General features: G+C 41.7%; 1 protein-coding gene and 1 pseudogene across 1 annotated transcript; one reads left to right on the top strand and one right to left on the bottom strand.

Moving 5' to 3' along the window:
- Window positions 1–21,021: 21,021 nt before the first annotated feature.
- Window positions 21,022–22,004, bottom strand: LOC134569222 (craniofacial development protein 2-like; annotated as a pseudogene).
- Window positions 22,005–185,714: 163,710 nt separating this feature from the next.
- On the top strand, window positions 185,715–187,769 carry LOC134569224 (protein adenylyltransferase SelO, mitochondrial-like). The gene has a single exon (XM_063428140.1). The coding sequence runs from the start codon at window positions 185,715–185,717 to the stop codon at window positions 187,767–187,769; it is 2,055 nt and encodes a 684-aa protein (XP_063284210.1).
- The last annotated feature ends 100,589 nt before the right edge of the window (window positions 187,770–288,358 follow it).

A 288,358-nucleotide genomic window follows, 5' to 3' on the forward strand; every position in this document is an offset into this window, starting at 1 on the left:
CACACGGCATCAACTACACATACCCTGCACCCACTACACACACACTATGTATTCACTATACACACTGCATCCACTACACAAACACACACTATATCCACTACATTGTGAGGATATTTATGGGGTGAAAAATATTATTAAAAAAATAATATTTGATGATAATTATCAAAAATGTATTTAATAATTTTTATTATATCAAAATGTATATATTGGCACTGTTCCCCTTAATTGATTTAAAGCAAAGAGTTACCCACTATTTGAACTCGTATAGACCCTGGAGTACGTTTTATTAGAGAATTTGTATTTCACACATTAATCACAAACTGATTATAAAAATATAATTTTTTGTGACAAATAATTAATAATAATAATAATATGTAACATGCGTGAAAATAATCAGTGGATATTTTGGTATAACATAAGTAAACAATATGACAACAGTGTTGACACAATTACAAATAGCCTAATAGCAACAGTTATATCCACATTAATGCAATTTTCAACAAGATTTACTTCAGAGAACTTTAGCTTTATCACAGCTTGCAGCCATACCATTTTGCTGTCAGTTTGAATCACACTGAGTTAACACTCACTGCTGGCTACAGTTCTCACAGAAAAAAAAAACACCTTTGATATTGCAATTAAAAATATACAATAAACCAGTTAATTATCAATAGAGATGTTCCGAACAGTTCGCCGGGAACTGTTCGCCGGCGAACATAGCTTGTTCTCGGTTGCCGCGGCGGGCGAACATATGCGATGTTCGGTCCGCCCCCTATTCGCCATCATTGAGTAAACTTTGACCCTGTACCTCATAGTCAGCAGACACATTCCAGCCAATCAGCAGCAGACCCTCCCTCCCAGACCCTCCCACCTCCATGACGAATAGGGGACAGACCAAACATCGCATATGTTCGCCCGCCGTGGCAACCGCGAACAAGCTATGTTCGCCGGCGAACAGTTCCCAGCTAACTGTTCGGAACATCTCTAATTATCAATTTACTTATCCATTCAGTAACTCAAAAGAATAATGCAACCAAATTTTACATTGAGGATGATTACTTTTCTGATTAAAGATGCACTATTCCTAAATTCAGATAGGTCAATATCTTTGGATAATAGCTTGGTATGTTAAACTTTACAAATTACCAATAAATATATTGTTCATTCATTCCACCTACAGGAATGGAATGTGGAACCATATATTTCCTCAGCTAATTTAAGATTTAAAAAATTTGAAATCTAAACAGGTATCTTTCTGCTTTTAGTAAAATTTAATTAATTTAAGTTAAATTTAATAAAATAAAACTAGCATATATACCAACATTCTTGGTAGAAATTTGTTAGGCTTGGAGATATATTCCATGAATGGTGGGTGCAGGTATGAGTGTGTTTAATTAGAGATTGTGAAAATAAGAAGTTATCAGAGTTCTAATTGTTAAAGGATTCCAGATTCAGTTAGAAAAGGCAGAGTGTTTTTTTCAAAGTTCCAGAATTTAGTTGGAAAAGTTACAAAGAGTTAGATGTGTCCAGCTTTTGATTAATGACCAAAGATTAATGTCTCCAGCCCTCCTCAATTTTTAAGGAAGAGTTTCCCTTAACTTTCTTTACATCACAATTTGAAGTACCCAATGGAACCAAGTGGGTGTACTTTCTCTACAGGTTCTCATCAAGACTTTGGTCAATAGATGGTGTTGTAACATTACAAGAAAGTCTCATCAAGAATTCCAACTACCGTATATACTCGAGTATAAGCCGACCCGAATATAAGCCGAGGCCCCTAATTTTATCCCAAAAAACTGGGAAAACTTATTGACTCGAGTATAAGACTAGGGTGGGAAATGCAGCAGCTACTGGTAAATTTCTAAATAAAATTAGATCCTAAAAAAAATATATTAATTGAATATTTATTTACAGTGTGTGTATAATGAATGCAGTGTGTGCGTATGTGTGTGTGTATGAGTGCAGCGTGTGTGTATGAGTGCAGTGTGTGTGTGTATGAATGCAGTGTGTGAATGCAGTGTGTGCAGGGCCGGTGCAAGGATATTTGCCGCCGTAGGCAAAAAAAATGTTGCCGCCCCCTCCCCCCCCATATGTCCTGACTTCCCCTCCTCCTCCCTCAGTGGTCCTTACCTCCCCACCCCCGTGTTCCTTCACCCCCCCCCCCCAGTGGTCCTGACTCACCCCTCCCCTAGTGGTCCTTACCCTCCCCTAGTGGTCCTTACTTCCCCCTCCCCTCCCATAGTGGTCCTTATCCCACCCCCTCCCTCTCATAGTGGTCCTTATCCCCCTTCTCCCTCCCATAGTGTTCCTTATCCCCCCCATCCCTCCCATAGTGGTCCATATACCCCCCCTCCCTCCCATAGTGGTCCTTATACCCCCCCCCTCCCATAGTGGTCCTTATCCCACCCCCTCCCTCCCATAGTGGTCCTTATACCCCCCCTCCCTCCCATAGTGGTCCTTATACCCCCCTCCCTCCCATAGTGGTCCTTATACCCCCCTCCCTCCCATAGTGGTCCTTATACCCCCCTCCCTCCCATAGTGGTCCTTATACCCCCCTCCTTCCCATAGTGGTCCTTATACCCCCTCCCTCCCATAGTGGTCCTTATCCCCCCCCTCCCTCCCATAGTGGTCCTTATCCCCCCCTCCCTCCCATAGTGGTCCTTATCCCCCCCTCCCTCCCATAGTGGTCCGTATACCCCCCTCCCTCCCATACTGGTCCTTATCCCCCCTCCCTCCCATAGTGGTCCTTATCCCCCCCCTCCCATAGTGGTCCTTATCCCCCCCCTCCCTCCCATAGTGGTCCTTATCCCCCCCCATCCCTCCCATAGTGGTCCTTATCCCCCCCTCCCTCCCATAGTGGTCCTTATCCCCCCCTCCCATAGTGGTCCTTATCCCCCCCATCCCTCCCATAGTGGTCCTTATCCCCCCCATCCCTCCCATAGTGGTCCTTATCCCCCCCTCCCTCCCATAGTGGTCCTTAACCCACCCCCACCCTCCCATAGTGGTCCTTATACCCCCCCCTCCCATAGTGGTCCTTATACCCCTTTTTTTGTTATTATTAATTTTTTTTTATTATTATTATTTTTTTATTATTTCTTCTTATTTTATTTATATATTTTTTTTTTCGTCCCCCCTCCCTGCTTGATACATGGCAGGGAGGGGGGCTCTCCTTCCCTGGTGGTCCAGTGGCAGTTCAGTAGGGGGGAGAGGGGGGCTGGCAGAGCTGTAACTTACCTGTCCTGCAGCTCCTGTCAGCTCTCTCCTCCTCTGCGCCGTCCGTTCTGCTCTTCTGTCAGCTTACACTGTAAGTCTCGCGAGAGCCGCGGCTCTCGCGAGATTTACACTGGGAGCTGACCGAGGTGCTGACCGGACGGCGCGGAGGAGGAGAGAGCTGACAGGAGCTGCAGGAAAGGTAAGTACAGCTCTGCCAGCCCCCCTCTCCCCCCAGTCTGTATTATGGCAATGCAAATTGCCATAATACAGACCTTGACTCGAGTATAAGCCGAGTTGGGGTTTTTCAGCCCAAAAAATGGGCTGAAAAACTCGGCTTATACTCGAGTATATACGGTACCACTTTATATAAGGGTTTAATTGCATTTTGTGATGTGTTTGATGTCACAAGTTTTATCTTTAATGGGTACCATTCATCAGAGATCTGTCAGTCTTCAGAGAGGTTTTGGTACTTTTCAGCAGACTGGCAATAAAGTATGATATTGACGTATCTGGCCTCTCTTTCACCTTCTCTACTACAATGGAACCTTGTAGCCTCCATTAGCCTCTATTACATTTAAAAAGTAAAATTATTTACTTTTCTATTAACTCTGTCTGTTAATCCCGTGTTTGTTTTTTAGTTATACTGTCTCATTGTGTGAAACAATTTACTGAAGAATGTAATGTGACAGCATATGATATATATACATGTATTTTACACACATTCAGCTAATATTAGTTTAATAATAATGAAATGTGTATATGGGCTGGGCTCTTTCCACCCCCCTTGTTGCAGACATAAGTACTTGTAGAAGAGCCTTACCGCTGGCCACTGTTTACGTTAGCCCCATTCCAGAGTTTGAATGAATAGAGTTACAGAGAAATAAAAATGTATTTCTTTGCATTTTGTTACAAAATTGAGTCACATCTGCTAAGTATACAGTATACATTTTTAATTTCTATCTTACCACAAAATGTCTGCCAGTGAAAATCTACTGGTAACACACACTCTGCATCCACTACACATATACACACTGCATCCAGTATATACACATACAATGCATCAATTACACACAGTGGATTCACTGCACACACTGCATCCACTACACACAAACTATAAAGATCCTGCTGGAAAATTGAATGATTTACTTGTCTAGGGCTGTATAAATCTACCATTGCTAAATAAAAAGGCATAGCATTTCTATGTGCTAGATTGTTATGACTATGAAGAATATAATTTGTACTTAAAGGGACACTATAGTCACCAGAACAACTACAGCTTATTGAATTTGTTCAGGTGTGTAGAATCATTACTGTGGCGAAACCGGCCTCGCCACGTGTCCTTGGAGGGGGCTGCTTGCCCGCCTCTTGCCTTTGGACTATGGACCAGACTTTATGTGAATGTGTTAACCCAGATAGCTATGCCATGGAGCCCATTTGTGTAGTTAAAGACTTCGGCTCCATGGCAAGTGAACTGTGTGAATAGGATCTGCGCACTATTCGGTAGTTTTGTGCGCTCAGATCCCAGCTATCTGGGGATATGTGAAATGTCTGTGTATTATGTGTAAAAGGTGAATTTATGTATTTTAAAGTGTTTTACTGTCTTTGTGTCCCCATGTGCTCAATGGAGTCTATCTCTGTGCTGGGAGGTAATTGGATTACTTCTCCAGGAGAGAAGGCTCTGTAAAACCGGTCTGAGCTGGAAAGCTATGGGTTTTAAAAGATACTTTACTAACTTTTGAACCCCTGGTCTGATCCATGCCATTTTTTAATATGTTGTTCCCCTGAATGGATTGATTGTGGATATGTATTTTTATATGAATGTGATGTATAGTTTTGTAGTTATAAATATTGTGTAAAAATATATATTTTAAACTGTATGAATAATGGGATTATGTGTCACACTAAGGGGAGGGGATGTGTGAGTTGCACCCGTGATGCTATTGGATATTTTACACCTCCCCTGTGGGCGGTCTTATATGTGTGAGATGGAAATAAAAGCCAGGCTGGATGTGCCAGTCCAGAGTTCCTGCTTAACCCTCAAAGTGAAGTGTCGTCTCATTTTTGGGGGAGGATTTATTGTATGCTGTTCCAGTTTGACTGCTAGGAGTGTAAACCTATTCGTATGGTTTCCTATTCAACTGTCTACAGCATTCATATGCTTGAGAGGATTTATACGCTTCGCTGATTCGGTGGTTGTGGTGTCTGCTGCAGTGCTCGGAGTCCTCAGGAAATGCTAGGAGCATCCTTTAACGGAGGTACTCAGTCGGGGTGCCAGGCGATCCGTTACAATTACCTTCAGGCTTTTTGCTGTAAACACTGTCTTTTCAGAAAAAAATGCAGTGTTTACATTACAGCCTAGTGATCACCTCACTGGCCACTCCTCAGATGGCTGTTAGCGATCCTTCCTGGGTCATGGCTGCCTAAAATGCATCAAAACATTCAGTCTCTCCTCCCTCTGCATGCAGACACTGAACTTTCCTCATAGAGATTCATTAATTCAATTCATCTCTATGAGGAGATGTTGATTGGCCAGGGCTGTGTTTGAATCATGCTGGCTCTGCCCCTGATCTGCCTCTTTGTCAGTCTCAGCCAATCCTTTGGGGAAGCACTGTGATTGGATCAGGCTACCACTTCTGATGGTGTCAGCAGACTGCTTGTTTTTTTTTAGGCAAACAGCATGCAGATTTATAGCTTCAGGCTTGAATACAGTAAGATGTTGCTATATTTATGGAGGCATGAGGGGCCCAGGGGGGCTAGATGGTGGTTTTAACACTATAGGGTCAGGAATACATGTTTGTGTTCCTGGCCCTATAGTGATCCTTTAATAAACGACATCTTGCAATCTTCCCTGCACAGTTTTATTGGCACATATACCTGATGTAAAAAAACATGGTACCATCATTATTCTTTAACATCCCTCACAATGGGTCAAAAATTTTGAAATATGTTTACTTGTAGCAATAGTTTATTGAGAATCCCAAGACATACTTGGACAGAAAAATAAATCTCAATATATTTTTTCCTGGTAAAACACGTTTTAAACATATAGCTATATATCCATCCAATAGGCTACTTAATCATCTTTGCCTATTTCTGTCTATATTATCCTGCAACATAAATATGGGCCTTCTATATATCCAGCTGTTTCAATCACATTGTCTAATCATTTAAGAGGCTTAGAAAACTGTTCCCAGAATAGGAAACAGCTAAATATGAAATATTGGTTTAAGCACTTTCATTACGAAAACTGATATCTTAATACATCTAATTCTCCATTCTGTATATAAGGATTACTCCTATAATATTGTTTGTTTGCATGCATACCCTATATTTGTTCAGACAGTAGTTTGGATTCTAACTCCTAATAATTTAAAAATAGCTACTAGATTACTATTATTATTATTATTATTATTATTAATAATATTTGTATTTATATAGCGCCAACTAATTCAGCAGCGTTTTACAATATTATGAAAAGGGCGGTAGGGGGGGGGGGGGGGGGACCCTGCTCAAACAAGCTTGCAGTCTAGACTGTGGTTAATGAGAGTTGTGCTACTACATGATCTACTGGGCTGCAGGTGAATATTCTCCTGCTTTTAAATTGTCTTATTTTTAGTTTTTATTTTTACCACAAAATCACTTCCAAAGGCCTGGGAAAGAAACCAATTTTTTAAAAAACATTCTTCCTAAAAAAATAAACACACAGGGGTTTATTTACTAAAAAAAAAACAAATTATGGTCAAATAAAAAATATATTTGCCAACGTTAGGCAAAAATAGCCATGTGGTAAAAAAATATGAATTTTAAAAATCTTCCAATATAATTGTGTTGCCCAAACTTAGCACATCGATTTTCACTTTTTATTTTTCACTCTCTTCTAAATAAAGATCTAATGTCACCTCTTCCAAATGGTTCATATTTTTTTTTTTCTATTTTGTATTAAATCATGAGAGAATGTAAATTACTGCAGACAGATCTCAAGTTTTCAATTTTTTTTGTGTGTGAATATTTCAGTAGGATTCACAAACGTTGTTGCATGAAATGACAGAATTTAGCAGCATGATATATCCAGAGTCCAAGAATTAATGCTTGTTGAATGCAGACAACTGCAACGCACAGTTAAGACTTACATAAATTACGAAATAGGCTTTTGGCTTTTTTTCCAGATATTCCTCCGTTCACTGTTGGAACATTATTTTTCAATACTTTTTTTCTTGATAACAAATTCGGATTTGCTAGAAAAAAAAAATGTTGTTTTGTTTCATATGGTGGCAGGTGCCTTTATTACTTTTATCGCCATTGAGCAGGCTGCTGGCTCGTCCAATATTGTATGAAGTGGGAGGCCCACTCTGATTGTGAAGAAGGTTACAGCTGATACAAACTAACTGGGCCTCTTGCCCGTGATGCATATAGGGCTGAATTGTGTAGGACGGCAGCAGGAAGATGCTGATTATGCTTTGCAGCTGTGCTCATCATCACTTTTTTCTGCTCTTTCAGAAATTAACATTTGAGCAAGTTTATTTATTTTTTCTTATTATTCGTACATTGCAATAGTAGCTGGAATCTCAAACATCTTTCCTACTCCATATTTTTAGAGTTCATACTGTCTGATTGCAATGGTTTAAAACAGCACATAATATGTGTGGTTTATTGTAATACTGAAAACACTGTCCGAGAAAATAATTTATATGTAAAAAAAATAGTCAAACATATGATAGCATCAACTCCTAGGGTCGCTGTACTTTTTAGAAGCTCAGGTCTGAGTTCGCATACCCAATGATATGTTCTCACATAGGTACACAAAGGATCGATGCATTAAATGCTTGGGCCTGAATGCAGGTCATCTGCATGAGACATTGACAACATAATTTGATTTTATGACCTTAATCCACAGCTAGTGGCTACAAAAATCCTCTAGTCTCCACTGAAGACTCCAAATTTTCCTAGTTATGGGTATAGCAGAGCGCAGGGGTGGGACTGGTGACAAGTGAAAGTCTGGCAATTATATTCAAGGATCTATATATGTAAAAAAAAGCAAACAATGCAGCATATATTCACTAACAGGACTGCAACAATTAATCAAGTGTTGAATATTTTATTTATCTCTATTTATCTTTCTCTCTATTATATATCTTCTTATCTCGGACAATCACACACACACTAAACAATGCTGAACTTCCAGAAAAGAGAGAGGGACACTATTGGGTCCCGAAGATGAATCATCCTTAATTGCATGGTCAATTAATGTTAATTAATTGATGCAGCCCTATTCACAAAATATGGATTATTGTTATTGACTTAGACCTTTGAAAAATTAGGTCAAAATAGTGGTGCTGAAAAAGATCTTGCCTCTTTTGGCAAAAATATTACTAGTTGATCAACATGGCAAAGCTAACTGTTTAGTGAAGATACAAAAAGCCCCTTGGGTTTCCAATAAGCAGACTTGCCCATACAGGTCGAATATTTGTAGCAGTGGTGAACTAGGCAAAACAAGGTGGGATGTTCCATGTCATTGAAACAATTCAAGAGAGATTATAATGAAAAACAACCGATAGAGAGAACAGGGAGTTTCCAAATTACATATATGAGAATTAAAATGGAGAGAGGTCACTTATGCTCCCCCACCCCCTTTTTTTTATTTAGTTCTTTGGTTGTACACACACATACACACAAATATGAGAACCCATATCAGAGTGCATTTCATGAATATGTGCTATTTGATGCCACACCCTTTGAAATGTTGATTATTATGTCACTGTATTTGCACATCTTTATCATGCTGCCAAATAAACAAAATCCATTATCTCTAGCGGAAAAAACAAAATCTGCTATATTAAATAAAATAGCTCACAAGGGAATGTGAGAGAGGAGATTGACTGTGGAAGTGATTAATTACCTCCATTTATGTTATTTCATTTTTTTTTTTTATAATTCTTTGAGTCTTTGGAAATGTACTGACCTTTTAATCGGTTATTTTCTTTTATAGAGTAACCCTTTATCTGACAAGACACAAATCATGTTTATTTAACTTTCCACTCGCAATTTTCATTTTAATATCTATCTATCTATCCATCTGTCCGTCTGTCCGTCTGTCCGTCTGTCCGTCTGTCCGTCTGTCCGTCTGTCTGTCTACCAATTGATCGATCAGTTATTTAGTCTCCCTGTCTGTCTCCACATCCACACCATATAATCTATAATATATAGAAACACTTATCAGATTAAAATGTATGACATATAGCAAGCTAGCTCTGCCTTTTGGTAAATTAATAAATACTTTAGAGAGATATATTATATATTGCACACATATCCCTGCATATGATGTATAATAACGCTTTTGCAGATTAATCTTTGTTTTAAAATTTTAGTCTGCACTATCTTATCAAACACAATTTAGCACTTACTGATAGAATTATCATTGAAAATGCTATTACCTATCTAATATAGTCATTATCCAAATCTCAGCAGAAGGATGTCGGAAAAAACAATTCGTCTGTATATTTGGGGGATTGTTATTATTCTATAAGGATTTGAAAATGTTGAAATTACCCAGGCTTGAACTGTACACATAACAAAATAGCTCTACTGCATAGATGTACAAAAAAGGGAATTGGAGGAAGCAGCATAAAACAAATGGGAATGTAATAATAAATGGTGCAATAACTGATATTAAAACTTAACAATTAATAGGTCTAATAAAAAAGTCCAACACATAGGGACTAAGAAGAACAAGAACTGGCAACAAAAATGAAATAGAAACAAAAAATAATACTACAATAAAAATACACAAATAATAGATATACACATAGAATAAAAAATGTATAATGTGATGGCTATAATAGCCACTAGTGAAAGTAATAAACTACCGCACTAATGGAGTTCTCAGAAGAACACTAAATATTGGAAATATGTGTAATGGCGTCAGACAACTATCACAGTTTAGGTGCAAACATATGTATAGAGAAACACTTACTACACACTAGCACGGTAATATCATATGGACTACTGTGTTCAAGGACCCTTATAGCCTGCGCTCAAAAATAGAGTATAGGAGTACATTATGCTAATCTTAATATTGAGTAGTATCAATAATGCAACGATTGTTGTGACAGTATGTATCTATACTCGATCTCAGCACTAGATTGAATTGCAAAAGTATTATAAGTTAAGTACCATACAATGTTGCAGTAGTTGTTGCACACACTATAATTAAATAGTTGCAAAGTTCTATGGTCGATCTTTCCACTGCATGTGGAACTGCAGTGGCAGGATATCTGTAGTATTGTTGTTGTTGTTTAGGCGTTCTGTCGTGTCATACTCTCCGTGACCATATGGACTATAGCACGCCAGGTACATCTGTCATTCACTGCCCCTCTGAGCTACAACAACTTCATGTTTGTGGCTTCAGTGACCTCCTCTATCCATCTCCGTCTCTGTCGTCCCCTTCTTTGTGTGCCTTCAATCCTTCCAAGCATCAGAGTCTTCTCTAGAGAATCCTGCCCTCTCATTATATGGCCACATTGTTTGAGCTTCAGCCTCATGACCATAGCTTCCAGTGAACAGTGTGTCTTGTTTTCATGTAGTATGGATTTATTGGATCTTCTTGCATGCCAAGGGATTCTAAGCAGTTTTCGTCAACACAGTTCAAAGGCATCAATTCTACGATGCTCAGTGTGACGGTAGTAGTTTATATCACCGTCCTGTAATTCCTTTTTCCCCATAAAAGAATATTCCCAATAATCCACAGGAATGAATACCTCGGTAACATGAAATAATCCACACATGAGCCAAAGCTTAATGCTGGAAAAATACTTTACTGGAAGTAACAACAACAGGTATTCAAGCTACAGTTTATTTTATGCCCTGCTCCCATGCAGGGGAGGGACACACACGTTATCTACGGTATCCAAAAAAAAAGAGGTTACATCCCACACAAAATCCTCCCCTCTACCTGTGATTCAATTATCTTATACAATAGAAGATGCAATTATCACAGGCAGGAAAAATACAGTTTTTACAGCATATTTATAACTTCTAAAATATACATCACATTCACATAAAAATGATATATTCACAATCAATCCATTCAGGGGAACAACATATCAAAAAAAGGCATGAATCAGACCAGGGGTTCAGAAGTTAGTAAAGTATCTTTTGGGGCCTGGCTGGCAGCATGGCTATCTGGCCCAAAATGGTTTTACAGAGCCCTCTATCATGGAGACAATGGGGAAAATAATCCAATTATATCCAGGGATAGAGGCAGACTCCATTGAGCACATGTTACCAGTAAAACACAAAAGGATAAAAAAATACATAACTCCTATCATACTGAATTAAACAGGCCAAATCTCCCAGGGTCCATAGTCACAGGGCAAGAGGCGGGGAAGCAGTCCTCTCCAGGCACAAGTGGCGAAGGGTACTTCGTCACAGTAATAAATCCATGAATAAAGTAGCAGGGAGGGAAAGTACCGAATGAATGGAGGGTGATTCTTCAGACTCAGCATTCTTTATAGTTCAGCTCTCAAATCTGTATGTTACTACTGGGAATACCATATGTAACAGAACCTTACCTTTGCCTGGGAACATTTATTACTAAACCGGCCCTTTAACCACTAACCAGGTACCTGCACATTAACAGAGACTATAACCACAATGGAATGTGCTTACCTGGTTCATGTGGATTACTTTTAACACAGTTCGGGACATTTAACCATTGTAACAAACCCCTACCATGTTGCCTGGGAACCCCTACCTTTTGTTTGCTTTTACCATTATCCACATTGCCTAAAGAAAGACTGTCGGGCCCTTTAACTATTTTTGGACAAAGGATTGGTACATTTGATATGGCACTTCGGATACAGCCGAAGTGCCGAAGTAGTCGAAGTGGCCGCCATTAAACAGTCGAACACGTGGCAGCGGCCATTTTAATTTATTTAAACGCAGTCAGCGGTGTGTGCCGTCAAATCCATGGAACGGAAATCGGCCACACAATTGCACAAACACCGCTGACCTGTACCTTCCCCTACCCTTCGACACTGCGGCTGGAGACTAAGTCCCGTTCGAAGATTCGAACACCCGTTCGAATGGGACTTTGTCATTTTGGCGTAAAATAGACCTACATTAGACTATTGATCACTGCTAAAACGCGACCCGGTTCCACTTCGACACTTCGACAAAAGTCGAAGTGAGTTCGACGATTCGAACGCCGCCTTCGGATGGGACTTTTTCATTCATTGTCATTTTCAAGGCAGAAATAGACCGACCGCACAGCCTGAATCTGTGGAACTGTTTTTGGGCATGCAAAGAGGCGTGCGGTCGGTCCAAAGAGACTTTTTTAAATTTTCTGGAACTACTGGACGGATTCTCACGAATTTTGAATATGTTGTTCCACAATTTATGTTGTTCATAAAAATGTTTTTTTTTTTTTTTTTTTTTTTATTCATGTACTATGTAAAATGGTAAAGTTATAAAAATGCATAAAAAATATAAGTTTTAGCTTGGAGATAATTGAGTAGATACAGTAAGAAACTCAATTATCTCCCAAGCAGAGGGGAGGGAATCTGTGGGTTGTAACCATTGTTTGATTGGTTAACGTCTAATTGGTTGTGGGTGTCTCCCTTGCATGGGAGCACTGCATAAAAGGAGAATCCCTGTCATTAAACCTCAGTTCTTCTTGACCCTTCAAAATGTAGCCTCGTCTCGTTCTTGGAAGGGGATTTTTACTGCATTATTACTTTACTTTTTAACAGCGGAACCTGACTCCCCTCTTGGATCTTGTGGATGGGAATAGCCAACTTCATTACTATACAGCAACTTGCCGGGAAAAAAGGACGTCTCCAACGGCTGATACCCTCTCACAACCTGGGTAGCTGTTATATTGGTGGCAGCGGCGGGATGGTCCTTTCATCCACAGAGCAAGTGCTGAATGGAGTCTCAGTACGCCAGACTAAAGAGACCCACACTGAAGGATCTATTGGAGAGTCGTGAAAGGAGTGCCAGTAACAGACCACGGAGAGAGCTGATAACTAACCTGCTGGAGCTGGACGAAATGGATAGGTCCATGGAAGTAACCGAGCCTCTTGCGCCTGTCAGCGAGGAGGATGAAGTTACCAGAATTGTACAGCAGAGATTAACCATGTACGCAGCAACATCAGTGGAACTGATTGAACGTCTGTTCCTTGAAGTGAGAGCAGAAATTCGGGAGAAGAGGGGACACGAAATTGAACTGGTAAGAGCAAAACAGCACATTACACAGACAGTTCATACTCCCCCTTCCAAGAAAGTACCCTTTACTGCATTTAAAGCATTTGTGGAGAACAAAGAAGAAATTGATGGATATTTGGCAGATTTTGAGAGACAGTGCTCACTACATCAAGTACCCCCAGAGCAATGAGTCACTATTTTGTCCGGGAAATTGTCTGGCAAAGCAAACGAGGCTTTTCGGGCTCTCACCCCGGAGGATATTTTACAATATCAGCGGGTCAAAGAGGCGCTGCTAACCAGATATGCAGTAACTCCAGAAACCTACCGCCGCCGCTTCCGGGAGTCCAAGAAAAAGGCTGTGGATTCCCACATGGAATGGGCTAACAGGATACAAAGAGTGGCATCCCACTAGGTGAGAGGGTGCAACGCAAACACCGGGGAAGAAGTGCTGCAGTTATTTCTACTAGAACATTTTTTCCAAGATTTGTCTGCCAACTTACATGACTGGGTAAGAGACCGGCGCCCCAACAACCTCAACGAGGCGGCTCGGCTGGCAGATGAATACGCCAAAACTAGGAAAGTGAGCCAGGGTACCACACGACCAGCTAACAAAGTGGAACCTCGTACCCCAGTCATAACCCCTCGCCCGGAGTTCCGCGCTCCCTTACCGCCAGGGCCACCTCGCCCTCAGGGGTCCAACAACTACCCCTGGGACTTGTCTAGAACGACTTGCCATCGGTGCAGCAACACTGGACATATTGCCCGTTACTGCCCTTTGGGATCAGCAGCTAACAATTGGAGGCGCACTTCCTCTAACTCCGAGAACCACACACCTCGTACCTCTGCTGCCCACTGCCTGGAGACTGAGATGGGTCCAGAGGAATGCCTGGGAATCTTATATGAGGCGGACCCGATACAAGCTGCATCCCCAGATAACCGTCAGCATCATCGTCAAGAGGTACGCGTAAATGGACAGGTAGCTCAAGGCTTGAGAGACACTGGGGCTTCCATCACACTGATGCAAAGGCATTTGGTGAAACCAGAACATCTGTCGAATCGCACAGTTGCTGTACGTGTAGCAGGGGGGGCTGTGTTTCGTTTACCCACAGCCCGGGTACACCTGGACTGGGGGGTCGGGTCAGGGAAAACTACTGTGGGCATCATGGACAACCTGCCTGCTGAAGTGGTGTTGGGCAACGATATTGGCCCCCTGGCTTCAGCATACTTACCCACAACTGCTGCTGCTTGCCCAGTGACCACCCATTCACAGACCCGTATCACAGATGATCCTACAACAGGACGGGAGACCCAGGTAAGCAAAGAACCGCCCCTTAGACCCACTACAGTAGAAAGACCTCTAGCTTGGGATACCCCAGAGGAGATTGGGAGGGAAAACAGAGAGGACCCAACCCTCCAATAGTACAGTTAACTAGCTGACAGTGGGGGGAATGAGCATGAACATTTTGTATGGGATAATGACAGGTTGTATAGATTGACCGAAGGTAGGAAGAGAGGCTGTGTCCCTTCGCAGAAGCGCCAATTAGTGGTACCCAGAAGGTACCGATTGGAACTTCTCCGAATTGGCCATGATATTCCCTTAGCAGGGCATTTAGGGGGTAACCGCACCACCTACAGGATCACCCAGACCTTTTTTTGGCCGGGGATCTCGAAGGATGTGCGGCGCTACTGCAGTACGTGTGACGTCTGCCAACGAGTAGGGAAGAGAGGGGATCATCCTAAGGCTCGACTGTTACCTATGCCCGTAATCGAGGAACCATTTAGCAGGTTGGCAGTCGACTTGGTAGGACCCTTACCTAACTCCAGTCCCTCCGGTAAGAAATATATTCTTACCATGGTGGACTACGCTACCCGCTACCCGGAAGCCGTTGCTCTGACGAATATCCAGGCGGACACTGTCGCCAGTGCTCTAGTCGGGATATTCACCAGAGTGGGGTTCCCTCAAGAAATACTGTCTGACAGAGGGACCCAGTTTACCGCTGACCTAACCCAACAGTTATGGAAGGTCTGCGGTATTAAGACCCTCCTCAGCTCACCATATCACCCCCAGACTAACGGTCTCTGTGAACGCTTTAATGGTACCCTGAAGCAGTTACTGCAGACCTTTACAGCGGAATACAGAGACTGGGAGCGATTCTTGCCGCACCTCTTGTTTGCATACCGAGAGGTGCCGCAGCAATCCACTGGGTTCTCTCCATTCGAACTGCTCTATGGAAGGAGAATTTGAGGCCCTCTCGACCTCATCCGGGAGCACTGGGAGGGAGAGATGGAACACGAGGGGGTCCCCATTGTGCCATATGTTCTGGAGATGCGGGACCGCATGGAGCATTTAGCTCGGATGGCACGGGACCATCTCCATGCGGCCCAGGGTCGACAGAAACGTTGGTACGATCGGGGCGCCCGGCAAAGAACATTCCAGGTGGGACAGAAGGTTCTGGTACTTAGACCCGTTAAAGGGAATAAACTCCAGACCTTCTGGCAGGGCCCTTACAAAGTAGTAGCGCAAGTCTGTGACACTACTTATGTGATTGCCAGCAGCAAGGATGAAAGGATTCAGAAATCCTTCCATGTTAATCTGTTGAACGAATACCAAGAGAGGCCAGAGGATATTGCAGCCATATGTATTCCTGCTAACGAGGACCCAGATAGCCTACCTATCCCAGATCTGTTAGCACGCGCAGAACCCAATAGCTTGCTTAGTACGGTGCAACTAGGGGAGCACTTAAACCCAGCAGAAAAGGGTCAGCTCAGACAGCTATTAACTGAAAAGGGTGTAACGTTTTCCCAAGAACCAGGATACACCCCGCTAGCGACCCACTACGTAGAAACCCTAGGACAAACCCCTCTTAGACAGACCCCCTACATAATCCCTGAGGCAGTGAAGGAGGAAATGAAAAAGGAAATCCAGGAAATGTTGAGACTAGGAGTTATAGAGCCATCCGACAGCCCCTGGACCTCGCCCGTGGTACTAGTGCCCAAAAAGGACGGAACTACCAGGTTCTGTGTGGACTATAGATGCCTCAACGACCGTACAGTGATGGATGCCTACCCAATGCCCAGAGTAGACGAGCTATTAGATCGCATTGCCAGGGGGCGATATCTGACCACCATTCATCTGTGCAAGGGATACTGTCAGATTCCCCTGGCCAAGGAAGCTATCCCCAAGTCGGCGTTCTTCACCCCGTTTGGTCTGTACCAATTTAAGGTCATGCCATTCGGGATGAAGAACGCCCCAGCTACATTTCAGCGCTTGGTGGATAGACTCCTTGATGGCTTCCAGGACTTCGCTTGCGCGTACCTGGATGACATTGCGATCTATAGCGAAACTTGGGGAGAACACTTGAGACATGTAGAGGCCGTACTGATTCGGGCCGCAGGCCTAACGCTGAAGCCAGAAAAGTGTCACTTCGGTATGGCCGAAGTACAGTACTTGGGACACAGGGTAGGGTGTGGGAAACAGCGACCAGAACCAGCTAAAGTTGAGGCTGTGGCCAACTGGCCCACACCCCACACCAAGACTCAAGTATTGGCATTCTTAGGGACAGCCGGGTACTACAGGAAATTTGTCCCTGACTACAGCGCCATCGCTAAACCCCTGACAGACCCGACTAAAAAGAACCTGCCTAGAATAGTCCTGTGGTCTCCTGCCTGTGAAACAGCCTTTCAAGCCTTAAAGAAAGCTCTGATCAACGCACCTGTTTTATCTGCACCCGTCCCTAACAAAAGATTTGTCGTCAATACAGATGCGTCCATGTACGGACTGGGGGCAGTTCTAAGCCAGATCGGGAAGATGGAGGTGAACACCCTGTCGTGTATCTGAGTAGAAAATTGTTACCCAGGGAAGTGAGCTACGCGGCAGTGGAGAAGGAGTGTTTGGCCCTTGTCTGGGCTTTAAAGAAACTTACACCATATCTGTATGGCCAGGAATTTACCCTTATTACAGATCATAATCCCCTGGTATGGTTAAACAGGGTGGCTGGAGATAATGGACGCTTGCTGAGGTGGAGCTTAGCGCTACAACCATACAATTTTTCCATACAATACCGCCCTGGCAAGTTTAATGGGAACGCGGATGACAGCTGGCCGGACAGCCCCAAGTTGACCCGAAAAGGATCAATCCGGGTCTGCCGGAGTGTTCCACAAAAGGGGAGCAGTGTAACAGAACCTTACCTTTGCCTGGGAACATTTATTACTAAACCATCCCTTTAACCACTAACCAAGTACCTGCACATTAACAGAGACTATAACCACAATGGAAATGTGCTTACTTGGTTCATGTGGATTACTTTTAACACAGTTCGGGACATTTAACCATTGTAGCAAACACCTACCATGTTGCCTGGGAACCCCTACCTTTTGTTTGCTTTAACCATTATCCACATTGCCTAAAGAAAGACTGTCTGGCCCTTTAACTATTTTTGGACAAAGGATTGGTACATTTGATATGGCAATTCGGTTACAGCCGAAGTGCCGAAGTAGTCGAAATGGCCGCCATTAAACAGTCGAACACGTGGCGGCGGCCATTTTAATCCAGTCGAATGCGGTCAGCGGTGTGTGCCGTCAAATCCATAGAACGGAAATCGGCCACACAATTGCACGAACACTGCTGACCTGTACCGTCCCCTACCCTTCAACACTGCGGCTGGAGACTAAGTCCCGTTCGAAGATTCGAACACCCGTTCGAACGGGACTTTGTCATTTTGGCGTAAAATAGACCTACATTAGACTATTGAACACTGCTAAAACGCGCCCCGGTTCCACTTCGACACTTCGACAAAAGTCAAAGTGAGTTTGACGATTCGAACGCTGCCTTCGGATGGGACTTTGTCATTTTCAAGGCAGAAATAGACCAACCGCACAGCCTGAATCTGTGGAACTGTTTTTGGGCATGCAAAGAGGTGTGCGGTCGGTCCAAAGAGACTTTTTAATATTTCTGGAACCACTGGACGGATTCTCACGAATTTTGAATATGTTGTTCCACAACTTATGTTGTTCATAAAAATGTAAGTTTTATTCATGTACTATGTAAAATGGTAAAGTTATAAAAATGCATAAAAAATATAAGTTTTGGCTTGGAGATAATTGAGTAGATACAGTAAGAAACTCAATTATCTCCCAAGCAGAGGGGAGGGAATCTGTGGGTTGTAACCATTGTTTGATTGGTTAACGTCTAATTGGTTGTGGGCGTCTCCCGTGCATGGGAGAACTGCATAAAAGGAGAATCCCTGTCATTAAACCTCAGTTCTTCTTGACCCGTCAAAACGTAGCCTCGTCTCGTTCTTGGAAGGGGATTTTTACTGCATTATTACTTTACTTTTTAACAGCTGAACCTGACTCTTGTGGATGGGAATAGCCAACTTCATTACTATACAGCAACTTGCCGGGAAAAAAGGACGTCTCCAACGGCTGATACCCTCTCACTACCTGGGTAGCCGTTACACCATAGTTCTGACTATGCGGACCTTTGTTGATAGTGTAATATTTTTCGTTTTTACCAGCTTGTCCAAGCTTGCCATATCTTTCTTCCCCAGAAGCAAATGTATTTTAATTTTATGACTACATTCACCATATGAAAAGATCTTGGATCCCAGGAAAATAAAATCTGTCTATTCGACAGGAACTAAAATTGCTGTTTGCCATGATCTTAGTCTTTTTAACGTTAAGCAGCAAGCCAGCTTTTGCACTCTCTACTTTTACCCTCATAAACAGGTCCTTTAGTTCTTCCTTACTTTTAGCCATCCGAGTAGTATCATCTGGGTATCTTAGGTTTCTTCTAGCAATATTGATTCCAGCTTTGGATTCATCCAGCCCAGCATTACGTATTATGCATTCTGCATATAAGTTGAATAAATAAGGTGACAATATACAACCTTGTCACACTCCTCTCCCAATATTTAATCATTCTGTTGTCCCTTGTTCGGTTCTGACTGTGGCTTCTTGGTCCACATACAGATTCCTCAGGAGGCGGATGAGATGATCTGGTACTCCCATCTCTTTAAGAACTTGCCACATGTTGTTGTGATCCACACAGTCAAAGTATTTAGAATAGTATATGAAGCAGAAGTAGATGGTTTTCTGGAACTCTCTGGCTTTCTTTATTATCCACCGTGCAATTTGATCTCTTGTGCCTCGTCCTCTGCGGAACCGAGCTTGTACATCTGGTAATTTCCAGTCCATATAGTGTTTAAGTCAAGTTTGTAGGATCTTAAGCACTTGCTGGCATGTAAAATTAGTGCAATTGTTCGATAATTGGAGCACTTTTTGGCATTGCCTTTTTTGGGGATTGGGATGTAGACTGACGTTTTCCAGTCTTTTGGCCACTGTTGAGTTTTCCACATTTGGTGACATAAGGCAAGCAACATTTTCACAGCATAATCTTGCAGAATTTTGAATAGTTCAATCGGGATTTCATCAACTTCTGCAGCCTTTTTAACTGCAAGGTATCCAAGGGCCCATCTCACTTCGCTCTCCAAGATTTCTGGTTCCATCTCATTGGACCAACTATTGAGGTCATCACTGTTGTTAAGATCCTTCCTGTATAGATCTTCAGTGTATTACTGCCATATCTTCTTTTTCTGATCTTCTTCTATTAAGTTCCTGCCATTTTTGTCTTTTATCTTTTGCATGAAAGGTAACTTTTAGATCCCCAATTTTCTTGAATAGATCTCTTGACTTTCCCATTCTGTTATCTTCTTCTATCTCTTTACATTGTTCGTTGTAGAATGACTCCTTGTCTCTTCTTGCTGTCTGTCAGGATTACAACTTGATCCAGCACACAGTACTGTGTCACATTTAGGACTAAGGATAACGTATCCTAATGTAGAATGGCCAGACTTAACGTCTCCAAGAAAAGTCAAAATACTTGTCGAGGTCAGGAGCACAGAATCATACACAAAGATGAGGGAAAACCAAAAGTCAAGGATACCAGATATCAGGGAAGTCAAAACAAAGCCAAAGTCAAATACCAGAAAATCAGGATCAGGAACACACTCTCGGATAACCATAGGCATGAAACCACAACAGGGCAATGAGCAAGAGGAGAATTGGGTTTAAATACCCCTCCTGTGGATCTATTTGGCTGTAACCGGCCAATTACCAGGTTTTCATGTGCATGATTGCTGCTCAGCACAAACCCTCCTGTGGATTTGATTGGCCACAACCGGCCTTTGACCCCAAAAGTAATTACCAGGTTTCCATGTGCATGATTGCTGCTCGGCACAACTGTTCCTGTCAGGACAGTAATGTTACTCGGCACAACTTTTCCTGTTAGGACAGTAATGTTGCTCAGCACAACTTTTCCTGTCAGGAAAGTAAATGCCATTAACCACATTTTTATGTGCGGATGTATACGTGATACTATCCTTTGGAATTCTGCATTCAGTTGGACAAGTTTTTTCCGATCTCCACTACCTTTCGCTTTCCTTCCTTCCTAGGCTATTTTTAAAGCCTCTTCAGATAGCCAGTTTGCCTTTTTAGATTGCTTTGTTCTGGGGATATTTTTTCTTGCGGTTTCCTGGATAATATTGCAAACTTCGGTTCAAAGTTCTTCAAGCATTCTAGCGTCCATGTCTAGTCCCTCAAATCTATTCTTTACTTCCACTGCATATTCACAAATAATATTTTTAATGTTGTATCTGATTGGTCTGATGTTTTTCCCTCTTTTCTTCGTTTAATTCTGAATTTTGCAATGAGAAGATCATGGTCCGAGCCACAGTCAGCTCCAGGTCTTGTTTTTGCTGACTGTATAGAGTTCCTCCATCTTTGGCTGCAAAGGATATAGTCAATCTGATATTTATATTGTCCATCTAGTGATGTCCATGTGTAGAGTCGTCTCAGAGGCTGTTGGAAGAAGGTGTTTCCTATGACCAGAGAATTATCTTGACAGAATTCTAATCTCTGACCTGCTTCATTTTGAACTCCAAGGCCAAACTTGCCAGTTACTCCAGGTGTCTTTTGATTCCCTACTTTAGCATTCCAGTCTCCTATGAGGATAGTAACATATTTTCTTGGTGTTATATCTATCATGTGTTGAATATCTTCATAGAACTGGACAATTTCAGCCTCTTCAGCATCCATGGTTGGAGCATAAACGTGGGTCACTGTGATGTTAAATGGCTTGCCTTGAATTAGAATTGAAATCATTCTATCATTTATTGGGTTGTAGCCGAGCACTGCTTTGCCCACCCGATTATTTACTATGATGGCTACTCCATTTATTCTGTGGGATTCTTAACCACAGTAGACGATGTGATGGTTGTCTGATGTGAAATGCCCCATTCCAGTCCATTTGAGTTCACTAATTCCCAGGATATCGATGTTTAACCTTGTCATCTCATGTTTGATCAGATCCAATTTACCTTGGTTCATAGTTCTAACATTCCAGGTTCCTTTATTAAATGTTATTTACAGCACTTGACTTTCCTTTCCCCTCCAAATACATCCGCAGTTGGGTGTCCTTTCGGCTTTGGCCCAACAACTTCATTAGATCTGGTGTTACTCTTTCTCGCCCTCTGCTCTTCCTCAGTAATGTGGTAGGCACCTTCTGACCCGAGGGGCTCATCTTCCAGTGCCATATTGTTATGTCTCTGGTTGTGCTTGTCCATATAGTTATCTTAGCAAAGTTACTGGAGTGAGTTGCTAGTTCCTTCTCCAGTGGACCACGATTTGTCTGACTTCTCTGCAATGACCTGTCCCTACATGGTATGACTCATAGCTTCATTGAAGTGCACAAGCCCCTTCACCATGGCAAGGTAGCGATCCAGAAGAGGATCTGTAGTATAACTGGCCACAATTAATAGAAATGGTAAAAGTGGGGGAGTACATATTTACAGGAAGAGAGGAAATAGGAAAATAGGCTAATTAGCCCTATTGTGCTTTCAAGAGCACCGCTTACCCTGACAAAACACTTGCCCTGTACTATCCTGTATTATAGGTATAACCACCACCTCAAAGAATAGTAGAATAATAAATAAACCTAGTATTGTTATAATAGTAGATATAATCACACTGAGACACTGCGATAGCATGCAGCTATTAAATGCTCAAAGGACTGTTGGTTGTAAAGATAAATAACTAGTAGTCTGAATAAACAAAGTTCCTAATGAGCCTCATAGCAGTTTGTTAGTAAGATAAGTTCATCTGATGAGCTGTATAAGTGAAACGTACGTCAGGAGCACCTCTGCTATCACTAGCATCTTACCAACGAACTGCTACCCGGCTCATTAGGAACTTTGTTCATTCAGACTACTAGTTACTTACCCCCTTCTTAGCCTGCACTTTAGCCAGGCTCCCTTCCCACACCTCTCACAGGTCAAACAGGAGTTGCTTGATATCTCCCTTGGTGGAGGGTGAGGTGTCGGAGTAAGAATCTGCGTACTGTAGTCAGTGTACTGCTGTTGAAGTCTATGGTGCCTTTGGCTGTTCTTCATCTTGCAAGATCTCCATGTCACTAGAATTTTGTGGCCTCCCCGGCACCATCTTAGTCTGGTTTTGGTGTTGCAGCCTGTTTAAGGACTAGCAAATGTCCTGTATATATATAGTTTTTGTAGATTTTAGCATTTGTCATGGCGATTCGGTCAATTTATTGTTGTGAAAGTCGGAGCTCCTCACCAACACATCTTGTTAGGATCACAGCTAGCCGACAGCTCCCTTTTAAAGTACAGATATACTAGAAAGTATATGAGGTAATTGAAAAAGGAAAATATGGAGCACTGGGAGGTTGAGTATAAGCATGTATAAGCCCCTATGTTATACAGAACAAGTTGGAAGAATCAGCTTCTGCTTATTAAATATAAACGATTTTCCCAATGGACCAGATGGTAAGGTATAGCTAAATGTATAACGCTGAATTACATGCCAAGTATTCTATTGAAATCCATAATGTTGTTTCCTTGAAAACACTGTAGATACATTTAATTATAAATAACTAACTGATTCCAACATATCAGAGGGTTAAATAAACATATTGCCATGTTTGTACAAATATACACAAAATTAATATGGGCCTACGGCTGGATACAAAGCTATTTTGTCTGTTAAATGACATGGGAATAGCATTAGCCGACAGCTTCTAAAGAATAAAAGAGATATGAAATATAGCTCAAATTGATTTTTCTATAATGAGGTATTTAGATCCCCATGCTTGTGAAGTGTGAGGATGTGTTTCAGACTAGTGTACATTGTACATTCCAATGTTTACTCTCTTTCATCTGATACTCAGGTGTAGGTTCTTTTTTTTTTTAAATAGGACCATGATCAGAGTTTTATAACTTTTTCCTCTATGTATCACTCATGCCACTTATTATCAGTGTAGACTAAACATTGTAAAGGATATATTAAGTATTTATCAAAAACTAGTTATTGTAACAATTAGAATATAAGGTAATAACGATTTTTTATTTTCAATATGATCTTGACACAGGCTTATAATTTTCTTAATTTTAAATCAGTATCTACTATTAGGGAAGATAATTATTAGGGATTGCTATTAGGGAAGACTTTTAATGAGAAGTATAAGAAAAGTATAAGAAAAGGGCCAGCGCTAATAAAATTGAAGCAAGGTAGGCAGCAGCCCAACAGAAGGTAACCCTCAAACCCTCTGAGTAGAGAGCATGTAACACAAAGAAATAGAGGAAAGGTGCTGTGCCAATAGTTAAAAGGTACAATAATTTGTTTTAATAGGTAGGGCAATATAACATAGTTGGTCTCATTGATATGGTGGGACTAAAGTTCTGATGGAGTAACTGAAGGTAAAGTCCGACAATATTGAGGTCTCACTCAGAAGTAGGTATCTTTATAAGGTTCCTCTTTTTGGGTGCAGAGTCCTCAATGTCCCTAGTGGTCCAACCGTTCTGAGTGAGATCTCAATATTGTCGGACTTTACCTTCAGTTACTCCATCAGAACTGTAGTCTCACCATATCAGTGAGACCAACGACGTCATATTGCCCTACCTATTCAGACAAACTATTGTACCTTTTAACTATTGGTGCAGCCCTTTTCATGTATTTCTTTGTTTTAATCAGATGTACCTGATATTCTCTGTTACAGCTAGAATTAGCCCTGCTGATACCAAGAACAATACTGTAAAAACTTGTTTCTGTAAGATTATATGGTCCTATAAAAGCTTAGATTAAATTAGTGATAAAGGCGCAAGCTCACAGTTTCTAGTAGAAATTCAGGGATCCTTCTCCCTGTCCTTTTTCACTATCATGCGGAAGGAAGCAGATTAGTTATAGTATCCTGGGTCTTTTGTTATCTAGTCCAACATCTGGAAACACCCAAATACACATTTATACTCATTACAATAGCTATAGCTTGTTCAAAGTATGGATGATTAGAATCTGCTCTTCCTTAATTTTACTGTAGCTCTATCCTTGCTGAAATTTATCATTTGCATCAGGTCCGGACTGGGAAAAAAATTAGGCCCGGGCATTTTTAAATCACAGCATTCCAGTGAGAAAGGGTGGAGATAAAGAGGGGGGTTATCACCACCAATGACAAGCAAGCACCCCTAAAGTGAGCATGTTGGTTCAAGGCTCTTCCAGGGCAGCCCATGTGAAAGCACCCATGGTCTTGCAAAGGAAAAAGGCCTTGTGTTTGTTCTGTGCTGCGTAGTTGTCTCTGGTGTCTCCAAAAAAAGTCAGTCGCGGCCATCGCGGCCATCGCGGCCATCGCAGCCATCGCGGCCATCGCGGCCATCGCAGCCATCGCGGCCATCGCGGCCCACCAGGCATTTGCCCAGTTTGAATATACAAGTATTTTAACATACACATTGTAAGATCAATGTTTTTATTGGGAACACATTGTATTAAGGGGACTCTCCAGTGCCAGGAAAACAAACCATTTTCCTGGCACTGCAGGTCCTCTCCCCTCCACCCCCCATCCCATGTTGCTGTAGGGGTTAAAACCCCTTCAGTGACTTACCTGTATCCAGGGCCGATGTCGTCGGAGCTGGATCAGGCTCCGCCTATGCTCCTCACCTGCCGACATCATCAGGCGGGGGAGACCTCCCCATAGGAAAGCATTGAGTAATGCTTTCAATGCTTTCCTATGGGGATTTCCAGCGATGCTGGAGGTCCAGCGTCATTATAGCACACTTTTCGTGTTCTATGTGGACAGCCCCTAAAGGAGGACTTAACCCTTCAAGGTAAATATTGCAGTTTATGAAAACTGCAATAATTACTCTTGCAGGGTTAAGGGTAGTGGGAGTTGGCACCCAGACCACTCCAATGGGCAGAAGTGGTCTGGGTGCCTGAAGTGTCCCTTTAAATCAAATAGTATCTAAAAGTTTGGTAATATCAATACATAGTTAGTGCAAAAGACACACACATTCTTATAGTTATTTCTTATATAAACACAGAAATATATTACCTATGTTTGATGTGTTCACTAGGACTAGATGTTTTGTTATTTTTTGCTGCCCGCAATTAGAACAAGTAGAGAATTCTGTTTATCTGTTTTTACATGTGATGAATATATTCCCCCACTCTGGATACATACAAGGAAGGGGGGACTTTTCTAACGTTCATTTAAATATAATTTTAAATTGCTGCTGGATATAGTTTGACAGTAATCACTCGAAACAGTTAATGTGCTGGCAGCTTCTTACATGGGGGTACTCCCATGCTCTAGATATAGTAGAAGCATAGCTGTAGAATTACAGCAAAGTGCTGTTGATGACAATCAATGCTGGCTGGTTTCCATTCTCAATATGTATGAAAAAGCAACAAACCCAATGTATAAGTAATATAATGTGCACAGTTAATGAACCATTATGATTTTCATTACATAAGCATGTAGGCTATTTTACTAAATCAATGTTAAGTAAAATAGGTTTTCATGTTCACAAAAGTAGTGTTTTAGTAACAATGGTCGATCAGCCATCAACATTCATTTTTCTAAGTAATTCCCAAGCACTAAACCTTTTTTGGTAAAAGAACTAGGATCTAAATGAGTGAGTGTAATGCCCTTAGTATTAAGCAATGTACAGGGTTATTCACTAAATATTGGATTTTATCTGGATTGACAAAATCCAGTGAAAATGCCAGAATTCCGACCAGATTGCCATTTCTTATATTAACCAAAGCCAAATCCGGTCAAGATTTAGTCGTTTAAAAGTGAATCTGCAACGATTGCCAGGATGCATTCAGTGTTCAAATTATAATCAGTGCTTTTTGCATTTTAATGCTATACAATGTCAGTTCTTTGACTCTGGTTCCTGTTATTGTGTATCTTCATCCAGTGTTCTCCATGGCTTCTGACCTTGGCTTATAGATCAAGATACACAATAACAGGAACCAGAGTCATGTATACAAATGCTCACAGTTTAGGGAATAAGATCCATGAACTTGTGGCCATAATGTCAACTGATAATATAGATTTAGTTGATATTACTGAGACATGGTATAATGAGAAAAATGACTGGGACATAGCAATACCAGGGCACTCTTTATACAGAAAGACAGAGAAGGCAAGAAAGGGGGAGCAGTGGCCCCGTATGTAAAGGATAGCATACAATCTAGCCTATTAAAAGTTAGTGAGGCAAACATAGAGTGCGTTTGGGTTACGTTAGAATTTGTTAATCACACAGCAACTCGTGTAGGCAATGAATGGGGAAGTTATCATCATGAGTGACTTTAATCTTCCTGATGTGAATTGGAAAACCAAAATAGCTGTATGTGCCAGGAACACACATATTCTAAACTCCCTACTGGGTCTGTCTCTAAAACAAGTCATTGAGGAGCCAACTCATAAAGAGGCCATACTAGATTTAGTGTTAACAAATTGAGATTTGGTATCAGATATTACTGTAGGTGAAATTTCAGGATCCAGTGATCATCAGTCAGTGTGGTTTATTATTAGAACAGTGACTGAGTCACACCGCACAGAAACAAAAGTTTTAGACTTTAGAAAAACAGTCTTTTCTAAAATTAGAATATGTGTAAAGGAGTCATTATCAGACTAGAGCAATTTAAATGAAGTCCAGGAGAAATGGGATTATTTAAAAGTTGCATTGCTGAAGGCAACAGAAAATTACATTAGGCTTGTCTGTAAAAGCAAAAAATTCAAGAAACCCCCTGTGGTACTCCGCAGATGTGGCCAAAGTAGTGAAAATAAAATTTTAAAAAATTGCATTTAATAATTATAAAAAACCCAGAGTGAGGAAGATAGACAGATCTATAACATCTGGCAGAAATAGACTAAGCAAGGTATAAGTGCTTCCAAATCAAACACAGAAGAGAAAATTGCCCAGTCAGTAAAAAAGGGGGACAAAACATTTTTTAGATACTTAAATGAGAAAAGGAAAGTAAAACAAGCATTAGTTAGATTAAAAACAAAGAAGGAAGGTATGTAGAAGGGGATAAAGGTCTAGCTGACTGCCTCAGTTAATATTTTTGTTCAGTATTTACAGATGAAAATTAAGAAAAGGGGCCTCAGTTAGGAAAAAGGACAAATAAGTAATTTGTTACATCTGAGTTTACAGAGGAAGAGGTACTATTTCAACTGTCAAAAGTAAAGACAATTAAGTCAATGGGACCTGATGGAATACACCCAAAGTTATTAAAAGAGCTTAATGGTGTACTAGCAAAACCATTAACAGATTTATTTAACCAATCATTGTTAACAGGAGTAGTCCCAGAAGATTGGAAGTTAGCAAATGTTGTGCACATTCACAAGAAAGGTAGGGAGGAGTCGGGAAACTATAGGCCAGTAAGCCTTACTTCAGATCAGAGACAACATGGGTTTACTTCAGTGAGATCATGCCAAACTAATCTTATTAATTTTTTTGATTGGATAACTAAAATAATAGATCAGGGTGGTGCCGTAGACATTGCTAACCTAGATACCAGTAAGGCTTTTGACACTGTTGCACATAGAAGGCTTATCAATAAACTGCAATATTTAAGTTTGGATTCCAATATTGTTGAATGGGTAAAGCAGTGACTGAGTGACAGGCAACAGAGGGTTGTAGTCAATGGAGTATATTCAAAGCATGGGCTTGTCACCAGTGGGGTACCTCAGGGATCTGTACTTGGACCTGTTCTCTTTAATATTTTTATTAGTGATATTGCAGAAGGTCTTGATGGTAAGTTATGTCTTTTTGATGATGATACTAAGATATGTATCAGGGCTGATGTTCCTGGAGGGATAAGCCAAATTGCAAATGATTTAGGTAAACTAGAAAAATTGTCAAAGTTGTGGCAACTGACATTTAATGTGGATAAGTGCAAGATAATGTATCTTGGACGTAAAAACCCAGGGCAGAGTACAGAATATTTGATAGAGTCCTAGCCTCAACATCTGAGGAAAGGGATTTAGGGGTAATTATTTCTGATTACTTAAAGGTTGCAGCAGGAAATTCTAGCAGAATGCTTGGTTGTACAGGGAAGGGTATTAGCGGTAGAAAGAGGGAAGTGCCCATGCCATTGTACAGAACACCGATGAGACTTCACTTGGAGTATTGTAAGCAGGGCCCCTTTAGACTATTTCTTTAAGCACCATTTTTTCCTTCATTTATAGTATTTTACAGTGTTCCACATGTTAAGGCTCACAGCGAGCATCACTATTTCTTTAATTTGCTTATTTCAATTGTATATTTGATGTGTCACCACTTTTCTGTTATGTTTTCTGAGAGATGTTCTATGAAGCAGCCTCTTATAGTACACAAGCCATACGCTGACTGTTGTGCCACTGTCTAACAGAGGTACATACCCCGAACATATAATCAGTCTTAGCACCTATCAGCCTTTCCAGGGGCCATAACAGGACAACATACAAGCTTTATACAGAAGCTCATACTACCATACTCATCTTGGGGAGCAGGTGCCCGCCTTATGTACAGTGTTATCATTCAAAGGGAGGTGGACCCAGTGGTATTACATTCTAATAAGCCTTGCTTGAGACACAACATGTATAGTATGCCCGACTCACATCTAAAGCCTAACCTACACTACTCCAATGGGCATTTCTCTTACACTTACTCTTAAGCATTTAGTCTTGCTAGTTACCCCACTATTGTTAAGCATAACTTGCTCATCATACATGGTTTACCTTTATACTTTTTCTTTGAACTATATGCATGTCTATCTATTCTTGATACTAATCTCCTAGGTACAAAGACATGCCATTTGAATGAGCAATTATTCTTGCCAATGCCTCGTCTGTATATATCTGTGTACGCTCTTGTGGTGTTTTACAATGATCTGTACCTACCTGCACAACAAATATTAAAAATGTAAATATAAATAAACAGTGGACTTTTTTCTGGGAAAATAAAAATAAAAATGGGGTGGACAAGCAATGAATGCCCAATAAAGCATTTTAGAATAAAATAAACATAGCAAAAAAAAAAAAAGGTTTGGAGTAAGCATTTATGTATATATGTTTCTGAATGAGGAAGTCGTGTAGTGTTTTCATACAGATTCACTTGGGATGTTAATCCATTTCTACATGGCAGATATGTTCCATATTCCATCAGGTTCCCTCTGCTAGCAGTCATTCTAAATGAAATCTGTAAGATAAATACAAAGCACTAAGTCCAGCATTTTGTGTGCTTTTAATCACAAAGAACAATTCATTTGGTTATTGGTATATTTTTCCTTTAGCTTAGATAACCATATTAATCTAACTTTTATCTTGAGAGATGGGAAATATTGGAATTCCAGTGGATTGATGGGTTGTGATGAATAGCTGTTCTGTCAACATGTTATGGGCTGATATATAGTATAGATTTCTTGTGTGATTTATCCTCATCTTGGCCGATCAAGGGACATATTTAGATAGCTGTAATAGGCTAGAATTCAGAATTCTTAAGAAATGTGAGAGATAATGAAAATATATTATGTTCTGAAAATCTGTTCTTATTAACTTACTATGCATGGGAAAAATCTAGGTGGACTTGCTTTTATGTTTAGACCACCATAAATGAGGTAAGAGGAAACAAGATACATATGAGTCATTTGTGGTTGAAGAATGCAGAATTCTTCAGGTATTGGAACATTTTGGGTTTTCAAGCACTGTGATTCATAAGCTCTCAAAAAACTTGTTTATTTTTACTTATTGTTTTTGTGTCCTACAAGACATAGGATTTACACCAAATAGGTTATTCAGGGGAGCACGTTTGGCACCATAACCCCTACAATGTGCTGTAGTATTTATGGTTTGAGTCATCAAACTGTTTGCTAATGGTTTGACAACTTACTTGGAGTTGCCAGGTGACAGTCGCCTCCTCTGGGAGAGCTGGATGCACTCTGCAATGAACTAAACCTGGTGGTGCAGGGCTTAGGTATTGGCAGTAGGAACGGTGGCACAGGTGGCTGCAGTAGGGCACACTGACCTGGTAGTGCAAAATCTTGGTGACAGGTAGGAGGGGAAGGCACAGGTCTCCTCATTCCGCCACCTACTCTCTTTTGGACAAGGATAAAACATATTTTTCTCTACTCGGACTGACAGAGAGCTGCTTGCTGTGACTGAAGTGGAGAGTGTATGAAAAATAACTTCCTGTCAGGCTAGTTTGAGGAAAATATTTGCAGTCATCCAGACAATGCTGTAGACATGAGCAACAGACCACGGGGGGAGGGTGTGGTTAGAAACACAAGAAGGGTAACAGGCTCAGGAGGGGCAAAAGGAGGGTGAAATACATTAAAAGTGGTAATGGCAAGAGACCACAAAAAGGGTTGAAGTCACAATAAGCAAAAGGGTAGAAAGAGGATCCAGGTATTCCAAGTATCTTCAATTTTATTTAATTGTAAAAGTGAGACACAGCCGCGTTTCGACCCCTGAAAGGGTCTTTTTTTTCTCTTTTTGGAAATAAGCAAAAGGGGTGACACAAAAGGGGTATGATAACCAAATGGGGCAAAAGGATAGATAAGAGGGGACAATTAGGTTTACGGAAGTCAAATATGCACTCTAGTGGGTTGCAAAATGAGTTTTCACCTTTGAATCCAAAAATTATTGCACAGACCCTGTAAATAATCAGCTGATGCTTGGAGCAAATGAGTGGTTTTAGCTCTGTCAGATATTTTCACTGGCAGACATTTTGTGATAAGATTGAAATAAAAAAATTATATTGTCACTATTTAGCAGATGTGACTCAATTTTCTAACAAGATGCAAAGATGGACACATTGTTAGTTTCTACATAACTCTATTCATTGAATAAATCCAGGAATGTGGCTAGTGTGAACACTGACCAGAGATAAGGCTTCTTCTTTCAGTTTCGGGAACAAGGGGGGTTGAAAGAGCCCAGTCCACATGTGTATATATCTCACACACACATACACACACACACACACACACACATATATATATATATATACAAAAAGAGAAATCCTGCGCTCATGCCCATCACTACTGGGCCGGCAGCAAGGACTACAGTACACATCAGTCCCAATATATAGTAAAAACCAAAGAAAAGAAAAAGTTACCTGCGCTCTCTCCTTAATCCCTATGTATATTTAGACAAATGGAGGTCATTTAGTTGCTCCAATGGCCATTGGAGGGAATGCCCGCCTGCCAACGTCAAGGCAGACCGCCCTCTGTGTCTTGTGTAAAGGGACCGGCCGCTAATAAGACTATCTACCCGAGTTTCCCATCCAGCAGCAGCAGGGTCCTCTGTTCTCGTGATCCGCGAGAGCGTTGCCGTGGATTGCCATAGCAACACTCTTGCGGATCGCGAGAATGTTGCCATAGCAACGCTCTCGCAGATAGCGAGAACGTTGCCATAGCAACGCTCTCGCGGATCGCTAGAACAGAGGACCCTGCTGCTGCTGGATGAGAAACTCGGGTAGATAGTCTTATTAACGAGCATGGAGAATACTGGGCCCCTCTAAACTGCCCAGTGATGCTGTGCCACCGGACCTCCAGTCGAGGAGGACGGGAGGGACATGTAAGTGGCAGCACTTATTCCACACAACATACACACTGTGTAGAGAGTGTGTAGAGTGTATGCAGATGCACACGGCATACACTTCATACACTCTACACACACTGCATACACTTCACACACTGCATACACACTACACACACTATACACACACTGCATACACTCTACACACACTGCATACACTCTACACACACACTATACACACTCTACACACACTATACACACACTGCATACACTGCATACACTGCACACACACTGCAAACACTGCACACACACTGCATACACACTTCACACACTATACACACACTGCATACACTCTACACACACTATACACACTCTACAGACACTGCATACACTCTACACACACTGCAAACACTGCACACACACTATGCACACACTGCACACACTCTACACACACTATACACACACTGTACACACTATGCACACACTGCATACACACTGAACACACTATACAAACACTATACACACACTGCACACACTACATGCACTACACACACTGCATACACACTATACACACACACTATACACACACTGCATACACTATACACACTGTATACACACAATGTACACACTATACACACACTGTACACACTATGCACACACTGCATACACTATGCACACACTATACACACACTACACACACTGCATAAAAACTGCACACAATATACACACACTGCATACACACTGCACACACTATACACACTACACACACTATACACACACTGCACACACTACATGCACTACACACACTGCATACACACTATACACACACACTATACACACACTGCATACACTATGCACACACTATACACATACTGCATACATTATGCACACACTGCACACTCTATACACACACTGCACACACTATACACACACTGCATACACTGCATACACTTCATACACTATACACACACTGCATACACATACATTTAAAAAAAATTGCAGCTGTTTTTTACATTTCAAAGTTGGGGAGGTGGTGCCAAATAAAGGATCCGCCCCGGGTGCCAAATGCTCCAGGTACGCCCCTGTATAGAGGGGAGCCATGTTACTCTGTATATAGAGAGGAGCCATGTTTACACTGTATATAGAGGTGAGCCATGTTACTCTGTATATAGAGGGAGCCATGTTATTCTGTATATAGAGGGAGCCATGTTACTCTGTATATAGAGGGAGCCATGTTACTCTGTATATAGAGAGGAGCCATGTTAACACTGTATATAGAGGAAGCCATGTTACACTGTATATAGAGGGGAGCCATGTTACTCTGTATATAGAGGGAGCCATGTTATTCTGTATATAGAGGGAGCCATGTTTACACGGTATATAGAGGGAAGCCATGCTACTCTGTATATAGAGGGAGCCATGTTATTCTGTATATAGAGGGAAGCCATGCTACTCTGTATATAGAGGGAGCCATGTTACTCTGTATTTAGAGGGAGCCATGTTTACACGGTATATAGAGGGAAGCCATGTTACTCTGTATATAGAGAGGAGCCATGTTTACACTGTATATAGAGGGAGCCATGTTTACACGGTATATAGAGGGAAGCCATGTTACTCTGTATATGGAGGGAGCCATGTTACTCTGTATATAGAGGGAGCCATGTTATTCTGTATATAGAGAGGAGCCATGTTTACACTGTATATAGAGGGAGCCATGTTACTCTGTATATAGAGAGGAGCCATGTTTACACTGTATATAGAGGGGAGCCATGTTACTCTGTGTATAGAGGGGAGCCATGTTACACTGTATATAGAGGGAGCCATGTTACTCTGTATATAGAGGGAGCCATGTTTACACAGTATATAGAGGGAAGCCATGGTACTCTGTATATAGAGAGGAGCCATGTTTACACTGTATATAGAGGGAGCTATGTTACTCTGTATTTAGAGAGGAGCCATGTTTACACTGTATATAGAGGGGAGCCATGTTACTCTGTATATAGAGGGGAGCCATGTTACACTGTATATAGAGGGAGCCATGTTACTCTGTATATAGAGGGAGCCATGTTTACTCTGTATATAGAGGGAGCTATGTTACTATCTGAGGTGGTTAATTATGATTGGCCCTGGCATGTTTGTTAGTCTGGCCTGCATGGTTGTCTGGCATGAATAAAAGTAGCATGTTTCAACTATATTAGTAGTTAGACTAGTTTGCACTAAAACATGTGCAAATGGGGAGTTTGTGGTTGTGCAAATGGACTGTTTGCGGTTGTTTGCGGTGCGTTAAACGGGGAGTTTGGTCTGTCACTGTGAAGCGGGCGTAACCCTTACACTACCTGATCGATACAACATCATACCTGATGTTTTAAAGCACGTTATTCCAAACAATTTAGGAATGTTAGGTGATTTATGCCCTTTACGGATTAAAACCAGACTCTGCATCAACTATGTAATTTTCCATGTGAGTTTTGCCATGGATCCCCCTCCGGCATGCCACAGTACAGGTGTTAGTCCCCTTGAAACAACTTTTCCATCACTTTTGTGACCAGAAAGAGTCCCTGTGGGTTTTAAAATCCGCCTGCCCATTGAAGTCAATGGCGGTTCGCCCGTTCGCGAACGTTTGCAGAAGTTCCCGTTCGCGAACCAAAAATTTCGTGTTGGCGACATCACTACTCACATTCACCATTCACAGAATATATCTCCAAGCCTAAAGAATTTCTACCAATAAATGTGGTAAATATGCTGGTTTAATTTAATTTAATTTAAATTAATTAAGTTTTACTACAAGCATAAATATAACTGGATGATGCTGATCAGATTTCAAACCTTGGAAATCATAATGTGATACTCACCCATCAAACTATACCCCATACAAGGCTAGGAGATGTGAATGTCACAGGATTAAGGCAGGTTAATTGACAGGGTGAGTGTGGTAGAGGGAGGGGGTTAGTATGACAGGATAAGAGGTGTTCATGTGACAGGGTGAGTGGGGCAGGGCTGGGGGAGTGTTACAGGATTGGGGGTGAGTGTGGCATGGTTGATGGAGAGAGTGTGATATTATGAGGTGAGGTGGGCATAACAGGATTAGGGGGGGTTATTTGACTGAGTGAGTGCGGCATGGTTGGAGGGGGTGAGTGTTATTGGATTGGATTGTATTGGAGTGGAGTGTGGAGGAGGTGACAGAGTGTGAGGGGGTGACGCAGTGTGAGTGGGTTGACAGAGTATGTGGAGGGGTGACAGCAGGTGAGATTGGGACAGTGTGTGTGGAGGAGGTGACAATGTGTGTGGGGGTGACAGAGTGTGGATGGGGTAATAGAGTGTAGAGGGGATGACAGAGTGTGCAGAGTGTGATAGAGTGTGGATGGGGTAATAGATGGGGAGAGGGTGACAGTGTGTGTGGAGGGGATGACAGAGTGTGTGGAGGGGGTGACAGAGTGTGAGAGGGGGTGACAAATATCTCATGCATTCATTAAGTGTCTATTTTTATATGGATTAGTCTAAATATTCATCAGTATGCCTGAAGTCTGTCTGTGATTCAGTCAGTCTTACAATCTATTTACTGTTGTTCCATTCCTAAATAATGTGTTTGTCTGTCCTCTACGTGTCCACAAATCTTATCATTTTTTTAAAGTCATACTGACTGATAACGTGGAAATTGTACTTCTTTCAATTTTGAATCAAACCTTTGAGGAAATGACACACTGAGAGTGTGCAGAAAACCAGAGGACAGTTCCCATATACCGATAGCACTATAATCATTAGAAATATTTTTTTAGTAGGCATATTGCTTAAAGTTTCTTTTAAATTGCTTAGAATTCCAAACGTGCATAAATGATGTTTATTCCAACATATTTGTTTGTATACTTTTCATTTTTTATAAGAAAAAACCAAGCTAAATCTAGTACATTTTCCAAAAATATAAGCAGAAAATAAAAAAGTATTACTTCTCAAAATATAATGATTATTTTTACTCATTTCATGTAACCTTTAAAGTCTTACATTATGTGTTATACTTTATTCCCAAGCCTTCTACCCTATCTGTAAAGCACTGGGTAGGTTTTCATATTGAAAGATAGCCGTTTCAGCTTTTACAAACTCATCTTCAGTTCAAATGTTCAGTTCAACATCTGTGAGTCACTGTGCACAGTTAGTTATTTCAGCAATAACCGTATCTATTGATTCTTTGATACCCACTAGTTTGTCATTGGTGATAGAATTATGGATATTTCTAGTGTATTTTCCACTTGCTTGGATTTCTGTCCAAGAAGAAGTATTTTCATCATTTTATGCACAGTTCATTTGTGAAATGGAGAGACTGTTTAAATCTTTTTTTTTTCTTGCTGAATCTCCAAATTTTACACAATGCAAGACATTTAGACCTGTAATATTTTCACAGTGGCATTGTGGGACACAGAAACAAAAAACAGACTAACTTTGGTTTTCTCCCTCCACCAGAGCTCAGCAACTACATTCTACATTTGTGGTGTTTTAGAACAACATACAACAATCCTCTCTAGCTTGCCAATCAAATTGGAACAAGGGTTCTTGTATGGCCAAATCACAGTGGCCATGCAGAATCTGCCCCGACATAGTATACTATATATTAGACTTGTGTATTTAAACAAATTGCTTTTTTTCTGAATGTTGCCTGTTTGTGCATTCATCCAAATCATGGAAACCAATCACTATGTGCCCAAATTACATAAAAAAAACTAATTGCATGGTGCATGCAATTCATACTTCAGTGTCTATTCTAAAACCTTTAACCAATAAGTGACAGGGGAAAAATAACCCAAGTGGGTTAGCAGCTTTGGCCAATTACCTCTCTGTAGCCCAGAGCAAGTAGTACATTTTGCCATGGGCAGAGGGTAAGAATTCAAATTGTGGAATTAAAAATAGTACTGTTCTAGATATATTTGGGTTGGGTGAAGTTTTAAATTAAATGTGCATACCTCAGATCAAACTTGGAGATTAGTTATGTTAACCGTAGGAATTCCCAAACTCTGAACCAGGAACCCCCACTCTCCTCCCCCCCCAAATGGATGATTAATGAAAAAAAGGTTAGCAATGACTAGGAGGTAGCCATGTGTAGGCATTTGTGTGTATATATATATATATATATATATATATATATTATTATTTATTTATTTTTTCTTACATACACTTGACTATCTCCTAGTCATTGATAACCTTTTTTTCCCATTAATCATCCATTGGGGGGGGGGGGGGGGAGGGAGTTCCTGGTTAGTTGATCATTTGGTTAGTGATTTTGGTTCAAAGTGGTTATTCTTACGGTTAACAGAGCTAATCTCCAAGTTTGATCTGAGGTATGCACAACTAATTTAAAACTTCACCCAACCCAAATATATTTAGAACAGTGCCATTTGTATTCTACAATTAGAATTTTGTGGAAATGTACCATTTTAGTTTTCTTTTTATATCTTAGATAACAAAAATTAACATAATAAAATGGAGGATTGGAATAGGTTTACCCATATAAGGTCCATCCTAGCTCCATTGATCCCTCCTCCATTGAGCAAGAAAATGCTCCTATCAGAGAAGTGCAAAATAAATATTAATTAATTTTAAAGTTCACTGATTATCCCATTTTGCTCCCTTTTGATTTGTCTGATTCTTAAGGAATCTTTTCTCGTTAACAAAATTTGGATGAGCCTAACTGCCATTTGACCAAATGTTTGCCATCCTAAATTTTTTTTCTTTTTTTATTGTAGTATGTGGTAGATTTGTATTTATCACTGTGCACAAGTCTACCTCAGATATTTGTGCATTCCATGACAAAGAAATTGCTAAAATATTAGTAAAACTATTTTACGGACGACTGTGAAACAATAGCAAGACAAAGGTTTACAATAATGCCGGACAGTCTATTAAGAACAAAGGAGAATATATTGTTATAAAGGTCACCTGTAAATCAAAGGTTTACATCATCCTGTAAGTAATTTATAGATTAATTTTAGTTTGCCGTGATGATAACAGAGGTTTTCTTTTACGTGAAAGTTAAAAATGGACTTGCCTTTATTGTAAGTGAATCTTTTGGCACATCAATTAAAAATAACATTTTATTTCCCCCAAAAATTGTATTTTTCAAATTCCAGTTGACTGGCAACATAGACAATTATAAGCTTGATATCATCATAAAGATAATGTCTGGTAATATTAAAATCAAAAATAATTGCTTAGCTGACCAAGATTATTAGACTAGATATATAGAATTATTTTTCTTTCAGGAATAATATATTACAAACACTCAGAACTAGATTGTTGAATAGAAAATAATATTGTAGCCAACGGCTGAGCAAGACTTGTGTCTGTGACACACAGGATAAAAATGTATAAATGTTATTAGAGAACCAGATATTGCTGGGGGCTTCAAGAAATTAGGGCAATTACTGTTAAACAGTCCTGGTGTAACACCAAATATAATAAATACATATAAAGAAAATTACTTGTAATCGGAACTCAATGTAATATTGTACAGTCTGCTAGGTTCCCAACAACATAGTCTGATTAAATAAAATTAATTGTTTAATATTATTATCAATTAAAATGTTGCAATTATAAGCCTTTTTTTTTCTTTACTAACTTTTGGCTATGGAGCTTCTCGCGGCCCGAGTGAGAAAGGTGTATTCTCTTCCTTAATGGCTACCCATAGGACAAGGTGCTGGGAGAGAGGTATAACTGGGGTAACCGGTATGTCCACGCTTAACCATGTCTTGTCTAATTGTGTGCCTCTGTGTTGTGTTTAAACACTGGAGTGGGGTGGCAAGGTCGTCTATAGTTGGGTTTCGGAGGTAGTGTTATTTTCTTTTTCCTTTTCCCCCTCTATGTATTCATTGATAGACAATGTATCCTATCTACTCCTCTCCTGGCAATGTTCCTTCTCTATGTACGTTGTCCATATCGCTTTTGCTGCGGTGCTCCCTTTACCCATTTTTGTTTGGTTCCACATTATCACTTCCTATTCCAGAGTGGTGGAGACCATCATGGCAACCTCCACCGTTGATATACTAACCTTTTACTATGAATGAATACATGTAATTTGGTCCCCATGTAGAGTACTCTTATATCATCTTGCCTGTAGTACTTTTCTTGAACCTTAGTTAAAATGTTGTCTTTTTGCTACATTGTTTTTCACTATTACTTGAGAAACAGACAGATGTGTAGCTAGATCTCTCTAAACTATATACTACCATTCTCTTCTTGATAACTCATTTTTATGTTCTGTGTCAGTGGTTTTCAACAGTGGTGTACTTCAACCCACCTCAAAGTGTGCCATAAATACATTGTAATAAGGGCTGTAATAGGTTGAATGTTGACCTCTGTGTGTGTTTTTTTTAAATAAATGTTGACATTTAAGTTGAGATTCCTATCTGGCAATTAAAATTAATCAGTCTGTTAAAAATGCATCTCTCTCTAATAAGCATGTAAGCAAAAGTGATATTTATAAGCTGCTAATGAAGGTTAGAAAAAAATAGGTGTCCTTAATAAACTTTTATCTCAATGAAGCTTGCCTTGGTCCAAAAAAGGTTGGAATACGCTGTTTTATGTACTGTAATTATATTCTCTTTACTGTTTTCGATCCTTTTTATAGTGACCCCCATAACCTATATTCTATATTTCTCTTTCCATCTTCTCTGTAGTAGTCTTATATCTCTCCATTAACATTATCTTTATCTTTGCATCAACTTTAAAATAGACTTTAGCTATGCCCATAGTTTGTAACCCTTGAGTTGGCATCTAAAATTTGATCCCTACTATTTCATTGGATTACTATTGGTAGAACCAGACATATTATGTTGCTCATACCCTAGATCAGGGGTAGGCAATATTTGGTACTCCAGATGTTGTGGACTACATCTCTCTTAATGCTTTGCCAGCGTAATGGATGTAAGAAAATTATGGGAAATGTTGTTCACAATATCTGGAGGGCCAAAGACTGAATTCCCGTGCCCTAGGCAACAGATTATAGTAGCTATTACAACATAATTGCTTTATTTTTTCTTGGTACTTGGTCTTTGATCTTGGCAAGTTGTACTTATTTCAAATTGAAGATTTGTAGAAATCAGACATTGGACACCAATATATATATAAACAGCAAAAGGATAGCACTCCCAGGACTTACAAAATATTTTTTTTTTTTTTTAATTCTTTATTTTTGACGTGCTTGAGGGTTACATGCGTTCTTACTTTGCCACAACAGCAGAAACAAGATACGTTTTAACATGAAGCTGAATAGTGATGGCATATAGTCAATACTGGTGCACATTTTTGTTAGGAATCAAGATAGGTACACATTTAAACTTAGATGTAGTACGATTATAGAAAACAACAAATCAGTTAGCTAACAGGCTTAATTGTGATTAGGTTAGCAGAGTGTGCCGCACATTTTCTATAGGTACATATACATATGAGAACTTTGCTTGTGTGTCACGGATTTTCCCTTATAGATGCTTAGTAAAGGAGAACATAGTGACATATATAGAGCAAGCAGTTTGTAGAGACATTCCATGAGAGCATACCTGACAATAATATTAGGTTTAAACTAGAACATAAAATGTCAGGATTACATCACTTTTTTATAATTAAGGTAGACAGGTTTGCGGAGACATTCTATGAAGCATTACTGGTAATGGTAAAATGTAGCTGGAACATAACTTGTCAGGATTACTGCCCTTTTTATAGTTACTGCCAAGATGCAGCCGCTGTACCATGCTGTTATACTTAACTGAATCAGCGGTACTAAGGTTTTAACATAGAGCTGTAGTTATTTAATTACAAGAGGCAACACCACTGGGTAATACAGTAAGTGTTAAAAAACTGGACAGCCCAAACATGTATGGCTTTGTTAGCTAAGTAGGTTTAAAACCACAAGAGCTGAGCAGACCTCTGTGCTGAAACATAGTTGTGAGAGGGACTGAGCAGAGAGAGATAGTTAGTGAGCAGAGTGGCTAAAGTGCGAGTCTGTGACCAGTAGATCTTAAGGGGGGCTTGTGAACCCGAGAGCTACTGTCTTTTGCTGAGCCCCTGGTTATGGTGGGCTGTGATTCTCTGTGTTGCGTAGTGTCATCTAGAGTTCACTGTCCATGGTAAAGCGGCACAGTGGCTTGCCAGAGCATGAGTTACTCATCTGGGTGGTAGTGCAGCTCCCTGTTCCAGGCTTGATTTTCGGCCGGGTTCATTTCTTTGCAGGTAAGTCCGTTTGGTAAAGCCGTATTGCGGCATGGTTTCACAGCTTCCCTCCAGCTCCTGGCCTCAGCATGGGTCGTCTGTTGCGAACAGAGGGTCCCGTGACTTGCACAGCTCCACACACTACTTCCCTGTCGTGGGCAAGCAGCAGAGTGGGCGCTGGAATCGCCGTGAGGTCTGCTGCTTAGGCAGGTGATATGGCTTCCTCTCACAAAGGCTCAGTGGTGCGCGAGCCGTTGGTGGAGCATCACGGTCCGTCGCCATCTTGCGAGGCAGGTTCAGTCCTCTCCCAGCCCAAGCGCACTTCAGTGGGGACCGGGATGACCCCCCCGGCCCAGAGGGGGGGATGCGGGACCGGTAGGCCTGTCGATATGCCGGCGTGTGGGGGCTCGAACTGGAGGCAGGGCGGCGGCCGTCCACCCCGCTCCCCTTCTGAGTAGGCCGCAGTCCCCGAAGCCTCGTGCCTCCTTCAGAGGACCCGAAACTCCCGATCTCGGGTTCTGCCACCTCCTCCACCGCCGTGTGGATGTCTCGAAGCCTCATCTCGAGTGCCAGAGCAGCGAGTTTTAGCCTAAGAGGCCAGATTTCTCCGGAGCCTCTCCTGCATGCGACCGGACAGCATGGCGGTCCGGCCCCGCCCCTCTACAAAATAAATTTAAAGTTAATATATATATATATATAAAACGTGGGCTCCCACAAAAAAATGGTTAAGAACCACTGGCCTATTCACTAACTCTTCATCAATTCTAAACTTTTCTATACGACATAAGGTATTCATCTTCTCATATTCTGAATGCACCTTCGCTCTTCTCCCATCTATTGCGCTGAGTTCTTCTAATACACTTTCCCACAATATTTTAAAGGTGCCAGCGGTAATAATCTTCATGATAACAAAATGTTTTTAAAAATAATCTCCATGTCTATAATGTTTGGGCAAGGGAATAGCAGAAAGCTTTCAGGGGAAAACAATACAGCAATGGGAAAGCACTCCTAAGAAATATAAAATACCTGCTTTTCTAATCTAGTTTACAAGTACAAAAATAGAAAAAATATGTATAGTGGGCAGGGCAATTATGTTGTCACATGAAAAGATATAATAAAATACTTACAAAAATGTGAGGGGTGTACTCACTTTTGTGAGATACTGTATGTTTTCATTTGGGTTATAACTACTAATTTATTTTTTTTTAAATTTGGATATTGAATAATTTAATTTCTTAACTGTAACGGAACCGCTGGCACCCCGACCGGGTACCCTCCGCTGACGGATGCTCCTAGTGCTTTCCGAGGTCTCCAAGCACTCCACCAGACACCATAACCACTGTAGACTCCCATGAACCGCCGCAGCTTGGTTGGGGTCTCGCCACGCTACCCACTCTGGACACAAGACCAGGGTCTATCTTCCAGTAGATGGACCTCTCCGAATTCCAGAGAGCAGGCACAGGAACAGCTCTTAGCAGAGCTCAGCGATAATACCCTGGGGAGTATAGTGATTATAGCAATCCCCAGAGTGTAGTTCTCCAATCCCCCAAACATGAGCCGAAACTTCATGAAGGTACAAGATGATCTGAGGTGCTAGCACACCCAGTCTGCTTTTATTTCCATCTTACACATATAAGACCGCCCACAGTCATAAACCCACACACAGTTACAGGCACACACACACCAGCAGGTACTGGCACACAGAGTTACAGGCACACACAGTAACAGATACACACACAGTTACAGGCAAACACACACACACCTGCACACACACACACACACACAAACAGTTACCGGCACACACCGTAACAGTCACAGTCACGCACACTGTCACCAAATATGCGTCCTGAGTCCTACCGTAATGTGCATAGGTGGCAGGGGAGAAGTGGAGGCCACAGCACTCTCTGCATTCCCTGGTGTCTATTGGTTGGGGAAGCAGTGACTGCCTTCTGCAGTCTCCATAGTTACTGCTTCAGTGGGAGGGACATACTCTCCCCAGGCCCCCCTAGTTTTTGCCCCAGGGAGCAGCATAAAATAAGCTATAGAGAGTACAGCAGCTACCCAGATTATTCAGTCAAACTGTTTAAGAAACTCTTAGCCAGTGAGCAGGCCCTGCATAGCAGGGCTTATACCAGTGGAGTGAATGGACATTCCTTCCAGGATTTTCTTCAGCAGCAGAGACAGTGACGGGTAGCTGGTGTGACTCATGTTGTTAAACCATTCAAGATGATTGACTGCATACACTGAGAGTGTTCCAGAGTACGCTTTAATAGTTATACTGCCTGGAGTGTGCCTTTTAATATCCCAGTCCTCAGTCCCACTTTGTCTTATCTCCTCATTTACTACTTACAGGTCCAATTTATTAATGTTTAATTGAGTATACAGTCAACATTATCTTTACAATTCAGCCTTCAGCCATATTTATTCCCTTATCACCTGCCTAGGAGCCATATATTTTCATTTACCATTTTAACACCCCTGGTGTGAACTTAGAGAAGTTACATGTCTACAGAAAAATATGTTTTACACCAGTTTTTGTCACACAAAAGAACTCATGTTTCCAAAATTACGTTTCTGCTCAAGGTGGATATTTTACATAAATGTATTTGAATAGTAAAATTAAATTGCATTGCCATGAGTCAGTGACCCTTTTATATATTATATCTCTCAGAGTATGATTGACATTGATTGCACTTTGTTGCTATGCTGCACTCTGTTGCTAAGTGTGTTGTGTACAGTTATTCCCAATTCCTTCTAATTTAATGATTTCCCTAATGTTAGGCAATTCCATTTGGCAATTAATTTTATCTGCTGCTTTTCTGCCTTGTCGTCCAATATATCCAAATCCCTCCAAAGAAAAGTAACAGACTCTTACTTGACATTTATTTCTGTACATAGTTTACTTATTTCATATACAAATATTTACAATATTTATGTGTATTTTAGTTGATTGCTTGTTTAGTTTTGACAATGGTTCATATGTCCTTATACATATGCCAATGTTGTATGATATTTTACATTATATTATTTTAAAACATTAATAAAACATATTTGACAAGAAGTAACAGACTCTTCATACTACATGGCTTTTCTAATATTTTTGCCACCTGAAAGCACAGAATTACAAAATACATCCTACAAGATTATTAACCCCGTCCCTCCCAACAATATATAAAATTACCAAGCAATGCAAAGTCATAAAGCCCCTCTTACCGTCCTCTGTGTTCTGGCAGAGGGATGCAGAGGAATGGAATCCTTTGCCAGGGCTTTATCTAACTCATCTACTACTCTGCACAGAGACTGTAAATAGTGCTTCTCCCCACATCCTCCTCAGATTGTACCAGTATTTGTAGTTTAAATTTTAACTGTGCATTGTATCAAACAGGGAAAGAGAAGTAGTAAGGGAAGGCGTATACTACAGGAAATATTTTTTTTTTTTTTTTTTAGGTAAATGTTCTATATATTTTCTTTTTTTTTTTTTTAATTCTTTATTTTTCACGTGCAAAAAAAATGACAAACAAGCTTGAGACGCCACGATAGCTGAATCAAGCACATTATAAACAATCAGCGTAGGACAGATACATGGCTATATATAGACAGCACATTTTATATTTAAGTATGAATAACAACGTAGGTATTCACTAGCTTAGGTCGTGAAGTAAAAGTTTGATTAGCGTGAGACTAGCGTGTAAACCATTCTTGCAACCGTTTCGCTTCAGATCTAGGTGTCTCTGCGGGACCTGACATCCCCTATGCGTGATGTGTGTGGTCTAACTGTGGCTTGCATTTGTGGAGTGCATGCGTGGTGCCGTTATCCTGTGGCTAGTGGCACGAAGGGAGATTAAGTATCCCCGCTTACCCTGGGGAGGGGGGGGAGAGTGAGAGTCAAGCTCTCTTGGTGGCCTTGCGTATATCGGGTAATTGTGTAGCCGTGGGTATAACTGCTGCGGCAGGACTGCTGGTGGCGCCTTGTCTTCAGGCTTTGAAAATTATGTATGTCCTGTGCTAATAGAAAGATGTCAGAAATAAGATAGCAAAACAGTTGTAGCCAAAATACAAGAAAATAAACTAATAATTCAGTCATCAACATTAATAACAAGGACATCAGTACAGAGCTCTGACAAGTCGGGTTAATAATGGGGGAGGGGGCAATAAGGCTAGAATTGTAACTTGTATCAGGAGGTTAGGGTCATTGGGTGAGCAAAGAGGTGAGTATTAAATATCTTTATAGGTGGTTCATCTAGGTATAGCAACAGTACATGTAAAAGAACTGTAGGTCCCCAATGTGGGTATTATGGAGACAGAACGGAGGGCACAGTGTGCTTCTTGCTCCGTGGGGTCTGCAGTGCAGCAGGTAAAGTCCATGGGTCGCTCAGCCAATGCCCATAGAAGGATAGTCCCGTTTCTCGCTGACCGCTCTGATGGGGGTTGTCTCACGAACTCTGGCCTCCCGGTTAGTAGGCCCAGGCGTCTCCAGGCTCACCTCCCAGCTCTCTGTACATGCTTTGAGTCGCGTCTCCTCAGATGTGTACCGCGGACGGTATGTAGCTCCAGCACTAGGCAGAGTGGATCTCTGTGTCGTGGCATAGGTTTCGGCTGCGACTGTAGAAGGCAGAAATAGGCTATGTTGGTCCCACGTTCTTGGGCTAGTCGAGGTGCTTGCTCGAGGGATTCCCTTAGCTTTCCAGCTCCTGTGCTTGCGGGGGCGAGTGCCAGCATCCGAGCAGTCCGGCTTCCCCGCCCGCCTAGATGAGCGTTGGTATCTGTGTTGCCGGGTAGCAGCTCTTGGGGCTCGAGGTAGGGGCCCAAAGTGGCGGCGCCGGGTTACGGGTCGGATCCAGGATGCCACCGTTCTCTCCGCTTGGTAATATGTCAGTCCCTGGTTGTGAAGTAGCATCCTAAAGCTCCCACAGAGCCGGTCAAAGGCCTCCAGCCCGGCGCTTGCGTCTTTGGACTTGGGCCTTTGCTGGGCCGCCATCTTGGTCGAGTCCGTCACCTGCCTAGATCTGCCACTCCCGCGGGGACCGGGATATCCCCCACCGGTCCAAAGAGGGTGGGATGGGTGCTGGTGTCGCCCTTCGGGAGCCCCAGGGCCGGGGGGAGCGTCTGACTCACCCCGGTTCCAGCTCCGCTAGGTTGCACATGGCTTCCTGCGCCCCTGGTCTCGACGGACTTCGGAGTTACATGATTCGGTTCCGTGGTGCCTCCCCAGCATGGGTAGTGCACCCTCGTGAGCCTCGTGGCTTCGTAGCTGCCGCTTTTACCCCAAGTTTTGTCCGCCATGCAGGAGCTCATATCGCCCACGTCTGCTTCCCTACAGGAAATATTTTTATGTTGTAATTGCAGCTATGTCTACTACAGATGGCATAATTGTACCTGAAGTATGTTATTATTATGGATATGAAAATGAATCTGGTTTCTTACAGATACTTATTTTCCAATTTGACTTATTTTATGAATCTATCGTTGACACACTATCAAGCATACCATATGATATATAAATATTTTTATTGTCCAATATTTCATATTTCATATCAATAAATCAATATAAAAATTTAAATTGTGTGTACTGTGTGTGTGTGTGTGTTGTGTGTCTGTCTGGTTTGTCTTTATTTATATTTGTTTATTTTTAGTGTCACTGAAAAGCATTCTGCATAATTGCTATTTTATCTTGCATTTACTAATTTACTATACATTATACTAATATTTTTTACAATGAAGAGTTTGGTAGTGGAGTTGATTAATAGGGAAGAGTGTAATATGAGAAGTAAATCTACGTCCAAGTTCTACAATCATAGTTGATTTCCAATAATGGACAAAATAATCATTAGTTAAATCCATTAGGATTTAACTTCCACTTCCTATTATTTTTAGTCATGTTGATGTTGGCTGAAGAATATGAATTGTAAACCAACAACAGCTAATATATTTGTAAACATAGATTTATTTTTTACTGCTTCTTCTTTTGCCCTCCATTGCTCTCTTCTCACTCTGTGAATAGCATCAACATTTAGTGAATTTGCCTTAAAGGGATACTCCAGGCACCCAGACCACTTCTGCCCATTGGAGTGGTCTGGGTGCCAACTCCCACTACTCCTAACCCTACAACTGTAATTATTGCAGTTTTTTTTATAAACTGCAATAATTACCTTGCAGGGTCAACTCCACCTCTAGTGGCTGTCTACTAGACAGCCACTAGAGGTCACTTCCTCCTTCATAGCACAGGAAACCTGTGCTAGAGCGTCGCTGGACGTCCTCACGCTGTGTGAGGACCTCCAGCGTCGCTCATTTCCCCATAGGAAAGCATTGAAATTATTTTTCACTGCTTTCCTATGGGGAGCGCTAATGCGCATGCGCGGCATTGCCGCACATGCACATTAGGTCTCCTCGGCCGGTGGGCGGGATTTGTCACCCCTTCAGTAACTGGCGATTGGGGGTTGGGAGGGAGAGGGACCCTCCAGTGCCAGGAAAACGAATCGTTTTCCTGGCACTGGAGTTTCCCTTTAACCATCAATCATAATTTTTTTCCCATAAATCTTTTTTTGGGGGGCTCGATGAGTGTATTTCAGAACCATAAAATTAAATGAACATGCTCAACCATTGGTTGGTTTGTTCATGATTCAGGTGGTACTTTTCTGTTTGGAGTTCGGGAACTCACTGATCACCCGATTGGAATAAATTCTGACAAATTGCAGTTCAGACCGAAACAAATCAAACTAATATTTTAGAACTATAAAAATAAATCTGCAAAGTAGATTTAATAATTTAATTTAAAGGGACACTATAGGCACCCAGACTACTTCATCATATTTAAGTGGTCTGTATACAGTGTCCCTGTCCGTTAGCCCTGCAGCTGAAAACAGAGAAATTGCAATGTTTTAATTGCAGAGTTAAGACTGCCTCTGTGCTGTTTCACAGAGGTGAAGCGCTGTGAAACGACGCTGGACACGATGCTGGACACCCCCACGCTGTGCATGAGAGCATCCAGCGTCTTCTCAAACCCCATAGAAAAGCATTGATTCACGATGACTTCGGCATTGGCAAAGACAGAGCCTACGCAGAGTATCTGAGTGCTGGAATAGGATAATTGAAAAGTGGTTATTCAACCCTTTCAGGGCTGTGGGGGGCAGGCACAGAGGGACACTGTAGTGTTTGTAATACAGCTTTGTATTCATAACACTATAGTGTTCCTTTAAAGGTTTGGTGAACAGTTATTACAATAATCAAAGAACATCAATGTTGGCTTTTGAAATGGATTAATGACACAATTGATTAAGTAATGTCAGGATGCTCTATTGTTACATAGTTACATAGTTACATAGTTAGATAGCTGAAAAGAGACTTGCGTCCATCAAGTTCAGCCTTCCTCACATTTGTTTTTTGCTGTTGATCCAAAAGAAGGCAAAAAAAAAAAAATAGTTTGAAGCACAATTTTGCAACAAGCTAGGACAAAAAAATCCTTATTGACCCCAGAATGGCAGTCAGATTTATCCTTGGATCAAGCAGTTATTACCCTACATTGAAAGATTATATCCTTGAATATTATGTCTTTGCAAGTATGCATCTAGTAGCTGTTTGAACATCTGTATGGACTCTGATAAAACCACTTCTTCAGGCAGTGAATTCCACATCCTGATTGTTCTTACAGTAAAAAAACCTTTCCTTTGCCTTAGACGAAATCTTCTTTCTTCTAGTCTAAACGCATGGCCTCGTGTCCTATGTAAAGTCCGGTTTGTGAATAGATTTCCACACATCTATTATTGTAACAGCTGGCCTTTGATCCCGATTTTATCTTCCTCTTGTTTCCCCCCCTGCACTGGATATCCTGTTAACACCTTGCCTTTATGACTATTGGGAAGTGTTTGTGTAATCAAGTAACACCTTTTGACCAGCTAATGCCAAATGTGCTTTAAGTTCTTTGAAGATGCAATTAACAGGAGATGACTGTATTATGTAAAGACAACCCCTTTTGGATGTGTGCAGAATTCTGTTATAAGATCTGTGTTTTTCCCCATTAAAAGTAGGAACAGTATTTTGTCATACTTATGATATGTACTGTCCTCCAAGCTTGTATTTCTGCTGTGTCCATTCCTTGTCTTCATACCTGAGAGAAAACATTGCTGTCTGCTGAATTTAAACCACAACAATATGGTGCCAGAAGTTTTATTTTTTGTGTTCTTTACCCTGTTTGGATTCTCTGAACAATTTTTTTGTGGTTGCAGAAAAGTAATGTTTTTTTGTTTTTGTTGTACTCTCAGAAGTTAAAAGGGTTTGAGTCCCCAAGTAGCTGTGCATTATAATATTTTACATAATATTATATTTTTACAGCATACTTTATGTTATGGGTTAGAGTCCCATAATAAGTTGTTATAAAGTATGGGTTAGAGTCCCATGTTAAGTTGTATAAAAGAAAAAAATTGATATTTTATGGGTTAGAGTCCCATCTTACCGGTAAGTTGTATATAGTGGGTATAGCAGTCCCACTGAGTGACCAGAGTTAGTCACAATATTGGATGCACGGTTTGGACACAGTAGAATAAATTTTATTTTGTTTATTGCAGCGCTGCATGTATAGTTGTATTGTTTAAAAAGTGTGCATTGTTCATATATAAAGTGTTATATATTGTAAAGTGCTATCTGTGTGAAGTTGGAAATGGGCTCCAGTAATAGTAAAAATTCACAACAAAATTCTGTAAAATTTAAATCATCTAAAGATGTCCCTAATAATGCTGCGTCACATACTCCTCAAGTCAAGTCTCAGGGTCCTCGATTAGGCCAAACTCCATGCCAGTTTGTTCAAGAAACTATTGGAGATTACTATGCTGAGCCATTTTGTACAAATTTAGTTGTATGGTCAGAGAATTGTGATAAAATGATTTGTAATCCATGGCCAAGAGAAGGTTCTTTTAGTGATTTTCATTTGCAAATGCTGTAAGGTATGTGTATTAAAGGTTTTAAAAAAGTGGGGTCCAGGTGGAGATCCAAAATGGGATAAGAAGTATATGCATAATGCAGCTACAGGATGGTTAAAGTGTGCTCAGTTATGGGTTGTTCCTGATCAGGCTACAAAGTATGTTCAGGCTTCTGCAGCATCACCTGCTTATGTGCCTTCTGTTGTACCATTATATCACAGTTTAGATTAAAAAAAAAAAAAAAAGATATTTTGGAATATTGATACAGATGAAATTTTAATGGCAATTGGTAGAAGGAACAGGCATGTTGGACAGATGGTTGTGAGTCATTCTGCAATGGTGAGATGCACTGCAGAAAGTGTTGATGTTGGTATGAAAGATGAGAAAGTGACTAAAAAGTCTGTGGATGTTGTTGCAGGGAATAAGCATGTTGTTAGTGTTTTAGTGGTGGATGAGGATTATAAGAGTCATGGTGTACTAGTTCCCAGGCGGAGTTGATTGCTCTTACACAAGCTTGTATTGCTTTTAAAGATCAAGATGTGACTATTTATACTGATTCGAGATATGCCTTTGGAGTGGTTCATGATTTTGGTGTCATTTGGCAGGCTAGAGGTTTTGCTGCACTTGATGGTCGAACTGTTTCTCATTTTGCATTAATTGATGTATTATTGGGGGCCATACTGTTACCTAGATCTTTAGCTATTGTGAAGTGCAAGGGCCATGATACAGATCACTCTATGGTCAGGGATGGTAATGATTTTGCAGATTTGGTGGCGAAAAGGGCGGCTGCCTCTTTTCCCCTATGGCCAGATTACAGTACTATTTCTCGTGACCAGGTCTTAACTGCAGTGCAAATAGCCCCTCATACTGATGACATTGATGTTCTTTCTATGCAGGCTGCATCATCTTCGGATGACTTAGCTTACTGGAATATACATTCTGTTACACCTGATGCATCTTCTGGTATCCTCAAGGATCCTAAAGGTCGCATAGCAATCCCTCAAGCTTCTTCTGTGTTACTCGTCCGACAGTTCCATGGCTATGGACATGTCGGAAGAAGAGGGGTATTGGCTATGCTAAAAGAAAGATTTGTAATTAACAGGTAAGATCATACAGTTAACAATATTTTATCCAGGTGCTTAACATGTGCAAGAGTTAATACTACCAAACCACAGTTTGGTAAACACGAGTACCCCCCTAAGCGGGTCCTAACACTGACCCTTCAGCCTGCTTCCTTGAGCTTCTGGCAAAGATATCTCTAATGAGACAGAAAGGGGTATTTTTTTATATACACCCCTATACTTATTAACCCTTAATAGGGAACACATGGGATGGGCGGCAGCATTGTAACCAGGCTGTGTGATGCAAAGTAAATACAAATACAAAAAGAGAAGTCCTGCGCTTTCTCCCATTACTAATGGGCCAGCAGCAATGACTACAACACACATCAGCCCCAATATGTAGTAAAAAACAAAGAAAATAAAATGTTACCTGCGCACTCTTCTTAATCCCTATGTATATTTAGACAAATGGAGGTCATTTAGTTGCTCCAATGGCCATTGGAGGGAATGCCCGCCTACAGCAGGCTGAAGGGTCAGTGTTAGGACCCGCTTAGGGGGGTCTGCCTTGACGTTGGCAGGCGGGCATTCCCTCCACTCGAATGTTTTAGGAATACAAAACCGCATTCCTAAAACTAAAGTGTGCCTCTGCACTTCCCTTTCTCACTCACTAGTTAAAACCCATTTTTACCCTCACCTGATTCTATCCCTCAGTGCTGGGTTGGGCTCCTCCTTCGCCAGCGTCTGCCAATGGGGGGAAACCTAATGCACATGCGAGCGGCAAGTGCGCATTAGTCCTTCCCCTTAAGAAAAGAGTTGACTCAATGTTTTCCTACATGGATTTTAAAGGCACGTGAGGATGTCCAGCATCGTTTCATGGAGTCAAACTCTGTGAAACAGCAGGAAGCACCTTTAGTGACTGTCTGCAGCCACTAGAAACTATATTAGCAAAGTTATGCTGCAAACTACATTGCAGCGCTAAGGGTAACAGGGGCACTGCACCCAAACCACTTCAATGAGATGAAGTAATATGGGGGCCTATAGTGTCTCTTTAAGCTAAAGGATCTTCCTCCAACATAATTGCCCTGCCCACTATACATACTTTTTTCTACTATTGTACTTGTAAACTACAGGTAGATTAGAAAAGCAGGTATTTCATATTTCTTAGGAGTGCTTTCCCATTGCTGTATTGTTTTCCCCTGAAATCTTTCTGCCATTCCCTTGCCCAAACATTATAGACATGGAGATTATTTTTAAAAGCGTTTTGTTATCATGAAGATTATTACCGCTGACACCTTGAAAATATTGTGGGAAAGTGTTTTAGGAGAACTCAGCACAATAGATGGGAAAAGAGAAAAGGTGCATTCAGAATATGAGAAGATGAATACAATTTTTTTGTGGGAGCCCACATATTATATATATATATATATATATATATATATATATATATATGTGTGTGTGTGTGTGTGTGTTTAGACCATACGCCGCACACTGCGTCAAATTGATCTGCATGGCTGTCATCCCAGAAGGAAGCCTCTTCTAAAGATGATGCACAAGAAAGCCCACAAATAGTTTGCTAAAGACAAGAAGACTAAGGACATGGATTACTGGAACCATATCCTGTGGTCTGATGAGACCAAGATAAACTTATTTGGTTCAGTTGGGGTCAAGCATGTGGAGCAGCAGCCAGGTGAGGAGTACAAAGACAAGTGTGTCTCCCCTACAGTCAAGTATGGTGGTGGGAGTGTCATGGTCTGGGCCTGCATGAGTGCTGCTGGCACTGGGGAGCTACAGTTCATTGAGGAAACCATACATGCCAACATGTACTGTGACATACTGAAGCAGAGCATGATCCCCTCCCTTCAGAGACTGGGCCGCAGGGCAGTATTCCAACATGGTACCGACCCCAAACACACCTCCAAGACTTGCTAAAGAAGCTGAAGGTAAAGTTGATGGACAAGTATGTCTCCAGACCTAAACCCTATTGAGCATCTGTGGGGCATCCTCAAACAGAAGGTGGCGCAAGGTCTCTAACATCCACCAGCTCTGTGATGTCGTCATGGAGGAGTGGAAGAGGACTCCAGTGGCAACCTGTGAAGCTCTGGTGAACTTCATGCGCATGAGGGTTAAGGCAGTGCTGGAAAATAATGGTGGCCACACAAAATATTGACACTTTGGGCCCCATTTGGACATTTCCACTTAGGGGTGTACTCACTTTTGTTACCAACAGTTTAGACATAAATTGCTGTGTCTTGAGTTATTTTGAGGGAACAGCACATTAACACTGTTATTAACACTTACTACTTTACATTGTAGCAGAGTGATATTTCTTCAGTGTAGTCACGTCAAAATATATAATAAAATATTTACAAAGATGTGAGGGGTGTACTCACTTTTGTGAGATACTCTACATGCATTTAATTATATGCATTTTTTCATAGGGGTACATGTAAACAAAACTTTCAAAGGCTGCAAATCATTTGCGTGCAGCCTTTGCAAGTCCTCCCCTTCTAATCCAGATGAGGCTTTCTGTGGCTGTCCAATCACAGACTTCCTAATGCAATTCAATAAGAAGTCTTTGCTAGGCAGGTGTGCTAGGCAATAGTCAGCCTCTTGAAGTTAGCTACACTGAGCTAACCAAACCAGGAAGTAACAGAACCAGTTGTCTCATTGACTGGCAGGGGGTGTAACAAGGTTAATTTATAAAAGTGCCAATTTCTATTAAAATCTTCACTTTCTTGTATCTGAAAAAAGGTGATTATTATTATACTAATTATTATTTATAAAGCAAAACATTTTTCACAGTGCTTTTCAATGTGTGGACTAACAGACAAATATTTTTAATTAGACAAGTTGGATGTACAGGAACAGAGGAGGTTGAATGAGGGGCTGGGGTGGTGAGGTAATGAGACACATGGAGGGGCTGGGGAGGAATGAGACACATGTAGGGTTTGGGGAGAATGAGGCATATGGAGGGGCTGGGGAGGAATGAGACACATGTAGGGTTTGGGGAGAATGAGGCATATGGAGGGGCTGGGGAAAAGAAGGAGACACATGGAGGGGCCTGTTAGAGAATAAATGTGACAAGTTGAGGGGTTTGGGGAGAAATGATACACATGGAGGGGCTGGGGGTAATGAGACACATGGGAGTGGGGAATGAAACACATGGTTGGGGGGGGGCTGGGCCAACTATTGCATCAGGGCCCTGTGGTTTCTAGTTACGCCTCTGGTGACACAAAACGTAAGGGTAGATAGAGAAGTAGATTGATGTAATAGTATTTACTGAGGGCTTAGTGGTTGTTGTTTTTTGACAGCTGCAGAAGAGGAATCAAGGTGCGTGGAGGGATAGCTATTAACAATTTAATTGATAAGCTTTCCTGAAGAAGTGAGATTTAAATGAATACTGGAATGAATGGAGACTGGGTGAAAGTCTAACAGAACAGGAAAGGTAGTTCCACAGTAATGGTGCAGTCCTAAAGAAGTCATGAAGGTAAGCATCAGAGGTAAGAGTACAAACAGAGGATAGACGCATGTCTTTGGCAGAGAGTAGAGGCCTATATGAGACTTACTTGTGTATTAGGGATAACACACTCATCACACATAAAGGATTATCCCTATATGTTAGACTAGGGCTATCTTGTATAATAAAATACAATAGTAATAATTTTTCTATTTTATGATGTTGCCTCTAACTGCTATTTTCATAGTGTTAAATAATAGCTGTTTCTTCTTTATCTGTCTGCCCAAGGCATGTAATACCAAGCCTCAAATTAAGACTTTCTCAAATTGAGTTCTTACTACGTCTACATAGAACACTGCGAAATAAGGTGTTGTTATTGTTTTTTTTTGTTTGTTTGTTTTTTTATATCTATTTATGTATAGTTGTGCACAAAACTTTGCATACACTGGCAGAAATTGTGAAAATGAGCTGCATGGTCAAATTACCAGAAGGAAGCCTTTACTGCACCAATACCACAAAAAAAAGCCTGGTTGCAATATGCCCGTCAACACCTTGACACGCCTCAAAGCTTCTGGCACACTGGAATTTGGAATGGCGAAACCAAAATAGAGCTTTGTGGTCACAATCATAAGCATGGGCGTCCACAGGAATTTTTCCAGGGGGGGGGGGGGGGCATAATTGTAATGACATCTATGCTTGGCCCCTTTTTGACAGTGTCATGAATAGCGTTTTCACAACTATGGTGTCAGGAATACATGTTTGTATTCCTGACACTATAGTGTTCCTTTAAGCAAATTAAAGGAACATTCTGTTCACCATAACAACTTCATCTAAATGAAAATGCTATGATGCCAGGAAGCCCCTGGGTGCTCTTTCCTTTAACGGGTTAAACCGCTCTTAAATGGTTTAACCCCAAAGGCTTCCTCCAGCTCCAGGTCCCTCAGTGGTATTCGGCATCCGAAACAGAGTGTCAGGAAGTGCAGATTGACGTCAGGCATGGGTAACGCTGATTGGCTAGAGTTGACAGTTGACGCTCTAAGCCAATCGCTAGTTCCCAGTTCATAATTTTTTTAATACTTTTTTATGAATGGGGAGCTACTGATTGGCTTAGAGTGCCAGTTGACCGCTCTAGCCAATCAGCAACACCCCTACCCACCGGCACTCTGTGATTCCTGACACTCAGTAAATAAAAGTGAACACATTAACACTGGGGAGATGAGAAGGTCCAGAGTTTCCCTGCCTTATGATGTGATGTCCAGAATAAAGTTGAGGGTTCACTTAATTTGTCCTTCCTGCTCCAATCTCCTTTTCTTTTCCTTCATTTGACAGTCTTCTTTTTTCTTCTGACACTGTCTTCTATATTTGGCTCCTTCTGCTCCTTTCTGCTTATTTTGCGCCCTTCTGCTCCTTTCTCATTCTGATTCCTTTCTGCTCCTTGCAGATCCTTTCTGCTCCATTTCCTACTTTAGCGTTGTGCTCCTTGCTGTCCCTTTCTGTTCCTTCTTCTACTTTACCTTTGTGCTCCTTCTGATTCTTTCTGCTCCTTTACCTTTGTGCTCCTTCTGTCCCTTTCTGCTCCTTGCAGACCCTTCCTGCCCCTGCTCCTTGCATACCCTTCAGGCTCCTTGCTGCCCCTGATCCTTGCAGACCCTTCCTGCTCCTTGCTGACCCTTCCTCCTCCTTGCTGCCCCTGCTCCTTGCTGACTCTTCATTTAGCCCCCCCTCCCCCCATGCCTCACTTGCCTAATCTATGGGCTGCCCCCCCATGCCTCACTTGCCTAATCTTTAGGCTGCCCCCCACCCCCATGCCTCACTCGCCTAATCTATAGGCTGCCCCCCATGCCTCATTCCCCTAATCTAAAGGCTGCCCCCCCATGCCTCACTCCCCTAATCTATAGGCTGCCCCCCATGCCTCACTCCCCTTAGCTATAGGCTGCCCCCCATGCCTCACTCCCCTTATCTATAGGTTGCCCCCCCATGCCTTACTCCCCTAATATATAGGCTGCCCCCCATGTGTTACTCCCCTAATCTATAGGCTGACCCCCCATGCCTTACTCCCCTAATATATAGGCTTCCCCTCCATGCCTTACCCCTCTAATATATAGGCTACCCCCATGCCTTACTCCCCTAATATATAGGCTGCCCCCCATGCCTTACTCTCCTAATATATAGGCTGCCCCCCATGTCTTACTCCCCTAATATATAGGCTGCCCCCCATGCCTTACTCCCCTAATATATAGGCTGCCCCCCATGCCTTACTCCAGTAATATATATGCTGCCCCCATGCCTTACTCCCTCAATATATAGGCTGCCCCCATGCCTTACTCCCCTAATATATAGGCTGCCCCCCATGCCTTACTCCCCTAATATATAGGCTGCCCCCCATGCCTTACTCCCTAATATATAGGCTGCCCCCCATGCCTTACTCCACTAATATATAGGCTGCCCCCATGCCTTACTCCCCTAATATATAGGCTGCCCCCCATCCCTCACTCCCCTAATATATAGGCTGCCCCCCATCCCTCACTCCCCTAATATATAGGCTGCCCCCCATCCCTCACTCCCCTAATATATAGGCTGCCCCCCATCCCTCACTCCCCTAATATATAGGCTGCCCCCTCCACCCCTCACTCCCCTAATATATAGGCTGCCCTCCCATCCCTCACTCCCCTAATATATAGGCTGACCCCATCCCTCACTCCCCTAATATATAGGCTGCCCCCCATGCCTTACTCCCCTAATATATAGGCTGCCCCCCCATGCCTTACTCCCCTAATATATAGGCTGCCCCCCATGCCTTACTCCCCTAATATATAGGCTGCCCCCCATCCCTCACGCCCCTAATATATAGGTTGCCCCCCCATCCCTCACTCCCCTAATATATAGGCTGCCCCCCCATCAATCACTCCCCTAATATATAGGCTGCCCCCCATCCCTCACTCCCCTAATATATAGGCTGCCCCCCCATCCCTCACTCCCCTAATATATAGGCTGCCCCCCATGCCTTACTCCCCTAATATATAGGCTGACCCCCCCCCCATCCCTCACTCCCCTAATCTATAGGCTATTTTAACCCCCACCCCACCCCTCTGAATCTGTAGGCTGTCTCTGGCTGCATGTGTTGCTCCCCTGCGGTTTCAATCAGCAGAGAGAAGCAGGGATAGATGCAGCTTCCTATCCCTGTCTCTCTCCATACACACCTACTGGCCGGCGCCGGTATTGCAGTTCATTTTAAATCTCACACGAAAAATAGCAGAACAAGCTGAAAAATCCAGGGGGGGGGGGCAAGTGCCCCCCCTTGCCCCCCCCTGCGGACGCCCATGACCATAAGTGCTATGTTTAGAGAAGGGTCAACATGGCCTATAGTGAAAAGAATACTACCCCCACTGTGAAGCATGGTGGTGGCTCACTGATTTTTTTTTTTTGGGGGGGGGGGGGGGGCTGGAGGGGGGTTAGTTCTGAAGGCACAGGGAATCTTATGAAAATTGATGGAAAGATGAATGCAGCATGTTATCAAAAAATACTTGCAGACAATTTGCATTCTTCTGCACAAAGGCTGCGCATGGTATGCTCTCTTGGACTTTCCAGCATGACAATGACCCTAAGCACAAGGCCAAGTTGACCCTCCAGTGTTTACAGCAGAAAAATATGAAGGTTTTGGAGTGGCTGTCTCCTGATCTTAATATCATCGAGCCACTCTGGGAGATCTCAAACATGTGGTTCTTGCAAGATGACCAAAGACTTTGCATGATCTGGTGGCATTTTGCCAAGATGAATGGGCAGCTATACCACCTATAAGAATTAGGGGATATGCAAACTTTTGAGCACAACTGCATATTGCCATATGGTAAATAATATTGGTATTACATTTGTGCCTGGGGTGCTTTTAATGACATCCCATCCAAAGAGGTACCTTGCACTTCATTCCCAACAATAAAAACATGATCCAGGTGGAAGGGCAGGAATGAGTAAACTAGCAAAAAAAAATGTCTAAATTTATTTTTCTGTTACATAGTTATACATAGTTACATAGGTTGAAAAGAGACACGTGTCCTTCAAGTTCAGCTATGGTGCTATCATTACCCCCTTGTGTGTGTAGTGAAACAGTCATTCCTTGTTGCATGCCTATGCACATGCTTTTGAAAGCACAGCATCTCTCCAGCCGCCTCTTAATACAAATTTACATCCACTTTCAGTAAATTTTCAAAGATCAAGATAAAACATGATTCAATAATTGCTGCTGTTAGTTTTACTCCATTTTGTTCAGGATAATTGACATTGTTATATGTTGCCAATTAAGAGTGACATTTCCTTTTTTCCCATTATGTGTATGTTTAGTTGGTAATGTTAACTGCATTTTTAATTGCCTTGTTAATTATTTATACCTTTCCATTCTATTTTTTTTTTTTTATTCCTTTTAATTCTCATTAATAAATGATCTTTCTTTATAAATTTTATTCTAAACCCTTTTCATTTTTTGGTGTGCATAATAAATCCATCAATTTTCAGTTATTATCCTGCACTGTACTGAAATTGTCACAAAGATGGCTGCTTGTGCTGAGTGTAGGGACACAAAATGAATTATTCACATTAAGATCAGAATGTGTTGTTAAATTGCTCTTAAGAGAAAATCCAGAATTTGACCTAAATGTGCCATTCTGCTATTTACTAATGGCAATACAACATATTAGCCCTAAATGAATAATTAAAATCTGGAGCAATGCATCACACCAGAGCCCTGTGCTAATAGTGTTTTGTTGCCTTCAAAACTTGGATGAAAGTCTTCTTCTGCATTAGCCAAGCTGCAGAAGAGAAGCTTGGTTTTGGAAGCAGAAAAATAACACTATAGTGTTAGGAATACAAACATCCCCTTGCCCCATGAAAAGGGTAGTTCACTCATCTTTTTCCTATGCTGGTCTTGTTGCAGTTGGCCACACTCTGCCTCTATGGCTGAGATAATCAATTTGGATGATCTCAGCCAATACAATGCTTTCCCATAGGAAAGCACTTGGAGTCTATAGCACATGCATGGTAAAAAGCAGCGCTGTGCTAATCAACATCTCTGCATAGAAATGCATTGAATCACATTGCACAGCACTCACCCAGTAAGCATCTCAAGTGACTGCCACTAGAGGTGTTCTCTGATAATGCAGTGTTTATATTAAAATGCCTGCAGGGACATACTTTACACACCATAACAACTGCATTAGGCTGTAGTTATTCTTGTGACTATTATCAGCAATCCTATACTAACATTGGTGGTCCGCCAGTCAGCTGTTGCTCTGATCCAGCGGACCACCGCTCCCACACAGTCTGCCGCTCCAGTTGGCTTCCTGGGTGCTGGCCACTTTAAGCTTGCCACTTTTTAAAATGCGGGGCACACGAGCCAGCATCATGTCGTCATGGGAGCTCTAAGTAATAGAGCTCATAGCATTCTCATGTTTTGGGGGCATGGTTATGCTAACCACGCTCAAAAACATTTAAAAATCACATTCAGTCCAAGGCACAGTTGTGGTTTCTAGTGTCCCAGCAGTGCGTACCTTGCTTTGTATATTGTTTTTTGGTATTGACCCGGCTTTGTCTTGTTTCTCTCTTGACTGCTCTGTTTCTCTGGTTCCCTTGACTCGGCTATGTTTCTCGTTGTTGTGATTTTCTGGTGTCCATTGTTCTGACATTCCTATTTTTACTTTTATTCATTCTTTCTTTCTTTCTATTCTTTCTAAGGACCGGTTTAGGGACCTGGTCTCTATCTCTCTGGAGGGTTTACATTCTGTGTGTTGGGTGTAAATGCTACAACTATAGTGTCCTTTTATTTTGTCTATCAGTTTTAAAATGCCTTGATACAAACTAGGGTTTTGGCACTCAAGAATTATTCGCACCATAACCATTGAGGCCCTATCCAACCTAACCCAATCCATATACACACACTAGATGTACTATAGAGACATAGTAGGTCCACTGTATACACAAATTCACTCTCTACAGTCCTTACCCACTGACTACATCCCCAATACACACAAATACTACAGCTCCTATACACACTGTCACTGCATCACATTTACACACTATAACACCTATACACACTTGCACTCTATAAAGCCCCTAGATATGCATGCTACAGTCCCTAGCCACACAGCACATACACATCACAACTGAAACAAACCTATTCATGGAAAACACCAAACCTCAAAAAGCTCACTCTACAAACATACAGTACAACAAGCAGGCACAAAACACATGCACAATACTCTAGCCCTTTTGTCCTCTGGTATCCCACATATGGAGACACGAGAGACAAATCACAAGCTAACACAACTCTGCACATTACACAGAGTGTTTATCCCATGCAAGAGTTCTTTAGCTGAACTCTGCTCATGGGCTGTTTTGGGAGACCATTAAACTTACTTTGCAGGACGTGCTTATCATTGGTGATCAAACAAAATGCTCCCTCTCTGGCTCCATCCCCTACCACTAGGCCTCTCTGATTAGAAAATGCCTGGGCTAATTTTTTTTCAATTAGTGCCAGGCTCTGACATCATAGCATCGTCTAATAATCAGGGGAGTAGGAATAGGTGCAATGGTGGAACTAACTTAGAGATTTTCTTTGTGCCCTATCACTGTCACGATTCGGGGAACCCAACACGCTAACACACACACAGACACACACACAGAAAGTGTGCAGTACCGGTCCTTAGAGTGGCCGGGCTAAGCACACACAGAATAGTCAGGAGACAAGCCGAGTAAGGGGAACCAGAAAACAGAATAACGAGAAACAAGCCGAGGTCAAAGGGTAGGAGAAAGTCACAAAGTTAGTATAACAAGCCAGAGAGTACGTAACCAGAAATCACACGTTCAGAATCAATACTATAAAGCAAAGACCACAACAGGGCAGGGAGGAACAGGAAAGGTAAGTATTTAAACCAGAAGGTTAATTCTGATTGGCTAATTTCCAATCAGAATTAACAATCACACGTGGGAGATATCTAAACCTCCCACTGTGATTGAGGCACTGTGCCTTTAATGCTGGGTCAGGTGACCCCCGGCGTGTAACAAATTGGCCGGTCTCCCAGCGTGCAGCGTCATGCATGCTGCCGCCGGGGGACCCGGAAGAAGACGCGGGCGGCACCCGTGGCTGGGAGGATGCCGCCCGCCGAACACATGGCAGGAAGGGGACCGCGGACGGCTGGAGGGTGAGTGCCGCGAGTGGAATGCAGCCTCCCCTCCAGCCGCCCGCGGGATCCTGACAATCACAAGGGTGACCAAAAGGAAGATTCAATTTTCCAGCAGTGGATCTATCATTTGCCCATCCATGCAGGGATGTATATAGCACTGACCAGTGTTTATGTGTTTGAATGTAAGCATGTTTTTTGTATGTAGTATATGTATGTGAATGTAAGGGTGTGTATGTTTGTAGTGTTGCTGTTTCAATGCAGAGGTGTATTTCTGTGTAGTGTTGGTGTTTGAATACTGAGATGTATGCACATATATACATACATTGAAATATACACATATACACACACTGAAACACATTGTTGCGGTCACCGGCCCGCCGAGCCTCACGGTCGTGCCCGACCGGCACGACCGCTCCGACTACACGAGCTTACCTGCTCGTCGGCGAGCCGGGAACCGCGCACGTAATTCTTCCGGGCATCACGCCCGAATCCAATATGGCGCCGACCACGTGGTCGCGTCTATGGATAGCCCCGCCCCCGAGAATTATACTAACGTGTGCGTGACGTCACGACGTCAACGCACACGCACGTTCTGGGGTCAGAGGTCGCCCTCTGACCAATCATAGCTTAGAGAGGGGTATTTAAACCCCTAATTCACCCTAGTACTTTGCCATGTCGTGGTTTCAGTTTCCTGGTTCCCTGAAAGTGCTATTCTCGTGTTTCTAATTTCCTGGTATCCTGATCCTTGGCGTTTCCCTGGTTATTCTGATCTCTGGTTTCCCTGACTTGGCTTGTCTTATCGGTATTGAGTATTTTCTGGCTTCCTTGACCGCGGCTTTCCCTTTGACCATTCTCTGTCTCTAGCGTATTAGTCCGGCCATTCTAAGGTCCGGTTTACGCTCTATCCTGTTATTTTCCTTTTCTTTCTTATGTATATATTTACATAGTTTCTGCGTGCTGGACCACATTACTAGTCGTGACATTACGACATGGCCATGGATCCTGCAGAACTATGCAAACATATGATCGCCTGTGAAAATAGGGTGGAGGATATGGACCACAGGTTAGACCAATTTGCCCAGGCATTTCAGACCTTGCTCCAGAGGACTGCCTATTTAGAGGTCCCTCCTGTACCACCTGTGGTTCCGCCACCTGTAGTGGTTCCCGTACCACATAAACCACCGTCCATAACCTTGTCACCGCCCCCTCGTTATGGAGGTGATTCTAAGGAATTCAGAGGTTTTTTTAAACCAAATAGAATACCACTTTGAGGCCTCCCCAGGTTCATTCCCAACAGATAGATCTAAAATAGGCTATCTGATGAACCAATTAACTGGAAAAGCCTTGACTTGGGCTAACCCCTTATGGGAAAGTGGTGACGCAGTAGCCCGTGATTACAGTACCTTTCTTACGGCCTTTAAGGCTACATTTGAACCTAAAGGCAGGGAGAAGAACGCTGCCAAAGCCCTTATGAGAATCAAGCAAGGCAGTCGTTCTGTAGCCGATTATGCAATAGAGTTCAGGACATTAGCGTCTGAGGTTGATTGGACCAATAGCGGTCTGGTGGCTGCTTTCTCTGAAGGTTTAGCTGAGAATATACAAGATGAGACTGCAGCTAGAGACCTTCCGGTTAATCTTAATGAGTTTATTGCCTACATGATAGACATTGATAACCGGCTCAGAGAGAGAGAGAAAAACAAACAACGTAACAGACGTTCTAATTTGTCCATAGCTCCTCGTTTCTCTAACCCAGTGGTGAGTAGCCAAACGCCTCTTCCAGAACCTGAACCCATGCAATTGGGTAGTGCTAAACTCACTGAGGCAGAGAGACAACACAGACGTAACGAGGGGTTATGTATGTATTGTGGCAAGAAGGGACATCTAAGATCGTCATGCCCGGTTCGGCCGGAAAACTTGCACACCTAAGGCACGTACGGGGACCGACCTTAGGTGTGATGTATATGTCCCCTAAATTGACTAAGAACCGTTTCCTTATCAAAGTAACCTTATCTTTCGAGAACACTGCTGTTCAGTGTGAGGCTATGATTGACTCTGGGGCAGCGGAGAATTTCCTAGACAAAGAATTCTCTGCAAAACATCTCCTGCCCTTAAGACTTAAAGAGAAACCTATAGCAGTCGAGGCCATTGATGGAAGGCCTCTTAACCAGCCTTTCATCACACACGAAACTCTGCCAATCACTGTTTCAGTGGGTATTCTCCACTCTGAAGAAATGACCTTTCAAATCATATCTTCACCTACAGTTCCGATAATACTCGGTTTCCCTTGGCTCCTGAAACACAATCCACGTTTGGATTGGATTGAAGGAGAGATTGTGAGTTGGGGTGAGAGATGCAAAGGTGTTTGCTTTAAGCAAATCCCACAACCTATTGGCACCATTAATGTTCCTGTTACACCTCCCTTGACCACACAAATTCCACAGCAGTATATGGATTTGAAAGAGGTATTTAACAAGGTCCAGTCAGAAGGGTTACCTCCTCATAGACCTTATGACTGTACTATAAACTTATTACCAGGGACTATGCCTCCCAAGGGAGGAGTCTATGCCTTGTCCCCCCAGGAAAATCTTTGTTTGGAGGAATATATTAAGGATGCTCTCAGAAAGGGTCATATCCGTAGGTCCTCCTCACCAGCCGGGGCTGGATTCTTCTTTGTCTCTAAAAAAGAAGGAGACCTACGCCCTTGTATTGATTATAGGGGTTTAAATAGGATTACCATAAAAAATGCCTACCCTATTCCCCTTATATCAGAGCTATTTGACAGATTGAAGGGAGCTCGAGTCTTTACCAAGCTCGATCTCCGAAGTGCATACAATCTAGTCAGGATTAAGGACGGTCACGAATGGAAGACCGCATTTAACACCAGAATGGGACATTACGAATACCTGGTTATGCCGTTTGGATTATGTAACGCTCCAGCGGTATTCCAGGATTTTATTAACGATGTCCTAAGAGAGTACCTTCACATGTTCGTTCTAGTGTATTTGGACGACATTCTCATCTATTCCCCAGACCTAGAGACACATCACGAACATGTGAGAATTGTACTGAAAACCCTGTTACAGAACGGCCTTTACTGTAAACTGGAGAAATGCCAGTTTGACCAAATGGAGATACAATTCCTTGGATACGTTATATCTCCGTCTGGTTTCCAGATGGATCCTCGCAAACTGGAGGCAGTCTTACAGTGGCCATTACCCAAGGGCCTTAAAGCTACTCAACGCTTTATAGGTTTTGCGAATTACTACCGCAAATTCATAAGGGGATTTTCCTCCGTGATTTCCCCTATAACCAATTTAACAAAAAAAGGAGCAAATTGTATATCTTGGCCCAAAGAAGCAAGAGAGGCATTTGAACGATTAAAATCTTTATTTTCCTCAGCACCTGTCCTGACCCATCCTGATCCATCCAAACCATTTATCCTAGAGGTGGATGCATCAGAGACAGGAGTTGGAGCCATTCTGTCTCAAAGAGAAAGTCCTGATACGCCTTTACATCCCTGTGGATTTTACTCTCGCAAACTCACACCTGCAGAGAGGAATTACGACATAGGGAATAGGGAACTTTTGGCCATTGTACTTGCCCTTAAGGAATGGAGGCATCTCTTGGAAGGTTCCAAAGAGCCACTTTTGATCTTTACTGATCATAAGAATTTGGCTTATATTGGGGACGCTAAGAGACTGTCCTCTCGTCAGGCTAGGTGGTCATTGTTCCTCTCCCGATTCAATTTCGTAATTACATACAGACCTGGTACTAAAAAAACCAAGGCAGATGCACTTTCTCGGCAGTTTGAGACAGATGAAGTTCCGGAACAGGTGATATATCCTATTGTACCTCCTGAATGCCTCATTGCCACTACAGTTTCCGAAGTGTCTTCTCCACTCTTCTGTGCCATAATAGCAGATCAAACTCAGGCACCTGTGGGAAAACCTCCGGACAAACTGTATGTGTCACCTCAGTTTCGAAAGAAGGTACTAGATTTGTTCCATGACAACCTCACAGCGGGCCATCCTGGAGTCCATAAAACTCTCTCTGCCGTCTCCAGGAGATTTTGGTGGCCTGCTCTTAGAAACGATATCAAAGATTATGTTGGGGCATGTCAAATATGTGCCGTTTCTAAAGTTCCTCCTAGGTCACCTCCTGGACTGTTACAACCACTGCCCATACCTAGTGCTCCATGGACCCACTTGGCCATGGATTTCATTGTGGATCTACCCAGTTCAAACGGGTTTAATACATTGAGTATTTTCTGGCTTCCTTGACCTCGGCTTTCCCTTTGACCATTCTCTGTCTCTAGCGTATTAGTCCGGCCATTCTAAGGTCCGGTTTACGCTCTATCCTGTTATTTTCCTTTTCTTTCTTATGTATATATTTACATAGTTTCTGCGTGCTGGACCACATTACTAGTCGTGACACACATACAGATACACAGACACATAGGTACAAACACTTACACACATGCAGGTACACAGACAGACAGAATCACACAATGACACACATACAGATACACAGACACACTGATCCAAACACTGATTGTGGCAAAACCGACCTCGCCACGTGTCCTTGGAGGGGGCTGCTTGCCCACCTCTTGCCTTTGGACTATGGACCAGACTTTATGTGAATGTGTTAACCCAGATAGCTATGCCATGGAGCCCATTCGTGTAGTTAAAGACTTCGGCTCCATGGCAATTGAACTGTGTGAATAGGATCTGAGCGCTATTCGGTAGTTTTGTGCGTTCAGATCCCAGCTATCTGGGGATATGTGAAATGTCTGTGTGTTATGTGTAAAAGGGGACTTTATGTATTTTAAAGTGTTTTATGTCTTTTTGCAACCATGTGCTCAATGGAGTCTGCCTCTAGCCCTGGATAATTGGATTACTTTCCCCTTTGTCTCCAGGATAGAGGCCTCTGTAAAACCTGCTTGAGCCAGATTGATATGCTGCCAGCCAGGGGAACAAAAGATACTTTTACTAACTTTTGAACCCCTGGTCTGATTCATGCCAATTTTGAATATGTTGTTCCCCTGAATAGATTGTTAAATAAAAATGTAAGTTTTATTCATATACTATGAAAAATCATAAAGTTATAAAAATGTATAAAAATGTGTAAGTTTTAGCTTGGAGATAATTGAGTAGATATAGTAGGAAACTCAATTATCTCCCAAGCAGAGGGGAGGGAAACTGTGGGCTGTACTATTATGTTATTGGTTCTTTTATACCTCCCCTTGGGTGTGTTCTGTTTGTACCTGACTGTAATAAAAACCAGGCTGGGAGTGCCAGCCTCAGTTCCTGCTTAACCCTCAAAGTGAAGTGTCGTCTCATTATTGGGGGAGGATTTATTGTATGCTGTTCCAGTTTGACTGCTAGGAGTGTAAACCTATTCGTATGGTTTTTCCTATTCAACTGTCTACAGCATTCATATGCTTGAGAGTACTCATATGCTTCTCTGATTCGGTGGTTGTGGTGTCTTCTGCAGTGCTTGGAATCCTCAGGAAATGCTAGGAGCATCCTTTAACGGAGGTACCCAGTCGGGGTGCCAGGCGATCCGTTACACTGATACACATACCGATACACAGACACACAGAAACTCAGAGTGACACATACAGTTGTGCTCCAAAGTTTGCATACCCTGGCAGAAATTGTGGATTTTGATTTTGAAAATATGAATGATCATGCAAAAAAAAAAATTAAAAAATGTATTGAACGATAGTGATCATATGAAGCCATTTATTACCCCATAGTTTTTTGGACCCTTTTTAAATCAGAATGATAACAGAAATCCCCAAAATGTCACTGCTCAAAATTTACATACCCTTGTATGTTTGGAGTTGTTACAGGCACACAAGGTAACACACAGGTTAAAATGGCAATTAAAGGTTAAATTCCCACACCTTTTTAAATTGCAATTAGCGTCTGTGTATAAATAGTCAATGAGTTTATTAGCTCTAACGTGGATGCACTGAGCATGCTAGATACTGAGCCAGAGGGAGCAGGAAAGAACTGTGTAAGACCTGTGAAACAAGGTAATGAAACTCAGTGTTTGTTATCTGGGAGGAAGTGACAGTCTCTCACTTCCTTACAGCCCTAGCTGTCGGTATGGGTGAAGCATAAAATAACTTGTTACAAACACTCTTTTCCACTAACGTTTGCCACAAACTCCTGTAAGAGTGTGGAAGCTGGCCTCCAGCCCACTGACTATGGTCCAGGTCCTAAGATCCCATTCAGGAGTTAACCTGCCCGGCTGCCTTCAGCGGCGGTCCCTTGGTGCCCCTTGGTTTGGCACTTTCTCTTTTAATTGAACCGAACACTCAATCCCTGGCGGCCGTTCATACGAAGAAACCCATGAATGGTCCACAGCGGTACTACCACGACCGCTATAGAACTATTTTTGTCATGAGGACATTGTGGTTCCCGGAGAGTGCTTTTTGGAGGGAAGGTGACTGAGACTAAGAGGAACCTGAATCCTAGGTGCTCCCAAAATTTGACCAGCCAAAGCACACATTGCTCTGGAACTATTTTGGGCATATGACCATGTGTGCGGCCAGTCAGAACCTTGCCCTGGTGGCAATTCCCCTACACTGCATGGATATGAGTGCTATTGTGACAATTCCGGCACTCAGATAAAGGCTGTGGGGTTACTGTAAGTTTTTATCATGTTTTGGAGTATGTGGCGAAACCAGCCTCGCCACTGTCCACTGGAGGAGCCTGGTCGCCCGCCTCCTGCCGCTGGACTATGGCCCCTGTTCTTTTTCCCTGCAGAAAGGCTGGTTTGTGCCTTTCTGCAGACTGCTAAAGCCATGCTACCCCAGATAGCTATGCCATGGAGCCCAGCCGTATACTGAAAGACTGTATGAAAGACTTTGGCTCCATGGCGATTGAACTGTATGTATGTGATCTGAGCGCCATCCGGTAATAATGTGCGCTCTGATCTAAGCTATCTGGGGATAGGTAGAATGTGTATATTCTATGTGATAAATGTAACAGTATGTAATTGTATATCTTTTATTGTCCTTTGTCTGCCATGTGGCTAATGGAGTTTTGCCTCTGTCCTTGGAGATAATTGGATTACTTCCCAATTACCTCCAGGACAGAGAGGAGGGATTGTGATGCATTGTGGGAGTGTTTAAAGGTGTAGGTCTGTGATTTGTCAATGTCCAATATGTTCCCAGTTTCCCATCTGGTCCCCTAGGGTAGTGTCAACCAGGTGGGAGACCTGCATAAAAGCCGGGCAGGTAGCCCCAGTAAATCTGTTCCTGCTTGACCCTCAAAATGGAGCCTTGTCTCATTCTTGGGGGGATTTATTGTATGCTGTTCCAGTTTGACTGCTAGGAGTGTAAACCTATTCGTATGGTTTTTCCTATTCGTCTGTTTGCAGCATTCATATGTTTAAGAGCATTCATATGCTTCTCCGGTTCGGTGGATTGGTGTCTACAGTAGCTGTGCCTGTATATCTGGAAGGGAATATCTCCTAAACAGCTGTTAACCCCTTTTATGCCTGGGGTGCCGTTACAGAGTACTTTTATGTTTTTTGTTTGTCTCTCTGTATCTGCGAGATAATTAACTTACCTGTGTTTAACTAAATTTTCTCACCACACAGAGACTCCTGAGAGGGGCTTGCATTGTGTTGTATAGAGACCCCTTACATTACAGCATGAGCATGTCTAATGATAAACTCATACTATGCTTGCTCTCTGGTGTCCCATATCTGGGATGGCAGGACAGTACCCACAAATTGGGGTTCTCCCACCTGGATGTTTAGGATGCCTGCTAACCTGCAACTCTGAACAGGTATTGGTATAGTCAGTTGGAAAGGTCTTGAAAAAAGAAGGTATATCAAAACAATATTCTATATAAAGAGTGCTTGGCACCATGATAGCAGAAAACATAATCAATATATTCACAAACATATTGATGACTTTATCATTGCATCTTTATTTTCACTATATTTTTCATAGTCCTATAACCACACTAGTCAGCTAATCTAGGTCTTAGTCTTCTTTTCTTTTAAGAACTGTATTCACAAGCTCAAATGCATACAAACATCTAGGTAGAGTTAAAAGGAATCACTACAGGCTTTGAAAGTGTATTAACCGAAGAATAAGGAGCTTTCACGATCCAAGGGCTTGTGTTCATACAGGAAGCCGCAAGGCGCTCCTAGGATGGGACTACGTCAGGTGTATGGCCTGTCTAAGGTTAGCAGATCAGAGAGAATGGGGATCCATCATTTCTAAGGGAAGGATGCCTGCTATTGATTCCTTAGCTGACGGATGGTCAGCTCATTTCACTTCTCTTTGTTTTTTGGTTATTGATTTGTTTTCCTTTAGCTTCCCCGTGGATTACAAAGTCACATTCTTGTCATGGATTTTAACCCTGTAACAAATGACAGGCAATGATGTGCCTACAACCAGATAACGCTCAATAATGGTTATTAGCAGCTGCGTGCCCCCTAAAAGTACTGTCTCAGGAAGATTTCCTCCTCACTATATACATTTTCCAATACTGAGCTTCAGATGAAGCAATATGATAAATCTGTATACAACAGCTGCAATAATTGCCTGTATTTCCCATGCCCATAATTCAATATCAGTTTTACAACAGCATGTACTTCAACCCTTACCATTCTGTTTATATGGAATACACATTTTAACCCTTACAGTTGTGTTTGCATAAAACATGCATTTTTAAAGTTAAACTGCCTCTATATGCCTCAATATGACAGCCTCTAGAGGCCCTCCCATAAAATAGCAAAGTGAAACTCTAATGAAAGTTTAGTCAGATGATATTTTGCCGCAAAGTTTGAAAAACCATCTACAGGGAGGTGTGGCAGGGGCTGAAAGGGTAAGTAAATCACCCTTCTAAACCATGGCAGTGGCTAGGACACTATATCATTAGGAATACATATTTGTAGTATTCCTTTTATTTATTTTTACTTTTGTAACATGCATTTTAACGTTTCCTTGAAAAATGCAAACCCCATTCTTCATATTCTACTTAAGGTGAATTTCCTCCATTGCCTTTTACCTACCAGGATTGAGATAAGAAAATCAGACTGAATTAAAAAATGGTGTCCAAAGTAGATGACCTTTCCCAGTTCAGCAATTTTGGCCTTAAATTTAAAATGTACTTTAAGTTCACTTGTAAATATCACTTTAGTAAGTAACCCTATAAGTTGCACTCACAGATACAAAAAAAAGAGAATAATATGTACATTGATTATTTGTTAGCAGAAATAAGTTTTGCATCACCATCATACTCATAGTTTGAATACCAGGGCCTAAACATCTTTCAAGATGATTTACAAAAATTTGAATTATTGGGAATTCAAAGTAATTTGGAATTGCTTGAAAATGCTCTATGAACCCATAGATGAGCCTAAAACTATATAAAAGATATAGAAAGCATCTATCGACTGCATTGCTTTTTTAAGGCTAGTATATCTGATAGTGTTAAGCTTCACCAACTCTCTACCTGCACCATAAGGCAGATAGAAATTCAAATCAATCCATGAGAGAATAAGCAGGTATGATTTATGGAGTGACTCGAATTGGATCTGTATATTGCGAGAGCCAGCATGCTAGCATTTGTATAGATCAGTGTTGCTGCCTGTGGGAATGATGATCAATAGATACTTTTATCTAAAATTTTCTCTGAGTGGGATTTTGAATGCATGCTACCCACTCACTGACATAGTGAATATTTATAACTCCACGCTAACGTCAGAAAACTTAAATATAATTGTTTTTATATATATATGTTAGACTGTATTAGCATGCAGTTAACTATAAAAATGTTTTCCCTTTTTAACAGCGTATAGTAAACTATAGTTGGAGGTGACTGTCTTTAATTAACTCAAACTCACCTTGATTTAGAGCACAGAAGCACAATTATATTTTACATTTTTTTTTTTTTTAAATGTATATTTATTTCAAGTATATTTATATTATCATTCATATATCATCATATATTTTCTCATTTATTTTTCTGTCTGTAAGTGATACACATATATATGCACATATATATCACTGTTGCTAATTTATTTATTATGCTATATACAATACTCTAGACTAGAGTATATGAAATATTATATTAGGCACTGGGATTACGAAGTTTTTGGATTTCACTTAATTTTATTTATTTTTTAGAAATATTCTGGCCACCATTATTACAATTTTTCCATCTGTCATAGCAAATAGTTTTTATCTATGTATACTTATTGTTTGTTTGTTTTTCTGAATATATTCAACTATATTTGTATTTTATGGTTCTAATAAAGATATTTTCTTTTTTACTGTATATTGTTGGATTTGCTGATCTTTTAATACTATTTATATAAAACATAATTTTATTGCAGTTAATCCCAATATAAAATAGAATCTACTAGACTTGTGCACAGTATCTCCATTTTTGACGCCACAGGCAGAATTCAGGCAGAACCAAAACCCACATGGTCAGTTATTGTGTATATTGATTGTTACATGATATGTTAAATTCAGGGAATTTGACCGATCACCTGATACTGATGAATTCAGACAAACTGCACTTTGGCCAAAATGAATCCCCAAGTCTATAAATGATTGAATCTGTATTCTCATCCCAATTTCAGCCATGCTAATATAATAATAATAATAATAATAATAATAATAATAATAATAATAATAATAATAATAATAATAACAACAAAGTATTTAACCATATGTTTCATAGACCTCACAGGTTTGATTTCCAGTAGAGTTGTCTCATCCTTTCAAGGTAAAGGGACTATACAGACACCCAGAAAACTTCAGATCATTGAAGTGGTCTGGGTACAGTGCCCCAGGTCCCTTAACCCTGCAGTGGTAATATTGCAGTTTTTAATAAACTGCAATAATTGCCTGCCAGGGATAACTTCAACTTTAGTGACTGTCTACCAGACAGCTACTTGATGGACTTCCAATTCGATAGGTGACACTATGCATGAGTACATCCCCCGTCACCCAAAAACCACATAGGAAAGCATTATACAATGTTTTCCTATTGGGAAGTCCTAATTAGAGTGCAGACATACTAGGAGAATCTGAATGCGTACTTCTGTTAACAAAACAATAAATACAAACTGAAATTTTATTATCACTAACAGTCAGCTCAATTTAGGTGTGTGACCACTTTTCATATAATTGGTTGGGTTTTTTTTAATGGGCTTTTAGAAAGTTTGTATGTCTTTATCACAGACAATGCTCTGTATTTAAGATCACATGAAAAGTATGAAATAAAAGAAATACAAAGTAGATTAAATTAAATTAAAATAAATACATGTGTGGTATGTCCATGCCTTAACTGTGAGAAATCCATGGATTTGTGTGCTTTAAATACTTCTGAGGAATCGTGTGTGTGAGAGACACTGCAAAATTGTAGCACAACAAAATGATTCACCAGTGTGAAAACTAATGTGGGGACTGACACCATCTAATATATGATCCATGATGTTGCCGATGGTTTTTACCTAACAGATGTGCTCTGATGGAAAACATCATGAGAATTGTCATGAATTTATAAGTAATTAAACATGTACTTTACATTTATGACCAAAATTGCAGAACTGGAAACATTCTCCACCGGTTATGCTTCCTTATTGTCAATTTGGGACTTAAATTTAAAATTCACTTTGAATAATAATTTCACTGTAGTGAATAAACCTACATTCAAGACACTCCTCAAATTTTACAACAGCCTAGAGTAGAAGGATAGTGCATCTTAGATGTACACTGCAATTTAGTGTACATTTCTCTTATTTCTTGAGCAGAAAATGAGGTCTCCCCATGCAAAAAGTTACTTTTTGCATGGGGAGACCTCATTTTCTGCTCAAGAAATAAGAGAAATGTACACTAAACAAATTGCTGTAGTATTTATCATGAATATTGGGTTTTTGGAAAATCCATCTAAACTTAGGTTGTTGTTTTTTTAACACAAAATACAATTAGTTTTGTGTAAAATAAGAAATATGAAACATGTTGTAAATAGAGAATTTCTTTACCTTCCTTATTATTACGATTTATATACATGTTGTTATTCAAATTATTATTCAATTAGTTGGAGCAGTTATGGTAACAACTTTATTTGCAGCTATTTTTATTAATGACAAGTAGACAAAGCCATCACCTTTACAGTCTTGCAGGTGTAAAAATATTGGGAGGACTTAAAAAAAAAATGAATACTAATAATAGTATTTTTTCTGGTTTTTAATCAAGTAAAACATATTTCCAGATTGTTGTCTCTTATTTCTGGTAATTGCTATTCATTGACAAAATTTCCTGTTTTCACAATAGTGTTAAATACTTAAGCATTCATCCATATTCTATTCAGAGATAGAATTTATTCCAATCTAAGGGATCAGTTCATGTTTAACAACTGGAAAAATATATTTCTCTGTCGCTGGCAAAACTAAAGTGAACCTCCCATTATCATGTCCCTCCAGTTCATTGGCTGCTTCCCAGTGTCTGGAGCGGAACTGGCTTTTTACACTAATCTCTCATGTCGAATTTCATTATTCTTGCGTACATCGGTGCAGTAGAATGTATCTACTGGCAAAGTGCTCAGAAAATTTGAATTGCTAGAATTGATTTAGGCTGCTGAAACTCAAATATTTCTAAAGTGAATATATTAATCTACATGTTTGCAGTTTCATATAAACAAATGCATTTTATTTGGACAAATACATTTAGTTTAGGATGGGCATGATCCATCCATGCATGAAGTCATCCAATCTTTCTTTATCGACAGAGAAAGACAAAGAAGGCTGAAAGAGGAGAAAGACAGAGACCCATTAGCTAAATAAATGTCTAGCCTCCTTTTGTATTCTATACAATCCATCCATGGATACTCCCCATTCAGGATATTGTGGACTCCTGTGATGCTTTGCTCTTTACAGGACTCTTAAGATGCAATGTGCTATAGCTTGATAATAAATAAATTACATGTATCACAGACAACAATCCAGCACGGTTTGAACTGTAAAACGAAAATAGTGGTCATTAGGCATTAAAGGGGCACTATCGGCACACAGACCACTTTAGCTCATTGAAGTGGTCTGGGTGCAATGTCCCTGCCAGTTTAACCCTGCAATTGCAATTTTTGAAATTTTCGAGAAACTTGGTTCAAGACTTTCCTATGGATTTGTCCTTATGCGATTGCGGCATTAGCCGCATATGCGTATTAGGTCCCTGACCTGACCGGTTGACGTCAAGGGAGGCGGAGCGGAGGCTTCACCTGACCTAGCTCTGATTCAGGTAAGTGAATTAAGGGTTTTGAAAATCTGAGAAACAATAGTGTATATAAATAGAATTTATTGGCGAGTTTACATTTAGTTGTAGCGCTCTCTGTGTGTTTAGGTCCATTATCCTGACGAAAGGCGAATCTCTGCTCTAGTCTCAGATATCTCCCCCATACATTTGAAAATTCTAAATATATCTGATATGGTTTTTAAGCAATGGCTTTCTTCTAGACACACATCAATGAAGTCCAGCTTTATGGAGTACCCAGGTCATAGTTGTCCCACGGACTGTGTCTCTCAACTCAGATGCAGACTTATCTTGCTCCTTTACAGTAAATATTAGCCACATGTTTGTTTCTGTTATTAATACTCTTTTTACACAAACTAGAGACGACTTCTCAACTTACAGTTTATTTATTAAGTAATATATTTCAAAGTTGTTGTTTTTTTTAGAACCCCTGTGCTTCTCAAGATTTTTTTTCCCAGACCTGCTTGCATAGGATCTTGATCTTCATAATGCTTTTGATTATATATGTTTTCTTGCAAACTCTGATGCCTCTCAGAGACAGATTTATTTTGAGACTCTTTAATTGCATGCAGGTGAACACCATTGAACAAATTATGTGACTTCAGAAGGTAATTGGTTGCACCAGAGCTTATTTAGAGGTTTCATAGCAACGGGTGTAAATACTCATGCAATCAACAAATGTCTATTTATTTTTTTAATTAACATGTATGTCACAGTAAGAAATACTTTGTATCTTCAAAATGTTTAGTATGTTGTATGAACCAAATGGTAACAATCCAAAATAAATCAATTTTAATTTCTTGATCTTAAACTAATCCAAATGCAGAACTCACCAAGGAGTTTGAATACCTATTTGAAAACCTTAACATCTAGTTGTCTAGATTGAAATAAGACTCAGATCCATCAAGCAAGACACTGAAGCACATTATTTCTTGCTGTTGATCCAAAAGAAGGGGGGGGGGGAGAAACATTTGAAGTTTTTTCCAATATTTCCACAAAAAGGGAACATATTCCTTCTTTACTCTATAATGGTATTCATATTTTTCCTTGGAACAACAACCTGTTCACATACATCACATCCCTGAATCTTCTATTTATGCAAAGAAGCATCCAGGCCTTTTAAAAAAAAATATTTATAGAATGAGATAACACAACCTCTCCAGACAGACAATCCCACATCTTTATGGTTCTAACTGCATTTATTTCAGTCTTATTGGGTGACTTATTGTCTGTTGTATATTCCTGCTAATGAACAGGTTAGCACATAGAGGTTTGTACTGACCCTGTTTATATTTGAATAGTACTGGAATACAATTGCAGTTTTTCTTGCCTTTTCTCATAATTAATAATTAATAATTAGTTTCCAGCCCCCTCACTAATTTTGTAGCTTGCCTCTACACTTTTTATGGCTCTGCAATATATATTTGTATATATATATATTATTTTTTTTTGAGCAGTATATATATATATATATATATATATATATCTACTGCTCAAAAAAAATAAAGGGAACACTTAAACAACACAATGTAACTCCAAGTCAATCACACTTCTGTGAAATCAAACTTTCCACTTAGGAAGCCACACTGAGTGACAATCAATTTCACATGCTGTTGTGCAAATGGGATAGACAACAGGTGGAAATTATAGGCAATTAGCAAGACACCCCCAATAAAGGAGTGGTTCTGCAGGTGGTAATCACAGACCACTTCGCAGTTCCTATGCTTCCTGGCTGAGGTTTTGATCACTTTTGAATGCTGGCAGAATCCCGGCTCTGAGGTTGATAAACAATGTGCTACTTTAGAGGGGGAATAGCACTCTCCCCAATGGAGTTCCTGATGGCTAGAAAGGACTTTGGACTAAAGTATAAAATAGTAAATATACATTTATTAACAATGCATTAAAAACAAAATAAATGGGTACTTAGAAAGTAAAAAGATCCAATAAAAGTCCAATAAAACGTCGCGTTTCACTCTATGAGCTTCCTCAGTTGATTTCATGTGCCTTAGAAAAATCCAAATAGATCAAATCTACTGGACCATGATGATCTCTATTTCTTATAACTTCTTCATAGAATGATATTAAGTTACTTTGGCATTACCTGTCTTTCATAAAACTATGTTGATTCCTGCTAATGATATATTTGTTTAAAATTAATTCTTGAATATTATCCTTTAACAGCCCTTCAAACACAAACGTTAAGCTCGTGGGTCTGTAGTTTCCGGGTTAAGCTTCTTATTGATACACAGGGAGTGGTGTGTGTATTTGGCACTTGTTGTTCTCAAGTACCCTTTTTTTACTAAGCTTTTGAACCCTTTTTAAATACAGGCACCGCATCTGCTTTTCTCTAATTCACTGGTACAAAAGAATCCTGGCAAATTTAAAAACAGTAGTATGGACATTTTTACACTAAGTTCCCTAAGAAAACATGGGTGAATATCATCTGGCCCTAGGGCTTTGTTTACGTTAACATTATTTAATTTCTGAAGCTCTTTCACCTGTGTTAACCAATCACCTATTTTCTGTAAGGCTTTTGTAACAGAGATTTGCAAATCTACAGCAATAGATTATTCCTTCCTATATACAGAAAAAATATAATTATTCATAATTTCTGCCTTGTTCTAATTCTCCTTGAGTAACTCACCCATCGCACTTTCTAATTGACCAACACTTTCACTCTTAACCTTTTTGGCATTAATGTACTTAAAACATTTTTGGGGTTGGTCTTGCTCTTTTTGGCTATGATCTTTTAATTGTTAAATTTAGCCTATCTAAGTGATCTTTTGCAAGCCCTATTGGAATGCTTATATTTGTTGTAGGATGTAATCGACCCTTCTGATTTAAATATTTTGAGTGTGCTTTTCTTATCTTTTATTATTTGACTGACCCTTGAACTAAGCCACATTTGTTTAATTTGCTTCATTGAGATTTATTTCATATGGTATGGTATGCTATGTATTGAGAGGTGTACTTTTGTAGAATTTGTTTAAAGATCTTCCATTTATTTCCTGTGTTTTTGCCAGTTAATATTTCCTGACAGTCAATTAGTTGTAAAGATGCCCTTATCATATTGAGCTTAGCCTTTTTAAAATCAAGTGTTTTTGTACAAACCATATAAATAATTTTTTGAGTTAATCTCAAGTGATACCATTATTTCCCAAGTGTTCCCTAACTTAAATGTTTGAAAATAAGTCAACATTATTCCATCTCTTCTAGTCTGCACTTCTACTAATTTAGACATGAAATGATCATTTATCAGGTTCAAAAAACTGTTTCCCTTTACTGTACTAGTCCCTCTGGCCCAATCAATGTCTGGATAATTAAAATCTCCCATGATTAACAAATTACTCAGTTTTGCAGCCTTATTAATTTGCAATAGCAGTTGCTCTTCCCAGTCGTATTAATGTGTGGGGCTGGAAACATATTCCTATTATTAATGGATATCCCTATTTCCTCCTATGCATATTTCTACCCATAAGGCTTCCACATCCTCACATGTATGATCACATACAATTTCTTTAACGCTTCAAATCAAGTTTAATATAAAGACATTCCCTGTCTATTTTTCTACTTTTTCTATCCTTTCTAAATAATGTGTATCCATATAAATTAATAGACCAATCAAGTATTTCATCCATACAAGTCTAAGTAGTCCCGATTATGTCTTCCTGTTCCTTGTAAGCCAGTATCTCATGCTCCCCTATTTTCCTGCACAAGCTTCTTGCATCAGAAAGCAGACATTTAAAGCTACCATTTGTTTCTTGAACTTTATTTGAAAAACATGTAATTAATACCTTCTTGCTCTGTCTGCTAATCTTACCACTCCACCATCGTCACCTTGACTTTTTTATGCTATCTATGACAGGCATAGGTAACCTTCGGCACTCCAGATGTTTTGGACTACACCTCCCTTGATGCCTTGCCAGCATTATGGTTGTAAGAGCATTATGGGGGATGTAGTCCACAACATCTGGAGTGCCGAAGGTTGCCTTTCTTTGATCTATGATATTTACCTTTCTTTGACCCTCCCCCACTTATCCTAGTTTAAAGCCTCCTCTAACCTTCTAGCCATCCTCTTTCCTAGCAGAAAAAAAACCCCTCTTCTATTCAGGTGCAATCCATCATGGCTATACCAATTGTACCCAAGGGTAAAATCAGCCCAGTGCTCTAAAAACCCAAATCCCTAAACCAAGACTTCAGCCAAACATCTCTAATCTCCCACTACCTTTTCACTGCATAGGTAATATCTCAGAAAAAAAACACATTGGAGGTTCTCTTCTTAACTTGCTACCCAATTTCCTTATATCCTTCTTTAAGGTCCCCCATTTTAATATAACTGTTTTCATTGTTACCAATATAGACCTTGACAGCTGGGTTATCCCCAACACCTCCCAATAATCAAAAACTTCTCTTGAGATGCATTGGAAAATCTGTGATTGGACAGCCACAGAAAGTCTGGACAGGGTTAGAAGGGTTTTTTATAACAATATTGTTTACTGCTTTAACTTTTTGGGGCATTTTGTTACTTCATTATTGTATAGTAAACATTAACAGTCATAATTAATGAAATAGCTCTAAAACTAGGCTTGAGCACTTTGAGAATGAAACAAATTATCAGGATGGCAGAATTTAATCCATGTGATAGAATTTATTCCTCTGAAAAAGTTATGAGAAAATAAATCAGACAACCAAAAGGATGTGGGTCAATCAGTGTACTGCAGAACATATACATAATATAAATATTTTTCCTACCGCATTTGCCCGCCATTGGGTTCACAGATCAAGTGAGAAATAATAACCAATCAAGGAAAAAAGAAGAGGATCAGTAAAACAATCTTTATTTATATATATTTAATAAAATAAATAATAAATATAGATAGGTTTTTTTTACTGCCCCTTTTTCTTTTTCTTCTATTGGCCACTTTTCACTCGATCTGTGAATAAAATCAGCATTTACTGGGTTATTTACTAAAGTGAGAACTGTCAGAAATTCAAAGTGAATTTCAAATGTAAGTACAAAATAGCTGAGGTTGTAAAATGCTCAAAGTCAGGTGTGCTTTCATTTTGTCTATGTTGTTCTCAAATGTGTCATTCATTTCCCCCCTCCCCCCCCCCAGAAATCATCTTTATTGTTGATGCTATAGGTGGGACTCCAAATAGCAAATCAAACAAACATACCTATGAATTGCACAAGTCATTTGTTTCATGATTGGTCAATAGGGCAGTTTGGAAATCGGGAATTCGGACAATCACCTGATTAACCCAAGTTTGGATGAAAATTAGTTCAGAACGAAAAAAAAGTCTATCTATAACTCCAAACTAAGGTTAGCCACTCTGGTATCATGTTTCCCTTCTTACCTTGGCAGACTTATTAATATATGGCTTATTAATTCTTTAGCTACATCACAAACATCTCAATAGGAGTACCTAAGCAAAGAAATTCAAACCCTCTAAATAAATATTCCTTGATTTCGACACCATGGACTGAATATATGGTCAAATACTGCTCCATAGATACTTTATGTATGAGAACAATTTCCCTTATTTCCTGTTTAGCAGACCAAACATGTAACCTTGTGTTGTCTACATATAGATGGCTTTATTCAGTTTTCATAACCAACCATATCCAATCTACACGCCTTTCTCCCTTTTGCCCATTGTTTTTTGTTCTTACTTTTTTCTTTACTTCTTTCTTTTCATATGTTTCATTAAAGTGAGTGTGTTTTGCTTGTAGAACATTAGAGCTCTGTTCCACACCATTGCTTTACCGTGTTTTATGCCTATATTTGTGCGTCCACTGTTTTTGTTGTAAGATATAGTCTTGCTGCATCTTATACAAGTGACATTTTAAGTAATACTTATATTTTTAGTTTTACATTTAACTTTTTCCCCACATTAGCTACATGTTTACAACAAATAAGTTTGTTCCTGTGAATGGCTACAAAACTGTTTCCATTGAACCATATCATATTCATATACTGATCGACATATTGGCATTTTCCTTACAGTCACCAATCAACTTGACAGTTTCATTTCTAAAATTTCTTAAATTTGCATATTCCATCATTGTTCTTGGTAATGTATTTGAATATATTTTGAAGTACTGGTCTTCTCCTTTTCCATCACAGTTTCATTAAAGATTTAACTAACCTAATTGCCTTTTTGCATGCATTGTTGCTTCTCTTGCAAAACTCAAATGAGATCACTGTCCCTTCTGACTTACATTATCTAAATGCCCACTTCTTCCTTTTTTTTTCTTTTCCAATTACACTGTAATTTCAACACATTGATTTAAATATATATCTCTTTAATTTGTATCCCCTAAGGTGTATAATGTAATGCATATTTATCCAATCACATTTCAAATGCTACCCCCTTTTTTTTTTTAACTATTTTGTATGACTGTCCCAGTATGCAAATTGTGTAGTGCATAAAATATATTGAGAGAATCTTGTATAGCGTATTTATTTATGTTCTAGGTACTATTCTACCTTACGTTGACTTATAGATCTAGAACTACAGGGAGTGCAGAATTATTAGGCAAGTTGTATTTTTGAGGATTAATTTTATTATTGAACAACAACCATGTTCTCAATGAACCCAAAAAACTCATTAATATCAAAGCTGAATATTTTTGGAAGTAGTTTTTAGTTTGATTTTAGTTTTAGCTATTTTAGGGGGATATCTGTGTGTGCAGGTTACTATTACTGTGCATAATTATTAGGCAACTTAACAAAAAACAAATATATACCCATTTAAATTATTTATTTTTACCAGTGAAACCAATATAACATCTCAACATTCACAAATATACATTTCTGACATTCAAAAACAAAACAAAAACAAATCAGTGACCAATATAGCCACCTTTCTTTGCAAGGACACTCAAAAGCCTGCCATCCATGGATTCTGTCAGTGTTTTGATCTGTTCACCATCAACATTGCGTGCAGAAGCAACCACAGCCTCCCAGACACTGTTCAGAGAGGTGTACTGTTTTCCCTCCTTGTAAATCTCACATTTGATGATGGACCACAGGTTCTCAATGTGGTTCAGATCAGGTGAACAAGGAGGCCATGTCCTTAGATTTTCTTCTTTTATACCCTTTCTTGCCAGCCACGCTGTGGAGTACTTGGACGCGTGTGATGGAGCATTGTCCTGCATGAAAATCATGTTTTTCTTGAAGGATGCAGACTTCTTCCTGTACCACTGCTTGAAGAAGGTGTCTTCCAGAAACTGGCAGTAGGACTGGGAGTTGAGCTTGACTCCATCCTCAACCCGAAAAGGCCCCACAAGCTCATCTTTGATGATACCAGCCCAAACCAGTACTCCACCTCCACCTTGCTGGCGTCTGAGTCGGACTGGAGCTCTCTGCCCTTTACCAATCCAGCCACGGGCCCATCCATCTGGCCCATCAAGACTCACTCTCATTTCATCAGTCCATAAAACCTTAGAAAAATCAGTCTTGAGATATTTATTGGCCCAGTCTTGACGTTTCAGCTTGTGTGTCTTGTTCAGTGGTGGTCGTCTTTCAGCCTTTCTTACCTTGGCCATGTCTCTGAGTATTGCACACCTTGTGCTTTTGGGCACTCCAGTGATGTTGCAGCTCTGAAATATGGCCAAACTGGTGACAAGTGGCATCTTGGCAGCTGCACACTTGACTTTTCTCAGTTCATGGGCAGTTATTTTGCGCCTTGGTTTTTCCACACGCTTCTTGCGACTCTGTTGACTATTTTTTTTGTCAATCTTTATTTTATTGTGCAAATCATGAACATAGCAGGCTTGTTGCGCCACGACAGTGGTACAAGCCCAATTTAAACTTACATGAGGTAACAGTGCCGTGGTATACAGATTCCTTGCACATTTTTGTGGGTATAAGTGAATACATGGTCATCGAGTATGTCTACTGAAAATAAGCAGAAACCAGCTAACTATCAAGTGAGAGTGTTTTCTCTAGGTTATCTCTCGCAAAACTGAAAACATTAAAACGATGAATAAGCTAAACATAACTTTGGCATTAATTAAGTTGTCCATCGTTGGACATATGACATTGAAACAATGTGAGAATAATATTCGCAGGGCGCTTTGCTGCGGCATATGAGGGGTGAAGCTGATGTGGCTGTGGGGGGCAGTAGTTGTCCGCATATCGTAGGTGACCTAAAGCTCGGTCCTGGAACATAATGATGCGCCACGCATGGGCGTGCATGTTATTTGTTCTATGCTGAAGGGAGCTGTACTGCGTAGTGTGGGCCCTGCTGTATAACCCTGAGATGAGCTGGTGGCCCTTGCGTTCTGTCTACCCTGTTCCCGTCTATAGCGAGTAGTTTAGCGTCCCCTTGTGCCGGTCAGGTAGCGCCTGTAACCCCGAGGGGAAGCTCAGGTGGGGCCATAGATAAATGGCGTGAAAGTGCCTTTGGATGCCTGTAATAGTGTGGGTGCTCCTGAAATATGTCCAAGATTCAATATGTTTTAACTTGTTTAGGAGTACAGTGAGTAGCGGGTCTAGTGTATATGTGGTATTGCATAAGAAGCCTTTAAGCTGTAAGAGATTGTGTGCACAACGTATGTCAACATATGCGTGAGCAGGAAGTTATTAGGCACATTCTAGTGAGGTTAGTGAAGAAGAAGAAAAATAAAAATAAAAATAAACTATTTCCGTGGTTGCAAAATTAACACTTAAAATGTTCTCAACTGTAACATGTGTAGAGTCTTATGCAAATGGTCGACGGTGGGGGGCATGCCCTAAAGTGAGTCCCACAGTACCGGGCTCCAGTTCATGTAGTGGCTGCCGCATATGGGTTTGCAGGTGGTCGTCGAGGGACAAATTCCGGTGCGGCGGCTGCGTTCCTCCCTAGTGTGCGCGTGGGTCCAGCTGTGTCTGTCGCTGTAGTGAGCGCAGTCGTGGGGAGGTTCAATAGTCCCAGTGCCTCCGTGGCCTCCTGCATGTTATGGACCATGTGAGAGCTGCCTCCTCGGTCAACCAGAAGGGTGCGCCCTGGTCCCCAGCGGTACCGGATTTGGTGTTGTCGTAGGAGGGATGTGAATGGGCCCAGGGATCTCCTCCACGCCAATGTCCCCCCTGAGAGATCAGAGAAAAAGGAAAGTACCATCCCCTCGAAGGTAAGTGTCGGTTGGCCTCTAACTGCTGCCATGATTGCTTGCTTGTCACTGATGGATTGAAACCGGACTATGAGGTCCCCTGTGGCGGTTTGTGGGGCTCTCGCGGACTTTGGTAGGCGGAATATGCCATCGAGGGTGATCGCCTTGGCTGTTCTCGGGGTCACTAGTGTGGTGAGAAGCCTTCTGGCCAGATGTGGTAGTTCCGCCTCTGGGACGGAGTCCAGGACTCCCCTAAGTTTTATGTTGTTCCGGCGAAGTTTATCCTCTTGGGAGGCAAGTAGCTGCTCGTGGAGCAGGGTCTGCTGCTTTAGGCCATGTACTGCCGCTTGTAGTTCTGCAATCTGCGTTGTGTGATTATTGGCGGTGCCTTCCACAGCTCCCAGCCTGACTGTGACAAGTTTAAAATCTTCCCTGAGTAGGGCCACATCTGCAGCTATCTTTCTATGGTGGTCTGCCATGAGTTCCCCCAAAGCCTCCATAGTAACTGGGGTGGGTGCTTTCATGGGTGGCTGTGCCTGTACCAGCGTTTGTACCTGTATGGTCTCGGGCTGTGAGGGGTCCCCATCCTCTCCTTCAGAGGTCCCATCCGAAAATGCATAGCCGCCATGTGCGCTCCGGTTGCGGCCTGTGCCTGCCGCCACAGAGCCCCGATATCCATGCTCTGTCTGGGTTTTTCGGCTTTTGCCTTTTTCGTTTTTCGACCCATTGAGGATGTGTGGGTCTTGATGGCTGTCTGGAGAGGTGATTTGATCCTTTTGCTCGTTTGTATAGGGGGTTTGTCGGCTCAATTATCGGGAGCCCCGCTACCATGCGACCGTCCGCTTTGCTCGCTAAGCTCCGCCCCCCCTCTGTTGACTATTTTGAATGAAACGCTTGATTGTTCGATGATCACGCTTCAGAAGCTTTGCAGTTTTAAGAGTGCTGCATCCCTCTGCAAGATATCTCACTATTTTTGACTTTTCTGAGCCTGTCAAGTCCTTCTTTTGACCCATTTTGCCAAAGGAAAGGAAGATACCTAATAATTATGCACACCTGATATAGGGTGTTGATGTCATTAGACCACTCCCCTTCTCATTACAGAGATGCACATCACCTAATATGCTTAATTGGTAGTAGGCTTTCGAGCCTATACAGCTTGGAGTAAGACAACATGCATAAAGAGGATGATGTGGTCAAAATACTCATTTGCCTAATAATTCTGCACTCCCTATATATCTGACACTTATTATTCTGCTTAAGCTATCCTACTTAAACGTTTGTTTTTTATTTTCAAAATATCTTGGGCATCATAGGAATTATATAAAATTTAACAAGAAAGTCTAAATTAGGTAGACAGTAATACACTATACAATGGTTGATTATAGGATATTGATGAATGGAGACATTAATATACTCTTCATCAGGTACTAACTATTTTGTAGTCAATATACACAGACATCCTTTGTTATGGAAAAAAAAAAAAACATTTCTACCCAATTACTAACAAAATGTCCTTGTTTTGGCCAGTTAAATAATAAGGGAAAATGGTCTAGACAGAGACCAGCTAAGAAGTCAAACCATTCTAAAATGGTTTGACAACTTAAAACAGAGACAGCAACATATTAATGAATACCCCTGAAACTATAAAAAGTATCAAGAGTTTTTTTTAACCATGAATGAAGGAAAATTATATACAATAAATTGGCTTGTTGTAGGTGGAGATGTTTGGTTGCCATCTGCAGCTCCCAAGATGTATAAGATGCCAAGTTATCTGATTGGCTATTGATAACCTTCAACTTGTAATGTAATTGCAAAGTCCAAGAAATTACAATTTTATGTGTCCTTATCATCTTGATTTTGACATATTGATCTTGAAATTGTGTAATTAATGATAACGACAAAAGTTATGTCCAGTTTTAAGGTGTTAATGAATTTATATTAATTTTATCCTTGAATTTTTATTTGCAAGTTCACATCTGAAACTGCAATAAATTTAATCTTGGAAGAAAAGCGGAATTCACCAAAAGTGTTTTTCCTTGCCTTTTCAGCAAGTTTTCTACAATTCATAGAGCTCGTCTACATATCTTATTTGGGTCATTAGCTGTAATTAGCTTAATAACTGTATAGAAACAATTGCTTTTTTTCTTTCATTTAGGTTACTTGAAATATTGATTTGGTTTTAATCAGTTCATGTGCATAGACAAATGAGATCTTACTGTCTAAAATAATTTGTCATTTACCCTTAATTGCAAAAGCTAATTCTCCATCTCGTGTTTGCCCGTGTGCTGCAATGTCATGAATCTCCTAAATGATCTGGGGATTTTCCCATATTCTCGAGAGAGTGAAAGAGAGAGAGAGAGAGAGACAGAGAGCGATAGTGGAAGACTTGATAAAATACAATGAAGAAGTGTAATATATATGTAAATACTGTGAAATAAAACATCTATTTTTTTCTTGTGTGAGGTCAGTATTATACTTTATTATAAAATGTGAAAATATTTGATTTATATTGTAATTTTATGATTTGCATGTAGCATAATCATGAATCATTAAATGCAAAATAACTAGTAGCAAATCGCATGTTAACATGTACTTGTCGTTAATAAACATGACTTGGCATCAATTTAAAGAACATTACAATTCACTTGTGTATTTTGCTTGCCAATTTGCTAGCGAATACAAATTCTATAAAAAAATAAAATAAAAAAATAAATTCACTTTCTCCACAATAAAACCCACATTAATATGCAGTGTGCTAGACTGCATCACAGAGATTAGAAGCTATAAATCTCACCATAATGTCTGAATATATCAGAGAGTCCCAAAACTATACAACTAATAATAATGTTTAATGTACATTATTGTAGAGTAGTGATGTCGCGAACCGCCATAGACTTCAATGGGCAGGCGAATTTTAAAACCCACAGGGACTCTTTCTGTCCACAATAGTGATAGAAAAGTTGTTTCAAGGGGACTAACACCTGGACTGTGGCATGCCGGAGGGGGATACATGGCAAAACTCTCATGGAAAATTACATAGTTGATGCAGAGTCTGGTTTTAATCCATAAAGGGCATAAATCACCTAACATTCCTAAATTGTTTGGAATAACCTGCTTTAAAACATCAGGTATGATGTTGTATCGAAATAGGTAGTGTAAGGGTTACGCCCGCTTCACAGTGACAGACCAAACTCCCCGTTTAACGCACCGCAAACAACCGCAAACAGTCCATTTGCACAACCGCAAACTCCCCATTTACACAAGGTTGGATACCAAGCTAGCCATATCCCGTTCCTTGTCCTCACTGATGTCATTGAAGGTCTCTTCCTCCACCCAGCCACGTACAACACCAAGGGTCCCCGAAAGGTGACAACAAGCTGTGTTTGGTCTTCCACCTCCTCAAAGCCACCTTCCTCCTCTAAATCCTCTTCTTCAGACTCCTCTCTCTGCATTGCCTCTCTCTGCATTATTATAAGGTGTGTTAAGTAGTACTATTCCTATCAGTCTAATCCCTGTTACGTCCCCTATTAGGGGACGTGTATATAAGGCATCGATTTTAGGAAGCGGGAGATGGCAAAACATGCTGGGTCGGTCCTCCTACTTCAAATTTGGGGCACTGCGCGTGCAATCTAATGTGCCACCAGATAGGAGTGGTGTGTTAAGTAGTACTATTCTTATCAGTTTAATCCCTGTTACGTCCCCTATCAGGGGACGTGTATATAAGGCATCGATTTTAGGAAGCGGGAGATGGAAAAACATGCTTGGTCGGTCCTCCTACTTCGAATTTGGGGCACTGCGCGTGCAATATAATGTGCCACCAGATAGGAGTGGTGTGTTAAGTAGTACTATTCCTATCAGTTTAATCCCTGTTGCACACCCAGTAGTCAAGGGGTTCATTGCTCCTCAGAGTGTCGATATCTGCAGTTAAGGCGAGGTAGTCTGCTACCTGTCGGTCGAGTCGTTCTCTGAGGGTGGACCCCGAAGGGCTGTGGCGATGCATAGGACTTAAAAAGCTCTGCATGTCCTCCATCAACAACACGTCTGTAAAGCGTCCTCTCCTTGCCAGCGTGGTCGTGGGAGGAGGAGGATTACTTTCACCTCTTCCCCTGTTAGATTCTCGTTGTGCTGTGACATCACCCTTATATGCTGTGTAAAGCATACTTTTTAATTGATTTTGGAACTGCTGCATCCTTTCCGACTTGCCGTAATTCGGTAACATTTCAGGCACTTTCTGCTTATACCGGGGGTCTAGTAGCGTGGACACCCAGTACAGGTCGTTCTCCTTCAGCCTTTTTATACGAGGGTCCCTCAACAGGCACGACAGCATGAAAGACCCCATTTGCACAAGGTTGGATGCCGAGCTACTTATGTCCTGTTCCTCATCCTCAGTGATCTCTCTGAAGGTATGTTCTTCCCCCCAGCCACGTACAACACCACGGGTACCAGATAGGTGACAACGAGCACCCTGGGATGCCTGTTGTGGTTGGTCTTCCTCCTCCTCCTCAAAGCTACATTCCTCCTCTGACTCCTCTTCCTCGCAATCCTCTTCCAGCGTTGCCGCAGGTCACGCAAGCGATGCTGATAAGGCTGTTTCTGGTGGTGATGGTGACCACAACTCTTCCTCTTCACGCTCATCTACGGCCTGATCCAGCACTCTTCGCAGGGCACGCTCCAGGAAGAAAACAAATGGTATGATGTCGCTGATGTTGCCTTTGGTGCGACTGACTAGGTTTGTCACCTCCTCAAAAGGACGCATGAGTCTACAGGCATTGCGCATGAGCATCCAGTAACGTGACAAAAAAATTCCCAGCTCCGCAGAGGCTGTCCTAGCACCCCGGTCATACAAATACTCGTTAACGGCTTTGTCTTGTTGGACCAGGCGGTCGAACATTAGGAGTGTTGAATTCCAATGTGTCGGGCTGTCGCAAATCAAGCGCCTCACTGGCATGTTGTTTCGCCGCTGATTATCGGAAAAGTGCGCCATGGCCATGTAGGAACGCCTGAAATGGCCACCCACCTTCCTGGCCTGCTTAAGGACGTCCTATAAGCCTGGGTACTTATGCACAAGCGTTGTACGATCAGATTGCACACATGTGCCATGCACGGCTCATGTGTCAACTTGCCCAAATGGAATGCCGCCAACAAATTTCTTCCGTTGTCACAAACCACTTTGCCGATCTCCAGTTGGTGTGGAGTCAGCCACTGATCCACCTGTGCATTCAGGGCGGACCAGAGTGCTGGTCCTGTGTGACTCTCTGCTTTTAGGCAAGTCAACCCCAAGACGGCGTGACACTGCCGTATCCGGGATGTGGAACAGTACCTGGGGAGCTGGAGGGGTGCCGTTGATGTGGAGAAAGATGCAGCAGTAGAAGAGGATTCAGCCAAGGAGGTTATGGAAGAGTATGGAGTAGGAGGAGTAGAGGAGGTGGCAGCAGGCCTGCCTGCAAGTCGTGGTGGTGTCACCAACTCCTCTGCAGAGCCACGCATTCCATGCTTGGCAGCCGTCAGCAGGTTTACCCAATGCGCAGTGTAGGTGATATACCTGCCCTGACCATGCTTTGCAGACCAGGTATCAGTGGTCAGATGGACCCTTGCCCCAACACTGTGTGCCAGACATGCCATTACTTCCTTTTGCACAATCGAGTACAGGTTGGGGATTGTCTTTTGTGCAAAGAAATTTCGGCCGGGTACCTTACACTGCGGTGTCCCAATAGCTACAATTTTTTTGAACGCCTCACACTCCACCAGCTTGTATGGTAAAAGCTGGCGGGCTATGAGTTCAGTCAAGCCAGCTGTCAGACGCCGGGCAAGGGGTGACTTTGTGACATTGGCTTCTTACACTCAAACATGTCCTTGACAGACACCTGACTGTGGGCAGATGAGCAGGAACTGCTCAAGGCTAGAGACGGAGGGGCGGATGGTTGAGGGGGGCAAGGAGAACAGCAGTGGTTAACGTGGCTGAAGATGCTGGACCAGGAGGAGGATGGCGGCTTTGAGTTTGTGTGCTGCTTGTATTCATGTGTTGATCCCATAGGCGTTTGTGATGTGCGATCATGTGCCTTCGCAAAGCAGTTGTACCTAGGTGGGTGTTGGACTTCCCACAACTCAGTTTCTTTTGGCACAGGTTGCAAATGGCATCGCTGTTGTCAGAGGCAGACACACAAAAAAAATGCCACACTGCTGAGCTCTGCAATGACGGCATTCTGCTGGTGGCAACCGCATGCGTTGATTGGCGTGCTGTCTGGCTGACCCTGGGTGCCGATGCATGCTGTCCGACTGTGCCACTAGCTCCTTGCGATGACCTCCCCCTGCTTCCAACTCGTCTCCTCCTCTCTGTCTCCAAATCTGAACTTTCCCCCTGTTCTTCTTCTCTTCTAGCGGGCACCCACGTGACATCCACGGACGCATCGTCATCATCAACCGCTTCACTTGTATCTGACAACTCAGCAAAGGAAGCAGCAGCGGGTATAACATCATCATCATCATCATCATCATCATCACACAGTACGTGTGTAATGCTGCCTGACTGAGACATATCCCTGTTATCTACATCCTCTGGCAATAATGGTTGCGCATCACTCATTTCTTCCAACTGATGTGTAAATAACTCCTCTGACAGATCAAGTGAAGTGGCTGTGGTGCTAGTGTTGGTGGTGGCGGCAGGCGGGCGAGTGGTAACTTGAGAGGTGGCCGAAGCTTAGCTGGAGGAGAATGGTGCGTCGAGGTTCCGAGCAGAAGCTGTAGAAGATTGGTTGTCCTGTGTTAGCCAGTCAACTATGTCCTCAGAACTTTTCAAGTTCAGGGTACATGGCCTCTGACCACTGGGCATTATTCTAGAGCCAAAGGGAATCACAGAACCACGACCACGATGGCCCTTGCGGGGAGGCCTTCCTCTGCCTGTTATTTTTTTTTTCGATTAGTGGTACTATGCGTCAAAGCTACTGTGACAACAGATATGAGTGGCACTGGTGTGACACTGTGCCCTGGAAACTGACTGCTATTATATTACAGTCCAAAAAGTTTATTTTTTATTAAATGCAAGCTATTGGGACACCAGATATGAGTGAGTGGTGGCACTGGGCAGGCCCTGAAATGCACACTAGTGAAGGAAACTGACTGCTATTATATTACAGTCAAAAAAGTTTTGTTTTTGTTAAATGCAAGCTATTGGGACACCAGTGAGTGAGTGGTGGCACTGGGCAAGTGGGCACAGTATACGCTGTGAGCCTGACACACACGCTGGCAGACAACTAACTGCTATTCAATCTATTACAGTCAAAATTGTATTTTTTTTTTTTAAATGTACACTACTGTTACACCAGATATAAGTTGCACTAGTGTGACACTGTGCCCTGGCAGGCCCTGAAAGGCACACTAGTGAAGGAAACTGACTGCTATTATATTACAGTCCAAAAAGTTTTTTTTTGTTAAATGCAAGCTATTGTGACACCAGATATGAGTGGTGGCACTGGGCAAGTGGGCACAGTATATGCTGCGAGCCTGACACACACGCTGGCAGACAACTAACTGCTATTCAATCTATTACAGTCAAATTTTTATTTATTTTTTTAAATGTACACTACTGTTACACCAGATATGAGTTGCACTGGTGTGACACTGTGCCCTGGCAGACCCTGAAATGCACACTAGTGAAGGAAATTGACTGCTATTATATTACAGTCAAAAAAGTTTTTTTTTTTTAAATGCAAGCTATTGGGACACCAGTGAGTGAGTGGTGGCACTGGGCAGGCCCTGAAATGCACACTAGTGAAGGAAACTGACTGCTATTATATTACAGTCAAAAAAGTTTTGTTTTTGTTAAATGCAAGCTATTGGGACACCAGTGAGTGAGTGGTGGCACTGGGCAAGTGGGCACAGTATACGCTGTGAGCCTGACACACGCTGGCAGACAACTAACTGCTATTCAATCTATCACAGTCAAAATTGTATTTTTTTTTTTAAATTACACTACTGTTACACCAGATATGAGTTGCACTGGTGTGACACTGGGTGTGACACTGTGCTCTGGCAGGCCCTGAAACGCACACTAGTGAAGGAAACTGACTGCTATTATATTACAGTCCAAAAAGTTTTATTTTTGTTAAATGTAAGCTATTGTGACACCAGTGAGTGAGTGGTGGCACTGGGCAGGCTCTGACACGCACACTAGTGAAGGAAACTGATATTATACTACATTAAAAAAGTTTTTTTTTGTTTAAATGCAAGCTATTGTGACACCAGTGAGTGAGTGGTTGCACTGGGCAAGTGGCCACAATATATGTTGTAAGCCTGCACACAGGCTGGCTGGCAGGCAGGCAACTGCAATTACATTACACAGAAAAAAAAGCAGACTGATGTTCTAGCCCTAAAAAGGGCTTTTTGGGGGTGCTGTCCTTACAGCAGAGATCAGATGAGTCATTCAGGACTGTAGTGGACACTGAATACACTAGCCTAGCTATCAATTTCCCTATCAAATCAGCAGCAGCTACACTGTCCCTACTCTCACTAAGAATGCAGCTTCACAATGAATGTAAAATTGATGCTGTCCAGGAGGTGGGAGGGTCTGCGATGGAGGGTCTGCTGCTGAATGGCTGGAATGTGTCTGCTGACTGTGAGGTACAGGCCAGGGTCAAAGTTTACTCAATGATGACGAATAGGGGGCGGACCGAACAGCGCATGTGTTCGCCATCCGTGGCGAACGCGAACAAGCGATGTTCGCCAGGAACTATTCGCGAGCGAACAGTTCGGGACATCACTATTGTAGAGTTCCACAGCAATAAAACTCACAGTAATGTGCAACATACTTAGTGTATCACAGAGTACCACAACAATAGAACTAACAGTAATTTACATTGTGTATAGGTGTATCACAGAGCTCCCCAGCAATAAAACTCACAGTAATATGCAGAGTGTGCCACAGTAATGAAAATAAATTATGTGTGCCTAAACTGCAGTGAATTTGTTTAGAAAATCTTGATAATTGAATACAACATTGCAGGGCATTGCATTCCACGATGTTGACACTTCTAATTTGTAAACTCATCTGATCATATTCAGAAATGAGCTAGCCTTTCAAACTTTAAGCCAAACATACTCGGTATGATTTTCGTATACCCAACTGCGGAGCTGGTTATCAAAACTTGACCTAAAAGAATGCCCAGAGGGGAGACAACATATTCAACTGCTTTCTTGGTTTGAACTGATCTGTTGTAAAGCAGTAACACCGAAAAAATGTATCTCCACAATTTATAAACTCCTACATAATCCATTCCCACTATTCCGCTTCTCTTGCCTCAGAGCATGGGAGGCTGAAATAGGCCACCAGATAACATAAGACCAATAGTCTAAAGCATTTACGATACCCAAGTGCAACACCCTGAATGTGATCCATAGCAAAACCTTGAAGAAAATCTATATTGGTTGTACAAGATGCCGGTGAAACTTGCAAAAGTTTGCCCACATTTTCAGATAAATGCTGATCTGACCGCGGCACCATGCTCCACTTCTGGTGGCAGTGCCCCATTCTAGCCCAGTACTGGGAGCAGATGCTCTCACTGATTGAAAAATGCACCAGCATGCGATTGGCAAATTCCCCAGAGTGCTCCCTTCTTTTAATCCGCCCAGATGTAGAAAATCGCCCCACCAAATACCTAATATTCCATATTTTGGTGGTATGTATGAATACTATATACTGTTATCTATACTGTATATATATATATATATATATATATATATATATATATACAGTAGTAATGAAATTATTCAACCCCCAATAAAAGGTTTATTGTCAGGATTTGAGAATTTGCTGACTTTAGCTGTTTGCAATGAACAAATCAAACAAAATCAATTGAAACAGCTCAAAACATCGAATGCTTCAAGCAGTTTCCCCAGATTCAACTGAAAATGCAACTTATAATGACTTTTCTAGTCTCAAAGGTATTCACCCCTTCTTGGCAAGCATCATTAGTACTTAGTAGAGCAGCCTTTTGCTGTTATGGTTTTCTGCAAATGAGAAGCATAGCAGACACCAGTTTCTGGCAGTGTTCCAGTGAAATCTTAGCCCATTGCTCATGAGCAATGGCCTCCAGTTCAGTAATATTTTTGAGTTTAGATGATGCAACCAACTTAAAACCTCACCAGAGATTTTCTATGGGGTTCCAGTTTAAGGTGACTGTGATGGTAACTGTAGAGTTTCCCAGGACTTCTTATGCAACCAAGCCTTGGTTGAATTTGAGGTATGCTTGGGATTATTGTCTCGTTGCAAGGTCTTACTCAGACACAGAGAATCACCGAGACACCATCATGCTTAACTGTAGGCAGAGTGTTCGTTTCAGCATGTACCTCATTCTTCTTACTCCAGACAGACCACTGATCCATTGGGCCAAAGAGTTCCAGTTTTGTTTCATTGCTCAGAGAACAGAATCTCCAAATGTCTGTGACTTATTGATATGATTTTGAGAATATTAGAGCTGCCTTTTCTTGTGCTTTTAGGTCAGTAGTGGTGTACTTCTGGAGTTCTAGCATGGAAGCCTTCTGTGTTTAATAGATGCCTTACTGTGTTCACTGAAACCTCGATGCCTGTTGCCACCAAGTCTTGCTGCAGGTATTTTGCAGTCATTCAAGGTTTTTTTTTTTACAACCTGCCTTCTCAGAATTCTGGTGCAGCAATTGGTAGCCTCCTTTTTCTGCCTCATCCAGGTCGTGTAACCACTGTTCCTTGAACTTTGAACGTGTGAACTATGCTTCCAACGGTGTCTCTAGGAACATTCAGTGTATTTGCTATATTTTTGTACCCTGTTCCTTGTTTGTTAAGGGAAATGATCTCTTCTCTCAACTTTGTGGACCATTGTTTTGACTTAGCCATAATTCTAACATGCAGTCAAATATGACACTCAACAAACCCCTAGCCAGCTCAGGTATTTCAAGTGTTCCAGCTCAAGTACAACTGGTGTAACTAATGAAGCCCTAGATCGGTTGTATCAGGTGTGCTGGAAGAAAACACCTGTTTTGCTTATCTGTTCTGTTGTAAGGGATTCTATTCAAGGAGTTGAATAATTTTGAGCCAAAAGAAGTTATTATACATTGCATTTTCAGTTGAATTTGGTGAAACCACTTGAAGCATTTGTTGTTTTGAACTATTTCAATTGCTTTTGTCTGATATGTTCTTTGATTTTTAATGGGGTTTGAATCATTTTTATTATAACTGTATATATACATACAGACAATCACTCATTCACACAGACATACAGACAAACAGACACATGCTTATTCAAGTTCAATGAGCCCAGGCATCATAAAAGTTGTTCTAAACAAGGATATCTTCCTTTGGGGCACCCATAAGCAACATATATAATTATTATTGACATTCAGGCTGGATATTCTCTCTGCAATCTCTATTTAACCATGTATGTAGTTACTGTGGAATGCACTAAACATTATTTCCCCTACTCCGGTGAAATCAAGTAATTTGAATTAAAACAATTTCACTCCTGTCAAAGGCATAGAAATATTTTTATGTATATTTGAGAACTTTATAAATAGCTTTTTTTATACAGCAAAAATGGATTGGAGCTTTAGTTTTCCATTAATTTGCTTTTTACAAGATGTAATAATTAATTGAAGTCTTGCACAAATAACCACTGTAAGAAAAGCAAATTAATAAAAAAAATTTCCTGCAGCTTTTTGTCGTTTAATGTTTCTGTTTCTTAAGGAAATTAATCATAACTTGAGGTATATATGTTATCATAAATGCCTACACTTTGCTTTATGTATGTTGAAATAAGTAAAGATTGTTCTACATATGTCTACAATGCATATTTTTCACCAAGAAGTAGTTTTACCTGAATTGCTGTCAAGACTTAGCCCAGTTTTATCAAGACTGTGGGGACAAGGAAAGTCAGGGTCCACAACTGCTGCCCAATACAAAACTCTTTTGTTAAAGAGACACTCCATGCTGGGATTATTCTCCATGTTAATGTATTATTCAAATAATACATTTAAATGCAAACATAAATTTATACATTTTAATGCATAGGTTGGTTTTTTTGTTGATGGGAAAGTATATGGAAGAAGCTTATAAACAGTTAATGATAATTCTGTATATGACAAGCTCTCTCATGATCATGCCAAAATATCAAAAAAGTTCTATTATGCCTGATTGAAAAGGGAAAAGAAAATATTTGAAACAATTGTAGATTATGCTAACGTAGTGTACCTATAATCTTAATTTTAATAATGACAGGAGGCGAGTATTTTGCATAACTTCCTTTACTTTATGCCTCCAGCAGCACAAGTCAATCAGAAAACTTTAAACCAATCAGTAACAGGCATCACATCCATATATAAAGCCCTGACAGTCACATGATTTCCTCTTTCTTTGATGCGAAAACAGTCCATTATAGCGTCATGGAATTCGAATAACAGTCTTGAGTAACGTGTAGAACATAATTTGGAACATGACTTGAAAAACCTTCCAGCTTTATCTTGATTTTTATCTTTATGATGGTTACTCTGAAAAGAACAGAAATACGTGAAAGGTGATGGAACCCAACTGATGTCCACATAAAAACCAGTACTATATGCATCTATATTTATATTACGTTAACAAATTGCAACATTAAACAACCATAGTATACTTAAATAATCGCCACGGCTGTAACACCCGTCAACCAAATAAGCATCCCATAAATATACTGAAATATCCAAAATCTTATAATTAGACTGAGAATGATAACCAGAAAACCAGAATTTCCCAGAGTATAGGGAGGGAAACAGGGAGGGAAAATACTCGCCTCCTGTCATTATTAAAATTAAGATTATAGGTACACTACGTTAGCATAATCTACAATTTTATCACATGACAGGAGGCTTCATATTTTGCATTTTTAAAGCTGTGGTATGATCGAAAGGATGCGTGTGTGGTTGACGAAAATAAATATACGGAAGATGTCTCGCCGTGTCCAATTCGCCGCCTGTAAAATATATAGAGGCCCCTCGTGAAGGCCTGAGAAGCAGCCGTGCCTCGTACTGAATGAGTACCTAAAGCACGTCTCCTCCCCCGTTAACGATAACAACCCGTGAACCCATCTAGACGGAGTGTTCATGGGAACTGGCTTGTATGGTTGTTATAACCCCGCCGATGTCTTAATGTGTCAATCTAAGTGTTGTCGGGATCTCCATCTAACCAAACACCGCTATAACTGTACAAAGACTGGGAAAAACCGCCGGGAACAGGGTAAAACACGGACGCGGAAAGGATTTAGTTCTACGAGACACCGTAGAGGTCCGTCCTACTGGTGATACCGAAAAATCGTATACGTCGAACTCCAGAATATCTGATAACCTACAAAAAAATCTAACGTGATATGACTGACGGAGGGATAGGATCGTGTTATCTGACTAGTTCCGAAAAAAACCCAATCAAAGTCTCACAACCGTGATACTTTAACTCATGATTCTGGACCGTACGTTACCCCGCGGAAAAACGGCCTATCAAAGGTTCTTGATCGACCGGAGTGTCGTGAATCGTACTATGCGCTGTAGAAATAACGGAACGTATCCCGTTAATGGAGCGGTCGGATCGTTCCGATCGGCTCGTCGTGAAAAATTATGAGCAAGATTCAACATCGAGGTAGATAGGGGTAATAAAAAATCGTAGTCCCTTTCCATACCCCAGTGACTTCCAAGTGTGGATAAATTATTTCGGGGAATGCCTGTTGTCCATGAGTCCCATGACTCTAGTTGGTTGCGATAGTCCCTTGACATACCAGTCTCCCTTGGAAGACACCAATCCACCAACTCTAGCCGCTCCTGCGTTAACAATCGATGATGTTCTCCCTTTGATCTGCCCGAAGGCAAGTTAAAACTGAAGAAGCAGAGGATGATCCCAATTAAAACAATCATTCCAGAAGTCACGCTTAGCTCCTTTACCTCTGTAACGAGTATTATCGAAGTCCTTGCCATTCTGATCCCAATTTCGTAGGTGTGCTCGGATCTCAGGCAGTGAGCTTTCAGCCGATGTCTGGCCCGTCAGTGGAGTGGTCCTGGGAAGTTGTCAAGGTACTATGGAGCCTTTCCGTCATATCCGTCGAATTTCCTTACGAAAGTCGCTATCGTTGATGTGGGGAAGGTGCAATCCGTCCAATGTGGAATCTATTCCGAAGTAGAGGTACGTAGTTACTCAGGACTGGAATCAAACCGACTCCGCTCTGTTCACTATGAATCCCAACAATTCCAGGAACTGTGACAATAAATCTCGTTTGTCTACGCAGTTAGGAATTGGGCTTGCAAAGGGTCAGTAAGTTACAGCGGATACCCTTTGCTCTTCAATGTGTCCTGACCAGCTTCCAAAACTTCTTGAGGTACTATGTGTGCCAATAGGTAAGCGTCCTTTCAAATCTAACCTTGTAAAAACCTTTTCGAGGAGTAGGTCTCCTAATAGATGTATACCTTCCTTCTTGAGATGTCGGTACGTCCCAAAACCATTGGGTTGGTCTATGTTGATAACGGTGAGAGTCTCCTGTCTTCTTCTTTACTACTTTACGTTGACCTCGGTCTGATCGGGGCATAGATATCACTGTAGTGACACCGAGCTCCCTGTTGAGGACTATCTTGTTCGTTCCTAGATGACGTGGGCATTCCATCCTGAGCTTGTTTCGTACTTCTTTTCCCCGAAGCCGGAGGTTTGCAAGGTGTGCCCGGTGCTTCGGCAAACCCCTTTCGGATGATCCTGGGTGTCTGGTGGTACGCAAGTTTTCCAGTGGGTTCTGTCACTTTTCCTCTTCCGATGGAGACTCTCCATTCTCTTATGATCTCCAGAGAAAGGAGAGAATGGAGTCCTCGTCCCCTGATGAAGGGTCTGAGATGTTCAATGAGCAGGACGTTCTGAGAGACGGTTCCGCTAAGTCGAGTGTTCTCTTTCCCCTTTGGGGAAGTCGCGTTGGGTCCTTACCATGGTGCTTAGGTGGTAAGGTGCCCGACTTGTTAGCCAGCCTCTTGGAGAGGGCTTCTTCCCCCGGAGCTGCCCTGGCAGCTTAATCCTCACCTGGAAATTGGTCGGTGAATTGAGGGAAATCCGACCTGTTGGTTCACACCCTTTCGGTCTGTGGAGTCAGTATCGTACAACAGTACGCTTATTGCCACTCAGTGTGTCTCTGTGTATATTCGGGGTCACCCAGCATTTCGATGAATCGGTACCACTTCCGTAGGATCTGGGTAGTGGTCTGAGAATGGGGACACCCTCCGTAGGACTGGGACGTACCCTGGTATGGGAGACGTGAAAGTCTCCCTATGTATAATCTAATGGTTCATCCTTATATGTCCTAGAGTTGTAGAGTTTGGCGGTATAGTGAGTTCTCCTTCTCGGTTAAGGGAAGGGTGTACGGGTCCTCCAATTGACACATAGAGGCGTCGGAACACATGCCTGTAGTGAGTCCTGGTCTGTGCATGCAATGCCAGAGCATACTCTGAAGGTAGAAAAAACCCTAGACAAGGGCGCGGGGATCACCCCTTCGTACCTATGCCACTAGCACCGGGGTAAGACTATCCTGGGGTCACCCAGCTTAGGGGGTCACCCCTGTATGTATGTCCCTTGTGGCCTGTTGGGACCCTCTTCCGGTCTGTGGGGTACCGAGACAGGTGTCAGGTACGGTAATACACGTATTGCCACTAGTGGGTCTCCACATACAGCTGGGGTTCACCCAGAACTGTTTCCATCAGTACCACTTAGAGATTTGCTGGAGTGGTCTGAGGAGGGGGTCGCCCTCAATAAGACCGGGCTGAACGGTCAGAAATGTCGGGACGTAAGCCCGTATGGGGATGTACGGTAGTCTCCAAATTACCCAAGGGGTCACCCTTATTGGGTATAGTACTGTGGAGTTTTGGCAGCACCGTGAGCTCTCCTTCATGGTGCTGTCGACATACATGTATCCATTGTGTTCCGGTCTGGCATACAGTGACAGATCGTACTCCGTGGTTATCAGCCCGTCCTAGGGCGTGGGGATTAGACCCCAATCTCTATATGTCCTTAGCCATTCCGGGTCTTGGCTGGGTTCTCTGACTTCCTGAGGTATGTCTTGCCAGACCTCCTCCTCTGAGAGCGAGTCCTCTGCCCTCCATTCGTCTATGATTTCTAAGGACGGTGGAGATAATGGATCCTCATCCCCTGACGAGGGTCTTGTGGAGTGTCTGACACAATGGTAGTATGATTTTTTCCCGTCTGTGGGGAGACAGAGTATACGTCAGTGCGTATGTATCTACACAGTGGCTTCCACGTACAACTGGGGGGCACCCAGGTACCATGTAATCAGTACCACTAGGAGTTTGACTAGTGGTCTGAAGAGGGGTCACCCTCTTATCGACCGGGGTGAACGGTCTTTAATGTTGGGACGGAGCCCGGTAATGGTCGGGACGGAGCCCGGTAATGGTCGGGACGGAGCCCGGTAATGGTCGGGACGGAGCCCGGTAATGGTCGGGACGTAAGCCCTGTAATGGGAGGTATCGAAGACCTCAGTACGCTTTCACCCTTGTGTATAATTTTGTGGAAATTTTGCCATTGTGGATTGTGCGTACTTCGTTATAAGCCCTTGATTGGGCGTGGTGGTCACCCTTAGTAAGACAAAATTGTCACTCCGGATAATGCCAGATTTTTGTTGTTGTTGTTTGTTTGTTTGTAATGATTTCTGGGTAGTACTACAGTGCTTTGTAACAATCATCATTGCCTCCTGTGAGTGTTCATCCAATTGGGCAGTGCAGCCTGAACCTGATGGGAGTTGTTCCTGGTTTGGTGTAATACAATCCCAATGGTAAGATACCTGCAGTGGTCCTTTAGCACAGAGTTGCAGGGGTTAACTGTAGTGAGAAGTGTGCTTAGCCTGATGGGAGTTGTTCCTGGTTTGGTGCAATACCATCCTAATGGTAAGTAATCTGCAGTGGCCCTTTAGCACAGAGTTGTAAGGGTTAACTACAGTGAGAAGTGTGCTTAGCCTGATGGGAGTTGCTCCTGGTTGGTGTAATACCATCCTAATGGTAAGTAATCTGCAGTGGCCCTTTAGCACAGAGTTGCAGGGGTTAACTACAGTGAGAAGTGTGTTTAGCCTGATGGGAGTTGCTCCTGGTTTGGTGTAATACCATCCTACTGGTAAGTAATCTGCAGTGGCCCTTTAACACTGAGTTGCAGGGATTAGGAGTGTGTGTAGTTAACACATTATATTATGTGGTAAAAACTTTTTATTTCCGACTGTATCAAGAATATAAACACTTTACCTTAAAACTAGGTTAGGTGTCCTGTGGGAAGGACCAATTATTCATGTAATACTTTAATGGCACATAAAACCTAAATATAAACATTTATAGAAGCAGGAACTCTGTGCCAGTTCGTGGGAATCACGAACTGGCGAAACTAATATGGCCGCCGAGGATCTCGCGGTATCGCGAGATCCAAGATGGCCGCCGTTCGCGCGCAAATTCGCCGCGCAGTCCGCGACCGCGGTCCGCGATTGCGGTCCGACGGTCTTGGTCGGCACCCCCTCGCGCCCCCCTACCCACCCCTCGGTACCCTGGAACTCTTAGAGAAGCCTGGTGGTCCCGCGCGATCGCGGTAAAATGCCGCGAATCGCGAGGGACAAACAGGCAAGCAGACAGACAGCAACAGATCCCAGCAGGGGAAAAAACAGTGGGAAACAAACCATCTTGCAGTCCAGGGAGAAGGATGGATCTAGCAGGGGAAATAGAGGAGGCAGATGAAAAGGGAGGCCCCAGACAGGGGGAAAGTAAAAAGGTACAATGCCAAAACAATTTAAAGGGACCATAAGATAAATTTGCATTATATATAGAAAACAGTTGAGAGCTTAATACTCTGACCTGTGCCTTGGCTGGAAGCAGCAAAGAAAGAGGAAATCATGTGACTGTCAGGGCTTTATATATGGATGTGATGCCTGTTACTGATTGGTTTAAAGTTTTCTGATTGACTTGTGCTGCTGGAGGCATAAAGTAAAGAAAGTTATGCAAAATACGAAGCCTCCTGTCATGTGATAAAATTTAGAATACTCCTATATCAATATTCGTTGACCTACAATACTAGTTATATATTTTCTTTCCAAGATTAACAAAATTATCACTAACCCTCCAGGCTGCCCTATCGTTTCCAGTATCAACTCAGTGTTATCTAATCTGTCTGAGTACATTGATATAATCCTTCAACCATTTGTACAATATATTAGATCTTATTTGATGGATATCATGGGCCTGCTTAAAATTTTACAAAATATCAAATGGGAAACAAACTACATTTTGGTCAGCAGTGATGTACAATTGCAATATACCATTATTATTCACAATATAGGTTAAAGTGCAATAAAAAATATACTTGAAAAGGGCAATATTTCTATCTCAAAAATTAATTTTGTTGTTGAAAGTATTCAGTTTGTTTTAAATAATAACTCATTTTTGCTTTATGCCACTTTTTATATTGAAAAAAAACTGGCACAACCATGGGGACCAGGTTTGCCACAGCTATTTAAATCTCTTCATGGCAAACTGGGATGATTCCACTGTGTGGGGTGAGCATGGCTAACCTGGATCTCTATCGACAATTTATTTTTTATCATGAAAGGCACAGAGCCTGTTCTAATTGAATTTTTACACTTTTTAAATTCTAATTACAGAGGAATAAAATTAAGTCTATTAATAGCAAGACCTCTATCAATTTACTTGATCTTGAGATTTATGTTTAAAATAGTATTTTAAAAACTCAAACCTTTTCCAAGAATATCCACACCAACACTTTTATAGAACAGATGAGTTGTCATTATGTCCTTCGGCTTAATAGTGTGCTCAAGAGTTAACTATTGAGGTGTAGCGGTACTTACCCTTTCCAGGGGCTGGCCGGGGTCCTCTGTTCGAGCCGCGCACGGTCCTGCTGCTGCACGAGCCGCGCGCAGCTCATCCGACGTCTGGAACAGGAAGGCGGGCAGTGACCGCGAGAAGTGGTCACGTGTCCCGCCTGACTCTAAGAGCGCGCCGCGGGTCTCGGGCGCGCTCTTAAAGGGACAGTGGGAGCCTAAATTGGAAAAGGCCTCCCATTGGTCCCTGTCATACCACGCTCCCCATACACTTACATTTTGGGGGCGTGGATATGTCAGGGGCCAATCAAAATAGGTGTTTAGTTATATATACTCACCTTTTTCCCTTTGTTCCTTGCCCTATCGTGGTTTCTGTTTCAGTTCCCTTTAGTGCTTGTTGTATTCAGTTGTGTTCCTTCGTACTTGACCTTGGCTTTGTTTTCTGACTACATTATCTCTTTATCCTTATCTGTTCTGTTTGCCGGCACGCTGTTTACTGTGTACCAGACCCCGACTAGTCCTAGTTTACGCTGTCTCTTTGTGCCCTTGACCTCGGATCATTCCTGACTCTGTACTTCTCCTTTATACGTCAAGACCGGCCACTCTAAGGTCTGGTAGATGTATCTCCCCTCTGTTTTGTCTTCTGTTTAGCTGAATCCTGCGTGTTGGGGTATATTTTCGTTACATGAGGTTAACAAGAAGCACAGATCATAATGTACAGATCATAATGTTTTTATTACAAAAGCCAAGATTGTAAAAGGTAAACTCATTGAAATAAAATATAATGCTATCACTTTAGATACTTGAAACAAATTGGATGTCTTAATAGATACACCCTTTTAAAATATAAACTGAAACATAAACAAAAGATAATACATTGTTTTGGCTACAACAACAATAGCCATCAAGTGAAAAAACAATATTATTAAACACTGGGATACCGTATATACTTGAGTATAAGCCGACTTTTCAGCACCTTTCTTTATGCTGAAAACGCCCCCCTCAGCTTATATACGAGTGAGCAGGGCCGGCGCTTCCTATAAGGTGAACTAGGGTGCCATATAGGAGGGTACAGGAATATCTGTTTCCTGTACCCAGCCAGACTGATAGGAAGTGCACACTCAGTGCAACTCTGCCTACAATCAAGAAACAGTTACGTCTGTAGGCAACATGTGTTGTGTGCTGGCGACAGATGTAAAGTATGCACAGAATTAGCATTAGACAGAACAGAATATATATATACCTCTTAAATACACACCTCTTAAATACTGAATTCAGGTGATTCAATCAGACCCATTTCCACAGGTGTATGACATCAAGCACCTATCCATGCAGTTTGCATTTACAAGAGCTCAGTGAATTCAAGCATGGTATTGTGATATACCACCTTTGCAATAAGTCAGTTTGTAAAATGTAATTCTTGTTAGATATTTCATGGTCACTTGCAATTGGTATTATTGGAAAGTGGAAATGTTTAGGAACAGCAGCAACCTATGAAACAGAAGACCACATAAATTCACAGAGCGGGGTCACAGGCACGTGGTGCATAAAAGTCAACAACGCTCTGCTGATACCAGCTAAAGAGTTCCAAACTTCCACTGGGATTAATATCACCCAAAACCTTCATAGAATGGGTTTCTACGGCCAATCAGCTGCATGGAAGCCTCACATCACCAAGCACAATGTCAAGCACTGGATTGCTGTTGAGTGAAGAATCATGCTTCTTTATTTGGCAGTCTTATTGGTGAGGCTCGCTTTGGCAGATGCCAGGAAAACAAAATCTGCCTGACTGTATTGTGCCTACTGTAAAAACAATGAGAACAGTTTATGAAAGGCCCTTCTATTCCAGTGCACAAAGCAAGGTCCATAAAGACATGGTCCAATGAGTTTGATGTGGAAGAACTTGACTGGCCCGCACACAACCCTAACCTTAACCCCATCGAACACCTTTGGCATTAACTGGTATGGAGATTGCGAGCCAGAACTTCTTGTCCAACACCAGTGCCTGACTTCACAAATGCTCTACTGGATGAATGGGCACAAATATCCAGAGAAACACACTGAAATCTTGGGGAAAGCCTCCCCTAAAGAGTGGAATCTTGTATAGCTGCAAAGGGGGGAACCAACCAAATATGAATGTCTATGTATTTAGAATGTGATGACAAAAGTCCCTGTTGGTTTAAAAGTCTGGTGTCCTGATACCTTTGTTCATATAGTGTGTGTGGATATATATATATATATATATATATATATCCACACCACACACACTATATGAACAAAGGTATCAGGACACCAGACTTTTAAACCAACAGGGACTTTTGTCATCACATTCTAAATACATAGACATTCATATTTGGTTGGTTCCCCCCTTTGCAGCTAGAGCTGTTTCAGCAGCACCAGGGGGGCCTACATGATATTAGGTAGATGGTTTTAATGTTGTGGCTGATCAGTATATATATATATATATATATATATATACATATATATATATATATATATATATATATATATATATATATATATATATATATATATATATATATATATATATATATATAAAAACAGAATAATCCTGCACTCCACAATCCAAATTTCAATGCCCGGTGCTTGTCCAGCAAAATACAAAGAACGAAGAAAAGATAACACTCCCAGGACTTGTAAGTAAAAATAAAACTTAACTTTTAATCAATCGGCAAGAGGTCGACGTTTCAGTCTGTTAACCACAGACTTTCATCAGGACTAATGCACAACACCATAAAATGACATATATATACAAAAAATACATATTGGCAATCAACTTACCCGCCACCAAACCAATTACGTCTCCCTATCAGCTCCGGCTGGGTTTGCCGCGGGTTCCGCCGACGTCAATGCGTGCGTCGTGATGACGTCATAACACGGCGTCGGCGTCATCACGCCACGTGACCACATGCCCGTCAGCATCATTGGGAGTGTTGTCATGGAAATAGACTCCATGGCAACGTAATAAAAACAATAATGATAATAATAAACGGCTGAAACGGCATTTAGGAGAACACTTAATTTACATTACTTAGACTAAATGCATATATGTCACCACTATCCCTATACAATCGGGGGATTATAGGGCTTACAGTAATTGCAGTCTAAGGCAGAACAGTGTCGTAGCACTGAAGGGATAAATTCTCTAGGATACCCAAAGAAAATTAACAATTAAATAAATGATTAAATAAATGGGACCATGATAGTGATATATACAAAAAATACGATCTTACTTTGCGTAGAGTATATGAAAAAAGATCTCAAGGACTGCTAATAAAATAGCCTGTCATAATGATCCCATAAATATGGCGACTACGGGAACAATTAAGCCATATCAAGTACTAAAAAAAAATTTTTTGACCAAAATATACAAAACTATATGGAGACTAAATCCTGGGCCTATCTGTGTACTGATCAGGACTCCAAGATATACCCATTAGGAGGCTTACAGAAATAATTTATAGACAATCAACTAAGGAGCAACAATCTGGGAACAGAAGTCTATATAAATGGATACAAACAACAGAGAACACATGTCAGGAACCCACTCTATGGGTCAGTCCCCATGCTCTTGTATTAACTCTATTGGTCAATATTGTCTACGAACACATTAGAAAATGAAAAAGTATGAACAATACGGAGTCAGTGACCATCCTCAAAGACTGGACAACCAGGGCGGTGGCTTAACCCCAAGGGCGGGCCCCCAACACCTATGCCAGTATACATCAGGTCATCCAAGATATTCAATTATAAGAACACAGACAACGAATATTTTTCATTCAGTCCAAGGGGATGAACCGTTTGTAGAGTCCTTATCCAAAACAATTCTCTTTGAAGGAGCATCTTTTTTCGATCGCCCCCTCTCCTAGGTGCTGGGACATGATCTATAGCCATCAGCTTCATAGATGGCAAGTTGTGGCCAAGTTCAAGGAAGTGTTTTGCTACCGGTAACTCCGACTTTTGGTCCCTGTATGCTGTTCTGATGCTGGACCTATGGTTTCGGATGCGTTCTCTTAATGGCAAGTCCGTTTTCCCGATGTATGTTAAGCCACACGGACACATGAGTTTGTATATCACAAAATCGCTGGTGCATGTTAGTCGATGTTGGATGCGGAAACTGGTTCCCGTATGAGGATGTGTGAACGTCTTTCCAGGAATCATGTGACCACAAGTCACACATCCTAAACAGCGATAGCATCCCAAATTCTGTGGAGTGCTGCTCTTCATATAGCAGTGAACTGGATCGGTGTTCACTAGCAAATCCCTCAGATTTTTGTTCCTCTTGTAGCAAAACATAGGAGGATTTTGGAATATTGGAGGTAGTGTCACATCATTGCTAAGTGTTCTCCAATTTGCCTCGATAATTTGTTTGAATTTTTGTGATGATGTTGTAAACGTCGTAGGGAAGACCAGTCTGTCAGTTTTTGCCTTTAGTACAGGAGTGTTGATTGTAGCCCGCCCTCGGTCAAGTGCCTTCTGTAGAATCTGGCACGTATAACCGCGTTGTCAAAACTTTTCCCACATTAGCCCTAACTGTTCTTGGGCTCTTATTGGATCTGAGTTGTTCCTCAGGACACGCAAGAACTGTGAGTAGGGTAGAGAGTTCTTTAGCGAGCCGGGGTGGAAGCTATTAGCCTGAAGAATTGTATTCCGGTCCGTCGGCTTGGAGTATAGAGTATAGGCCAATCTCGTCCCTTCACGAAGTACTCTGATGTCCAGGAAGTCAACTGATAATACATCCATCTCTGCTGTTAGTTTGATGTTATTGGTACTTATATTGATGGACTGGACCATGTCTTTGGCCTCGGCTATGGAACCAGTAACCAACATAAAAATATCGTCGATATACCTTGCATACTTCAGGATACGGTCATGATAGGGTTCCAGAATGTGTCTGGTTTCAAATTCAAACATATAACCGTTGGCATACATGGGTGCCATGGCCGCACCCATGGATGTACCAGCGATTTGTCTGTACCACTCCGTCTCGAACCTGAAGTAATTCTGGGATAAGACTATTTCTAGAAGCTCCAGCGTATACTCTATAGGAGGTCCTATGTAATGTGCAGATTGCGATAGTATCGATCTCATTGCCTCTATTCCCTCTTGGTGGGGTATCACGGTGTATAAACTTGACACATCACACGTCAATAGGACAACCGGTTCAGAGGGTAATATTGTCTCCGATAGTAATCTTATGAAGCTTGGGGTGTCCTTTATGCAAGTTGGGAGATGTTCAATGGGTTCTTTGAACAAGAAATCCAGCCATTTTGCCAGTGGTTCCAGGACTCCCCCAATTGCCGACACTATGGGGCGGCCTGGAGGTTTGTCCAAATTTTTATGGACTTTGGGCAATGAGTAAATCACTGGAGTCCTTGGTGAAGTTGCTTGGAGATATTGATAGAGTTCCATAGAAATGTAGTTGGAGCGAAGCCCTCTTAATAAGCACTCTTCGATTTGGTTGATGACTAGATCAGTAGGATCCTTTGACAGTTTGGCATAAGTGTTAAGGTCCGACAGTTGTAATAAAATTTCTGAGCGGTAGTCGCAGTAATTTTGGATGACAATGCCTCCCCCTTTATCAGCCGGACGGATAATGATCTCCTTATCAACAGACAAGGATTTAATGATCTCTCGTTCACTCTTGGTGCAATTAGAGTGATGGGGAAGCTTTTGTTTCAAATGATCAGACGACTCCTTCTGTACTGAGCGTAAGAAGGACTTAATAGATGTTTGGTTTGGCATAGGGTCGAATGTGCTCTTTGTTCTGAATCTGTTAATAGGGTTCGATGCATCCATTGGTTTGGTCTTAAAAAAATCTTTCAATCTTAGCGACCGACCAAATTTATAAAGTTCAACTTCCCAATCTAGGGGTTTAGCTCCAGACGTGGGAACGAATGATAAGCCTTTACTGAGCATCCTTGTTTCCTCTGATGTTAAAGCTCTGGAAGATAGATTGAAGATTGGGGCTATCTCTGTTGACGGGGTGGCCGCCCTCTTGCCCCAGAAGGTGCGCCCCCTCTGGCCACGTCTTGTAATGTACCTCCGCCTGATGTTCCGTGTCTGCTCTGGTACCGTGTCCGTATAGATGTTTCCTCTGTTGATGCCCTGTCTAAAAAAGGTTGTGCTGTACCTGATGAGCTATCAGTTCTTCGTGCTGAGAAAGAATCGTGCGGTAATTCAGACTCGGATGTGGACTCTCCTGAAGTTCTATCTATTGTGAACTGTCTAGGTTTCCGGATAGGTCTGCGTTTCTTAATAAAATTCGGTGTATCCGACTTTCCGCTGAGCCATCTATATACACGATGTTCTTTATAATCAGCTGTAACCCTCTCCTGTTTTTCTCTTTTGAATCTCACCAAGTCAGTTTTGTAATTCTTGATGTTATCCTCCAGTTTTAATAAGGTGGTTGCCGATTCAGGTGCTGATAGTAGTACCGCCTGGCGTGTTTCTAATTCAGAGATCCTTCTCCTAATTTGAATTAGATCTTCCCTGACGTCCTCAATAATAATGAGCATAAGATCTAATGAACATTTATTCAAAACAGAGATCCAGCGCTTGCAGACCTGTGGTTTTAGTCTGCCAATAGTAGGGATATTTTTAACCCGAAATCCTCGTGGAATCTGTAGCTTGCGATGGTAATCAGACAGGAAGAGACCGTGTAAGTCCAAATCAGTCTCTCGTTTTCTGAGTCTTAGTAACTCAAAGTAAATGTCCCTTAGAGACGTAGTATTGGGTAAATCAGATGTAGACGCTGCCCACCGTATCCTGTCTGCATCCTCCTCACTGTACTGCCATGTTTCCGCCTGTTCAACTAAGCCACCAGCCAATGTAAAAAAATCTTCCATAGATGAAAAAAATGTGGGATAATAGATTGAATCCAATATATACAATTATATACAAGTACTCACAAGGGTACAAAATTGTAGTTTTCCAATAGAAATAGATGAATGCAAATTCAGAAGTGATTCAAACTGCAAAGTCGGGGTGCATAGAAGGCTGGCTCCTGCCACTGAGCCATACATACAAAAAAACAGAATAATCCTGCACTCCACAATCCAAATTTCAATGCCCGGTGCTTGTCCAGCAAAATACAAAGAACGAAGAAAAGATAGCACTCCCAGGACTTGTAAGTAAAAATAAAACTTAACTTTTAATCAATCGGCAAGAGGTCGACGTTTCAGTCTGTTAACCACAGACTTTCATCAGGACTAATGCACAACACCATAAAATGACATATATATACAAAAAATACATATTGGCAATCAACTTACCCGCCACCAAACCAATTACGTCTCCCTATCAGCTCCGGCTGGGTTTGCCGCGGGTTCCGCCGACGTCAATGCGTGCGTCGTGATGACGTCATAACACGGCGTCGGCGTCGTCACGCCACGTGACCACATGCCCGTCAGCATCATTGGGAGTGTTGTCATGGAAATAGACTCCATGGCAACGTAATAAAAACAATAATGATAATAATAAACGGCTGAAACGGCATTTAGGAGAACACTTAATTTACATTACTTAGACTAAATGCATATATGTCACCACTATCCCTATACAATCGGGGGATTATAGGGCTTACAGTAATTGCAGTCTAAGGCAGAACAGTGTCGTAGCACTGAAGGGATAAATTCTCTAGGATACCCAAAGAAAATTAACAATTAAATAAATGATTAAATAAATGGGACCATGATAGTGATATATACAAAAAATACGATCTTACTTTGCGTAGAGTATATGAAAAAAGATCTCAAGGACTGCTAATAAAATAGCCTGTCATAATGATCCCATAAATATGGCGACTACGGGAACAATTAAGCCATATCAAGTACTAAAAAAAAAATTTTAGACTGCAATTACTGTAAGCCCTATAATCCCCCGATTGTATAGGGATAGTGGTGACATATATGCATTTAGTCTAAGTAATGTAAATTAAGTGTTCTCCTAAATGCCGTTTCAGCCGTTTATTATTATCATTATTGTTTTTATTACGTTGCCATGGAGTCTATTTCCATGACAACACTCCCAATGATGCTGACGGGCATGTGGTCACGTGGCGTGATGACGCCGACGCCGTGTTATGACGTCATCACGACGCACGCATTGACGTCGGCGGAACCCGCGGCAAACCCAGCCGGAGCTGATAGGGAGACGTAATTGGTTTGGTGGCGGGTAAGTTGATTGCCAATATGTATTTTTTGTATATATATGTCATTTTATGGTGTTGTGCATTAGTCCTGATGAAAGTCTGTGGTTAACAGACTGAAACGTCGACCTCTTGCCGATTGATTCAAAGTTAAGTTTTATTTTTACTTACAAGTCCTGGGAGTGCTATCTTTTCTTCGTTCTTTATATATATATATATATATATATATATATATACACATAAATGGAAAATAATCTTGCACTCCATATAGTAGAAATACTTGCCCGGTGCTTGTCAAGCAAAATGTAGAAAAGTTGAAAATGATAGCACTCCCAGGACTCCAACTTAAGATTTAACTTTTAATAGTTTACAAAATAAAAAAAATCAGATTTTTTTTATTTTGTAAACTATTAAAAGTTAAATCTTAAGTTGGAGTCCTGGGAGTGCTATCATTTTCAACTTTTCTATATATATACATATATACTGATCAGCCACAACATTAAAACCATCTACCTAATATCATGTAGGCCCCCCTGGTGCTGCTGAAACAGCTCTAATGCATCAAGACATGGACTCCACAAAACCTCTGAACATGTACTGTGGCACCAAATCATTGCAAGTCCTGCAAGTAGCGATATGGGACCTCCATGGATCTGGTTTGTTGTTCCAGTACATCCCACAGATGCTCAGGGAAAACAACTCAATTGAGATCTGGGGAATTTAGAGGCCAAGGAAACTTGAACTCTTTATCATATTCCTCAAAACCATGTCTGAACAATTTTTGCAGTGTGGCAACAGGCCTCTGAAAGAGGCAGCTGCCAACAGGGAACACCATTCTTCAACTATCTCTAGGTAGGCAGTACGTGTCAAACTAACATCCACATGAATGTCAAGACCCAAGGTTTCCCAGCAGAACATTACCCAGAGCATAACACTGCCTCCCTGCCTTCATTCCATATTGCAACCGGCCATCCACCTGACCAAAAAGAAAATGTGATTTATCAGACCAGGCAAACTTCTTCCATTACTCCATGGTCCAGTTCTGACGTTCACATCCCCATTGAAGGTACTTTTGGTAGATAGGGGTCATCATGAGGTCAACATGTGCAGCAAACTATATGCAGGTGCACTGTGTGTTTTGACACTTTTCTATCATCATCAGTATTAAGTTTTTTTTGGAAATTTGAGCTACAGTAGCTCGTCTGTGTGATTGGACCAGAAAGGATAGCTTTTGTTCCCTGCATGCATCAGTGAGTCTTGCGCACCAATGACCCTGATGCCAGTTCACAGTTGGTCCTTTCTTGCACCACTTTTGGTATGTAGCAGGACACAGCCCACTCTCTCAAGTAATCAGAAAGTGTGGCAAAAGTGTTTTGTTAAAATGTCTTGCTGTGCACTGAGCAATCTCAGGGCATTTTCCCACCCAATAAGCATTTGTCCTACATATGGACAGTCCTGGGAGCGTGTTGCTGGTGGTGCAATTTTTATCACTAGACTTGCACCACTCTACTTCATCTCATTGCATTATATAAAACTGAGTATCTGCAAACAAATACAATGTAGCGGAATGCAGTGAGCCTGTCCTGCAAAATGCCTGTGTGACTGTGTTTGTATATGTTTTCCCTATGTTGAAATTGCTATTCGTGTGTGTATTATGTGAATTGTATGGTATTCGGTAGTTTCCATCCGTACTATATAGTTATGGAAACTACCGAACGGAGGGACCACCCCAGAGAGAAGTGTGCCGGCTATTAAAGTTCACATTCCTTCCAACCGCAAGTTAACCGGCTCATTAGCATTGTATCTGGGTGGCCGCCATTCGGCATGCGTACACGTGGCGGCGGCCATCTTACGCATGAAAATCCCAGCGGTGTTTGGTCGTCGAGTGCCTGGAACTCAAATCGGACACTCAAACAACCAAACACCGCTGAGACCTCCAGAGCTCCGTAACTGCCGAACGGAGAAACATAACGAATCCCCATTCGGTAGTAATAAAGTACCGAATGAGGGAATCACTATCTAGGTGAATGTAAATGTGGATGGCAATTATAAATGCCTGTTTTAACTGCCGAACGGAGACCGACCGCAGGGCCCATTCTCGTGGAACCCTTTTCGGATACCAACTCGTGGGCGGTCGGTCAAACTTCCCCTGCCTGTAACTACCGAACCCCTGGTCCGATCTGGGTGAATTTTGGATATTATATTCACCCAGATCAGGGCTACCTAGCGGTACCCTGATATTAAGGATATGTGATGGTTTAGGGGTACATCCAAGTTTGGGGTAAAGTACTGTACAACTTAAGGGGATTATGACTCACTCTGAGGGGAGGAGATGTGTGGGAGGTAACAAGAATGGTATTGGTTACTGTCATAATTACTGTAGTTCCCTCCCTTGCATGGGAGCAGGCTTTATAAGAAACCTTGGAATAAACGATTGTCAGTTCTACTCCTGAAACTGTGTGTCGTCCAGTTATTGGGAGTGCTGTGGGGATTTCGCTGAACCTTTTTACCTGCTGGAAACTCTGCTGTGGATTTACTAATGACTTGTTCCTGAGCCTCCCTTGGATCTAAAGTGGAGAATAGCTGCGAGAAATCAGCTCTCCGCTACATTGGTTGGCAGCGCTGGGATCCAGACTCACAGAGGAACAAGGATTAATGGAGATTGACCTTTCTACGCTAAAAAGAACCACATTGAAAGACCTTCTGGAAGCGAAAGGTGTTTCTGCCAGCAGCAAATCCAAAGCAACGCTTATCACCGAAGTAATGGCAGAATACAGAGCAGAGGAGGTCCAGGCCACGGAACAAAGACCTGAAACAGAACAGGAGGAGTTCCAAAGGCAGTTACAATACAGACTGGCCTTTTATGGGGAAAACCCACCCACAGAGATCATCTCTAAAACCATGACAGAGGTGCAGGAGTTTGTGAAGAGAAATAGGAGACCACAAACACCAGAAAGAAGTACAGCAGGAGCTGTGGCACAAGAGGGTAAGCCCAAAATTCCCTATCAAGCTTTTAAAACGTGTGGAAGCAGAGGAGGATATAGATGCCTTCCTCCAGGACTTTGAGAGACTGTGTACACTGCATAACATACCAAGGGAAGAGTGGGTACCCATATTAGCAGGACGGCTGTCAGGAAGGGCAGCGGAAGCCTACCGCACTGTACCAGATGTGGAAATTAGGAACTATAACCGGGTGAAAGAGATTATCCTGGCCCGGTATGCAATAACAGCAGAGGCATACCGGAGACGTTTCAGGGAATTGAAAAAGGTGGACAAAGATTCACATGCAGAGTGGGCTTGCCGACTAGAAAGGGCAGCTCTTGGGTGGATGCAGTCGAGTAAAGCGAGGTCCATGGAGGACTTGTTACAAATGCTGCTGTTGGAGCAGTTTTATGAGGGTATATCCTCAGAACTACAGGAATGGGTGAGGGATCGTAACCCCACCACCCTCACCGAGGCTGCCAAAAAGGCAGATGACTTTATGGATGCTCGCAGACAAACCAAGGCAGTGGGTACCAAACCGGCCATGCGGCCACTAGGGGTAAATTCATTTTCTCCTAACCCTCAACCCCCACCAAGACCCCTTCCTCCACCAGCACCAGCAGCAGCGCAGCAGAGATACCGCACACCTGCTTCTGTGCAATGCCACCGATGCCAGAGGTGGGGACATTACCAGCAAGATTGTCCGCAGTCCAGGGAACGCAACACCTGGATCCGACCAGGGCCTCCACCACCACCACCAAGAGCAGCAGCACATCATTACCAGGACGAGGTACCACTTCCCTACAGCTCTGCCGTTCCAGTCACGACTGTGGAACAGTGGGAAGTGCTGCATGAGGCCAACCCCTTACAGGCACATGCGGATAACCGCCAGCACCATAGGCAGACCGTATATCTGGAAGGGAAGCCTATGCAGGGGCTCCGAGACTCGGGAGCCACTATCACCCTGGTGCAAAGCCATTTGGTTTCGGACAAGGCCAAGCTGAATAAGACTGTGGCTGTCAGGGTTGCAGGGGGAGCCGTGTATCGGCTAGACACAGCCAGGGTACATTTGCATTGGGGTGCGGGGTTCGGGAATGTGGAAGTGGGACTAATGCCGCAATTACCTGCTGAGGTGGTCCTGGGGAATGATCTGGGCAAACTCACCTCCGCATTTGAACCACAAACTACTGAAGAAGCACACCCAGTAGTCACCAGGCAACAGGTCCGCACCCAACAAAACAACGCACTGCCGGAGGTCCAGGTAAGAAATTCCTCCCCTTCCCTAGACTGTATCCCTTGGGCCCCTCCTGACGAGTTTGTAGCCGAGGTAATCACTGACCCTACCTTACAGGTATACCGAGACAAGGTCACCTCTATCCAACCGGGGGCAGAGGGGGAAAGATTTGTATGGGACAGACAGCTATTGTACCGGGAAACAAGTAAACAGATAGATGGGTCAGACCCCATTGCTACAAGGCAGCTGGTGGTACCTCAGAGGTACCGAACCGAATTACTCCGGATAGCGCACGATATTCCGCTATCCGGACATTTGGGGGTCAGCCGTACCAGATATCGATTGACCCAAAGTTTCTTCTGGCCAGGGATTAGCCAGGAGGTACGCAGGTACTGTAATACCTGCGACACGTGCCAGAGGGTGGGAAAGAGGGGGGATAAGCGTAAGGCGAGGCTGCACCCCCTACCCATAATTGAAGAACCCTTTCATAGGGTTGCCGTAGATATTGTAGGCCCCTTCCGGAAACCTAGCCCCTCGGGCAAACGGTACATCCTGACCGTAGTGGACTATGCCACTCGCTACCCCGAGGCGGTAGCTTTAACGAATATACATGCAGAGACGGTGGCTGAGGTGCTGATGCAGATTTTCTCCCGGATGGGGTTACCCAGGGAAATCATCTCGGATCAGGGCACTCAGTTCACGGCAGAGGTTACCCAACAACTCTGGAAGTTCTGCAAAATTAAGCCTATAATTAGTGCTCCGTACCACCCCCAGACTAATGGGCTCTGCGAACGGTTCAATGGCACCTTAAAACAGATGCTCCGAACCTTCGCCGAGACTCACCGAGACTGGGAAAAATTCCTGCCGCACTTACTGTTTGCTTACAGGGAGGTGCCGCAGGAATCTACAGGATTTTCCCCCTTTGAACTGCTGTTTGGGAGGAGGGTAAGGGGACCCCTAGACTTGATTAGAGAGCACTGGGAGGGAGACCGTAGCGTGGACGGTACCCCTATTGTACCATATGTGTTGGCCCTCCGAGATCGCCTGGAAGCACTCACCAAGACGGTAAAGGACAACCTACAGGCAGCTCAGACGCGTCAGCGCACCTGGTACGATAGGGGCGCCAGGGACCGCAGCTTTCAGGTCGGACAGAAAGTTTTAATTTTAAAACCTGTCCGACACGATAAGCTACAGGCCGCCTGGCAAGGCCCTTATAAAGTGGTAGAACAACGATGTGACACCACGTATATAATTGGCCACTGCGCAGGGAATGGGGGGCAACGCATGATCCATGTGAACATGCTGAAACCTTACCAGGAGCGTTCAGAGGAGGTGACAGCTATCTGCGCCCCCACCTCTGAAGAGAGCGACAGCCTACCCCTCCCCGATCTGTTAGAAGATGGACAGCTGGCTGGGGATTTAGGAGCAGTTGTATTGGGGGATCGGTTGAGCCCACAGGAGCGTATCGAGGTACAACAACTCCTGCAGGAAAAGCAGGAGACCTTTTCTAATGTACCTGGATACACCCCTCTGGCCACCCACCGAGTAGACACCCCCGGTCAACTTCCCATGCGCCAGACCCCATACCGCATCCCTGAAGCGGTCCGGGAGAATATGCGCAAAGAGATTGAGGAGATGATACAGTTAGGAGTGATTGAGCCCTCAGATAGTCCCTGGGCATCTCCAGTGGTCCTCGTACCAAAGCGGGACGGCACGACCCGCTTTTGCGTGGACTACAGGAGACTGAATGAGAAGACCGTATCCGACGCATACCCGATGCCTAGGATCGATGAATTACTAGACCGGATGGCCAGGGGACAATACCTTACCACGATTGATCTGTGCAAAGGGTATTGGCAGATTCCCTTAGCCCCGGAAGCCATCCCTAAGTCCGCCTTTGTCACCCCATTCGGCCTGTACCAATTTAAGGTCATGCCGTTTGGGATGAAAAACGCGCCGGCTACCTTCCAGCGGATGGTGGACCGCCTCCTAGATGGGTTCCAAGACTATACCTGCGCATATCTCGATGATATTGCCATATTTAGCGATACCTGGCAGGAACACTTGGCCCATATAGGAGCGGTTCTAGACAGGATCCGGGAGGCTGGTTTGACCCTAAAACCAGCTAAATGTAGTATTGGGATGGCCGAGGTACAGTACCTGGGCCACAGAGTGGGCTGTGGTAAGCAGAAGCCGGAACCCGCCAAAGTAGAGGCAGTATCACAGTGGCCTACCCCGACAACTAAAACCCAGGTGTTAGCCTTCCTAGGGACAGCAGGGTATTACCGGAAATTTGTCCCCAATTATAGTGCCCTGGCCAAACCCCTCACGGACCTGACACGTAAAAACCTTCCCCGCCAAGTAACCTGGACCCCGGAGTGTGAGCAGGCATTCCAACACTTGAAAGATGCACTTGTTAATGCCCCTGTCTTGGCCGCTCCCAATCCAACTAAACGTTTTCTTGTTCACACAGACGCTTCTATGTTTGGATTGGGGGCAGTATTGAGCCAAGTCGGGGCCGATGGCGGAGAACATCCCGTGGCTTACATCAGTCGCAAACTTTTACCCCGGGAAGTAAGCTACGCCGCCATCGAGAAGGAATGCCTGGCTGTGGTGTGGGCCTTGAAGAAATTGCAACCCTACTTGTACAGACAGGCTTTTTCGCTGCTCACGGATCACAACCCGTTAGTCTGGCTGAACCGGGTGGCTGGGGACAATGCCAGGCTGCTGCGCTGGAGTTTGGCGCTGCAGCCTTTTGACTTTAACATTCAATACCGCCCGGGTAAGCAAAATGGAAACGCCGACGGGTTGTCGCGACAAACTGATCTGGAGAAATGATCCGTGAGCACCCCGGTCATCCCCAAGCCGATCCGTGTGGGATCAGACTGTGTATGCCGGCTTGCGGTACCCTGATATTAAGGATATGTGATGGTTTAGGGGTACATCCAAGTTTGGGGTAAAGTACTGTACAACTTAAGGGGATTATGACTCACTCTGAGGGGAGGAGATGTGTGGGAGGTAACAAGAATGGTATTGGTTACTGTCATAATTACTGTAGTTCCCTCCCTTGCATGGGAGCAGGCTTTATAAGAAACCTTGGAATAAACGATTGTCAGTTCTACTCCTGAAACTGTGTGTCGTCCAGTTATTGGGAGTGCTGTGGGGATTTCGCTGAACCTTTTTACCTGCTGGAAACTCTGCTGTGGATTTACTAATGACTTGTTCCTGAGCCTCCCTTGGATCTAAAGTGGAGAATAGCTGCGAGAAATCAGCTCTCCGCTACATACAATTTATCAGCTCCTTAAATGTCAGGAGTAGGGTCATGAGGAGCAGAACTACTACTAAGGTGGAATAAATAACGGCCTGTAAAAGTCAAGAAGATCGGATTGATTTGGAATTGACTCCATACTTGCGCTTTCACATCGATAACATTCTTCAGCTGGTACCTCCAATAAAGAGCTGTCTGGCATGCACTAGATCCTGGCATCACATCTATAATTAGTCTGTATACAAATATAAAGAGAGTAGAAATGGAGCCCATTGCTAGAGCTTTTACTGAGGCAAACAGCTGTTTTAAAGATGGACAAGCATCACATCTCGCCAAAAAAACAGGTTATCTACTTTCACTCGACAGAGCTTCAAACTGAGTGAAATTTACATTGCAATCAAGGTTACTAAGGTGACAATGCTAATAAACCTCTTCACCTGTCAAACATCCTGTCATCTGGTGTGTGATTCCCTTGCATCAAAAGAAACCACAAATCAGTAATTAGCAATGAAAGACATCTACTCCCTTTCACCTCCCTTACAGAAAAAAAACATGTATTTAGTGTGGATTTCCTGCATTTATACCAAATTCATTTTTATTCCCATTATTCAGCAATAGATATGTGTGATTGTTGATGGGAGGTTAAATAAAGCGCACAGGGTTACCTTAGGATACCCAAATTTACAGGAAGTCTGCCTGATTCAATTTAGTATCTTTATCCCTGGAGACCTTCATTATTTACTAAAGTTAGAATTCAAAGCCAATTTAAAGTGAACCTCAAATTTAAGGTAAAGATAACTGAACTGGAAACATTCTATAAGTGAACTATGTTTTCACTTCACCTATGTTTTCACTTCACCTAGTCTGACCTTAAATTTGAAATTTGTTGTCCCAGGACATACTTGAAAACTAGAGAAATCTCAATGTATCTTTCCTGGTAAAATATTTTATAAATAAATAAATAAATCACTATGAATTCACTTTAAATCCTCACTTTAGTAAATACTCCTGTTAATGATTTCTACAGCATTTTTTGCAAGTATACAGGGTGGACGGTGAGTGGCATCCTCTGTGTTTTCCATTATGTTCTATTGTGGGTCACCTATGATTGCTCTATAAATGTTGTGTTGGACTACTTTCCCAGACAGCGTTCAACAAAACTTTATTTTTCCAAGTAGTTGTTGTGGCCCAAATAATGTTGGCTGCCAAATAGTATCAGTTCACGACAATTCACTGTTCACAGAGAATAATCACCAAACTATCAAAATGTTCTTTAAGGTAAACCGAGTGCTACAAAAATGAAAATGATGAATGATAAATATTACTGGAAGCATCAAGGAAAAAACATGCGTTTGTAGCGAGAAAATACAATATGATAGAAGGTTAGAACGAAGCAGGGGCAAGTATTTCATGGGCTGATGACTCAAAAATCAGATTTACGCAATAGGGCATAATAGTGGAAAATACCATGGGATTGTCTCATCCGAGCTCTCACTAGTTTAGCTATCATACTGTTTCCTTTACAGTTTATTACACCAGGCTATTATAAAACCACTCTGTCTAATTCTTGTATAAAATGTAAAGCTACTGAAATGTTGCTCCTGGAAACGAGCTTCCAATTGTAATTAATCTAGTGTCACCAGAAAACAGCAGTTCAAATAGATTGCTGGTTAAAAGAAAAGTGAAAAAAAAAATCACACGGCCAATTTCTCCTCTAGCAGGAGGTTTGAACTAAACAACATTTCTGACAGGTCTTTTAATAAAATTGCCTTACTTGCATTTCGAAAAAATTGAATAGATTATCCTTGCAATGTATTGGAAGAAGAAATGAAATACCCATCTGTATGTGGCTTATTTCTGGCAGAGATGTTACATAGTATTTGCAAACTGCTGCCTTTAGGTAAGGTTATAGGCACGACACTACTCAAAATTCAAAGTGATGAATTTTCACAGGTAGTCGGATCATCATTTTTTTTTAATAAAGGCCCGTTCTGTATTCAGTTTGCTTTCACAAACTAATGTGAGGTATATTAAAGTCCTGTGTTTAAAGTGCCCCTGTTACCAATAAATTGGTGGATGGCAAGTTCTCCCTTACATAAGTTATCACATATTCAATTTCTAGTTACATAGTAATCTAGTTTGAAAACCTTCAAACACATCTATTTATGCTGCTGATCCAAAAAAACAAAGACAAAAAAATTATAATTTGAAATGATGGGCAATTATGCCATAAAAGGGGGGAAAAACATTCTTGACTTCATAATAGCAATCCGATTTCTTAGTTACAACAGGGTCAACAAGTTGACATACATACTAATTATATCCTTGCATATTCATTAAAAAAAAAAAATACAGACCTGTAACGGCCACCCAGGTGATCAGAGGGGTGTCTGCCGTTGGAGTGTCCTTCCCTGGCGCGAGGCTGTGCTGCAGAGTATACCAGATGTCCCATCAGCTGGATCAGGATAGAGAGAGTAGTAGAGCTCTTATAAGAGCTAGTGATTTAGCTAGATGCAGGTTCCCTTCAATAACAAGACGAGGCTATGTATTGAGGGTTAAGCAGGAACTGATTTAATGGGCACACAAGCATTTCTTTTATACAACTTTTCCCACAAGGTATCCACCCATGTGGAACCGAAAACACAAACTCAGCAACCAATCATTTACAGTTACACAGTTAAACGCTCCCATTCATTACTGTAAATTCCTCCCCTCTGCTTGGGAGATAATTGAGTTAATTGCTGTATAAGCTCAATTATGTCTAAGCGAAAAATATACTTTTTACCCAATTTTTTTTTTTTTTTTTTTTTTCTGTCAATCTTTCTTTTATTGAAGCATTTGTGATGGGGTACAGAAGAGAAGAGGGAAACGTATATTTTGATTACATTAGAGGGTGTAGACATTATCAGAGTTATACTAGTACATTTCTGAATAACAATGCTTCGTTTTTTTTTTTTTATTATTAAATTATGAACTTGCCGATTGGGAACAACGTAATGTATTCAAGAGCACTGCATGACTTGTTAGAGAGTCAAAGGAATAGCAAAAGACAAGATGATTTCTAGACATGCAGTCAATAAACAGCACGATTCAGGCTGGATTTACTCCAATTTAGGGGACATAAACACATGTGGGTTGTCGGTAGATTAAACTAAAAGTAGGTAGACATTAGACTAACGCAGCAAACGATAATATTAACGTGTTATGAGGGTTGCCATCGTAGTCTGTCATACAGTATATTTTAACTCAGGAGGCATAACCCTGTTCTGCTCTAGGAAACATACGTGGGTCACATAGTGTGTCCTGACATGCGCCAAGAGGCTAATGGAACAGTAAGTGGACGCGTAGCGTGCATGCTAACGTTACAGTACGTGCTGGTAGAATTAACTGTGTGACTGTGTGGGTCAGGAATATAAACTTATCCACCACTCAGGGTGGGTAGTATTATGTAGAGGTAAAACTAATGCACCCCCTGTCTGCGGCCATATCACAACTGTAGTTGAAAGTACCCGATATAGGTCTGAGATTTATATTGGTAACATGCTACCTAAAAAAGTGACGTCTGGCTCAGCTAACGCCTCCACAAAATATTAAAACAACAGGTAAAACTTAGGTGCAGTGAGTAATAAAACAAAATATAAGGTTATGCATATCTCGCAAGTATATTGCCCAGGTAATATTGCGCCAGGTCGTGAGTGTCCGTCAGCTTGTGGTCTGGCCTTTTATGATCAGGGTCTAGGATTCATTCAGCCGATCCCTGTCGGTCTCATGGCTTGTGGTGAGCAAGGGAGTAGTCGATAGTTCATCAGCGGAGGTATCAGGTGGGTAAGCACGGAGGTGGTTGGAGTACGGCACGGAGCTTCACCCCAGCTCCAGGCTTGAAGTCGGGCCCACACCTTGTGTCCACAGACTCGGATACCTCTCGGGGCCGGGTCTTTCCCGTTGTGGGCGCTTTGGAGGGCCCTGGTGGTTCTCCGCCGCCGGCGGCGGGCGACCCTCCTGCGGTGTGGTCGGTGTTTGGGAGGAAATCTCCTGTTGGGCCCCTGCCTAGAAGGGCATTCCGCCTGTAGGCGTATGGCGGGTTTGCCCGGGGAACGCTCGCTCTGTCTCACGGCCTCCCGCCTTTCCCCTACCTCTTGTCGGTGAGGTGGTTGTTGTGCCGTCCGCTGCTCCAGTTTTTCCCAAAAGCTTTGCAGCAGGGCATCCAGACGTTCGTGGAGGGGCTGATGGAGAGCAGGCTCAGCTTTGAAGTTTGTGGGCGCCATTTTGTGGAGCACTGTTTGCTGGTTCGAAGCATGCTGTGGAGTCTTGTCCCCGTTTGCAGCATTTGTGGGTCGATGATAGCCGCTGATACGGACCGGGATAACCCCCACCGGTCCTGGGGGGGGGGGGGATGTCCGATACTGCGGGTGCGTCATGATTAGTCGTGCTGGGAGAGCGGCCGTCTCTCGCCAGCCCAGTGATGTGTAGGCCTCGGACCTCCGGTTCAGCGGTATGGCGGTCAAAGTGTCTCAGAAGGTGTCTCCCGGTACCTCTGCCCTAGTGTAACAAGGTAGGGTGAACCAGGGTGCAGGGTTTGCAGAGTGTACCGTTGAATTTCGCCGTTAACCGTGAGCAGAATCCGGAGCTCAGAGTAAGCACGTCTGTGCAGCTCCCCGGTCAGGCTCCGCCCCTTTTTACCCAATTTTATAACATCAAAACTATACATTTGATTTCAATAAAACTTACATTTTCAGAACAAGCATAATTAGGGAACAAACATATTCAAAAATCATACGAATCGGTTCAGGGGTTTGGGAAATCCAATCCCATCCCTACCCGGCCGCACACGAGGCTCCTGACCAAAATAGTTCCATGCATTCAGCTGGTGCAGTCAGTCCCTTTTCGTACAATTAAAATACCGAACAGTCATGCTTTTTATTGTTCGGGTCTTTGCTGGTCATGTGCTGCCTCTTTCGTGGATTACTTTTACACAACGCTATCTTGTTCACATAAATCTGTGCGAAACTAAGTGGTCCTGGAAGTCTCAGCGGTGTTTGGGAATTTGAGTGTCCAAAAATAGTTCCAGAGACACTCAACGACCAAACACCGCTGGGCGCGTTCGACAAAACAAGATGGCCGCCGCCACGTGTTTGTATATACAAATCGACAGCCACCCAGTGAACCACTTAGAACGTTTGCGGTTTGCGGTCTGGCACAGAGTCAAGGAGTTAATTGACAGCACATGCCTGGGCTGGGTGGTCTCTGGTTCAGTAGTTTGTTGGTTTATACAAATGGGCTAGCAGTGTCATTCTGTCAGGGTTCCTTTGCTGTTTTAAACAGCAACCCTTTCTGTTTCAGTGAATGAGTTTTCAGCTGCAATTACTATGAGCTCCTTCTGCTTGTTGCCACGGTTACTCACCTGAGAGTAGTAATCAACCCTGCTGCTAATCAGTTCTGCCTATTTAAGCAGCAAATCCCAGAACCTCCTTGCCCTTGCGTGGTTTCCTGTTTCCCAGAAGTCTCCTTGTTCCTGTGTTTCCTGTTGTTCCTGGTTCCTGACTCCGGCCTTGTTCCTGACTCCGCTGCTCTCCGTGCTCCTGATCCTGGCTTGTCTGACTACCCGCTCTGGTGACTGACCCCTGCTTGATTCCTGGACTTTGCTTTTCTTATTTATTTGTTATTTATTAATAAAGGTGTGTTTGCATCTAGTTCTGTCTCTGTCTGGTTCCTGGTCCCTGACATTAAGCAAGGGCCATGAATACAGATGGTACAGGCAAGACACCTATACCTAACCTACTTACCCGGTGGGACCAGCAGAACCACCATTTGGACCAGTATGCCCATCTGGATCCAGTACCCGGCCAGCCTGCGATTGCGGCCGCTTCTGCCTCACTTCCTGTTCTAGCACCGGTTGTAGCCTCCAAACCTGTAGCGGCTAGAGGAATGACTGGGTCTGTCCCGCTCGCTCAGTATTTTGGGGGCAACCCAGCTCAGTGCAGAGAATTTATAAATCAGGTTAAAGGATACCTTGAAATCCTGCCCCAGGCATTTCCTACAGACAGTGACAAAGTTCACTTCATGATTTCTTTGCTGTCTGAAAAGGCCCTAGCTTGGGCAAAACCTCTCTGGGAGGCAGAGAAGCCTATTATTTACAATTACCCTGAATTTGTTGCGTCCTTCAAAAGGGTTTTTGATATTCCAGCTCGCTCCACCCCTACTGCCGAACTACTCTTGTCTAATGCTCAGGGCACAAAAACTATTGTCGAGTATGCCAGTGAATTTCGTACCATGGCAGCAGAAGGTGGCTGGAACAACGAGACTCTCGTGGCTGCCTTTGCACAGGGTCTCTCCGATGTGTTTAAAAATGAGATTGCAGCCAGAGAATTACCTAAAGATCTCGAGGAACTGATATCATTTGTCACCCTCATTAACATCAGACTCCGAGAGAGATCCTCATCCAGGGAGCGCCTGCGGAGGCCTCTTGTAGATTTGGCACCGAGCTTTTCTTGCCCACCCAAACCTCCCTCACCTCCCATGCCTCCTGGTCCTGAGTCCTCTGTCTGTGTGGAGCCAAGGCGGTTAGGCTTCTCACGCCTCTCGGTCGAGGAGAGAGCCTTTAGGAGGAGGGAGGGTCTGTGCCTATATTGCAGACACCACGGTCACATGTTAAAGTTTTGCCCGATTCGTCCGGCAAAGGGCCCACACCCAAGATACCCAAGTCTTTCTGCAGACCCAGAGATATGTGTGGGCAAACCCTTGGTGCCTATTATCCTCTCCTGGCCTGATTCATGCATTAAAACCCGGGCATTTCTTGATTCTGGGGCCGCAGGCTTGTTTATAGATTGTGCATTTGCATCAAAGCACTCTATACCCTTACAGTCTCGCAACTTTCCACTAGCCTTCGAAGCCATCGATGGCAGACCAATACAGCCAACCCACGTGACCCAAGAAACCGTGCCCATATCTCTGGCTGTAGGGGCTCTACATCATGAGACGATCCCATTCCAGGTAATTTCCTCTCCATATTACCAGGTTGTTTTGGGATACCCTTGGTTACAGAAGCATAACCCCACAATTGATTGGCGCAAAGCTGAGATATTATCATGGTCCCAGCAATGCACATTTTCCTGTCTCCAGAAACCGGTCAAAGTTTTGGGCACATGTTCTGCCTCTTCCTTACCCGCTGAGTACCAAGAATTCCAAGATGTATTTGACAAGGGTCAAGCCAGCGTTCTGCCACCACACCGTCCGTATGACTGTGGTATCGAACTCCAACCTGGTGCCAATCCTCCCCGTGGCCGGATTTACCCACTGTCTGTAGCAGAGAATCGAGCCATGGAGGAGTATGTTACCGATGCACTGTCTAAGGGTTTTATTCGGAAGTCATCTTCTCCTGCCGGGGCCGGCTTTTTCTTTGTAAAAAAAAAAAATGGCGAGTTGTGACCCTGTATTGACTATAGGGGTCTCAATCACATTACTATTAAGAATGCCTACCCCATTCCATTAATCACGGAGTTATTTGACCGCCTCAAGGGAGCAACGGTCTTCACCAAACTTGATCTGAGAGGGGCATATAATCTCGTCCGGATAAAAGAGGACCACAAATGGAAAACCGCATTTAACACCAGGAGCGGCCATCATGAATACCTAGTAATACCCTTTGGTCTTTGCAATGCTCCGGCGGTTTTCCAAGAATTTATAAATGATGTCCTGCGAGATATGCTGCAACAATGTGTGGTGGTTTATCTTGATGATATTCTTATCCATTCCGCATCTCTCGAGAACCATCACGCAGACGTTTCTCGTGTTCTACAGAGACTTAGAGAAAATAATCTGTTCTGCAAATTGGAGAAATGTGAATTTAACTGCAAACAGGTCACATTCTTGGGATATGTTATCTCAGATGCTGGATTCTCTATGGATCCTGAGAAACTTTCGGCTGTACTAACATGGCCTCGACCTACGGGTCTTCACTCTATACAACGTTTTCTGGGCTTCGCCAATTATTATCGGAAGTTCATATGCAACTTTTCTTCCTTGGTTAAACGTCTCACGGACATGACCAGGAGAGATGCTGATCCACAGCATTGGTCACCAGAAGCCATTACTGCCTTTGAGTCTCTCAAAGTCGCCTTTGCTGCTGCTCCTATACTGGCACACCCTAACCCTGCCTTACCATTCATTCTTGAAGTCGATGCGTCTGAGACAGGAGTAGGCGCCCTCCTGTCTCATCGTCCTAACCCTGAGAGCTCCAGGCATCCGTGCGGGTATTTCTCAAGGAAATTGAACCCGGCAGAATGCAATTACCAGATTGGTGATAGAGAACTTCTAGCCATAATTTTAGCTCTCAAAGAATGGAGGCACCTTCTTGAGGGTACTTCAGTGCCAATCCTCATTCTCACAGACCACAAGAATCTTACATATCTTTCCGAAGCTAAGCGGCTTTTCCCCCGGCAAGCTAGATGGGCTCTCTTCCTATCAAGATTCAATTATGTGGTTTCTTACTTGCCCGGTACTAAAAACATTCGGGCTGATGCCTTGTCTCGACAGTTCTCCCCTCCATCTAGAGAGGAGATAACCCCTACTCCTGTGATTCCTCCGGACCATATACTGGCAACCATCCGTACTAACCTCACCTCACCCCTAGGCGAGGAGATTCTGGCTGCACAAATTAATGCTCCTCCAGAGAAACCTAATGGCCGTTGTTTTGTACCTATTAACCTCTGTACGAAACTATTGAGTACATACCACGACCCCAAAGCAGCTGGACATCCAGGCAAAAAACAGTTCATCTGGTCTGTCTCCCGGCAATTTTGGTGGCCTAGTCTCCGTTCGGATGTCACCGCTTTTGTAGCTGCCTGTCCTGTGTGCGCTCAAAATAAAACCCCACGACGTCCTCCAGTGGGTCTCCTGCAAACCATACCTAATGGTGAACGACCCTGGACCCACTTGTCTATGGATTTTATCGTAGATCTTCCGGTCTCCCGTGGCAATACAGTCGTTCTCATGGTTGTTGACCGATTCTCGAAGATGTCGCATTGCATTCCCTTGAAAAAACTGCCAACTTCCCAGGAACTTGCAACAATTTTTGCTCGGGAGGTCTTTCGTTTGCATGGGTTACCCAAAGTGATAGTCTCAGATAGGGGTAGCCAGTTCGTGTCCAGATTTTGGAGAGCCTTTTGTACACAAATGGGAATTCAGCTTTCTTTCTCCTCGGCCTACCACCCGCAATCCAATGGTGCAGCGGAACGAGCTAACCAAACACTGGAACAGTTTCTGCGTTGCTACATTTCTGACCACCAGAACAACTGGTCTGATCTGCTACCCTGGGTGGAGTTTGCCCACAATAGTGCGATTAATGCCTCCTCCCGGCTATCCCCATTCCTGGCAAACTATGGGTTTCAACCGTCCATGTTGCCTGATACGTTCTTGCCACAGGGGATACCGGCATTGGAGGAACATATCAGGGAACTCCGTTCCACTTGGGTGCAGGTTCAGAATTCTTTGCAACGGGCAATGCAGAACTACAAACTCCAGGCCGACCGCAGACGCCTTCCTGCACCTACCTATCAGGTCGGAGAGAGGGTCTGGCTGTCTTCCCGCAACCTACGCCTCCGTGTTCCCTCACAAAAACTGGCACCCCGATACGTTGGGCCATTTCGTATATTTCGAAGGGTTAACACTGTAGCCTACGCACTTGACCTTCCTGCTAACATGCGCATCTCAAATGTTTTCCATGTTTCCCTCTTGAAACCGTTGGTTTGTAATCGCTACACCACCTCAGTGCCACGTCCTGTTCTGGTTGACAATCATGAGGAATATGAAATACGCAGCATCATTGACTCACGGGTCTTCCGAGGACAGATCCAATACTTGGTGCACTGGAAAGGATACGGTCCAGAGGAACGCTCCTGGGTTCCAGCCTCTGATGTCCATGCACCATCCCTCCTTCATTCCTATCATGCCCGCTTCCCCATGAAGCCCGGACCCACCAGCAGAGATGGGGGGAGTCGTTGAGGGGAGGTACTGTCAGGGTTTCTTTGCTGTTTTAAACAGCAACCCTTTCTGTTTCAGTGAATGAGTTTTCAGCTGCAATTACTATGAGCTCCTTCTGCTTGTTGCCACGGTTACTCACCTGAGAGTAGTAATCAACCCTGCTGCTAATCAGTTCTGCCTATTTAAGCAGCAAATCCCAGAACCTCCTTGCCCTTGCGTGGTTTCCTGTTTCCCAGAAGTCTCCTTGTTCCTGTGTTTCCTGTTGTTCCTGGTTCCTGACTCCGGCCTTGTTCCTGACTCCGCTGCTCTCTGTGCTCCTGATCCTGGCTTGTCTGACTACCCGCTCTGGTGACTGACCCCTGCTTGATTCCTGGACTTTGCTTTTCTTATTTATTTGTTATGTATTAATAAAGGTGTGTTTGCATCTAGTTCTGTCTCTGTCTGGTTCCTGGTCCCTGACACATTCGTTTTCCCATTCGTATGTGAAATATAACAACAGTAACAAATCCAGTGGTTATAATGTTCCAAATCTGTTGGCCAGACAATACCAGGGGATCTGTTACATGGCTCCCCTTTTGTGGAACACCCCAGCAGACCCGGTTTGATCCTTTTCGGGTCAGCTCAGGGATGTCCGGGCCGCTGCTAGGGCATAGGTTCTGTTTGCCTGGACAACCCATCGGCATTTCCGTTTTGCTTGCCAGGCCAGTACTGGATGGAAAAATTGTAAGGTTGTAGTGCCAAGCTCCATCGCAATAGCCGTTGTCCCCTGCAACTCGGTTCAGCCAGACTAGGGGATTGTGGTCGGTGATGAGAGTAAATTCCTGGCCATATAAATAGGGAGTTTGTCTCTTTAGAGCCCAAACCAGGGCCAGGCACTCTTTTTCCACTGCCGTGTAGCTCACCTCCCTGGGTAACAGGGGAAGGTGTGGAACCTGCCTGTGTAGCCTCTCATGTCCTCCAGCATAGTAGTAAAGCCCAAAATAGTAAAATATAAAAGTATTTTATGAAAGTATTTTATTTTTTTAAAAGTAATTGGCAAATACCCATGATGGTAACATTGCCACTGTGTGAGTTTAACTTACCTGTCCCTCGCAGGTGCCGCTATCCTATTCTGGCATGCACAAGAGTACAGCTTTGAGTTTTATGGAGGATTCCGTAGGACTCCTACTTTGTCTTAGTATATCCTTTGACTGGGTTGGAATTTCAGTGTCATTCCAACACAGTCAAAATGAGTATTTCATAAAGATTTTACCTTTATGAAATACTAATTTTGCAGGCATAAAGTAACAGTGATGCCCTAAACATGAAAAATTAAAATGCACCATCAAGTTAATTGGGAAACCGCTAATCCCCAAGCCACTGAAGTAACATAAAAGTAAAGTGCTACATTAGTGGGCTTTTAACACCTTAGTGACCAGACTGCTTTTCAATTTTCTTACCATTTGGGACCAGGGCTGTTTTTACATTTCTGCTGTGTTTGTGTTTAGCTGTAATTTTCCTCATGCTCATTTACTGTACAGATACATATTATATACAGTTTTTCTTGCCATGAAATGGTCTTTCTAAAGATACCATTATTTTCATCATATCATATAATTTACTATAAAAAAATTATAAAATATGATGACAATTAAAAAAAAAAACACACTTTTTCTTACTTTGACCCCCAAAATCTGTTATGCATCTACAACCGCCAAAAAACACCCGTGTTAAATAGTTTCTAAATTTTGTCCTGCGTTTAGAAATACCCAATGTTAACCCGTAAAACTATTCAATATATTATTTTTATATAGGTCAGCAATTTTGTTTATCCCCTTTAACTTCCAATTATACATGTCCATATTGATCATGTTATATTGAAGAATTTCTATTGTAGCTCGTATAAGTATGGAATCAAAGAAGTTAAACTTGATTTTCAGTTTTTTTTAATACATCCAACAAATCGGCTATCAATCGATTTGAAGCATTTCTTTGATTAAATACAGTCGAGTCATCTGACCAGAATAGTGTTTAAATTACCATGTGGGTAATTATCTTGTTCAATCTAAATACCAGGCATTATTTTGGATATATACTTTGGTCCATACCATTAAATTAGCACCTAGACATGTTAAATGTAGCTTTTCAATATCTGGGAATGAAATACCACCTTTGTCAAATTTGTTTTGTAAGATCTTCTGGGATGTTCTCGGGCTTTTATTCCCCCAGAAAAAATTAGAAAATAATCTTTGAAATTGTAAGATCCTATCTTTGCGTAGTTTAAAGAGTAAGGACCGGAATAAAAATAGCAATTTCAGAATAGAATATTCATTCACTATTCAATCGCCCCAACCATGAAATTTCGATTTTGCCTCACTTAGTCAATTGCTTATGAGTTAAAGTATGTAAGTTTTCATAATTTCAGTGCAATATATTCTGAATATTAAAAGATAGTTTGATACCCAAATGCTCAATAGACTCCAGGTTCCAATTAAATTGGAATTTAGACTTGAGTAAAGATAATTTAGCCTCAGATATATTTAGCACCTGAATTTGCATTTTCTTTATGTTTATTTTATCATTTGAAACATTTCCTCATTTCTCAATAGTTTTTATAACCTCTGGAATAGAGATTAGTGACATTTTTCAGTATTTAAGGATGAAACACTATCTAAATTCAAAACAGATTATTAGTATTTTAGAATATTTAGATAGAGCAGGAACAAAGGGCTTAATAATCAGATCTTCCAAATTATTAGAAGATGAGGTTCAGGCAGGTAAAATTTCACCAATGGAGAAATGGGAGAAGTATCTTAACATACATTATACCCCTTACGAATGGTATCAAACTACTATCCAATTTAAAAAAAAAAAAATATTCATTGTATATCTTTGTTAGAATTACACCTAAAGATATTATATAGATGGCACCAGGTTCCTTCTAAATTACATAAAATTTACGAATCATATTCACCTGTATGCTGGAGATGTCATAAAACGATTGGCACAATACTACATATATGGTACAATTGCGAGGTATTAAATTACATTAAGATATGTATTTCTTCTCTGAAATCAGACTTAACTCAGGTTACTATAATACTCTCACCTTCTCTTTAGATTTCCTGGTAATGGAGAAAAAAATATAAATATCTTATTACACAGATTCTTTAGGCTTCTACGATCTTTATTGCCCATAATTGGAAATCTAGCCACCCTCCAATATGGCAAAGAACTCTTAAATCAAATAGACTACCAATAAACAATGAATTGCAAATTTGTTTCTTCTTCTGGCAAATTTATCTCATATCATGACTCATGGCTTACTTGGTTGATATATAGAAATAAAATCCAATCCGGTTGAGCTTAAGGACGGGAATGAGGGCCTAGTTAATAGGGTCAGCTTTACTGATCCCCCAGGCCTAACAAGAGATCCCTTGGATGTATATAAACTCTTTACTGTATCGATCAAGCCCCAGTGGTTGTAGTCCTTTTCTATGTAGTCCATTTATATGTATTTATGTTTCGTTGTCTTGTATATATGTATATTGCCGCAAAATCTGCTATACCTCTGAAAATGTTAACATGTTCTTAGCTTTTTTTTTGGAAAGTTATAGGGCTATAAGTACAAGTAGCATTTTGCTATTTCCAAACCATTTTTATATCATATGTTTGGCCCTCCAATTTTTTACATTACTTGTAAGGAGACACTAAGTCAGTTTGGTTATGACAGGTATAGTTTAAAGGAAATGTGTACATTTTCTAGCAACTTGTCTGTATAAAGTGACACAATTTAATATTAGTGATATACTTGACAAGTATTTGTTTAATTCAGCAAGTAAACAATTGTATACAAATATACAACCAAAATAAAACAAGATGAACATTGAAAAATATGTAATAATTGTTTCTAAACTTACTATAAACTTGGTCAGATTGTATTATAGGGCACGCCTCTCAGCTACGGGAGTGTTCAGCCATCCATTCCCCATACCCATCTCACTTTCACACCAGTCCACGAATGACAGAACTATGGCATAATTTTGCAGCATCAGGAGAGAGAAACCGGACACCGAAGATTTCTCTGCATGAATCACACTGATCAGACTCCCTCTCTTCTCTCACTGTCAGGATGTTGCAAGGTGAAGATATCTTCCAACTGCACATGCACTTTTCCAGTATTCCTAGGGAAATGACACTGAAAGGTCAGTGTCTCCCATGGAATAGGTGTAAAAAGCATAAGGAAGGAGAAACAGGTAAATAAAAAAAAAACACATCCTATTTACCTGCTTTTTTTAGCCGCAACTGTCTCATTGAAAGCTAACGCTTTTGAATAAGACATTGTCTTAAAGTGGTGCATGTCCATTAAAGCGATGTTCTAAATCACATTCAGATGTTGACTTAAAAAGGCTGATCATCATAAATGTGACTCAAGAATGGTGATGTGTTTTTCAAAAAGTTGCAATACTTTGTACTTTGTAGTATTGCACATCAGCAGATGATAGAGTAAAGCAGTGAAATCTATACAATATCCCAATAGAATCTTATGGTACAATGTTTTACCTCCTGTCCTTCATGGACATTGAAAATAATGGGAGATTGATCTTAATCTTCAGGGTGAATGATAAGGGTTTGAAACCACAATATTACAAGTGCATGTAACCCGTAAATAAATCCCTTTAGCCTAAATCTCTATGAAACCCTATGCTTTTATCACCTAAGCATTCAAAGCCTGTGGCCTGTAGTAAACCAGGGTCTCTTTACACACTTGTGTGACTCCAACACATTTACTTACAAAAAAAAACAATAGCTGAACACAGTAATTCAATTGTGCTTTTAAAATGTGTCAGCATTAAGTTTGGATTTTCCATTTGGCAATTAGTTAAATCTTATACATTAATCGTATGGTTGCAGGTAAATGTATAATTTATAAGCTGCTGATGATAATAAAAAAGAAAAGTAATTGTAACTTGGTAAAAAATAAATAAATGGACATTAATCATGTAAAAATATAAATGATGTGTTACCAAACGGCATTGGAAAGAGGCACAGTTTACATCAAACCATTTGTATTAATATTACACAGAAGGACGGCACCAGAAGCCTCCAGGCATCTTAACAGAAAGCTGTGGTGTTTATGCTGCTTGGAATATTTCTCTACCTCTAAGTTTCCCCTAACTCTAGGCATCCTCAATTCTAAATAAAGATATAACGTGGTCATTTGGGACCTGCAAAATTGCCTGCTGTCTGAAACATTTCTTAACAACTTTTACATTTTTTGTGAGTCGTTCCAACCTGTTTTGTTTTTATCTGCACTCCCTCAAACCCTCAACCCCTTATGTGTATATCAAAACACTGTCTTATAGCTTTGTATGTCTCTCAATCCATCTATATGCGCCTCCCCCATTAAATCCTATAGCCTCTATCTACTAATATTGTAACATGGCACAGGGCTGAAGCAGCAATTGAGGATCTGCATGTTCGTTGACCATGTCTGAGTAAGGTACAGGCCAGGCAGAGGAGCATGAGGGAACATCTTAGCCATTATACAATGTACGGTAGTGCTAGTTCTAGTCATAGAGGTGGAATTTCAGTAACATTTGTAACATTTGTACATTGGTAACATTTTTAAAGACGATAACCTCTTATCTTTTAGAATTCAGCATAAACAAATTTTGATTTCATGTATTTTACAGAATGAAATTTAGTTCATAAATCCTCACCCACCTTTATTTACATATGTGAGGCATTAATAGCAGCCCATATTGAATGTCTCTGCCAGAAGCCTCTAGTCATTCATTTAATGCCTGCAAATGTACTGAAAATGCCTGCTCACCCACTCCTTCCAAAACTAAAGGAAATTTTAATGAGTGACAGTTTCTACAGTCAGGAGGGGCAAAGTGAATTTAATTACAATTAATTTTTTACATTTCATTCGTTTTCAGAGTGACGGAGATTGTGATAACACCTTTTAAATAACTTTATTTTGTAAATATATTATGTAACTGTATTTAAAGCGGGGATAATGTTCAAATGCAGTCACTCTTTTTACCATCTGCTGCCTTTTTTTAGCAAGCCATACTGCTAGTTATGCCTTCAAGCTCCCTACAATACACAAAAACACTACTTTTGTCACACCTACTGTATGTGAGAAAAATTGTATTTTTGCTTCTATATTAAAATTTCTAATCCTGAAATATTGCAAGTTAAGCTTTTTCTTCCACAAAAAAATACTTCTGTACAGAGTGAATGAATAAACTAAAAATTAGAATTGTGTAAGTTTACATAATTTTAATTCTTAAATGAATCTGAAAAGTAGTGGTGTCACGAACATGAAATTTTCCGTTCGCGAATGGCGAACGCGAACTTCCGCAAATAGACTTCAATAGGCAGGCAAATTTTAAAACCCACAGGGACTCTTTCTGGCCACAATAGGGATGGAAACGTTGTTTCAAGGGGACTAACACCTGGACTGTGGCATGCCGGAGGGGGATCCATGGCAAAACTCCCATGGAAAATTACATAGTTGATGCAGAGTCTGGTTTTAATCCATAAAGGGCATACATCACCTAACATTCCTAAATTGTTTGGAATAACGTGCTTTTAAACATCAGGTATGATGTTGTATCGATCAGGTAGTGTAAGGGTTACGCCCGCTTCACAGTGACAGACTAAACTCCCCATTTAACGCACCGCAAACAACCACAAAAAGTCCATTTGCACAAGGTTGGATACCAAGCTAGCCATGTCCGTTCCATGTCCTCACTAATGTCATTGAAGGTCTCTTCAACCACCCAGCCACGCACAACACCAAGGGTCCCCAAAAGGTGACAACAAGCCCCCTGTATTTTTTTTTTAAATGTACACTACTGTTACACCAGATATGAGTAGCACTGGTGTGACACTGTACCCTGGCAGGCCCTGAAACGCACACATGTGAAGGAAACTGACTGCTATTATTTCACAGTCAAATTTCTAGTTTTTTTTTTTATGTACACTACTGTTACACCAGATATGAGTTGCACTGGTGTGACACTGTGCCCTGGCAGGCCCTGAAACGCACACCTGTGAAGGAAACTGACTGCTATTATATTACAGTCAAAAAAGTTTTTGTTTTTTTTTAAATGCAAGCTATTGTGACACCAGATATGAGTGGTGGCACTGGGACCACCTTAAAAATATTGGATATCGCTAAAATTCATGATCACTGTAACGGACTGTTTCAGCAGACAAGGGGTTGAAATCTGTTTAGGCGATATTCCCCTTTCAAATATAAAGGCAGCTTCAGTAAAACGCCAAACTCCCGAATTGAATACAAGTGAATGCACCAAACTCCCGAACTGCATACAAGGGAATAAGGTAGCACTCCAAACTCCCGAACCGGAACCTCACGAATAGCTGCTAGCAGACGAACAGGAAAGGCTCCCAAGCGGCTTACACTCCTGGCAATCAGTCTCTATCAGCATACAGTGAATACCCCCAAAGACGAGACAAGGCTCCATGTGGAGGGTCAAGCAGTGGTCTGGTTTATTATGGGCTACCCGCCCAGTATTTATGCAGGTCTCCCACTTGGTGGACACTCCCCTAGGTGACCAAATGGGAGACTGTAACAAAAGACAGACAGGTATCAATTTAGGACATACAGTCACAATACTTTCCCACAATGCATCCTGGCTTCCTCTCCTCTGCCCTGGAGATAATTGAGAAGTAATTCAATTATCTCCCAGGACAAAGGCAAATCGCCATTATGCACATGGTGAGCACAAAAACATAAAAACACTTTAAAATACACAAAGTCATATTTTATACATAAAACACAGACATGTCACACATCCCCAGATAGCTGGGATCTGAGCGCACAAAACTACCGAATAGCGCTCAGATCCTATTCACACAGTTCAACTGCCATGGAGCCAAAGTCTTTAATTACACGAATAGGCTCCATGGCATAGCTATCTGGGTTAACACATTCACATAACAAAAGTACCGGATGAACATGTATTCGTTAGATCTGTACGAATAAGAACCAGGCGGCAGACGGCTCAGCGGTGTTCGTGCAAATAAGTGTCCGTTTTTAGAACACCGCTGGCCGCAGGGGACTTTTAAAATGTCCGCCACCACGTGTTCGGTAAACGAACAAAGACCACCCTGTATTTGTCAATTAAGCTGCGGTTAACCGCAGCTTCAGGGAGGTAAATTGGCGGCACACTCCAGCTCCCAGGTGGTCGCTCCTTCGGCAGTTTGTTCGGTAGATAAAATCTACCGAACACCCCGGCAGAAAGGCACGAATAAGCATTTCTGCAAGGAAAATAAAGTCTTTTAAAGTCTGGTCCATAGTCCAAAGGCAGCAGGCGGGCAACCAGGCTTCTCCAATGCAATGTGGCGAGATTGCTCTTGTCACAATCACTATATACTTTCTCTACAAACCTCTAAACGAACCAAACTACTCATCCATCCGCTATGCCACTTTATCCCACCTATAACTAGTGCCCAGTTAAAATACTTGACTCTTACTGACCCACACTCAGTCATGCCACACACATTTCACCACTACCCTTACTGAATCCCTCTGACTATGGCTAAATTCATCTTCTACATCAGAACACTACTACTAAGATTGGGTTGTATCCATGTCTCGGGTCTTTCATTTAGAATAGATAGCCTCGGTCTCCTTCAACACTGACACTCCATTGCATATTATTAAAAGATTGGGCAGATGGAAATCCTCAGTCTACAACCGATATATTTCTCATCCCGAGAAAGAAATGAGGAAAGCTTTTAAAAGTTTGGCTTTATAAATTTGATGCAATAAGTGTGTTTTTCTTTAATACCTTTTCACCCTCTTTGCATGAACCCGATTTACATACAGTGGTGTATCTTGGTTTTGTGCTGCCCTAGGCAGGACAAAACTCAGACACCCCCCTCCCCCCGCGCGCGCGCGCGCCACCCCCACCCAACCCTTCCCCCCTGCCCCGCCTTCTAAATACACACACATTCACTGAGAGATACGCATACACTAGCTAACACACACACAGTCAGACACACACAGTCGGACACACACACACACACTAACAAACACACACAGTCGGACACACACACTAACAAACACACACAGTCGGACACACACACACTAACAAACACACACAGTGAGACACACACACTAACAAACACACACAGTCGGACACACACACACTAACAAACACACACAGTCGGACACACACACACTAACAAACACACACAGTCGGACACACACACACTAACAGACACACACACTAACAAACACACACAGTCAGACACACACACTAACAAACACACACACTAACAAACACACACAGTCGGACACACACTAACAGACACACACACTAACAAACACACACAGTCTGACACACACACTAACAAACACACACAGTCGGACACACACACACACACACTAACAGACACACACAGTGAGACACACACACTAACAAACACACACAGTCGGACACACACACACACACTAACAGACACACACACTAACAGACACACACTGTCGGACACACAGTCACACACACACACTAACAGACACACACACACACACTAACAGACACACACACACTAACAGACACACACATACACACTAACACACACACACACACACACACACACACACTAACAGACACACACACACACACACACACACACTAACAGACACACACACACACACTAACAGACACACACATACACACTAACACACACACACACACACACACACACTAACAGACACACACACACTATCAGACACACACACACACTATTAGACACACACAGTCAGAGACACACACTCACATTAACACATTTATTTTTTTTATTTACTCACCCCCCCCCGCCTCCCTACCTTTGGGAATGCTGGGGGTGGTGGGGTTCTCTCATTCCCTGGTGGTCCAGTGGCTGCAGGACGGCACTGGCGGGCAGGCTGGGCGGCCGGCGAGGGAGCTCTTCCCCTGAGCTCTCTGCTCAGCTCCCTCGCGCGCCGCCCGCAGAGTGAGGCTGGGAGGCGGAGCCGGAATATGACGTCATATTCCGGCTCCCAGTCTCACTCTGCGGGCGGCGCGCGAGGGAGCTGAGCAGAGAGCTCAGGGGAAGAGCTCCCTCGCCGGCCGCCCAGCAACCAGCAACCAGCCCAGCATGTCTGTTAGCCGCAAGGCTAACAAGACATTTGCCTTGGGCATTTGGGGCGGCGTTTTTTGCCGCCCCCTGGAGAATGCCGCCCAAGGCAAATGCCTTGTTTGCCTCGCGGCTAATACGCCCCTGTTTACAGATATTACTAATATGTTTCTGAACATATATATTATATTATTCACTCACTCACTCACTTACTCTCTGGGCCGGCCTAAGATATCATGCTGCCTAGGTCCAACCAGGGCCGGTGCTTGGATTTTTAGGTACATAGGCGAAGATGCATTTTTCCACCCTCCCAACCCCCCCCAAAAAAAAATCTTCACCTATGTGTCTCTTAACCAGCCCCTCTCCCCTCCCCTCCCATTAGTGGTCCCTTCCTTGTCCCTTAGTGTTCTTCTCCCCTGACCCTTCTTTTGCCTGTCTCTTGGTGTTTCCCTCCCTGTCCCTTGGTGCACCCCACACCCCTTTAGTGGTCACACTCCCCTTCCTGGTGTGCCTCCTACCTCTATTGTTGCATTGCCGAGCAGAGCAGATACCCTAAAGGAGCTTCAGTTTTCTGTACCCGGCCGGACTGACAGGGAGTGCTCTCTCTGTGAGCACCTCCTGTCAGACTGGCCAGGTACAGGAAACAGAAGCTCCTGTACCGCGCTCCGCTCCGCTACACTCTGTACACACTGACAGTCACACACTCAATGACAAACACACAGACGTCACTGACAGACACAGATTCATTGATCTGACACACACTCATTCATTGACACTGACAGACCCACACTGATTGACACTCATTTACAGACAAACTGATAGTCACACACAGACTCAATGACAAACATACTCTCACTGATTTGACAGACACACACTCATCATACACTGACAGACACACTCATACACTCACATGCACATTACATGCACACACACTCATACAATCACTCACAGGCACACACAGACGCACTCACTCACACACACACACTCAGTCACTCACAGACAGACGCTGTCACTCACAGACAGACGCTGTCACTCACAGACACACACGCTGTCACTCCCAGGCAGACTCTGTCTCTCACATACACACACACTGTCACTCACAGACAGACACTCACACACAGACACACGTTGTCACTCAAAGACACACACGCTGTCACTCACAGACACACGCTGTCACTCACAGACACATGCTGTCACTCACAGACAGACACTCACACACAGACACACGCTGTCACTCACAGACACACACGCTGTAACTCACAGACAAACGCTGTCACTCACAGACACACACTCTCACTCACAAACACACACACTGTCACTCAAAGACACAGACACTCACACACAGACACATGACATACATTCACTAATTATTTTAATAAATAAAACATTTCCACCCAGCCTCCCTACCTGGAGAGCTGGTGTGGTTGATGGATCATTCCCTGTGGTCCAGTGGGGATGCTGGGCGGCGTGCGGCAGTGCTGTGATCAGGCGCGGCGAGGGAGCTCTAATCTCACCGCTCTGCTCCCTTGCGGGCTGTCTGCTGATACCGCGGGAGCCGGAATATGACGTCATATTCCGGCTCCCGCGGCATCAGCAGACAACGCGCGAGGGAGCAGAGCGGTGAGATTAGAGCTCCCTCGCCGCGCCTTGTCACATCACAGCACTGCTGCGCCGGGGTCCAGATGGTGGCTGGCAGGAGGGAGAGCTTCCCTCCTGCCGGCCACTGAAATATTGTGCGCCCAGAGCCCGTGCGCCCTATGGCGGCCGCCTGTGCCGCCTTATTGACGCGCCGGCCCTGGGTCCAATGATAAATGACTATGGGGGATAATGTATAATAAACACAGGTTACTGGCTATGGGGGGGGATAATGTATAATAAACACAGGTTACTGGCTATGGGAGGGATAATGTATAATAAACACAGGTTACTAGCTATGGGAGGATAATGTATAATGAACACAGGCTACTGGCTATGGGTTAGATAATGTATAATAAGCACAGGTTACTGGCTATGGAGGGGATAATGTATAATAAACACAGGTTACTGGCTATGGGAGGATAATGTATAATAAACACAGGTTACTGGCTATGGGGGGATAATGTATAATAAACACAGGTTACTGGCTATGGGGGGATAATGTATAATAAACACAGGTTACTGGCTATGGGGGATAATGTATAATAAACACAGGTTACTGGCTATGGAGGATAATGTATAATAAACACAAACACAAAAAAAAATAAAAAAAATGAATGCAGCTTCAGAATTAATCTAAATTGTATGCTGTCTAGGAGGTGGGAGGGAGTGTCTGGGAGGGAGAGTCTGCTGCTGATTGGCTGGAATGTGTCTGCTGACTGTGAGGTACAGGGTCAAAGTTTACTCAATGATGACGAATAGGGGGCGGACCGAACATCGTATATGTTCGCCATCTGTTGCGAACGCAAACACGCTATGTTCGCCAGGAACTATTCGCCAGCAAACCGTTCTGGATATCGCTACTGAAAAGCAATCTGTACACCAAATTGTTGTTTTATTATATGCTTTTGTACTGGTTAATCGCCTGTTTAAACAAAAAGTTCTTGGAAGTGAATGGGGTTAGTAATGCTGTTCTGTTTTAAATATATTGCATTATTCCTCAAACAATGTTTTACACTGCAATTTGATGGTGAACTTCTAAACTATTAGTAATATTAAATTAAGTTTGAGATGAATTTAAAAACTGCTTTCCGTAGTAAGTATTTTCATTGCATATAAGGGAATAAGATACAGTACCTATCTATGTATATTATCAGAATGGATTCAGGAAGTACAATGACATTTTGTGACAAACCTTTGGCTTTCGGCATTTACGCATTCAAGCTTATATGTGTATGTTGCTATAATATGATTCATGTATATTTAATTTTATTATGTAGCTGGGTAAAGAAAAAATAGAATATGCAAGTAAATGAAATTGCAAAGAATAATAAATGGTATGAAGAGTTTGAAAATGTTTGTGTTTTATAAAGAAACAAACAATGATCAAAAAAGTAGACTTGAAAAGAAAAATATTAAAGTGAATAAACACTTAATTTGTATTTTTGAAATGAATTTTTCCTGCTAGATATATACAGTTATCACATTATTACATTCATCCTTTATGTTTATATTCAGCTTCTGTTCGTAAAGTGCCTAGAGTTCATTTCTGTTTATTTCATCTCTACAGACAATTCTGTATATGTTTATTCACTATACTGAAAATGGAGGTCAAGTGGCAAGGAAATTGCAAATTTTTTTTTTTTTAAATTCTTTATTTTTTTGTGCTTGGTAGAGCATGGGTACAAAATACAGTTCAGAGCACATTTGTAAAATGGGAGCAAGCAGGTACATGGTTTAGCGTTATCGTTCATATTTCAAGTTTGTAAGCACATTTTCTCTTAACAAATAGGTATAGTGACATGCCCAGGGTGAGTAGTGTTGTGGTTGGTCTGGTAAGGTGTGTTAACTTTCCCTAGGGGATACTCCAGGTGTGTGGGTGGTATGAATGTAATCCAGGTTAGTGCAGGTATGTGGGTTTGGATGCTCGTGCGTGCTCGCTAGCGGAACATAGTAGATTTTCGTGGTCTGGCTAGTGTGGAAGTGGTTCCGGGGAGCGATGCACCCTGTGTGGCATCTTGTGTGTCCCCTGTAACCCTGGGGATGAGGGGGGGGGAGTTAAGCGGAGTGGCTAGATTCTACAATAAGCGCCTATAAACTCTCTATCGTGTGTCGCTGCAGTCTAGATGTGCCTCAGTGACATATGTGTAGAGGATAAATACGTGCTGAGCCAATACATATGGATTATCATTGCAAGGTAAGGAAAGAATAATTGCATTGGAGCACCGAGGCTCGTATACAGTACAGCAAAACATGGAAACATTAAGATAATGAGAGAACTTGGAAAAATAAGAAAAATATGGGAAAGAAAAAGAAAGAAAAAGAAACCAGGGAAATGCAGCAGTGCCATTTATATGTGGACAAAGTCCCGGGTGTGAGTGTTCATTGGGGGATACCCCATCTCTCTCACGGGTATCAGGTTTTCACACTGGCAGTCCCTGCTCTGTAGTGAGCGTTACCCCTGGTTTCAGTCCCTGGTCGGGGTCAGGTGGTAGGTGTTGGTGACTCGGTGGTTGATCGGTCGTGTGTGGAGCCGTCGTCCTGTTCCCAGCTTTCTGGTTGGCTCGTGGTCATGGAGGTGAGTTGTGGGGATTGTAGTCCCAGTGTCCGCAGGAAGGTGGGCGCTCCGGTTGGGTTTGTGAGATGGTGTGCTGTCCCGTTGTGGTGGACAAGTAGTGCGCCTGTGTTTCCCCATCTGTAAGCGATGCCGGCTTTGCGCAGGGACGTTGTCACCGGTTCGAATGACTTTCTCCTTAACAATGTGGCTCTTGTGACATCCTGGAAAAAGGAGAGCTGAGAGCCCTCAAAGGCCAGAGGTGTTTTGCCTTTTATAGCGGTCATTATTTGGATCTTGTCTGATGTTGTCGCCAGGCGCATGATAACATCCCTTGGCATGTTGGGCGGTATGCGGGTAGAGCTGGTCACTCTGTAAATCCCGTCCGGGGTTATCTTTTTAGCGGCCAGCAGTGTTGTAAGTAGCCGTTTTACATATTGCGGCAGTTCCTCTGTCGTGACAGCGATTGGGATGCCCCGGATTTTGATATGGTTCCGGCGTTGTTTGTCTTCCAGTGACATAATTTGGCCGGCGAGTACATGTTGCTCTGCCTGTAGGCGTTGAATCGAGTCCTGGAGGGTGGACACGGTGTCCTGTACGGTGGTAATATCCGCTTCCACTGTTGTCACTCTCTCTGTGACCGACTGTATGTCTTTTTTGACTATAGCGACATCAGCCGCCAGCAGCTGTTGTATGTTGGTCCATAGGGTTTTCAAGTCGCCTTTAGTCGTGGGGGCCGAGTCGTCCTGGGCCCCTTGCGGTGGTGTGTGCTCCGCCAGGGGAGTCCCGTTTGTATTCGGCTCCTCGTGGTCAGGCTCGGACGGTTGCTCGGGAGGAGGGCGGTGTGTGGTGCGCGCCGTTTCGGTTTGTACCGGTCGGAGCCACATCTCGCCAATATCCCTGGCTTGGGTGGCCGCGCTTGTTGCAGGTTTGTTTGATCGGCGGCCCATACCCGTGGTGTCCGGGATCAGGTTGGGTGCGTGGTACCCTAGTAGGCTTCCGTCTAGGTAGGCCTCCAGGCTCTGGATGGGCGATGCGCGGTAGGCCGCGGATTTGCGCCGTTGCCTGTGCTGCTTGGGTGGTTGGAAAAAAGGCATCAATCGATGCAGCAAGGAACGCTAATCAACGTCAGGTATTTTTCGCTGTTTGATGGTGCTTGGTGTAGGGGATATTCGACGGATTGTTTCTGGCTATGGGAGAGCAAGTTTAGATGGCGTCTGAACAGGATGGCTGCCAGGCTCCGCCCCCGGAAATTGCAAATTTAAAAGGACACTCCAGGCACTCTTTGGGCACCAACACATTTCAAGAGCATTTGATAAGTTTTGGACTCATATTTATGCTGTATTTTTATTGGAAAAACAAGGGGCTGGCTGCACTCACCTAAACATGCTTAAATGGGGTGCTGCTGGGGGCCAATAAGTACAGTAAAAATAGAAATCCAGCGCACTCACTTATCAACTAAACAGCTACTTTGATGCTGACAGATTTGACTAGTTTTATTAAAAACAACTAATCTAGGCAAAAAATAATGGGGGTTTAGTTACACTATATGATCATACATTGCATAAGCCTGCCACAAACGTCAATGTACCCCATCTTTGGCAGGTCCTACTCTCTTTGTCTACTAAATGAGCTACTCACTTGGGGAAATCCTTCCATCTCGAGTTGATAAGTGAGTGCGCTGGATTTCTATTTTTACTGTACTTTTTGGCCCCCAGCAGCACCCCATTTAAGCATGTTTAGGTGAGTGCAGCCAGCTCCTTGGTTTTGCACCGCCCCCTGTCACAGGTGTCTCATCTCAGGACCCTATTTAAGCCTTGTCCTGCAGAGAACTCAAGATGGAAGGATTTCCCCAAGTGAGTAGCTCATTTAGTAGACAGTTGGCAGTGAGAGTAGGACCTGCCAAAGATGGGGTACATTGACATTTGTGGCAGGCTTATGCAATGTATGATCTTATAGTGTAACTAAACCCCCATTATTTTGCCTAGATTAGGTGTTTTTAATAAAACTAGTCAAATATGTCAGCATCAAGGTAGCTGTTTAGTTGATAAGTGAGTGCACTGGATTTCTATTTTTACTGCTGTATTTTTATTTGCATTCATATTACTGTCGTTCCGTTCAAAAATAAAAATGACTTTCCAGCTTTTAACTTTGCTCCCTTAGTCATTCTGCTTCGTTACACAAAGCAACTTAATTAATAGACATAGTTTGAGTCTATACTCTGCTCAGCCAATGAGAGACCAGTGTGAGCTGAGCTGATATCAATACTTCACCCTACAGCCAATCACTGTCTTCTTATTATTTGCCATCATTCCCTTCTGTAAGCACCCAGACCACTTCAGCTAGTTGAAGTAGTCTGGGTGCTGTGTCCAGTGGTGTATCCTGGTTTTGTGCTTTTTTTTAGGTGGTCCCTCTCCCCGGGGTCCAGTGGGGCTGCTGGGCGGGCGGGTGGCGCTGGCGAGGGAGCACTTTCCCCTGAGCTCTCTGCTCAGATCGCGTGTGCCGCAGAATGATGCAGGGAGCCAGAATATGACGTCATATTCCGGCTCCAGGTGACCGGCATCACTCTGTGGCGCGTGAGGGAGCTGAGCAGAGAGCTCAGGGAAAGTACTCCCTCACCAGCGCCCCCCGCCGGACCGACCGGAATTTTAGTTAGCCGTTAGGCTAACAAGACATTTGTCCTGGGCATTTGGGGCGGCTTTTTTTGCCGCCCCCTGTAAAATGCTGCCCAAGGCAAATGCCTTGTTTGCCTTGCGGCTAATACGTCCCTGGCTGTGTCCCTTTTGCACTTAGTGCTGCAATGTAAAACATTGCAGTTCCAGAGATTGTTTACATTTCAGCCCTAAGTCTGCCCTCTGTGGCTGTCTAACTTTAATCCCTTTAAAATCAAGAATACATTTTATGAAATGGGCGTGGTGACTAACTAGAAGTGGTATGAAAAAAATATTACACATTTATATTTTTATATTTATTTTCATTAAAGTGACCCATCTGTCTTTCCTCAATTGATTTGTTTTAAACACTTGAATTGTAACAAAGAAATGCCTTCATTTCCATTTGTATGACTACTTGTTTCTCTTTGTGTCAATCTCTACTTATAATTCATTTCTTGCAATATGATAAAACATATGATGTTTAAAAGCTAATGCTAATACATAATGACTATCTGTCATGGAGGCATGGAGTGTAAACAAATCCACATCGAGAGAGAGAGCAAAGGATAAAATGTTGATTATGACTACTATTGGATAATTAGACATTTTGAGTGTGTGGCTATGATTTAAAAAGATGTGAAGGGGAGTGTATGTATGGTTCCTTCTGAATATTGATTAAGGTTTAAAGCCCTTACAAAGTTTGTGCAAAGGGACGAAATGCATTGGGTTATTGTATTTTATTTCATTTTCATGCATTTAAATGTTATTGTTACTGTCCATGTGGATCTTGGAAAAAAAAGTTTGACTTAATTTGGTATATCTTTTAAGAGGACCACTGAAGACAGAAAGTTATGCCATGTTGCAATTATGTACCTTGATTGGTGATATGCCTTTCTAATCTTTTATTTTTTAAGTGTATTTTATTAATTAAATGTGCAGGACATCTTAAGATTTATTGTTTCTTTTTCCTATACAGATAAACCTGAGAAAATAGGAAGTGGATCAGAAGAGAACCCAATATTGAGATAAGCCCTCTTAATCACTTACAGTCTTGTGAGTGCAATATATGCATATTTAAATATGTCTATACATTGTGGTAGTTGGGCAAGTTGGAAACCACTTTTCAATGATGCATGTGATCAGCTCGGATGTTCTCCATATTGGGATACGAGTATGCAAACTCACATAGCCAACTTACCACTGCATTGGAACCCCAGTCTACTTACCACTGATTACTTGTATAACCATGGGGGAAGGAACAATTTGAAGATCCATGGCCTACCACGCAAAATCGGCCCTCTGAGAATTTGATGCAAATTCTACAGACAAATGTTCAATACAATTCTGGGGTGATCCCTGGACACTCTGATAGAACTAGACAGACTCGACAGATTCATAAAACCAAAAAAATACTTCTAAAGGCACCCAAGGGATAACATATGCAAAATATTACACTAACAGAGGATGTGATGCCATTCACTCCTGCAATAACTTTGTTTGTTTGTACATCTTATGTGCTTTGTCTTGCTTTATAATTTTTATATTTGAAATAAAGTGATTATTTGACTAGCCTCTAAAGTGTTCTATTGGTGGGCTATTGTATGCCTAATATTTAAAAGAGATGACAATTCATTTCATTTTACAAAGCTTTGCGTAAACCCAATCAATTTAACAAGTGTGTTAACTCTTTAAGAGATTAAGCACCCTTAATATTTCATTATTTTTCCAAGGTGCCCCAAAGTGCCGCAGTGCCCTCCCAGGGTAAACAGTAAAACTGTTTAAGAACAGTTTGACAACTTACCTGGGGTCTGCTGGGATAGGGGCTGCAGTAGGTTATACAGGCAGTGGTGTGTGTGGGGGGGGGGCAATGTGTGTGTGTGAGGGGTTCAGTGTGTTTGAGGGGTACAGTGTGTGTGTATAGAGGGGCAATGTATGTGTATGTGAGACAGTGTGTGTGTGTGTATAGAGGGGCAATGTATGTATATGGGGCAGTATGTGTGTATGGGGGCATTGTGTGTGTGAGGGGTACAGTGTGTGTGAGGGGTACAGTGTGTGTGTGTATGAAGGGGCAGTATGTGTGCATGGAGGGGTGATGTATGTATATGGGGGCAATGTGTGTGTATGGAGGGGCAATGTATGTATATGGGGGGCAGTATACAGGGAGTGCAGAATTATTAGGCAAGTTGTATTTTTGAGGATTAATTTTATTATTGAACAACAACCATGTTCTCAACGAACCCAAAAAACTCATTAATATCAAAGCTGAATATTTTTGGAAGTAGTTTTTAGTTTGTTTTTAGTTATAGCTATTTTAGGGGGATATCTGTGTGTGCAGGTGACTATTACTGTGCATAATTATTAGGCAACTTAACAAAAAACAAATATATACCCATTTCAATTATTTATTTTTACCAGTGAAACCAATATAACATCTCAACATTCACAAATATACATTTCTGACATTCAAAAACATAACAAAAACAAATCAGTGACCAATATAGCCACCTTTCTTTGCAAGGACACTCAAAAGCCTGCCATCCATGGATTCTGTCAGTGTTTTGATCTGTTCACCATCAACATTGCGTGCAGCAGCAACCACAGCCTCCCAGACACTGTTCAGAGAGGTGTACTGTTTTCCCTCCTTGTAAATCTCACATTTGATGATGGACCACAGGTTCTCAATGGGGTTCAGATCAGGTGAACAAGGAGGCCATGTCATTAGATTTTCTTCTTTTATACCCTTTCTTGCCAGCCACGCTGTGGAGTACTTGGACGCGTGTGATGGAGCATTGTCCTGCATGAAAATCATGTTTTTCTTGAAGGATGCAGACTTCTTCCTGTACCACTGCTTGAAGAAGGTGTCTTCCAGAAACTGGCAGTAGGACTGGGAGTTGAGCTTGACTCCATCCTCAACCCGAAAAGGCCCCACAAGCTCATCTTTGATGATACCAGCCCAAACCAGTACTCCGCCTCCACCTTGCTGGCGTCTGAGTCGGACTGGAGCTCTCTGCCCTTTACCAATCCATCCATCTGGCCCATCAAGACTCTCATTTCATCAGTCCATAAAACCTTAGAAAAATCAGTCTTGAGATATTTCTTGGCCCAGTCTTGACGTTTCAGCTTGTGTGTCTTGTTCAGTGGTGGTCGTCTTTCAGCCTTTCTTACCTTGGCCATGTCTCTGAGTATTGCACACCTTGTGCTTTTGGGCACTCCAGTGATGTTGCAGCTCTGAAATATGGCCAAACTGGTGGCAAGTGGCATCTTGGCAGCTGCACGCTTGACTTTTCTCAGTTCATGGGCAGTTATTTTGCGCCTTGGTTTCTCCACACGCTTCTTGCGACCCTGTTGACTATTTTGAATGAAACGCTTGATTGTTCGATGATCACGCTTCAGAAGCTTTGCAATTTTAAGAGTGCTGCATCCCTCTGCAAGATATCTCACTATTTTTGACTTTTCTGAGCCTGTCAAGTCCTTCTTTTGACCCATTTTGCCAAAGGAAAGGAAGTTGCCTAATAATTATGCACACCTGATATAGGGTGTTGATGTCATTAGACCACACCCCTTCTCATTACAGAGATGCACATCACCTAATATGCTTAATTGGTAGTAGGCTTTCGAGCCTATACAGCTTGGAGTAAGACAACATGCATAAAGAGGATGATGTGGTCAAAATACTCATTTGCCTAATAATTCTGCACTCCCTGTATGTGTATGGTAGGCAGTGTGTGTGAGGAGTACAGTGTGTGTTGATGGGTACAGTGTGTGTGTATGGAGGGGCAATGTATGTGTATGGGGGGCATTGTATGTATATGGGTGCAGTATGTGTGTATGGTGGGCAGTGTTTGTATGGGGGGCAATGTGTGTGAGGGGTACACTTTGTGTGTATGGTTGGCAATGTATATGTATGGGGCAGAATGTGTGTATGGGAGGCAGTGTGTGCATGGGGGAGGGCAGATTAATAAATCTATACTTTTATTTACTTTTTATAATATATATATATATATATATATATATATATATATATATATATATATATATATATATATTTATTTATTTATTTATTTATTTATTTTTCATATCCCCAACTCTCCTTCTTACCTTTGCCTGGGAGGGATCACATTACAAAACAATCCCTATGATCTCCCCTCCAGAGCTGGCAAGGGAGAGTGAGGCACAGTTCCCAGTGCTATGTAGCGCCGTAGCATAAACCTTTTAATAAACAGAGCATAATGTTTTCTTTTTTGGCAAATTTCTAAAGATAGTAAATAGATTTTAGTACTTAGGAGCAGGTAAGCTTCTAAGTGTAGATTTGGTGTTTGAATATCATTTTAGCATTTTAACCCATGGTTGTGTTTGAACCCATGGTTGCGTTTGAATGTAGTTTTGGATTTACATTTGTGTGTAGTATTGGTGTTTGAGTGAAGGGTGTGTTTGAGTGTTTGTATATACTTTTAGAGTTGGCATTCAGGTTTGTCTTTCTATGTCATGTTTATGTTGGCATAGGTGTGTTTATATATATATATTATATACACACAGATACACACACATGCACATACATACAGTCAGATACACACACTGACTCAAATACACACGCACTAGCAAATACATATATACTGGCACACATATACACACAATGGCACATGCATTGACACACAGATACACACACTGGAACACACACACTGATACACACTGGCATATAGACACAGATACACACACTGGCACATACACGCACACAGATATACATACTGACACACACACAGATACACACACTGGCACAAAGATGCACACACTGGCACATACACACACTCAGATACACACTCACTGACAGATACACATACTGACAGATACACTGACACACAGCTACACACTGGCACATACACACACTTGAATAAAGATATACACACACAGACACACACACACAGGCCCAAATATATATACACATACAGATACACATACTGAAACACATATACACACACTGAAAGATACACTGACACACATATACACACTGATACATACACACACTGGTATACACACTGACAGGTACACTGACACTTAGATACACATAGTGACACACAAACACACCTTGACACAGATACACATACACATGCACATACACACACTGACAATAAACACACTGGCACATACACACTCAGATACACACACTGACAGATACACCGACACACAGATACACACACACAGATACACAGTGACACATAAACATACCTTGGTACAGCTACACACACTGACACACACATTGACACACAGATACATCTGGTGACAAATGCACACCTTGACAAACAGATACACACACACAAACACAGAAACAGGTCATAATGTTTACATTTGCAGCCACCCTCCTGATAGGTTGTTTTTTTTCTGCAGGAGGGTGACTTGGAGTGCTGCAGGCTGCTGCCTAAGGCTGGTGTGCCAGGTCGGCAGCTGATCTCTCCCCATCCTGCTTCTCTCTGTCCAACCAGCGTGCTCGCTGTCTGGGAGAAATTGACAGGTTGTAACTTCCTCCCAGCATCCCGGTTGGGTCTTAAATGCCCATGATGCCTGACCGGGCCTATGTTTAACAATACCGATTAGGTGGCCCTAAGTGCATGGGCAACCCGATGGGCAAGTTGCAGCAGAACCCCAATTTTGTTCTTGCAGAACCCTATTGGGAAATGCTGCTTTAAATGTTTCACTTTATAACTCTTCTCAAGCTCATGCTCATTCTATTTGTACTCTGTAATAGTTTAGCTCTCTACTAGACCAAGCAAATTTTTTTAAAGGTTTAAGAATTATGCATTCTATTGTGAGAGATCATACATTCTTTTTGCGTGTTTCAAAAACAATTTGTTAGATACGTTCTTTTTGCCCCATAGATTTTTGCATCTTATGTTTTCTGTCAAGTATGAATTAATAACTTTGTCTCTTCATGCACCCCTCTGAATATCTATGCCTTCCCTCCATCCTCCAACTCCAAATTGGCGACTAAAAAATTTTCTTCTAAATGATACAACAGTTGTCTCCCAAATCAGTAAATCTATTAATCAGTACTTTAGAGAAAATAGTTTCCTTGAGTTATCACCAGTGCTTTGGGAAGCACTTTCTAGGGATCTTGATCAGCCTTAATGCCAAAAATAACAAGATCCAAGTTTAGAAAATGCAGGTGCACCTGTGGGAGATTCATGAGCTTGATTTTGCCTACAAATTATTTATTGGCTCCTTATACACAATTACCATCCAAAAACATTGAATTAAAGATGTTACAAACTATAATGTCAAAGAATAAAGATGATACAAACTTAACGTAAACTCTTTATTACAAACAGTATTTGCTATGCTCAGGGTGGTAGGTATGGGTGCTTCTTGGCCCACACCCTCCAGCAGAGATGACAAGCTACTTTTAATATAAAAATTAGAGCCCTGCAGGGAATAGCCTTCTTAAATACATAATTTCATCATTCAACAAAAATTATATAAATAAAAGAACTACTACTCAGGACATACACACTTACCTTTTTTCTAGGGTTCAATCTACCATCTTGTATCATATATCTAAAGCTTTTAAAATAAACTTAAAAACACTCCTGCAGCGATTACTTCACTTTCAAGAACCCTTACCACCGACATTAACACTCCTACTGATTTTCCCTACCCATTGGAAAAAAGCAGATAAAAAATAGCGTCCTTAATAATCCTGGCAGCTCGACATCTTATAGCCCAGAATTGGAAAACCACCAGGTGTCCTTCCAGAAAGGAATTACTAGATAGAATATCGCATTATTATAAATACGAACTCCTAGCTTCCGCCTCCCACGCGCTCAGAGCACAGACTGTTATGGTCTGGAAACCGTTTGTAGATATGACCCACCAAACCGCACCCATGGACGATGAGACCAAGGGAATCACCTCACCAACACCACAGATTCCACGAACCATTGCTACTCCCATATTAGAGAATGTAGAGAAGACGCCCTAATCCTCTGGCAACTCTTATCTATAGTCCCCAAGGTCACAATGGTATAACTAGGTAGTATAGGCTGACCTCTTTGTGAGATGGACATGTGTAGGAATACCAATGCTTTATTATGCTTTAGTACCATGTATACCGCTATGTGATAATTGTATAACTATGCTACAAACCATGTACAAATTAATTGCCTTGACTGTACCGATCCCCTTCCCCACCTCCTTCTTTATTCTGTACCCTTCTACCCCTCCCTTCTTTGTTAACATTTAAACATTCGAATCCTCGGATTCGGGAAATAAAAATCTTCAATTGGAAAATAAACTTAAAAAATTACATTTTTTATTTTTCATGTATTCATTAATCCTTTTTCATTAATCTCCATTAATTCATTTTAACAGGTTTGAAAATTGAAAAACTTTTTTTTTTTATCTTTCAATATTTTTCACAGGGTCTAAAATGTTAGCAAAAAACAAACAAAAATAATATTCTTCTAAATATTATATATAGATACAAATAACTAAATAACGTGCGTATAGGTATTTGTAAGGACCCTGAAGGATTTACTAACAGTAGAGGTTATTGAAAATAACAACAGAAAGGTCTGTATCTGTAGCAATTGTTCTAACCATAGGAATTTCCTGTCTAGAAATAGGGACTCTCTGTCTTTTCAGAACATTTGCAGGCATTAAATGAGTGGCAGGGGTAGGCAATTTTTAGCACTCTTGACATTTTTTTTTTAGCTGTTAGAGCATTATGAACAATGTATATAAGAGTTACAATATCTGGAGAACCCCTTCTGTACATGTTGGTAGTTAATACTGGAGTATAAATGAGTGTGAGTGAGACTTTTTGGACCACATTTTGTTTTGTAAAATTAATGAAATGGGGACAGCAAGGGGATCTCCCTCTGTGTCCTTTAACCCCTTAACGACCAAACTTCTGGAATAAAAGGGAATCATGACATGTCACACATGTCATGTGTCCTTAAGGGGTTAAAGGATGTCAATTCACCATCTACTGACATTTATTAAGGCAGACCATCCTATGGAGACATTTCTTTTGGCAGTTACTCAGCTACTTCAAGAACACACAGTTTACTATAAGTGGGGTCCCCAAAGACTCCCGGCTGAAAAAAGTGACAAAGTCTATCTCAATGCTCTCAGAGTTCATACCCTATTCTAGTCATTGGGGCTAATGGCAGAATTGATACCAGCAGTGTCTCACTCCGAATGGTCTGTGGATGAGATAACACCATTTGTGCAGACAGACATGTCCCAAACATCTGCACACCAACAGTCTCTTTTTCATGTTAATTTCCTTAATATTTTCATCTAGTTTATTCTTCTCTGGTTCCATAGTCAAACATTCCATACATTCCACACTGGTTAGTTCCCTCCATTTCTACTTTCATATACGAGCTGTTCAGCGTTATGTCCACATTTCATACATTGCTCTAGCAGATTTTCCCCTCCACCTTATTGTGTTTTTATTGTTTGTGCTAGAAGCATACAGTTACATATTTGGATGATTTCTATTTGTATTATAATTTTTTTATATATACTTTTGTTATTTCTGGTATTTCTTCTATAATTTTTAAGTCACAAAACTGTGCAATATTTCGATTTTCCCATATCTTCACATATAGCATGTTGTGTTGTTTTATTGTTTTATTGTATATGTCATATATATTAAAGACTTCCTGTGATATTCTTGGATTGAGAATAAAGAAAAATTTTAAAAAAATAATAATAAATGAAAGTGAAAACTTGTATATACAATTTTTAGAGTAAAATGATTAAACTGGCATCTAGAACTGCCATTCAAAGTAACTGCTTACTGTTCAACATGTGACGTGGGTACTGTGCCTACCTGCCAGTTATAGCCAATGCTTACATTATGCGACAAATTTCAACATACAACAGCCACTCACAGCCAACACTCAGTAATTATCGTCCGACAAAAAGTGCTTTATCCAACTGCCATTTTTCCAACTGCTCTTTTCACAGAAGCAGCTAATTTGCTATTACCTACCCTGAACCACCTAATTCTTTTGTTTACTAATGTTAAACTGTTAACCTCGCAGAGCCACTAATCGTGTAAATTGTTTTAGATTAGATTTATAAGGCATGTAACACAAATAGAAAAATAAGAGCCAGAATGCTTTGTTGTACTGCATGTGGCTATTTTAAACAAAATTCTTTGAGACATGCAGGAGACTGGCTCTCATAATACGCACACAATGTAACTGTGTAGCAAATACCGAGACGATGGTTATGAAAAGGATCTTTCAGCATTAAATCTCATCTAGCAATCAAAGTCTGGATGTTGTTTACTTAATCCACTGCTGACAAGTACATTTCCATTTTCCTATACGTGAGCAGGGCAATGCTTTCCATTCTACAATACAATATAAATTGCATTTGTTTGACTCTGCTTCCTTTCGGAGTTTTTTTAATCGAATATTATTTAGACATATACAGGCAAGATCTCTGAAGCAGATCAGATATTACAATTGTGAATTAAATGTGTATTTTAGGAACATGAATATTACCTAATATTTATGGCAATGTGAATCCCACCGACAAGAGCTTACTATCCACAGGACAATTATTATGGGTTGGGAAAACATATTTAAAAAAAAATCCTTTGAATTTTTTAACGGAATGGTGAATCGAAGTGAACTGAAAACCAAATTGCAAAATTCTGCGTGAAATAGACAGTAGACTTGTACATAGCAAGATATTTCGGAGCTTTTGCATAATTTTAAAAGGATAGAACATTTTTTGAGACACCCGACATTCAGTCAGATGTTAGTTTAACTCCAGTGATGATTTGGGAACCAAATACCCCCCCCCCCCCCCTATAAAAAAGTACAACAATGAGGCAATCTATGTGCTGAAAGATATATACAAATTATAATATAATGCAACTATTTTGCAGTATACTGGTAGGAGTATTTTCCCAGAATTAAATAGGAGGAGCAGTAAAATTAAATCTCTATTATGTGATTATATATAATATATGTATTAATATATTTATTAAATATACTAACTATTTTTCCCTCTGTTTCTCACTTAATCTGTAAATAAACTCAATTTAGTGACTATCCCCTAGCCATCAATCATCATTTTCCCATCAATCATCTCTTTTTTTAAGCATCATGCATGGGATTTAGAATATATTCCCCTGAACATGTTTGGCCTTTCACATTTTAGTTAATCAGTAATACAGGTATTTTTCTGCTCAGAATTCTGGAATTTTGTAGAACACCCGAAATTTGGACGAATTGCAGTTCGGTCCAAAATTAATCTCCATGTCTAAAAGACAGGCTTTCTCCAGTGTCAGATTAATATTTGTGCTTAGGGTCCTTTCACATAGCCTTTTCTTCTGGCACCAGATGGTGTTTTCCCTGGTGATTTATTGGAGGTAACTCAGGGCTGAATCCACGGTGATCCAGGGAGCTTTGCCTTCTGCACCTCTATTGGTTGCACATGACTTTATGAGCTCCCTTGAGATTACAGTTCTCAGTCAATTACTCTGAATCATTTAGGATATCTGGGGTTGTGAGTTGAGTACCTGATAGGGGAGTACCTGATAGGGATGCAGAATGCAATGTTCCCTTGATGTAGTGAGATACTGCTGGGGCCATGTATGGAGATCTCACATCTGGCTAAGGGAGGGATCCTTCACCTACAGAGCTGGAGCAACAGGACCAGTGTCCCGCCAGGCTCTTGTATGAGCACAGGTCTCAGGCACTACTTCACTTCAATATATAAAAATAAATAAATAAACAGATTGCCTTTACTTATAGCTTAGTTGGAGACATTTTTCAAATCAGATATTTTGGCATACATTTATATGTAAGGACAGAGGCAATTTTATAAGTTCTGAATCAAATCAAAACCTGGTTGAGCTATATGTCTGTTCAATAATACGTTACCGCTTTCATTTTAACTGCACCCACACTAATTATATATAATTGTGTTCAGGAGAAATATGGCTTTCCTTTCATATCAAATATTTATTTATGAAAATTTATGTAAAATGAATAAAATCTAAAAGTTATAGAAATTAAGAAAAAAATGTTTATGTTCTGCATGGCATTTTAACTGCTAATGTCATAATAGTGTTAGCTTTTACTGCAATAAAATACACATATTTGTGTTAAGCAATGTCTCATTAGTACAGCAAAATCAGGGCCGTCTGTAATATGATTAGGACCCTGGACAATGCATTTTATTGGGCCCCCTGGGCCCTGCTCCTCCCACCCCCCACTCTCCAATTACGCCCAACCCGCAATTACACTGACAGACATACTGACACATACACATAGACATATTAAAACATTTGCAGATACATACTGACACACACATACACTGACACATAAATATATACTGGCAGACATATTGACACACATTCAGATATACTGACACACACACACACACACACACACACACACAGAGGCATACTGACACACACAGGCAGACATACTGACAAACACACAGACAGACATACTGACACACAGACATACTGACACACACACACACACATGCATGAATACTGACACACACACAGGCAGACATACTGACACACACACAGACATACTGACACACACACAGACATGCTGACACACACAGACATACTGACACACAGACACACACACAGGCATACTGACACACAAACATAATGATATACATACACACAGACATACACAGACATACTGACATACACATAAACACACACACACACACAGACATACACACACACAGACATACTGACACACACACAGACATACTGACACACACACAGGCATACTGACATACACACACACAGACATACACAGACATATTGACATACACACAGACATACACACACACACAGACATACACACATACACACACACAGACATACTGACACACACACACACACACAAACACAGATATACACATACACAGAGACATACACACACACACAGAGACATACTGACATACATTTAACCACCCTCCAGGTTCTTACCTTTTTCTGGAGGGTGGTTTCCCTGGGTTCCAGTAGCAGGCTGAGGCATATTTAGACAAATGGAGGTCATTTAGTTGCTCCAATGGCCATTGGAGGGAATGCCCGCCTATTATAGTATATTTGTCTAAATATACATAGGGATTAAGGAGAAAGCGCAGGTAACATTTTCTTTTCTTTGGTTTTTACTATATATTGGGGCTGATGTGTATTGTAGTCGTTGCTGCTGGCCCAGTAGTAATGGGACTAAGCGCAGGACTTCTCTTTTTGTATTTGTATTTACTTTGTATCACACAGCCTGGTTACAATGCTGCTGCCCATCCCATGTGTTCCCTATTAAGGGTTAATAAGTATAGGGGTGTGTATAAAAAATACCCCTTTCTGTCTCATTAGAGATATCTTTGCCAGAAGCTCAAGGAAGCAGGCTGAAGGGTCAGTGTTAGGACCCGCTTAGGGGGGTCTGCCTTGACGTTGGCAGGCGGGCCTTCCCTCCAATGGCCAATGGAGTAACTAAATGACCTCCATTTGTCTAAATATACATAGGGATTAAGGAGAAAGCGCAGGTAAAATGTTCTTTTCTTTGGTTTTTACTATATATTGGGGCTGATGTGTATTGTAGTCGTTGCTGCTGGCCCAGTAGTAATGGGACTAAGCGCAGGACTTCTCTTTTTGTAAGTTGTAAATCACTCTATCTATCCCAGGGGATTTTCTTCACTGACTGTTTGTATGTATTATGTAGTATAACTTAAATCATTAACGACTATTTGTTTTTATACCAGCAAGAATGATTAAATATTTCTAATGTGAGTAACATTTTGAGACCTAGTCTCCCATTCTCTGTTTCGTTCCGTGGGCTATGTCTCAAAGTCTTCATTTAGTCAAATCTTGATTTAATTTGGGTTAAGCCCTATTTACCCTCCCAGTCCAATTTTGCTCCGGGGCTAAAGTTGTATCTAACCTTTCAGTTTTTTCTTTTAATTTTGCTATTGCATGATGGAAAGTCATGATTTTATGAAAGACACAGAGGCGAATGTTGTCCCCCCATTTGAGCAAGGGTTGCTGGCATCTTACCTAGTTCCTCTGGTGTTCGTCAGGACATTGCATGCTCTACCAGTGCTTCCTTTTAATTGTGCCCAATTTAGGGTCCGGATAAAGAATTTTCCGGACCGAAACTGGCGCGCTCTGATGACATCTTGGCTTGGCCTGATATGGTATTGTACCACCCATGAGTCATCTGGAACTCTAAGATGACAATTTACAATAGGAAAAAACCCTGTCTATTTATAAACATCTATACCACTCATTGTTTTCCTCCTGTGGTTCTAGCTAACACTATAGCATGTTCTTGTTCATTCCATTTCTCCGGCAGCTGACTCTAGGCTAGTTTAACATTACTCCTGACCTCTGTACTCCTTAGACCTTGGCTTGTATACCGTTTATCCATTTTTCTCCTATCCTTGACCTCGGCTATTAATCTAACTCGGTTCTCCATTAATCCAGCATATAAGGACTGGTACACAGCTAGTCTCTCGTTTGTTGTGTTCTGGGTCTGTGTGTATTGGTTCCCACACAATCCTGACATTACAATTATGGAACCTACAGATCTGTCACAAAAAATGGCTGCATGTGGTGCTACGATGGATGATTTTGACCATTGCATGGTTCTTTTTTGCTCAACCCTTACAAACCTTCATTTACTGCACAACTCATTTAAAGCTTGATGCCCATCTACTGCTGTGGCATCACCTACGTCTTCTGCAGCTCGTGTACCATTTTCTTATCCTCCTCATGTTCACATGACACCCCCACAGAAATACAACAGAGATCCTACACTTTGTCATGGTTTCTTAAATCAGGTTGATATATACTTTGAAATGAACCCACAGTCTTATCTTACTGACGGATCAAAGATTACTTTCCTGATTAACCACATTACTGATAGAGTTGTAGCTTGGGCAATTTCTCTTTAGGAATCTAACACCTCAATGGCTTATAGTTCAAAATAGTTTCTTATAATTTTAGAAAGACTTTTCATATGCCAAGATGTGTTAGCTCTGCAGGCAAAGCTTTGATGAAATAAAACAAAGATCATGTAAAACACAGTGCTAGTAGAATATATGGATAAGATTACCAGGGTAGAGTGAGAAATAAGAGCACTGGATACAGAAGCTCATAGAATTAGGGCTCAATGCCCATGAGTAGTACCATGCCAACGCTATCAGGAGAGTATACCTCCAGAAGGCCCCCCTAAAGGTCATATAAACAGAACGTCTTAATTTTTGTCTCTTTTTGTTGTTGCATGTATTAATTCTACTGTATAATTGTGTGTAACCAATTACATTAACCTTTGCAAGCAATAATTTAACACCCAATCTGTTAAGGCAGGGCAGACGTGAAATTAAAGATATATTTGCTGGTTTGATATTTTTTTTTCATACATCACCTTTAGCCAGACAGCTGAATCTGTAAATTTCTAAATGGGATAAAAGTTATTAGTTCTAATGGCTCTATTTTTTCTCAGCTAATCTTTTGTATTTTTAAGTATAGCACTATGTCACTGTTGAATGTTTAAAACCAGCTTGTATATATAATGTTTTAATTAAAAGGTTACTCCAAGCACCATAAGCACTTATTTGATTTGAAGTGGTCATGGTGCTGTATGTACAGTGTTTCACTAAGAATCATTGCATTTACATAGATAATGCACTCTGGAGCTGTAATTCTACCTCTGGCAGCATCGTTAGCAGCCCGGAATAAGAGTACTGGGCTGGCTAATGTTTATTGTGTGCATGAAATACATCTACCTCCAGCACACATAGCAGGAAGGTGATGGTTAACCAATTATTGCACAGCTCTCCCCTCAGCACCCTCTAAGTCTAAATGCATAGGATCACAGGTTTCTTTCCTTCTTTGTTTTTGACAATGTGTTTTTCAAACATTTCTTATATAGCTCTCATTTCCAGAAACAAATGTAGTGATAAAAAAGACATGGGTGGGGGCGTGGCTTGGAGGTCCGCGAACATGGCAGCCTAATTCTTGAGCTCCCCGCAGGCCTAGCACAAAACCTCACCGACCGCACAGCCTAACGCTCAAAATGGGGAAAACTCACCGCACATTGTGCGCCCAACGACCCGCGGACACCCCGAAAAACACTCGGAACCCCTCCATGAAGCAATACCTAGTGGCGCAGGCGGACCTGGACCAGCAGGCCTCAAATGACTCCACGGCCTCGGGTTTTTCCCGCCCGAGGTCCCCACAGGGAGAACACACGCAAATGATCTCCCATACCTACACACCTGAGCTGATGTCTATATTACAACAGCTGCCCACGAAAGCTGACCTGAGGACGGCGAACGCTGAACTCCGCACTTCCATAACCACGGAGCTCCACGCACTGTGAGAGGAGATACAAGGCCTCAGCCAGAAAGTGGCCCAGCTTGAAGCAGACAGCGATCACATGTCTGCCGCCCAGGCAGCAAACACGGACAGGCTGCAATCCCACACAAAGGTACTACAACAAATGGCACTAGATATTGAAGATTTGGATAACAGGGGCAGGAGGCAGAATATCCGTATCAGGGGAGTGCCTGAGGAGCTGGACAAGAAAAATCCAATTCAGGCCACCTTGTTAGACCTATTCAATAAATTACTGCCCCGGCCGCTCCAGACACCTATAAGTTTTATACGAGCGCACCGTGCACTGAGGCCTCAGGGACCCCCAGAGGGCCCGGCCCGTGACATAATTTGCTGCCTGGAGAGCTTCCCCCTGAAAGAGGAGATACTCCGCAAAGCCAGGGACATGGACAAAATCTTGCTGGAAGGCTCGGAAGTACACCTGTTCCCTGATGTGTCCCCAGCAACCCTGACTTTTAGGAGAGCGATGAAACCCCTAACCAGACAACTACAAGCAGCCCACATGAGGTACTGCTGGTGCTTTCCCACGGGCCTGCAGGACGCGACACCCAATGGCCCCTTTATGGTCCTAGGAGAAGAAGATGTCACGGCGCTCCAAAGAGAGCTACACCTGCCGCCAGAGACTCTGACATGGCTGAATCCGCTTAATTTTTACACCTTTGCCCCCAGGCTGCAAGGCACAGGCCCCCGACCCCAGAGACTTAGGCTTCCTTGTACACAAACGATCAGACCGGCGGGGACACCCAACTAAAATCCGCTGCGCCCCCAGGAAGAACAGAACAGGCCTTGGAACTGTTACTCTGACAACACAGACATATTGTGAACTATGGACCATACACCGAGGGCACATACGCCCTGGAATTCACCGGAGCACCTCTGGTGCTCCGCCACCATATGAACATTGACATGCCTTTTGCCACAGCAAGTATTAACAGAGCTGCAGCTCGAGGGGAGGGGGGAGGAGGGGAGGGGATATTTAGGAACAGAGGGGTGCTGACCCGGGGGGGGGTTTATCCCGAGCTTGTAAATTCATTGAGGGGGAAGGGACCCTCATGGGGCCTACTGCTCGGAAGGAGAATGGGGGAGGTAGAGAACCCTAACTGCCCTATGGCTAGACCCCCTAACGACAACATCCTAGGGCTCGCCACTTAGGCTGGGATTTGACCACCGGAGCGGGGGGGGGAGGGAGGGAGATGGGGTAGGGGGACACTGGGAGGAGGGAAGGAGGTGGAGACAAGGGAGGGGGAGGGTTACGGGACAGGTCAACAGGTGACCTACACAGTAAAGGTGCACGAGGGAAATATGTTGTGTTGTTTTCAGTTATGGCTGATATGCTACATCCTAGATAGATTGAGCCATAAGTCGGGGAGACGGAAGATCCTGACTGAGTGGAGCCCCGAGAGACCACGGTGGTCTGCGACGACCGATTTGTGAGCGCACTTGGTCCCCTGGGTTCTGCTCACTTGGGAATTCTGGGACTCCTTCGACTGCCCTACTGGAGTGAGCGACAAGAATCAGGTGAGCGGTTCCCCTCCACCCACTAGCGGATGGGGGGGCTCCTGCCCTCCGACGCTCTTTTCCGATATCGCTACTTACAGCGATTGTGTACAGACACAGGGACTGAGAAATACAGCCCCTGACCTTTCCTTCCCCGGCTACCCCATATTTCCCTGAACCCCTTTCCCCAACCCAACGTTTGACCTCTGGACGGACGGACAGCACTTACACACAACCGACAGAAGGGTCTCGACCATGTCCATTGCTCCGGCCCCCATCACGATTCTCTCTCTCTCAACGCTAGGGGCCTAAACAAACCCGAGAAACGATCAGGAGCCATGAGGGAATTCCTCACCCATAAGGCATCTATTGTGTTTCTACAGGAGACACATTTCAGAGAGGGGTCACGGCCCACACTGACAAACCATCACTATCCCGTAGGCTATTATAGCGACTTCCAGGGTGGAAAATCCAGAGGAACAGCGATCGTCCTTAACAAACGCATTCCGTTTGAGGAAACGGGAGTGATGACAGACCCGGGGGGACGCTACATTTTCCTAAAGGGGGAGATAGCAGGCACACTTTACACCTTCGCTACCGTCTACGCTCCAAATCGTAGACAATATCGCTTCCTGGCCCTTAAGAGCTTCACAGAGGGCGTAATGGTACTAGGGGGTGACCTGAACATAGCTCTGGACCCCAAATGGGACTCCTCCCTAGGATGCTCACACGTCCCCACTCAACATATCACAGCAATCAGGGCCTTATTGGCGAGGGAAAAACTAGTAGACTGTTGGAGGGCTTTCCACCCCGATGAAAGGGACTATACCTTTTACTCCCATCCTCATAACTCATACACCCGCATCGACTACCTCTTTATGTCACAATACCACCTACCGCTAGCACTTCGAGCTGACCAGGGCACCGCGACATGGTTGGACCATGCACCGTGACGGTCACTCTGAAGTCCCCCCTATTCAGACCTAAGTTATCCAAATGGAGGTTAAATGAAGCCCTACTCGCCATGGCAGAGATAACGACGGAAATAGGAACCACATTACAAGAATATTTCACACACAATAGTGCCCAGACTTCCCCCACCATACGGTGGGAAGCTCACAAAAGCGTCATTAGGGGACATTTCATACAAAAGAGCGCCCTCCTGAAGAAGCAGAGGGAGGTGCGCATGGCCACGCTACTGGCGGACATACAACGCCTAGACGCCCTCAACAAACGACTTAACTCCCCACACACCAGGCGACGTTACTGAGCCTGCGGAGGGAACTGACCACACTCCTACACTCCCAACACCATAGAGCTGTATTGCGACACAGGGCATTCTTCAATGTAAATGGTAATAAGAGTGGGAAACTTCTGGCGCGCATACTCAATAAAAGAAGACAAGACACATACATTGACCGCATCCGGGACAAGGGAGGAGTCCTTCACAGACACCCCACTAAGATACAGGAGATCATTTGGGCATACTACACAGACCTCTACTCCATACCACGACCGCAAACAGACGCACACGCCCACAGGCTCCGTGACTCTATAACCGACTACCTTACGACCCATCCACTCCCCTCCCTAATGAAGGAAGTGGCTGACCAGCTAGAGGAACCCGTTACCTTAGAGGAATTGGCGCTTGCGATCAAAAGCTCCAAACCAGGGAGAAGCCCAGGTCCGGATGGCCTGCCCTTAAAATATTACAAGAGGAGACAGTCGCATACCTCGGAGCTCTGTGTATTAACCGGAGAAATTGAGCTAGTAAACGGGGGTTCCGAGCCCCAAATTGGACACCCACCTCGGCGGCAGCACCGAGGATCGATATGGGCAACAAAAGGAAAAAAACAAGGGCAGACAAAGCCCCTACAAACCGGGACATCGGAGAAATGCTCCGGAGCTCACACAGGGCCTCCTGGGACAAAATGGCGCTGGCTGATGATTTTTCCTCTTACTCCTCCGAGGATTTCACAGCCGACCTGGATATAGGAGCTGTTGCCAGTAAAACCTCAGACTCTACAAGGCACCACCAAAACCAGGTGACCCAGTAACAGCAGACCTGCTCCAAAAGATGCTGTGAGAACTGCGCAAAAATATAGCAGCCGACATGGCCTACTATAAAACAGCCATTGACTCAGCAGCCTACAAAATAACAAAGCTTGAGGCCACTTCCAGCACCCAAGACTCCAGGCTGTCAGTAGTGGAACAACAACTAGCTGAGTTACACCACCAGCAAGCCTCCACGACGAGCAGAATTGACGCCATGGAAGACCAACGCAGGAGATACAATGTGACGGTCAGAGGGATATCTGATTCGGTGGGGTTAACAGAGGCGCCACACTTCATTAGACGCCTACTGGCGACCATATTACCGCCTAAACAGTCTAAGTCTATACAAATTGATGGACTGTTTAGGCTGCCAAAACCAGCAAGGGCTCCGGCGGCCGCGTCTATGGATCTAATCGTGCGATTCCAGTCGCTTCAACAAAAAGCACTGATTCTCACAGCACTCCGGGGGAAAACCCCGCTACTCTTTGAAGGGGCCACGCTGTCTGTCTTCTCAGACCTGACAAGGAATACCCTAACCTGGAGAAAGGGAATGCAACCCTGCCTACAACATCTGCGGAACAAGGACATACCTTACAAATGGGGAACCCCACGAGCGCTCCTCTTCTCTCATGAAGGGACAGTCCACAGAGTACACAGCGCCCAAGAACTAGAAGCTCTTCTGACCACTTTGGGCATCCTGACAACGCCGATCCTACGAGGCCTGCAGATATCACAGCTGAACCCAGCCACTGTGCAGGAATTTACACCCAGACATGCTAAGAGGACGCAAGGGCCCCACGCGCCACCATGAGAGACTACCCCTGCGAAGGGGATTGACTTTCCTCCAATGTTTACTGTTACCCTACCTCATAGTTCATCACTCCTAAGTTAGAGCTCATCACACACTACTCCCTCGTAGCGACACCTCACATAATACACCTCACCAGGTACCCAACTTAGTTGCAACACACGGGGCCACTTTTGGTGAGACAACGGCCAGACGCTGTGTATTCCCCCCCCCCCCCCATCCCCACCACTGACACACCAGGGTCATTTCACAAGGCAGCCACAGCCAACGGGGATGTCCTCCTCAGTGGAACACGAACCACCACATCACACCAGATAGCCATACTTCTATAGACCACTGAGGGCACTCGAGTTACCTACCTACTTGTACTCAATAATTCTTTTACAAAAAAAAACTGTTCACGCTGCATATTGTACCTTTTCTTGTGTATTGCCATATGTATGAATCTGACAATTATGCTTCAAACGTTTTGAATGTCGACTCTGACACTTGTGCAGCGTGACACAAAAATAAAGAATTTAAAAAAATATATATATATTACAAGAGATACGCAGACATACTATACCCCCCGTTAATAGACATGTTTAACGCAATCATTGAGGGACACGTATTTCCCGAGCAGGCACTAACGGCACACATCACTATCATCCCCAAGGAGGGAAAGGATCGGAAGCACTGTGGGAGCTACCGGCCTATATCCCTCATCAACACTGATCTCAAACTCCTGGCAAAGGTCCTGGCGACCAGACTCCAGACACACGTGCCCAGTCTGGTCCACGCGGACCAGGTGGGATTCGTAATGGGACGAGAAGCCAGGGACAACACTATCAGAGCCCTCACACTCATGCATAGGAAGTCCGGGGATGACACGGGCCTTCTCCTGCTCTCCACGGACGCGGAGAAGGCCTTTGACAGGGTCGGCTGGTACTATATGTTCCGGACATTGGCACACATGGGTATGGGACCGCACCTCCAGGGATGGATTAGAGCCCTTTACTCCAGGCCTACCACACACGTGCTGGTCAATGAGGCGCTCACGGAGGCATTTCCTATCTATAATGGCACGCACCAGGGATGTCCCCTCTCCCCGTTGTTATTTATCCTGGCTCTGGAGCCATTCCTAAACACCATCAGATGCCACCCCGACATCTCGGGCCTGTACACAGGGGATACACACCACAAAATAGCCGCATACGCGGATGACCTACTATTTTTCATCACTCACCCGGAGGTCTCCCTACCTAACCTAGTGCAGGCATTTCAGACATTTGGGCTCCTATCGGGTCTGAAAATAATTTCTCAAAATCCTATATTTTAAATATTAGTTTACCTGCGCAGAGGGCCGACCAGCTGCGTCGGAGTCATAATTTCCAATGGGCTTCAGACAAAATACGCTACTTAGGCACCTGGTTGACAGCGAACGCGGCAAACTTATACATGGCCAATTTTGCCCCGATACTGCTCCAATTCCGAAAAGAAATGAGGGAATGGGCCTTCCCCCACATTTCCTGGTTGGGTAGGGTACAAGTTGTGAAAATGAACTTTTTGCCGAGATTGCTCTACCTCTTCCAGGCTCTGCCCATAGTGATCCCGACATCCTTCTTCACGACACTTCGGGGAGCACTGGGGACCTATGTGTGGGATGGGAGGAGACCCAGATTGAAACACGCACTGCTTTCCCAACCCAAAGACAAACCCAAAAGCCCTACCAGACTTCCCACTGTACTACAAAGCGTGCCACCTACAACGTGTAGTCGAGTGGTCTAAACCGGGGGTCAGCAAGCTATGGAAAACTGCAGAGGAGAATGAAGCGGGCATACCCACTGCCCTCCTCCTGTGGCTCCCCGCCAGAGGGTCAGGGGAGGAAAAGCAATACTCTGCTTACACAAAAGCGACACTGACGGTATGGCGCGGAAGTATAGGACGTCATGCCCTCTTCACATACCCATCCACGTTACTGCCTCTCATTTACAACCCAGACTTCCCGCTGGGATTGAAACCACGAGCCTTCTGAGCCCTGGTAGGTGACCCCCTACCACGACTGCGACACGTGTGCACTGGACGAGGATTGAAGGGCCTGACAGAATTGTGTGGGGAGACCTCCCAGTCTTTCCTAACACGCTTTAGGTATGAACAACTACGCAACTATGTGAGACTCTTCTCTCAAGGGCGGGCTCTCGGCAGAGATCTCACTGCCTTTGAGAGGCTGTGCTCCGACCCAGATCCTCTACCACATGGGGTGTCACACCTCTACTCCCTTCTCCAATCAAAGACCCCAAGGGAAACGCCTAAGTTTATGGGCAAATGGGAGGAATCCCTGAACCAAACTTTCAGCGCCCTGGAATGGGAAAAAATGTGCAATATCATACACCACTGCTCCATATTTAGCAAGAGCCAAGAAACAGCCTACAAATTGCTCACATGTTGGTATCGTACACCAGCCACGGCACATCACATAAACGCAAATGAGTCTCTCCTCTGCTGGAGGTGTGAAAAGGCAATAGGCACACTCATGCATATTTGGTGGGAATGCGAACTGATACAACCCTTCTGGCGCACTATCCATAAAATAATAGCCCGCTTCTCTGATAATCCCCCACCGCTAGAACCGGCAGCCATGCTACTCCATCACACGCACACCCCGACGTCCAAATATAAAAAATAGCTCACGATCCGGATCATCAATGTAGCGAAACAGACTATTCCACAGTTTTGGAAGAAAAAAGTGGCCCCATCTATACCACTGTGGTTCACCCAAATGGAGGACCTCAGGGCTATAGAGGAACTTACCATGCATGCGGCTGGACCGCAACAACAGACATACCTTGCCATATGGATGCAGTGGATACTGACGACCACGAAACCAGAATTTCAGACGATACTGACAGGTCAAACACCTGAGGGCCCAAGACTGACAGACACAGAGAAAACAGATTAGCCCTACCCCTCCTTCCTTACCTGAACCTACCTCCCCCTATTCTCGACTCATTCAACACGCACCGACCAGAGAGGTGCGGATCTACAAATAAGAGCGAGTGGACAAACTCGGTTTGGGAAACCGAAAGTATTAGACATTGGCGAGGGGAATGAAAAATATAAACAATAATAACGCCAGCCTCCATACCTAAAGAGTCAGTATCCTGCAAGGTATACAGCGATCAGCACGCTATTGAGTAGTAATAGACACAGTCGAATTACACGGTTATAGCTAACATTTAAATCGTAGAACGATACTTTAGAGACGACTATTAGCTTGAGATAGGGACCTACGAGTCCAACGACACTGTGGGCCTGCGCGCCCAACTGATTGTAATTCATCTCTTGTCTATTCTTTTCTCCTGTTCTGACACATGTTGTGTCTTGGTTACTTGATTCAAATGCAATTGGAGACCTGAGTCTCACTATGAACCTTACGATTCGAAATAAAAATTATATTTACAAAAAAAAAAAAAAAGACATGGGTTTGCAGACAGACAATAATATGTATTTTTAAACATACCAATACAAAAGGAGTAGGAAAAAAAACATCATCTTTTATTTATTTATTTATTATTGCCATTTATATAGCGCCAACAGATTCCGTAGCGCTTTACAATATTATGAGAGGGGGATTTAACTATAAATAGGACAATTACAAATAAACTTACAGGAACAATAGGTTGAAGAGGACCCTGCTCAAACGAGCTTACATTCTATAGGAAGTGGGGTGTAAAACACATTAGGACAGGAATTTACAATCAAATAAGGTGGGCTGCCCTTTAGGAGAGGGCAAGAAACAGGTATGTGAGGTAAGGGTTAGTCTTGGAGGCCATAAGCTTTCCTAAAGAGATGGGTTTTAAGGCACTTCTTAAAAGATGCAAGACTAGGGGAGAGTCTGATGGTGGTAGGCAGGCTATTCCATAGGAAGGGAGCCGCCCGCGAGAAGTCCTGCAAGCGCGAGTTGGCCGTACGAGTGCGGACAACGGACAGGAGGTGGTCACGGGCAGAGCGGAGAGACCGAGAAGGGACATACCTATGGATCTGTGAAGAGATATAAGAGGGGCTAGAGTTGTTCAGTGCTTTATAGGTGTGAGTTAGTACCTTGAATTGACTCCTATAGCATACAGGAAGCCAATGTAAGGACTGGCAGAGGGGTGAGGTGTGAGAGAAACGACTAGAGAGGAAAATCAATCTAGCAGCAGCATTCATTACGGACTGTAAGGGTGCAGTACGGCTATTGGGGAGACCAATCAGGAGAGGGTTACAATAATCCATGCGGGAAATTACTAGAGCATGGACAAGCTCCTTGGTAGCTCCTCTTAACACCTGGAGAACCTCATTCAAAAAACAAGAAAACCTGCGAGCTGCAATCTAAAGGGAAAATTAATTAACCAGTGAGTGATATTTACTAAAGGGGGAATTTTCTGAAATTCTAAGTGAATTCATAATTATTTTTTTATTTTAGACCAAAATAACCAAAGTAGAAAAATTCTCCAAATGTCTTAATTTAGGCTTGTCGCCTAAAATGTAAAATTTAAATACAATTCTTTGCAATTTTTTTATTTATTTAAATATATGCAAATAGTATTTGTTAAGATTGTAAATATATGCCATTTGGAAAGAAAAGCTGCAGAAATTAAAATCGAATAAACAACATTTTCAACTAAAATTAAAACCAAAATATAAAATAAGAACATCACTCTCCAAAACTGTCCCTCATTTCATATTTATTTTGCTTTCTTTCAGATTGTGTGCACTAATTGTCTCATTGTCGGCTGTTATACAGACATTACTATATATTCAATAGTTATTCTGACAATCAGTCCACACACAAAATCTCTTAATGGCAGGAATTATATTGCTGTAATTTGTAATACATATAATCAGGACATTTGTTTTCCCTCCTTATAAACAATATCCAAAACAGCTGATAGTATCCATAATGACTTGGGAGTATAACAAAAAAGTTTCAAACTGAATTGATACAGAAAAAAAGCTATTGATTTTAACCATTGTGAATTATGCATAATAGTTCACAAAAACCCTTACAAAATGTAGCAAATAATTGCACATAATGTCCTTTTTTTTTTTTTTTACTGTTTTTTTTACATATATATCCATTTAGGTATATATGAAGATATTAAGGGATTTAACAAAATAGTAGTGATTATAACTTAAATTATTACAAATGATATCCCTCATTGGTCCACCTTGCAACAATAAATATTTGACCCCTTTGACTTACTACTTAGTGTCAAAATCCTTGTTGGCAATCACAGTGGTCAGATGTTTCTTGTAGTTGGCCTCCAGGTTTGCACACATCTCAGTAGCGATTTTGCCCCACTCCTCTTTCCAGATCCTCTCCAAGTCAATAAGATTTCAAGGCTGAAGTTTGTCAACTCGTACCTTCAGCTCCCTCCACAGTTTTACTATGGGATTATGGTCTGGAGACTGTATAGGCCACTCGAGGACCTTAATGTGCTTCTTCTTGAGTCACTCCTTTGTTGCCTTGGCTGTATGATTTGGGTCATTATCATACTGGAATATCCATCCTGACCCATTTTCAATGCCCTGGCTGAGGGAAGGAGGTTCTCACACAAGTTTTGATGGTACATGGCCCCGTCCATCATCCCTTTGATGCGGTGCAGTTGTCCTGTCATCTTAGCAGAAAAATACCCCCAAAGCATAATGTTTGCACTCCATGTTTGATGGTGGGGATGGTGTTCTTGGGGTCATAGGCAGAATTCCTCCTCCTCCAAACACGGCAAGTTGAGTTGATGCCAAAGAGCTCGATGTTGGTCTCATCTGACCACAACACTTCAATTCAGTTCTCTTCTGAATCATTCAGATGTTCATTGGCAAACTTCAGACGGGCCTGTACATGTGCTTTCTTGAGCAGGGAGAACTTGCAGGTGCTGCAGAATTTCAGTCCTTCACAGCTTAGTGTGTTACTAATTGTTTTCTTGGTGACTATGGTCCCAGCTGCCTTGAGATCATTAACAAGATCCTACTCTGTAGTTCTGGGCTGATTCTTCACCGTTCTCATGATCATTGAAACTCCACAAGGTGAGATTTTGCATGTAGCACCAGACCGAGGGAGACTAACAGTTATTTTGTGTTTCTTCCTTTTGAGAATAATCGCACCAACTGTTGTCACCTTCTCACCTAGCTGCTTGGCAATGGTCTTGTAGCCCATTCCAGCCTTGTGTAGGTCTACAATCTTGTCCCTGACATTCTTGGACAGCTCTTTGGTCTTGACCATGGTGGAGAAATTGGAATCTGATTGATTCTGTGGACAGGTGTCTTATACACAGGTAACAAGCTGAGTTTAGAGTCACGCCCTTTAAGAGAGTGTTCCTAATCTCAGCTCGTTACCTGTATAAAAGATGCCTGGGAGCCAGAAATCTTGCTGATTGATAGGGGATCAAATACTTATTTCACTCATTGACATGCAAATCAATTTATAACTTTTTCCTGATTTTTTCTGGATTTTTATTTTTTTTTTGTTATTCTGTCTCTCACTGTTAATATACTATCACCATTAAATTACCACTCTAGTGCCAGGAAAACATACTCGTTTTCCTGGCACTAGAGTGCCCTGAGGGTGCCCCCACCCTCAGGGTCCCCCTCCCGCCCGGCTCTGGAAAGGGGAAAAGGGGTAAAACTTACCTTTTTCCAGCGCTGGGCAGGGAGCTCTCCTCCTCCTCTCCGCCTCCTCTCCGCCCCGTCGGCTGAATGCGCACACGCGGCAAGAGCTGCGCGCGCATTCAGCCGGTCGCATAGGAAAGCATTTACAATGCTTTCCTATGGACGCTTGCGTGCTCTCACTGTGATTTTCACAGTGAGAATCATGCAAGCGCCTCTAGCGGCTGTCAGTGAGACAGCCACTAGAGGATTAGGGGGAAGGCTTAACCAATTTATAAACATAGCAGTTTCTCTGAAACTGCTATGTTTATAAAAAATTGGGTTAACCCTAGCTGGACCTGGCACCCAGACCACTTCATTAAGCTGAAGTGGTCTGGGTGCCTAGAGTGGTCCTTTAACATTATAGACAGATCATTTCTTTGTCAATGGACAAACATTTTAAAACAGCAGGGGATCAAATACTTTTTCCCCTCACTGCAATAATACTTGATACCACAATTCCCTGATACGTAAGAATACAATCCTGCTACATTGCTACCAATTTTAAGCCTAAGAATACCTCTGCATTATAATAGTGCCACCATATGAAAATCCAAAACACAACCCCAATTGAAGTAAAAATGTAAGTGCACCAACTGCCATTCACTTAATGATCTAAGCTAGTGCAAATAAATACCCAATCCTTAATAGTGTATCTTAATCATGTGACATAAAAGTGCTAATTGAAACTGCTATCTACTTTTTAATTTAAACAAAACATAACTTACTCTACTTAATATGCTCGCTGGGTATTGTCCAGTTAGTACAAAAAACGTATTCTGCAAGTAACATAAGAAATTAAAATATGTGCATAACTTGGATTTTTTTCAGCTTTCATTTTATATATATTAGCCAATACAAGTACTCTTGACTTAACATATCTTTGTTCTATATCTGGATTCATATATGGGCAGTCCTGTACATTTAAGAGAGCACTGTTTGGCTAACAAATGTACTGATGATCTGCCTACCTTTGTTGACATCTATAACCGGAAATACGTATGTGGAACGCAACCGGAAATGGACATTTGGAACGCAAAGCAATAATATGCATACGGACAGATAACTGCTGAACTTTGCCGCGTTTATTTGAATTTTCCTGTGAAGATCAGCTGGAAGTAATATTACCTTATTGGAAAGGTGTTTCGATGAGAGATTTCTCCAATCAACACACAGACTGGTTTTATTTAAAGGAATTCTGTTGGGGGTGGGAATTATGCATGCTTTGTTTTTTATATCACTGCTTATACTGCACAATTATCTCTGAGGAAGTCCAGTATATATGGACGAAACGCGTTAGATTGCAGTTAATTTTATTCATTTATTTTTTATTAAGGCTTGTTATTGCCTTAAAAATAAAAAAACTTTTTACATTTAAATTGGCATACTCCCATTTCTTGGAAGACAGAGTTACCCATCCGTGGAAGGTGAACGCTACTTCAGCCCCATGTGGGCTTAAAGGCGCATTACTCTACACTATTTCGTGAGTGCAATCATTGTGAGCTAAATCCAATTGCTATTATTGTACTTCACTAAGTGCTATGTATTCTTTTGTTTTTTAGCCATTCAGCTGTATCCCATTTTTGTTTATTCGCATACCTGTGAAGTAGAACTCTTTCCAACATTCCTGTGTTATCAATAATTGTATTTATAATGCTGGGGTGTTACTTTAATGTATGATAATGTAGATATTTAACAAGGCTTTATTACATTTTATAGACTTAATTTTCTACTCAGATAAAATGCAGGAGAGGAAATGACAATAGAACAAGGAAAACAAAGATATAAAAAGTGAATCACGAAAAAATAAGTTTGGAAGTTCGAGCTCTGTTTGTAATCCGAAAGACTTTAAAAGTGTTTGATATATAATTCCACTTTTTCTTGATCTGTAAGAATCTACTTCTCGCTTCTATCCAGGTAATGGTTTATGTATTCTGTGTGTTCCCAGCAAGAACACAGTCTGACAAGAACAAATCTGATACGTTTGAGATACATCTTTATTCTGAAGAAACCATGTTATTTTTGATATCTGATCATCGCTCAAAAATTCGTAATTATTGTTCAATAAAACCCATTTATGTCACATGAGCCACTTGTAATAACAAACTTTATTGATTTTTTTTTTAATGGGGTAGTAAGGCCTGATATCCAACAAACATATTGTATGTGTGTGCATATTTACACAGACTTACAATTGCACAATATTGGAAGCAGGGATCAATTAAAAGCGGATCTCTACAAATCCTAACCAGGTCCTAGAGGTATTTAATATATTGCCAAGTACAGTGTTCAGCTAAGTACATATAATAGTAACCTTTAAACCCTTAAGGACCAAACTTCTGGAATAAAAGGGAATCATAACATGTCCCACATGTCATGTGTCCTTAAGGGGTTAAAGGGACATGCGTCACTTGACAATATTTTTTTCTAAACCAGCAAAAACTTTTAAACAAATATACAAACCAAAACAGCAAGAAAAACTTGGAAAAGTATGTAATAAACATTCATAAACTTACTATAAACTTGGTCAGATTGCATTCTTTGGCACGCATCTCAGCTAGATTAGTTTCTTTACCCCCTTATGCCCCCCATTATTAACCCTTTTCAGTTACAGACCAGTCTACTAATGCCAGAAACAAGGCATTATTGTTCAGCAACAGGAGAGAAAACCAGACACTAGAGCCTCAACTGCATGAATCATGCTGATCAGAGTCCCTTTTTTCTCCCACTGTCAGGATTTTGCAAGGTGAAGAGATTTTCCAACTGCATATATGTAAATCTGTCATACATGCCCAATGCACTTTTCCAGTATTCCTAGGGATGGGTTAGATCAATGTCCTTCGTGAAGTTGGTGTGGATAGCATAAGAAAGAAAAAAACAACAAGTAAATATGAAAAACAAAAATCATATTTACCTGCGTTTTTTCAACCAGCAGAATTAAATGACTCTCTCACCTCATGCTAAAACTTTTGAATGCAACACTGATGTATGTCCCTTTAAGTAGAAATAATGCTTACCCTAAAGTGTTCAGAGCATGTGCAATTCCATGGTCAGATAAGGAAGCTGCTATGTTTTTATTTCTGCACACGGTCAAAGTAGGGGGGCAGTAGGGGGAGTAGGCAGCTGCCTACAAGCATCCGTCTCCTAGAGGTTATTTCACTGACAATAAATTACATTATTTTTTACTTTTTAAATGTATTTTGATACATTTTCATTATACTATATAGTAACTGCCTTTTTTATTTTGCTGGGAGAAAGTGTGATGTGTGCATCTTAACACTCTGGTTTGCCCTTCAAATCATGGAGCAAGCAATAGAGAAAAGTACTTTTTTGGAGATAAAGACAGGGCCTGGCAATGTTGTACCTCTAGGCACAGAGTTAAAGGGACACTCCAGTGCCCAAATAAAAAAACATCACTGTTTAGTAGACCCAAAATGAAATAGTGCTTGCATTTATTAATGTTTTTTTCATTGAGGATATATCTAAAATCAGCTTGCAAAACCTGATGTATGCTGCCTTTACAAGCTCTCCCCTTTTAACTCCACCAGACCTTTTGTGGCTGTCCAATCACCGACTTTGCAATGCAGCTCAGTGAGAAGTCTTTGCAAGGCTGAGCTAACCAAACCAGGAAGTAAAATTACCTGTTATCTGCTTGAAAGCCAGGTTAATTTAAATGCGTCAATTTCTATTGATATCTGCACACTTCACACATAAAGTGTTTGTACAAGTTAAAGTGCTTTAGGGTTCTAGAGTGTCCCTTTAAGTTACCTTAAATCCAACCCTACTAGGGTTACCCAAGGTTATATTTATATGCAAAGAAACAGCATAATGGTAAGTCCAGTCTATAGTATTTGTGATCCTCAAATTCTGCTCTATAATAGAAACCCCTCTCTAAAAAAAAATACTGAATTATAGTGAACTGAAAACCAAATTGCAAAAAATAGGCTAAAATAGTGAAATGTAGTTTAAAGCTTAGTTAGGAATATTGCCCAGGTTATTTTTGAATTCACTACATATTGTGTTTAGTGAATGGACCCCATTGTATTTTCAATAGTGTGACTTTGTATTGCAATATAAAAAATACAGTAATTCTGTACAACCATTTGTTGGCTAAAAGAAATATTGACTCAGTAACGTAATAAGAAGCTAATTTAATTGCATATAAGACAGGGTGACAAGGTGCCGGCAGTTCCCCTATGTCCTTGGCACACTGCATTGTAATCCTCTTCTTCATTTCTCACTGTCTTTGTGCACTTATAGGAATCCCAGGTGAGTTGTCTTAGAGAGATGTCTTAGATTTGCAAATCCTATTAATCTCTATAAAGAAGCCATTAAAAAGAGTTCCTAAGAACTATATATTTGTTTAAAATATGATGGAGCTATAATTTGCATCATTCTTTGCACAGTATTAGATGCAACTGAGAATTTTATGTCTGTTTTTAAACTATTGTACTTTGTTTTAGCTTAGAGTCTGTTTTCATTTCTAAACGAACACGATAGTGTTAGGAATACAAAACTGTATTCTTAACACTATTGTGTCCCTCTGCCTCTGAGTCTCCCGGCAATTAAAGGGTTAAAAACCCATCAAACACAATTCCATGATCTCAGCGGCGAGGTCCCGAGGACGACATCAGCGCAAGGGGGAACCTAATGCTTATACGCAGCAAGCTCCACGCACACATTAGGCCAGGGGTCCTCAAACTCCGGCCCCCCAGATGTTGCTGAACTACAACTCCCATGATTATCTGGCTATCTATGTAATTCAAAGAATCATGGGAGCTGTAGTTCATCAACATCTGGAGGGCCACAGTGTGAGGACCCCTGCATTGAATCAATGCTTTCGTATGGGAATTTGCAAGACTCTGGACGTACTCATGAAAAGTGAGTAAGTCCAGCGTTGTTTCAAGCAGCTATTCTCAGGGCCTTTAGCAGTTAAGTGCCTCAAGGAGTTAAGCACCTCTAGTGGCTGTCTCTTAGACATTTCAGTTTCTCTAAAATGTCCATGTTTTCAGCTGCAGGGCTAAAGAAACAGGGACATTGCACCCAGACTTGTTCCCCAGGCCAACAATTGCCATCACTCTCAAGCTTACATATGTTATTAAACAACCTTTTTATTATTTTTTTTCTTTCCTTTGATGTGTTCCACTTATGATTTTTTAATTGTTTTTTAAATAATACTTTTCATTTGTTTACTTAAACTAGAACTAGTGGTTACACTGATTTTGTAGGATGTTCTAGCTCCCTAGCTCCATATTTGAATGAATGTATTGCTGTATAATTATCTGTAACCAATTGCATTAACCTTTGAGAACAATCGTGTAGTGTTATCCAATTTATAGCTGACATTTTGTTCTATGTCAGTAAATGAAGGGAACACGCAGATCTGCAATGCTTTTAGAATTATATTTGGGGTCAGCTCATAAGCAGTGCCTGTTGTTGCGCCTATTGTTAGTTTCATTATCATCAATTATTCATATTAGAAAAATCAAGTACTCCTTGTCTCAACAATGTAAAACAGCAAAATGATACATTTTAGATGAATAATCCCTGACAGTGGACTGGGAGTCACAGCTCATTTGCCCAATGAGAAATACCAGTTCTCTCTGTTATTAATTAAGTAATTCATTAATTTTTTTCTCAAATAAACAGAGAGAATTACACTTTTGAAGACTGTCGCCCTGAACAACCTTGTGTTTTCTTAGCCTTGAAATTAGGAAGTTACAATGTACCAGTTTTCTAAAGCCCATGATTGCAAATGTGTACACAGAAAAGATATTACATTTAAGTGCTGGCTTCCCTGTATGCCCTAATTTCTATGACTGTGTCCACTTTACTTTAGAACTAATAAATCTGTTCTGGAATTATATCATCTCCCCATTAAAGTGAACTTATTGTACCTAAACATAGTATATTTAGGTTATGTTAAGTGTTCTGGGCACTTATAACAAGAGGTTGTAAAATTGGGTTTGTGGACAGTATGTAGATGGTAGCTCACTCAACAAAGTGTATGTCTGTCTGTGTGTATGTCTGTCTGTGTGTCTGTGTATGTTTGTATGTATGTTTGTGTCTGTATATATGTGTCTGTGTGTGTGTGTGTGTGTGTTTGTATGTATGTCGATGTATGAGCATGAGAACTTACAAAAATACAGATTGACATACCATGATGAAAATTTACATGAGACTGTATAGCAGAAGAAGAAAAAAAGTTGCAAATGACATAAAAAAAATAATTAAGAGACAAGACACAGCAAGGTACACAGTAATTATTTGAAGAAAGAGCATATTGATCATGAAAAGGGAAGGGCCTGAACAATGATGATAACATATAAGAGAGAGCATGAGGCAGACAGAAACACATAAGGAATCGTTATCTAATGGACAGGACTGAGGCAAAGTGAAGAGCTCAGCTTTAGGAAATGGCTAAGAAGATTCAGACTTGCAGACTGTCATCCTTCACCACGGTTTAAAAAATTTGGTTTAACAACATCCCCACATCACAGGCCTTGTAATGGGAACAAGTGCTGGGGGAAGGGAACAGGCATATATAGTATATTTAATAATGCAGATTTAATAGTTGAGAGTTATAGTAATTATATATATTTGTACACCGATCACTGGGGGTGGGGGGGGGGGGGGGGAGCAGAGGGGCCTCCATGTACATTTTGCTTGGGGCCCCCAAATTCATTTAAATGGCCCTGGCTGTCAAGGGGTTGTATATATTAAGCAGCAAATGAACAGTCAGTTCTTGAATTTCATTTTTTTGGAAGTAGGAAAAATGGGCAAGTGAAAAGATCTGCGTGACTTTCACAAGGGACAAAATATTGATGGCTAGATGACTGTGTCAGAGAATCTCTAAAGCAGCTGGTCTTGTGGGGTATACCGGATATTAAGTAGTACTGGCTAGTACCCACCAAAAGTGCTGCATGGAACCGATGTCAGGTTTATGAGCCCCCAAGGTTCATTTGTGTGTGTGGTAAGCAAAGGCTTACCTGTCTGGTCCAATCACAGAGAAATGCTACTGTATTTCAAATTGCTGAAATACCTAAAGCTGGCCATGATAGAAAGGTGTCAGCACACAGCGTTTGCTGTGTAAGGGGCTGCATGGCTACAGACCAGTCAGGGAGTGCCCGTCATGACCCGGGACACCGCCTAAAGTGAATTCAATGGAGACATGAGTGTCAGAACTGGACTATGGAGCCGTGGGTGCCAGGTCGGATGTATCATGTTGTCTTTTAGATCAGGTGGATGGCTGGATGCATGTGTGTCTTTTATCTTGAAAGGAAGACAGGCAGTGTTATAGTCTGGGACATATTTTGCTGGGAAACCTTGGATCCTGGCATTCATGTGAATGTTACTTTGACACATACCACCTCTGCATACCATGTACACCCTTTCAAGACAATAGTGTTCTCTAATGACAGTGGTCTCTTTCAGCAGGATAAAGCCCCCTGCCACACTGCAAAACATTTGAGGAGCATGACAAAGGTGTTGACTTGGCCTCCAAATTCTCAAGATCTCAATCCAGTTGAGAATCTGTGGGATGTGCTGGAATAACAAATACGATTCATGGGGGCCCCACCTTGCAACTGCATGGCTTAAAGTATCTGCTGCTAATCTCTGGTTGACAGATACCACGGGACACATTCAGAGGCCTTGTGGAGGTTTGGCAGTATGATGGGGGGGGGGGGGGGGGTACACAATATTAGGCAGATGATTTACTGCTGTGGCTGATCAGTATATATAGATACAAACAGGAGGTTTAGGTAATCTGGGTTCTCTGAACATTAACAAATCTGGCTTTATAGGATATGTGCCATCTCTGGTCTAGGATCAGGAAAAAATAGGACACAAGCAGGGTGCAGACTCCTTTTTACAGGGATCAAGGTAAGATTATATACTAGCAGAATAATAAGTAATGGTCCCCTGACTCCCACTCTGGTCAGCCAGCCTGGAAACAGATAATATGTGAAATTCTATATTTGAGAGCGTTAGGTTTAGGTTAATGCTTGTTACACAGTCATGCCAATGTTATTAAATTAATACATATAACAAAAGTATTATAAAGGAACCTATTCTCTTGAAAACTTGTCCACTCTTCACCAGGCGCTGGTCCAAATGGGAATATGCCAGCAATTAATTCCATAGAAGAAGACTCCTTTATAAGATAAGTATTATTATGTCAAATAACAAATAGTCTTCACAGAGTCCTCCTTAATAGATGATAATACATTGAATTTCACATAATTGGCTTTGACCAGGCAATACCACATTTTGTTTTTATTTATTAAATGTACAAGGTTTATGCCCTAACATCTTTAAGTATTGGAATAATGTTGTAATATCATCAAACTAGCTACACGTCTATATACTGTTTAAAGATAAAATGAATTTTGAAATAAAAATATATAACGACATAAAGAAGAATTAGAAAATAATAGTCCCACCATTAACTTTTAGAAGATAAACAAAAAAAACAGAATACATGATTTCTGACTTATCTTTTGAAAGAAAACATACACATACTAGTTCAATGATCTATTGATGGTCATTATCATTACAGTAAAATATGGGCATGAACACATCTGGTGGAATTTCATTAGATATGTACACTGAATGTCAATCCGTATTCAAGGAAAGCACTTTTGATTATTTATAGCCGTAAAATAAATTTGACCATGCTAAAGCAGAGTGGAAATGAAACTTGTGCCAAGCCTAGTAAAAGCTGCTGTTAATTAGCAACCAACAAAACACATTTAATGAGGAGATATAGCTTAGCGGCTAGTTGTTTGTGAATTAGTAATTGATGCACCCAGTATGATTCTGCCATGCATGAATGTTAAGAGAGTGTTTAGTGGCACCATGCTTCGTTATTTAACATGGTGGGGGCAATGTTTCACAATAGGGTGAAATGGGATTGCTGGCTCTTAATAATGAAATGTTCAATTGCAATTTACATCCACCCGTCAGAGACAGAATTTACATCTAAGTCACCTGTTTAAGGAAGATAATTCACAAAATAGCAAAGATATATTCTACTGCATTATCTTTCCTATCTTGGAACATATAACCTATTGGCAAGCATTTATTGCTTAAACATCACAGTTTAGCCATAACGTCTAATTGTCCTACTTTTACATGTACGACACGTCATTGAGCTCTAAATGTGCCAAGTGTTACTGCTTCTAAAAATTAAGCATGCAGCTGGCTGTATTACAGAACTTTACAGCAATAAAATGGATAATAATTTGAAGTATATATAAAGTTATGACAGAGCTTACCAGCAATTAAGCTCAAAATAATGTCTGATTTGCATTAGTGCATCTGAGAGATTCACAGTAGAAAAATCCATAATAAATGTGCAGTGTCTGAGTGTATAATAGATATCCACAGCAGTAAAACATAAAGATATAAACTACATGGCCACTACATGACTACTCTACCTATTGCTAACAGGTGCATTATATCCAGCACTAAGATGTGTAATATCCATAGTCAAATATTGGGTGCATAATAGGTCGTAATAAAGAGTACAGTGACTAAAAGCAAAGAAACACTAAAGCATAGAAACAAATAGGCTCCAAGAGTATCATGTTGGCCATGATAATAATAATAAATAAATATATATTGTTTGCAGTTATTAGTACTTATTTGGGTGCAGGTATTAAGGTAACCCTCTGAAAATCTACCTCTAATTAATAAACATATAGAGCTATAGTACCGTAATCACTCAAGTATTACCACTGTACAAAGTATAAGATGCACAGGATTTTTTTCATTTTTATTATACAGAAAAATAAAAAAAAGAGAATATTAACATTTTTCAAACTTTTATTAAAATGTTTCACCTTTGGAATATGCTTAAATAAATGGAGATAACAAGAACACAGGTGTCTACGAGTGCCACCACTAATGCAATGATCCTAATGTGACAAATAAACAATTTGGACAAATATAAATGCATACAGGTGTCAAGGAACCACATATAACCCCCCTTTGTATTTGTTTGTCTTGAATATACAGCAATAATTCCTCAAGAAATAAATTCTTAAAACAATAGTATAAAGTGGAGTTACTCCAATTGTTGAATGCTCCCCCCACCAAAAAAAGAACGAACTTGTGTCCTTCAAACAGTCTTTTGAATGCCACAATAGCTAATGTATCAATATCAGTAAAAAAATAAAATAAAATAAAATAAAATAAAAAGGGTGAGGAAATAAGAAAAATGTAAAAAAAAAAAAAATGGTTGAAAAAAACTGTTGTTTTAATAATGTTGTACAAAGGTTACTGAATATACACATAGGAGAAAACTGTAATCAAGAATGGACCTAGCTATTTAAGTGACTAATGAGTCCCAGGCATACAGCACTGGAGCTCTCAAGGCTCCAGGACCACACAGACACCACCAGCAACGAGGACACATCTTCAAGCCAGGAGCCCTGGTTCCCAGCACTTAGGTGAGATTTATCCTTATCTTACTTGGTCTTTCAAGACTGTTTGCTTTAAAGAGATACATGTTATATATAGTTTTCCTTTTTCCTTTTTTTTTTCCTTTCTTACCTTCTTGATAATAAGATATGGATTCTACAACCTGAATTGTAAAATTACTATGCTTGACAACTAACCTGATACAATTGTGCTTTTTCCTAAAAACATCAGCAAAACAATATTTAGGTGATTAATCCTTTTATGTAAACTATATGTGTATTAGCTGTTAGTCTTACATTTTTTGGTAAAGTTTTTTACAATGTGTATACACAGTACCCTTTGTACAAAATATTATTTTTCAAATGTTTATAGCGAAGAGTGTCTTTATATGGATTTTTGTTGGATAGAACGTTAATGTTGTAGCGGCGGCTCAGGTGGAGGGGTCATTAGATGAATGAAGCAGAGCTTGGGTTTTATATGTAAGCAGTACCTGTATGTTTTTATGTAGACTGGTTATGTAAACATAGGGATGTATTTGTGTTAGCCACCCTCCTATTTCCATAGCTTTTAGGTACAGTAAAGTGGCATCCCGGGGGTCCAGTGGGATCTGGCTGCAGCAGGTGCTAGCTGAGGCTGATTGGGGTCTGAGGGCTCTGTGGTTTTCTGTCAGACAGTTTCCCTGCCTAATCTCTGATTCCAGAAGTAGGTATTATGGATGAGAAGGGCGATTGCCTCTCAGTCACAAAATCAAGTAGCAGTAATGTCTTGGATTCACTTCCCAAACTCCCACCATCTCTGATCCAGGCAATCCCTCTCTTCTTTAACCCTCATCACTTGGCTGTCTCCTTGGCTAGTCTCCCTCTATCAGCGTGGCATAAATTACCTTTGCTGCCAAAATGGCCAAGAAGGCCTGGCCAGCAGATGTGCAGTGCCATATCTTCATGCTCCAAAGAGCAGTGGACATGCCCCCCAAACCCTCTGTGGCCCTAGTGCAGTTACACCAGCTGAACCACCCATAATTTTGCCCCTGGCAGTGATTATTTTAGCTTCATTACTATTTAATTGTTAGTAGATTTGTGCACGGTGTGAAAATCCGGTTTGGCCAAACCAAATTTTTATTTGAGGACAAATGCATTTCAGGCATATATTGGCTCAGCACACCAGGATTTCTGTAAACTATATACATAATATTATTTATTCAAGATATGTACAAGGAGTGTCTGGAAAAAAGTCCAATTGTTAATATAAGGAGAATAGTTATACCTTGCAGTACGATGTGAAAAAAGGAAAATTTAAGGGATAACGGGCACTCCAACCAAATAATACAAGTGCAGCCTAAAAAATACTCGAAGTGTATTGTCACCAAGTACACTTTGTGATAAAGTGAAGGTAGAGAGGCCGTTTAACCCCAGGGGAAGTATGTGTAGTTTTTGTGTTGCACAACACAAAGCTTTGTTTAGTTATGGGCCCCTGGGGTGGAGTATTTGGAGAGAACGGTGGGCCAATGCTCCACTCCACAGTTTAGTAGTTTTCTTGGGAGACAAAGATCCAGGCCAGGGTTTTTGGACTGTCTCCAGCCCACTGCTCAGCTGCAGATGATCAGCTGTAGCAGTGGGAATAAACCACTCCCTACTAGGCAGGTACAGGGGGATTGCTGGCTTCCTCTCAGGAAGCAGGTAGGAGAGAGGGTGTTCTCTCCAGTAAGAGAGTCAAGGAGACTAGGCACTGGGCGTGCTGGCTTGAGGCACTGGGAGTGCTGGCTTGGAGCACTAGGAGTGTGGAAGGAAGCAGTCAAGGCTGGCTTGGAGCTCTGGAGTGCTGAGAGCGGACAAATACACTAGGTTGGTGAAACCCACAAATTTTGTTATAGTTTAACCCCTGATAGATAGGGAATCTGATGTGAGTTAGTGCTCAGACGAGCTAGGCTTTTTGTTGTAGGGATTTGTGTTACATCATTGCATTTATGTTTCGTTTGCTGCTGCCTGATGTGTAAATTTACAAATAAAGTTGCCGGGTTTATAAGAAAATAAAAGGACTGTGCATGTTTTGCCCTAGAGGACCGTGCTATCTACTAACAAGGATCACAATATGGTGGAGAATGCGGGCACAGTAGCACATTGAGGGTCTGTGGGTGTGCCAGTCATCCGTGGGTCTGCTTATTGAGGACTTTTATTTTGGCAGACCTGCTAATCGAATAAAAAGCACTGTACTTTTAAGACTGTTACCTGCGTGGTGCTATAATGGAGGACCTGCTGAAGGCTCTGGTACAGGCAACTGCTGTACAACAGGAGGCTAACAGGAGAGCTGCAGAAAACAGTGCAGCCCTGCAGCAACTGGTGCTGGCCCAGGCAGAGGGTGCTAAAGTCCTGGCCAAAACACAAATGGAGTGCACTGAGTCCTTGGTGAAACAGCTTGTTGTGACACAAGCGGAGATGTTTAAAGTAGCCCGTGAGGAGCAGAAGAATCAGAAGGGAGAACAAGACAAACTGATAACTGAAGTTGACAAGTGTTTATATGAGAATCAAAACATTGCAGCTTCACGTTAAAGCCTCAAAATTGCTCTGAGTGACATCACAACAGATGAAGTCTTAGAAAAAGAGTTGGAAACAAAAACATTTTCAAGCTCAGAAACTGAATCTTGCATGTTTCAAGAGAAAGCTGGAAAGACATTAGAAAACAGAAAGGTGCTGATAAACCTTTCCAAGGCAACAAAAGGAGAAAAAACTACTGTGGCTGAGTCCAGCAGTGTCAAGCCGGTTTGTGTAATAAAAAGTGAAGCAGAAGCCATGAAAAGCAGACTGACTTGGGGAGTCAGAGAAGACAACAGCGAAGGAGCTGAGCTTAATAGAGAGAAGCAAGGCACCCCAGTTGAGTATGACAATGCGGTGCACTGTTTAGTAGCCGAGGCAAAACAAAGGCAATGTAGCTGCTTCTGATCTAAGCCAAGAGAGAGCGACTGTTACAGAACCATGCTGTGATGAAAAAATGGGCACTTCCGCAGCTAAGCCAAACCAAAGCGAAAATGACATAGTAGATGACATTGGCGTAGCAGAACGAAATATTACAGAGACACCTGGTATTGCTACAAAGACATTAGATGATTGTTCGGGAGCTGTAGAACTGGAACTGCTGGCAAAGACTACTGCTACAAGGCCTGGGCGCACTGACTACCTGGAACAGCTGCCAGATTCTGGGAACACAGTCATGGGATTAAAGGCGGGACTTGGAATGCCTGACCGGCTGTTTGATACCGGGGCTGTCATGACCCAGCGAGAGGCCATGACTGCGTCTCTGCACACCCCCGAGGGAGCAGGGAGACCGCCAGACAGCCCAGTGGAAAGCATTGCTGACATTGGGAGGTGGCCACTCAAGGCCGAGCAAGCAGAGGGAAACCTAAAGGAAGAAAACTGTACTATAGTTTTACGCATCGCTCCTACATTCCTTAGATTTGGCTCTTTTGAAATATTCAAGAAAACTGATGAATTAACAGGCAGAAGGGGTCCTAGTGTCAACAGAAATGACGTTCGCATCCAAATGATTGATTATGTTATCAGTACGTTCTATCCAGACATTCAGAATACACATGCAGAGCACAAGATTGAACAAAATGCTGCTTTCTTCAGAGAGAGAACCAGGAGGACTGCCAGGCTTGTTGCAGAGTGGCAGTGTGTTGGATTTTACCATGGCGTCTTAAATACTGATAACATAAACATTGTTGGGATTACTATTGATTATGGCCCATATGGATTCATGGACAGGTATGATCCAGATCACATTTGCAATGGGTCAGATAACATGGGTCGTTATGCCTACAACAAGCAACCAGAATTCTGTAAGTGGAACTTGGGAAAGCTCGCTGAGTCGCTGGTACTAGAGCTCCCGGTAGAAATCAGTCAAAGTATAATTGATGAGGAGTATGATTCAGAGTTCCAGAGGTGGTATATGCAGAAGATGCGAAAGAAGCTTGGCCTGATTCAAGCAGAGCTCGAGGAGGACAGCAGTCTTATCTCAGACCTGTTGGAAACCATGAACAAAACGGGAGCAGATTTTACAAATACTTTCAGAGTGCTCAGCAAGTATGCTGGGAATTTCGTCAGCGCAGAGGATTTTCTAGATATTCTAACTGAGCAGTACGCTTCCTTGGACGAGTTAAAGGTGGTGTTCAAACCCAAAATGGATCCAAGACAACTGTCGGTGATGCTGATGTTGGCGCAGAGTAACCCTCAGTTATTTGCTTTGAATGGAACAAAAGCCAACATATATAAGGAGCTTGATCGTATCGAACGCTACAATAAACTGCAAGAGTCCAGTGAAGACCAGCTACTGAGTAATAACCGTGCACTCTGGGAAGAATGGATTCACAAGTACAGCACTCGGTTGTCAAAAGACCAAGCAACTACTGGGGATAATGATACATTTGTGGCTGAACGTGTGAAAATAATGGACTCTAACAATCCGGCATTTGTGCTCAGAAATTATATTGCTCAAAACGCAATTGATGCAGCTGAGAAGGGAGATTTCAGCGAGGTACAGCGGGTATTGAGAATGTTGGAAAATCCATACGATGTAGAAGTCTCTTTCCAACAATCACCTGATGAGGCAGGCGATGAAGATGATGAGCTTGAAGAAGAAGCTGACTGGATATATAGAAATACTTTTGCAACACCAACAATATCTCAACAGGAAAGCACGGACTACCTGGAACGTGGAAAAGTTGGAGCCACCTTCAGCAGGAAGGGTCCAAGCACTATACAGAAGATCAGAGAGGCCCTAAATTTCATGAGGAATCAGCATTTTGGGGTCCCCTTTATTGCATTCTACAGAAAAGAATATGTGGAACCAGAACTTAACAATGACTTGTGGCTTGTGTGGCAGTGGGATGAAAAGTGGACCCAGCTGAAGATTCGAAAGCAGAGTATTATCCGCCATTTCCAGAAGATGCAGGCTTACCAATATGACCAAATATCTGCAGACCCTGACAAGCCTTTAGCTGATCGAAAGGCTAATTACACACCAAGCCTTTGTAAAGTTTGCGCTTGAAAGTTACTCCGACGTTGAGAGATTATCAAATCAGAAGCTGCGGATGTGGAAGCAGATGATGATGATTGAGAGGAACTTACAAGAAATAGGGGGAAGGGCTGCGCCACAAAACGTCAGTATATAAAATAGTCCAAATAAAAAAAGGGAAAGAAAGTCTTATCTGGAACAGGTACAATAGGGGACGTAGGATCTATGGATGTTGGTCCGGAGCGGATATCCTCTTTCTCCTCCTTCTTAGGGATTTACTCAGATATAGGGAAAAATAGAGAGAAAAAATAGTGCAATACGTCTGATAAAAAGATACAACAGTCTAAAAGCTGGTATAAAACTCACATGTGGAGGAGTTATAACTTGCTCTAGTATGAAAGGCGTGCAGCGGTATAATCCCCGCTTATGGGATATATGGAAGGTTCCTCCGTCAGTGGTCAAATATATAGAAAAGAAAGGAGACAACAAATAGTGCTCACTGGGTAAAATCCACGGATAAAAGGGAAATAAAAATAATACTCACAAGGATGGAGCAGACCAACTGCTCCTTGATGATAGCGTTGGTGGTATTATCCCCACCTAGGGATTGCTTGGGGTCCAAAATGATGCCAGGTAGTAAACAGGTATAAAAACAGTGCTCAGTGTATTAAATAGATAGATGGTACCAGTAAAAAAAGTGACCAAATAATCTTTAATATAATAAAATACACAGTAAAAGTCCACATACGCGTTTCGCCAATACGGCTTTATCAATATGGAAAAAGAACCTGATACCTGGCAAGGTAAAGTTTAAATAGCAATACAGATAATTAAAATTGGCGCCAAAAATTAGGAATAGCCAATCAAAATTAAAATAATGAGCAATGATAAAATAACATATTAAAATAAACCATTTGTATGCAGTATACATTACAATAGGCTCTATAAGCCTTATAAAATATCAATATTAGAAAAACGGAGGTTAAATAGGGTAAAAATACATTTATTAATACGGTCATGTGACCGGCAAGCGGCCGCAAGGGATTCTGGGGCTTGGAGTTTATGGACGTCGGCAAGCACTGCGCAGCTGCCGGCGTCTTTATGGGGAAGTTGGAATTGGACGTCGGCTCGCATGTGATTGCGGCCGGCGTCTGACGAATCAGTGCACACTGTGATGTGACGACGGCTCGCGTGTAGCTGCGGCCGTCGTCATGGAGACCCAAAACACATAATAAAACCGACGGCTGGCACAAAGCTGCAGCCGTCGTATAGTTAACCAGCTTAACTACACGATCACAGGGGAATGTGATCGGTGAAACGGGGAGAAGGCTAGGTGTCTGATATACTGAAGAGTATCATCAGACATTAGCCTAATATAATAAAACAATAAAATGAGTGTATAAATGACCACATAACGAATTATGATGGATACATGCACCACAGAAATAACCAATTAAATAGACAGTATAAAATATTGGTACAATATGGTAAAACCTGCAAAGCTATATAAGCAGAAATAATAAAAGGCTGAATAAAAGGCATAAGATTACAGGAAATTATATAAATCGAAATCAACATTTAAACCATGAGGTGTGAGAGTTTGGAGTGTGTACACCCACTCCATTTCGGTTTTTCCTAGAATGTTTTTAATATTCCCCCCCTCTCCATGGAATAACACATTTTTTTATTCCAATACACTTTAATAATCTAGGGTCTCTATTATGTTTAATGAAGTGTTTGGATACTGAATGATTTAAGTATCCATTTTTAATGTTTCTGCAATGTTCGCTTAATCGCGTTTTCAGGCACCTTGTGGTCATTCCAACATATTGGAGGCCACAAGGGCACTCAAGCAGATAGATAACATTTTTAGTTGCACAATTGATAAAATCATTAATTTTGTAAACATGATTTGTCATTTTGGAAGTGAATTGGGTGACTTTATTAGGAACTGTGGGGTCCGTGCTTCTACACACTATACACATTTTGCATTTGCAAAAACCCTTGATCTGTGGAAAAAAAGAAGGTGCATGTGTTGCTTCTCTAGTAAAATTCTTAGTTAGTATTGATTTAAAATTTGGAGCTCCCCTAAAAAGTATATTCGGACGTTCTGGTAAAATCTTTTGAAGAATTTCATCCTGTTTTAAAATATGCCAGTGTTTCTTAATGATTTTTTTTATATCATTACTTTTATTATTATAATAAAAAATAATGGGCAGGGGCATAGGATTATCTGTATTTTTTAACTTATATTGTAAAAGTTCATTTCTATCTTTATTCTGGATATTTTCAATGGTATCCATAAGCTCTGTTTTAGAATAATTTTTCTCAATGAATTTGTCTTTTAGAAGATTTGCTTGTATATTAAAATCACTTATTTCAGAGCAGTTCCTTCGGAGTCTTAATATTTGGCTCTTGGGGGCGCTATCGAGCCAGGGTTGGTAATGGCAACTGGTTTTGTCTATGGCAGTGTTGACACAGACTTTTTTAAAAAATGTTTTCGTATTTATTTTACCATTTTTTATAAAAAAAATTCAGATCTAAAAAATTAATATGTTCCCTACTATACTCATAGGTTAAAATAATACCTCTGTTATTAATGTTAAGATTATCCATAAAAGAGTTAAGGTCATCCTCAGAGCCATCCCAAATAAAAAAAAGGTCATCAATATATCTAAAAAATGAGACCAGGTTCGCTCTCCAGGCATGATCACTAAAAATAGCTTCAGACTCCCAGTTGGCCATAAATAAGTTGGCATAGCTGGGAGCGAACCTAGTACCCATTGCATTCCCTCTTTTTTGTAAATAAAAGGAGTTTAAAAACCAGAAATAATTATTTTTTAAAATGATGTTAATACCTTCTAATATAAAATCAATTTGTGTACCGGCAATTTTACCTTCTTTTGTTAATATGTCTTTGATAGCTTCACAACCTATCTCATGAGGTATAATAGTATACAATGACTGCACATCACAAGTAACTAGTATAAAACTGGGTTTCCATATAAAATTATTTAGGAACTTTAAAAGAGCCATAGAGTCTTGAAGATAAGATCTCATAAGTTTAACGGATGGTTGTAAAAGGGTGTCTATATATTGTGACAGATTGCATAGGAGGGAGCCTATGCCCGACACAATAGGTCAAGCCAGCTGACAAAGGAGGTGGGATTGTCATATTATCCAGTCAAATGTATATTGAAGAGGCACACAGACAATTGAATGATACTAATGTGTACGAAAAACTTTTGTCAGACCCAACTGCTCAAACACAAATTATTTTAACTCAATTTTTAAACAAAGGCTTAAATTTAGGGATTTTAAATAAACACGAATTTAATTTTTTAAACAAAAAATTCCCGGTAATACCTGTTATATACTTTCTCCCTAAAATTCATAAAAACGAAACCTCACCCCCAGGGAGACCTATTGTGTCGGGCATAGGCTCCCTCCTATGCAATCTGTCACAATATATAGACACCCTTTTACAACCATCCGTTAAACTTATGAGATCTTATCTTCAAGACTCTATGGCTCTTTTAAAGTTCCTAAATAATTTTATATGGAAACCCAGTTTTATACTAGTTACTTGTGATGTGCAGTCATTGTATACTATTATACCTCATGAGATAGGTTGTGAAGCTATCAAAGACATATTAACAAAAGAAGGTAAAATTTCCGGTACACAAATTGATTTTATATTAGAAGGTATTAACATCATTTTAAAAAATAATTATTTCTGGTTTTTAAACTCCTTTTATTTACAAAAAAGAGGGAATGCAATGGGTACTAGGTTCGCTCCCAGCTATGCCAACTTATTTATGGCCAACTGGGAGTCTGAAGCTATTTTTAGTGATCATGCCTGGAGAGCGAACCTGGTCTCATTTTTTAGATATATTGATGACCTTTTTTTTATTTGGGATGGCTCTGAGGATGACCTTAACTCTTTTATGGATAATCTTAACATTAATAACAGAGGTATTATTTTAACCTATGAGTATAGTAGGGAACATATTAATTTTTTAGATCTGAATATTTTTATAAAAAATGGTAAAATAAATACGAAAACATTTTTTAAAAAAGTCTGTGTCAACACTGCCATAGACAAAACCAGTTGCCATTACCAACCCTGGCTCGATAGCGCCCCCAAGAGCCAAATATTAAGACTCCGAAGGAACTGCTCTGAAATAAGTGATTTTAATATACAATCAAATCTTCTAAAAGACAAATTCATTGAGAAAAATTATTCTAAAACAGAGCTTATGGATACCATTGAAAATATCCAGAATAAAGATAGAAATGAACTTTTACAATATAAGTTAAAAAATACAGATAATCCTATGCCCCTGCCCATTATTTTTTATTATAATAATAAAAGTAATAATATAAAAAAAATCATTAAGAAACACTGGCATATTTTAAAACAGGATGAAATTCTTCAAAAGATTTTACCAGAACGTCCGAATATAGTTTTTAGGGGAGCTCCAAATTTTAAATCAATACTAACTAAGAATTTTACTAGAGAAGCAACACATGCACCTTCTTTTTTTTCCACAGATCAAGGGTTTTTGCAAATGCAAAATGTGTATAGTGTGTAGAAGCACGGACCCCACAGTTCCTAATAAAGTCACCCAATTCACTTCCAAAATGACAAATCATGTTTACAAAATTAATGATTTTATCAATTGTGCAACTAAAAATGTTATCTATCTGCTTGAGTGCCCTTGTGGCCTCCAATATGTTGGAATGACCACAAGGTGCCTGAAAACGCGATTAAGCGAACATTGCAGAAACATTAAAAATGGATACTTAAATCATTCAGTATCCAAACACTTCATTAAACATAATAGAGACCCTAGATTATTAAAGTGTATTGGAATAAAAAAAATGTGTTATTCCATGGAGAGGGGGGAATATTAAAAACATTCTAGGAAAAAACGAAATGGAGTGGGTGTACACACTCCAAACTCTCACACCTCATGGTTTAAATGTTGATTTCGATTTATATAATTTCCTGTAATCTTATGCCTTTTATTCAGCCTTTTATTATTTCTGCTTATATAGCTTTGCAGGTTTTACCATATTGTACCAATATTTTATACTGTCTATTTAATTGGTTATTTCTGTGGTGCATTTATCCATCATAATTCGTTATGTGGTCATTTATACACTCATTTTATTGTTTTATTATATTAGGCTAATGTCTGATGATACTCTTCAGTATATCAGACACCTAGCCTTCTCCCCGTTTCACCGATCACATTCCCCTGTGATCGTGTAGTTAAGCTGGTTAACTATACGACGGCTGCAGCTTTGTGCCAGCCGTCGGTTTTATTATGTGTTTTGGGTCTCCATGACGACGGCCGCAGCTACACGCGAGCCGTCGTCACATCACAGTGTGCACTGATTCGTCAGACGCCGGCCGCAATCACATGCGAGCCGACGTCCAATTCCAACTTCCCCATAAAGACGCCGGCAGCTGCGCAGTGCTTGCCGACGTCCATAAACTCCAAGCCCCAGAATCCCTTGCGGCCGCTTGCCGGTCACATGACCGTATTAATAAATGTATTTTTACCCTATTTAACCTCCGTTTTTCTAATATTGATATTTTATAAGGCTTATAGAGCCTATTGTAATGTATACTGCATACAAATGGTTTATTTTAATATGTTATTTTATCATTGCTCATTATTTTAATTTTGATTGGCTATTCCTAATTTTTGGCGCCAATTTTAATTATCTGTATTGCTATTTAAACTTTACCTTGCCAGGTATCAGGTTCTTTTTCCATATTGATAAAGCCGTATTGGCGAAACGCGTATGTGGACTTTTACTGTGTATTTTATTATATTAAAGATTATTTGGTCACTTTTTTTACTGGTACCATCTATCTATTTAATACACTGAGCACTGTTTTTATACCTGTTTACTACCTGGCATCATTTTGGACCCCAAGCAATCCCTAGGTGGGGATAATACCACCAACGCTATCATCAAGGAGCAGTTGGTCTGCTCCATCCTTGTGAGTATTATTTTTATTTCCCTTTTATCCGTGGATTTTACCCAGTGAGCACTATTTGTTGTCTCCTTTCTTTTCTATATATTTGACCACTGACGGAGGAACCTTCCATATATCCCATAAGCGGGGATTATACCGCTGCACGCCTTTCATACTAGAGCAAGTTATAGCTCCTCCACATGTGAGTTTTATACCAGCTTTTAGACTGTTGTATCTTTTTATCAGACGTATTGCACTATTTTTTCTCTCTATTTTTCCCTATATCTGAGTGAATCCCTAAGAAGGAGGAGAAAGAGGATATCCGCTCCGGACCAACATCCATAGATCCTACGTCCCCTATTGGACCTGTTCCAGATAAGACTTTCTTTCCCTTTTTTTATTTGGACTATTTTATATACTGACGTTTTGTGGCGCAGCCCTTCCCCCTATTTCTTGTATCTGCCATTTGTTTAAGGGTTTTTTGAGAGATCCCCTTATAGGGTTGCTGCCTTTTGGGTATTTAGCGCTTACTCTTATTTTCTGTTTTTATTGAGAGGAACTTGGCTGCTAAGGAGCCACACCGTATTGATCTTCAGCCTAGATTTGCTAACAACCATATTAGCGGGGAAACTGGAAAGAAAGGAGAAAACCTGATACTGAGCCTGGGACAATATAAATATGATGGTAGAGTGTACCCAAAAGTCCCATTATGGCTACGAGACCAGACTGAGAAAAAGCTCAGATGCTTCAACTGCCACCTGCAAGGACATATTACATATAACAGTCCTGAGAGTGAAGAGACAATACAATGTGACATAGTATTAAGGGCTCTGCATAGGATTGTATTGACCTGCTTAAAGATGTATAGCGACTGGTGGTGTTACAGCACAGTAAAAAGTGGTGATGGTGGAAGGGAATTGTGCACAAGCACTAATTGATTCAGGGAGCGAGGCTACTTTGAAAAGTGTTCTGCTTCAGCCAGAGAAATGTGATATAAGACAAATGTTTAATATTGTATGTACACGTGGTGACACCCGCACATACCCCAAGGCAGAGGTAGAGTTTGTCACTGAGGTTGTAAATGTTAAATGCCCTGTAGTACATTCAGCTCAAACGCAAGAGTGTATAAGTAAGGCCAGGTATCTGAGTACCTTGGACCTGGTCATAAGGTATTGGCAGGTTCCCCTGACAGAGAAAGCAAAGGGAAGGACAGCGTTTTCTACTCCCAAGGGGTTATGGCAACATAAAGTACGGCCATTCAGGTTGCATAGTGCACCAGCCCCCTTTCTGCATATAAATAGGATACTTTGGCCTCACAGAGAGAATGCAGCTGCCTACCTTGGCGGTGTGGCGATTCACAGGGTGGACTTGGAAGCACACCTGATGAAGGTCCAGTTAGTTGTGCATAATGTAAGGGCTACCGGTTTGACCGCTAACAAGTGTTATCCAGGATTTGAGGAAGCTAACTATTTGGGTTATCCACTTGGGTGGAGGTTCCTTAAACTACAAGGGAGCAAGGTAGCAGCCATCTACAATAGGCCACTTCCTGTAACTGAGGAGCAAGTCAGGGCTGGTACAGCCCTAGGTGACGTGAATGTTCACGGTTTGTATTCTAAGGCCGCTCGACCCGATGGGTCTGAGCTGGGGGGGAGGATATGTGATAAAGTGAAGGCAGAGAGGCCGTTTAACCCCAGGGGAAGTATGTGTAGTTTTTGTGTTGCACAACACAAAGCTTTGTTTAGTTATGGGCCCCTGGGGTGGAGTATTTGGAGAGAACGGTGGGCCAATGCTCCACTCCACAGTTTAGTAGTTTTCTTGGGAGACAAAGATCCAGGCCAGGGTTTTTGGACTGTCTCCAGCCCACTGCTCAGCTGCAGATGATCAGCTGTAGCAGTGGGAATAAACCACTCCCTGCTAGGCAGGTACAGGGGGATTGCTGGCTTCCTCTCAGGAAGCAGGTAGGAGAGAGGGTGTTCTCTCCAGTAAGAGAGTCAAGGAGACTAGGCACTGGGAGTGCTGGCTTGAGGCACTGGGAGTGCTGGCTTGGAGCACTAGGAGTGCGTAAGGAAGCGGTCAAGGCTGGCTTGGAGCTCTGGAGTGCTGAGAGCGGACAAATACACTAGGTTGGTGAAACCCACAAATTTTGTTATAGTTTAACCCCTGATAGGGAATCTGATGTGAGTTAGTGCTCAGACGAGCTAGGCTTTTTGTTGTAGGGATTTGTGTTACATCATTGCATTTATGTTTCGTTTGCTGCTGCCTGATGTGTAAATTTACAAATAAAGTTGCCGGGATTATAAGAAAATAAAAGGACTGTGCATGTTTTGCCCTAGAGGACCGTGCTATCTACTAACAAGGATCACAACTTATATAAAGACAGAAATACCACAGAAAAAAGTGTCAAAGCGCGCACTGTAAAAATTCTTTACCTTTAAAATACAATAAAATGCGATGGGTCTTTTTCTTGCTAAAACCCTAAATCCTATAAATACAAAACAGAGGAACCATAGTGTAACCTGTATACATAAATAAAACAGTGATACAATAAAAATGGAACACTCACACTTTACAGAGCCCTTAAAGATTGGCTCTGAACTGTAAAGGCATGTCATCCACAATAGGGATAGTTGTAGTGGTGTATCACGGGAACTTTAAATTTTCCAAGTAAAACCTGGAACCAGGAACCAAACATACGATAAAAAAGTGGTTTATTGGCCAGGCTATCAACCATCCATTTTGTGGCGCCAAGCGCAAATGTCAGAATCACAAATCAAAACAAATATGCTCAGCCACTGCATGTTTCGTTTTGTCCATGATTCGACTACATTTCAACTTGGTGTTTGGGAATTAGTTCAATCTCCTGCTCAGTCCAAATTCAAACAAACTCCAGTTCAGAATATAATGAATATCCAAATCTAGTTGTTAGTAAATAAAGTGAAGCAAAAATTAATTATACAATACAAATATAGGAGAATCAAGTTAGAATTTTAAAAGCCAATTAGGCAGTATGTGTATGTATAGAATAATAAACCTAGCAGTGTATGGCGAGTCTGTACTCAAGGATGAACCTCTTTGCAGGACATCACAGACAATGAAAATTACATTAAAGACACTAATCAAAAGAATGAAATGGAGCCTACTACGTTCATTTTCAGATCAATCATTCACTAACAAGCCTACCATACAAGATAAATAATTGATTATTTGGAATTGTCATTATTAAGGCAGCAATTCAAGCAGGGAAACTTGATGAATCAATAAAAAACAAACGATATCTTGGAGGATGATTTTGCTTACTAGTGATCAGAAAATTCACTGGTGAGTTCCCTACAAGCATATTCATATGTACCTAATAGCTGAGGACAGTACCTTCTACTTCCTGTTATAGCAGGGTGGATGCCCCAAACTAGGGGTTATCAATACAGAATTTGCAACTGGAGGATGGTGATATAGTTTCATAAACAAGACCACAAGTTACCATTTTAAAAATCCAAATCTATTTCTGGACAAGTGATTACATTTTGATTGAAGTGTTGGTTACATTTAAAGAAGCACAGAGTACAGTATTCTTAACATTATATTGTTTCTGTCCATTTTACTACTAAGTCCCCCCCGTTCGGCTGTGAAAGTGTTAAAAACCCTTTTTTACTTACCTTGTTTCCAACACCGAGGCTCCTCAGATGCCATCACGAAGGAGCATTGGATACCTAGTATGCATTCATGGAGAGTGTATTAATATATCCCAGCGTTTCACATCACTAAAACAGCAAGGTTATATAATTACTCATTTGTAAGAGCTATCATTATGTTATGGAATAAGCTTCATATGAGTGTTCAATCCAAAGCAAGACTCTCTCTTTGATCACATGAATTGCCTGGTGATTGCTCTTGTGAGGTAGTCAATGCTATGCCCATTGATGACCAGTTGGAAAATCAATTAATGTCCATTGATGACCAGTAGAAAGTGTTGCCCTTTTCAAGCAACGGTAAGAATATTGGTTTTATGACCTCATCTTAAAGATAATATATTTCAATGTTCTTTTTATCTTGAGATACATTTCTTAATAGAACAAGGCAGCTCACATTCAGTAGGATAAATGATTTATGTTGTGATAGACAGATAGATAGGTTTATAGCTGTGGTTTTGGCACAATCAATATTTTTTCAATCACATTTTCTCATGGTGCTCCAACAGATTTCATAAAAAATGGTTCTTCAAATATTTACGGTATAGTCACGGAGTGGTTTCATATTCTCCCAAATTATGTATGGACACATAAAGATTATCTGTATTTTTTATTATATTTTATTTCTTCTACACACCTACTTAATAAGAAATAGGATTTTATTACATGACAGGAGGCTTCCTATTTTGCATGACTTTCTTTACTCATGCTTCCAGCAGCACAAGTCAATCATCAAACTTTAAACCAATCATAACAGTCTATATAACCATATATAAAACCCTGTATGTCACATGACTTCCTCTTTCTTTGCTGCTTCCAGCCAAGGCACAGGTCAGAGTATTAGCTCTCTACTGTTTTCTATATATGTAATGCTATTTATCTTGTGGTCCCTTTAAATCATTTGGGCACTGTACTCTGATTTTACCAGTCTGTCACCCCCTTTTATTCTGCTGTTCCCACTCTCCTTTACCTTTCCTTCTAACCCTATAGGACTAATAACTGCTGTTGCCATTCTGCTGTTCTCCCCTACTGGGATCGGTTTTCTGTTGATTCTGACCTGTTGGTCTCTCGCGGTTCGCGGCATTTTACCGCGATCGCGCGGGACCACCAGGCCTCCTCATAGTCCCAGGGTACTGAGGGGTGGGTGGGGGGGCACGAGGGGGTACCATCCGATACCGTCGGTCCACGATCGCGGACCGCGATCGTGGACTGCGTGGCAAATTTGCGCGCGAGCGGCGGCCATCTTGGATCTCGCGATACCGCGAGATCCTCGGCGGCCATCTTGGTTTCGCCAGTTCGTGATTCCCACGAACTGGCACACAGATTATCAAACGTCTTTTGCCAGTATAAACAGTGTACTTTTTCTACCTAATAAACGGAAGGATTGTATGTGGGGTCATATAATACATGCTATATAAGTGATCACAGTTCTGGGCTGGAGAGACTGCACTGTGGATCTGCATACTGCCAAACATTTAGCCAGCAGGATAACTCCCATCAGGCTCAGGCTACATTACTAAACAAATTGGATGAACACAAGAGTGACTGATTCAGACATGTGGAAACTCTGATGACATACCCACAAGACACATCAATCAAAAAATAAATAAATAAATAAATAAATAAAAGTACGCTTTATTGTATGCGGCACCTCCATAGTACAACTGGGGTGATCCTCGCAACTCACAGTGGCAAATACCTTCCACAAAATTTACTTACAAGGGTGAACTCATTACAAGCGTACTGAGGTCTTCGATACCTCACATTACCGGGCTCCGTCCCGACCATTACCGGGCTCCGTCCCGACCATTACCGGGCTCCGTCCCGACCATTACCGGGCTCCGTCCCAACATTAACGACCGTACACCCCGGTTGATAAGAGGGTGACCCCCTCTACAAACCACTAGTCACACCCCTAGTGGCATTTAAGACAGGGTACCTGGGTGAACCCCAGTTGTACGTGGAAGCCACTGTGTAGCCATATACGCACTGACGTATACTCTGTCTCCCCACAGACGGGAAAGAACAAGCAGACATAATGTCGGACACTACTCCACCATCAGCAGTAGACTTCCAGGCAATGATCAATGCCGCAGTGCCAGCATCGGTGGAAAAGGCGCTGGCCAAGATGATAACACAGTCACCGCCGGAGTCGGCGGACACCAGGCCTCCATCAAAAAAGGAGGATAAAGATCCGACACAACGTAAGCCGGAGGCAGCGGCGTCCAAACGCCACTGGAAAGGGTTCCAGTATGACTCTCCCAAGATATGAGGGGAGAATTCTGCATAAGCGTAGCCGCCAGTCAAGGCACCTGGATCGCTCCCCTACACAAGACCCCTCATCAGGGGATGAGGGACCATCATCGCCTCCGTCGTTGGAAATAATGGACGAATGGAGGGCAGAGAACTCACCCTCGGAGGAGGAGGAGGATTGGCAGGACATACCGCAGGAATGCGGAGAGTTCAGCCAGAGTCAAGAATGGGCAAGCCACTCAGGCAGCAAAGGCTCTCACAAACCGAGTATAGACGAAGACCGGGTGTTCCTGGACGAGACGGGCAACCCCATGTTCGACGCTCGCCAGATACGACACCCCAGATCGTCTGAATGGAACCTGCCGGACCATCTGACCCAATTTATACATTTCTGGCTACGGAAGCCGATGGACAAGGAAGTCTGGGCTAAACTTAAAGCAGAATGCCCGCGTCCCGTACTGCCTGACAAAATCGCCATCACACCGGAGTTTGACACCACAGTAGGGGTGTTTATGTCCCGCTCGGGCAGAGATCCATGGAAGGGAGTTGAAAAGGGCATGAAATCGGTCCAAGACAAAATGCTAGACATGATAGGCCCGCTGGCGAAGATCCTATACTTCGCTGATCTGGCACTTACTCAGGGGACACCCCTCGAAGCGCACGATATCAGAGAATGGGCACAGCGAGCGATCTGCCTCCTGGGAAATTCAAATGCCGCCATGTGCGCAGAAAGACGTAAGGCGGCTCTATTGAAGATAGACACCAAACTCTTGGATCTTGGAAAGAAGGAGCTAAGTCCTCGGGCAGACGGGCTACTCTTTGGAGAACCTTTCCTGGCGGAACTAAAGAAGCACGTCGGCCTATTTACTACATTAAATAAGACCCAATCCTCCATCAGACAGGTCTTTCGGACCCCTCAATGTCAGACCAGACGACCACGGCCTATACGGGCGTCCGAGAATCAGATACGCATCATAGACACGGAGATAAGAGCCCTGTTCGCAAAAGGAGCGGTGGAATTCGCCGCAGACGACCAAGGTTACTTCCGCAACATGTTCGTAGTCAAGAAAAAGACGGGAGACTATCGTCCAGTTATCAATCTACGAGAACTCAATGGATTGGTGGCTTATCGCCATTTCAAAATGGAAGGTATTCACCTCCTGAGGGACCTATTGAACAAACACGACTGGTTCACACGTCTAGACTTAAAAGACGCATACCTGTCGGTCCCCATGGCAAGAGAGAGTCGTCCCTTCCTCCGGTTCATCTAGAAGGGCCGCCCGTGTCAATTCACATGTCTCCCATTCGGACTCAGCTCGGCTCCATGGTGTTTTACGAAACTCCTCAAACCAGTCATGGCACATCTGAGAGGAAGGGGCATACGTTGTCTCATCTACCTGGACGACCTGTTGATCTTCTGCGAATCAAAATCCAGAATTCAATCTCAGACGAGATTTACCATTCATTTTCTGGAATCGCTAGGATTTGTAGTGAACAGAGAAAAATCAGCATTGACACCATCATAGGTAGTCCAGTTCCTCGGGTTCGAGATAGACTCCAAATCGGGAGTTCTACGCCTCCCCGCATCCAAGATAGCGGCCATTCGGAAGGAAATTCGACGCATACTCAGGAGGGACACCATACCTCTCCGACTACTAGCGAGGATAGTAGGCCTACTATCCTCATCAATACAGGCGATCTTCCTGGGCCCGCTCCATTATCGGGCCATGCAGAGGCTGAAAGCTCACTACCTACGGGCAGGACACACATACGATCACTGGATTCCCGTCTCCACAGAAGCTCAGACGGAACTTCGATGGTGGCTACTCCACATGGAAGCCTGGAACGGCAAAGCCATCTTCGGGAAGAACCCGGACTTTGTAGTGGAGTCGGACGCGAGCCTTTGGGGCTGGGGAGCCCACTGCGCTCACACGTCCACAGGAGGTCCATGGTCCCAAGAGGAACAGGGTCTCCACATCAACTGTCTGGAACTGATCGCGTCATCATTTGCGATTCGCAGTCTGGCCAAAGACATGACGAACTGCTGCATCTTACTGCGCATGGACAACGTTTCAGCGGTCCAATACATAAATCACCTGGGGGGAACACGATCAAAAAACCTGACAGAGGCGACGAAAGATATATACGAAAGATGTATTCCCCGCAACATTTCGATCAAGGCGGAATACCTTCCGGGAATCAATAACCTCACGGCGGATTGGTTCTCTCGACATTGGAGAGACGGCAGCGACTGGCGACTGGACACGTCGATATTTTCAGCGGTGAAAGACATTGACATAGATTATTTTAAGCAAACAAATATGTTTGAATGACTATCTGTTCCTGTCCAAATCTGAGATGATTAAATTGCGTATACGCAGAAGTAAATTCACACTGACACATGCAGTTCAGGTTAAAATAACTTCAGAAAATTTAATGGCATCTGGTTAAAAAACGGGTATGCAGACCCTTTTAAAGGCAATATTACATCATCATAGAATATCAAGATAACAACAAATAAACATCATTAATTGGTCTATGTGCTAAGTGGTAAATTAAATGCCCTCCCATCTATATTAGTAATTGGCTTAGGGGTTTAAGTGGCTAGTGGGGCATCCTCCCATCATGGGATGTCGTCATTTCTGACAAGGATGGGACGTGAGATTAAGGCGCCATGTTCTTTAGCACGAGGCTCACTCGATGGGAGGGGGAATCTGGCAGCAAGCCATTTTGAGTACTTGGCACCGTTTAGCTTCAAGGTTAGTTTCTCAGGCTTTTTAGTAAATGAACATTTCATTAGTGCAGTTTCTCGTGACCTAGCTATGGCATACATTGTTACATATTACAGGAACTTGATAATTCCGGTGTTAGTCATATTCTTCTAGAAAATACATACAATACATTCTCTTTCTAATATTCTAAATGCTGTTAGGAAAATCTGTCATATAATAAAGTTAAATGGAGTTAGAGCAAAAATTTAATAAAGGTTTAATAAAGGTTTTTTAATAATTCTACATCAACATCAGGGGACCACTGGTCGTGGACCTGTTCGCGTCTCGAACGAATACACAGCTTCCGAGATATTACAGCTGGCTGCCGGACCCTCAATGCGAGGCGGTAGATGCTTTCCTACAACAGTGGCCCCCGAAGGGAGCGTACGCATTCCCACCTTTTGCGATGATAGCGAGAGTGATCCATCGCATCAGAGTGACCAAGATTTCGATGATTCTCATCACACCATTGTGGAGAAGTCAGGCATGGTTTCCGGAATTATTAGCCCTAACACAGGACCATCCCCTACTTCTACCATCGTTCCCCTTTCTACTGACAGATCCGCAAGGGGAACCACATCCACTAATGCTACAAGAGAATCTGGAACTGGTAGCCTGGAGTCTTTCAGGGGAACCTGGTCCGTCGAAGGTCTATCGCAACCAGCTAAAGACCTTTTATGGGATTCCTGGGCACCGGGTACCCGGCGCAGTTACATATCAGCATGGAATACATGGACCCGCTGGTGTGTGGGAAGGGATTGTGATCCCTTTACAGCATCTATTCCCACAGTGGTGAATTATTTGTCACACCTCTTCACGGAGGGAAAATCCTATCGTTCCATCAACGTGGCACGATCAGCGATTTCAGCGGCACACATGCCAATACAGGGTTCCCCGGTGGGTCAGGATCCTTTGGTATGTCGCCTACTGCGAGGCATCAAACTGTCCAGACCACTGGAACCCAAGTATAATCATATGTGGGACGTAGAGGTGGTCCTCAGTTTCCTTAGGAATTGGCCAGACAACGCAGACTTATCCCTACATCAGCTGTCGGCCAAACTCACTTTACTTCTATGTTTGGTCTCTTTTCGACGAGTTTCGGATGTACGAGCGTTCGACGTGGATGGTTTCTCTATATCACCAGAAGGGGTCACCTTCACGGTGTCTAGAAGAACTAAAACATGTTTCGGAGCTCACTCGGTCAGGGGCGCAGCTGCATCGCGAGCGTTCTCGGCGGGAGCGTCCCTAGCGGATATATTACGTTCCGCGGACTGGACACGGGAAGATACTTTCCGGTTATTTTATTTTCGTCAAACCACATACGCATCTTTCTCACTATTACCTCAGCTTTAAAAATGCAAAATAGGAAGCCTCCTGTCATGTAATAAAATTGTAGATTATGCTAACGTAGTGTACTTATAATCTTAATTTGAATAATGACAGGAGGCGAGTATTTTCCCACCCTCCACTCCCGTTTATATGGGTTGTCTTCTGTCAACGTTTCTAGAGATCAGCTATAACTGTTTAGTTTATCAGGAGGATAGGGATTAGAAGTTTTGAGGTAAAAGCTGAATATTTACTGATATTATAATTTATGGTTAATAGTATGAGGATAGGTTAATATTAATGATGTTCAATATAGTATATTAAGATAGATTAATATTTATGATACTATGTATGGATAGATACGGTAACTATGATATCATGTGGACATAAGTCTACTTCCATCCTCTTACACTCGTTTCTGTTTTTTGCAGCGTGATGGCCGTTATTGGTTCCGGATAAGACACATCGGCTGTGGAAGTTCTCGAATCAAGTTCCAATACCGTTATGAGTTATCAGTTTGAAGTTGGATTAAAGGAAGTTAAGACTACCATGGAACAAGTTCGGACTGTTTTATGTTTACGAACTTTGGTTTTATTTCGGGACATTACATGGACTAATCTCTCACCAAAGAAAGAGGAAGTCATGTGACATACAGGGTTTTATATATGGTTATGTAGACTGTTATGATTGGTTTAAAGTTTGATGATTGACTTGTGCTGCTGGAAGCATGAGTAAAGAAAGTCATGCAAAATACTCGCCTCCTGTCATTATTAAAATTAAGATTTTAAGTACACTACGTTAGCATAATCTACAATTCTTCATAACCAACACAAATAAACTCAAGGTTGGTAGAAAAAAAAAAAAAGCTGTGAAGGTGATTTCTAAAGTTTTGACTAACTGAGAACTAAAAAAGAACTACAAAAAAAGATTATATTTTTTTTTAACGTGAGAACAAAGTGGAATTAATATCCTGATGTTTTCTCTCCATAGTTGAAACTTCTGCATTTTCCTGCTGCTTTCATTTCAAAGTGCTTCGAAAAAGTGAGTAATCCTCCGATTCAAGCGATAGGTTTCCTCGCTCTAGGATCTAATTGCCAACATTAGCTGCCGATGAACAATTGAAAAGAATACAGAGAGTCCATCCTGCTTGAGGCTGGATTGTCTCTGCCAGATCGTCCTATTTTAATCCACATATTTCCCACTGTTAAAACTGGTATGCAGGAAAACAGAGCAATATATTCCGTACGGTTATCATTTTCTTTGCTTCGCTGCCAAGTTCCAGGAGGACTGTGTACAATTTATAAAAAAAACACAAAAAAACCCACTGTAGATAAATAGCTTCCAGTTCTACGGAAGTCAATATTCACAAAATAGGTGCATGGCCAGTTCCATGAACAAACACCCACATTCATGGCTCCCCTGTGTAATACAGAGTTATGTTTTTATCATGAGCGCAAACCCATGGGTTTATTTTCTAAGATGGGAAATTAAAGTAGTTTGACATGGGGATTGCAAATTTTAGGCCAAAATAGCTGAGCTGTGAAAATTGCATATTTTATTCTCCCTGCATTTTTTTTTTTTAATGTTTGGCTGTTTAGTTTGTATCTTACTTGTCATTTCTCTACGATTGCCAGTTGGGTAAATAGCATTGTCAGTGAGATTGTTAACTATGTACCAAATCATTCATTATAGTGAGAATTAAAAGTGAATTTCAACTGATTTAGAGATTATTATTTTTCTAGTTTGGCTATTTTGACATTGAATTTGAAATTCCCTTTGAATTCTCACTTTAATGGATAACCCTGTTATCATGCCATTTGATAAAGCTCTAAAATTAAATTGTGGGGTTCCTGTTTATCTCCTAGCTCTGTACATTTTTAGATAAGACACCATCACTACAATGCAGATATATGCTGACATTAATACATTTTCTAAGGATAAACAAAAGGAACCACACTTAATTCCAGGCAAACACCAGGTGCACTGAAGTAGGACCTGCAAATTCAAAGGGCTACAGGAGCAAAAAAGATCTTCAAGGCATTCACAGTGCTCAAGCCATAGGCACAAAGACCTCATAGTAGATTGAAACGTTCCTCTGTCACTTTGATCCTATATATCTGAGTGTGGCTTGAATACTGAGAGTGCATTGAAGATCTCTTTTTGTTGTTGTTGCTATTAATACATTTCTATAATATGCTAATTTATCTTTAAAAACAACATTGTTTGGGATTTCCATAGTTATAAATATGCATTAATGGAATAAAATTATGTATTTTTTGTATTATCAAATTCCTATAATTTTAATGAAGATTGCTTACTTTATATATGATTAATTTGGTGTACTTCATTTGTAATATTGTTTAACGGATAACTAGTTAGTTAATGGATAGCCTAAGCTCCAAAACCACTTAGTATTAATAAAGAGTATTTGTCCAAAGACTTTGTTCCTTTTCTTTGACAATTTAAAGCACTCCCCTTTCTAGGTAACGCCAATATTTACATTTTGTGTAAACCATTCATTCCTCAAATGGGTGTAAGTCTGACATCCACTAGGGGCATGTCCTTATTTAAGACTTTGCATTTGTCATGGTCTACACATTTTGCATTTGTGAAGGTCTACACATTAGGCATATGTGAAGGGCTACACATTAGGCATATGTGAAGGGCTACGCATTCAGCATCATCACACACAGCATAATAAGAGGGAAAAAAGTATAAACAAGAGGTACCTCAGTAATCTAAACTAATAAAGGGTCATTCTAATGGTAAACATCCTTTTAATAGGGAATTAACTTTTTCGAATGCACTCAGTACAGTTTTATGGGAGAAAATCCTCATATTTCATGCATGCTTCATAATCTTAACTTCATGTTAATTAAGAGTGAAGCAAAACCAAACCATGTGTTGTACCAGTTGTGATGCATTATTTCCACGGAAGGGTTGTAGTAGTGAGAAATAAAAGATGCAACTATTCAAATCTGTGATCACAGAAAAGCTATTTAAAATGTTGCTAATCACACATTAGAATGCAGTTGTTCCTGCTGACTATTTAAAAGATATTGGTTAAATGTATCTATGTTTCCCCAGGGAATAACCCTTGTCCATAAAAACTAAAAATTTTATAATAGGCTTAAATATTGGGATAGTGGTTGGAAATATGTAATAAAAGAAATATGTAATACAATTTAAATGTAATTAGCATATATGGCAGCATTTGTATTATGTGTGTATTCCAGGCAATAGATTTCCCTTTCCAAGCAAACTCCACCTGGGGTAGCAAGTCTGCAAAGTCATTATTCTGTCTTATGAGTGATTGTAGCTATTTTGTATTCAAAGCTATTAATAAGTAGACAGAACACTCCTGGATGCTTACACAGATCTGAACTTGTCATAGCATAAAAAGCAGACTTGTATGATATTATAGCCATAATGTGTCCCCAGTGCCCTAGCAAAGCCAAAGTACAGAAGCAGAGGCTGTCGGAGGGGCTCAAGCAACATCTGTCCAGAGCTGCAAAAAAACCTGCAAGTGCAAAAATCAATGCAACTTCACCTATCGCTCTGCTAGTTCAAAGTACTGTCTACAAACTTCACTTCACAGGTAGCAGTACCTGTATCAGGTACATAACCTCAACAAAATGCATGACCAGGGTATAGGAAACCATCAGTTGTATGCAAATGACACAATTTAATACAACACTGTAATTCACCTATAACATTTTGTATCATGTGATGCTTTTTATTATTAAACGTGTTTTAGACAATTTAGTAATTTACATTGCAAACCTGTTCATTCAGGCTTTCATCCATGAAGAAGAATGTGACAGTCTCCCTTTATATTCCAAGGCTAATAACTCTTACTGCTAGAAAGGTGTCAGTTACCTAGGCAATTAATTTTTTAACTAAGGCTTTGATTTAAGATTTTTGGATAAACTTTTAAAATCTATATTTTTTAAAATATTAAAACATCCAAAAATATGTCATGTAGAAAAAAAATCAATATATAAATATTCTTCAAATATTGGAAAAGAGTAGGCACACGCAGTTCTTTGTCTAGCCAACTCCTTGGTTTTGCACCCCTCCCTATTACAGGTGCCTCATCTCCCTTACATACCTGTCTCTTGCTCTCCTATGGGATAGTGCTTTGCTCTCTCCTCCAGCTCTGCTTCACTCATACTTGATATTTCCTATCCTAATGTTTCTAATACCCCACCTCCTATAGACTGTAAGCTCATTTGAGCAGGGTCCTCTTCAACCTATTATTCCTGTAAGTTTTCTTGTAATTGTCTTATTTATTGTTACATCCCCCCCTCTGAAAATATTGTAAAGCGCTACGGAATCTGTTGGCGCTATATAAATGGCGATAATAATAATAATAATAATAATAATCTCAGGTCCCTATTTAGCCTTGTACTGCAGAGAGCCTCGGATGGATTTTTTTCCCCCAAGTAAGTGAATTATTCACATAAGAGTAGACACAATTAAAAACCTTTTAACTTTTTCAGAACAAAATCCTGCGACTGCCTTCTCTTTTCCAATATTTGAAGAATATATAAATTAATATATATGTATTATAGTTCCAATGTGTAGCACTGTGGCTATATTATCTAAAGATTTCCATTGGTCTCAGAACTGAAAACCGTGAGTGCCTTCAAACTTCTATTTTTCCTATATATTAATATATATGCATAAACATATCTAAATGTTTATTAATTACAATAGTATTCAAAATGTTAAATTATTTGAAAAGTGTATTCAAAAAATATAAAATTCAATCTGTTTTTAAAATTATTTAATACTGTTAGAAAAAAACCTTTCTAAATAATTTATCTATTATAATTCCCATTGACTTTAATGGTAACTTTTGTAGATAAACGATTTGGAAAGTTGTTTTAACAGTATTGAATAATTTGGAAAGCTTATTAAATCGAGGTCAAGAAAAAAAAAACATTCATAAAAGGCTGCGATTAATCAGTAAATGTTCTCTGAAAATATCAAACTCTACGTATTGCTAAGCAGCAGTACATCTATCAGATATGGGCAAGTTGGCAACTGTAGGGCAAACTGTACCATAATAGTTGACTAACACAGGGAAACCATATATCTCCCTTCAGTGAAGAGGCCTGTTGTGGAAACTGCATATTAAATGGGTGAATTAAAGTCAAACAGGGCAATTTACTAAAGTTAGAATTGTGGTAAATTTAAAGTAAATTCAAATTAAATTTCAAATGTAAGGTCAAAGTTGCTGTACTGGAACCTTAACTGGCTTGAAGAATATTTCCAGTTTATGTACTTGGCCTTAATTTTAGAATTCACTTTATATTCCCTCACAATTCTCACTTTAGAAAATAACCCTGTCATTTTCTTTGAAGTCTGTGTTTTTTTGGGAACCAATTTCAAATTAATATCTGGCCACTTTGTCAATACTTGAACCTGAAACTTATCTTTGCCAACTGATGAACCTTTGTGAAGCAAAACACTTTTTGGCTGGACTACCTTGAGGATCACAGCACTACTATGTGGATAAGTACAATTCCTCTTTTCTATTGTTAATTTTTATTAGCTTGTTTTTATGATTGTTTTTACAGTCGTATAATACATATCTACTACTACTCTTTAGCCAATTTGGTAGTCACAGTTTTTTATCCAGGTTCAAGATTGTTTGGGGCAGTGTCGCCCCACAAGTTGCTACCCTAGAGCCAGGGACCAGCAAGGCTCTAGTGGAGGTAAGAGTTTTATCATTAGTCAGTTTTGCTATGTCTTTGTGGTAATACTACACTATCATTGCTTGTCTATATTTTTTACTCGAGATTATATCCTTCCTGGCTTCAGGTGGGGTGTTACCTTAAGATCACATCTGCGTGGAATATTGAGCCATTTGTTTTGGCTCTCATATATGTGTGTGGTTTTACCATATTATTCTGCAAGTGTCACCTTGCTCAGTACAATCTTCACTATTTGTGTTTTATTTTTGTTTTTCATGCTGTACCATATTGTCACGTTCTCTCCATCTCTATGTATATTTAGGGGAAGGTTACCCCGTGCATGCAATTTTATTGGTAGCGCTTGACTACAGTTGTATACATTTAACACTTTTTATTTTAGAAGTGTTATACTTATTCACACTTGTTTTTAATATGTCAACAGACATTTGCCAGACCACTTTTTCATGCAGCAAATAAAACAGGAGGGTGGCATCTGCATGTTTAAGCTAGCCAGCAGCCAGGCTACGGAAAGATACCCAAGGGGCCAAAAATAAATGAAAAAATAATAAAGTAATGAATTATGTACAAGCCAGCTTGCCATTTCAATGTTCAGGTGTAGATTAACAGAATGGATAGAGCCCTTCATGTCCCTGTTGCCCCCTAGCCCTACCTGGTCTTAATCCCTCATGACCATGTGTATTAAAAAGGTATTTTAAAAAAATTGCATTGAGTTCACGTAATCCCCAAAAGAAAAGCCCTATCGTCTGTTAAGATTAAAATAAGGGGCTTGTGTGCTGACAGTTCTGCCCAAGATCACATGCAAGGTGACCTACAAGGATCTTCAGAAAAGTGTTCCTTAAATCCTGTTCGGAATTAACTCTTTATGTTCTACAAGAAAAAGCGTGCAAACCACAGCATGTCAGGCAAATTCTGGTTGATTGTTACTGCGAAATGTAAGTAGCTGTGGAAAACCATTGCTACATTGTACAAATTGTAATTCATTTCCAGGCTTAACTCTTTTTGTTCCAGAAAAGAAAGATAAACACATTATGGAACAAAGATGGTTAAAAGCATGATTTTATTTTTTTTTTCTCCGAACATTCCACATTCTACATGATTAAATAACAGCCAAATGGAAGCAGCTAAGGCTATCCATTATAACATTGCAAGGATTCAAGTTCAACATTTCAGGCTTGGCCACCCAGCTGGACAATAAACCGTGCACCAGGGCTGATAAAGAGCCTGTTAAATGCAGTTAATTCTAGAGATCAATATTACATTTTACATTCCCATGATGATTAATCAAGTGTCGCCAGAAAACAGCAGCTGAACAGATTGCTGATAAACAAATCACACAGCCAATTTCTCCTCTAGCATGAGGTTTGGGTTGGACAAAATTTCTGACAGGTCTTTAAATAAAATTGCCCTACTTCAACAGCTAAATGCATTCTGAAGAATAGAATAGATTAGCTTTGCAATGCAATGAGCCAAACAGGGACACTGTTCCATTAAATAATGCCAGCAGTCAAAGAGAAAGAGTTTTATTTTGTATTTTTTTTTCCCACCGTAAAACATTCCAAAACAAATGAACAGTGCAGTGGGTATATCTACAGATTGTGCCTTGAGATAGAGTAAGGTCTAATGTAGAAGCTATTGTGGCTGCCTGGAAAAAAAATGAATGCCTTTGCCATGACTGGTGCTCATTCTAAGATGAGAAGTCGGGAGCGGAAATCATTAAAAGAAAAGACTTGTTATCAAAAATCGCACTCTAGAGTTTGCTTTGGAACAAAACATGATCAGATTTACTCTGTACAATTCATTTTCAGATAACTATTTCCATGCTGGATTGTTCACCTGTTGTGTATAAGGCTGGTCTCAGCACATTTGACAGAATTCCTGCCCGCAGGCCTGCATTTCCTAGAATGTCCCTAGTGTGATTTGCTCCACCCTGCAGCATGGATTATAAACAGGTTTTCAATCGATACATGGTTTTCAAGGGGCAATAGTCCTTTTAAAATGTTCTTAATGGTATCAATTCACTAGTGTATAAACTGAAACGTATTATATAATATTAAAGTTTTCTAGACCAGAAGATGTATAAAGTTCTATAAGGTGTACCAATGAACTGATCTCCTGACAGGCTAGAGCTGGCAAAGGGGGCTATTGCCACCTGGTCCACTACATTTCAAGTTTTGTGGGCTGCAACATCCCAGGACCATTTGTCTGATCATCATAAGCAAATGGGTGTGTATTGTAAAGCCTGTTAAATGAGAACTGTCACTTCAACACTCTCTTAATTCAGGGTCCCGGCAGTCCTGGGGATCCCAGTTGGCTGGCCACACATTCCCAGCTGTGAAACTACTGCCACTGCAATTGCAACAGGGCTAGCATGGTGGAAGGGCCCATCAGGCGGCCCATTCACTTAGGGTCACCCGATGGGTATTACATAACAGGGCTGAGGTATTTTAAGAGCATGACCTGTGATATCGACCAACTGGGAGGAAGTTAGAGCTAGTCACTACCACCCAGAGAGACAGAGAGAGTGTGTCACGTGGTACGGGGGAAGAAACACAACACATGCAGCATGGGGAGGGTGGGGAGTAAAGTGAGCTGCTACAGGGCCTACACACATCATCCTCAGCCAGCAGCACTCCAAGCAAGAAACCATCCTGTAGTCAAAAGGAAAAATTATAAAAATGATGACATATATGTGTGTCAGTGTGTGTACAGTGGCATACCTACTACGGTTTCAGGGGTCGCAGGGGTTGTAACTGCGACCGGGCCTGTCGCAGGGGTTGCAGCTGCGACCGGGCCCGTCACTGCAGAGGCATGCAGCTGCAACCGTGGGCCACCACAACTTCAGGGACGGGTCACTGCCGCACTGGCTCGGACCCAGCGGTTGCTGTGTGACCAGCAGGAGGGGAGCACTGTGGTGGGCTACTTACCTCCTGCCGGTCTCCCTGTGTGGCACGGCCGAGCACCGCGGCTGACAAAAGTACTCACTGAGAGAGCACTTCCTGTCAGACTGGGTATCGCTTGGCCACGCTACACACAGACATAAGGGACAGAGGGAGTGCTGAATGGGGGAGTGAGGGGGCTTAATGAGGGCTGGAAGGGGTGGTGAGAGAGTAAGGGCTGAATGGGGGCTGAGAGAGTGATTTGGGCTGGATGGGGGTGAAAGAGAGGGCTAGATGGGGTTGAAGGATTAGATTGGGTGGAATGGGGGTTAATGATGGCTGGATGCAGGGTGAGGGGGGTTAATGAGGACTTGAAGGAGGATGGAGGAGGAAGGAGGATGGAGGGTTAATGATGGCTGGAAGTAGGGTGAGAGATGGAGTGAGGTCTGGATGTGGGGTTAGGTGGGTTAATGAGGGCTGGATGGTCGTGAGGGGGTTAATGAGGATTGGAAGGAGGATGAGAGGGGTTAATGAAGGCTGGGTGGGGGGCAAGGGGGGTTAATGAAGGTTCAATGTGGAGTGAGAGGGAAGGAGACACATGCGGGGTGGGGGAAGGAAATTAGACACATGGAGGAGCTGAGGGAGGGAATAAAACACACATGTGTGTGGGGGGAGGACAATTGTTGCACTGGGGGTCGGTGGTTTCTTTCTAGCTACACCTCTGTGTGTGTATATGTGTGTGTGTGTGTGTATCTTTGTGTCAAGCTGTGTGTATGTATTAGTGTATCTGTGTATGTGCCAGTGTGTACAGTGTGTTAGATTCCACCTGCACAATGTGATAGGGACCACAAGGGAGTGTAACGACTCCCCTCTCTGGCCAAAAGTAAGGGGTATGGAGAAGGGAACAAAATTAATAAAATAATAATAAAAATGTTTAATATAAAAATGTTCCTACAGAATGCAGCCCCTAACCTTCCCCACATATACAAGTACACATGCTGCATCCACTACACATATCACCCACTGCGCACACACACACACACACACACACTCTGCAATCACTACACACACTGTATCCACTACACATACACTGCATATACACAGCATGCTTTTTACACACACTGCATCCTCTACACAACACACAGCATTCACTGCACAAACACATGGCATTCACTACACACACACTCTGCATCCACTCTACACACGCATCCTCGGACTTGGGAGTTTGCCATCGGGGAGTGTGAGTATGTTCCCCTACAGAGATATGTACGTTTAATGTCTCTGTTCATTTTCATTTGCTCCCCAGTCAACGGTTGTCCCATTTGGCCCATTTGGCCAGTTCACAAGTCTAGAAGAAAGTATATATAATTATTATGTCATGCCATTGTTGTAATCAAAATGTAAAATATAATCATTTACTGATCGCTTCAGAACTTTTCTATGTCCACCAAGCATATTATGCTGCATAATGTTATTTTCATATGTCAATCAATTAAAACAAATTGGTCAGTTTGGACAGAAGTGCATGTACTGAGCTCAGGTAGATGTGGCATTTATAATCTGATTTATAATGTGGCATTTATAATCTGAAAAAAAAAAAGTATGTGTGTCTTGACATTTTTCTCTCATTGAAGTGTACAATGGTCCAACCAAGATTGGGAACCACTAGCATATGGTTACACAATTACAGATACTTTTACTGAATTTTGTTTAAAGGACCACTATAGGCACCCAGACCACTTCAGCTTAATGAAATGGTCTGGGTGCCAGGTCCATCTAGGGTTAACCCTGTATGCTGTAAACATAGCAGTTTCATAGAGAAACTGCTATGTTTACATATGGGTTAATCCAGCCTCTAGTGACTGTCTGATTGACAGCCGCTAGAGGCGCTTCCGTGCTTCTCACTGTGATTTTCAAAGTGAGAAGACGCCAGCGTCCATAGGCACTATGGTGGTCCCTTAAAGAAATTATGGATACAATGTTGGTTGTCTCACCACATCATTCAGTTGACCTTTACCACTAACAATCCATAATCACATGAATATAGTGCATCAACTCAACTCTTACCATTAAATATACAAACCTTTTATCCTTATTGCCATTTATTCAGTGCCAACATACTGCATTCTGCAGGGTTTGCAATTATAAAAAAAGAGGATATGAATAAGCTTAACATTTATGATGATTTGAGGTGGGCGGATATCTTTCTTGCCAAAATACACTTGTTGGTGAGGTGGTCCGACTGTAATTTGAAGTTGGGTGTCCCACTGCACCAACCAGCTAGTATACCATGTTTTTTAAACTATGAAAACAAACTGTTAAAATATGTTGCAAACCCACAATGCAACCGGCAAAATAGGGCAAAATTACTTAAAGGTCTTACGTGTTAAACAGGACCTCGTTCCTCTGTGTTTCATGCAAGAGTTCATTGTGTTTTCCAGTTAAATAAAAATTACTTGTAATGCACCAAATTTATTCCCCAGAAAAGCAATGCAATGCAAATCTATGCAAATTCTATGTATTTCATATGATTCCTTGAGTGATCAAGAGTATGCTTTTCGCAGCAAATTGTTTACAAATGTGATTTTGCAATTTGTGCTAAACTGGACCTCGTTATCTTCATGGTATTCTTAATTAGGGCAAAGAGAGGATTAGCCATTGTGGGATCTGGCAGTTTGGCTTGAGGAATGTGTCATATAACAGACATGTATATGGAGGGATAAAATAGTTGTCAACGGTCATGTGAGTGTATGTCGCCTTGCTACTAGCAGTGTTGTTGTGTTTAAAGGGATACTACATTGTCGTCCCCCCCCCCCCGAAAATTAATAAATCAATGTTTAGTAGATATTGCCTAAATAAAAACATGCATGCGCTTAATTATGCCTTTTTCATTGGGGTTATATATAAAATTAGCATGCAAAAGCTTCAATTCTCTTGTTGGAAACCTTTGCAAGCTCACCTATTCTATTCCCCCAGCCCATTTTTTTGTGGTTGTCCAATCACAATTAAGGAAAGACAGGAGGCTTCATATTTGCTTTACCTTCTTTACTGAAAACCTCCACCAGCAAAGAAACAGTTAACAGAACTTTTCAGAACAACCAATCAGAACCAAACAACAGCAGTATAAAACCACTAAGGCAGACCCTCTCACTTCCTCTTTCTTTGCTGCTGCCTCCAGGTGAGCATTTTCCAACTCAGAGAGTGTGTCTGCTTGAGGTTATTTTATTGGTATTTAATGCTTTTATTATTGGTTATTATTTGTATAGTCACTGTTATGCATATTGCTGTGTGTTAGGATATTGTGGGATCCTGTAATGCTTCAGGGTCTGGGTCTGTTTGGGCTGCCTGCATTCCTGGGGCTTCCCCTGGGACCTCCCCCCCTTCCTGCCCTTGCGCTGTGTGTGCCCGTGGCACCTCCAGAGTACCACTGCTCCCCTTCCCCGCTCCCCAGCTATGTCCTGCGCCATTCATCTGCACATCCATGGCTCGCAAGCAGCCTCTGTACTGCCCTCGGCAGGGCCGCGAGGTAGGCCATGCTCGATTTCGCGGCCGTGGCGGGCATTTTCTTGGAGCCGTGGTGGCCATTTTTTTTAAGCCACGCGGCCCGTTTTGTGCTTTGGGCATTTCGGTCCTCCCCACCACACTACTCCTACTGCTGCTGAATGTTGCCAGCCTCCTCTGTCCCTGTTCTCACCTTCCATGTCAAGTGTACTTTCGGAATTAAGCAAGTATATACAAGTTCACATGCGTTTACATAATTTATTATTCAATTCATACTATATAAATTCCAAGCTAAGAATTGAACTGTTGGACTGTTTTTTTCTCTAGGTAAATGATTAGAGTTGGGAGCCTCCTCATCATGTCTTGTCACGCTAAATGCATCAATGCTACATCCCACTTTAATGTCTTTATTATATCTTATTTAAATGTACGCATGTCTTGATCTTTCAGGCTATGACACTCCTCAGTGGAGCAAGTCATATATGGGGTCACCCCCCTTTTATTCTTACATGCTATTGGTACGCTGTATCTACTATACTGGCCTATTCATATCTGGGGTGACCCCCCCTTTATACTTCAATACTACTGGTGCACTGTATCCACTATACTGCTGGGCCTCAATAATGTGCCTGTGGAACTTTTGGGGTTGGGTGACCCCCTCCCTCTGACTGTACAGTTGGGTCCTATGATACTGACCCTGAGGGTGACGCCCTCCTTTGTATTGCCTGTTTTACATGATGTGCTTGCTGGGTGACCCCCAGCCGGCCTTGCTCAGGTGCCACATTGTCCGTACCTTACTTTGGTTTTGGTGTCATCAGTCATGGTTGCCGAAGCTGGCTTCCATGCACCTTAGGGCCTACAAGCCTGGCTACGTGCCACACTTGCAGACGCGCTACCTGAAGCCCTTGCTACCATGCATGGGAACGCCCCTCCTGCCCCTGCGGGACCCACATCCAGCACCGCTGGGGCTCAGGTACCAACTCATGCAGCTCCCACCGCTCTGCGGACATGGACTCTGCACGCAAGACCTTGGATAGGTCATGGTGCTGTCACTGGCAAGGCCCACTAAAGTGGAAGTGAGCTGGAATGTCGAATGTATTTTAATTGAAAGGCCAAAGTGAGTCCTTGAACGTTCCTCAAGTATGTGAAAGAGACTATCCTGGGCTCCCCTCTGACTGGTACCCCTGCTGACACCCCAGGAGACATCTTGGACCCCTCAGGTCACCCGCTCTCTGATCCACGTCTCCTCATACATCCTTGCTCTGCAGAATGGGCTCTCCCAGACCACATCGGGGAATTTCTCAGTTATTGGCTTTGTTGCCTTTTGGTCAGGGAGGTCTGGGAAAAACGTTGGGATAAATTCCCCGTCCGACACTGCTGGATAAGGTGGCTCTTACCCCTGATTTTGACCCGGTGTCCACCACCTTCATGACGAGATCTGGGAAGGATCCTCACAAAGGCCTGGAACAGTGCCTACTCTCAGCCCGGGATAATCTGCTCTTCATGAAGGAATTGAACCATCACATTTCCGTTTCTACATCTCACTTTTTCCTAAGTGGAAGACCATCACTGGAGATCTGTGGATTCTACAGACCGTGTCTGGATTCCGGATCAATTTCATCGAACCTCTGATACGAGCCTCCGATCCGATCCATGGCCGCTACGTAAGGACAACGAGACTTCTGACATGGCCCCTCTCAGTTTTCTTGGTCAATGTTTTCCTAGTAAGGAAGTAACCAGGAGACTTCCGCCCTTTGATCGAGCTGCGTGCCTTCAACGCATATGTCGCCTACTGACATGTCAAGATGGACGACATCCATCTCCTTGGGGATCGGCTTTGCGGGGAAATTGAATCTCCCGACTGTATTTGGGGACGCTTATATCACGGTACTGATCCACCGCGTGGACAGGTGTTTTCCTCCAGTGCCTGCTCTGAAATCCACAGGCCACGTTGATGGATCTGGCTTGGATGATAGAACTGCGGTCATCCTCCATTCAGATCATATTCCCGGGACCCCTAAACTATTGGGCTCTCCAATGCCTGAAGGTGCACTATCTCAGGTCATCGGCCTTATATAACCGATTTGCGTGTCTTTCAGACGAGGAACGTCCGGGACTCCATTGGTGGCTTCAACACATGGAGGCCTGGAATGGCAAGGCGATATTCGGATCCAAGGCGAACTTCGTCCTAGAATCGGACAACACTAGTCTGGGCTGGGGTGCCATTTGCAATGGCGTGGCGACAGGAAGACTCTGGACTCTAGAGGAGAAGACACTTCACATCACCTGTCTGGAATGGTTTGCGGGGTCGTTCGCCAATCAGGGTTACAGTTATCTGGGATATTGCTTGCTGTCTCTATGCATGGTCAACGTCTCAGCTGTCTGCTATTTAAACCGGTTTGGGGGTTCCGTTCCAAACTCCTGTCGGATCTCTACCAGTATTGGCTGGACAAGGACTTATCACTTGTGATGGAATACCTGTCGGGCCAGGACAATCTGATGGCTGGAGAGACACCAGCGTTTGGCAACTACATCCTCCGGTATCTTAGATGCTGGACTCCCGTTGAGGTCCCCTCCACCTGGATCTGTCTGGTGGAGGAATGGCCTCCTTCGGGGGCATATGCATTTCACCCCTTCTCTATGATTCTCCAGACATTACACCGGATCAAGTTCTGTAGGTGTAGCTTCTCCAGATCACACCGCTTTGAAGGAGTAAGCCATCATTCCCTCTGCTGGAATTATCGTACGAAGATCTGCTGATGTCTGATGCCTGCACGGTGGGTGGGGGACCTAAATAAGAATGAGGGGGGGTGGGGACCTACTGTCCTCCCCCCCGGTCCCCACCCCTACGCAGTGGGTGGGGGCCCTAAATACCAATTGGGGCAAGCCTAATATCCTCCACCTGGCCCTCACCCCTGAGCAGTGTGTGGGGGCCCTATATTAGAATAAGGGGGGGGGACCTATTGTCCTCCCCCTGGCTCCCACCCCTGGGTATTGTGTGGGGGCCCTAAATAAACATTTACCCCCCCACCACCTCCTCCCCCAAAAAAATAACCCCTACCCACCCCCCTCATCCTAAAAATAACGAGGGGGACCCTCATCTAAATACCTGTAAAAAAAAAAAAAAAAAAAGATTTTTATTTGGCCTTTTTTGGGGCTGAAAAAAAGACGATTTTAGAAGAAAGAAGACATCAAAGGGTAAGTTTATTTTTTATTTTTTTCAAAGGTATCTAGTAAACATGTGCATTAGTTTTCGAACGAAAGCGTTTTCGACTGAAATTCCTGTGGTTTTCGTATTCGTCGGCAGAAACATAAACATACGATAATGGAAACGAAAGGAAAGTGGAAATGCCGATGGATTACCTTTTCGTTTCCATTAGCGTGCGCAAAAAAAAAAAAGCAAGGAGGGAGCCTGCATCTCTACCAGCTCTCTCTTTGTAAAAAAATTATTACAACCCCCCCCCCCCCCCGCATTAAAATCCATGGGTGTCATGGGGGTATCTATGGGGGTATATGACCCCAATATTAATAAATGGGAGGTTAAATCCTCCTGAATGCCCTTACTCGCTGCATTGCCGCGAGTAGGGGAAACTCACCCAAGCAGCGAGCAGCCAGTTTAGTTGACAGCTATTGCTGCCCAGTCACTAGTGCAATAAATGGGGGGGGGGGGGGATAAAATCCTGGGACGGGGGGGGGGACATTAGGTCCCCCTAACATTATTATGTTAGGGTCCCCACCCCTGGGCACTTTGTCCCCCCCATTTAAACTTCCCATGGGGGAAGGGGGGACTAGTTAAATAAGGTCCCCCCTTATTTAACTAGCGATTGGGCAGCAATAGCTGCCAAGTCACTAGTGTTTTAAAATTTCAATTTAGGCGATATGACCCTACTTGCGGCAGGCCCCGAGTAGGGACATTGGGGAGGGTTTAACCTCCTTTTTATCAATATGGGGGTCCTGTTGACCCCCATATTGATTTATATTTAGTTTTATGACAGCTGACTGGCTGCTCGCTGTCATTTAAACTTACATAGAAGTGAGAGAGCTGGTAAGAGTACCGTGGAAAAAGTAGCTATTTAGATCTAAATAGCTACTTTTTCCTATTGCAACATTGTTACAGTTTTACTATAACATTTTGTTACATGTACTCTCTCTTACCATAGCTCTCACTCACTTCTATGTAAAATACTGATTTAAATGACAGCGAGCAGCCGCTGGCCACTGGCTGCTTGCTGTTTAGGTGACATGCCCCTACTGTGGGGGGAGGGGGGGGAGGGGGCTGGCACAGGTAGGGGCAGCAGGATTTAATAGCTGTCCAAGCACTTGTAATTTTAAATTTGTTTAGGCGAGTAGGGGGAATAGGGAGGATTTAATCTCCCTGTTATCAATATGGGGGTCAGAGTAACCCCCATATTGTTTTATAATTAGTGTGTAATGAAATTGAGCAGCCACTGGCTGCTCGCTGTTTAGTTGACATACCCCTACTCGTAAAAACCAAAGAAAAGAAAATGTTACTTGCGCTTTCTCCTTAATCCCTATGTATATTTAGACAAATGGAGGTCTAAATATACATAGGGATTAAGGAGAAAGCGCAAGTAACATTTTCTTTTCTTTGGTTTTTACTATATATTGGGGCTGATGTGTGTTGTAGTCTTGCTGCTTAAGCGCAGGACTTCTCTTTTTGTATTTATACCCCTGCTCGTGGCAATGCCGCGAGTAGGGGCATTCAGGAGGATTTAAGCTCCCATTTATTAATATGGGGGTCATAGTGACCCCCATGGATTTTAATGCAGGGGGGGTAGTAATAATTTTTTTACAAGGAGGGAGCTGGTAGAGATGCCGGCTCCCTCCTTGCTGTTTTTTTTTGTTTTTGTTTTTGTTTTGTTTTTTACAAGGAGGGAGCTGGTAGAGATGCCGGCTCCCTTCTTGCTAATGGATGAAAACGAACACATTTTTAAAGATTTTCGTCCGAAAACGAATGGTTTGAAGACGAAATTCGGGATTGACGAATGAAATTTTTATTTAAAACAAAATCTTTCATAGAAAACGAAAATTTCATTGGTGCACATGTCTAGTATCTAGCTTATTATTTTTAGGATGAGGGGGGTAGGTCGGGGTTATTTTTTAGGGGAAGGGAGGTAACGGGGGGTTAAATATTTATTTAGGGCCCCCACCCACCGCCCAGGGGGGAGGACAATAGGTCCCCCCCTTATTCTAACTTAGGGCCCCCACCCACCGCTCAGGGGTGGGGGCTAGGCCAGGTGAATAGGTACCCCCTTAGTCTAAATTTAGGGCCCCCACCCGTTGCTCAGGGGTGGGGGCTGGGGGGGGACAGTAGGTCCCTCCCCTCATTGTTATTTAGGGCCCCGACCCGCTGCACAGGGGTGGGGGCTGGGGGAGGTAAATGGGTCCCCCCCTTATTCTAAATTTAGGGCCCCCCACCCGCCACTCAGGGTAAAATTTATTTATATATATATGTAATTTTATTGTAACTGTATTGTGATATTAATAAGTTAAGGACCGCGGACGTACCTAGTATGACCACGGCAAATAGGAGCTTTGGACTTACCTGGACCGGCGATCCGCAGTGATTACGGTCGGGGGGGAAAGCCTGAGACCCCAGCAGTCCCCCTGCAGCAGCTCCGGCAACCCCGGCCCTCCAGGGCCATGAGATCACCATGATTACATCTCCGCAATAGGAGTCTAGGTGCTGCTCAGACAGTCCCCCAGGCTAAAAAGTAAAATAAAATAAATATATTATACACATATATGTATAATATATTATAAATTATTAAATAATTTTATAATATATTATATAATGCAAATATATGATGTCATTATAAGTGTACTTTGAGATACATACATATATATCTCAAAATACACTTATAATAAATATATATTCACATACACTTATTATGTGTGTTTGTGTGCATATATATATATATATGCACACGTATTATATATTGGAAAACAAAAAGATTTATTAAAAATAAAAAAAATGTGGCCAGTGTTTGTGACTTAGTGACTGGGAATACCCTGGGTTGTCTACATTTGAAAATTGTATACCATGATGGGGTTATTTCACATTCCTGGGCTACCATATGGTTTCAAAAGGCAACACAGACCCAGCAAACCAATCTGGCAAACTGAACTGAGCAAGCCCTGTAACTTTTCAAAACACCATAAAACCTGTACACGGGGGATATTTTTATACTCGGGAGACTTCGTTGAACACAAATATGAGTGTTTAAAACACTAAAACTTATCACAACGATGAAATCACCAGTAAAAGTTCAGTTTTTGTGTAAAAAAGTGCAAGAAACAAAAACGCTAACTTTGGCCAGTGTTTGTGACTAAGTGGCTACTACAAAAGACTGGACATACCCCATTTTGAATACCGTAGGTTGTCTACTTTTACAAATGGTATATGCCATGATGGGGTTAATTTTCATTCCTGGGCTGCTATATGGTCTCAAAGGCAACATAGGCCCAGCAAACCAATCTGGCACATTTCAATGTGCAAACATGGAAAAGCCCTACATTTGCAAAAACCCATAAAACCTGTACATTGGGGGCACTGTTGTACTTGGGAGATGTTACTAAACACATATTGGGGTGTTTGTTGTCATTAACACATAACAGGAACTGAGAACTGAGAATCCATGCCTAAAGTACAATGTGAGGGAAAAATAACACAAAAAAAAAAAAAGACTACCCAAAAGTTTGACAGAGACTAGTGGTAAAATTAGTGCATGGAAAGTGTTAAAATACCAATGAAAAAAGAGAAACAAAAAAATGGGACTACCAGTGGTTAACTCGTATCTGTGTATAGTGTAACAATCAAATGATTATTGTCTCAGTGTCAAATAAGTAGTAAAAAGTAAATTTTAATTAGTATACTTAAAATCTAATCATAGGATAAAAGCAAAAAACAAAAAAAACAAGAAATTCAGTCCTGAATTGCTAGAGCTGCACAGGGACTGTCTGTCTGCAACATTAGCAGAGATAATTATGGTTAGGACTAAAAAATACAATTGTTTCTATAATGTACTTATTCACACATAAACATTCAGTGGAGGTGTAAGGGAAAAGTAAGAGGCTGGACTCTCCTGCAGGAAAGAGTAAAATTCTATACCAACTTGCTTTTACAGAAAAAAAGTCCTATAAAGATATAACCCTTAGCAGCACAAAAAAAAAAAAAAAATACATGGGTAAGGTAACGATTGCCAAACAAGTCCCTGTGGTAGGAGAGGTCCCAAGTATTTGAAGATCGCTAGGGTGGACGGGAAACGATCTGTGGCAGTATAAAGTGGAGAAAGTGCTAGGCTAGAAAGGCCAAGTGTTCAAATACCAACATTTGAAATACCCTAGGGTGTCTACTTTTCAAAAATATATTGTTTGATGGGGGTAAATTACATTGGCCGGCTTTAAAATGTTCCAAATAGGACATGGGTGCATGATGACCAGTTGGGAAAATTCCAAGTTGAAAACTGGTATGCGCACCCTCCAAATAAGGTCTTTTAGCCCTCAGAGAACCTGACACGCCTATACATGGGGGGTATCACTGTACTCAGGAGATGTTGCTGAACACATATTGGGGTGTTCTTAGGCAGTAACCCTTAAAGTTCCCTGTACATGTATTCTTAAATTGCTATGTGTGTAAAAAAAAAATTATTATTTTTTTTTTTTTTTTTTTTTATTTAGCATAGACTGGTGGTAAAATGGATGCATGAAGAGAGTCAAAAATACCCCAAGTTTAATACCTTAGGTTGTCTTCTTTTCAAAAATATATACATGTGAAGGGTTATTCAGGGATTGTGTTAATTTTGAAAAAAATTGGTTTGGAAATAGCAAAGTGTTACTTGTACTTATAGCCCTATAACTTTCCAAAAAAAGCTAAGAACATGTTAATATTGGCCATTTCTAAACTCAGGACAAAATTTAGAAACTATTTAGCACAGGTATTTTTGGGCAGTTGTAGATGCGTAACAGAATTTGGGGGTCAAAGTTAGAAGAAGTATTTTTGTTTTGTTTTTTACATTTTTTTTCATCATATTTTATAATTTATTTTTATAGTAAATTATGATATGATGAAAATAATGGTATCTTTAGAAAGACCATTTAATAGTAAGAAAAATAGTATATATGTGTGGGTACAGTAAAGGAGAAAGAGGAACATTACAGCTAAACCCAAACACTGCAGAAATGTAAAAAGAGCCCTGGTCCTTAATGGTAAGAAAATTGAAAACTGGGCTGGTCACGGGTTAAACTAGTTTAGGTTTCCTGATATTCCATAAAAATTAATAAAATGTGCTGAACAAATGTTTTCAGTAAATGTTTTCTCAACAAATACAATAGTAGTTATAGTTTGAAACATGTCTTCTGTCAGTGATTGTGGCTGTAAACATTAAATGCAGACTAGGCCAACATATGTGGCTGGCTGTATCCAAGGACAAAATGGGCTCCTATACACCAACCCTCTATCCTTGCATCACACACTTAGCATCTAATTAGCCACATGCGCACATACTTTACTAGCCACTTACATACTTCTATTTAGACATATACAAAATTACTCACACAATTAAAATTAGTCACTCACACATACATAAATATTTAATAAGCCACAAACAAGTTGTCATTAATTTGTTTTTTTATTATTCACATCACTTCACATTTCCTATTGTAGCGGTACTAACCTTATCCGGGGGCCGGCCGCGGTCCTCTCCAAGCCGCGCGCGGCTCATCCGACTCTCCTAACAGGAGGACGGGCAGTGACCGCGAGATGCGGTCACGTGTCCCGCCTGCAGCTAAGAGCGCGCCACGAGTCTCGGGCGCGCTCTTAAAGAGACAGTGGGAGCCTAAATTGCAAAAAGGCTCCCATTGGCTCCTGTCATGCCAATCACCCCATACACTTACCTGTTGGGGGAGTGGAAGTGACAGGAGCCAATCACATTAGTTTGAAGGCTACTTATACTTACCCTTTTCCCTTGTTCCTTGCCCTATCGTGGTTTCTGCTACAGTTCCCTTTAGTGCTTGTTGTGTTCAGTTGTGTTTCTCCGTATTTGACCTTGGCTTTGTATTCTGACTTCGTTTTCGCTTTATCCTTGTCTGTACTGTTTGCCGGCTTGCTGATTCCTGTGTACCAGACCCCGGCTAGTTTTCGTTTACGCTGTCTCTTTATGCCCTTGACCTCGGATCGTTCCTGACTCTGTCTTCTCCTATTACGTCGAGTCCGGCCACTCTAAGGTCCGGTAGACGTATCTCTCCTCTGTACTGTCTTCTGTTTGGCTGGATCCTGCGTGTAGGGGTATATACTCGTTACATTACGATAGGGCCATGGACCCCGCAGATTTAGCTCAACAGATGGCGACCCATGAGGCTAGATTTGTAGAGCAGGATCACCGTATGGATCAGATAGCTCAGGCTCTCCAGACGCTCTTAGCTAGAACCATTCCAGCAACCGCACCTAACCCTCCTACACCCCTGCTTCCTGAAGTATTGACTGTGCCTAATGCTACAGCACATTTAACGCCTCCTCCTAGGTATGGAGGGGATTCTAAGACATGCAGAGGGTTCATTAACCAAATAGAGTTTCATTTTGAGATGTATCCACGTTCATTTCCCACAGAGAGGTCTAAAGTTGGGTTCTTTATGCACCAACTTACCGACAAAGCACTTGAATGGGCAAACCCTATTTGGGAGGTTAATGGACCTATGGTGCATAACTTTCACAGTTTCCTAACAGCTTTTCGCAGAACTTTTGACACTATGAAAAGGTCTAAGAATGCCGCTAGAGCATTAATGAGGGTTAAACAGGGTACTAGGTCTGTGGCTGATTACGCTATACAGTTTCGTACCCTTGCCTCACAGGTCGATTGGACCAACAATGGGTTAACTACTGCCTTCATGGAAGGCTTATCAGATTCTATATTGGATGAGGTAGCAGCTAAGGAACTTCCTGTTGCCTTAGAGGACCTTATTGACTACCTCATCGATATAGATAATAGGATTCGTGACAGGCTCTATACCAAGAACAGGAATAGACGTTTTGTTACATCTATTCACCCCAGAGTTAATACACCGGAGAGTGTAAAAGTATCTGAAGAGGAACCCATGCAATTAGGGGTTGCCAAACTCTCTGATAATGAAAAATTACATAGGAGAAGGGAGGGACTCTGCCTATATTGTGGTAGGAGAGAACATATGGTAAAGGAGTGTCCTCTGCTCCTGGAAAACTCTCGCACCTAAGACCTTATAGGGGACTGGCCTTGGGTGTGATTTCTAAGTCTCCTACATTGCCTCCTAACCGACTGCTTCTCCCTGTTTCTTTACATAAGGGAGAGAGTTGTATAGTTGAAAATATATACGCCCTGGTTGACTCTGGGGCAGCTGAGAATTTTATAGACTCTGGTTTTGTAAAGAAAAACAATATTCCCATCAGGGAGAAGGAGATACCCTTGGCCGTTGAGGCCATAGATGGTAGACCATTGATATCTCCTGTTGTTACTCACGAGACTGCACTGCTACACATGTACACAGGGGTTCTACACTATGAAACCATTCGGTTCCAGGTCATCACCTCTCCCTCTTCACAGTTGGTGTTAGGGTATCCATGGTTACGTGCCCACAATCCCATTTTTGACTGGGAGACAGGGCAGATAAAATCATGGAGTGAAGCCTGCCATGAGTCATGTACTATTGAAGTCACGCCTGTGAATTCTATTAACGTTCCTACTGTTCCTCCTTTATCTACGGCTATACCCTCTCAGTATTTAACTTTAAAGACTGTCTTTGATAAAAGAGAGGCTGACAAATTACCGCCTCACAGACCCTACGTGCTATTGACTTGTTGCCTGGTACTATACCTCCCAAGGGCAGGGTGTACCCCCTATCGGTTCAAGAAAACCGTGTCATGGAGGAGTACATTAAAGAATCATTAGACAAGGGATTTATTAGGAGATCCTCTTCTCCGGCTGGAGCGGGGTTCTTCTTTGTATCAAAGAAAGAAGGTGATTTAAGACCTTGCATTGATTATAGAGGTCTTAATAAAATCACCATCAAAAATGCTTACCCTATACCATTAATAACAGAATTGTTTGACAGGCTCAAACATGCTACGGTATTCACCAAATTAGATCTTAGAGGAGCATACAATTTGATACGTATAAAAAAGGACCACGAATGGAAGACAGCCTTTAACACTCGGTCAGGTCATTATGAGTATACCGTCATGCCATTTGGGCTTTGCAATGCCCCAGCAGTATTCCAAGAATTTATTAATGATGTCTTAAGGGACTTTATTCACTCATTTGTTATTGTGTACTTGGATGACATTTTAATATATTCTACAGACTTACACACTCATCACAGACATGTTACGACAGTTCTGAAGACCCTTCTTGCTAATGGTCTTTATTGCAAACTAGAAAAATGTCTATTCGACCAATCCGAGGTCCAGTTTTTAGGGTATTTGATATCCGCTAAGGGTTTTCGGATGGATCCCCAGAAGCTCGCTGCGGTCATAGAATGGCCTCTGCCGCAAGGTCTGAAAGCCATCCAGCGTTTTCTGGGTTTCTCTAATTATTATAGACGTTTTATCAAAGGTTTTTCGTCTATCGTAGCACCTATTACTCGTATGACTAAAAAGGATGGCAATACACGTGTCTGGTCTACTGAGGCACTTCAGGCTTTTGACTTTCTTAAGACTATGTTCGCCTCTGCACCTATTTTACAGCATCCTGTCCCCTCATTGCCATATATACTTGAGGTTGATGCTTCCGATATAGGGGTAGGTGCTGTCTTATCCCAAAGAGAGTCTCCTGACAAGCCATTGCATCCTTGTGGCTTCTTTTCTAAACAAATGTCCAAAGCAGAAAGGAATTATGATGTGGGTAATCGCGAACTCCTTGCTATCATTTTAGCACTCAAAGAATGGAGACATTTGTTAGAGGGAACTAAGGATCCTATTCTCATATTTACGGATCATAAGAACCTATCCTACCTTAGCGAAGCTAAAAGATTGTCTTCAAGGCAGGCTAGGTGGTCACTGTTCTTGTCTCATTTTAATTATATAATCACCTATAGGCCAGGTGACCGGAACACTAAAGCGGACGCTCTGTCCAGACAATTCGAGACTATTGACAAACAGGAGATTGATGTCATTCCCCCAGACAGGATAATAGCAACTACTATATTGTCTATTTCCTCGTCCCTCTTGCAGGCCATACAAGCGAAACAAAGCATGGCACCTAGCGAGAGGCCTAATGATAAATTGTTCGTTGACGTTCCCGAGAGACGGGATATTCTGTCACTGTATCACGATACTAAGACTGCTGGACATCCTGGTATTTCCAAAACAGTGTCAGCCGTTTCTCTGTATTTCTGGTGGGATACCTTACGTAAGGATGTTACTGACTATATAAGTGCTTGTACTACTTGTGCATGTATGAAAACCTCTCGTAGAGTTCCTTGTGGGCTGTTGCATCCGTTACCCGTTCCTGAGAGACCTTGGTCTAATCTATCAATGGATTTTATTGTTCAATTACCCCCTTCGAATGGTAACACAGTCATCCTAATGATAGTAGATCGGTTTTCCAAAATGCCTCACTTTGTGTCTCTTCGCAAGTTGCCCACTTCCAAGGAACTGGCTCTTATCTTCACTAGAGAAGTGTTTCGATTACATGGTATTCCCTTATCTATTGTATCCGATAGGGGTAGCCAATTTATTTCCAGGTTCTGGAAAGCCTTTTGTTCGGAGATGGGTATTTCTCTCTCATTTTCTTCCGCTTACCATCCCCAGTCTAATGGAGCTGCTGAACGTGCCAACCAGTCTCTGGAGCAGTACCTCCGTTGTTTTGTGTCTCACCATCAGGACAATTGGTCTGACCTGCTTCCTTGGGCTGAAGTTGCTCGGAATAATGCCACTCATGATTCTTCCGGCAAAAGCCCTTTTTACGTTGTCTATGGCCAGCATCCCGTTGTTCTTCCGGCTGCATTCTCCTCACAGGGCATGCCAGTTCTGGATGAGCATTTGGCTGGTTTGCGTAATACTTGGGAGCAGGTTCAGCGTTCTTTGGTGGACTCTGCTGCCCGCCAGAAGGCTCAGGCTGACAAGCATCGCAGAGCGGCTCCTTCCTATGTTGTGGGGGACAGGGTTTTGCTTTCCACACGGAATATTCGCCTCCGGGTGCCTTCTATGAAATTGGCTCCCCGCTTCATTGGTCCTTATCGCATTATACATAAGGTTAATCCCGTTTCTTATGCCTTGGGTCTGCCTAAGAATCTGCGTATACCTAATGTATTTCACACCTCGTTGTTGAAGCCTTACGTACGCAACCGCTATACCCAGCATATTCCCCCTCCCCCTCCTGTCTCTGTGGAGGGTCATGAGGAGTTCGAAGTGTCTGCTGTTATTGACTCTCGTTTTCTTAGGGGTCGGCTTCAGTACTTGGTACATTGGAAGGGTTATGGGCCTGAGGAGTGCAGTTGGATTTCTGCGGATGCTGTTCATGCTCCCCGCCTTGTGCGTTCTTTCCATTCGCGTTTTCCTGCCAGGCCTGGTCCTGCCCGCCCGGAGGGCGTGTCCTCAGGGGGGGGGTACTGTAGCGGTACTTACCTTATCCGGGGGCCGGCCGCGGTCCTCTCTTCAAGCCGCGCGCGGTCCTGCGGCTGCACGAGCCGCGCGCGGCTCATCCGACTCTCCTAACAGGAGGACGGGCAGTGACCGCGAGATGCGGTCACGTGTCCCGCCTGCAGCTAAGAGCGCGCCGCGAGTCTCGGGCGCGCTCTTAAAGAGACAGTGGGAGCCTAAATTGCAAAAAGGCTCCCATTGGCTCCTGTCATGCCAATCACCCCATACACTTACCTGTTGGGGGAGTGGAAGTGACAGGAGCCAATCACATTAGTTTGAAGGCTACTTATACTTACCCTTTTCCCTTGTTCCTTGCCCTATCGTGGTTTCTGCTACAGTTCCCTTTAGTGCTTGTTGTGTTCAGTTGTGTTTCTCCGTATTTGACCTTGGCTTTGTATTCTGACTTCGTTTTCGCTTTATCCTTGTCTGTACTGTTTGCCGGCTTGCTGATTCCTGTGTACCAGACCCCGGCTAGTTTTCGTTTATGCTGTCTCTTTATGCCCTTGACCTCGGATCGTTCCTGACTCTGTCTTCTCCTATTACGTCGAGTCCGGCCACTCTAAGGTCCGGTAGACGTATCTCTCCTCTGTACTGTCTTCTGTTTGGCTGGATCCTGCGTGTAGGGGTATATACTCGTTACACCTATCAAGTGAAAACCCCTCATACATAAACTGACACTACTTATGTAAGCACATAAATACAACAACAAAGATAGATGGTCACAGACCTATAGATAGGCACTGACACAAATATTCACACCTACGTAAACACTTATTCACATATATATATATGTTCTATAAGTGAATTATGCCCCCCTACCAATGCTTACCTGTGCCAGAGTTGCAGAGGCAGGAAGGTGGACTCCAGTCTTCTGTTCATTGTATCCAAAGGAAGGAGATCAGATATATGATTTAAAAGAACATTTTTAAAAATAAATATTTAATAAAAATAAAACATGAAATTTGCAGTGAGCAACAGATAAAGCCATCAATCTCTAGAGGCATAATAACTCTATAGAATTTGGAAATGGTTTGCTGAGGTAAATATATGGACTTATGCACAGGTGAGTTGACATGCACCTAAAAAAAAACCTGGAGCTTTGTCAGGTTGATGAAAAAGACAGCTAATAGGGCATTGTCATGGAAATCAATGGTAGGGGTAGTAACTATCATTGACCCAGAGCAATTTCAAAATTGCTTAATTTTAGTGTATACGTTCCAAATAGAGCATGTTAAAATGGCTTTAAGATTGGATGATAAAACTAACAAGATGACAAATTCATGAGTAAGATTCAGAAGTATGTCATCTCTAATTAATTCAGAAGAAGCATAAAACATGATTTAAAAAATATTGTACACATTATTTTATTGACGTAGGATACAAAATTAAAATGCAATGACTGAAATAAAGCAATATTTGCTAAGTAGACAAATGCCTTCCACATTAATTAGGGATCACACGGGTGGTTAAAATATTCCACACTACGCCTCATTAACAGTTCATTAAACTAAAAATAGTAAAAGAAAGTACAAGCTAGCCACGAGGGTCTAATGTCTGAAGAAAGTGGTATTGAACTGACAAAGCCATTGCAGAGAGTAGTTTGGTATTAAAATGTTTGTTCTTCAATATGAGGAACTTGAGAGGTCCTCCGTAAGCAATAGAGTAAATATACAGTCACAAAGTGACATGCTGAGGTGTGACTACAATGTGACAATGTGTCCCAGCATATTGTTCTTAAACGATGGCAAGTATGTTGCCAATAATGAATTCTTAGTCTGGTGTTGCTAATTAGTTTATTAGCATAAGCTCTTAAGAGAGGCCTCCCAGTGGGAACTGTTCTTTGGAGATATATCTTGCTGACAAGGTGCTGTAGCAGGAAGTTTAGTCAGGAATCAAGTAAATGAAACATAGTAACAGCTATTTAATTAAGTACAACCAATGGGGCTGTTTATTTACATTTGAAACAGACCGTTACATTTTATGTATATAAAGGTATCAATACCTGCAGTGTATTTTTTGGTTAGGTTCCTGGAATTAAAATTGAAGGAAATAAAATCTAAATAAATTCCTCTCCAAATTACACAAATCAATTGGTCTTTTCTGAGTTTTATCATCCATTCTTACACCATATTAACATATTCTGTGCGGATTTTCCCTAGTCTATTACAGAGTTATTTAATAAAGCGAGAATCACTGTGAATTCAAAGTGGATTTCGAATTTAAGGCAAACATATCAAAACTGGAAACCTTGCTGACTTCTCCAGTTTGCCTTTTTTGGCATTACATTTGAAATTAACTCTGAACAAAGTGTATAGCACTCAGGGTAGTTTTTAGGACAGGAGACACTGCAGATTTTTAGTTGACTATTAGCTTAATAGGATTGCTCTCTTAAGGAAATCCCAAAGTTTCAGGCCTTGACATCTAGACATGTTTCAGATTTCCATTAAGAAATCTAGTGATGTAATGTGCATTAGACTTGTGAACAGTTCAAAAAGTTTGTGCTTGCGAACCATTGTGGCTGAAAAAAATTAAATAGGACCGCAGAATATAGTCCATGCAGCAGTTTGGTGCAACTAATCTTTGGTTCTGAAAAAAATCAGAAAGCAATTTAGGCAGCCAATAAAGCAAAACTGGTTCCTGTGAGTGTGCTTACACACAAAACCAGCTACAATATTTCCTGGCCTAATGGCTACACAATATCAGGCATTTTATAATGCAGTTGTAAATCGTCGGAGGATTGGGCTTGACACCTTCCCATACTCTTTATCAATTTTCTCTTGGGATTAGGATGCAAAATTAGTTATGGTGGGTTTATTTTTGTTATTACAATGAAAAGAAACCTGTCAAACTGTAAATTGCAGATTACAAATTGGTGTTAAGTGAAAGTGGCTGGAAGTAGGACAGTGCACTAAATGTAATGATTAGTGTCACACTAGGATGAATAAAGCGGACTATCTACCACTCAATGTTTGGGTTAGTGCCACTATGGCAGCAGGTAGGGAAGAGGAACTTTTTTTCTTCTTTTCTACTGAAATACACACTCCCCCCAAAATATATATATAAAAAAAAAAATTAACAATAAAATTTGATTACAAATTTGTGCTAGAGGCAGTGGTGAGCAGTGTGACATGAAGGAGACTGTTTTCCACTCAAAGTTTGTTTGAGTGCCAGTGTGAGAGCAGCTACGCAAAATAAACTTTTTTTCTTTTTGGTTTAATTGAACAACAAACTTCCCACAAAAAAAATGATTTTCTTTCTACAAAACTGTTAATAAAAAACAAAAACAATACAAAAAAGGCAGATCTCAATTCCAACATTCCAAATTAAGCTGCTTATTTGTCTCCTCTTGAAAAAATAGCATCTTCTCCATTCCATTTCAAATTTTTTTTCTAGCATTTAGAATCACAACTGGAAACAAGTGGTGGTTTGGATTAACTACCAATCAGCAAAATTTCAGATAAATTGTTGTTTGGCCCGAAACAATTCTCCCAGTCTAAGACACATCACTGATTATTTATGGTGACATGCATGCCCTGAAACGGATCTAGCACTGGGGCCTTACATTGTCTCACTTAAATTTCAACCCTGTCAAGAGATGGGTTGAAATTACTACTGTAACTACTGTAACTATTACTACTGTAACTACTGTTACTACTTTGTCTCTGTATTTCTCCTCTGAGTGTCTGAGTGCCAATCCCAACAGCCACCATCAGTGACAATTGCCGGGAATTCGCTGTGTCTATGGAGGATTGGTGATCTCGCAGGATCCTCCATAGAACTCAATGCCGTACTCTGTACAGCAGTGATGTCAGCGCCAAAGAGGACCCTGCCAGATCAAGTTGACTGCTCATGCAGGGGACACGTTCAGGTACATAAACTCAGTTTTACCTGACCCCCTGGCCACTGGACCCCAAGCAGCGTTGTCACCATCGGTGGACTTTGTAAATTCAGCAAAGTCCCCAGAAGGTGATAGTGCCGCTTAAAGTGCTTTTCCCTGTTCAATCAATAGTAGGGTTCCAGGAATAAAGCACAGGATGAATGGGAAAAGGTTGTACATTGTGACTGTCCTGCCTGACTCAGGAGTGCTGAGAGGTAAGCATTCTGTTATATTTCATTCTAATTTATAACTGCCTGGCCCTTGACTGTCCTGCCTGACTCAGGAGTGCTGAGAGGTAAGCATTCTGTTATATTTCATTCTAATTCATAATTGCCTGGCCCTTGACTGTCATCAGAAGACAAAGCTATACATCCTTCTTTGGCTATACAAATATTTGTGCAGCATGCACATGCTATATAAATCCACACCTTCCACCAAGGGCTTCTCTAAAATGTAGGCATTTGAGGTATAGTCACATGCTCTTGGGCAGAAATGTATGGGATAATTTCAGTTTCCACCGAATATATTTGGTAGTCCCCTGATCAGCTGACTTCCAGGTTTTGAAAACAACTACATAAATCCTGCACATGCAGAAAATGTAAACACGAGAATCTTATCTTATTTTTAATTTTTTGCATTACTTAAATACCAGTCACTTTTACCCTGCAGTGTTCCGTAATCTTCTCAAACATATTTGTTATAATTTCTCAGCAGTTGTAAATAAATAGCAATACGTAGAATTACATATTCAATATTGGTGGGTAGTACACCTGTTCAGTGTTCAGGAAAGTCACTCTGTGTCTTTGTTCAGAAGAATTTAATATTATAAAGGACATCTGCGTATGTTATTGCTCAAGGCTATGCCCGCACAGATTTCCCTTGATTCCTGATAGCATAAGGTAAAGAAATGAAAGCAATTGTTTAATCAACTTGGTGGAAGAAATTTTTCAAGGGCTTTTGTTATATTTAAAAAAAAAAAAAAAAAAAGTATTATCTTTAACCACTTAGTGACCAGACCCCTTTTCAATTTTCTTACTGTTTGTGTCCAGGGCTGTTTTTAAATTTCTGCAGTGTTTGTGTTTAGTTGTAATTTTCCTCTTACTCATTTACTGTACACACACATATTATATACCATTTTTCTCGCCATTAAATTGTCTTTCTAAAGATACCATTATTTTCATCATATCATATAATTTATTATAAAAACAATTATAAAATATGATGAAAAAATTTAAAAAACAACACTTTTTCGAACTTTAACCCCCAAAATCTGTTGCGTATCTACAACCGCCAAAAAACACAGATGCTAAATAGTTTCCAAATGTTGTCCTGATTTTAGAAATACCCAATGTTAACATGTTTTTTTTTTTTTAAAGTTATAGGGCAATAAGTACAAGTAGCACTTTGTTATTTCAAAACCCTTTTTTTTCCAAAATTAACGCAAGCTACATTGTAACACTAATATCTGTCAGGAATCCCTGAATAATCCTTCACATGTATATATTTTTGAAAAGGAGACAACCTAAGGAATTAAACTTGGGGTATTTTGACTCTTTTCATGCAACCATTGTACCACCAATCTATGCCAAATTTAAAAAAAAATACAAAATAATAATTGGTGACTTTTTTGACACACATAGCAATTTAAGAATACATGTATGGAAAACTTTAAGGGTTACTGCCAAAGAACACCCCGATATTTGTTCAGCAATATCTCTTAAGTACAGTCATACCCCCATGTATATGTGTGTTGGGTTCTCTGGGGGCTAAAAGACCTTATTTGGAGGGTGTGCATTCCAGTTTTCCAACCACATTATAACCACTTAATACAATACATATTGCATTCCACACTGAATTTTATATACTCCTGTTTTTTTCAATTTATTTTTTGTTACTTTTTTAAACTTTATTTTAACTTTTTCACCAGCAGGGGGACTACCTGTCAGTTCAGGCAGTCCGCCTGCTGGCAGAACAGTGGACACCTGTTGTGGCCATGTGACCGCTCTATTGTGGCTATGACAGTCCCCCTCAAAAGAAGACTGATTGCCGGCGGGGGAACGGCAGCGATCGGTAAGTACATGAGGAGGGAGAGGGAGGGTTAATTTTTTTATTTAATTTTTTTTTAGATTATTATTTCTTTTTTAACTATTACTGAGTGCCTCGACCTCTCGAGGCACTCAGTACAGGCCGAGCATCAGAAGCCTGCTTGGAGGCTTCCGATGCTCTGCTTTACACTGCCGGATGCCACTCAGGTGCCCGGTAGTGTGGGGGTGTATTACACGATGCATCAATATCGAGGCATCGTGTTATACCCTTAAAGCAGCTGGAAGCGATCACAATTGCTTCGAGTGCTCATTTTGGCCGTGGACGAACATGGTACGTCAGCGGTCGTTAACGACCGTTTTTTGGCTGACGTACCCTGTACGTCCGCAGTCACTAAGGGGTTAATCAGTAAAGCACCAACTTGTTCTATAGTGCAGCAATTTGGGTGAAATACACATTTAAGTAATTGTGACAAGAACGAGAAGTGACAAAGCTTGAGCATAAGACTTGCACTACAGTTTTTTATTGTTAAGAAACTATGTTTTTGAAATTGCACATAAAAACAATCACTTTTAACATTAAAGGGACACTATAGTAACCAAAACTATTTTAGCTTATTGAATTAGTGTTGGTGCATAGATCATGGCCCTACAGTCTCACTGTTCAATTCTCTGCCATTTAGGAGATAAATCACTTTGTTTATGAAGCCCTAGGCACAGCTCCCTACATGTGACATTGCACATCCTTCCTTAACACTTCCTATCAAGAGTCATGTAATGTTTATACTTCCTTTATTGCAAATCCGTTTTCATTTAGAAATTCTTATCTCCTGCTCTAATAGCTTGCTAGACCTTGTAGCAGCCTCCTGTTTGTAATTAAACTTAAATTTACAGACCAGGACATAAAAATACAAACTTTTAAAGTGAGTTAACGTCTTATTGAAAATGAAACCATTTTGTTGTCATGCAGTCTGTGTCAGTCACAGCTAGTGGAGGTGTGACTAGGGCGGCATAAACAGAAACAACAGTGATTTAACTCAAATGGCAGAGAAGGGAGCAGTGAGACTTCAGAGGCATGAACAATATAACAAATCTGCTTTATTAAGCTCACGTTGGTGAATACAATGTCCCTTTGAATTTAAATTCCCTATTTTCAATTTGAATTTGCACCAAATAAACAGCTGTGCTGACATAGTTTGGCATACTTACTTTTATGAATCTGAAATTGATAACACATTCAATGTTGTGTTGTTAAAGCCTGACATAAAAATCAAATTGAAAATGTCACATAATCGTACACATACACAATGGGGATCATGAGAAATAATGACCAATATATGTTTGTGTGTGAACAAAGTATCACAGGATTATCAGTTGGCTGGAAGTGCAGATGAGGTGTCTTACACTTTTGAACTTCAGCTGTTCATCTAACTACTTAAACTATTCAATAGCATTTACCAGGCTGTGTAAATCAGAAACTGTCATAAATTAGGGTGACAGTTACTCTTTAATTATCTTGGTAATCTTTCTTACAGCCTTTTCAGCACACTTCATTAATAGCGAGTTGTAAGGGTGCTTTAAATAGCTCTTTAGTCAGACCTGCTGTCCATCATTATGTGTCAAGGAAACAAAAGTCAATTAAAGTCAAAGGATGCTCCATATCAGATAGATCTAACAAATCTCAGAAAGCTGAGACTAAAGGCCTCAAGCAATTGCCCTTAACATGCAGAAAAACAGCCGACATACACATTTACTTGCTGTTTTGCAATTAAATGGTGTCTTAAAATTAACTTTGCATACTGCCAGTGACAAAAATGGCTCTAGAAATCAGTATAACATTTTTACTGCCAAATGCCTTGAAAATAAACCTATCTTAAAGGAACACTTTAGCGTTAGGAATAAATATTTATATTTCTCATGCAGTCTTTGTCATATAGTTCCCCCCAACTGTATAAAAAAAAAAAATCTAAATAAATAAAAAAATAAACAAATCACTAACCTTTTCTGCAGGGTCGAGTCTCCCTTAGTGTTGCCACAACCTCTTCCTCAAGTTACATCACCGCTGAGATGTGCTTTCAGGATGATACACCAATCCAATGTTTCTCATAGAGGAGGCAAGGCACTTGCCATAGTGTGCCTTCAATTTCTTCATAGAGAGTCATTGTACTCAGTGATTATCTATGACCAACAGTGATGACAGTGCAAAGGTGTGCATGGCATTATGGTATGTTATGGTATGAGAGCCCTGAAGTAAGATTCTGACTCTAATACCCATAGGGCTTGAAGGTGAGGCTTAAAGCTGAGCTTCCAAGCCTTCTATTTAGTTTGATAATGGGTTTTGGAGGTAGGACTGGGTGGCCAGCACTGAAAGCACTATAACAACTTCAATAAAATTAAGTTCTTAAAGTGTCTATAGTGTTTCTTTAAGTCTCTTAGTTATTTATTCATTAAACACTGTATCACAGTAAATTGAAAACATGATAGCAACATTTAAGCCAAAAGTCAAAAAGCCAAGTCAGAAAAATATTCCAACACCGATATACAGGGTTATTCACTGGGAAAAAAGTGTCAGCCACCGGGCGCAGTAAAGAAGACAAGAACAAAGAGCAAAGTGCAATGCAGGTAAGAGAGAACTTGTAGTGTGTGTTTCAGGGAATGTGTGTCAGTCAGTATGTTTGTGTATGTCAGTCTGCACATGGGTCTGTGTGTGTAGGTATGGATCTGTCTGTGTGTGTGTGTGTGTGTGTGTATATGTGTATGTATGGGTCTGTGTGTATTTATGGGTCTGTCTGTGTGTGCATGTTTGTGTGTGTGTGTGTGGATGTATGGGTCTGTGTGGCAGCAAAAATCCTTGCACCAGCCCTGCATACATACATTCCAGACACACTAATGGGGATACACACACATACCCAGATTCAAACTGCCAGACAGACGTAGACTCACACAGTGATTCTCAATGCCAGACACACTGACAAAATTCACACATGATAACAACCAGGGCCGGCACTTCCTACAGGTGACTTAGGCAGTTGCCTAGGGCGCAGCTTTGAAGGGGGCACCCTGCGCTGCCAGAAGAGCATCCCTCATGCTGCAGCTGCCCTTAGGGGGCACAGCCAGGGCCAGTGCCCCCAAAGCCAGTGTGCCTCTGGGGGTGCAAGATACCAGTGACCAAGCAGAAAAGAAGCGCACAGCGCTACCTCCTACCTGTCACTCAGTGTAGTGTGGCCGAGCGTAGCGGTATAGGAGCTTCCTGTACCCGGCCAGACTTACAGGAAGTGCTCTCTCAGTGAGCACTTCCTGTCAGTCTGGCCGGGTACAGGAAACAGAAGTTCCTGTACCGCGGTCTGGTCTGCCCACCACGGGAGGGAAAGGGGAGAGACCACCAGGGGAGGGGGGGAGGGAGACATAGACTGGGGAGGGGAGAGAGACCATCATAAGAGGGGGGAGACCACCAGGGGAGGGGGGGGTGTGAAAGATACCACCAGGGAGGGGGGGGGAGTGGAGTGACCACCATGGAAGGGTGGAGAGACCACAGGGGAAGGGGGAGGGAGACCACCAAACGAGAGAGGGGGAGAGAGACCACCAGGGGAGAGGGGGGAGAGACCACCAGGGGGGGGATGGGGGAGAGTGACCACCAGAGGGATAGGGGGGAAAGGAGAGACCACTAAGGGACTGGGGAGGGGGGAGAACTCTAAGGGAAAGGGGGTCAGGGGAAATCACAAAGGAACAGGGAAGCAGGGAGAGCTCTAAGAGACAGGAGGGGAGTTTGCTACGGGACAGGAGGGAAGTGGAGAGCACTAAGGTACAGGGGGACAGGGGAGATCGCTAAGGGATGGGGCAGGGAGTTCACTAAGGGGTGGGAGAGCATTAAGAGACAGGAGGGGAGGGGAGGGGAGAGCACTAAGGTACAGGAGGGTATGGGAGAGCACTAAGGGACAGGAGGAGATGGGAGAGCACTAAGGGACCAGGAGGGAAGGGGAGAGTTCTCAGGGACAGGATGGGAGAGCACTAAGGGACAGGAGGGTGTGGGAGAGCACTAAGGGACCAAGAGGGAAGGGGAGAGCTCTCAGGGACACAATGGGAGACCACTAAGGGGCAGGAGGAGAAGAGGAGACCACAAAAAGACCACAAAACAAGGGGAGTAAAATAGATCATTAAGGGACAGGAAGAGCATAAGACACACAGAGAGGCTGAGGAAGAGGTGAAAGAGAAGAGAAAAAATATACAAAATAAATTATATTAACAAAATAAATATAAAATACAAATAAAGATATGTTCTCCTCTCAGCCCCTATATTACCCCCACAAACCCTCTCTTTCACACTACACACATACATAATGCATCCTTGCACATACTCAGAAACACACAGTGCATCCCTACACACACACACCGAAACATACAGTGAATACTACACACACAGACTATGTTTACCTTACACACTCACCCTTATACACAATACATCCCTCACACACACACACACACACACACACAATACAGCCCTTGCACACACAATGCATCCCTTACATACAAAAACACACAATGCTTCTTTTACACACACACACACACACACACACAGAAACACAATGCATCTTACACACACTCAATGCACCCCTTACAGACACACACTGCATCACTTACATATACAGAAACACACCTTGCATCCCTTACGCATACAAACACAGATTCAAACAATGCATCCCTTACACACAAACACACTGCTTTCTCTCCCTTACACACTGCATCCCCTATACACACACACCACATCCCGTACACAAACTGGTATTCCTATACACTACATTCCATAAGAACACACACATTACATCCTCTTCAATAACACATAACATATCCCCTACACACATACACTCCACAGGCTGTGAGCGAACTCATGTGTGGGCCATGTAGGTGGACTTATGGGTGGGCCTTGTAGGCATACTCACGGTCAGGTTTTATGGGCCCAGACCTTGAGCTGTGTAAGGGGCCCCATAAAATGGACCTGCTTCCTGTTCATTGATTTTTTTGAGCGCTGTTACAAGAGAGCCAGAGAACCTGTTCAACACCAGACCAGTGGAGCCAGACTGCAGCCTGAGTTCATCATCAACCTCTTGTCCTCATCTGGTGGTATGTAGGCAACCCAGTATATTATTAGTGGCACTAATCTCTAATTTACCTCACATTAAAGGGACACTATAGTCACCAGAACCACTACAGCCTGTCCCTGCAATCTTTTAATGTAAACACACTGCCTTTTTGAGAGAAAAGACACTGTGTGCAGCACTGGCATTTGCTCATATGGCAGATCATATGGGTGGGGCATTGGGATGTCTCATGGTGGGCAGAGCGTATGGGGGGCGGCGGCACATTTTTGTTTGCCTAGGGCGGCAAAAATCCTTGCACTGGCCCTGCTAACAGCCATGCACAGACAAACATACACACACCTACTGCCAAGCACACAAACACTAATAGACCAACGCATACAGTTGTGCTCAAAAGTTTGCATACATTGGTAATGTATGTACTATTTGTAAAGAAAACATGAGTGAGCAGGCAAAACACATTTATTTTATTTCTTATGGTATTCATATTCAACTGTAGGTTATAACAGAATGGCACAATCATAAAACAAAACATGGCAACAAAGAAAAAAATTAAATGACCCCTGTTCAAAAGTCTGGATACCCTTAGTTCTTAATACTGTGCATTGCCCCCTTTTTGCATCAATGACAGCGTGCAGTCTTTTGTAATAGTTGTCTATGAGGCCGATAATTCTTGCAGATGGTATAGCTGCCCATTCGCCTTGGCAAAATACCTCCAGGTCATGCAAAGTCTTTGGTCGCCTTGCATGAACCGCACGTTTGAGATCTCCCCACAGTGGCTCTATGATAATAAGGTCAAGAGACTGTGATGGCCACTCTAGAACCTTCGCATTTTTCTGCTGTAACCACTGGAGTTTCAACTTAGCCTTGTGCATAGGGTCACTGTCATGCTGGAAAGTCCAAGAGCATTCATGCAGAAGAATGCAAATTGTCTGCCAGTATTTTCTGATAACATGCTGCATTCATCTTGTCATCAATTTTCACAAGATTCCCCATGCTTTTAGAGCTCCCCCCACCATCCCCCCACTTCCCCCACCCCCCAATACATCAGTGAGCCATCACGATGCTTCTCAGTGGGGATAGTTACATAGTTACATAGCTGAAAAGAGACTTGCGTCCATCAAGTTCAGCCTTCCTCACATATGTTTTTGCTGTTGATCCAAAATAATGCAAAAAACCTAGTCTGGATTGTATTCTTTTCGCTATAGGGCTTGTTGACCTCTCTATAAACATAGTCCTTATGGTTGTGACCATAAAGCTCTATTTTGGGCTTGTCATTCAAAATTGCAGCGTGCCAGAAACTGTGAGGCATGTCAGGGTGTTGTTTGGTATATTGTTACCGGGCTTTGTGACATTGGTGAAGTAAAGACTTCTTTCTGGCAACTCGACTATGCAGCTCATTTCTGTTCAAGTATCTTCATATTGTGCTCCTTGAAACATCCACACCATCTTTTTTTCCAGAGCAGCCTGTGTTATGTGTGGAGAAAACTCAAAACTGTATGGGTGGAGGCAGAACTGGCTGTCGCACTCTGAGTAACCTGGAGACCACGAGGACCTGACATTGGTGCAGACCACCATAATAACTTGAGCAGGTGAAGGGAAACAGAGATTTTTTTGATCTCACTATGGACTCAAAGAGGGGCCCCTCATAGTCAGAATTGGAGCTCTTGGCCTCTTATGGGTACATGGTCTCTGAGTATAAGATTTATGATAGCCTGGGTGGACAGTTTTACCATGCTGGGAATAGGACCTGAAAACTTATTGCTGCACAGGTATTGTTGAACAGATAGTGATCTAACAGAGCTCATTTGCTGCAATAATTGTATTTCATAATAAATGATTATTTATGTACATTAAAATTGAAATATAAAACATGCATAGACATATATAATTGTGCTTTAAAATCAGCAATCACAGCCTCAAAACAATGTCCGGAGCCTAGACAGTGTGACTGCGCACATTCCCAAGGTGAGAAGACTGAGCATTCTGTGAAAAATAACAAATGAACCATTTGTTCCTTGCAACAGAATAAAATAGAGAGGAAGTGAAGGCTGATAAATATTTCACAGTACCAAAATTAAATATGAAAATAGGAAACATTCAATCTAAAATATCTGAATGATTTATGCAGTGAAGAAACAGCCAGTGGGGTGCAAAAAAAGAAAAAAAAATTGAAAAGAAAATGTAAAGGACATAAAAATTCATAAGCCAAAAAAAGCAAGAATAACACCAATTAGTAAAAAAGAGAGAAATATTTTGGGGACATGAGAGGTGAACTTGTTTTGTATGTGAGGAGTACATTTAAATGTGTTTATGTTCTACATGTGGATCATTCTGCACATGGGCCCTGCAATCTTTAAAGGCGAACTGTCGCTTCTCTGGAATTTACATTCTTTGATATGTTTATTAAAGCTTTAGCTTTTGGCATCGCAATGCAGTTCAGTTCTGGCACAGTCAGGGCACATATAGCATTGGAAGAAAAACAGAAACATTGAAGGTGATTATTCTCTCTTTATGCTTTCTCTGTTTCGGTGCCAGGTACAAGAAAAAGCACAATGCACAGCTTAGACGATAAGGTCCACTAGTGAAAAACCCCAAATGAACACCAAATCCCAAACTCTTTTGATGATAAGAACATTGTGCATTGAGGAAGGGACAGGCGTCCCAAAATGTTTGTGAGTTGTTTGTTTGGTGAATATTTTAGTTTTTCGGGACTGCAGTGACCAAATTACACATCTGTTTTATAAAATGCCAGATAAAAAGGACAACACTCATAGCAATGATTTATATACAGTTAAAGGGACACTAAACTGCCTAAATACAAAATAAATAAAAATAACTGTTTAGTAGACCCTAATGAAAACTTACATGCATTTAATTATGCATTCTTTCATTGGAGTAATATATCTAAAAACAGCTTGCAAAACCTGCAGATCTCTTGTCTGCTGCCTTTGCAAGCCCTCCTCTTCTAACTCCGCCCAGACTTTCTGTGGCTATCCAATCACAGACTTTCCAATGCAGCTCAATGAGAAGTCTTTGCAAGCTAGGTGCTCTGGACACACTTTTCACACATAAAGCTTTCCAGCAAGCTAAAGTGCTTTAGGGGTCTGCAGTATCCCTTTAAGATGAAGGAACACAGTTCCAGTATAGAGATAAACAGAACAGTGTAAATTTTGACATTTATTTTTTAGACCTCACAACTTCTCTTCAATATGCAGTGTACAGTGTGTAACGTAAGTAGGGATGTACAGATCCGATCTGCAGGGAAATAACTAATGTCCAGAATCAATTTCCAGATTGTAAGCGATATGGACTTTATGTAATTGTGTAATGTTATTTACATTAGTTTTATATATATCTATATATATAAATATATATATAACTCTGTCCCATCAATATTGGAGAGCAGAAGGTAGGGTATCAGAAGGGAACTCAACCACTTTCAAGAAAGTAGGAGCCTCTGACAGATAAGAAATGGAGTGGTAATTACTATTTTGGCAACTTGAAGATAGCAACTTGTAAGATATTTCCATCCCTCTCAGCATTTTAGTAAATTACTTAAAGATAGGCTTCCAGTGCACAGTGTGCTCTGATAAATCTCTAAAGAAAGAGAACTTTGACCTTTAAATACCACTGTAGGCTTATTTCTTATAATCCTCAGTAGTGAAGCTTTGCATGACCCCCTCTGGAACCTCAGGAGGACATCACTAGAAGTCTAAACTAGTTGTAAGCAGCCCTCCAACCCAATTTGTCTAGCCTGCTTGGGAGATAGGAAGTTAGATAACATTCTCCTAAAGTAATGTGGAAGTTCCTCCACCACAACCCCAAACACAACATTTCCATGCTTTAACTCTGTTTTCTAATATAGCCACCCGGTTATTCATGCTTTATACACCTTCTGAAGCTCTGCAAGAGAAGCATCTGTAGCTGTTTGTGCCACTAGAGCTACTCGGAGTCGCAGGTCCTCCTCAACATCCACTATGTCACTGTGGCCACTTTCTTTGAGATGTCTTCCATATCAGACTAGAACACCTTGTGGTTGTCATTGATGGGAACCTGTATATCAGCCTTAGTTGAAGGAGCATTCCTGTCTGTGGAATCATTTATAGATAAGCCTCCACCATTCAATCACCTTCTCTTCTAGGCTGGATTCATCCAAAGAGGCCAGAGATTCGAGAGGAGCAGGTGCCATTTTCTGTGGGTTAGGCCTCCTCACTTGCTGCATAAAATCCACAATATCTCTTAAACCCGGTCACAAATCTGTGTTTTTTTTTAACATCAGCTTATGTCTCTGAGGACACTGTGGGAGACAAAATATATATTTTTTTCAGTCTATCTGGGTAACTATATTAATAATCGGCCAGTGCTCTTAGAATATGTGACTTGCTAAGTCAGACACTGGCTTTAAATCCAAGAATTTGGTTTGGAGGTATGGTTCATTTTGGTGTGTCCATGCATTTCAGATCAACGCTCTAACACATAGATATCTTAATAACTACAGGCCCCTCTTCAATATGTTCAGCTAAGCATCCTATCACCCATCATGAGTACATGCATTTTGAGTCTAGTACTAAAATGTAATGGACTCAGGTTTATAGGGTTTTATATATTGGATGTCGGGGTTGAATATTTTAAACTGTTTACATGTCCACTTGTAGTACCCTAAATATTTTATTTTAAACTAAGCTTTTTTTTTTTTTTTTTTTAAAAACCTGCTTCTGATTTTAATTCAGTGAGGGAGCAAAGACCTCTGTTAAGAGCAATTGAGGATTATGACTCATTTCTTCGCTATCTCCAAAGTTCAGAAAGAGGTGGGTTATTAATATCCTTGCAAATAGGAATGTTTAATAGTACTGATGCCATACAGGGCAGATCAAGCAGAATATTATTGAAACAGGTTTGATATTGATAATATATTTTTGGAGACATTTTTGCGACATCTCACAGGGTAGGGGTAGGCAGCCTTTTTGCAGCACTTTGAAGTTTCATGGTGTGCTGGTCCTAGTTTATTTATTTTATTAACTAGTGTGTATGTTGCCTTATGCAACTTGTGTGGGTGCTGCAGCTGCTTTGAAGGGTTGTATTTGTATGTATGTAAGGACGTATTATAATATGTATGTGAGTGAGCAGTTTGTGCTATTGTGGTATTTGTGAAACCACTCCAATGTACATTGCCAAGGCACACAGTTACACGTACATTGCTAGATACACACATGATGCTAAACACACACAATGCTACACATACACTATCACACTACTAAAAAAAAAAAAACCTGCAAAACACACACACTGTAACAGACACTACTACAACTATACATTGGCAATTGCGTTATTTTGTGACTTCCCTGGGGTCCAGTGGCGACAGGGCTGGCCATGTACAGGACAAGGGCCAGTGGGCTGCTCGCCTCCCGCACTGTTTCTCCTTCTGAGACATTGGGAGGAAGTAATCTGAGATCAGTTCCTCTCAGCACTGCCTTGAGCGAATTGAGGAGTACCCCTCACTGCCCATTGCAATCAGCATTAAAGTAATTCTGGCATCTCCGTCTGAGCAGCCCCAGAGGAGACCCTCAGATATCCTCAGCCTGTTAGGTATGGCAGCCTTATGAGCCATGCATGGCACACAGACCATATGTTGTTAACCCCTGACCTAGGATTTCCAGTTGATTAGGTTGTAGAAAATCTCTGTGGTTTAAAAGTTTATAATTTAATGTATCTAGCAAAACGTAAAAAAATAAAAATAAGAAAGCTTTTTTGCAAAAAAGAAAAAAACACTAGAAAGAGGATGGGAAATGCATTGAAATTGTATCTGTATGTCAAGAAGAAAGATATTACAAAAACAATAATTTTCCATACAACCATAAATTAGCAATCTTAAGGGAAGGCTATGGTATCAGAGACCACAAGACTAAAGATTTGAGTATTAATAAGAGACATGACAAGGCTGCAGGCTTCAGTAAATGAGAAAGCATAAGGTCAGACCATGAAGGGAGCATGTTGGAAAACCATCAGTCTTTGTCACAGGAGAGAAGAAGTCAAAAGAAAATGGAATAGCTTTTAGGCATGAGGAAGGTCAGACTCTGAAAAGGAGCAAGCACAAGGAAGAGGTTAATACCAATTTAAGCCTTTGGATACTCCTTTGGCTTCTTATCTTTTATTGTATATATTGCTTGAAAGGGGAGATAATGTGTATTGGGTTCAAGGTGATCACTTGTCTGTAACAGCTATCTATCTATCTATCTATCTATCTATATCTATCTATCGTTAATACATTGCTAAACACAAATACACACACACCAGTCAAGCCATAAGACTTGCTTTTCCCACAGAAATCTCACTTTAACAGTGCTCTCACTACTGCAAGGGATTCTGGGTAGGCATATGGAAATGAGCTTAACAAAGAAACACATTTTTGCCTCACAATTCAAGGATTTTACTATTACCATGACGTAAAGTCATGATTTTATTAATGGCACGGAGGAGAGTATTATGCTGCACTCTTTCTTTATTTCCCTCAGCAGCAAAGAAAAAAACTTTTTATAAACATAACCAGAAAATAACAGCCAATCAGATTCCACTCCTCCAGCATAATACGCTCTGACAACCAATCCGTTTCCTCTTTATTTGTGGTCCCGAATAAGTAAAACTATCAACCAAACATGTTACCGGTTACAAAGGGAATGTCCCACTCGATGTGAGGTAGGCTAGACCGTAAGAGAGGAAAAATATGGTAATACCATAGCAGAATACTGGGTGTACGCATAAATCACAGATATCCGAGGTAGGATTTGGTCATTGTTCTTGCCAAAGGGAATATTGTTTTTTTTGGTTTTTTTTATCCTATAACTTGGGTGACCATACAGGCATGAGATTATCAAAACTAGAGGCTTATCTGGTTCAAATCACAGAAGATAACTTAATTTTACACGAGTATAACAGGAGTAGAAATACATGTTTAAGATGACTTACCCAACTTCCATCCACCTTTCATCAGTCTTCGAGTGGGAGGGAGGGATAATACTCGCCTCCGTGTCATTAATAAAATCATGACTTTACGTCATGGTAATAGTAAAATCCTTGAATTTTATTAAGACACGGAGGCTCCTATTATGCTGGTTTAAAGCTGAGAGACTACCGTTCCTGCGAAATGGTGTATGGGCTTAAAGTAAAAATCATGGAAGGTAGATTCTGAGGACCTGTCAGCTGCTTTCAAAATGTCTTCCAGACGACAACCCATCGAAGAGGCTTTGGAAGCCATCGCTTGAGTGGGGTGAAAATATTGAGGTGTCGATTCCTGCTGTGGCCATAATCCATTTCACCCAGCGAGCCAGGGTCGGGGTAGACACCGGTAGGTGTGGCTTTTGGAAAGAGATGAAGAGTTCATGTTTTGTTGGGTCCCGTAATGCAGCGGTGCGAAGTTCGTAGGATTGAAGGCATTTGACCGGGCATAAGAGAGGCTTGTCAGGAAAAGATGGGTATGTCACTCTCTTTGTTGAGGTTTTCGTTCTCCGGGATATATCGAAATTGACTCTGGAATATAGGAACGTGCGGTAACGTCTAGGACCCTGATGTCAGAAACCCTTTTGCAGGATACGAGACAGAGGAGTATAACCAGTTTTGCTGACAATTGTTTCAGAGATAGTGTTGCGTTATCCGGCCAAGATTCGAGGAAGTTGTGGATAATGGAGACGTCCCATAGTACTGAATAGCGTAGTAGCGGGGGTCGTGCGAATCTGATGCCGCGTAGGAGTCGGCATACCAGTGGGTGGCGTCCTATCAGTGTTCCATCGATACCTTGAAGTGCGGCTGAAATAGCCGATCGATAGAGGTTCACTGTACAGTATGCTTTGCTGCTTTCAAACAATGAGGTTAAGAATTGAAGGGTCAAAGTCAGAGGAGCCAATATGGGATCCAAGTCCCGTTCCATGCACTAATCGCGCCATTTGTTCCAAGCAGATTTATAAGCTTGTCTCGTGCCGGGTACCCATGCACTCTTGAGAAGTTCCCTCGATTGAGCAAAGTTCCCTGAAACCAGCCACGCTGTGAGGTATAGTAAACCTTGTTGAATCAGGGGGTGGGGGGACCAGTCTGGGTCCCGAAGCAGATAGTCGAATCATGGAAGGATGCGGGGTATGTCTATTGCCATCTCTAACAGGGAAGGAAACCATGGTTGGGACGGCCATAATGGTGCCATGATCACTACAGTTCCCGTCTGTTGCCGTAGTTGCAGAAGGCAGCGGGGAATCAATGCAAAAGGAGGAAAAGCGTAGTTCTTTGTGGAGGACCAGTCTTGGGTAAAGGCATCTGTTGCCAGTGCTGCTGGGTCCGGTCTCCAACTGAAAAATCTGGGAAGTTGTGTATTCAAACGGGAAGCGAACAAGTCCTTGTCTAGAGGGCCCCATAGGGACTGAATGTCTTGGAAGACTCTGGGTTCCAGGTGCCAGTCGCTGGAGTCCCTGAGGTGCCGTGAGTACGAGTCTGCCGTGGTGTTGCAGAGGCCTGGGATATACTCTGCTGTGACCAAAATGTGCCAGGCAAAACTGCCAAAAGTTCCGTGCCAATATCGCCAGGACCTTCGATTTCGTGCCTCCCAAGTGATTTATATAACGGACTGCTGATATATTGTCCATCTTCAGGAGGATGGCACATCGGGTTTGAGTTGGAGAAAAACTGCGGATTGCAAAGGATTCAGCCAGGAGTTCCAGGCAATTGATGTGGAGTGATGATTCCACGTCGGACCATCTGCCATCTGCCACCTGTAGATACATTTCCACAGCGTGCACCCCAACCGTGCAAGCTCGCATTGGATTCTATTATTATGTCTGGTGCGGTGCCGAAAATGAAATGGCTCGGCCATTCCAGTTCTCCATATGGGAGAGCCACCATTTGAGTTTGGTTTTCGCTTCTGTGTTCAGAATGATCATGTCCGTGTAGGAGGTCCGTCTCTCAAATGTGAGGCTTGCAGGCGCTTCAGCGCTCGATAGTGTAGAGGGCCCGGGAAGATGGCTTGTATGGAGGCCTATCACTCTCGCCAATTGTTTTAGGGAGATCTGTGAGGTTGTCAGAGTGCTCCTGATCTCCTTCTTTATGTTGGTTAATTTCATCGCTGGTAAGTGTAGGGTCTGTAGTGTAGAGTCCACGATGAGACCCAAAAACTCTATGTGCTGTGTGGGAGTTAGGATGGATTTTTTCCAATTGATGAGGAAACCTAAATTCTGCAATGGAGTCTGAGTCCAAGTCAGATGGGTCTTGGTAATTTGGGTGGACTGACCCATAATGAGGATGTCGTCTAAGTAGATTATGAGACGTACCCCTCGACTTCGCAGTAGAGCCATCACGGGCTTCATGAGTTTGGTGAAGCACCATGGGGCTGAGGATAGTCTGAATGGGAGACAGGTGAATCTCCATGTTCTTCCTTGCCATATGAATTGTAGGAAGTCTTGGTGGTGTCTTGTAATCGGTATTGTGAGATAGGCGTCCTGTAGGTCTAACTTCACCATCCAGTCCGACGGATGGAGGAGATCTCTGAAGCAGTGAATGCCTTCCATTTTGAAATGATTGTAGGCAACATAAGTGTTGAGTTGTTTCAAATTGATCACTGGGCGGACGCCGCCGCCTTTCTTGGCAACTAAGAATAGGTTGCTCACATAGCCTGGGGTAGTCATAGGGATCTCTAAGATGACTCGTTTGTGTGCCAATTCGAAGACCTCCTTGGACACCAGGGAGGCATCTTGTCAGGAAAACTGAATTTCCTGTGGTGGGGAGTGTTGTACTGGAAGGGACAGGAACTCTAAGGTATACCCTCTTACCATGTCCAATACCCAGGCATCTGATGAGATGTGTGACCATGCATGGAAAAAATGTAGGAGTCTGCCCCCCACTGCCCATAGGGAAGAAGGAAATATGAGAGGACTTACCATAAGGTCGTCGTCCTGAACGGGTGCCTCGTGATCCACGAGCAACCCATGGCCCCCCACGTTGTGGGAAGAAGGCCGGGGTGTTGTGGTGCTCCGTGAAGTTAGATTGTCCAGTGTAGGAGCCTCGATTCTGTCAAAATGAACCCCTGTTAACAGGGCCGGACAGACGGCTCCTGGCTCTTCCGGCCCCACCAAAAACCTTAGGGTGGAAAACTTTGCGCATATTCGATTGCGCTTTATCTAGGGCAGTAAAAGTATGTACGAAAGAGCCAAGCTCTTTGACAAAATTGTCTCTGAACAGGAGACCTTGGGCCTGGGTGCCCGGCTCGTTTATAGCCATGTTCACCAACTTGGGTTCTATTTTCAATAATATCGCTCTGCGACGTTCTGTGGCCATCGCACAGTTGGCATTGCCAATCAAACAAATCACTCGTTGTATCCAGCCACTTATGGAGGTATGATCCAACTCTTGGTCGTTTTCGACCATATCAAATATTTTGGTTGATGGGCCCAATATATCTAATATCTTATCCTGGCAGTTGCGCAGGGAGAAATCTAGGCCTTTATTAGGCTTCCAACCTGTCTTGCTCAGGAATTGGATGATTTTTGGGTCCACTGCAGGTGTTCTGCAGGCATCGTCTGGGATAGTGGGACGTGGGCATTCTGCCCGGAGTTTATTACGCGTCGCCTTATTTAAAGGCTTGCAAATTTTTGATTCTATGAATTTGGCCACATGGGCCGAAGGGGACCATTCTGCTGACCTTGGATGACGCAGGTCATCGGGGTCGAACAGAGGTTCCCCATAGGGGTCTAAGAGTTTGTTTGCATCGTCTGGGGCTTTATGCTCCATGTCATATGAGTCAGATTGAGGCGTATTGCGCTCTCTGGGATCATGGTCTTTGGCCATGTCATCTGATTCGGGATCTGATGGATCTTCCGTATCCATACAGGTCTCTTCTTCAATCTCACTGAGATCCGACTCAGAGTCTAGTTGGGCTTTTGCCCTCTTCCATAACCTAGCCGATTTTGCCCGGCTAGTGGCTCTTTTGCGCGGTGGTATATTAGGCGCGCCATCTGTGACAGGTGTGTAGCTGTCCATCTGTGAGATTGAAGAGTGTTTAGTTTTAGCCATGGCCTTGCGGCCAGTGTGAGGTTGTGTAGGGGTTACGACAGGCAAAGCCTGGGTAACGGTCGGCTGAGACGATTTCTGTGCTTCAAGCAGGGCATGTGTAAGAGTCTGTGAGATTGACTCAGACATCAGTCCCATGGCCGACGTGAGGCATGAGACATAGTGGTGTCATGACATGAGACATAGTGGTGTTAATCAGTGACTGCATATCAGCAGTAGGATCAAATTCGGCGGGTATAGCCGTTCCAATATCAGATACCCCTGGGGGTGCTTTAACACTCCCTAGATTGGGGTTGTGAGACCCAAAAGGAGTGGGTCGGGCAAGGAGCCGTCCGACTGCCACTGCAGCTAAAACCCAACTCCGAGGTCCGATCGTTAGGGGTGGAACTGCGTGCCGAGCGCGGGAACCAAAAAAATGGCTGCCGCGAGCGGCGGTGATAACAGGAGAGCCCGGAATGTAAAGCCAGGTTAATGGGTGCTCACGGCAAATGTGTAATCACTTGTTGCTGCTTACACATTGGTGAGCCGCGAGCAAGACCCGGTTAATGCGCTCTGTGGGTGGCGGCCGTGTACGGCGCTAAGGGGAAAAAAGGGCATGAAAGCGCCGTGACAGGATCATCGCGGCTCCAGCCGACGTCCCCGAGCCTGGTAGAATTAGGCTCAGGGAGTCGGGCTGGGCTAGGGAGACTGAATGGAGAAATAAACTTGTGAAATATGCCACATATGAATACACAAGATGAATACAGAGGAAGCTAATCAGCAATCAATGACTATTGTAGCACAATGAGAACCATAACAGTAATAAAACCATATTAGCAGTAATAACATTAATATTAATGTGAAGAATCACACTCCATTCATTCGGTACTTTCCCTCTCTGCTACTTTATTCATGGATTTATTACTGTGACAAAGTGCCCTTTGCCACTTGTGCCTGGAGAGGACTGCTTCCCCGCCTCTTGCCCTGTGACTATGGACCCTGGGAGATTCGGCCCGTTCAATTCAGTATGATAGGAGTTATGTATTTTTGTATCCTTTTGTGTTTTACTGGTAACATGTGCTCAATGGAGTCTGCCTCCATCCCTGGATATAATTGGATTATTTTCCCCATTGTCTCCAGGATAGAGGGCTCTGTAAAAACAGTTTGGGCCAGATAGCCATGCTGCCAGCCAGGCCCCAAAATATACTTTACTAACTTCTGAACCCCTGGTCTGATTCATGCCATTTTTTGATATGTTGTTCCCCTGAATGGATTGATTGTGAATATATAATTTTGAATGTGACGTATATTTTAGAAGTTATGAATATGCTTTAAAAACTGTATTTTTCCTGCCTGTGATAATTTTATCTTCTATTGTATAAGATAATTGAATCGCAGGCAGAGGGGAGGATTTTGTGTGGGCTGTAACCTCTGTTTTATTGGCTACTGTAGATAATGTGTGTGTCCCTCCCCTGCATGGGAGCAGGGCATAAAATAAACTGTAGTTTGAATACGTGTTGTTGTTACTTCCAGTAAAGTCTTGTTCCAGCATTAAGCCTTGGCTCATGTGTGGATTATTCGGTGATACCAGCGATTTATTACTCTGTGGATTACTTGGTGATTTTATTTTATGGGAAGCAGGGAATGCTTGGCGGAGTAATGGATTGTACCGTCACAATTAATAATATCAATTAATAATTTATTAACAATAGTAATAAAAACTATCACAAGAAACCGTAATCCCACAGTGAAGCAGACTGAGGGATCAGATATACTTAACTGAGGGAGCAGCAAAGGAAGAGGAAACGGATTGGTTGTCAGAGCCTATTATGCTGGAGGAGTGGAATCTGATTGGCTATTCCTGTTGCTGGGAAGAATACACCTCAGACTATTACTGTTATTTGCTGGTTATGTTTATAAAAAGTTTTTTTTCTTTGCTGCTGAGGGAAATAAAGAAAGAGTGCAGCATAATAGGAGCCTCCGTGTCTTAATAAAATGCCACTTTATACATGGATTCCTTCCAAAAGGGGGTTCTTTGTTGAGCTCATTTGCATATGCTTACCCAGAATCCCTTGCAGTAGTGAGAGCACTGTTAAAGTGAGATTTCTGTGGGAAAAGCAAGTCTTATGGCTTGAATTGTGTGTGTATTTGTGTTTAGCAATGTATTAACTGTCCACTTACTTCAGGTGGAAGGGGTTTTCATTCACACTTTTTTCCCTACCACAACTCTATTGGTATCTATATATATGTATCTATATATATATATATATATATATATATATATTTTATATATATATATATATATATATATATTTTATATATATATATATAATTAGGTTGGAAAATTATCTCAGTGACCCATATAACAAGTGCTGAAAATTAACAGCAAAATAACATTTGGAAAACATCTTCTTTAGACTTTTCTCAGATGGGTCTTTATTAAGGCAATATTACTACAGTGGGCAGTTGCATGGAGCTTAATTAATATAAAATGTCTGCTCCTACCAGTTGTACTTTAAGAAGCCTCAGTCACAAACCCTTGATTTAAATAAGCATCTTTGACATATGTGGTTGAAGATGATAAAGGGTGCCCGGTAATAGTAAATAATAGCACAGATACTGGGCTAGATTTATGTTCTATGAGAAACCAGACAGAAACATTATGATCACCACCAGCCTCACACCCTGTATTTTGATTAAGACTAAAATCTGAAAAGTATGTCCAAGAATAAGCTTAGTTTGAAAGAAAGAGGATAAGTCAACCATTAAAACAGTGCTGCTTTAACATTTTTCTCTACTTAGTCTGTCTTATCGAAAATCCAACTTTGGTTGTATTTATACACTGCGTGAATTTCTTTTGTGCTTCTTAGCTTGAATATATGTTTAAATAACCTTCAGCTTTGACTGTCCAGTGCACATCAAAGTGATTACACCACAGTATTAAAGGTAAGAGGCGATACTTGAGACCTTACTTGATGTTATCTGTAGGGCAATCCTACCTATGTTGAAGCCGGTAACAAATACTGTAATAAAAGAGTTTGGAAAGTAAAGTGATGAATTTAAATTTGTTTAAAAACAAAATCAGATCAGAGACAAGCAGATAAAACTTTTAAAGTGAACCTGTCACTCCATGCTACAACAGGTTCAAAGGCAGTAAACATACTGTTTATCATACAGATAAATGATATATTTATTGGCTTTGAGAACTGTTATAGCCAACCCCTCTTTGTGGCGATTAGTGAGAATACCTTGCTGGGGGAGTAGCAAAATGACAGGGAGCAGACAACTGCTTGAGGAGGGTTCTTTTGCTCTCCCTGTCAATCAGTCCTCATTTTAGAGCTTGTGAGCCATCAGAATACAATTCTAATGCAGAGGATTGGGAGAGAGTCCAACTTTGTAAAGTGCATTGAATTAAAATCTATAGATTTGATAGCATGAAATGTATTGCTTTCTATTGTAAGCACATATCATGTTGCATATGTCAACTACACCTTAATCCAGATTTAAAATGATATTAAACTCAGGTACTTGGGAAAAACTGAGGTTTAGGAATATATACTTAAACAACTTTAACATTAATACATATATGACATATTAATTATCTTTAAGTCAGTAAATCCAAGAATAAACATTACAGTAACCTGCTTAAACAAAAAAACAACTATCTCTGTAACTCATAGGCAAGGTTACAATACAACAAGTGGGGAAAGTGTAACAGTACTGTAAAAATATGCCCCTAATGTTATGGCTCCTGCAGTCAGCATATGGAAAGCTCACACATCTCATTAATTGCACAATGTCCATTCATCTTAAACTATTTATTATGGAGTTACACTTTAAGGGATTGAAAACAGTTTCTGGAGGTGTTTAATGGAATAGCAATTGTGGACCTCTGAGAAGTTTTTGAGAAGAAAAATAATAACAGGATCAGAACAAATAGTATATAATTAAGTTTCATGCTGTGTAACATAAACAAACATATCCTTTTACTAAAGCATAAAGTCAGCTAATCTGTGTTTTTCTTCCCTGATACAGTTGCTGCTCTGGCAGCAATGTGTCCCACTTGAGTTTGAAGGTTGAATCATGTATTAACGTCCATGTGCTATGCGGCTGTCTGTCAAAAGTAGTAAGAAAATCCTTTACAATAGTTATTCTAGCATATTCTACTATGCTATTCATGGTTAGACTGTAACCTTCATAATTCTCAGTCAACTAATATTTGCCAGATAATTATTGGGAAATGTATTTCATTGATGCATTCCATTGGGTGAATAAATGTGTAAAACCAAAGTGTGGTGGTACTTTAACAGTATGGGTTTAGAGGGCTGGTGACATGTCCAAAGGTCAATTTTGGAATGGAACACAGATATTTGCAAGATGGACTTCCAACATTCTTATTGTTTAAAGAGAGGTATAGAATGAATACACAGTTTACCCAGTGGGGTCAGGGCTTATGGAAAACTGGAACAATGTAAAACAAGAAGAAAGTCATCATACACTAAAATACTTCAAATTGAATGTGCTATAGGAATATAAACACAAATGGAGTACTACACTAGGGTTGCTATAGGGATTTTATACTGTGTCAGTAGGCTTTGTTTTATTTATTTATTTCATTCAGTTGTATCATAGGATACAACTGCTGTATGGATGTGCAAAAACATGCATTCAGTCAAAGAAGTGCTGCACACAAGTATGTTTACGTACAAACTCTGTGGAGCGGGGTCCGCAGCCTACCAGGAACAACAAGAAGAGTTCCACAGGCGTCACAATGTAAGGTGAAAGCAAACAATTATTTATTGAAGATACAATGTTTCGGCCTACAGGCTTTAGTCATGTATCCCAACTATGGTGAAGTAACACATCATCACATGTGTTACTTCACCATGGTTGGTATACATGACTAAGGCCTCTAGGCCGAAACGTTGTAACCTTTTTTTGTCCTATTTGATCTTTAATAAATAATTGTATTGCCTTCACCCTACATTGTGACGCCTGTGGAACTCTACTTCGTGCACAAATGATGATTAGCAGTTGACTAAGCAATTTTGTAGCAGAGAGATTTGGGGTAGAAAGCCACAAACAAAAAAACAATTTCATCCAAAAAGAAAAAATATTTCTGGAAGGCAGAATTTTGGCTATATAACAATTTGACTTGTCTGAATATCATTAACAAAGAAACATTTGGGAAAATGAATCAAACAAACTGAAAGGGTGCAAAAATGGACCAATCTGTGTGCTGCTAAATATTTGGTTCACAGATTAAGTTACAAAAAAGTAACCAAAAGAGGGAAAAAGAGGAGGAACAGCAAAAACTACATGTATAAATGATCTATGTATTAAATTCATAATGTATAAATAATATTATATATATATATACAGTATCTCACAAAAGTCAGTACCCCCTCACATTTTTGTAAATATTTTATTATATCTTTTCATGTGACAACACTGAAGAAATGACACTCTGCTACAATGTAAAGTAGTAAGTATACAGCCTGTATAACAGTATAAATTTGCTGTCCACTCAAAATAACTCAACACACAGCAATTAATGTCTAAACCATTGGCAACAAAAGTGAGTACACCCCTAAGTGGAAATGTCCAAATTGGGCCCAATTATCCATTTTCCCTCCCCGATGTCATGTGACTCATTAGTGTTACAAGGTCTCAGGTGTGAATGAGGAGCAGGTGTTAAATTTAGTGTTATCGCTCTCACACTCTCAAATACTGGTCACTAGAAGTTCAACATAACACCTTATGGCAAAGAACTCTTTGAGGATCTGAAAAAAAAAAAGAATTGTTGCTCTACATAAAGATGGGCTAGGCTATAAGAAGATTGCCAAGACCATGAAACTGAGCTGGAGCATGGTGGGCAAGACCATACAGCGGTTTCACAGGACAGGTTCCACTCAGAACATGGTCTACCAAAGAAGTTGAGTGCACATGCTCAGCGTCATATTCAGAGGTTGTCTTTGGGAAATAGACGTATGCCAGCATTGCTGCAGAGGTTGAAGGGATGAGGGGTCAGCCTGTCAGTGCTAAGACCATACGCCGCACACTGTATCAAATTGGTCTGCATGGCTGTCATCCCAGAAGGAAGCCTCTTCTAAAGATGATGCACAAGAAAGTCCGAAAACAGTTTGCTGAAGACAAGCAGACTATGGACATGGATTACTGGAACCATGTCCTGTGATCCGATGAGACCAGGATAAATGTATTTTGTTCAGATGGTGTCAAGCGTGTGTGGCAGCAACCAGGTGAGGAGTACAAAGACAAGTGTGTCTCCCCTACAGTCAAGTATGGTGGTGGGAGTGTCATGGTCTGGGCATGCATGAGTGCTGCTGGCACTGGGGAGCTACAATTCAATGAGGGGACCATGAATGCTAACATGTACTGGGACATACTGAAGCAGAGCATGATCACCTACCTTCAGAGACTGGACTGCAGGGCAGTATTCCAACATGAAAACGACCCCAAACACACCTCCAAGATGACCAATGCCTTGCTGAAGGTAAAAGTTATGGACTGGCCAAGAATGTCTCCAGACCTAAACGCTATTGAGCATCTGTGGTGCATCCTCAAATTGAAGTTGGGGGAGTGCAAGGTCTCTAACATTCATGCGCTCCATGATGTTGTTATGGAGGAGTCAAAGAGGACTCAATTGGCAACCTGTGAAGCTCTGGTGAACTCCATGCCCATGAGGGTTAAGGCAGTGCTGGAAAATAATGGTGGCCACACAAAATATTGACACTTTGGGCCCAATTTGGACATTTCCATTTAGGGGTGTACTCACTTTTGTTGCCAACGGTTTAGACATTAATGGCTGTGTGTTGAGTTTGAGGGGACAGCAAATTTACACTGTTATACAGGCTACACACTAACTACTTTACATTGTAGCAGAATGTAATTTCTTCAGTGTTTTACATGAAAAGATATAATAAAATATTTACAAAAATGTGAGGTGTGTACTCACTTCTGGGAGATAATGTACATATATATATATATATATATATATATATATATATATGTATATATATGTATATATATATACACAGGTATATATACAGTATTTTTCTCTCTATTAGTCACTTCCCAAATGATCTATCCCCTAGCCTAGTAGCTATCCCCTAGCCATCAATAATCTTTTCATCCATCGTCTCTCTTTTTTTAAATTCCGAATGATATATCAAAGAAACATACTTGTCCATCGTTCAATTAGTTTGGTTTGTGACTTGACTACATTTTGGCATGGAGTTTGGAAATTCGTACAATCATCCAATCGGCCCAAATTCAGATGAATTGAATCTCAAAGTTTGCACAGATACACACTAGACCGGACCACATCTGGATACCAGAGGGGCTTGACTTGATATGCCTAAGATTAATTGCCTTGCTGCACAAAACGCATTAGGCTATGTTCCTGGGATGTGCTTCTTCATGTTTTGCACTTTTATTTCCCTACTTTTTTCAGTTTTTAGACCATTTCAATAAAAGGTATGTTTGTAGAACTATGGATTTCATCTATATTATACATGATTTTGAGTGTTTGCTAGCATAACCATGAATTGTGTTTTCTTGACTTTATGTACCCCACATTGCCAAGGAAACACATGCTTTCTGAGTCTGGGAAATTTTGGTAAATATGCAAGATAAGTCTTGAATTATTTTTACAATAGCTGAAAAAGCATCATTAATGTTCAAGCATCAGTTCTCCTTGGGATTATATTTATTTCCTAAAATAAACTGGCTACCAGTCCCCACTGGAGAAGTCCAAAAAATCATCCTCAATCAGCAGACCTCAAGGAACTTGTATTTCCTGCCTTAGCAAGAAGTCTTTTTGAATCAAAATGTGTACTACAGAAATCTTTGAGATGTCACACATACAAACAGGCAACAAATCATCACATATATTTTAGAAATACAGATAAATCTTGCGGGCGTAATCATATTTTACCTTGAACTGATATAGGTTCATAGGAGATGCAATTTGCTCAGGTAAAGTGGGTGCTGGTGGTAGTAGGAAGCTAGAAGATGCTGAAATACAAGCTATGTTGCTTTAGAGAGTAGTTAGAAGAGATAACTGTTGCATTTTTGTAGTGGTTATAGGTAAAATTGTCTAAAATTCTTAGCCTGATACTAGTGATGAGTGCTGACTCCTACATCTAATAACATTAGATTAGTTATTGTTTTTGAGTATTTTTGCTCTCAAATTAGTAGTAGAATAATGGCGACCTAAAACTCAGGAACGTTATCAATTGTATGTAGACATGGGTGCAATCCTTCAGCAAGAAAAATCACATTCCATCTATACATTCACTAGAATAATATATGGTTTCAGTTTCAATACTTATCGAAAATCAACCTTGACATGCACAATTACCAAGGATATTAGGCTCTGCTCAAATTTGGATTTTGAACGGATAAAAATAGGCAAGTGTCTAATACTGTAACATTTAGTGTAACATATTACCCTATACATTCTGCAAACTTCCATACGCACATTAAGGCCTCTTTTACTTCATGCTTCCTGACAGCTCAAATTAAGTTGCAATCAATTAACGACAGACATCCAATTACAATGTGCTTCATAACGCAGGTTGCCAGAAGTTATATCATTTTAAAGGATGTTCATGATGAGTATAATGTCAGAGCACAGAACAGGCCTAGGGTATCGGTCTATCATCTCTGCTGTACCAAACTAATTCAACACCATCCGACTGGCCATAACATTGAACTGTCATTCTCCTCCAGGGATCGAGAGACTGATTTAATGTTAGAATGGAACACTTCATGATTCCTCCTGCAGCAGATCTTGTTTTGCAAATAAGCAGGAAGCTCATCTCTGCAATTAGCCCTTAGACATGTCATGCAGATGTGAAATTGTCTTGGTCTAATGGTGAATCATGCGCTAGAATTTTAACTCCCTCCAGAACAATTAACTTCTGCTGTATTACCATTCTCTCTAATCGTCTGGATATGTGCTTATGGCGTAATTTTTAACAATACAGGAATGACAAGTAATAGCCAATACACAAGGGGGTATCAGCATGCATTCATGTTATACAAGCTATACATCTTTTTAATGCAATAAAACATATAGCTATACAACTAACCTATATAGCAAAGGCAGCAGCTTTCAGATGTTGGGGACTACATATCTCCTGATACTTTGCCAGCAATATCATTAAGGGAGATGTAGTTCACAATATCTGGGATGCTGAAGATAGCTGCCCCCTGATGTAATAAAACAATATGTTGTTGTGTTCTCCTCCCAGAACCGGGAGTTTGCCATTTCCATCATAATGTTATATGTGAAATAAAGAACAATATAACCTAATATCTAATTTAAATGTAGTGCTTTTAAAGTAATGATTTCACTCACATTTGCTATGAGCAAAAAGAATGTGCTCCTTTCTATGCATGCATTTTTTTTATTTTTTTAAACATTGCGTCTTATGTTATGATACGGTAGATTGATTTAGACACTACTGATATAAGACATGCATTCAATATGGAAGTACTATTGTGCTTTTTAGTGATGTACCGAAATGTTCGCTGGCGAATAGTTCCCGGCGAACATAGCATGTTCGCGTTCGCCACGGCGGGCGAACACAGGCGCGGTTCGATCCGCCCCCTATTCGTCATCATTGAGTAAATGTTGACCCTGTGCCTAACGGTCAGCAGACACATTCCAGCAAATTAGCAGCAGACCCACCCTTCCAGACCCTCCCACCTCCTGTACAGCATCCATTTTAGATTCATTCTGAAGCTGCATTCTTAGATAGAGGAGGGAAAGTGTAGCTGCTACTCATTTGATAGGGAAATTGATAGCTAGGCTAGGTTATTCAGTGTCCACTACAGTCCTGAAGGACTCATCTGATCTCTGCTGTAAGGACAGCACCCCAAAAAGCCCTTTTTAGGGTTAGAACATCAGTCTGCTTTTATTTTTTTTTATTTTTTTTTCTGTGTAATGTAATTGCAGTTGCCTGCCTGCCAGCTTCTGTGTCAGGCTCACAGTGGATACTGCGCCCACTTGCCCAGTGCCACCACTCATACAATAGCTTAAGCTTGCATTTAAAAAAAATAAAAAATTTCACTGTAATATATTGAATGGCAGTTAGTTGTCTGCAAGCGTCTGGGTGTCAGGCCTTCAGCGTGTACTCTGTCAACCTCTGCCAGTGTACTTTGCCACTCATATCTGGTGTCACAGAAGCGTGCCTTTAAAAAGAAAAAAAGTTTTTCACTGTAAGCTAATAGCAGTTAGTTGTCTGCAAGCGTCTGGGTGTAAGGCCTTCAGCGTGTACTCTGCTAACCTCTGCCAGTGTACTTTGCCACTCATATCTGGTGTCACAATAGCGTGCCTTTAAAAAGAAAAAAGGTTTTTCACTGTAAGCTAATAGCAGTTAGTTGTCTGCAAGCGTCTGGGTGACAGGTCTCCAGCGTGTACTCTGCCAACCTCTGCCAGTGTACTTTGCCACTCATATCTGGTGTCTCTATAGCGTGCCTTTAAAAAGAAAAAAAGTTTTTCACTGTAAGCTAATAGCAGTTAGTTGTCTGCAAGCATCTGGGTGTCAGGCCTAAAGCGTGTACTCTGCCAACCTCTGCCAGTGTACTTTGCCACTCATATCTAGTGTCTCAATAGCGTGCCTTTAAAAAGAAAAAAGTTTTTCACTGTAAGCTAATAGCAGTTAGTTGTCTGCAAGCGTCTGGGTGTCAGGCTTTCAGCGTGTACTCTGCCAACCTCTGCCAGTGTACTTTGCCACTCATATCTGGTGTCACAATAGCGTGCCTTTAAAAAGAAAAAAGTTTTTCACTGTAAGCTAATAGCAGTCAGTGTCCTTAAAGCGGGTGTCAGGCCTTCAGCGTTTACTCTGCCTACCTCTGCAAGTGCACTTTGCCACTCATATCTGGTGTCACTATAGCGTGCCTTTAAAAAGAAAAAAAGTTTTTCACTGTAAGCTAATAGCAGTCAGTGTCCTTAAAGCGGGTGTCAGGCCTTCAGCGTTTACTCTGCCAACCTCTGCCAGTGTACTTTGCCACTCATATCTGGTGTCACAATAGCGTGCCTTTAAAAAGAAAAAAAGTTTTTCACTGTAAGCTAATAGCAGTTAGTTGTCTGCAAGCGTCTGGGTGTCAGGCCTTCAGCGTGTACTCTGCCAACCTCTGCCAGTGTACTTTGCCACTCTTATCTAGTGTCTCTATAGCGTGCCTTTAAAAAGAATGAAAGTTTTTCACTGTAAGCTAAAAGCAGTCAATGTCCTTAAAGCGGGTGTCAGGCCTTCAGCGTGTACTCTGCCAACCTCTGCCAGTGTACTTTGCCACTCATATCTGGTGTCACAATAGCGTGCCTTTAAAAAGAAAAAAAGTTTTTCACTGTAAGCTAATAGCAGTTAGTTGTCTGCAAGCGTCTGGGTGTCAAGCCTTCAGCGTGTACTCTGCCAACCTCTGCCAGTGTACTTTGCCACTCATATCTGGTGTCACAATAGCTTGCCTTTAAAAAGAAAAAAAAGTTTTTCACTGTAAGCTAATAGCAGTTAGTTGTCTGCAAGCGTCTGGGTGTCAGGCTTTCAGCGTGTACTCTGCCAACCTCTGCCAACCTCTGCCAGTGTACTTTGCCACTCATATCTGGTGTCTCTATAGCGTGCCTTTAAAAAGAAAAAAAGTTTTTCACTGTAAGCTAATAGCAGTCAGTGTCCTTAAAGCGGGTGTCAGGCCTTCAGCGTTTACTCTGCCAACCTCTGCCAGTGTACTTTGCCACTCATATCTGGTGTCACAATAGCGTGCCTTTAAAAAGAAAACAAGTTTTTCACTGTAAGCTAATAGCAGTTAGTTGTCTGCAAGTGTCTGGGTGTCAGGCCTTCAGCGTGTAGTCTGCCAACCTCTGCCAGTGTACTTTGCCACTCATATCTGGTGTCTCTATAGCGTGCCTTTAAAAAGAAAAAACGTTTTTCACTGTAAGCTAATAGCAGTTAGTTGTCTACAAGCGTCTGGGTGTCAGGCCTTCAGCGTGTACTCTGCCAACCTCTACCAGTGCACTTTGCCACTCATATCTGGTGTCACTATAGCGTGCCTTTAAAAAGAAAAAAGTTTTTCACTGTAAGCTAATAGCAGTTAGTTGTCTGCAAGCGTCTGGGTGTCAAGCCTTCAGCGTTTACTCTGCCAACCTCTGCCAGTGTACTTTGCCACTCATATCTGGTGTCACAATAGCGTGCCTTTAAAAAGAAAAAACGTTTTTCACTGTAAGCTAATAGCAGTTAGTTGTCTGCAAGCGTCTGGGTGTCAGGCCTTCAGCGTGTACTCTGCCAACCTCTGCCAGTGTACTTTGCCACTCATATCTGGTGTCTCTATAGCGTGCCTTTAATAAGAAAAAAAGTTTTTCCCTGTAAGCTAATAGCAGTTAGTTGTCTGCAAGCGTCTGGGTGTCAGGCCTTCAGCGTGTACTCTGCCAACCTCTGCCAGTGTACTTTGCGACTCATATCTGGTGTCTCTATAGCATGCCTTTAAAAAGAAAAAAAGTTTTTCACTGTAAGCTAATAGCAGTTAGTTGTCTGCAAGCATCTGGGTGTCAGGCCTTCAGTGTGTACTCTTCCAACCTCTGCCAGTGTACTTTGCGACTCATATCTGGTGTCTCTATAGCATGCCTTTAAAAAGAAAAAAAGTTTTTCACTGTAAGCTAATAGCAGTTAGTTGTTTGCAAGCGTCTGGGTGTAAGGCCTTCAGCGTGTACTCTGCTAACCTCTGCCAGTGTACTTTGCCACTCATATCTGGTGTCTCTATAGCGTGCCTTTAAAAAGAAAAAAGGTTTTCACTGTAAGCTAATAGCAGTCAGTGTCCTTAAAGCGGGTGTCAGGCCTTCAGCGTGTAATCTGCCAACCTCTGCAATTGCACTTTGCCACTCATATCTGGTGTCTCTATAGCGTGCCTTTAAAAAGAAAAAAGTTTTTCATTGTAAGCTAATAGCAGTCAGTGTCCTTAAAGCGGGTGTCAGGCCTTCAGCGTGTACTCTGCCAACCTCTGCCAGTGTACTTTACCACTCATATCTGGTGTCTCTATAGCGTGCCTTTAAAAAGAAAAAAAGTTTTTTAACTGTAAGCTAATAGCAGTTAGTTGTCTGCAAGCATCTGGGTGTCAGGCCTTCAATGTGTACTCTGCCAACCTCTGCGAGTTTACTTTGCCACTCATATCTGGTGTCACAATAGCATGCCTTTAAAAAGAAAAAAAGGTTTTCACTGTAAGCTAATAGCAGTTAGTTGTCTGCAAGCGTCTGGGTGTCAGTCCTTCAGCGTGTACTCTGCCAACCTCTGCAAGTGCACTTTGCCACTCTTATCTAGTGTCTCTATAGCGTGCCTTTAAAAAGAATAAAAGTTTTTCACTGTAAGCTAAAAGCAGTCAGTGTCCTTAAAGCGGGTGTCAGGCCCTCAGCGTGTACTCTGCCAACCTCTGCAATTGCACTTTGCCACTCATATCTGGTGTCTCTATAGCATGCCTTTAAAAAGAAAAAAGTTTTTCACTGTAAGCTAATAGCAGTTAGTTGTCAGCAAGCGTCTGGGTGTCAGGCCTTCAGTGTGTACTCTGCCAACCTCTGCCAGTGTACTTTGCCACTCATATCTGGTGTAACAATAGAGTGCCTTTAAAAATAAAAAAAGTTTTTCACTGTAAGCTAATAGCAGTTAGTCGTCTGCAAGCATCTGGGTGTCAGGCCTTCAGCGTGTACTCTGCCAACCTCTGCCAGTGTACTTTGCCACTCATATCTGGTGTCTCTATAGCGTGCCTTTAAAAAGAAAAAACGTTTTTCACTGTAAGCTAATAGCAGTAAGTCTCCTTAAAGCGGGTGTCAGGCCTTCAGCGTGTACTCTGCCAACCTCTGCAAGTGCACTTTGCCACTCATATCTGGTGTTTCTATAGCGTGCCTTTAAAAATAAAAAAAGTTTTTCACTGTAAGCTAATCGCAGTTAGTTATGTGCAAGCATCTGGGTGTCAGGGCTTCAACATGTACTCTGACAACCTCTGTCAGTGTACTTTGCCACTCATATCTGGTGTCACAATAGCATGCCTTTAAAAAGAAAAAAAGGTTTTCACTGTAAGCTAATAGCAGTTAGTTGTCTGCAAGCGTCTGGGTGTCAGTCCTTCAGCGTGTACTCTGCCAACCTCTGCAAGTGCACTTTGCCACTCATATCTAGTGTCTCTATAGCGTGCCTTTAAAAAGAATCAAAGTTTTTCACTGTAAGCTAATAGCAGTCAGTGTCCTTAAAACGGGTGTCAGGCCTTCAGCGTGTACTCTGCCAACCTCTGCAAGTGCACTTTGCCACTCATATCTGGTGTCTCTATAGCATGCCTTTAAAAAGAAAAAAAAGTTTTTCACTGTAAGCTAATAGCAGTTAGTTGTCTGCAAGCGTCTGGGTGTCAGGGCTTCAGCGTGTACTCTGCCAACCTCTGCCAGTGTACTTTGCCACTCATATCTGGTGTCACAATAGCATGCCTTTAAAAAGAAAAAAAGGTTTTCACTGTAAGCTAATAGCAGTTAGTTGTCTGCAAGCGTCTGGGTGTCAGTCCTTCAGCGTGTACTCTGCCATCCTCTGCAAGTGCACTTTGCCACTCATATCTAGTGTCTCAATAGCGTGCCTTTAAAAAGAATAAAAGTTTTTCACTGTAAGCTAATAGCAGTCAGTGTCCTTAAAGCGGGTGTCAGGCCTTCAGCGTGTACTCTGCCAACCTCTGCAAGTGCACTTTGCCACTCATATCTGGTGTCTCTATAGCATGCCTTTAAAAAGAAAAAAAAGTTTTGCACTGTAAGCTAATAGCAGTTAGTTGTCTGCAAGCATCTGGGTGTCAGGCCTTCAACATGTACTCTGACAACCTCTGTCAGTGTACTTTGCCACTCATATCTGGTGTCACAATAGCATGCCTTTAAAAAGAAAAAAAGGTTTTCACTGTAAGCTAATAGCAGTTAGTTGTCTGCAAGCGTCTGGGTGTCAGTCCTTCAGCGTGTACTCTGCCAACCTCTGCAAGTGCATTTTGCCACTCATATCTAGTGTCTCTATAGCGTGCCTTTAAAAAGAATAAAAGTTTTTCACTGTAAGCTAATAGCAGTCAGTGTCCTTAAAGCGGGTGTCAGGCCTTCAGCGTGTACTCTGCCAACCTCTGCAAGTGCACTTTGCCACTCATATCTGGTGTCTCTATAGCATGCCTTTAAAAAGAATAAAAGTTTTTCACTGTAAGCTAATAGCAGTCAGTGTCCTTAAAGCGGGTGTCAGGCAGGGCCGGACTGGGGATACAAAGCAGCCCTGGAAAAAAAAATCTATGCCAGCCCCATAAGTCATTGCGCCATATATTGTCGCAATATAAATATATATATATATATATATATATATATATATATATATATATATTTTGCTTTTTCGAATATAATATATTGGTCCTTTCAGAGTAAAACATTTAATTATACAGTAAGCATACTCACATGCAGACACAGACAATCTCACTGACACACACAAGCTCATTGACACAGCCTCATAGACAAACAATTTCACTAATATACATAAGCTCATTGACATAAAAACACAAGCTCACTCACTAGCAGGCACACACACACACACACATACACATGCAAGCAAGCTCACTAGCAGGCGCACACACACACAGCTTAATGTAGTGGTTCTGGTGTCTATAGCCTGTCCCTGCAGGCTTTTGAATGTAAACACTGACTTTGCAGAGAAAAGGCAGTGTTTACATTGCTTCCTAGTGACACCTCTAGTGACAGACACTCAGACGGTCACTAGAGGCGCTTCCTGTGTCAGTGCGGATTGGCTGAGATCATCAAGCTTGATGATCTCAGTCATAAAGGCAGAGACCAGCACGACGTTGGAAAAAAAAAAGGTGAGTAAAACACTATTTTTAAAAACACACACAGACACCACGACTGACACACACACACCACGACTGACACACACACACACACACACACCATGATAGACAAAGACACACACACACACACCATGACAGACACACACCATGATACAGACACACCGTGACACAGACAGACACACAGCATGACACATACAGACACACACACACAGCGTAACACAGACAGACACACACACAGCGTAACACAGACACACACACAGCGTAACACAGACAGACAGACACACAGCATGACACAGACAGACACACAGCATGACACAGACAGACACACAGCATGACACAGACAGACACACAGCATGACACAGACAGACACACATACACCATGACAGACATACACACACCATGACAGACACACACCATGATACAGACACAGCATGACACAGACATAAACACAGCATGATACAGACACACACAGCATGACACAGACACACACACACAGCATGACGCAGACACACACACACAGCATGACGCAGACACACACAGCATGACACAGACACACACACACAGCATGATACAGACACACACACACAGCATGACGCAGACACACACAGCATGACACAGACAGACAGACACACACACACACAGCATGATACAGACACACACACACACACAGCATGACACAGACACATACACACACACCATGACAGACAGACACAAACACACACAGCATGACACACACCCACACTTCCACTGACATACATATTTTTTAGTACCTGTGGGCAGGGGCGTACCTAGAGCATTTGGCACCCGGGGCGGACCCTGAGTGTGGCAATCCACCCCCCCCCCCCCCCATAATAAAAATGTAAGAAAACACCCACATATTTTTTCAATGTTTTCAATCATATTTATTGCACAAATTTGTAAACTGCTTGTAAAATTTGTAAAATGCGCCAGTTTTGTAGAAGGGGGAAGACCAGTGCTTTTGTAGAAAGGGGCTGGTGAGAACCTTCTAGAAAACTCCTGCCCTGCCCCTTTCTACAAAGCCCCTTGTCTCGCCCTTCATATAAAAACCCTGCACCCCAATCACATAAATTTCAGACACTCCCTACACATAAAAACCCTGCACCCCGATCGCATAAATTTCATTCACTCCCTACACATAAAAATCCTGCACACCCCCTTAATAAAAAACCCTGCACACCCCCTTAATAAAAAACAAAAACGTGCACAACCCCTCTTAATAACAAAAAGCCTGCACACCCCCTTATAAAAACCCTGCACACCCCCTTAACAAAAAACAAAAATCTGCAGTGCACATCCTCCCTTAATAAATAGAATACTGCAACCCCCTTAATCAAAAAAAACCTGCACCCCCATTATGCAAACCTCCCCCTTTAATTCTTTAATCCACAGCCCCCTTTAATTAATCCACACACCTCTTAATTAATACACCCCCCTTAATAAATCCTCACCCCCCTTAATTAATACACCCCCTTAATTAATCCTCACTCCCCCTTAATTAATTCACCCCCTTAATTAATCAACACACCCCTTAATTAATACACCCCCCTTAATTAATCCACACACCCCTTAATTATTACACCCCCTTAATTAATCCTCACTCCCCCTTAATACACACCCCTTAATTAATCCACACCCCCCTTAATTAATCCACACACCCTTAATTAATACATCCCCCTTAATTAATCCACTCACCCCTTAATTAATCCTCACTCCCCCTTAATACACCCCCCTTAATTAATAGACCCCCCTTAATTAACCCACACCTCCATTAATACACCCCCCTTAATTAATACATCCCCCTTAATTAATCCACTCACCCTTAATACACCACACTTAATTAATACTCACTCCCCCCTTAATTAAACCTCCCTCCCCTTTAATTCTTTAATTAATCCATTATCCACCCCCCCCCTTTAATTAATTTAGCCCCATCACATAAAATGACTACTTACATTTTATTGAAGTAGTACGCCACTGCCTGTGGGTGGGCAGACTGGTAGCTGTGCTGGCGGCTGCAGGAAGAACTTGAAAGGCGGCCACAGGGGAAGCTTTTCATGAGGCCGGGAGCAGGCTCTTCTGGGGGAGCAGGCTGTTCTGTCTCTGCTCCCCCTCCCTCGCGCGCTAGAAAGACCGGGGCCGGAATATGACGTCATATTCCGGCTCCGGTCTCATTAAGCTGCGCGCGAGGGAGGGGGAGCAGAGACAGAACAGCCTGCTCCCCCAGAAGAGCCTGCTCCCGGCCTCATGAAAAGCTTCCCCTGCGGCCGCCTTTCAAGTTCTCCCTGCGGCCGCAGGTCACCCCGGCCCCAGTTGCCGACGGCCCACCGGGAATTTTCCCGGTATCCCGGTGGGCCAGTCCGGCCCTGGTGTCAGGCCTTCAGCGTGTACTCTGCCAACCTCTGCAAGTGCACTTTGCCACTCATATCTGGTGTCTCTATAGCATGCCTTTAAAAAGAAAAAAAAAGGTTTTTCACTGTAAGCTAATAGCAGTTAGTTGTCTGCAAGCATCTGGGTGTCAGGCCTTCAACATGTACTCTGACAACCTCTGTCAGTGTACTTTGCCACTCATATCTGGTGTCACAATAGCATGCCTTTAAAAAGAAAAAAAGGTTTTCACTGTAAGCTAATAGCAGTTAGTTGTCTGCAAGCGTCTGGGTGTCAGTCCTTCAGCGTGTACCCTGCCAACCTCTGCAAGTGCACTTTGCCACTCATATCTAGTGTCTCTATAGCGTGCATTTAAAAAGAATAAAAGTTTTTCACTGTAAGCTAATAGCAGTCAGTGTCCTTAAAGCGGGTGTCAGGCCTTCAGCGTGTACTCTGCCAACCTCTGCAAGTGCACTTTGCCACTCATATCTGGTGTCTCTATAGCATGCCTTTAAAAAGAAAAAAAAGTTTTTCACTGCAAGCTAATAGCAGTTAGTTGTCTGCAAGCGTCTGGGTGTCAGAGCTTCAGCGTGTACTCTGCCAACCTCTGCCAGTGTACTTTGCCACTCATATCTGGTGTCTCTATAGCGTGCCTTTAAAAAGAATAAAAGTTTTTCACTGTAAGCTAATAGCAGTCAGTGTCCTTAAAGCGGGTGTCAGGCCTTCAGCGTGTACTCTGCCAACCTCTGCAAGTGCACTTTGCCACTCATATCTGGTGTCTCTATAGCATGCCTTTAAAAAGAAAAAAAGTTTTGCACTGTAAGCTAATAGCAGTTAGTTGTCTGCAAGTGTCTGGGTGTCAGGTCTTCAGCGTGTACTCTGCCAACCTCTGCCAGTGTACTTTGCCACTCATATCTGGTGTCACAATAGCGTGCCTTTAAAAAGAAAAAAAGTTTTTCACTGTAAGCTAATAGCAGTTAGTTGTCTGCAAGCGTCTGGGTGTCAGGCTTTCAGCGTGTACTCTGCCAACCTCTGCAAGTGCACATTGCCACTCATATCTGGTGTCACATTAGCGTTGATTTATCCCCTTAAGGACACATGACATGTGTGACATGTCATGATTCCCTTTTACTCCAGAAGTTTGGTCCTTAAGGGGTTAAAAACAAAAAAAATGTTTTCACTGTTATAGATTGAATAGCAGTTTGTTGTCTTTAAGCGGGTGTGTCAGGCCTACAGTGTGCACTCTGCCAACCTCTGCCACTGCACAGTGCCACTCATATCTGGTCTCACAGTAGCTTGCACGCACCGTACCACTAATCCCCCCAAAAATGACAGGCAGAGGCAGGCCACCCTGCAGGGGCCATCGTGGTCGTGGTGCTGTGATTCCCTTTTGCCCTAGAATAATGTCCAGTTTTCAGAGGCCACGTACCCTGAACTTGAAAAGTTCTGAGGACATAGTTGACTGGCTAACACAGGACACCCAATCTTCTACAGCTTCCGCTTGGAACCTTGACGCACCATCCTCTCCAGGTTAGCTTCGGGCACCTCTTAAGATACCACTCACCCACCTGCCGCCACCACCAACACTAGCACCACAGCCGCTTCACTTGGTATGTCAGAGGAGTTATTTACACATCCGTTTGAAGAAATGAGTGATGCGCAACCATTATTGCCAGAGGATGTAGATAACAGGGATATATCTCAGGCAGCATTACTCACATATCCATTGTGATTTAGGAATGTTAGGTGATTTATGCCCTTTATGGATTAAAACCAGACTCTGCATCAACTGTGTAATTTTCCATGGGAGTTTTGCCATGGATCCCCCTCCGGCATGCCACAGTCCAGGTGTTAGTCCCCTTGAAACAACTTTCCCATCACTTTTGTGGCCAGAAAGAGTCCCTGTGGGTTTTAAAATTCGCCTGCCCATTGAAGTCAATGGCGGTTCGCCCGGTTTGCCGGTTCGCGAACGTTTGCGGAAGTTCGCGTCCGCCGTTCGCGAACCGAAAATTTTGTGTTCGCGACATCACTAGTGCTTTTTAATGCTGTAGGGTATTTATATATGTTTGAAACATGGGTGGAGATTATCTGAGAGAGATTTTAAAGCCAATAAATGCCAAGAAACATAGAAAAGGATATCTTGAAAAAGCCTTATCTTAAAAAGGTGCCAAAGGTGCCTCTTCTGTTTCTTGGTGAGGCATCAGAGGGCTGGTGTAAGCGGAAGGAACAGCACTATATACTGGAAGTAAAGAATCAGCATCTTATTCAGTCTTTTATTGAAAATGTAAATTTTACTACTGTGTTTGGAAGCCACGTCATAAGATTAGAATGAACATATTCTGTTTTAGATAAATTACTCGTTTCTCAATTTCTCTGAGAAATAATGGAATTCTATTGGATGTCTAATTTTGTTGCAGAACTTTGTGAGCATATCACACATATACACCATAGAGGACAATATGAATAATGTAGTTTATAATGATAAATAAATAATGCAGTTTAGACGATTAGCCACTCCATGTGTCAAACTAGGGCAACAATCACAATCTATGGTTTGATAATTATCCACATGTTAATGGCTGCCAATTAACCATTATTGATGTTTAGGTGATTACACTCATACTTTTCCTTCAAACTTTGTGGCAAAAGGGTGCACTGAGAGATCATGACAACTCTGGAAAACAGTAATGATAATGGTGCCAAGCATTGAATTGCCATTGACAAAATTGTTAAAGTTAATGATAGCCTCCAAATGATCAAACTTCAAGGGAAACTATAGTACCAGGAAAACAAAGTCGTTTTCCTAGCACTATAGCTCTTTATAGTGCCCCCGCACTTGCGCTCCTCCATCTTCCCCCTCCCCCCACCATGGTGGAGAAGGGGTTAAAACCCTTCTGTCACTTACCCAACTCCAGAGTAGAAGTCCTTCCTCGCCAACATCAGCTAGCGGGGGAAATATGTGGTGAGTAGTGCTGAAATGTTCCCAAGCAGAAATCCAAGCGGTAAAGAAGCAGGTATAGCGGTTCCCACAAGCACGAGACGAGGCTCTGTATTGAGGGTGAAGCTGAACTGAGTTTAACAGGAGCCACAGCTGGCTTTATACACAAGTCGAGTGACGATTTTAGTTCCATACACTCGACGACCAAACACCGCCGGCCCCGTTCGTGAAGTAAAGATGGCCGCTGCCTCGTGTTCGACCATACAAATGACGGCCACCCAGTCGACCACTTAGAACGTTGGTAGTTGTGGTTTTCAAAAGTGTGAAAAGTGGTCAGCCAGGTTAAGGAGCGATGTACAACTGTTCTGGGTGGTCAATCTATTCGGTACATAGTTCGGTATACGAACCGAGTTATTCAGTCTGTATGAGGGTGGTTCGTATATCGAACCAAGTAAAAGAAAATAATAACCCATGCACTGGGGATCTGTCACAAGACATATGCTGGATGTCCTCATGCATAGCGTGAGGATGCCCAGCTTCAGTTAGGCGATCAAATGTTGCCTATGGACACAGAAGTCCTTCTAGTGTCTGTCTGGTAGACAGCCACTAGAGGTGGTGTTAACCCTCAAAGATAATTATTGCAGTTTATTAAAGACAGTTTATTAAAGACAATAATTACTTTTGCAGGATTATGGGCCTGGGACTATGCACCCAGACCACTTCAATGAGCTAAAGTGGTCAGGGTGCCTATAGTGTCCCTTTAACAATACACATGAGCAAAGCAAACACTGCTCACATTTGTTATCTGATTTTCTACAAGCCAGCATTAAAGTAGTTTTGCTTTGCATAATATACCTATGTGTTGACTATACTCTTATATGTTATCTACAATATCCTCATCATTTTAGCAGCACTCCTACCGCCTGCCCATTTCCACTTTTACTGAGCCAATCTTTTATACATATAGGTACATGGTAATATAACATTATTTCAATCGAATTTGTATTAAACTGCATCCTTTTCAATTATTCCAAACAGAGGAGATTTTAAACAATGGTCTGTAAAGAAATGAAGAAAGCTGTTAGAAGTTGAGACAAAGTGGAAAATGTAAGGGTGGGGTGATTTAATGATAATAATTGTAACCATTACCTAATTACCCTAAATGTACAATATACTTTTACAGATTATTTAATCAGAAATATACAGGACAAAATCAATAGCTTGAAAATGATTAAATTAATGCGAAAGAGATTTATTTAATGCACTCATATCATTAAACTGTTCAAATAAAATCTAGTGTAAAATATATTTAATAAGACCTCAGCCTAGGTAGATAATTAGAGTTTCCCCTTCTTGTTCCTTGAATACATAAGTACCACGCCTCTTTTAGATATCACATATGAGTCAAAGAGCTTACCATCTGTGCCAGACTGAACAATCTAATGATAAGGTATGAAGGAAACCAACTCAAATCAGTAACGAGCTACAATTAAAACCTGAATGTAGTGCAATTTGAATAAAACCAAAGTCTATAAAATTTTAAATGTTATCCTTTTATAACATATACTAACAACTCTGGGTTAGGATGATCAATTTACAGGAGATTTGGCCTCATCACAGCACGAGACATCTTCCATTTAATTCTTTAGCCAGTGATGCTTCCTCTCAGTGACTTTATCTTTCAAGAAATCCACTGCACTGGATTAATGAGCTCTTTATAATTAATAACCACAGATACAGTTATAAGCTGCATCCCAAATGCATTTAAGGGGAAAATAAAATAAAAAAGTTAAATGCAGACTTCGTGTTTTTAAATGTTTATGCACTTTTTGCAATCACTGGCTATATATAAAATTGTACTTGTCCCACTGTCTTAACGTAATACCTGCCCAAACCGCTATTTCTATATAGTCCTTGTAAGTAACAAATATAACAATATAGTTGACTTGTTGCTGCCCTTTGCTAAACTGACAAGGTTGGAGAACTCCCAATCCCACTTTTTTTAATAAAAGACAGCATTCAATGTCCCACTAATATTATTGTTAGTGATTAGGAAAATGCTGTATCCTTACGCAAATTCTCTCTAGAACATTCTTTGTTACTCTTTCCGTCAGGGAAGGGTTGGCAGCTGTTGGCCTGATTGAATATTCACAGAGATCTATGTGTGCCTAAGTGAATTAACCTCTTATACATGACTCCACTGACACCAATGTGTAATCTCACCACTTATCTACATATTGTACATACTCCTTGTAGCCTTGTCGATTCCAGATACTACACTCTTTCAGCAAAAAACCCAGTGAGGCAATCCAAGAGCATCGAGATTGTACGCCATTAACCCAAGCACAAACCCAAACAGTGCTGGGCTAGCAAAGGCCCTAGACAATACTTGTCCGCTGCTTTACTCCTTTGGCAGTCACCTAACAGGCATCCCGATACACATCCAGAGGATATTAATTAGCAGAAAAATTGTGCTACAGTAACAAAAAAAAATCAATATACAATTATGTTAGCACCCTCAGTTAAATAGATTTGGAAGTATGGAAGACCCTTCAGTATTATGTCACCTGGTGGGAGATCTATATATTTCCTGTCCACTTTCTCATTCAGCACTACTATCTTTTTTTTTTTTTTTTATACCTGCCTTTTGAAGCGGGAGGCCAGTGGAAGAGGTATATCATTTACCTCAATGGCTCTGCCCAAAGAGGGCAGAGTCACCAAGAAATGGGGCAGGTCTGTCCCTAGAACTGACAGGACAGCCTAACGTGATTACACACCAGGCTGCCTACCCAGCAAGCAGACCATGTAGGGAGGACTGTTTCAGTATTCTCTGCAGGGTATTTAATCATCTAATGATGCGCTTACTCTATGCTTGTTGTGGATAGTCCACTGAGTCCCCAAAAGATGGACACCTTAGAAGTTAGGATGACAGGACAGGGCCTGCAAAACAGGACTGTCCCACCGAAATTGGGATGGCTGGGAGACCTTTCTTTTTTCCCATTTCTTTATGAAAATCACTAAAGTGATAGGAGTCTGTTGTATTGTACAACAGACAAGATTTTCTTATTCAAAAGTCCAGCATAAGCACAGGAGGGCTGCTAGCAATGTTACAAATGTATTAACACCCTTATCTAAAAATGTACAAAAATCAACTGTTGATTAAATAACGATACCACGACATGGGATTAAATAGTGATTCCTTAAAAATCACAACTGCTTTAAAACAATAAAAAGAGCAAAACATACTGACAATCTTATAGCGTAATCAGTTGACAAAAAAAATAGTGTTTTAAGTATTGTAAAGTAACCGTCTACACATGTTGCTAACAACTAGACAGAGCTTTGAAATGAGAATTCAACTATATGATACGCACGAACAAATTCATTTTATATAAAGTTTCTACATTATTCTCTAGCCTACAAGCGAGACAAAAATGTGGGAAGTAATTACAAATGTATATCTGACTTCCTACTGAAAATCTGTGCCTTAGCTGCGATTGTCGGAACAATCTGAACCTCAGAGGGCAATAGTTTCAGGATTAGCCTGGTAATATGATTTTCTGGGTCAGCCCATATTCCATCCTAATCAATGGATTAATGTACCGCAGAGATGCAGTTACATTCCCATTAAGTTCTTTAAGAGACACCTATCTTGTTCCGAAAGCTTTTAGGACAATGGCTATCATCTACTCAGGAAAACAGACACACAGATCTGCAGATGGTTTATGTGAATCGGACTACATTAGGCCACTCATTGCTTCATATCACACTGTGCCATCAGTTCTTATGGGTTCCTGTTACAATCCACAGTCACAATGTGATATTAGTCAATGTGCTGATACAAGGCACAGTCTCAGTTTTGTACCATTTTAATGTTCCCATGGGACATCTTATCAACACATCCTCTGCTAAAGAGCTGGCTGAGGTTTTTAAGAAGTGACACCTTGTTTATGCTTCCTCTGTTACATTTGCGTGAATATTTTCAAATGGGTGCAGAATGTCTTCTATTTAACCTTATTTTGAACAATATTCTTTCTAAGTGATTAACTCTTTGATGAATTTGACAGAATTTGACAGAATGCAAACTATAGCATGTTAGCTAGCAGCAAGTCCCAATGTTTACTTTATGAAAACTAGATATTTGTTCAAAGATGGCACTTTTTAAAAAAAATAGTCAAGATTGCAGTTTATATCTAAATAAAGAGACATAAGCTACAAATATGGCTGCAATGTGGGCTGTGTGCACATGTGTGCATTCCAAAATGTTTGTGATACATTCTATGATCTCACACTGCCTAATGCCATGTATTTCACATGGCTCTTATGTGTAAATAATCACTTTGCCACAATGATGGCATATCTCAAGAGGGTTAAACAAAGGTTTTTGACACCGGGGTGCAGACTTTGTTCTACCCATCCACAGGGCCGCCACCAGAAATTTTGGGGCCCCTAACTCAGCTCAGGGTCTGGGCCCCCTGGGGCCCACCTCCAAATACCGCCCACTGGGTCCACACACAGACACAAACGCACACACTGATATAAAAGGACACAGATACATACTAACAGACACACATACTGAAACAGACATACACGCATACATACTGACACACACATACTGAGACATACACACAGGCATACATAGTGACAGACAGACACATACTAACATACATACAGACACACATGCAAGAGGACATAAAGACACATACATACATACATACATACAGAGACCGACATACATACATACATACACACACACACACACATTCATACATACAGACACTGACATCCATACACAGACATACATTCATAATGGCATACAGACATACATACATACATACAGACTGACATACATGCATATATACAGACATACTGACAGACATACATGCATACAGACATCCTACACACATACACACAGACCTACGTTCATAATGATATGCAGACATATATTCCTACTGACATACAGGCATACATATATACATATATAATGACATACAGACAGACATACATGCATACAGACATACATACACACATACATACACATACATGCATACAGACACACAGACATACATGCATACAGACATACATAGACATACATGCATACAGACATACATACATAGACATACATGCATACAGACATACATACATAGACATACATGCATACAGACATACACATACAGACAGACATACATACAAAGACATACATGCATGCATACAGACATACATACACAGACAGACAGACATACATGCATGCATACAGACACACACATACAGACAGACACAGACATACAAGGTAGGTGTCTACTCTGCCATAGTGCAGACCTTGTGAGGTGCCCTATGGGTGCCAGCTGACCGGCTCTTGGTTCCCTGTGACGGGCAGAACACAGAGGATCTGGTTGCACGCTCAACTTTAGCGACCCCTATTGTTCCGCCACTGGATCCAGCACAGAGGCCTATTTTTTTTCTTATACTCCCCTCCCCCCCCCCCCCCCCCCCCCCATAAAAATGCAGGGAAAAATATGCATGGATATATCTACTAAATTGTTAAAAATAATAATAAAAGGAATCGTTAAAAAATAAAAAAATGTTTGAACTGACTCCAACCATGCAATATGGGGAAAGATTAGCTTTTTATGGAATTTTGCAATCTATCTTTTGTATCTACTGAAAATGAAATCTTGAAAAAAAACACTACACACAGGACTTGCATACATACATACATGCACACACACAGCTCATTTTCCAGCCACCCTCCTGTCTCTTACATTTCTTTGTAGGAGGGTGGCTGGGGATGATGGGAGTCAGCGTGGCTCCCTCTTCACTGCCTGGCTCTCCCTCTTCACGGCTGGGCGCGCGCTCCTCCCGCGCGGAGTGAGCTGGGAGGAAGTGACCACTTCCTCCCAGCAGCACTTGCAGCTGCTTTTTTTTTTTTTAAAGGGGCCCGGTCGCGCTATACAACGGCCACAGCGCTGACCGGGCCCCTGAAGGAGGGGGCTCATCGGGTGGCCCTAAGTGTGTGGGCCACCCGATGGGCCCCACACGTGGGGCCCGGGCGGCCGCCGGGCCCGTGACAACTGTTATGGTTGTCACCCCCTGATGGCGGCCCTGCCCATCCAGTGGGTGCAGCATAATTAGAACCTCCTTTATCATCATTTCCACAACAGATGTTCATAATAAACTTAAATTACAGAATTAATGTGAACCGACATAAATATATACATTCATAGACACACACATATAGAGGTACACACACATGCATTTAAAGAAAAAGAGAAGGATGTACAGTTAAACTGATGCAAAGCTATGCCTGCTCCATGTCTTGTGAGTTAAAATGACAGGTAGATCTATCAAACAGAAGGATGGTCTGGTCTTGCTCACACCTCCCGTATGCAAGGATTGGGAATGTGTATCTATTGTGGGCTGCTTCCTGATAGCAGTCCCCTCCACAATCACCAGGGCTCATGGTACTTCTCACGGCAGCTTGTTTGCAGGTTGCTATAAGAATAATGCACAAGCCTCCTGTTGCTTATAATTGCTAGTGACAAATCTGAATGTGGTGGAGAACGTACTGCTGTGCTGGTACTCACAGCAGTATGTTCTCTAGTAGTCTATGGTGTTGATGAGGAAGTATGTTATCTTCTTGTCTTTCTTCACTTCATCACGATGTGTTGCTATGCCAACATTTTGCCTTTGATATGTAATAACATTTTTGTTTCCTGTTTTATTAAATCAGTCTGTTCCTGTTTAAGCACTAACCAGTGGAAGAACTAAAGTAGGGAGGGCCCTGGTACAATATTTTTTGGGGGCTCCCCTAGTGCAAGGATGGCCAAAATGTAGATACCTTACTTTTGTACAACTCCCACAATGCTTCGCCAGCTGAAGATCTACCAGGGTTGTATTTAGCATTGACCAGACACTGGTACAGACATACATATATACAGACACACAGATGCAAACACTGGCACACATGCAACTACACACTGATACCCATACAGATGCACACAGATACACACAATAACACACATAAATATACACACATACACACAATGGCACTAATACACATACAAACACTTACACACACACACACAGATACACAGGGGCACACACAGATACACATACAGACACACCAATAGATACACAGAAATACAGATACATATAAAGACACACAGATGTAGAGACACAACCAGATAGATACACAAACAAACATACAGGTACACAGATCCACATGCACACACACATACACATACAGACATAGAGATAGACACACAGATACACATTCAGACACACAGATAGATACACATACAGACACACATACAAATATGCTGATACGCATATAGGCACGCAGATAGATACACAGACACACATACTAACACACATATCTATACATAGACACACTGATACACATACAGATACACATATAGACACACATGCAGATATACTGATACACATACAGACAAAGAGATAGATACACAACCACACTGATTGACATACAGACACACTTACAGATATACACATACAGACACACATACTAATACACAGACAAATGCAAAAAACAATTTTTTAGCCACTCGCTGGGTTCCTACCTTTTGGGTACAGGAGCACGACTTCCTTGGGGTCCAGTTTGCTGGTTGAGGCTGTTGGGAGTCAGAGGCCCTCAAAGTCTGCACTCCCGTCCTTTCTATACTATTCCTCCTGTGCGGCTCAGTGTTATGTGAACTGCCATAATTAAAGGGACTCGGTTGCACTATTAAAGGGCTGTAGCACATGACTGGGCCTCTGAAGACACATTGCCATCAGTTGACCCTAAGTGCATGGGCCACTCAATCGGCCCCCTCAGCAGCTGCACCTGTCGTAGTTCTGCCGCTTTCACTGACTAAGGATTCTTAATTACTTAGCTTGATATGTGTACCCTGTTCTTACTACCACACACTGCTGCTCTACTAATATAACTCTGCTATATTTCAATACCTCTTGTATAAGTGAAGTGTCTGGTTGCAGTGCACCCCATGTACCCTCCTTAGCACACCGCTGCATTTCAATACCTGTGATATAGATTCTTTTAAGCAAACAAATAAGTTTGAATGACTATCTGTTCCTGTCCAAATTAGAGATGATTAAATTGCGTATACGCAGAAGTAAATTCACACTGACACATGGAGTTCAGGTTAAAAGAACTTCGAGAAAATTTAATGGCATCTGAATAAAAAGCGGGCTCGCAGACCCTTATAAAAGCAATATTACATCATCATAGAATATGAAGATAACAACAAATAAACATTATTAATTGGATTAGGTGTTAAGTGGTTAAGTCAATACCCTCCCATCAATATTATTAATTGGTCTAGGTGTTAAGTGGCTAGTTGGGCATCCTCCCATCATGGGATGTCGTCATCTTTGACACGGGAGTGGACATAAGATACAAGCGCCATTGTTGTTTAGCACGAGGCTCGCTCGATGGGAGGGGGGGATCTGGCAGCCAGCCATTTTGAGTACTTGGCACCATTTAGCTTCAAGGTTAGTTTCTCAAGCTTTAGTGAATAGACATTTTATTAGTACAGTTCTCATGATCTAACTATGGCATACAATGTTTCATACTACAGGAACTTGACTGTTCCGGTGCTGCTCATAACCTTCTAGAAAAGCATTTCCTTCTAATATTCTAAATACTGTTAGGAAAAAGAATAATAGTCAATCAATAATAGGTAATTTAATAATTCTACAACACCTGCACTATGGATACATACAATTCACAGCATAAGAGAAAAAAAAAATCAGCACTACCAATCAGTGAAGAAAATTATCTTCCTACTGTGGTCTCAAGCTGGAGATTAGTTAAGTCAGAGCTCAAAGTATATAGTAAATTAAACACACATGTGACAGGAAGTGGGATCTCACAAAATACATTCGTAAAACAAAAGTGTTTACCTCTACAGAAGGAATTTGAACAAGAAAAGGACCAGGAAGAACAGGACTAGGATCAGGAGAGATGTTCAGAAAGAAAGTTTAGAAAACAGAGAAAATCAACAGGTAATATTGGAGAATGTAAAACTTTAAATGCTTTAATGAAACATTAAAAAAAATAAAATTGTGCTTTGGTGCATTGAAAAGTTACACAGGTGCTTAATTTGTTCCAAAAGATTTAGCACCGTGTGCAGCATTGAAATGTTGTTTTTAATACTAATTTACTTTTTTCAAAAACATTTTATGTCCAGATGCACAAAATTGCCCTTAGTACGCAAGCCCTGCAGTTGTCACATCATTAACAAATCAGGAATGTGTCAAGTAAAACTGTTCACTGTATGAAACACTTGCTCTGTGTGTTAAGAGAGTGAAGTATTAACCTGGAGAAAAACGCTTCTCGTCCTCAGCACCATTTATTTGTAATCCAGTTGGAGTCGTTAGTCATTCTGTTTGCACAACCCAATGGAAAATAGTGAGAAAGATAAATATGACTCCTCTTCTCTACTGCAGATAAACTAATCATGGGCTCGTAAGTAAGGGGTTAATTCCATTACATTGCATTTTTATCAGATACTTTCCAAACTAGACGATTTTTGCACGTGAAAAATGTCACGGTTATATTAATGCGTCATATCCCAACTATGAACTCTTTCCTGTCAGGTTATCAAACATATGCAATTTCTAGTTCACAGATGCGTGCTTCCTCTGGCACAGAGTCATCTACTTCAAGGAGAATTTACTGCCACAACATTTTTATTAATATTGAGACCTATGTTGCTAAAGGCAGAAACAATGAGTCATTTCTGACGCAAACACCCATTGCTTCTCTGCCATGTCACAACATTATTGTATTGCCCTTACCAGTTATTCAATTACCACGCCAGTCTCTTGCTATGCTTATTATCCTTGCTTACTGTGATTCTAGTTAGCCCCAAAAATTCCAGGTTTAATCATGGCCTTTCATTATTATCACTAAGTTGAGTGCAATACTAGGAGAGAACAATACACCTCCAATGACCTGAAACAATGCCACTTTAATTCACCATATTTGGAGTTAATTGTACAGCACAGTGTGGGGGTATGGCAGTGGGTGCAAGATTTTAATGCAGTGGGTGCATATTTTTTGCTGAATGTTTGAGTTTAGTGTTTGGTTAATCAAGTACTTGTGGACTTTATAAATATATGTTTATAAAGTAGGAATTCATTATAAGATTTAGTGTCCTAATATGATTCATATAACAAGTTAAGATTTAGGGTTTCGATATAGGGTGTGATATAGCGTGGTGTTTGGAGCGGGGCTTAAGCTAATATACAGATATGTAGTAGAGATCATAAAAATAACTTTTGGATCATCTTTTTTGACACCCATCAACACCCCTGTGGTACTTGGCATCAGTACAAATTATAGACATCATAAGGGGTCATCATAACTTCAGTGACAGTTTTAGCAGTGACTCCTAAGTTGGGATGCTATGGCTGCCCTTTGCCCTTCCACCATCCTATGGACTTTAAAATGAAGGCTGAGAAGAAAAATGAAAGTTCCCAAAACATTATAGTAACAGCAGGGAGTTGCTGGTGAATCTTATTATGGAAAGTCACAGGGTTGAGGTCTAAGGGTGCTGATAAGATGGTGGAGAGAAGATCAGAAAGAGGGAAATTAATTGAAGAAGAATGATAGTGAAGACAGGCAACCAGCAGAGTAGAATGGAGACTGCTTATTTTTATAAAACACAACAGACCAGAGTCCTGAACAATGTGAGTTATAAAACAGTATTGTCAGCATTTATTTTAAGAATGTATGTATTGGCATTTTTGAGCTATGACTTAATTGTTCTGTATGTCCTTGAGCAGGTGATATTTTAATGCTTTTCTGAGTCTCTGACAACCGGGTATGAAGGATGCTCAAAATTATCTAGTGTACCAAGCAGATGGCCTCTCTTAAAGAATGTAATAGTTATTTCCTGTTATTGGGCATTCTCTTTTTTTTATCTCTGTCAGAAGTTATTTAGGTAAAATAACTTTCTCATTCTTCACCTTGGCTTTTGTTGGCCACAGAGGACATCAATTTCCTACTTGAGACTTTCAAAGAAAGCAGCAACAAAATGTAAAATAAATGGAGCCCATGGTTTACCGAGCCTCATGATCCATAAATATCCATTTTACCTCTAGCGGTAATTAAAACCCCTTTAGCAATTTAACACATCAAGAACAAGGAGATGCAGTAAAAAATAAAAGAAGTGACACAGATTGTGTTTTACATATCAAATCTCATTTAAAAAAATCTCCTTAAAAAATGATCGCAATCTGTTTGCTTCTCCATGACACAATGATTGACACCTGGACTAATATCTCTATGGGTGGTCCAAAACAGAGTGTTTTTGCTCTTGGCTATTAACATTAAAACAGACAATCTTTGGCATCTGTAATACTAATGTATTGCTGCTATCACTAGGGACAAATAGTTTATTTTCTTCTTTTTTTTTTTTACCCAGTTAAAGTAGTCTTGAAATAAACAAAATTCTATTACCGTACATTAATAATCCCTAAATGATAAAAGAAGACCTAATTTTTTTTTTAAAAAAGCAGATAAGCTAAAACCCATTATTAAAAATCAAAACTCATGGCCCCAAACTGCCTTAACGAAGCCAATATATTTCTTCTGATTTCCACACTAGATATAAAGGAATTACAAAGCTTTAAAAAGATCCAAATCAGACTTCTGGTAAGGCATCAGAATTCATGGGCTTTACACACAGAGAGTTGGTTCTTCAATGAATGTAGAACTCAAGTTGGGACAATCTTTGTTTAGCTAATCATTTTGTGAATCCCATGAGGAAACATCAAATATTAGGTCCAATCAAGCAAATATAAGGATATTTATTTTAGAATTATCTCAGTAAAGAATGGTGTAAACAAATGTAATTAGTGAAATAATGTATCGGGAAAATAAACACTCTGGAAACATTTGTAATAAGCTGCTCAAAACACCCCATAGTTATTTTTAATTATGCTAACATTCAAAGTTATAGGTACGGAAAAGAAGGGACTACATTTTCTTATGTATAACTTGTAGGTTGGCAATAGATGAGAAAGGGTAGAGATTTAGTCAAGCTCAACGACCTTTGTCAACTTTGTCATTGACTGTATTCACTATCTTCAAGCAGTGCGTTATGGATCCTCAGTGCTGACTCTTGCACGATCATCTTAGAAACTTTTAGATGATGGTGCAGTGAAAGAAGATGCAGAAGAACCATTATTGCATTAGAAAAAGTATGTTTGCATTGGTCCTGGCTCAAGGTTGGGGGAAGCTAGCGGTAACAGATACCCTGTATGCAAGCTGGCGGGCTAAATCAGTAACACAGCCACTTTAATACAAACTTTAATATAAAGTTGCAGTAATGATAGTTAACTTAGGAGTCACTGCTAAAATAATCCATCCAATGTGCTTATATTTATACTTTAACATCAAAAATCAACATAGTGAATATTATTGTAATAAATAGTGCAGGACAATGCGCATAGAAAATATTTATTTGCAAGGAACGTGTTATAAGCACACATCACTGTGTATTTCTACTGTTTGATCAGTCATCATGCTAAAATAGGTCTACTTTGTGAATATATTTAGCCATTTTTACATTGTATAACGGCTTACTGTTCATTAATACATTAAAACAAAACTGTTGCTAAGCAGAAAATTTGTTGTTAATATACACAAAAAAACTAGATTAGCTTAAAAAATGTCCAACTTAAAAAGACACATTTTATGACTTACCGTATATACTCGAGTATAAGCCGACCCGAATATAAGCCGAGGCCCCTAATTTTACCCCAAAAAACTGGGAAAACTTATTGACTCGAGTATAAGACTAGGGTGGGAAATGCAGCAGCTACTGGTAAATTTCTAAATAAAATTAGATCCTAAAAAAAATATATTAATTGAATATTTATTTACAGTGTGTGTATAATGAATGCAGTGTGTGTGTATGAGTGCAGCGTGTGTATATGAGTGCAGCGTGTGTGTCTGAGTGCAGCGTGTGTGTATGAATGCAGTGTGTGTGTGTGTATGAGTGCAGTGTGTATGAGTGCAGTGTGTGTATGAGTGCATTGTGTGTATGAGTGCACTGTGTGTGTATGAGTGCAGTGTGTGTATGAGTGCAGAGTGTGTGTGTGTGTTGCAGAGCCTTGGTGGGGGGTGGGCAATTTTTTTTTATTTTTATTATTTTAATTTTTTATTATTTATTATTATTTTTTATTTAATTTAATTATTGTTCATTATTTATTATTTAATTTAATTATTATTATTATGATTATGATTATTATTTATGATTTAATTTAATTATTATTATCTTTTTTTATTATTCCTATATATTTTTTTCGTCCCCCCTCCCTGCTTGATATATGGCAGGGAGGGGGGCTCTCCTTCCCTGGTGGTCCAGTGGCATTGGCAGTTCAGTGAGGGGAGAGTGGGGCTGTCAGAGCTGTAACTTACCTTTCCTGCAGCTCCTGTCAGCTCCCTCCTCCTCCGCGCCGTCCGGTCAGCTCTTCTGTCAGCTCACACTGTAAGTCTCGCGAGAGCCGCGGCTCTCGTGAGACTTACACTGGGAGCTGACCGAGGTGCTGAACGGACGGTGCGGAGGAGGAGGGAGCTGACAGAAGCTGCAGGACAGGTAAGTTACAGCTCTGACAGCCCCCACAGCCCCTGTCTGTATTATGGCAATGCAAATTGCCATAATACAGACTATTGACTCGAGTATAAGCCGAGTTGGGGTTTTTCAGCACAAAAAATGTGCTGAAAAACTCGGCTTATACTCGAGTATATACGGTAAACTGTTGTTTCTGTAATATAAGGAAAGGTCAAACAGAGATTGTAGCAGGCTTGGTAGAAAATAGGAAGCCATTTTCCTTGCCTTAGTGCGACATTCCCTCACTGCTTTACGAAGGGAGATCTAATATATGTAATAATTTCAGGGTATCCTTATTAGAACCCTTGTATTGCGTAAGAGCCTCCTGTGGTAGAGACACTATCATTCTCCGACAGTGATTGCAAACCAGCTTGAATTTGCAGAACTGCATGACCATTTAATGCCTTTAAGCAGCGTCTATGTTTTAAATTTGTGTTCTATTACGGAGACAAAAGGTTAAAAAAAAAGTTTAGTGTATCTTAAATGTTCACATTAAAATGAAGAAATGTATTGTCTTGCGTTGGATAGTGTTGCTGTTTGCAATTGTTTTGCCTGTCGGAATGCATTAACATTTTAGCTTCTCTGCAGTACAAGCGACAAATAAAATAACTGCAATTTAATGGTGATAACAGCATCTGAACCTAAGTCCTAATTAGAGACAGTGTAAGTAAAGTGGCTAAACACCGTACTTTTTCTTGGCAATAGCTGTGGTTGGAGCTTGCTGAAAGTACCTTCATAATCATTTGGGCCTGTATTTACTCTTTAGCAGATACGCTGTAGCTGTCCTTGATTTCTATCCCTACAAATGCTAATGTTTAAAATGCCTCAGGGACCCATTAGATTGGGTGGCATACGCAGAGATTTATTTTAAGGGTTTTGGACACAATTTAAGGTAACTTGCCAATCATGGGAATCAATCCAGCTGTGTTATTGTAGATCAGCCTCCTCTTCGATGCCTTAACAGATCATTGCTCATCCACCGGTACTTCAAAAGTTTCAGCTGAGCTGCCAGACACTGTTCTGCTTCACAGTGTTTCACTGCAGAGCTGACTGCTTGATAGAGGCCACATTTCCCCCTTAATTGTCCCTCATGCCATAGAATATTTATCAAAGTCCACCCCACTTATTATGCACCCTTCAGACAAATCCTGTGGCAAACTTTGAGCACTGTGATCAAGCGAATTAAGCACTGTGATCAGTTCAAAGAAAAATGTCTTAACATTTCACATTGTAATTACCATTATGAAACATTCCATCTTTCAATTTATGGATGCAGATGGACCCAAGAATCATCTGGAGGTGCTGTCTTTCAACAAATGTGATCAAACCTTTTTAATTAAAAATTAAACACAAACAAATGTACCTTGTAACCCTGGGCCCTGACACTCAAAACAAATTGGAAAAATTCCTCTGGTATTGTATAAATACATTACGGTAATAATAGCTTCCTCCTTTTAAAGAATAAAACTAAATGTGCATAAGAGGATGCTGAGGATGTGTCTGGGTTGCTGCTTGTAGTGATATAGAAAATGTACTGAAGCAGCACATAAGTGCCCAAAATGCATGTTTGTGTTCTCCTTCTTCATGTTCTGCTCTATTAGATCATCTGGGACATCATAACACTGGATAAGGCAAGGGTACACCAAAGCATACATTAAAGAGGAATATTTATTAGTATTAAATACCTAAAATACAACATACAAATTAATCACAATAGAAATACACACACACACACACATATATATATATATATATATATATATATATATATATATATTAAAAAAACAAAACAAAAGCAAACCAGAGGATTATCATAATTAAGTTAATAGAGGGAACAGTTGGAGACAGTAATTTCTGTCAAAGTGTCCTGCAACTACTAAAAAAAAGTGCTATACAATACCTGGGTAAAAAAAGGAACACTATGTGTGTGAAAACCAGGTTTAGGTGATATTACCCTTGACATACACAACAGAGTATAGTGCAGCGCTAAACAG

This window comes from Pelobates fuscus, chromosome 7, assembly GCF_036172605.1.
Source record: "Pelobates fuscus isolate aPelFus1 chromosome 7, aPelFus1.pri, whole genome shotgun sequence".
In the NCBI taxonomy this organism is placed as follows: Eukaryota; Metazoa; Chordata; class Amphibia; order Anura; family Pelobatidae; genus Pelobates; species Pelobates fuscus.

Coding starts and splice junctions, on each gene's coding strand:
- LOC134569224 (XM_063428140.1), top strand. CDS start 185,715: ATGGGCACTTCCGCAGCTAAGCCAAACCAAAGCGAAAATGACATAGTA.